This window comes from Podarcis liolepis, assembly GCF_965112155.1.
Source record: "Podarcis liolepis genome assembly, chromosome: 10".
Classification (NCBI taxonomy): Eukaryota; Metazoa; Chordata; class Lepidosauria; order Squamata; family Lacertidae; genus Podarcis; species Podarcis liolepis.
The window spans coordinates 33213369-33501726 of NC_139562.1; the positions used below are offsets into that span (position 1 = coordinate 33213369).

A 288358-nucleotide genomic window follows, 5' to 3' on the forward strand; every position below is an offset into this window, starting at 1 on the left:
GTGTGTGTTATTTTGCTTTAAAGGAAATGGCAAGAGAGAGAAGCAGAAGAAAGCATTTCTACTAAATTACACCTCTGGAGCTTGTCAGCTGGAATCCAGACAACCAGGAACTCAGCACACCAGTTCTCCTTCTGGGTGTCATTCACCACCCCCAGTTGCTGTCCCTTTTTGCTTTCCCCCACTTCCTGTCTCCTTTGTTCCTTTAATTCTTGCTTATAATAAAGAACACAAGGGCATTCAAATACAAATAATAGAGCACTAGAAAAGGAGGGGGGGAGAAGGATGAATCTTGAAGAGGAATATGTTAATACCCTCCTCCTTCCTTTCCAGATTTTACTCCAAAATTGTCTTCTGCAGAGAGAGGGGGAGAGAGAGAGAGAGAATGGATGATTCTGTTCACATTTAAAGTCTAACCTATCTAACTATCACTTTCTGAAATGGTATGTCACCCAAAACACAGCTATCCGTCAAAATTCACTTCTCTGAATTTTGTAATGCATTTCGCCAGCCAAACAATATGTACAAAAATGCAAATGCTGGGGTAAAATATTTATTTAAATGCATATAGCAGTGAACATAACAGACAAAAATGCATTACATTAGGGGAAATTTGCTTTGCATAAAAGTCTGTATTAGGCAAAATTGCGTACAAATTATGTGTATATAAGGTGAAATTCGCTGGTGAATGTTGATGGGAACTTGTAAAATGCAAACTGGTGGGGAGATGTGGAGAATGGAAGAATGCAAAAATGAGAAACTGGGTGAAACTGAAATTAATATATTCACTTATCAGAGAGAGAAAGGCAAAGAGATTTTTATTATTATTGAATTTGTTAGCCACTTTATTTTGCCCAAGGCAACCAAAAGCAACTTACCAACCAAGCAACACTCCCCACATAGATACATTAAAACCAAGCAGGGAAATATGTTAAAAACATTCCACCAACTTCTGAAGGATCCCAGATGGTTAAAGACCAAAGGCCTGGTTATAGAAGAAAGTTTGTTGCCTGGCACTTACAGTAAAGATATATAATGATATTGCCTGATGTGCTTCCCTGGAGCATTCCATAAACAGAGAGCCACCACAGAAAAGGCCTGTTCTCATACCACCACCCTGAAAACCTCTTGAAGAGGGTGCATTTGAAGAAGAGTCTCAGATGACAATTGCAGGATCTGGGTCGGTTCATATGACGGGTGGGGAATGAAAATAAATTGCTTTGCAGAGTCAAGGCCTATAAAAATATGCACAGAGTGATGTGAGAAGATTATTAGCAATAAGCTTGACAAAGGTCAATTATGAGAAGTGGCACCCATTTGGAGCTCTTACCTTAGGCTGGCAAAACTAATGTCCAGACAGCTAGGGAAAAGTGTCCCTTTCTGTTTCACTAACATAAGGCACTTGCAGACTTTAGATTTGAGGAAAGGTTTTTCCCCAGCTTGGTGTCGCCATGTAAGTCTGCTCTTAGCAAGCTGTAAGAAGAGATATTGCCCACCTCAGACTTCCTGTCCCAGCACTTCCTGTTCCCATTCTAGACCCTGAGTCACTGCACTTAGATCTATTACTTATGATATACATCCTGCCCAATTGGACTGCTGTTTTTTGTTATTGTCTGCCTTGGCCAAATCTGCCTGGTATTTTACTTTTCCTGAAATTGTTCCCAACTTCCCTTTCAAGAAGTCATGGTGATTTGTTTCAGCCATTTCTTTCACTGCCCATCACCAGAGTTTATTGTATTCTCCTTTCTATTGTTTCCCATATTTGGGGATATGCCTGCACCAGCGTCTCACAGCTGATGCTCTTTAATTTTGGATTTACTGCTCATTGTTATGGCTCTAGTGGCCCTGTGTTGTAGTTTGTTTCCTTTATTTGTTCCAAGTTATTCCTAAGTCTGTTTGCATTTGTATTTCTTTGAGGTGTTTTATGTGGCTTCGCCCCATTGTGCAAATTTACTCAAGAAAACGCAGCCGCTGCCATTTGAATCCTTCAAGGGAAAGAGAGAAGGAGCTCTTGGTAGCCAGTTGTATGTCTGATCAGGAGCGACGATAGCTACATGGTGTGGTGCTTTGGGCGTGTAAAGGGGGGGAAACCCCCCGAAAACAATTCTCATTCAGCTCGTGCCTCATTCAATATAAGCTCATTCCTTTAGGCATACATTCACTGGCAATCTGTTATTTTAACACTCACGTGCATCTTTCACTTACCCCACTTTCTTGTACTAAGCTGTGGCAACAACAGGAAGACCTGACTTCTGCAGCTGCACCTAGCTGCTGACATTTTGTTTTTCTCAAAATGCCTCAGGTGCTGTGGCATTCTGGGGGCAACAACATGGTGGCTGCCACACACACACACAATGGTAGCCCCCTGGCCCTGGCAGCCGCTCCTGCCTAAAATTATGAAGTGTGTTGAGATAGATGGACCAATAGTCCAAATTGGAAGAAGGCAGCTTCTTATGTGCCCATTTTCCCCTAGTGCCAAAGTGCATGTTTCTAATTATGTAAAGAAGAACGAAGGCTTTAATCTCAAGTCTGCTTACTAGGGCTGCTTTGGTTTTTTAAATTTTATTGTCAATGTCAGTATGAAAGACAAGCTAAAGCAACAAACAGCAGGTCTAGACAGCGAAGAAGGCTGCAGACTCCTTCGCTAGTACTCTGCTCGCAGTACAATTCTGTCTCCTTCATACTAATTAAATAAAAACAGGTAGGAACCTAAGTATTAGTTGTAACAATGCAATGAGTTTTTATTGTTTTGAAGCACTTTCTGTTGTGGCTTTCAATTAGAATGCAGCAGTTTCCAGGCTAATTACATTAATTCAGAGCCAATTCCTAGGTTAATATACAGACTTATTTATACTTTGGCACAGGGAGATGTGAACATATGAAGATGCCTTATCTGGAGTCAGGCTTCTGGCCCAGCTAGGCCAGTACTTTGCACTCTGCCTGGTAGACATTTTCTCATCCTTAAGATAAATTAACTGGAGAGGCCGGGGACTGAACCTGGGACATTCTGAAGGAAAAGCATGTGCTTTAGCACCAAGCTATAGCTCCTCACAAGGAATGGATGGCATAGATCAGTGTTTTTCTGATACACATGTTGGCAAATTGATACTGGGACTACCTTACAGAATAGATAAATCCTCATGCAGAAGAGTGGACTTTTTATGTACAAATGTATAATATGGGAGACTGTCTTTACAGAGATAGAGCAAATGTTTTAGTACCCTCCAACATTTCTTCAATGAAAATAGGGACGTCCCATTCCATAATAATAATTTTACTATTTATACCCGACACATCTTACTGGGTTGCCCCAGCCACTTCCAACATATAGCTTCCAACATATAGAAAAACATAATAAAACACGAAACATTGAAAAACTTTCCTGTACCTTCAGATGGCTCAGAGGTGGGATAATTCCATACCCTCCAACATTTCATCAGTGAAAATAGGGACATCCTAAGGAAAAGCTGGACATTTCGGGATCAAATAAGAAACTGGGATGGCTTCTCAAAATCATGGACATCCCTGGAAAATTGGGACACTTGGAGGGTCTGTATTTTGCATGCAAAAGATCCCAGGATCGATTTTGGGCATATCTGGGAGTGAGTGAGAAAGACTTCTGTCTGCAACCCTGTAGAATCAAACCTGGGTGTCGCAAATGTGCTGCCCTCCAGAGGTTGTTGGACACCAACTCCCATCATTCCCAGCCAGCATGGCAAGTGGTCAAGGAGGATGGGAATTATAGCCCAGCAACTTCTGTGGGGAACCATGTTGGCTGACCCTGACATAGACCATACTGTATTGGATGGATCAATGGTCTGACTCAAGATAAGGCAGATTCTCTTGCCCCTTATATGTCTCATTGTTAGATTAACTCATTGGCTGCTAGAATTATAGAGTACAAAATGGGCCACCAGGGGGCGCATTGGAAGATGGCCGACAATAACATCTCTCCGACCCACACGAGGTAATTAAGAGGCCGATATGGGAGTATGCAGCCTCCCTTGCCCCCCTCCAAGGGAATGGGGGGGGGACTGCCTTGCCAGCTGTGTCCATAATTCACCCCCAGATTCGAAAGAAGGGGGTGAGGACACTTGGCACGAAGCCCTCGGGTGAGGTCGGCTCTCCCTGACGCTGTCTCTAATCGCGCACTGGTTTGCATTAACTCGAAATATATAATTGGAAATATATAATTGGAAAGAAGCTAATGCACATACATCAAGTGAAGATCGGGAGTAAAGACTGCTGATTAATGGGATCTCTGTGAGCGGAGTGACGGGCTGGACAAATAAATCAAGTGAAGAATCATCATTAAAAGACTGGTATGTTTGGAGTGAAACGGAAAGGGGGGGGAGAAAAACCTTTTCTTTTTTTGTCTTATGTGAGTACCAATAACCCTCCACTCCAAAGAGAGAATAATCGTTGCAGGTTACTAATCACAAGCAGGAGTTAAGAACTGTGTGGAAATGAATTACTGATCAAAGAGAGGACTGGTGGAAACATCGGGGAATGGAAAGAAAATTTTATGACGCAGTTATAAATGGAGTCCCGTTAAGACAGGCTTGCCCATAGGAGGCCGAGGGGGAGGAGGACCAGGGTCATTGGAATGTGAATGTATGGTTATCGGAATGTGATCTTGACCTGGCAGGACCCCCTGAGATATAGATTGGCAAGCCTGTGGAAATCAACGGACAGACTGTGGGAATGTTCTTTATGGAGGTGTGGAAATGGCGTCTGTCCTTTATGTGATATGACTCTTGGAGAGTGCAAAACCCACACAGGATATGTTTGTTTTCAACCCGCTTGTGAAGATGATCAGAGATCACAAAGAAAGGAATATATGATAACAAGAAGATGAGGAAAATAACAAAGAGACTATCTGGACAGAACTGGATAGAACTGTTTAATTAAAGCAGCAGCAAGAGTGAAGTTTGGATCCCTTTCGGAGCTTGAAGTATGGGTACCCCAACAAGATTTTAAAAATCTGGCTGTATAATTTGGAACTAATGTGATTTGGAATTAATGTGATTTGATTGGCCTGTTAATAAAAATTATATTTAAAAAAAAGAATTATAGAGTACAAAATGGATTCTCCACATATCAAAAGCTCTTCAGCTGCTTGTTCCTCTGTGGATTGGCATAGAGGAACTTACCAGTTTCTATATTGTTGTTATCTCATGGAAATCAATAAAATATTGATGCCCACCACACCAAGCTCCAAGCTGTGTGAGGCTCCAGGGGTTTCAGAAGCTTACTCAGGCTTCCGTTTCCTTGGAATGAGGGACAGTGGCGTCTGGGGTGTCTTTAGGATATATGGTGTATTTACAGAGATATGAAACCTGAGCGTATGATGGAAGAGCTCACAGCCCTAACTCCGCCAGAAGGTCTTGCTTCTCCCATAGACACAGCCTTGGATTCAAGCAGAAATCAGGCATGTCTCTCTCACTCTCAGCCTGCATCCTGCTTCTAGCCCAGCTCACACATACTAAATTCTGGCTTTTGTCTTTCTCACTACCAGCCAGGTGAGGAAGTGTACACACACAAGATTTTGAGCAAATACACGCCTTCAAAAAACACTATATTTTTTCTCTGGATCGCCTTTTGGGAGTGAGATATATCAGATCTTTCAGGACCCAAAGTTGCTTTGCACTCGTCCTTCAGTATTTCTCCCCTGCTGGTGCAGCTGCACCAAAGTCAACATTATTTTAGAAAAGAAAAGAAATGAGACCGGAATCCTTAGAGGGGAGACTGCAAGTGTAAGGAAAGATGTATAGAGAACAAGCAGAGATTGGTACTTGGGACATCAAAGGGTAATGAAATGAAGTATAAATGCACACCTGTATAAATACATAAATGCTCTTAAGGCTTTGTATTCAATAATTGTTATGCTTTTATTAATTTAAGCTTTTTACGCTGCTGCTTATGTGGTTTGGATTTTGTAAGCTGCCTTGAATATTTGCAGCACGGTAGGGAAAATCTATAAATAAGCTGATAAGGGTTGTTTCTGCAGCCACCTGGGACACTTAAGAGTTACTGGGTCAGTCATTAAAATAAGCACTGTGTTCATGACTGTCAATTGAGGTAATGGGGAATCTGTGTGTTGGAGAGGCCATGGGAATCAAGATTATATCTTTTAGTTTCCCACTTTCACTTACAGGACTGGCCCAACACATTTTCCTTTCTAAGGTGGCCCCCGTCCTCGACACCACACTGTCTTCCAATGCCTCACCACTGCTTGCTTGCTGCTCTGCCTGGTGCCTGATTTCTGCTCCCTCGAACAAATGCTGCAATTCAGCACCATCACCATGCACCATGTGAGTAGAGCAATGCAGCTGCACTCACAGTGACCGCTGGGATACCTCTCTGCCCGCTTGCACAGTCATGGGCCTTCCCCAGCGGCGCTGTCTGTGACACATTGGGAGAAGGCAGCAAGCAAGGCCAGGCTAGCTACAGGAAAGCATCATTGTCAGAGGAGCAGTGGCTCAGGAGAATGGAAACAGTCAGGGGACTCAGGCATCAGGACTGGGAGGAAGACCTCTGCATGCAACCATCCGATGTGGCCGCCTCAGTCTGCCTGATTGTAGGGCTGGCCATCGGGTTTACGAATGTATTTGGCATACTTCATGCAAGCTAGATGCTGGCTTTAATACCATGCCATTTATCCCTGCTGGGACCAGGTCTTGCTGATTTGAGATCTAATACAGATTGCACTGAAGTCAAGGGCAGAATCTATATTGCTTTCAGGAGTCTTGAACCAGGCCCTTGAGGCTGAAAAAACAACAACAGCCATTCAGGGTGGATGGGTAGATGAAGAGGATCAGCTGTGAAAATCCTTTGCCTTGCAGTGAAGCAGAGATGGGTGAATGGACAGGAGAGCTTTTTACCCTGCAGGGGGACTAATCAGCTGAGCTGGATGGATATATGGAACAGGAAAAGAACTGAAAATATATATGCTTTTGAGTGGAACTGGAAGAGACAGTGGGAACAAATACACTGAAAAACCAGGATTTTTCAGCATAGACAGGTATATATACTCAAACCAGTATCACCCAGGATAATTTATGCATTCATTACCTTTTCGGGGTAGTTTACACAGCATTCATTTAAAACATCACAAAATTTAAACACACAAAAACAATCAAAATTATAGACAATGCATAGAAAATCAATGCAAAGTAAAAGTTGTTTAAAAGATGTTACGCTGCTTAAACCACAATTATTTATTAATATTTGCTTTTCAAATACAAGTATTTGGGGATATAAATCGTTAATATTTTTATGACAGTAGCCCAAGAGACCCCAGCCAAGACTTGGGACTTCTCTCTCTCTCTCTCTCTCTCTCTCTCTCTCACTCACACACACACACACACACACACACACACACACGATAAGAGAGAAAGTCCTTGTTCCAGGAATTTTGCCAGATGAACATCCTACTTGTAAGAGCAGCTGACCACTCACCAAACCAGATCACCGAGGCTGACAAGACTGGAGAAGTAGCAGATGGTACAAGGAAGAGCTTGTGCCATGCAAGCAGCCACCTTTTATAACAGGCTGGTCAGAGCCTAATTTGACCGACTTCCATGATCACACAGAAATAACACTTACAGGTCTGTGCCATTGCTCTAGGGATTCTAAACAACGATCCACAGGATACAACTGCATTAGAGAACCAAGGAAGCACTGACAAGACGGCAGCAAGGCCATTTGTTGCCTTCATTGGTTCAATGCAGAGAGATAAAATTTACCAGGCTTGCATGTTGAGCATGCTGCTTTATGGAAGTAAGTCTTGGGCAACTTATAACCATCAGGAATGATGCTTCAACACCTTCCACATGTGCTGCATAAAGACGTTTTGGGGCACCACATGGCTGGATAGAGTCTCAAACAAAGCCCAGATTCTCCCAAGACTCTCCCAAGCCCAGATTCTCAGCATGTTCACAGAATGAAAGATGGCAGGATCCCCAAGGATGTGCTCTACGGAAAGCTGGCTTCAGGCTCAAGGCCCATTGGCAGATCAACTCTGCATGATGAAGATGTCTGCAAACAAGACATGAAGGCTGGCAACATCAACCCCACTGTGTGGGAATCCCTTGGAGATGACCACAGTCCCGAAGACAAACAGACAGGTCATGTATCCACAGCAGTGATCAGATGAGAAATGACTGCTGGGAGAAGCCCAGAGAGAAGAATCACTGTGGTACATCTGCATCAGTACAACTGGATGCCTTCATCTGCCCCAGCTGCAACAAGACATGTCTCTCCCATATCCATCTCAACAGCCACAGCAGGCGCTGTAACTCTCCAACCGTTTGACTTACTTCACCTCCAAAGGCGCACTCCTCCATTGTCTCCTAAGACAGATGGATGCCAACAATTTATACCTAATTTTCATAGAAACTGTAAGAGGCTTAGAAATCCACAGCACAAAAGCAAATAGCAAAAACAAAAATAAAATCCCCATTAGAATCACTAACAAATCACAAATATTCACACCAAGGTCAGGATGAACTAATTCACAGGTGTCATAACTCCCACTTCATCTATCTGTTTGTCTCGTCTATTGAACTTACTTGTCTTCCAGCCATCGCAGAGTCTCTTGGGGCAATCATTTTAGTATTTATTTTTGGAGTTGCTTGAAGAGCCTGTTTGGCTAAAGGATAAAGTCTAAATGCTGTCAGCAATAAATAAATAAAGTATGTGGTGGGGCAATCTTTTGTTTTATCTTATTTGGTAGGATTTTATTGGCTCACTGATTCAAATCTTACATAGAAACAAAACCACAAAACATTGTTTCCTATTCGTTTGCTTCAATTCTCTCTCTCTCTCTCTCTCTCTCTCCATTTTCCAAGTTTTCTTCCTATGGGATGCTTTCCATATTCCGAACCTGCCGTAGGTATTATTTAGGGAGGTTATGATATATTCTGTATTTTCTGTTATTTTCTTACTTATCCTTAACAGTCTGTTTTGCCAGCTCTTTCTCCTTACTATGACTAAGAGCATTTCATACTCAAATTATCCATCACATTTAATGCTGTTAACTTTCCAGTGCAGACTATGCAACCCATAGAAAAGTACAAAAAACCCTTCCGGGATCTCTTGGCATCACAGCAGTAGTCATGGCTGATATTTCTCCTCCCAGCTCAGGGCACCTCAACCATGTGATTGCTTAAAACGTCTTAAGTCATGAATGACAAGTCTGATTTACAGGTGAGACAAATCCTCATTGTCTCTCCACTTCTCAGGCACTGTGCTCTGGAAGCCTGGCGAATGGGATTGATTTGTTTCTCCTCTGCAGGCAGGATAAGAGGAGGGAATTTTAATTATGTGAGACAAGTGCCAATTGGCTTTTGGTGCAGGTGCAAATGGATTCTGAACTGGCTGAGGGTTGATCTACATGTTCAACAAAATCATATAGGCAATTCCTGGAGCTGTATGGGTGAGAGATTACATCTTTGAATGATTACTGGTGTTGGTGTGTGTTAAAAAAATATCTGTAAATAGAAAACTAGGGACAAGCTGTTCTCAGTGGATCTAAAGATGGACTTGTCTCCAGAAGATCTTAATACAAAATCTCACCTCTGCTACAAACAAATAACGATTGGTCTCAGGCCTTATTCTTGGCTTACCAGGAGCTACTGTTGCAGTCCAGCATGGCTGTGGGGAAGGGCACCGAGCGTCAGGAATCTTCTGCCTCACTTTGTTGCCAAGCAGAGGACAGAGTACATGGGGGGAGCTGGAAGCCCATCAATTTCCCTGCTGGGCTCCCAGTGGGTGGGGCTCCTGGAACAAACCAGAGAGAAGACTTCAGGTACCTGGTCCACTCCTGGATTATAAATGCAGGACTCACCTGTAGGCGTTCCATCAGTAATCCCTGCTGTTGAAAGGCAGCCTCTTTACAAAAATGGTATCAAGGTTTTGTATGTTTCAATTGTACTTCTAACCATCTGTACAGACAAAGTATAGGGCACCATCAGACCCTCCTGGATGGTACTTACAAGTTACACAGAACTACTGTAGACTGGGGGTGTGGGGGTGTGGAGGGAGAGAGAATAACATAATTTTGCCCTTAATACTGTTGATGTGTTCTGTACTGGGAAAATGGGTTGGGAAGCCTGCTGGTGGTTGTGTGTTCTAAATACACCTCTGAAATTTATTTTAATGACAAAGTTAAATAGGAAAACTGGATTTGTTTATTTTATTTTTGATTTGGGTCCCATCCCCCCCATTTTGACCCAGGTTGGTTTTTATGACCATGGGACCACTGAAATGAAGATGGTGGAGGGGAGGGAGGGAGGGAGAGAGAGAGAGAGCCTGGGTCCCCATAAATAGAATCAAACAGGTTGTTTGCTGACTTGCCAGCAGATGGTTGCTCAGTGCCTGATCAACACCCACTAGTTCTGAGCAGCAGGTCAGGGGACACAGATGCTATCCTGTGACTTCTGTCACAGCTCAGCCCAGGGACAAGTGGAGTACTGGAAGTTCAGAGTCAGGACAGAATGTCCTAGTCTTTCATAGGGTTGCCATATTTCAAACAATGAAAATCCAGACAAAAAAGTTGTTGAGCTTTTCTTAGTTTTGTCCAAAGCTTTATTCTTCATGAAGAATAATACCATTTTTGAGCTAGTTTTATTGGAAGGGAAACCAGCAAAAACAGAACTGCCAGCATGGGTTGCCATACGTCTGGGTTTTCCTGGACATTTTAAACAATTTCTGTCTGGACACTGCAACTGACTGCAGTATTCTGAATATGTATGGCAACCCTAGTCTTTCACCCATCCATTTTTTTCCTCTCCTTCCCCCATCCCAATTTACTTCTGTTTCCATGCTCACAAATGGGCAGGGTGGCCACAGTGTTTAGATGTTCTGGAAACCTGGGAAAGAGCTGGTGCCCATTTCCTCAGTGTGATGCGAAGCTTTTTGCTCCAAGTCATCAGGCTAGCTGCAGGTTAGAGTTTTAGGTTCTGTTAATGTGGTTCCTTGTAGGTTTGTTTGTAGAACAAGGAGGTCCACCTCAACAAGTTATTTAATAATTTAATTATTAAATCAGAACTCCAGCATATGTGACAAGCGTGCAGTTTTTTTTCCTGTCCTCCACCTGCATTCTGAAGTGATGCACTCCAGACAGGCCTGTTTCGTGTGAGTATCCTGCATATCTGTACTGCCTGTGGTGAATCACTAGGGAATAATGATGGGTGGAGTTCTCAGTTCCATAGGAAATACAGTGACTTTTGGCTGAGTCCAGATAGTGAGCATGTCTGATGCAAACAAACACCACAGAATTACTTGGTTGTGAAGACAGGGCTTATTATCACAGAACAGCAGTGCTATAAACTTGATTTTAATTTATTTATATTAAATGCATTTATCACCTGCCAGTAATTCCCTCAGTGACTTACAATATTAGGAACCATATAATAAACATACTAACAGTCAGAATTACAGCAGTAAAATATTTGAAACTTATATACTGATATAAGTTTAAAAACAGATAATACTGCCTCATGGCTTCTTCTAAAAAGCAATCCTGAACAAAAACAGGTTTCTAGAGGCCACCTGAACGCTACCCAAAAGAGAGCTGATTCTACAACTTGGGGGAGGAAGGTCTATAGTTTTGAAGGTCCATTTTCCTGTCAAGCAGGGTCTCTGAGGTGGATCTCAGATCCCCAGCAGGTTTGTAATGGATGTGGGGAACCTCAGCTCTGGAGGGCCAACAACAACCTCCCAGTCCACCCTGACTAGCCCTCGAGGGTCTTCCCAAGTCACCCCGCTCACCAGCTCTGTTTTACATTCTCCTTGAGTGTTTTTGCCTGGCGGCAAGATGTCACTTTGATAATGCTGGCCTGGTCTGGACGGAGAGGACTGTGCGAGTGTGTGTGAAAACAAAGGTGAAATGTGCATGTGTTGCTCTGCCCACATTTGCCTCTGGGGCATGCATTCAGCCCCTGTCAGCATCCGGGCTGCAGCTACCAGATCATCTTCGGAGGCAGCCCCACCATGTGTGTTGCAATAGTCCAGTATGAATGTAACCAGGGCATGAATCGCTGTAGCAACTGAACAAGCACCTCAATGAGAAATAGTTTTTGAGGGATTGGTCACTAGCAATTTGCTCATGTAATGCTGAGTACCTACGACTGCCTATGAATAGGTTTGCTACCTGGCTGATTTTAAACTTGCCTGCCTGGTTATTTCATCTTCCCGTCAATGGAGATTTTAAAATCTGCAAATATTAAAATTTAAATCAATTGGCTTAGGCAAATGAACAGTGCCTGGGGGCTCAGTTCTTTAGGAGAGACAGGGACACTGGCTGTAAGTTGAATGATTGCTCTGCTCTAGCAAATGCTGAGGTTTAGAAAAGTCAAAGGAGGAAAGCGAGAGTTCTTGTCTATTAAGAAAAAAAAGAGAGCAAATTATACTGCCAGCCATAAACCCTTTGGTTTTTGGGCCACAGGACCTTGTCCAATGCACCATTCCTTAACGGGGAAAAAATATTATTCTGCTCTATAATTTAATGGATGGCTGCGTACTTAACATTCTTTCCCTGTAACCCACCAGGTAATCACAGATGCTTACAGCGCTATCGTCACAAGGGGTATGTTCAGATGTTGTCTGCCTTGCCTAATTGCCTGTGTTCAAGGGCCCTGGTGAGGGGTCCTGTGAACTGTGCACCCTGCTGCGTTAAGCAGCCTTTCTATCTACCAGGAAATATGCTGCGACTGTTAACAAATGCTAGAGTGTGCAGCGCAGTTTCGTTGAGCTGCAGCACATGTAAAGCTGAACCACTCAGATGTTCACAGTCAACAGAAGTGAAGGGCGACAGCACTCCAGTCAGGACAAATTGCTTTTAAGTTAGATCAGATCTGTGAAGAGCCTCCTTATCATTTAGTTCTTCTAATCCAAACCCCCTCCAGATGCACATTTGGTAACTTCAAGAGCAATGGACTCTCTAGGACATTTTACTCCAATACTCTGGAGGGAAACATATAAACTTCCTGGAATATTGATTGAATATTGTGGTTCAGTTACTGCTCCGTCTGCTAATCCAAATCGAGTTGACTGTTGTAGCTCACTCTGCTAATCCAAAAATCTACTTGTGTTAGTTCAGCCCATTGCATGCTCACTGGCACTATGAATTTTCACAGTATAAGAATTCGTTTCCCTTAGTCATTTAAGCTTGCACTATAAGAACATCACAAGTTCCCTTCTACGAGCCAGGCCAGTGGTCCATCTAGCTAGCTATAGTCTATGGCAGGGCTGGGGAACCACTGGCACTCCAGATATTGGTGGGACTACAATTCCCATCATCCCTGACCATTGGCAATGCTGGCTGAGGCCGATGGGCATCCAACAATACCTTAAGGCCTGCAGGTTCCCCATTCCTGGTCTCCATTGACTAGCAGTAGCTCTCCAAGGTTTAGGAGGGGTCTTTTCCAGCTGTGCCTGGAAACATATGAATGTACATATGAGAACTGAATGTGGGCCATTCAAGGCTCTTGCACTGAGTAGTAGTTCTTCCCCATCTGTATTTTCATTGGGTGGAATTCAACATCAAGCTATGGTGAATGTTTCATCTGCTCAAGCATTTCAGTTTGCCAGGTGGAACAATCCTACCTCTCCTTGGGGGGGGGGGGGAGGGTAAGAAAGGAGGAAAGTGGAAGTCCCTGCACAGGGCTTCCACTGATGGAGCTTGTTAGGTGAGTCTCACCCATTACATCTTAACTTACTAGTATTCAAGCAACTTTTTTCATTCCTAGCTTGCTCAGTACTATAGAAGTCCTTATTTGCTCTTGAGATAATTCCAACTGTGACCCCTTTCCTTCTATATGTATATCACATGCCATCATCGCAAAGCCATGGCTCACTTTTGTTTCCAGCACATTTAGTATTTTTCAGTTTCTCCTTCCTGTAATCCCAAATCTAATGTGATTTTTTTTTTTTTACAGTATCTTGTGTTCACAAGTTGCTGACAGAATTGCTTGAACTTCGCATGTGTCCTGGATTGACCCCCTCACACACTCCCAGATCTGTGAACAGGCTTTGTTTGCTTTCAGCTGACCCACAGAAGAGAAGAGGCCTGCCTCCTTTTAAATAAGACAGCTGGCCTGTGAGAAGTGGAACTGAGGCCAACTGCTTGCTGCTTTTTTATGTTTAATCTCATCTATATTCTACATTCATTGGTAGATGGTTTGTATCTTTCACCATCTCTATAGGCTAGTTGAGGGGTAACCTGCCCTTGTGTGCCCAGCATTACCTCCTATGGCACATGGTGTTGGTAAATATCCCCTCAAAACACACACACACACAGCATGTGGGAGAGATTGTTTGCCTTTTCTGTTCGGTTTCTGTTCAGCCTAATGGAAATACTACCAGCCCCTTAAACATGCCCACATTTCATTAGATGCTAGGATTAGAAACCTTCCTCCCTTCTGATCCAAACAGAAGGGAGGTGCAAAGAGCTTCAATGTTGCTTTCGCTGATCTCCATGCCTTTTCCCCATTGATGATGGGATGAGGGATGATCATGCCCCCAACCATTTTGTGGTCTTAGTCCCTTTTTCTGCTCTTTTAGACGTGGCAGTCATTTTGTGTTATGCACACCCAGTGGTGGCCATTTTGTGACTGGTGCCCCTGGTCAAAATTCCAAATGTGTCTGTCCCCTTCCCTGAAAGTTTGGTGAGCCCTGGGCTAGACTCTGAGAGCTTTTTTTTAAAGACATGGGTGAATTATTTGAAGCTCACCTTGCATTAACTCAGAAATTACCCAAGATCTTGCCTGAGAAGAAGACTATCGGAGATGCTGTTCTCTCAACAACACTTCCAGCTGCAGGGAGCCATGGAAGAAGTATACACTGTTGGTGAACAGAATGGTGTGATGAAAGAGAAGAGAGGAAAAAATGTGTTTCTCCTTTCTTCTCCATACAAGTGATTTATTGCTGCTACCACTAATATAAGGGAAAATACAAGGGAAGGGGGTGACAGGGGTGGCGGGTGGTAGCAAAGAGTTGGGTGAGGTCAGGTGGGTAAGATGGGAATTCTTCTCTAGCTCTGGTTTTATCCTGATTTGTTTGTAAGCCTCACTCAGATAAATTTGTTGGTATATCTAGATAGTACAAGGAAATGAGCAGTACTATTCCATGGAGAGATGGGGCAGAGAAATAGAACATGTCAGGCAGAAAGCTGGAAAGAATGGAAATGGGAAAAGAGGGCTTGGGAATTAAGGAAGGAGAAATTCTTCATTTGATTTGTATCTTATGCTTAATCTTTGAATTTCGTGGTCTTTCTTCTGCTGTAAATTGGATTTTGAGACTTTTGGCAGGGAGAATTGGGGTCAAAGAGCAAGCAGAGGGAGTCTGGAACATTTTTGGTGGTGCTGTAACATTTCTAGCTATGCCTTTTACCAGTGTGATGTGAGTTAAATGTATGTTAAATTGGTAGTACAGTGGTACCTCAGGTTAAGTACTTAATTCATTCCGGAGGTCCATTCTTAACCTGAAACTATTCTTAACCTGAAGCACCACTTTAGCTAATGGGGCCTCCTGCTGCCACCATGCCGCCAGAGCACGATTTTTTCTCATCCTGAAGCAACGTTCTTAACCCGAGGTACTATTTCTGGGTTAGCGGAGTCTGTAACCTGAAGCGTATGTAACCTGAGGTACCACTATAATGTGTGTGAGGGGGGACCCAGTGAAGAGAAAACCAAACTCTCCCTTATTCTTTGAAATTTTCCTTTTTTTCCTGACTGCTTTTTTTGGCAAAAGACATGGAGGTGATGGTGAAGGGGTCTTTCCATCCATCAGCTGCAAAGTTCTCAGAGGGACTTAGAGAAATGTATTAACATGGTATGGAATGCAGACTCCTGCCTGCATCCTTAAACAGGATACTTTTTTTTTTTGCACAGATAAAGCGGAGGAGCTGGGCCTGATACAGTGTTCAGGGCAAGACGGATTGCAGCTGCTTCACTCGCTTTGATTACACCAGCTATGCTATTTGCATACAGAAAAGTCAATAACTCTCCTTCAAATTCTGTTGTGGCTTGTTTTTCTCTGTAATAAATAACTAATCAGCAACCAGGACCAGTGCGTAATGGAAGCTGAATTCTTAAAGGACCTGATACACCTTTATGCTACCTGCTCTGCCACGAGTGCTCAAATAAAAAAACTCCAGGCACGTAAGGAAATGGTTGAGTTGGAAGCTAAGCAGTAAAGTTACTTTCCATGGGGATGTGAATAACCCTGTATAATTAATGAATGATTATCAAAATTAAGAGTTGGCACTGAAGCTTGTTAAATACCAGGGAGAGTTTAATGTGCGTGTGTAACAAGGGTTGTAAACCCTGGGCACATTCGCAGAGCTGAGAACATGCTGAGGGCCCTACACACACCCCAAACCCCTACTACAACATATTTTACGGACTACACTACAATGCTTCTTTCAAACCTGATTAAAACTGGAGGAGGGGAACACTTTTTCAGGAGCATAGCTGGAGATTTCTCTGATGCTGTATTATATCATTAAGAAGGAACTGTATGGCAGTACGTCTGTGCCTATCAGAAGGGCAGCAAAATGGGGCCACTCTCAGGCAGACGTTATAGGTAGAGGTTTCTGACTGCTAGGTATGCAGAAAAATATTAGTTCACAAATCTTTGGGAGTAAAGGGGGAAATGGCTGGTGGGAGCTGGAGTCTACTAACACCTGGAGGATATCACATTGGCTACATCTGGTCTACAGTGTTCTGAAGAGGGTGTTTTTGAGGAATTTGGGTCAGGTGGTGCATGCTGAACTGTCTGAATCCACTTGGGACCTGGGTCCCTAGGCTTGCTTCTTCTTTTCTTGTGTTCTTGACCAGCCTTCCCAAACTTGGAGCGCTCAATGATGGGCAGCTGTCCAAGGGTGCTTGGTGCTGTTGCTGCACCTGCTGTCCCACCCCCCAAAATGAGAGTGTGGAAATAGATCAGGGAAATGGTCAACAGGAAATACATTTCCCACCCTGCCAGTTTCATAGCCATTATTTCTTTTTATAAAATGTTTTATTGTAATCTCTAATAAGGTTACAATAATAAACACCAACTTAAGCACAGTGGTTCTTCATGTTGCAAACTGCACACATTGTTAAACAGAAATCAGGCATGCACACTGTCAAGCTAAATCAACAAGTCTCTCCAGAAAGACCCTTGTGAATCCAGTCCAGTACCTTTACACCCTCTCCACCTCAAATGCATGCCCAAAATAGAAACTACTACTCTACAAAATTATCCTCTCTCAGTAAAACCAGAGCTAGCCTAATTTGACATGTTAATCTTTCTGACAAGGCTGACCACCAGTCACATGAAAACCAGTCCTGCAGAATGCTCCCTTCTATTATTTTCCAATGTCTTTCCACCTCCAGGTTTGCCGCCACTGGGAGGTGTATTACTAAATCACCAGTTCCACAGTCTTGAAAGCAATCATGTAGGACTGCTGGTGTGTGTGTGTTGCAGGAGATCCTCACCCTCCACTTCACATCTAGTTTGAACCTGGGAGAATGATTGCTGTGAATCCCTTGCTAGTTGTTTAGTAACAATTTGACAGTGTTGTACACATCCTCATCTACTGTGGTCGTGTTTTACTCAGGTGCAATGTGAGGGGGCTCTTTTGGCTCACATGAGAAATGGCTCCTCAGTTCCCCTACTACTAGGGTAAGAAACATCACCACCCTTGCGGGCTTTGGTTATGTGGACCAAATTCACACAGAAGGAACAATTTGAACCTAGAGCTTGGATCCAAAAATCCTCTGGCATGAGCTGAAACCATGTCTGCTCATGCCAGAGAATTGGGGGACCCTACAGATTGTTTTTGGGGGAGGGAGTACAGGGAACTGCAGTTCATGGCAGAAATAAGCATGGAAGTGCCTGTCGGTTGTGCTGCAGGATCCTTGGATCCTCGCCATATCCTATAAAAGAGAAAGCCAATTTCTGAATTGGACCGGACAAGCCACTTTAGTGTAATAAATCATGGATGGTGCTGTAGACAACAACTTCTATGTATTGTAATTATACTACCCACGGTCCAGAAAGGTTTGTACAGCTTTCCTGCATATTCTAACGGTTGTGAACCGCACTGCAAACATGGAATTGTAACCATCTGCATTACAAAAACATGAAAAATCCAACAATGATTTGAAAGGTTTTGTGTTCGGTGGTTAAAAGGAGGGGATGTTCACTCCATTCTGAATGAGGCTTCATGGTTTATTTTCCATTCATCCATGTCTTTCTAACCAGTCTTTCTCTCTTCCACTAAATTATCTCTTCTGTTCTATTCTAATGCTTTGAGATAAATAGTGCTAGGACAGCAAAGAAAGAATGAGGCTCTGGATTCATGCCCTGGAGGAAGACAGCCTCTCTCTGCCCAGGTTTCTCTAGTTTGTTTGTACCTCGGCTAGGAAATAAATTTGTCTGAAATACTTTTCACCCTGCCTAAAGGGTTATCACGAGCATATAATAAACACATGCAACCTGAGCCAATGTAAACAGGGGAATGGCTTGGTCATGTCTGCCTCGTGAACTGACATATGCATAGATACATGGATGTGTTTTTGTTTGCAGCACCGTTCTGTCCCCACACGTAGTCTCTGACTCATAATCCTACCACTTGCACACCCACATTCCTTACTCACACAAAGACCCACACTCAAACCACCATCCTATCCTGTTCACATCATTCTTGATCACTGCCATTTTAATGCTGCATCCTCCATTCTCCACATCCCCTCTAATAGGTCCTTCTGTAAGTCGTTTTTGCCAGCTGTTCAGCAACTTAGCAAATGTAACGTTCATCACCCTTTAGATCAGCCAGTGAGTACAGAGAGATGTTTCTGATGATATAGCAGTAGGGATGTGCGAAGCTGCCAATATTAGTTTCTCTCGGTTCGTTTTCCAGTCTTAAGTTCAGTTATTCGCACATCCACATCTGTTTGTATTTTTTTATTTTAAAAATGCTCATAAAAATCCATTGCCATTTCAGTGTAAATTTCTCCTAATATAATGCATTTTTGTATGCAATTTCCCCTAATATACACATTTTTGCAACATGGTTTCCCCTAATATAATGTATTTTTATATGTTTCCCCCCACTAATATCTGCATTTTTATGTAAACTTTACCCTAGTGTATTCCGTCTTCCATATACAGTACTTGACTGGAGAACTGCATTGCAAAATATGTAGAAGACCCCTTACCTTCATTGGTCAGGTGGCATTGTGGGATGGTACCTTTCCCTCCGCCATGATTTGACAAGAGACTAGTCTCAGAGGGGTTTTCTGGCCGGTGCGAACCCAAAAATGGTCTTTGTGCTGGCCTGAGAAGTGGATTATAGCCTGCCCGCAAATTGGCCAATCGTGTGCAGGCTGCACAACCTAACTCCTCCCCAGAGGTGGATTGGACTGAGCCAGCCTCGTGGGCTTGTCAATCGGAAGGTCAGTGGTTTGAATCTGTGCAATGTGGTTAGCTACCATCGTGGTGTCCCATTGCACCAGAAGCAGTTTAGTCATGCTGGCCACATGGCCCGGAAAGCAAGCTGTCTGTGGACAAAGGCTGGCTCCCTCAGCCTGAAGCGAGATGAGCGCTACACCCCATAGTCGCCTTTGACTGGACTAAACTGTCCAGGGGCCCTTTTCCTTTACCTTTGCTCTGGTCTGCTCCCCAGGTATATAAGTACAGCCGGGCTACACCTCCTCATACACTTCTTTGTTGGATCTCCATATGCCTTTTTTGTATACAGTACTTCATTGGAGAACTGCATTACAACATATGGAGAAGTGCAAAGTTTGAAGGATAGCTAAGATTTGGTTCATGTATTGTCTAGGAACTTGTGAGTTAGGTAGGTTGACCTTTAAATATGTGCTGAATTCTCCCCGATCCCTACACAGCACTTTAGCCAATGGTATGGCAGGGAGTGTGTCTCAAGTTTCGTCCCTTTTTCACATTTCTGTGACATTGGGAGAAGGGGCTAATCAGCGAAACTATTATTTGAACAAGCTAACTACTTAGAATTACTGTCATAAAATCTATTTTTAAAACCCCCATAAATCTTCTATATCCAAAGGCTATATAGCTATCTTGCCAATTAAATGAGTTTTTAAAAACAAATTATCCTCTAAAATGGCAAATGGCCTCCACTTAAACAGAAGCACCACATACCCTAAAAATTTCCAGTTAAAGTCTAGCCTATGTACTGACAAATGCACATAGCTCCTGGCTTATGTACTACTCCTGTATCAACAACAACAAATAATTTATTGTACTAGCCATTGGCTGTGACAACTTTATAAATAAAGCTCCGATATAAAGTTTCCAATACTAAACAATGAAATCAAGATAAATCATTTGATAAAAGTTAAATACAATATAAAAACTTTGATTTAAATTCCAATTTAAACCTAATTTAAACTTAAAACTCTCACATTTCTTCTACAATAGCTACCCTGGTTCTTTCCATTCAGAGTTTCATTGCAGCCTGCTGAAGCGTACAGTGATGCTTCATGTACAGTATCTCAAATGGGGAAATAGATAATTTCTTGATCAGAACATGTGATTAAATGAGACAAAAATTTTCTCAAGAATGTTTGTCTTGGACCATAATATAAAGGCCATTTCCATACATGCAATTGAAATGGATTGCATTCTCTACCCATTTCAAATTACAGATCCCAATCCACTGCGAGACAGGTATCTGTTTGTATCCAGCCTCCAACACAGCAGAAGGCATAATCTGTAGGTGCACTTCTAGAATAACCCTACATAGGAAGGAAATGTCAGCTCTTCTAGATATTTAGCTGTTTGATGATTATTTTAAAGAGATGATAATGTTAGGGAAAGTTAGATTGTTGTGGCAACCTCATGCCTTCTTCAGCTTAGTTTTTGTATGATCTGTCCCTTAGTTGTTTTTTAAGTAAGTGATCCAAAAACACTTTGGGCATCTGTGATAGAACGTGGATGATGATTTTCCATGTTACTTTGGAAAAAGTAAGCTTGTTTTACCAACCCTTCCCCTGACTTTTTATGCCTATGTTTATAAAACTTCAGTCGCGCCAGCTGCATCCTGCATAATCTCCTTAAGAATTTATTCTGTTCTGCATCCAGTAATGTAATGCACATTTTGTTTTCACCCCTTATTTCTCTCTGAGGCATATGGCAGCTAGGCAATCACTTTAACTGGAAATATTTTTTGGGCAGGAGTTAACATCCATCCACCTTTTCTGGAAAAAAGAGAAAACTTCAATATCACTTTACTCATCAGCTTGGCTTTTGAAAAACTAAGAGTCCCTGTGTGCTTTCCAAGATAACTTCCCTGTAAAGAGAATAATGAAATATCTGATATACTTCTGGGGGAAAAGAATCAAACCTTTTGTTTGCTTTCCACATTGACACTGCCCTCAGTTGCAGAATTTGAATGCCCTGTGACCATTTAATACCTTCCCCTAAACAAACAATAAGTTTGCTAATTGCGCAAAGATCTAAAAAAAAGCCTGTGTGCTCAGCAACCTTGATGTGTTCATGCCCCTGCTCCTGGTTTAATTATTTCACGTACACACCAATGCAAGAACACAGTTTGTGTGAAAGCCCATTCCTTCCCATGAATTACTACCTCTAACATTGATTTCAGTTCGACTCAGGGCATGATGTTTGGCTGGGATTGTCTAATCTGGGATCTTTAAGCACCAGTGAAACTCCACTGTCTCCTGCTGGTTCAAAACCTCTGAAGGGGTGATTTAAGGACTGCATTGTTAGTCCTATCAGTTTCAATAGAATAATGGCAGAGATCATTGATTTGCCTTCTCAAGATCAAGGGCTGTATATAATAGACTCAATTGTAACTAAATATATATGTGTGTATATGCCCTTATTCAGGGTGAGCTAGTATGTGAAATGGTGTTCACAAGTTCAGTCTGCAAATCATGAAGCATGTCCTCAACTTTATGTGTTGTAGAACAAAGGCATCCCATTTGAACGGTAGAACTCTGCCACCCTCCTCTCAGATATGCAATAATCCTCTGGAAAGATGCATGAATAGTTCTCTTTTCTTTCCCTTTGCTTAACTCCCACACACCCCTATGCTTGCAATGATGCAGGGATACACATAGTTATGTTACTGAAAACTGGTCCATTGAATTTATTTGGATTTGTACCTGGTCCCTTACACTGCAATCTTGTACACATCTACTCCGAAGTAAGCTTCCCTAAGTTCAGTGGGGCTTGCTCCTAGGTAAGAACTGCAGCCTTGGTATTTGTCCTTTTCTTCTTTCCTTGCTTTATCTATCGCTTCCATTCTTCTTTTATGAAATGGTCTCCTCGGGACAATGCCCACCCTTTGGGAGTCCAGGTGGTAACAATGATTTCAGATAGAAATAAAGAGGCAGTAGGATGTGAACCCAGGGCATTGGCCTTCAGCAAACAAGTCACAGACAACAAGTGATGGAGTATTTCTGGCATATCTGTCAACTGCTCCGGAAAAACCTGTTTTTTTACTGCGATAGTATGGTGGCCAATTTGGGCACTTTGCTCTCATGCAATTTTGGGCTGAGATTTTGCCCTGAGAAAAGCACTTTTTTCCAAGTCTGCAATTTTGTGCCATGCTCCAAAACACGCATTTTTGGGTGCATTGCGTCCCCCCCCCAAGTGATTTTTCTGGGTCTCCAATCTCACGTGGGTCATGTGACTCCCATGGGATTTCAGACCCGGAAGATGATATCCCAGATTTGTTGGAGGGTATGCTTTATAGCCTTCCAGAAGTACAGGCAGATCTCATCATACACTAATTTCATTTATGCAATTGCAGCTTTACACCGATTGCAGAAAATAAAATGAACCAATTAAAAGGGGCGGAAGAGTGGGAACCTGCCCCTGTCCCTGGAAGGGGCCATTTGAGAGCTTGCGAGACCCTCACACAACCTTCCCAGAGCCTGGGAGGCAAGGTGAGGGATGGGGGCTTAAAATGCTCCCCACCTTGTGTGGGAGGTTGGCCAAGATCTGCTTAGTGCTGGCTTCCAACAGGGAGAGGTGGTTGTGTGGGGCCACTTGGGGGATCATTCTGACTTTGCCTGGCTTATGTGCACAATAGCCAGGAATGTAACCCCCAGATATCATGTGCATACCATGACAACTCAGGATTTCATACATGCAGTCGATTACTGAAGTGGCTGCATACAGAGCTGGGCTGAAGCACACCAGCCACATTCATATCACACGCTTAAAGCACTTTAAACTGCCATGGTCCCCCCCCCCCAAAACAGCCTTTTCTGCTTTATTGTAGGCAGGGCTTGATGCACAGCTTGGAGTGACCTGAAGGTGCCATGTTTTATGGATAGCTGTGATCTTCTTATTTGGGCCCCTGTTGCATCTGCTCACGTGATTGCTCATCTCTGTTAACCACACATCAAAGCAGATTCCTGGACCGCAGTTGCTTTATTAAACAGGAAACATAATGGACTGGCTCTGAGGGTTATGCAGAGAACTCAAAGAAAGAGAAAAATTTTGTGCGCAGCGTGGTGTTGGATTTTTTGCAAAAAGCAGAAGCAGTTCAGACCCTTAAAAACCACAGATTAAAAACCCCAGCTGCATTCTGGGATTACGGGGTTTCTAGAAAATGGGGGGGGAAAGTACCTGGTTTTTCCGTTAACCCTGATAGAACTTCGAAAGAGTGATTCTTCGCCAATCTCTCACAAAAGGAAAGAAAAATACATAGAGGAAAATCACACTTAATGCACTTAAAGTCAGAATTTTGCACTGCTGGCATTTCTTCACATATGCTAATTGGCCATTAAAGAAATAACTGGACCCTGTCTTCACTGGCGGGGCTCAGCCCAAGTACATGAAATGCCGGAGAGCATCTAAACATACACAAAGGTCCTTTGCTCCTCAGTGAATAACCATAAGGAGTATGCAATAGAAAGGTCTCCATAAACTGCATACAGAAGCTATTCCAGACAGCTGCAGTTGCTTTTCCAAATGTAATCAGGAATCACCTAATAATCGCACAAACCTTTGCAAACCTCAGTCAGAAAGAAGCAGAGAGAAATGCTGAACTGACGTTGATGAGTCACTGCTCAATGCCAAGTCTTGATTAGGAGTGAAAAGGATACAACTGGCAACGCTGTTTGCAAAACAAAGCAGGAGGATTCTTGCAGAGTCCTGTGGCATTTGCAATTTGCACTGAAAGCTCCCTCGGCTCTGTGCAATGTGTGGGATTTTGAAAGGCTGTGACGGTTGACACTGATGACCAGTGGGATTATGCATCCCTGGGGGTTGTTGGCCTTGGCCATTCATTGTTGGTGCAAAAGTGATATTTTGTGTGTGTGGTGTCCTTTACCAATCCCCCCCCCCCCATCGCCAAAGTGCTCACTTGTGCACTTGTATACTGGCAGGTCAGTGGACACAGAGGCACAGCTGGGATGTGAATTTTTAAAAATGAGGTTTTATACATATTTTAATGTACACATCTCCTAATGTATGCATTTATGTCTAATGTTTGGGGCACATTTCTGAAATGGGCATTTTTAAATAATACATTTTTAAAAAATATTTTATTTTCACCAAAGATGCACTTTTGTGCACACAGTTCTCATATATATACATATTAGACACATTTTGCTATTGTTGGAATACTGCTTCCAAAAAGCTCAAATTTTAAAGCTCCCCCCCCCCCCCGTTTACACATTGGTTCAGGAAGTGCAAAATACAAGGGACTCCCCCTTTATGTGGGAGTTTTATTCTGGGGCCCCGTGTGCATATGCAAAATCATGAAAATGGGGTACCACCTGCGGAACGCTCCTCAACCAAGCTGGAGAAACGGCGGGGCTTGGTTAACCAGGTGGTCTCCATTGCTGTGTACCACTTCTGGGTACCCAGCCCCACATATGTGCATGGTCATGCACAGATAGAATGAGCATAAATGGGGAGTTGCCTATAGTAATGCTCAAATTACCAAAAGATGAACAAAATGAATTTCTCCTCCATCCCTAGGGTGAGAAATCCCATTCTGCCCTAGGAAGGCTATAGTTCCATGCCTTACAACTTGATATGCAATCCACATTCTCTTCTGGTGCTGTGCCATGACTGAAGAAGTTACAGAAGCTCACCTTGGCATTTCATAGCAACACTCTGATATGGCTGGCTGGTAACAGACAAGGCCGCAGAAGCCAGTTGCCTGATATTCTCCATTAATTGAGCAGGAGTGTATTCGCTTCGGTCATCTTTTTTGTAGGTGTCATGCTACATCATCACTGGTGGCACTAATGATTCCTGAGTAAGCCCTGATCTTCTCACCTCATGCTCCTGATTCCATTTTAATTATCTCCTTGCGGAGCTGATGTCTCAGCAGCGTAGTGGCTAAGCTAGCGGCACACACCTCTGGCAAAAAGGTGGCACAACTGTAGCTTCTTATTTCACAGGTGTAGCAGGACTTGGTAGGGATCCAATTCCACTCCAAGACTGGGCAAACTCTGGGGCAGGATCACCACACTACTTAATATTTATGAACATATTACCTTCCTTGACTTTTTAAGGCTGAGTCAACTGCTTCTCTGTATAGCTTTTAATCACCATCAAATCCTGAACTGAAAGTGTATCATTTACAGATCACCAGCACACAACAAAGTCCTCCTGTTTCATTAATTCTCCCTGGTAATAGTAAAAGTGGCTTCTTCCTTTGCTATAGTTTATTGTCGTGCTTTCACCGCTCCCCTGAGCTGCGATGTTATGAGCTTTCATGTGCATGAAATTCCTCACACACTTCCTTGCCAGATGGGATGTATGCAACCATTCCTCAGAATGAAGTGGGACGGAGGGTTCTTTGGCATGATTTGCCTGGGTACAAGAACAGGAACCGCCCTCCTGCCCATAGAAGAGAACAGATGGGAATCACCGTCTGCTCAAGTCTGGACTGCATGTTCCATCAGGGAAAGACAACACACATTTCTTCCTTTTTGGATGGGATTCTCCCTCCCTCCTTTCTTTGAGAAATACTTATTCGCTCTACCTCTCCCTTCTCTCCTCCCATACCATTTGTTACAGGATTAATGGCATCGTGTCAGAATCTCTCAACACTTCTGCTGTGCGCGTTTGCCATTATTAGCTGAGCTGGCCAAGGCAACACCAGGGCAACATCTGTCTACTGTCACATAAAAGGCCATGGGGTGGCGGGAGGTGGGGGTGGCACAGAAGTCTTAAAGATGGTAATTAGTTATTAAGCTTTATTAGACCTCCAACTATACTATTCTGGAAGCCTTCCAAAGGCCTTCAAGCTGCGAATTTCTCCACATTTGGAGATGGCTTTCCCTCAGAATTACAGGGGTTTGGGAGCGACGAATGATGCAATGATAGCAAATTGTTTAGAGGTTCTCTCTCCTCTTCTAGTCCTGTGGAGGAACCCAGGGGACAAGGAGAGCTCCGAGCAAGCATTTTGCTCTGACAAAGCAGGCTTTTTGAGCCTTGGCTTCCAGTCCACCCTTCCTATGTGCTGCTGTGTTTACGAGATCCTCTTGAAGGGGCAGGCTCTTCTCCACTCCATGGCCTCCTCCAGGGCATGGCCACCTGCCTGGTGCACTCGCTGCACCGTTGGACTGGTGTGGGAGTCACTTGCTTCTCAGGCCTGGGAGAAGGCACCCATGAAGGTCCTGGCTGTGGATCAACAAGCCCTGGTGCTGTGCAGTCTGTTTTGACTGACTCCTGCTTATAGAGATAGACCCGCCCATTTTGGTTCTCTAAGTTTCTCCTTTTCTGATTTTAAAGTGAGTTCTCTACATTTCCACAGCAATTTGTGGTTCTTTTTCCCTTTGAAAAATCATCTCGAGACTTTGTCAGAGTGTGAATTTTTCCTAAGAGCCACGGTTTTTTGTACAGGCAACTCCGCATTTATGCACATTCAAGGCATGTATGACCATATACACACATATCACCACGAATACAGAAGTGGCAGGAAAAGGGGCAAAAACGGTCCTAAAAGAGTGTGAAAATGGCAGAAGGTTGTGAAAACTGTCTAGCAATCCCATGAACTTTCGCAAGTGCAATCCCAGGATCCTTTGCACCAACCTTTGAGGCCTGTGGAGAGTTGGAGTTTGAGAAAGGAGGTTTACAGAGAACGATTGCAGTGGAATTGGGTGGATTTTTGTGTTTTTTAAAAAAAGGGTTTTCAAGGGTTTCCAGCAATTTAGAGGGTTTTTGCAGGTTTTTTCAATGGTGTTCCCAATATAGGTGATTTCACTTAAACATGTAGTACCTTGGAATGAAACCCCTCTGTAAATGGGCAGTTGCCTTATGTAGTTTTGGCAAATATGCACTGTAACGAAACATCAGAAGTGGCATCATGCCTCCTCGCTGATCCATTGACAGCCTACCCAGAGGTAAACAAGAGTAGGCGTGAGCTTAAGGAGCAGGGGAACCAACAGTGGAAGGCTATACTTTCCTTCCATCTGAGTTTGCATGGACAGCCGGAGAGGAGGGGAGATTAGGGGGAGAGAGGGATACCACTTCTCTGCCAGCAGCAGAGGTGGCAGGGCACCCATGGGAGCACTGCCTGAGGTGGCAGCCTCGCTCCACCTAATGGTTGTGCTGGCCTCAAGTTATGTGTGGCTGCTTGTGCGACATGCTCCCTCAAAAACTACAAGTCTCAGACCCCTGGCATTTCCCGTGTGCAGTACAAAGGAACCAACAAAGTGTGGCAGCAGATTACAGCAGAAGGAAGGAACAAGCACCCTAATAATCAGGGATATGTACCCTATTCCCATGCTGCTCTCCACATGTTTTCACCCCTATGCATAGAGGAGGAAGCCAAACCACACCTTCAGGCCCTGATGTTACACACCCCACCAGTCCCTCCCTGAAGTATCTTCACATTTGTGTGATACCTGTAAAGTTGAATGCATATGTGGCACACAGCTGTATGCACTTAGACTCCCTTTCACGGGCGTTATGCCAAAGGAGCACAGATGTTGGGAACAAGCATTGACAAACAGAATAATTGTGAGAGGCTTTTAAGAGAACAGAGCTATTCGAATCCCAGAGAAAACGAGAGCCTGAGCTGCTGGTGGGCTTTGCAGGTCCCAGTAAACCATCAAGGTCTCTCGTCTTCAGAGTGCATAAGAGAACTGGCACTAGCTCCCAGGGATAGGGAACAATTGCCTAAAGGATGTTTGTCACTCATCTATAGTTAATATACATACATGCCATACTGCCATGTCTGGCTATAAATACACACCAGGCATTTAGCAATGTCAGGAATTTAAACAAAGAGGCAGAAAGATGCTGCTGGGCACCCATAAATCCTCCAGACAGAGGTAGGGGCTGGTTGACAAATTTGTACCAGGCTTGGATAAACTCTGCTCGGGCACTGCAAGTAGAAATGCAGTAAGACTTAATACAAAAATTATACAAATAAATAAATAAAAATAAAAAGTAAGCACCTTTTTAAAACAATGCAAAGCGCTTCATTCAGTAAAAAGAGGCATGGGGAACCTGTGGATGTTGGTGGGTAGTTTTCATCATCCCTGACCATTGGCCATGCTGACCAGATCTGATGGGAGCTGCATTCCAATGACTTCTGAAGGGCCACTCCTGGGCACTTGGGACTTCCTGGCTCACAATCTTAGCCACAATATTGTGCAGGCTCAGTTCCCATAATGCACCCTTCCCCAACTTGGTGCCCACCAGGTGTTTTGAACTTCAACTCCCATCATGACCCAGCAAGCATGGCCAATGGTCAAGGGATAATATAATCCAAATTTCCCATTTGCTCAATTTGCTGTTGTAAGCAATGGCCGTGTAGATTTGGAGTCCGGAGTGCTTTTACTCCAAGGTAGCTTTCTGGAGTCACTCCTGGTTGTCAAGGGTTCTGTTGAGGGTCTTCAATAGATCTGTATTTCCGTCAAGAATCACACCAAGAAAAGGAACTCTCTTGCTGTAATTGGTGGACTAAGCCCACACAGTCAGAAAAAAAACACTGGGTAGAAAAGGTTCTGCACAGTAGCTAAGCAACCCTCCCGCAGCTCTGGAAACTTCACAATAGGAAGTGAGGCCATATGTAGTAGTTCCTAAGAGGCAGTTGCTAGGGAACCTTGATGGTTGCTTAGCTAGTATTCCAACTAGGTCTGTGTTGTTATTTTTGTTAATTGAGCCCCTTCCCAATTGTTGATTTCAGGTTCGGATTATTGCAACAACCCCGCTAATGTTTCTAAATTCCATAGTGTATCCTAATTTCTAAGTTTCCTAGAATTTTAGAATGATCCAGCCTTTGGTGGGAAGGAACAAGTGATGAAGAGCTGGACAGTCAACAACAAGGAAAGGAAAGAGAAGGGGGGAAATATCTGTAGAATTATTATTATTATTATTATTATTATTATTATTATTATTATTATTATTCCACCCTTCATCTGAGGGCCATTTTCACTATAAAAATACTGAACATAAAAACAAATGAAACAATAACCCCCACAGTTTTAAAGGCCATAGATGGTTTAATTAGCCAAAAACCTGGAAGAAGAGTTTTTGCCTGGCACCTAAAGATATCTAACAGAGGCACCAGGCACGCCTCCCTGGGGAGAGCATTCTGCAGGCGGGGAGCCATCACAGAAAAGGCCCGTTCTCACGTTGCCATCCTCCGAGTCCAAACTGCTCATGCAGGGGACACACAAAGAAAGGTCTGAGACGATTAGTGCAGGATCCAGGTTGGTTCATAAGGAGAGAGGCGATCCTTGAGGTATTGCAGTCCTGTGCCCTGTTCTCCATCAATGTCATTTCTTACTTTGGCAAATCCAACAGGATGGTAGGCTATGGGTGGCCATAATCTAACTAGGTGGAGGTGTAACTGGGGCCTTCAGTTCCCTGGCATTTGTTATTAAAGTTATAGAAACTTAGATACATTTCAGCACTTGCTGTCAAAAAAACCCAACAAGGTGTCATTATTTATTATTTGATTTTTATTTTATCATCAGGTTCATATAACCCAAGAGGCCATCGCCTCAGTAGGTCATAGAATCATAGAATCATAGAGTTGGAATAGACCACAAGGGCCATCGAGTCCAACCCCCTGCCAAGCAGGAAACACCATCAGAGCACTCCTGACATATGGTTGTCAAGCCTCTGCTTAAAGACCTCCAAAGAAGGAGACTCCACCACACTCCTTGGCAGCAACCTAGTTGGCCATGGAACTGGAAAGTGAACATTAAACAACAGCCTTACTGTGTGTGCCCAGTTGGTGAGTGGGGAGAGACTCTGCTGTCCGTCAGGCAATGGCCTTTTCCACCTGCTTTGCCCATCCTCCAGCCCTAGGAGCCTGCGTGTGAAATAGGGCATTCACACATACAACTGGTAGCCTACACCTGTTTTCCATGCAACCTCTGAGAGCCCACAGGTTCTCCACCCCTCTTGCCTATTCTGGCTTGTGCATTGAGATGTAACTGTTGTTTCATAGGTTCATAGAATTGTAGAGTTGGAAGGGACCCCGAAGGATATCTAGTCCAGCCCCATGCAATCTAGGAATCCTGCTCACAGCCATCCCATTTGTTGTTATCAGACAAGCCCCATCAAGGCATCCTTTGCATGGAGAAGGTCCCACGTCATAACCCCCCCCCCCCCGGATATCAGGCAGGGTTCGAGAGCTACTGCCAGCCAGGGTAGACTATGTTAGATCGACCATCAGACCTGCTATAAGACAGCTTTCTATGTTTATAAGTCTATCTCCCACATTTATGCGAAAGCAACCTTCTGCCCATTCTAGAAATAAGGCAGACCAACGTACTACCCCACCAGCCAACACAGATCTGTCAAAGCCACTGATCCGCTCTTCCGACCCTTGCACGAGTTCCTCCTCTCCTGATTTATTCCTGAGCTGCCTGATTGACACTGTTCCTGCCATCCCTCCTGGAGGATTGTTGACATGCCTGGTGCCACTTGTCAGTCTTCCCAAAGCTGCACATATCAATCTGCGTTTCCCTAGATGGCTCTGACCCTCTGCTCACCTGAGAGCCAGGATATAAATAACTGCGCACGGAAATGAAAGTGCTGATTGGGATTTAAATAGCATTTCCATAAAATCTGCCTTGAGTACTAATTAATTAAGCTATGATCAGTGTGCCTTGATGGCGCTTGTCTGATAACAGAACAAACTGGCTGGGTGGGGGAGTCTTAGGAGCACCTCTTAAGGCCTTCCTGTGGATGCTGCTGCCAGAGATCCAGGATAATGAGGTTGTGTGTTTCCAATTGTTAAGCTGCAGGCAAGATTTGTTCCCATTAACCTGATAGTGCCTACAATTTGAGGTGTTTAACAAATGCTTCTTCTTCTTCTTCTTCTTCTTCTTCTTCTTCTTCTTCTTCTTCTTCTTCTTCTTCAATGAGGCCTCATTGGGAAGCGAGATCTTGGCTATAGCAAAGGGTCAAATGAGAATCAGCAGGTGGAACGTTGCCAAGCCCATGTGCGAGACTGAAGATCGCCAGTGGTGCAGGAGACCTGGGACTATATGTGAAAAATGAGTTGAAACACTCAAATCTTGGTGTGGATTCTCCATGTGACCTTGACCTAGTTGCTCTCATACCACTAAACATCAGGAATAACTTTCTGTCAGCAAGAGCTATTCAGCAATGGAACAGACTCTCTTGGAAGGTGATGGACTCTCCTTCCTTGGAGGTTTATAAGCAGAGGTTGGTTGTCCATCTGTCAAGGATGCTTCAGTTGAGATTCCTGCATTGCAGGGAGTTGAACCAGATGACCCTTGGGGTCCCTTCCAATTCTACAGTTCTATGATTCTATCTGTGAAATAGGAGTAATGGTGACCTACTTCTGAGTGCTGTTATACTATATCCCTAATGCTTGGTATGGTTTTTATATGCTCTGAAGAACAAAAACTCAAGTGCTGTTTCTAAGAATCAGAAATTTATTAGTTGTAATAAAAGGCAATGTAATAGGAGCAAGGAAGAGCTAGAAAGTTCTGAGGCTGAATAACTTTATTAAATATCACTGGGAAGAATTCAACGTAGCTCAATTGTTCTATCAGTGCCAACATTTCAGTTTGCCAGATAAAATAATCCCCCTCTTCTCCGCCCGCCCCCGAAACTTTCTAGGGATTTTCTTGACCCCAGAGACAATTGGGGGGCATGGGGAAGGTAGGGAGAGACCAGCTGCACTAACAGAAGTGAAATGTCAATGGGAATTAATAATAAAACATAGAGTACTATTGTAAGGGCCCTTTTATACTATTGCAAACCTTTGGCTTCACCCATGCATTTAGATATTTTTATCTTGCTTCTTGGTAGGACCACAAAGCTGCCTACCTAGCTCTTGACACAGCCCATCCACACTGGATATCAGAAGGAGTAAAAGATGAGTAATCACAGCATGGTGTCAAAAATCCAGGTTGGTTACAAGACTCATAAATAGGCCACCAGCAGGATTTTGACTAGCATACCAAGTAATAAGCTCTGGAACCGTCCTTTGTTTTTTTTAACTGAACACCCAAAGGATCAGGTTGCCAATCTGAGCCTGTGGTCTGAGACACAGTGAGTGGCCACTTCCCACCTTGCTGTCTCTATAAATGCAGCCCTTGCTTCTGTGGCTTCGTTTTCATTCCCAGTGTGCTGTCTTTCACTTTCCCAGCATATTCATCGCAACCAAAATAACAAGGGTAATTTCTAGTTAGGATAAAATCTCCCTGTGATAACGTGAGGCAGGATGTGTGGTGAGGCAGAAGGGAAAGATAATTTTGATTGCCACCAATATCTCTCATTTCCCAAGGCAGTAGGGCGTAACTCTATCAGTTTAGGGTGCTTCCCCATGGCAGCCTTCTGTAGGAATTGAGATGCTTCGCAGGTGATTGACAACCTGATTCAGTATGCTGGACACCCCCAAGCCAGGCATCGACTGTGCTGATTTGCTCCTACGGCTGGTACATTCGTACTTGCAAAATCAGCACAGAGGATTGGAAACCGTTGCACAAAACCAGCACCGTTAGCTGTAAATTCTTTGGCAGTAAGATTATGGAGCCACTGTCCCTGGTAGGGTGGCCACGATGCAACCAGGATGACTTGCAATCACCTTGAAAGCAGGAGATGCAGCAGCAATAGGCTGTGGCTATCTGTTCCTCTCCATTGCCCATCCTCCCTTGCCTGCTCTGCAGTACCTCAAGGGTGTTCTTGCAGTGACAAGATGGGGGGCAGATAGGAAGAGCAGGCAGGGAATTGATGGAAGCAGCTGCAGCTTCTTCCCCTCCCTTGTCGATGGATGCATTTAAAATACACGCCTTTCCTTCCCCAGATTGCAGACTGACAATGCTAGTCCTTGGGGACACTGAAGCTTGAGAGCCACCTCATGTACAGATCTGGGCATTTGGTGGAAATTATGGGACGCGGGTGGCGCTGTGGGTTAAACCACAGAGCCTAGGACTTGCCGATCAGAAGGTCGGCAGTTTGATTCCCCGTGATGGGGTGAGCTGCTGTTGCTTGGTCCCTGCTCCTGCCAACCTAGCAGTTTGAAAGCACGTCAAAGTGCAAGTAGATAAATAGGTATCACTCTGGTGGGAAGGTAAACGGCGTTTCTGTGCGCTGCTCTGGTTCACCAGAAGCGGCTTAGTCATGCTGGCCACATGACCCGGAAGCTGTACGCCGGCTCCCTCGGCCAATAAAGTGAGATGAGCGCCGCAACCCCTCACGACTGGACCTAATGGTCAGGGGTCCCTTTACCTTTATGGGGCGTGTGAATAGACGCAAATGTATTCCTATGATGCAGACTGAACCTGAGATCTTCTGCTTGCAAGGCAGATGCTTTACTATGGAGCTACAGCCATTCCCCAAAGGTAGCTTCACTTGGCCCAGGGCCACCTCAAGCCTAGATGCCAGCCCTGGTGAGAATGTAGGACAACACCAGAGGCTAATAAAGGGAAACATGTGACAACATAGTCCCTCCCCCCCCCCCAATATTGTGGACGGGCTCCTTCTGAGTTGCTTCACTATTCCTGTTGGTGGACTGTAGGCAGGGGTTCAAAAACCTTGACTGGCCTTGTTAGCTAAGCCAAAGTCTGTGGTTGCCAGGATCCTGTCCCAATGCCTGAAACCCTCTGAAATCCCCCTGAATTATGCATCCTGCAAAAGAGCCAACAAAATGGAGGGAGCCCTGTGTTTATAGCCATTCTCCGGCTTCTTTTATTTAGTTTCTTTTTGTTTTTAATTATCTCCACTGACAATATTCCATTATTATTTTTCTTCCTCCAATCTATTCTCTCCTTCATCTATTAGTCATTTATCTTGTCTTCTTGCTATTTGTTCGTTCTTTGAAGTTAAATCCTTCAAAGACAGAATTTCTTATTTTCTCCTCCTCTCCTTGTTCCTCCTGCTTCTTTATTGCTGATGTTAGTATTTCTCCTTCCGAAAACCTTCTCCTGAAGCTAGAGGACTTGGTGTCATTTTTTTATTTTATTCTTTTCTTTTTCCTCCTGTGATTTCAAGATTAGCTAAATCCTGTCATTTTCAGTTGTCAAAAATATTGCTCAAATGTGTTTCTTTCTGTTGAGCCTGCCCATGCTTTGATTTTTCTGTTCCCTTATTTTACGTCGGATTGGATATCTGCAGCTTCCCACCACCACTATGAGGCTAGGGCTGATGAGAGTTGTAGTCCCAAACATCTGGAGGGCACCAGGTTGGGGAAGGATTACTGTAATGCTGCTTTAGTTGGTGTTCTGTGTGTGGGTTTCCCACAGGCATCTGGGTGGCCACTGTGAGAACAAGATGCTGGACTAGATGGTCCAGAACAGAATAATAATCAAGCAGCACCATATGAAAAATGGGTGGCTTTCGTTATCATGACCCGTGTGGAAAAGGTTAAACCCTCAGCAGTGCAGCCCCAATGAAAATCACCCCTTCACCCACATCCACACTTAGCATTAACATTTTAAAATGGAGATAGCGCTGTGCACTATACAAATAACATAACAGGTAGCTTGATCTTGGGTCACACAGTCTACTGTGAAAAATCAGGCATTGCCGTCCCTCCATTATCTATTTGCTCTATCAGGTTTGACCTTGATCCTTGTTTCTATAAAAGTCATAAAAGGTAGCGATTTTTGCCAGATATGTATATGCATGCTGGCTACAGAAATAAATATAGAAACCTAGGAAGACTTTATAGCTCTTCATTCAGGGGTTCCCAACATTATTGGGCCTGGAAGCACTTTGGCAATATAAGGAACTGTTGTGGGTGCCATGAAATAGCCATTTCAGTGAAGAAAAACTGGTGGTGCTACAGAAGTGACCGATGGGGAGAGATGCTACATGGAACATGGCCTCCCAGCAGACATTTGTACTGCTTACTGGAATGACTTGTGTTTTGTTTTCTTAATTCTTAATTTCTGTGAACTGCCCTGAGATTTTATGCTGAAGGGTGGTATACAAATCTAATAAATCATCATCATCATCATCATTCTCCACCCTTTTAAATCATTGTCGTCAATTCTGTAAAGTGTGTTTTAAAGGCATCCTATTATATTTGCTGTGTTCGTGGCATTGTATTCTTTTTTCTTCAAAAAAATGTTTTGAGATGTTCCTTGATCTGAGCATCAGAGAGATCGAACAGTTCAGTCTCTAGCTAAAAAGTTGTCATGCTCGTAGTTTTGTTATGTAGATCACACACACACACACACACACACACACACACACAAAACGTGAGGGGTAACGCATGCTCAAGACTGTCCCTGCAGGCACATAGTAAAACATGAAGATATATAAGTATCTCAAAACTCAGTGTTACAGTACCCCAGCTTTTAGTTACTATAACCAGGAGAGTAATTTTCACGGCACGTTCATTCCACAGCCACCAGGATCCACATCAGGTGGCCCAGAGAAAATTGCTCATCCTTTTCTCCTTTAACTGCAAAATGCTCTAGGAATTGTCTGCATGTTGCTTTTAGGGCAAGCCACTTGCCATTCAGATATATTTTTGTCTTCTTCTGCTTCATTAGTACTGTCTTTGTTATGCTTTATCAGCTCCATGATTTCCTCCTTTATTTTAATACCCATTCTGGTTAGCAGCAACAGAAGTACCGGTATAGTGTCCCATTCAAGGGAAATAATAGTACTGCTCTATTCTGTGTCCAGTTCTGAGTGCCACAATTTAAAAAAGGATATTGACAAGCTGAAACATGTGCAGACAAGGGTGCAGACCAAGATGATCAAGGCTGGAAACCCAGCCTTATGAAGAGCAGTTGAGGGAGTTGGGTATCTTTAGCTTGGAAAAGAGGAGACTGAGAGGAGGTGTGATAGCTATCTTCAGATATCTCGAGGGATGTCACAAGTTTTCTTCTGCACTGGGGGGCAGGACCTGAACCAATGGCATCAAGCTACAAGAAAGGAGATTCCAAATAAACATCAGGGAGAACTTTCTGATGGTAAGAGTTTTTGGACAGTGGAATGGACTCCCTCAGAAGGTGGTGGACTCTCCTTCATTGGAAAGTTTAAGCAGAGGTTGGATGGCCATCTGTCAGGGATGCTTTAGTTGAGATTCTTGCATTGAAATAGAAGACCCACAGGATCACTTACAGTGCTAAAAAAAAATTCATTCCTATCCTTCTCAGAAAAAAACAACACTATGATTCTATGCATCAGAAATCTTTCCCTCAGAGAGATGGCTGTATTGGTCTGATCCTCTTTCACATTGATGATTTTGAAATAGAACCTTATTTACACCATGTTCTAGGTCAGGGGTCTGCAACCCATGGCTCCGGAGCCGCATGTGGCTCTTTTACACCTTTGCTGCGGCTCCGGGGCGGATACTAGCGAGAGGAGGAGGCGCATTGTGCGCCCTGACACTCCCCACTGTGGCGGGTGCTGTACTGGCTGTAACGTCGCATGGGGGCGGTGTGTGCATTAGTCACGCACCGTCCCGACGTCACCTTCCCACCCACTGTCAGATCGCGGCTCCGGAGATATATTTGTTTTAAATGTCGCAATGGTTTTGCGGCTCCCAGTTTTTTTCCCCTTCGGAAACGGGTCCAAGTGGCTCTTTTTGTCTTAAAGGTTGCAGACCCCTAGGTCTTCTCCAGTAGGAATTTCTGTGACCCATTTCATTCTCTTGAAACTTGGATGTGTTCCCAAAACTTGGTGTACAGCAAGAAATTAACACTAAATTCTACTGAGGATTTTTTTAAAAAAAGAAAAATCTCAAAATTCTGAAGAACTGTAGAGAACAGAATTTAAGAGTGGAAAAGTGAGAGAAATCAAAATGGTCAGTTTTGATTCTCAGCCCTATCTAAGTCCTTTGACTCTCAACATACATCTGTGACCCTAGCATTCAGTGTTGATAGCTGCAACCTTTAAGTTTCTGTTGTGCAGCTTCTTTTGGTGTCCTCTATGTATATCAAAACCCGTTACATGGCTTGTATTCTAAACCAGAGACTCTGCCTGCCAGCTTGTCAATCACTTTCTTAATGATGGAGATTCAGGGAGACGTTTCTCATTTAATTTCCATCTTATAACATCCCAAATATATAGGAAACAAGCTCTCAAAATCACCTTTTGTCAATTTAGTTACTGGTATGGGATGGATTGGGGGGGGGGGGAGCAAGCATAGATCAGGGCCATCACAAATCTTGAGCAATACTCTGCATGTTCCAGCACTTGCTTGATGCTACATCTCTTGAGTGTTCATAACTGCGGAGATGCTTACCATGCCTACACAGAAGTTTGGGACAACCCACTGCCATCTTGAAAGACTTTTTCCTCTAAGAGACACCCGATTCTTAAGGACAGCCTCCCTCAGCTTTAAGCTGAGATCCCTTGACTTTACCTTTGTTCCAATCATTTCCACCTTCACAGTGATTTGCTAAGCAACTTTGTTGTTGTTGTTTAGTCATTTAGTCGTATCCGACTCTTCGTGACCCCATGGACCAGAGCACACCAGGCACTCCTGTCTTCCACTGCCTCCCGCAGTTTGGTCAAACTCATGCTGGTAGCTTCGAGAACACTGTCCAACCATCTCGTCCTCTGTCATCCCCTTCTCCTTGTGCCCTCCATCTTTCCCAACACCAGGGTCTTTTCCAGGGAGTCTTCTCTTCTCATGAGGTGGCCAAAGTATTGGAGCCTCAGCTTCACGATCTGTCCTTCCAGTGAGCACTCAGGGCTGATTTCCTTAAGAATGGATAGGTTTGATCTTCTTGCAGTCCATGGGACTCTCAAGAGTCTCCTCCAGCACCATAATTCAAAAGCATCAATCCATCAAATTGCCCAGTGTGAAGAAGGTGAGTTCAGCTTTGTAGATTGTAGCAAATCCTTCCCATCCCTCTCAGAAAAAAACCCTCTTCTGAAAGCTGTGCAAGCTTTGCAGTGTTTGCCTTTTAAGATATTTGAAGCTGCAATCCAATACTCTTACGTGGAAGTCCCATTTAACTCAATGACGCTTATTTCTAAGCAGGCCTGCATAGGACTGGGTTTTAAATTGCTCCGTTTATGCCGCTGGAGAGCTCAGATCCAAGTGCCAGCAGGCAGACCTTGTAAGACATTAATGAGCTGTCTTACCACTCAGGTTTAGCAGCCTTTCTTAACAGACTCCTTTGGAAATAGAAAATGGGCTGGTTGCTGCGTACAACCAAAACAGATTAATTCTTTCTGCAGTTCAGCATTAGAATATGGCAATTTGAAACGTCTTCAATGATCTGAATACACTGTTTCATTATTTTCAGTTATTTATATACATGCAAATATGAAAATATCTATCCTAGTTGTTGTTGTTTTTTAATTGTGATGACTCAGGACACCTTGCAGCCCACAAGTTAGAATATATTTAACTAGCAACCAACAACAGTTAACCTGCGGATGATATAGGCCCCTGGTCAAATCAACATGGGTTCTTTTGAATTATGCAAGAACTGTATGGCATAACAAAATGGACGGCCTGTTTTGCATGAAGAAAATTGCTTTGTTTTTCACGGGACAAGACGTCCTCTTCCTCTGTGCCTTTTCTCGTGGTTGTGTGGGGTCCAGTTAGCTTCTTGTCTCATAGCCTCACTTTAGAGGCTGCAGCAGCTTCACGGTGCCATACGCATCATTTGCAATGTGCTTCAGGATAAAACTGGCCGGGCTTCTGGCAACAGCCAACATCTTCAAGGCGGTATATCTTTGAAGGTACGGCTGCATATTCTTTGCTTTGTAAAACTTAGCTGATATGATTTAAGATGCCTGCAGCTGCAGGCAAGATGCCAAAGTATTAAGTGTTCAAAATGTCCCTTGCTGCCTAGGCCCTTGGCAAGATGTATACAGCTTAACATTTCTGAAATCTAAATGCTTGTTTTATGCACAAATGATGAATCCACTGCTTACCTGTTATTGATGTTGAGACTGCCAACTTCAAGGCTATTTCAAGTAGGATTCTTTCTAGTTATCCGAGTTTAGTTGTTTAACATAAAATGTAGTTATAATATTTAAAACGTAAACATAATTTTGGATTGTGGTTTTAAATTACAGCCTAATGATGCATAGTTTTACTTGCAACTCTGTTTTCTTTTCTCCTGTTGTTTTTGGTTCAAGTCAAAATTGGTACTCTTATAACTTGAAAGTGTATAAACACTGCCCTTGTTCTTCAGAATAAAACATTGTGTCAGCAGTTTTACAATTTGCTAGTTACTCATGTCTTTCCCCAAAAGCAAGAACTTGAGAGATAAAGAGAGAATGATGATTTTGCCTTTATACTGTTAGCTTTCCCCACGTGGAAATGCAGACGTTCAAAAATTTCAGATCGAACTCCATTTTGAAAATAATGCGTTTTAAAAGTCGTAGACATAACATCTAAAAGAAACCAAAAATACTTACCTATATATTAGGTTGTGTTTGCGAGATAACTGGTTACATAATTGCTGTTTAAGTTAACACTTTCTGTTTTCTTTTTTAGTTTCCGATTTTCCTGAGGCACCACAAAATTCTGCTGCTGACATATGTCATGAGCTTGTGCTAGATATCCCCCCCCCCCGCCCCCGGCAAAAAAATTTGGAAATTGGGGAGGGGGTGGAATCATTACCCATCCAAAAAGCTGCATTGAAGTTGGGTTGGTGGGAGATGTTGGCAGAATGGTGTGCTTAATTCTTTCCCTATCTATTGTTACTTTAGTCAAACACAATCAGCACCTTTTCACCTGCAGGTATTCAAATGCATGTTCGCATTTGACAGGGAAGATTTATGTGTAATTCTCTCTCAGTCACGTGTGACCTCTCTGTGAAGTGTTAGAATCAGAACTATACTTCTGCTTATCAAACACATGTATACCAGGACTCAAGGATTTGGTCACTGGAGTGAATAGAAGCAAACTCCTTGACCTCCTTACTATTAGCTGCTCCCAGAGGACATGAGGGGAAGAGAAGGCCCCTGACTAACAGGCAGGACCCGGCACATTTGTGTGTGAGAAGGCTAATGAGGACTTTGATTCATATATTTCCTTCCTATTGCTGTCCTAAGATATTTACTTAGCTGCCACAGGCAAATAAATAAATAAAACTTCTGGGTAGAATGAACCCCTTTCCCACCCTCCATATTCATCTGAGGCAGGGGTCAGCAAAGTTTAGCCACGTCTGCACATGCACAGATGCGATTTCCGGTGCCGCAGAAGCGAGTCCCCATGCTGTGCTGCACCAGTTTAGCGCAGCGTGCGAGCGGGCACTTCGGTTCCGGGCGGCTCGTGGGCTGGTCAAATGACCTCTGCGAGCCGCTTCCAGCCCATGGGCCTTAGTTTGCTGGTCCCTGATCTGAGGGTCTGACTTTCTGTTACCTTTATCATGTGGAAGTTTCCAGAAATAGATCCACTGTGCCATAATGTGTAACACACGGAGCAGCGCCAGATTCTTCCTCTTTTACTAAAGATCTTGCATGCCAGGAATGGGGTTGAAAGAAAGAAAGAAAGAAAGAAAGAAAGAAAGAAAGAAAGAAAGAAAGAAAGAGCTTTCTAGGCAAGATAGGTACATGCACTCAGCATTGAGGCACATTATAATTTATGAAATGATAATGTGAAGGTTGGCACTTTGGTGAGACATCATGTGGAGCCTGCTTTGAGTGGTCTCTGTATCAGAAAGAACCTGTATGTCCCTGTGAGTACCCTGAATCTTGTGTTGCCTGGAGGCAATGATGGACTGGAATCATAGACTCATAGAACTGTAAAGTTGGAGGGATCTTTTACCCAACATTGGCTTCAAATCCACAACCCTGAGATTAAGAACCTCACACTCTCACACAAACTGTGTTATGTTGGGAACCATGGGAGCTAACAAGTTGAAGCTCAATCCAGACAAAACAGAGGTATTGTTGTTGACAAGCTAACCTGGGCCTGGGAGTATGGCCTTTCCTGGATAGAGTACACTTCCTCTGAAAGATCAGTCTTGCAGCTGGGGAGTGATTCTGGATCTAGATTTACTCCTGAATACCCAGGTGGCTTGGGAAATGTTCAGAAAGTGCAGCTTGGGTAAAACTCAGCAGACAAACTGCTTCCTTGGTCAACTGTGCTGGATTTCAACTAGCTTTCAACTAGCTGGCTTTCAACTAGGCCCAGATAAAGGAGCTGGTACCTACCTATAAAATCCAAAATGGCTTGGGGACAGACCATCCTCTCCTATATATGAATCTTCCACAGCCTGGTATCCTCCGTATGGTTTGGACCACAACTCCCATCAACCATGCTGGTTGGGAGTGATGAGAGTGGTCTAAAACACCTGGAGGCACCAATTTCAGAGACTTGTTATATGTCCCCTGCCCCAAGAGGTTTAGTTGGGGAGAATGTGAGACAGACCTTTTCTGTAGCAGCCTTGTTGGGATGGAATAAGGCAGAAAAATTAGCTTAATCCCTGGTGACGTGAAGTTTAGTTCAGCAGTGAAAACATTCTAATTCTTTGTGACTGCTTAGGGTTCTTAATGTATAGTTGGGGAGTCATAACTCTGTTTATTTTTATTTTAAGGTTTTAGTTTGCATTTTATTTTTTTACTTGATGGGTGTTGAGGAGGAACAGCAAGGGGCATGGCCCAGGAGGGTCATGTGGCTGAGTGTGAGTCCAAAGCATCAGAAAGAGAATCCTAGAGAGCCACATTTGGCCTTCCTGACTGAGGTTCCCCACTCCTCCCTCCACCCACCTGAGCTCTGCAATACAGTCCGTTGTCCTGCGGTGAATGTTTATGACTGTCAACCAGACACCATGTAAATCCATTTCCTGTCTCCTGGGCAAACGATGTTCTGCCCAGTAAACAGACATTGCCAGGAAGAGTTCCGGGCAGTTGTAAATTAGTTCAGTGGGACTTTTTTCCCAAGTAAGTGTGCCCAGGATTCCAGCCCTCATTTTCAATTAAATGATTTTGCTTAGTATTGGAAAGAACTAAACTAAACTAAAAATAAAAATCCATTAATCTTCGAATTGCCTCTCTTTGTCTCTAAACTGATACCCTTCCGCAGCATGAAACACACATTAACTGCATGACCAAAAGCCTGGTTTTACACTTCAGAGAAGAATGGTCATATGCAGAGTGACTTCCCGCCCCAATTGAGACACCCAGTTCTAATATATCTGAAATGAAAAGTAAGGCATCATACTATGGGCATTTAATACTATCAGCCAAGCATCAGGATTCAAAGCCAGACTTGGATCCTGGCATTTGCACACATCTATTTTTTAAAAAATAATGCTGATTGTATATTTTTTAAATGCCTGAATTTTAGGAAACACACATATGAAGCATCTGGTACAGGTTCAAGCAGAGATGGGCTATAGGGGCAACAGGTGTGAGGTGGTGTTGCGGTGCTCCTCTTCCTTAACACCCAGATGAGCTGCAAGCTGTGCTTGCCTATCGCTGACTAGAAAGCGATTTGTGCACACTGTGCAATGCTTGATAAAAGCAGCACTGAGCGTATCTCTGAGAAGTACACACATGCCAGTCTCCATCGCAGCAACCCGTCCCTCCCATGGATCACTGCTATTGCAGAACGAATCCGAAGGAGAAAATACAGAGCGGGAAACAAGGAAGGGGGACAATCATCTTGGAAGCAGACACCAAAGAAGCACAGCAACTCATTACGGAGCAAATTGGTTGCAAGCAGGTGGCTGAGATTTATGGGAAACTGGCCCCCGCTCCCCCCAGTTCCCTCATGCTCAGTGTTTGACAAAAGCCGTCTTCCTTGCAGCCATTCAGTCGTGACATTTTTGAAGCCTCTCTTTTCCTTGTCAACATGACATTGGACAGAAAGCCTTTCACAGTGTAGAAGGCCTGTGAGTGTGGCTGTGTGGCTGTGCCTCTGAGAAAGCAGGAGAGCAAGAGAAATTAGATAGACTTTACATGAAGATGCTGGAAGCTGGGTGAAGATGAGACTCCACTGGACTCAAGGCAGGGGCTTAATCAAGGCAGATGCTAAGTGGGAATTAGCCCTGGCAGCCAAACGCTTTCCTTGTAATTAAACCCAGCTTCTACCTCAGATCCAGTTTTGAGGGGACATTTTTCCTAGAGCTGGGTCTTGTTGGAAAGGGCCAAAAAAGAACCACAAATTGCTGAAAAATGGGAAACGGGCAGGGATAATTTTTTTCAGAATTTCATGGAGTGAAATTTCTTTCTGTAGAAGTTTTTCTCCCTGCCACCAACCACCACCCCTCTGCGTGGTGTCAGGGGATGAATGATCCCTAAACAATGGGGCTGGAATTTCATTCCACCAGTCATTCTGCTTCCATAGTTGGAATTCAGCCCCATACGCCTTAACCCAGGGATAAAGGCCGAACACTAAAAAACACCAGGTTGTTTCCTACGAACATATGAATGGATCTGATACTGGATCAGGCCAAAGGCCTGTTTAGCCCAGCATTCTTTTCTCACTGTGCCCAACCAGGTGGCTATAGAAATTCCAGAGGCAGGGCATCAGCTCCGTGGCATGTTCCTGCTCATGAACCCCGTCAGCTGGCATTCTGTCAGCTGCATCATTCATTCAACTCACAATATTCACAGAGAACTCTTGGCTCACTTTCAACTGCTTTACATGGTCATGGCAAATTTTGGGCTGAACAGAGAACCAGGGAAGTGAGGAAGCTACAACTGCCACTTTACGGATGCGTACATTCTGAACAACCCCTGGCAAAGTCACATTAATTGGTTCTAGAAGAGAAGAAGAAGAGTTTGGATTTGATATCCCGCTTTATCACTACCCGAAGGAGTCTCAAAGCGGCTCCTTTCCCTTCCTCCCCCACAACAAACACTCTGTGAGGTGAGTGAGGCTGAGAGACTTCAGAGAAGTGTGACTGGCCCAAGGTCACCCAGCAGCTGCATGTGGAGGAGCGGAGACGTGAACCCGGTTCCCCAGATTACGAGTCCACTGCTCTTAACCACTACACCATGCTGGCTCTAAGCTCTTAACAGAATTGTAGAGTTGGAAGCAACCCCGAGGGCCATGTATTCCAACCCCCTGCAATGCAGGAATCCCTGGCCCAATGTGGGGCTCAAACCCATGGCCCCAAGATTGAGTTTCATGGTCACGGTTGTTATATTCTGAGTGCTTTTGACCGTTTTGGCTTTTGCGTTCACCGTATAGAGCTGTGTCACCAAAAGTAGTGCTTCTCCTGTTGCTCACACAGTCACTTAATATGGATAAAAAGAGAGAGATGAGTCAAATGACTCCACATGTCAGGGGCTTTTGACTTTCTTCAACAAACGAATGCACCCCTTCTCTAGATAACTGCTGAGTCATCCTGTGAATGAATGGACATGTGAATCAGGACAGGAGTTGCTATGTCAGGATAATGGCTCATGTAAACCGGACTTGAATGACAAATGAAAAGAAATGCCCCGGGGAAGGAGGCACAAATGGCACCTAAGTGATCGATGCCCAACCCTACAACTGAAAGCTCCCCCAGTTATAGTGCTGAAGAGAGAAAATGCATTTTGGCATACCAGAACAGCAAAGAATCTTCAGCTTCAGCCATCGTCCTTGATGGAGAACCAGGAAAATAAGAGAGAAAGGATATATTTCTTTCCCCCCTCCAACGACTGGAAGAACTCTGCAGTGATTCACTCTGTAACACAGCACACCTCAAGTGTAACACAAAATGGCAGCAAAGATAACTTTGCTTTATTCAAAAGAGAGTTTCAATTGAGACAGAATGACGTTCCCTGTCAGATAGCAGCTATCACCATATGCCACGAGCGACATCAGTGGTTTCATATTCAGAATGAAGATGCTAAAAAAAAAAGACAATACATATTTCTGACATTTGACTGCACATTGTTTTGGCCCTGCAAAAGGCTAAGCAGGAAGAAAAGAGACTGAGGCTGTGATCCGAAGCACATTGACCTGGAAAGAGGTCTCATGGAAATCAGTGGGATAACAAAATCAAATAAACATATTTAGGAATGGCAGAAGAGGGGCAGAAGTTAGATCACCCTGTGCTGGCTTCAGATTCCAGTGGTGCAACTTCTCTTTCTAGCATCTCCTCCTTGTTCACAGACTCTTCAAATCTGAGAAGTAATCAAGACTGATTCTTGTCACATCACTGCAGAGCTTATGTGTTGATCTTAGTCTGTAGCAAAGGCATGCACATAAAGCCATGTGTATCCTAGTGTTTATTCATGAATAATTATCATAAAATGCTAGGCGACACATTTAATCAAATAGCCCAAGATTTAAGTGGACTTAGGTTGCAATAGTATGCACTCTTGCCTGGAAGTAAGGCCCAATGAATTTAATGGGTAGACATGTACCCATTCTGAGTAGACATTTGCTATTAAATCACTGAATGTTTTCCTTCATCCCCCCTCCTCTCTGGCCACACACAAGCATGCATTCCAAAACAAATTCTTATCCGACAAAGATGTTTACTGCTTGCACAGAAGACATAGCATTATAAGTGTGACCGGTGATTAACTTCCATCTAGTGCTTTCAATAGTGAAATAGTGCATGAAATAATGTTCTTGTACATAACCTCCAATGTACCTGTCTCCAAGGCTGACTGGAGGTACTGCCGTGGCTCAGCTTGCTGGCTTAGCAGTGTGCGCTGTGCGCAGCCCAAGAAAAGGTTGGAAATATCAGATCTGATTTTTTATTTCCTCTAAAGCAGCCTCCCTTCCCTGACTTTAGGTGAAATGAGAAGCAATGACCTAGAGGAAAATATCTGCATTCTGTTCCCAAGCCCCTGAGCTATCTAATCCCTGCACACCATGAGGAGAGTGGGGGAAGAGACTAATAGCAGAATCCCATTATTGCACAGAGATTAACATGTATATGTACACAATGGCGTAGCCATTCTACTCCAGGGGGAGAAAACACACCGTAGTGCTACCATCTTGCTCCAAAACAATCCCTTCCCATTTGAAAAAGCAGGCAGAAAAAACAGATACAGAGCACAGTTCTGTTACCCATGCAGGCACACTGCCTGAAACAGTTGCAGCTCCACAGTGACATGTAAATAGGTATGTGTGCAGTCAGGTCTGCGCCCTTTTTGAAATGTATAGAGGCAGCACGTGCTCTAGCCAGATAAGCGCATTGCTGGATGCAGAAATCTTTCAGAAAGCCAGCGGGGCATGCTCACCTTGACACACTTCTTTAACAAAATGCTTCTTAGGATGCATGTTGCATCAAGAGGTATATCACCCCTGTTCACGTGCTCCTGGGAGCAAGCAGGCCAAGAGAGAGAGAGAGAGAGAGAGAGAGAGAGAGAGAGAGAGAGAGAGAGATTTATTCCTCCAGGGCGAATTTAACTTTTTCTCCCCCTTGCCTCTCCTTCTTGCTCCTTGGTTAACCTCTTTTTGAAATGAGCATGTGTGAGAGATGTCTGCCTTTGGAGAGGGCAGGGCAGAAGCTAGCCAGATGAGTGAGTTTGAGGGCAAGGAAGTTCCACAGTTGAAGAAGAGCACAATTCCACCATTTGAGTAATATCACGCACGAGTCCCTGCTTGCCAAGGCACATTCCACAGCCCCCGTAATGAGGCTCGCCAGTGTCTGTCTGATGGACGGTGGCAAAGAGAATCGTTGATGAACAATCAGAGGCAGCACAACAGTAATGGGACTACTGAGATGCTTTGCATAAACGTGGCTGGGATAAATGATCAGGAGGAGCAGAAGAGATCCAAGGGAGGGAGCCAGCAGAGGGAAGAGAATCTCGGAAAAGGAATCTTGGGTGCTATAGAGACAAGTTCAGCTGCAACAACCACCACCCATTTATCCACTCCCTGATTAGGGTCTGCAGCCCATTCCCATGCCACTTCATATGCCAAGATTGCACTGCTTTATCCTGGATTAGCTAAACTGGGATAGCTACCACACTTGGGTTCACACACACCCTGAAGAGGATTAGAAACCCTTCCTAACTCCTTCAGCATCCATATCTTGAAGGGTGAGGGGGAAACAAATAATCTTCTTATAATTCTATCCATTCCAGGGTTTGCTGAGGGCATGAAGAAATAGCTAATCCAAATTTGTGGAGGGGGGCATTCTTGAGATGGGGCTGTGAATCAGAAGCAGAAGGAAGGTCTTGTGACCTACTTTACAGAGGGCAGTTCTCTAGTCTGAAGGGCTGTGAGTCCTCCATTTGAGAGCTGCCCCATCCACATTTGGTTTGAAGAAGGAACCATAACAAAGCAGAGTAGGAGGCTAGATGTTGCTCATCAACAGCAGCACCTAGACAGTGAACTCAGCTGGCACCCAAGTCACCTGGTTTCTTCTCCACCATAATAAGATGTTTCATATTTCTATTTAAATTATTGTATTTTTCTCCTAGCTTTGGTATAAAATACCATATGTAAATTTTATGCCAATCAGTGTCTCTTTTGTCCTTTTTCTGGTAATGCAAATTCTCTTTTGGGGCAATGCATAACTGGCTGCACTATGAAACGAGACAGGTTCAATAATCAGGAAGCGTTTCTTCTATTGAATGCTCTTTCCCTGTGTTCTGTTTCCTCCTCTCCTCTCTCTCACACCTCCTTTCCTTTGTTTGATTCTCTTATGAATCAGTTCATCCAGCTTCACATGGCTTCTGTTATGGCACATCAGCCTCAGAATTGCTTTACACATTTACGGTACCGTATTTTTCGCTCTGTAACACGCACCTGACCATAACACGCACATAGTTTTTATAGGAGGAAAACAAGAAAAAAAAATATTCTAAACGAAACAGAGTAACGAAACAGAGTTACTCATGTAAGCAGCTCCTCTCCTCTCCCACTTTGCTCCTTTAAAGCAAGCAGGCTCTCTGTCCCTCTCTCCTCCCCACTCAGTGGCTCTTCTCCTGCATTGCTGTTTCAAAGCGAGCCACGGAGGAGGGAAGGAAGGGGAACCATGGATTCTCTGCTCACGACTGCAGCAGATCCCCCCGTCATCCGTAGGCATTCGCTCCATAACACGCACAGACATTTCCCCTTACTTTGTAGGAGGAAAAAAGTGAGTGTTATGGAGCAAAAAGTACGGTAATTTATATAAGTGACATATGACTCACTAAGGGCCATATAGCCACTGAAGGCATGCTTGGCAGTGCTCTGTTTTGCAGCACATGTGCATGCAATAATTGATAAGGACAAAGACCCATCTAGTCCAGCCTCCTGCTCTCACAGCGGCCAACCAGATGCAAGCATAACAGCACTCTCCTCTCCTGCGGTTTTCAGCAACTGGCCAGCCCAAGTTTTGCTTAAAGCAGAAGTGAAACTAGGCTTTATTTCAGCCAGGTCAAAGAACCAGTTTGACATTCCCCATGTACATTTGTGCGCGCGCACACACACACACAGGCTGGGAGCCTCAATGGCACCCCTCTAGAGGCTTCACCCAGGGCAAAAAACCCCAGCTACACCCCCACCAGCTACAGCTCTTCTTAAAGATAAAGAATCATAAGAAGAGAGAGGAGCAGAAGCCTTGAAGTTGCCCATCAACAGTTAGATAACAAACGCTCAGGTCACCTGGTCACTGTCTTCCCCACTATGGTTAGTTGCATTGTATTTCCATTTAAATTATAGTATTTATTTCTAAAAGTGCACCCAACCACACTAATTAGCATATGCAGATTTTGTGTGTGTCCTCTTTTGTCCTATTCCTTGATGATATGTAAGTGGCCACCCAGTTCAGAACAACATCGCTGGTGTGATTTTGCAAAGTACACATGTGCAAAGCTACTGCAGATCTTCTTATGAGTGGGAGAAGTTAATTAGTGTCTCTGAGGATGCTTCCAGACAGCAGCATCTTCAGAAATTCTAGAGGAGTTGGTGCACTTGGGGACAAACCAATTCCCTTGTGGATTGTGGGTGTCACTTAAAAAAAGCTCCCTCTGAAAGCACCCAAAATGGGTGAGGGCAGCGACATATCAAGCCAAAACATTCTGGTTTTAGAAATGTATATAATATATGCTGGTGTCTTGATATTAATATTTAAAATAGCCATCTAAATTACAGGGCTGCCTTCACTCTCTATTCTGTGCTTGGGTACTAAATAGAAAATGCAGGAAGGAAGGGGGGTGCCTTGAAAAAAGTACCCCACGTTTTTCAGGCAACTTGTAGTATGTTAGCCTGCTGTTCTAGTAAAAGATAAGGCACGACATTACCCCAAATCACCCATTCCTTTTTAAAGAACAGCTTGATCTCAGTGTGCCACACAGTTATAAATCTGCTGCAATTTAAATAGCTGAATGTTGGGGAAATGAATAATGGCTATCTTTTTTCTTCTTTTGAGTGATTCGAACCCTATCTGGAACCCGACTGCTCCGAGCTTTGCTCTCCAATTTAAGACAGACCCCTCTATTTTCTCTTTGTACTTTTAAGCAGTTTGGGGAGTAAACTATTAGGGGAAATGTATTATCTGTAGCTCATTTAAGGCTTTTATTCTTCTCAACGAGATTGCCAGCGATAGGACCAGTTTAATCATAATAGCTTTCCATGTCGCGTGGGCAGGTTCATGGTGATAGTAGCATGGGATCTACAAACATTATCTAACCTCTACTGAAGTATGACTGGATGTTAAGGGTGAGCCAAATTTTCCTGAGTCCATTTCTCTGTGTGAAAGATGCAATTTCAGGGGGGAACTTTGCTGAAGGACCAATGACCTATATAAGAACAGAAGAAGAGCAGGCTGAATCAGATCAATAGCCCATCTCATCCAGCATTCATTCTCACAGTGGCCACACATATGTCTTTGGCATCTCTCTCCTCCTGTGGGTTCCAGCAACTGGCATTCAGAAGCAACAAGACAGAGCAGATAGTCATCATGGCTAGTAGCCATTGATAGCCTTATAACTTTTTGTTGCAGAAAAAAATAATGCTGAGAGATTATTTACCTATTTCACTTTTTGTTGCAAAATGCTTGTCTTTTCTTTCAAGGTTTGCTTTGGCATTGCATTTCCCAGAGAGCTCTGGATTCCGAATTCCGGATCTCATATTCCCCTCGGTGTCCACTACCTAATAGCAGTTCTCTGTTTATCTTTATCTTTAACAGCAGCTCAATACACAGCCATTAGCAGGTTAAAATATTTTCTCTCTGTGCTGTGGAAAGGTTCCCTTTTTGGCTGGCACAAGACCTGACCAGCCTATTCTCAGCCACTCAGTTGACAGTCCTATTGTCCTTGTGGCAAATGGGGACTAGGGCACATGCAAATGATAGAAATCTGGTGGAGCTTTCTTTATTTACCATTATTTTACATTCCGCCTTTCCTGTAAGAAGTTCAAGCGATGGTTTTCTGTCACCAACTCGCAATGCCCCCTTTAGAGTCTCCCTGACTGACAGATGACAACTGGCCCAGAGTCATTTGGTGAGCTTCATCGATGAGTGAGGAGCTGAACCTGTGTCTTCCCAGAGTCTTAAAACAGACCCACACTATACATTTAAAGCATATTCAATGCACATTGAAAGCACATGACTTCCCCCAAAGAATCCTGGGAGCTGTAGTTTGCTAAGGGTGCTGGAAACAGTAGTTCTGTGAGGTGGGGGAGTATCAGTTATCAGAATCCTTTGAAGGAAGCCATGTGCTTTAGATGTGTGTTTAATATGCTTTCAATGTATAGTGTCACTCTGTCTGGCTCTTATTAGGGCCCCTGCCCTTAAGATATGCAGTGGCACTGCTGGCATTTGTTGCATTGTGCGGGCAGATATTTAAGCCAGGAATCCTGGCAGCATGAAATTCTATATCCTCTCCCACTCTCTCCTCCCCTCTCCTCTCAAGCTAACCAGCCTCTAAAACGAGAGACTAGTTACATTTCTGCAGCTATAGCAGTGAGATGAATGCTTGAAAGCTTTGCTTTTGTTAGAGCAGAGAAGCAGATGTTGTAAATTATATACTGCAAAAGGAACTGTGGGAACAATTCCATGCATCACCTCAATAATTTGTTGGCTCTTTATCTTGGCACACTGAGCGGGGGGTGGGCTTCTCCTTTCATTAGGGAAGGGGCAGGGCACTCTCCCATCAAATCACTATTCAACACCAATTCTGCCTCTGGTTGCTTACCGCTCCTGTGTCCTGGCAGCGATGACAGCAGCCTGGGGAGGCTCTGCTTGGAGCTCCTCCTCAGCTCCCCAGCGCAGAGGAGGACATGCTGGGAAGGGCAACCATTTCAGATGGACCTCGCTTGCAGCAGGCTGGGCTTCAGGCTACCTACCATGTGAAGAACCGAGACACAGAGAAAGTCTAGCACTGCTTCACCTGTGACACCTGTGAACCTTTCTTTTCTTTTGGCACTTTCTGCATCTATAAAAGGATCGAAGATGTGTTAGGATATTGATGTTCCGTTCCACCTAAACAGATGTGTGGAGCTGTTGTATGTCACAAGTCTGTATACATTCCAGCACAGCTTGCTGGGAAATTCCGTTTGTGTATTGCTTTTGCTTTGTGCTTCCTGCTTTTGCTTGGACACGAAGGGGAGCAGACATGTTTTTCCTTTGTCCTGATGATGAATAAAATGCATGTAAATATGCTTACATATGCCTCTTTCCCTTCTTCTGTTGCAAAGAGCTCTTATCTCTGCTGGCTTGCGTGCTCAGTCTCTAAAGGTTTCTGAGGCTCGAGTTGCAGTTTTGATGCTGTCCCGAGAGCCGGAGTTCGCCCAGCTGCCGGCCGGTGGGCTGGAGCCAGCTGGGGCCTGCCAATTGCCCCCGTCTCCCAGGATGCATCCCAACAGGAAGGGTGGGGACTACACTCGCTAGAATGTACATACATTACATTTCCCTTGATACAGACTGACTGATTTGTACTGATTGCCTAACACCTTCTCTGTGGCCCTTGGATGGCATATGCAGCATGCCACAAAAGTGACACAAGGGACAGTTTAACTCTTCAGTGGCTCAGTTCTACACCCATGGGGGGAGGCAGTACGTCTCTGAATACCAGCTGCTGGGAATTGCAGGTCGGGAGAGTACTGCTGCACTCAGGCTCTGGTTGTGGGCTTCTGAGAATCTGATCGGCCACTGTGAGAACAGGATGCTGACCTGGATGGGCCTTTGGCCTGATCCAGCAAGGCTACTCTTACATTCTTATGTTCTGTTCTCAGCCACAGTGACAATGAAAATAGACACACAACACCCAGGTATTGTTATGCTTTCCTGTTATTAGCCTTAGGGAAAACACTCCCGTTGGTAGCAATGGGAGCTTTCTTTTCTCGTGCTAATGTTATAGATGGGGAGGGGAAATCCCCCTAAACCCTAGAAATTAAGAAATGGTAGGGTTTTGATTGTTTGGGGTGTGAAGGGAGAAACACAAGCTGCAGAGGAGTTCCTGAGCTAGCCTATGCAAAATAACCTGGCCAGGCTAGGGCTATTAAGAAACAATACAACGCCATTAAGGGCCATTGGCAATGCAAGCGAACTGCCCTCCCCACTTGCCTTGAGTTGTGCACAGAGATTGGGATTTGGAAGGTTGCTGGGTATGAGGTGACAGGAAAATAGAATCTTTAGGAAGGTGTGTTGGGAAGAAGAAAAGAAAAAAGACCAGGATCCATCTTGGGCAGGCTGGATGAAGGCTGGCTGGGAGAGATGCCTTGGACACCAGGGCTGCACTGCTGTGGGGACAAGCCCCTCTTGAAATGAGCAAGCTGTAAGATCTGGACTCCCTCCATGCAGGCTGAATATGTAAATAGATGAACAAACCATATTTATTAAAGTTACAACAGTGTCTGCCATGTCTCAAGATTCAGGTAGGTAGTCATGTTGGTCTGACACAGTTGAAATAAATTATTTTTTTTTAAAAAAATGTCCAGTATCCCCTTAGAGACCAACTACGGTAAGTTTGTTCTGGGTATAAGCTTTCATGTGTATGCACACATGGTATCTGAAAAAGTGTGCATGCACACAAAAGCTTATATCCAGAACAAACTTACTTGGTCTCTAAGGTGCTACTGGACAATTTTTTAATTTTTTAATTTATTTTGACTGCCATGTCTCAGTTCTCTAAAGGAAGTGCCTGCAACCCCCAGAAATCTTCCAGAGAGTGGGAGGCATCCAACTTTTGTAACACTAATAACAGCATGAGGGAGGGTGGATTGTTAAATTAAGAATACCTATAGGGATTGCATGAGATGAGAGACTGTAGATGTACTCTTTATTTGTTCCATCACCGCCACTGTGCCAGGGTCCTAAATTACATGGAACAGCTCCAGGCATTGGGCAAGCTCCTTGCTGCAGAAGTTCATCACCCAACATGGAGAGAGGTGGTAGTAAAATAATAGAGGGGTGGGATTAGGAGAGGGCTGAGAGATAAGAGGGCAGCCACTCTTGCAACTGCAGGGTTATTAAAGAATCTGGATCTTTCTGTGCATTGTAAGATTCCCAGCCCATCTCTGATTTTTCTTCTGACTGCATCCTTAAGATACTGAAAGGAAGTGTTTTGTCAGACTCATTGGCTTGGTACCATTACATTCTGCTTTATGGAGTGGCTAATATGATCAAGTCAAACTGTAATATGTTTCAGCCAAGTCTGCAGCTGAAGATCAGTAAGATACAGATTGAATTTTACGTTGCAGTCTTATGTACACTTATCTGGGACTAAATACCATTGCACTCAGCGGGGCTTACCTCTGAGTAGACTCATGTTTGATCGCACTGTATACACAGTATACACCAAAGATGCTTAAAGTATACACTTCAAATGTCAAGTTTGAATATGGTGGAGATATTTTTTCAAGTTCATGGCTATTGTATGCTTGTCAGGGAACCAGGGTAGCCTGCAGGCACAGGCAATGGATTTGCCACCACATGATGTCTTAGAGAAGACCTTGAGATAGTTGCTGAGTCTGTATAGAATAACTGCCTGTGAAAGCCAGAGAGCTAGAAACACACACACACACACACACACACACACACACACACACACACACTGGTGTGTTTGGCTATAAGTAATGATTCCTTGAAAATCTGAAGCAGGGGGAACTGCTGGAAGGGAAATCACTGGGGCCACATAACGCATCAGGTGTTTGCAATAGTTTTTCCCTAATAGTTTTTTATATTCTTTTACCTCAGCCCCACGCCTGCCTGCCACCTGCTTGAAAGAGCTGTAAGTAGGACTCATGAACCTGATGATCAGCTGGGAGGCTCCTGCTTTTTCCAGCGGATTACTTAGGCTTGGAGGCTGGCTGGCAGGAAGGCTCATTGTTCCTCCTTTCCTCCAGAAACACCTTCCAGCGGACTGACACCTCCCCGCTGTTGCATTTCTGCGAAAGCTACCAGGGATCCGGGTGGGGTTGGTGGCAGTTCGGAACCTCCAATCCTGCTTTATTTTGGGAGTGCTCCCCCTTGGGGGCCTTTAGAAAATCCGAGCCCTTTAGAAAAGCAAACTCTGGAGTGTATTTATGAATGCACCCAACTGAGGAGAGGAAGGGCAGAAGGCTGTATAATTATTTTCCAATTCATTGGCTTTTCCTAGCAGGGAGAGGCCTTGCTTTCGCTTGTAGATTTCTCAAACGGAGGCACCATAGGCTCGGTTACCACGGAAACCAAACCATTTCTTTTCTCTCTAATAGTATGCTGAAGGTTTCTGAGGCTTTATTCCACCCTTTTGCCTCTGCTGGACTCTTTCAGCATTCACCCTACGTCACGCTTGGAAATGCAGCATTTTATTCTCGGCGGAAGGAGGGGCGGTAACTGCTTCTCCCCTATAGCCCAGCCCTTATCCCTGCCACCGCCTCCTCATCACATGCCCCGATCATCTGGTACTTCAGACTGTTATGCTGCTGTATTATTAAAAAGATCCTGAGTGGCACAAACCTCCCTCCCTGCAAAGGAGAATGTAAAAGTTATTTCCTGGTCTCGTCAGAATTGCTTTTCTGAAAAAGGGGCCGTCCGAATATAGATTTATGGAACTCCTTGAAACTAGTGTGCAAGGGGGGAAAGATGAGTTAGACTTACTACTTAAAAAATGAGGTTACTAAAAATAAAAAGTGTATTGTTTTTTAAGGTGGCAACTGCTTATTGCACTTAATCACTGAATTGTATTTTGGATGCTGTCAATAGGTTGCCATTAATAGGGCACCATTAATGGCTTCACCAGAGCTTTCATGATTTGCTAGTCTTTCTGTGTGCCACAACATTGCATTCTGGATTTAGCCTTTCCATCAGGAGTCCTCAGACTTTTTAAACAGGGAGCCAGTTCACTGTCCCTCAGACACTGTTGGGTACCGGACTATAGTTTGAAAAGAATATGAACGAATTCCTATGCACACTGCACATATCTTATTTGTGGTGCACAAAAAAACAGGAAAAACAATACAATATTCAAAATGAAGAACGATTTTAATCAACATAAGCTTATAAGTATTTCAGTGGGAAGTATGGGCCTGCTTCTGGCTAATGAGATGGTCAATATCCGGTTCCATATTTGTCACTGCTAGTCGTAGCAAGTGATGCAAGCAGCTTTTGGCTCATTCCCCCTGCTCATTACAAGAATTCAGTCATGAAGAAACAGGTTTGCTTTTCCATCTCCTCCTTCCCACTCCTTTTTCCTTTAGTGCTGTGTCTTCCCTATTGTAAGCCTGAGAAGGCAGTTTCTTCACTGGCCGAGGCCCGTGAGGGGAGAGCAAGTGTGTGGCAGCAAGAGAGAGCAGGCGGGTGAGCGGAGGGGTTGCTGGCCCGGCCTGTGAGGTGGCGGTGGCAGCAGCGGGGTTTTTTCCTGGGCCTGGGGGGAACCTGCCTCCCTGCCTCTTGCTCCCGAAGATGCTGGGTGTTGGCGTTGGCAATTGCCAGGCGGGCTGGGTTCAAGACCCTGGTGGGCCGGATCTGGCCCGCGGGATGTAATTTGAGGACCCCCGCTTTACATAATCACATTATCTTTTTTACTGGGGACTGTGAGTTGGCCAATTGATAATAATGAAGGTTTCCTTGGGATTGCTAGATTATTATTATTTTTTATTTAAAGAAAGATGTATCAAATATACAGTGGACCATCGGGTTACATTACCTTCGGGTAACATAACTTTCGGGTTGCGAACGCAGCAAACCCGGAAGTGGGTTTGCCGCTCGTGCATGCACGTAAGTGCTCTGTGCTGCTTCGTGTGTGCGCAGAAGCGGTCCTCCGGTTACAAAATTTTCGGGATATGGCCAGGCCTCCGGAATGGATCCTGTTCGCAACCGGAAGTACAGTGGTGCCTCGCAAGACGAAAAGAACCCGTTCTGTGATTCTCTTCGTCTAGCGGTTTTTTCGTCTTGCGAAGCAAGCCCATTGACGGATTAACGGATTAGCGCTATTAGCGGCTTTTAGCGGCTTTTAGCGGCTTATCTGCTGATCGGATCAGCTTATAAGCGGCTTAGCGGCTTAGAAAGGGAAGGGGGGAAGGGAAAAAAACCTGCAGGAACTCGCAAGGCATTGTCGTCTTGCGAAGCAAGCCCATAGGAAATTCGTTTTGCGAAGCACCTCCAAAACGGAAAACTCTTTCGTCTAGCGAGTTTTCTGTCTTGCGAGGCATTCGTCTTGGGGGGCACCACTTGTGGGTTTCTCGTAGGCATCTGCTTGGATTCTGTAAGAACAGGATGCTTGAATAGATGGACCTTTGGTAGGGTCCTGTCAGGGAACTGACATCAGAGGCACGGGAGGAGAGGGTCTCTGATTCTGCAGGAGAAGGTCCCAGCGCTAGGGGGAGACTCAGCTGGGAAGAAGGGGAAGAGAATGAGTGTAACACCAGGGATTCAGGAGAGCAACGGGACAGGGAGGTGCAGGGGCTCCAGGACTCTTCGTTAGAAGTTAGTGAGGAGAGCCCAAGCACCCCGCTGCCCATGCCCACCCTGCGCAGGAGACTCCTGCGCAGTGAGAGGCGGAGACGATTAGGCGTCAAACAACTCTTATGTTGGCAACGCTTTAAGAAACGCCCACAGACAGACTCTACGAGTGACTGAGGGCAGCCACGCTGAGATGGGCTGTGCAGTCCGGATGGTTTAACCAGGCAATCGAATGCTCAAACGGAGCAGGATTACGCACGAGTAACTCCCAACCACTACAGGTCCTTTAGTTTTATAAATGTGTGTGTGTTGGGGAAAGGATAGGAGATTATATTTAACCCTTCCTGGTTTGGGGAAACCCCAGCTTTCTCCCCTGCCCTCATATAATTAAAACCATGTGACGGAGATCAGGGTCACACTGACAAACATTGACACACTCCCAGCCTCTTAACACTTCACTATTCCCTTGTTTACATCCCTCCGTGAACTGAAGGGCAATTGTCTGCAGCAGGAAGCTTCCGGCAATAGAGCATAATCAGGGTTCTAAATCATGTGAAGACAGGAAGCTCCTTGCTGATGCAGTGTGTCCTTTGTGGAGGGCAGTAAAAGGGGGGAAGTTGATGCAGTGGAGTAGGTGGGGCCTGCCAGTACACCTTCACTCTCTCACACTTGATTTCCATTGTGCGAGGGGAAAGGATGCCCAAATACAGTCACATTGCTGGTGCGATTTGGTGTAGGTTTCTGTGGGTCAGGCAGTTAAGGCGATGTCCCCAGAATTAATCCCTTTGAAATACCGATGCTCCGGAGTGTTTTGTGTTGAGTATCAGGTTGCCTAAACAAACCCCTTGTATTTCCTGGAGTCCTGGATCTAGCAAGGGTTAAAATCTAAGGTAGGATTCCATTCTTGAATTAGCCAGGCAAGGGTCCTCATTACCATGTAAGTACAGTCCTTAGTACGACAAACGACAAATGAAGTTGCTTAGTGTCAGAGGGCAAATGGATGGACCCTTCTTCCTCACCTTGCTGGTAGTGAGAAAAACAACAAAAGCCTCTTGTGTGAGAGAGAGCTGGAAGCAGACTGCTGGCAGAAACCAGAGGGAGAGCCATGCTCGTTTTCTGCTTGAATCCAAGGCTGTGACTGGACAAGACCTTCTGGGGTGTAAATAAACCACATATCACAAAGACACCACAGTCTCCGCTGTCACTCATTGCATGGAAACCAAACCCTGGGTGAATGCCTGGAACTCTTGAGAACCTTACACTGCTTGAAGATTGGAGTGGTGTACAACAGTTTAAAAGAAAAGATATCCCTATATTATGTGGAACTCTGAAACTTTGCATTAAAAGAAACTTTCTTAAGGAACCAAACCTCTGCTATTGTCCAGTTATTTATGGATAGTAGCATTTTTAAAAATATTTTTTAAGATCAGCTAGGTATATACAGTTCTAATTCTTATCCAAATAGTTCAAAGCTCTGCAGCAGACCCTTGCTGATACTCACACTATAAAAATCACTGAATAATTTGTGTGGCCCTTCATGCCTTTTCCTCAGGAGTTTATCTGATAAGTTTACTTGTAGAGAGTACCCAGGTTTTCTCATTGGCGATCTTTCCACTATTCTCTCTGGGGCATTGTGACCGACTGACTTTTCCATGAGCTGCCTGTTCAGATACAAAATGAATGCTAAATCCTACACCTCAGACTGATATAATGTCCATACAGAAGAGAGTAGGACAGCTTTAGTGTCAATCAAAATACATTGCCAGGAGGATTTAAAAACACTGTTTAAAACCTTGGTTTATTCCTAGGGGAATTGGAGATCATACTACAAAAAAATGGGAGCAAGTCACTATTGTCATCACTAATTTTCCTCTGTCTTGTAATGCCAGCAGCAGCAGTAGCAACAGCAGCAAGATCAAAAAGTTAAAAGTCCTCTATCTAATTTGGGAGCAGGTCATGTCAGAGTTTGAAATGGGTTGAGTGCATTCTTAGAAGATGAATATAGCATCCATTTTCTGTCCTTTACCCTAAATGACCACTGAGTATTGCTGTAAGTCATTAAACATCTACATTATATCAGTGACTTCAAACATTGCATTTTTGGTACTAAATGAAGACTGGCATTCTTCATCCAAACAGTGAATGATATAACTTTTGGATATAAAGTTATGATAATTATTTTTAAACATTTGATGATGAAAATATACAGTTTGGTCTGTATTCTGGAACTTCAGGCACACACCTTTATCTAAACTTTAAATAGTCCATTCTGGAGACAGTATAGAGTCACCAATATATGCATTTTTGTATGCACTGCTAGGCTGGGAAACTGCACTGCAAAATTCGGAGAAATACCAATTTAAAAGGATGGCTGCATTTTGGTTTGAATACTGTTTTGGGAAGGTTTACCTTTATTCCCACCCCTACTTGTTCCTGCTTTAAAATTTTGAGGATGTTTTCTTAAAATGTGATTAGTGTGAGATATTAGAGTTACAATTCTGAAGGGTTCCGATCTGTCCCCAGGGTCACTAGAAGCTAAACATTTGAGTGTCTGTGCAGGAGAAATGTTCCTTGTTTGCTTAGAGCACTTTCTCATCAAGTCACACACATGAACATGCCCAGCCCTTTTCACACACTTATGAGGCTCATCTTGAACTTTTGATAGCAGAGTGAAGGTCAATTATGCCCCCCCCCCCAGTATATATTTAGCCTAAAGAAGAATAACACCTGGGTTTCCATCTCAGTTGAAACTCTGGCAATGAAACTGTATGAAGCCAAGCACTCCATACTCACAACACTGTTGCAGCAACTTCGTGTTATGCTGTGTCTTTGTATAACCATTTCACCAGGGTCCTAGTCTGATTATGCATCTTGCTCCCAGACAAGGCTTCTTAGGCTGGGGTGGGTGCCTATGCTACTGCAGTTTTCTTGAGTCCTACTGTGAAGGCTGACCGGGAATTATGGCAGTTGTGTAGTCCAAAACATTTGGAGTGCACCAGGTTGGGGACAGTTGTTCTTGAGCATCTTTTTGATATCACAAGTAGGATGGAAGGGGGAGCTCTCCTCATGGTGTGAGTGCCCTTTTCCTTCCTTCCTTCCTTCCTTCCTTCCTTCCTTCCTTCCTTCCTTCCTTCCTTCCTTCCTTCCTTTCACAACTTTGGCATTCATTATTCAGCCAAGTAGAAGGTAGTGCTGTGATAAGCCTCCTTTAGATAAGGGATTTCATGCTTAAGAAGCATAGTCCCTTGGGGTATGAGCAAGGTGACTATGTAATTTGCATACCTGTGCAGTTTATTTCAAGCTGTTTGGGAAGAAAGAGGAAATGGGAGGAAGCAGAAAAGGTCTGGGTTTGAGCAGATATGGCCCCTTCAACATTTTGAGTTAGGGTGCTTTCACGTTACTTATGAAAAACAATTATTATGCCACAATTTTCCCGTGTGACCTTGGCTAAGCCATTTTATTGCTGTATCTCATTTATCTGTAAAATGGGAATAATGATGCTAATACTGCACTGATGTACTGCAAGCAGTGGGAACTGCACAAATATTTTAGATCATCTCGGCACCTCAGTGTACTTTCATCTAGAGCTTCATAAAGGTAAGCTGAATCCAGGATAAATCTGCTTTCTTTAGTTCTATCCATGGTCAACTTCAGACCACTTCACACAATTACTGGAGAGTAGGGCTACATCATTGGACCTGCCCTCTTACATCTACATCCTAGACCTAGAGTCTTGCCCCAACATACATCAACACGCAATCCATGGACCCTGAGGGGTGAGGCAAAGAAGCTGATAAACTTTGGGAGCATGGACAGTGGGGCAGTCCTCTTTCCCTTTCACACCAGTTGCTTTGGTGAGGAATTCACTTTCCAAAGGATGTGAATTAAATCACACCAGTTCCGTTTATCTAGTGTTGCCTTTAGGTCATAGGAGCATAAGACGAGCCAGATGCTTATGAGAAGCCCACAAGCGGGGCCTGGGGTCAAAAGCTGATGCTGTCACACTCACAATTCTCTACAAACCCCAAATCTCTTCTGCTATTGCGACAAGACCTTTATCCCACGTGGCATTAAGTTCTTCTAACCACAGGTTTTATTGAAGGTAAAAATGGAGCACAGACCGAAGTTTGCAGGAAAGTGTCTGTGGTAACTGGCTTTAAGAAAGGAGCGGAGAAGTCTGATAAGGCACTTGTTAACCTGACAGAAAGGCTTGACACTGACTTAAATATTGTTTTCCAAGCCAGAATATTCTGTCTATGGAAAAGCACAGGAATATGGTTGTGCATTTTGTGCTCTAGTAGCCTCATTGATGAGAAGCAGCGTACAAATGTGCCCTGCCATTTTATGAACTGGGTTTAAGTTCAGTCAGTCATTTCACTTCAGCAGTTCCTCTTTGAGGTTTGCCTGTTTTAGAATTAATTGTAGCATTTACACAGGATTATATATCATTCTCGGCTAGACTATTCATCCATTTAGTCCAGTAATCTGACTGCCAGCAGCTCTCCAAGATCTCAGGTTGAGGGTATTTTCCACCTTCTGCTACTTCCTGAATTCCTTTAACTGCGAGGGACTGAACCTCAGACCTACCTGTGAGCTATGGTAATTTCATTTCTTAGTATTAATATTTGCCCAGTACATTGTTAGAATTGTTATGGCCTCATTTTTATATAATTCCCCCCCCCCTCAAAAACTGTGTAGAATTTGCACAGGAGTACTCCTATAGCTGCTAATAACTTTGCTGCACTTCAAAGAAGTGGAAAGCTTGAGGTAAAACCAGAAAGCAGTCTGGATTCTGCATTCTCTTCAAAAATAATGAAACTACAGAGACTCTCAGTTAATATTTGGGCCACTAAATTCCAACACACCTATGCTTCCCAGTCAGCAAACCATGGAAAAACAGATGCCCCCACTTTGTGTCACATATTGCCTGATAAAGAATTTGGGAGGATTCAAAAGCTTGCCACGATTTTCTGACATCTTGCTTGGTTCTGCTAAACATTCCTTAGATGGTTCTGTGGACCCAGGAGTCCCCCCTCCCCATAAACCTCTGCCTCAATGAGCTGAAAATGTAATTGCTTTGCAAAGAGAAATGCAGTTTCACAGGGATGTGTGTGTGTGTGTGTGTGTGTGTGTAAGAGAGAGAGGGAGAGAATCGGATATGGTGGTCGCTGAAAGACTTTCAGGAGGAGGCAGAAGGGACTGGAATATAATTTAAAGATGGTCAAGGCATAGATGCACCAGGGAGCATTAGAAGAGGGGAAGAATGTGAGTAAAAGGAACAGAAGAAAAAGGCAGGGAGATCTGAGGATTTTCTTACTTTCAGGGATGTGAACAGGCTGATTCTGCCAACTAAGAATGCTTCCTTGTCATATCTCACCGGAAGGCTATCTTCAAATGCACGTCCAGAGTACAAAAGAGACCACGAAGATGGAAGAAGACGGGATGGAAATGTGCAAGCGATGAGATGGGAGAAATAATCCAGGGGAAAATGGTAAGTAGTAAAAGAGGCGTCAGGGACAGAGGGGAAAAGAGGTTAAATGACAATGAAAAGGGGGGAGACGGGAATGGGAAATGGAGTGGGGGTGGATTACAGATCCAAGTGGGAGGGATTGTGTGTGTGTGCAGGGGAAGGAAAGTGCAACATCGGGGAGGTTGCAGTTAAAGATAATGTAAATGTGCCGAGCCTGTTTTCATCAAGTTGTCTGGAGAGCCATCTACTGTCGGCAAGTAGAACAGTCATTAGGGTGAACGCGCTGCCCTGGGTGAGTCAATGTCAGTTCCTTCACTCCATAGCACTGGGCACATACTGAACTTGTCACAGATTAGTAAGTGATGCCAGAGAGTGAGCTGAGCTGGAAACGGCCGGGCCAGCTGCGTGGAGCCTGAGGGGGAGAAAATGCAGCGCTCCAGAGCTCACACCCCCACCAGGCCGATTCCCCCAGCCCTTGCTTGTGCCTCAAATAGCAGGACACTGTGCTTGGTGGTAGCAGCTGCCTGGGCCATGTATTCTTCTCCATCCCCACTGCCCCTTCCTCCCCACACACAAATACTGATACCCCTAGGATAATGACCTTCATGACAGACATCACACACCTCGGATATTCTGCCTCAGCGTGAGATGTGCTGGTGCTTTGCAGCAGTAAGGGGGAAAGCAGATGCCTAGCAGGGTTTTGCAAGCAAAGCACACTGGTGTGACCCTCCTCCTACCTGAGACTCCTGCCTCCTGCCTCCTACCTCCACTTTAAAGCTCTTCCCCACACAACCTTGAGGAGCTGGAGCATCCGTGGCAATCACTTTTGCCACTGGTGCTCAGAAATAAATGCTCTTCCAGGTAGAGGTATATACAAGTCCATCTGAGTGACTGGGCATTGTCCTCACCTGCCTGATCGCAGCTACATAGGAGTGGCTCCTTCGCTCTCTGCTGAAGCTTATGCTGACAGTTCACTGGGCAACACACAGAAACAGTGTCACAATTTCTGAATTGGTACATGCTAACACCCATAGCTGCAGTAATGAATAAAGGCAAATGGCCCTGGTGTCCTGATACCAACTACACTATTTCATTTGTCCCTGTTGCTGGAGACTGGGGTAGAATGTTGAGTCCATGGTCTTGTGGCCACTTACATCCCTAGTTCAGGCCCTTGTCTATAAGAATGGATTTGGAGAATGCCATGCAGTCTGAGTTTGCAGCAACTAGCTCACCTCTTTGCATTCCAGCGTTCCCATGGTAGACCGAGGGAAACAATAGACTTGACTTCCTTCCACCCCTCAAATTCTCCAAATTATTTCCAATCTTCTCTTAAGGATTCTGGGCCCATAACCCCTGTTGGTTGGGAAAGAAATTATTAGGTAAATTCCCTGCATGCCAAAGATCCAGGTTTGGGGTGAGTACTCTTCGGTGAGAGAACCCCAGCCAAGATTTAAAATCACAAAATATGCAGCAAAGTAAAGCATGGGAATTTAGGTAGTTAAACATTAAAAGATCCCCTTCTAAGTTGCTTGCAAAGTTCCCCTCTTCCTTTGGCATACAAAGTGACCACATGCATGATAAGTTTAAAATGGTTTACTTACAGACTCTTCAAAGGTCAGATCCATGTGCTTTTCTATACAGCAGTCAGAAAACATAGGCAGCAAAACTTAGGTTCCAAAGTAGTATATAGAAATACAAAGATGGCTTGCATAAGCCATGCAGTCTGAGAAACTAGCTCCGACCTCCTTACTGGTAGAGTTCACATGATGGAATGGGAGAACAAAGAGCTTGATAATCCGTCCTCCCAAGGTGAGGGGGAGTACCCTAGCTAAGCGTGGCAGGACAGCTTACTCTATGGTCTTAACCCTTTCATGCATTAGTTACATCTTAAGCATGTTGGTAATATGAAGCTGGATATCCCACATGTCCTCTGTTAGCCTTTTACTATGATACCTTTCTCCTCTCTGTCCTTCCTGGGGCTTCAAAGCATTTAAAATCCAAGTATTGCAGCCAAGAGAATTGTCCCCATATTCTAGACACATTACCTCCTTTTTATATTCCTTCCTTGTCATTCTTCCTACATCAGATGTGGACTCCTTGTTCTTCTTCTTCTAGTGTTCTCATATCAGACTCTGAGCCTCCCTGAAATCGCTACTCTCCACCCAACACACGGGCTCAAACATTCTTTCCCATTGTGTACATTCTCCTGTTTGGCAGTTGCTCCCCCCACCCCCGGATTGCTCACAAAAACACAGTCACCTTTCTGACACACGAAGCGACAACATCTATTTTTTCCTTCAGCTCTTTTCTTATAATGCTCCTCTCACTTAGCCTTCTGTCCCTGCATCATATCCCTGATTCTGCCTGCTTTTATTCCTACAACCAATTCTTGAACAGTGTTGGTTGTCAGGTCCTTTGGTCGGGAGCTGAACTTGTTTTGAGTTTGCACGGTATCTGCTTAGCAAGAGAGAGAAAGCTGCTGCTGTGAATAACTGTGTCAGCATTTATCATGGAAGCCACAGTAGTTGCATTGGCTACTTTGCAATCTTGCTTCTAATGCTGCAGACCTCTCGAGCATTGCTGAATGAGCATGCAGCTTTCTGGCACCCGAATGGAGTTTGAGTTTCTTCACAGAACTGTCAAGCATCTGGGCCAAATGACCAAATTAACACTGTATTCCCTGTATCGGTCAGACCATCTTTTTGGTCTGCTTCCTCCTACTTCTGCTGATCCCAGAGCACACCTGTCTGGCAGCACAGTATGCTGTCCCTATTAACGTCCACTTCACACTTCTGCTCATCTTGCCTGTATGTTCCAGCAATCCAAGATGTTTGCTATCACCAAGGGATCTTTCTCAATCTGGTACATATCAAACTAAATGAGGCATGCTCAGGAATGATTATGACATGACATGGTGCAGAACTGGGAGCAGATGGGGCTTCCCCTAGGATGTTCCAGGTCTCTTTTCAGGGGACTGGAGGGAAGATACAGTGCTCTTAATGACTGCCTGCATATCAGCCAAAAGAGATTACCAGGATGAATGCAGTGTTGTGATCAGCAAACAGGGGGGAAATTCCAATGGAATACAGCTGGGGTTTTGTTTGTTTTTTTGTTGTTTATTGGTCCACGGTTCTGCAGGTAACTCTGTTTCTTCCATTATAGAATTTCCCTTTGCCACACAGAAAAGAAGAATGAGATGAAGGAAGAATGAGTAGATTCAGGGTGGGAATTTTATTTTAATATGAGATGGGGCAGATGCCTAGGAAAGAAAATGCTCCATATCTAGGATCCTCCTGAAGTTCTCAACACATTTTTCTCACCGGGCTCTGCTATTTATCCTTCAGCTGATTTAAGCTTTTCTGAACGGCATCTTGCCAGAGGCTATTATATAACAAATAGTCTTTGGGAACAGGGCTTTAATGTAAAACCTGGCATGAAGAGGAATCCATGATGTGATGTAGGTCTGTATGGAAACTAAGAGTCAAGCTTGTGTGTGTGTGTGTGTGTGTGTGTGTGTGTGTGGTGCCAGATGACCTTACATTGGTACACTGTTGAAGTTTAGGTTAGCTCACTCAGTAGAACATGAGATTCTAATCTCAAGGTCATGGTCTCAAGCCCCTCGTTGGGCAAAAGGTTCCTGCCTTGCATGGGGTTGGTCTAGATGACCCTCATGGTCCTTTCCAGCTCTCCAATCTATGATTCTATGACAGCAATCACAGCTGGTAGCAATTTACAAAAAACAAAACAAAACACATTAGCATCGCCAGGGTCCAACAGGTTTGATCAGTCATTCTTCTAAATGCAGAAGTTATTCTCCATGTTCTTCAGCTCCATCTACTGGTTCTCTTACAGCTTAACAGAAAGATGTGCAAGCTGGTAGCTTGAACTAAATAGGAAACATTGTAAATGCAGAGCACCTCGTATTATGAAAAAAATTAACATTAACAGGGATGTGCTAGCTTCATGGGTAAAAAAAATCATACTTTGGAAATGCTAGTTTTGTATGAGAAAAATAAGAGAGAATTAGATGGGCTTATTTTTTTTTAGCATTGTGCATTTGACATTTTAAATTTTGTTCATTTGCCCTTCACTTATACCAAGCTAATCAAAGAATGCAAACTCCATCACATTAAAACATCTTAACAAAGCTGGTGTTTACATACAAGTATTCAGGACAGCCACATGTGAAGACAGCCTGACAGTTTGAGGTTTGTTTGGGTTTTATATAGTGATGTTAATAGTCTGCCCCTTTGCTGATCAGAACAAGCTTGCTCATGATTCAGTGTCTGCTTCTTTATGTGCAAGATTTATTACCCATATATCTAGGCAAGTCCCTCCGGAGACTTCAAATATAATATTTTACAGAAGCAGTTTCCCACTTTGCTGTCACATGCATGCACTCACCTTGGAAAATCTCAGCCATCCTCTGCTTCCCTAATTCTCCTCCTCCATGGCTGCTTATTCTGAGAAAAGCATGCTAGGGAGAAGGCTAAGCTGATATTCTTTTCCCAGTCATGCAGGAAATTTTTAATATGGGAGAATTTCATATGCAGGGTTAAGCCAGCACATTCCAGGAATCACTATACCATGCAGTCTTTTCTCAGGGCAGGGTTTTGTTCTGAGCCAAAGGCTGCAGGAAAATTCATTCATTAGCTCTCATAGATGCTGGAGAAGAGACACAATCCCCACATTTTTAAAAAGGAAATATTAAATCATTTCATCTTCTCTGTAACTTATGAGCTGGCTCCATGAATGCTTTATAGACTGGAATATCTCACCTGTGAAGAATAAGAAGTAGAAATCACCTTTTTTGTATATATAAAAAAGGATTTTAAATAATAATAATAATTAAAAATTGTACTTTTTATCCAACATGTTTGTTTTCTTTTCCAACTTTTGATATTGTAGGTGCAGAAAATGCAAACCAAACCAAACCAATTCAAAGTCCATTTGTGATACCACTTTATGTTAATTGGACCACAAATAGTTTGTCCTTGCATAAAGGAACTAAGTTTTACAAATTCTCACAGTTAAAAGAAAATACTTTTTAATTATTTTTTTTTATAATGGTTTTTTTATTTGCTTTTTCCAGGGTAAAAATACAACATCATTGACACTACAAAAGCAGTTTTTACAGAAAAGAAAAAGGATTATAAAAAGAAAAAAGAAAGAAGAAAAAAAAGAAAGAAAAAAGATTCACTTTTCCAGATCAATTTTCATAATCAACCAGACTTCCCCACATCCCCCATCCCCTGCTTTCTTTACAATAAAATAAACAGCAAATTAATACCTTATTTCAGTTGTTTTTGTGTTTTCATTTAGTTATATTATCCATAATTTATACATTTCTAAATCTTAAACTTAAATTCTCTCATTTACCAATTTCAATACTGAGGCATATTTTTCCAAAGTACTTAGCAAACTGTCAACATTCAATTAACTTATAGTGTTTTTGTAAATAGTCCTTAAATTTTTTCCAGTCCTCTTCCACTGCCTCTTCTCCCAGATCTCGAATTCTGCCCGTCATTTCAGCCAGTTCCATGTAGTCGATCAGCTGCGAATGCCATTCTTCCAGCGTGGGTAACTCCTGTGCCTTCCAGTATTTGGCTATAAGGATTCTTGCTGCTGTGGTTGCATATAAAAAGAAAGTTCTATCTTTCTTTGGCACTCTCTGGCCCACAATGCCCAGGAGGAAGGCCTCTGGTTTCTTGTGAAAGGTGTATTTCAACACCTTTTTCAATTCGTTATAAATCATTTCCCAAAAAGCCTTCACCCTCGGGCATGTCCACCAGAGGTGAAAGAAAGTTCCTTCAACCTCCTTACATTTCCAACATTTATTGTCAGACAGATGATATATCTTTGCAAGTTTGACTGGGGTCATGTACCACCTGTATACCATTTTCATAATGTTTTCCTTTAAGGCACTACATGCCGTGAATTTCATACTGGTGGTCCACAACCTTTCCCAGTCTTCAGACATAATGTTGTACCCTATGTCCTGTGCCCATTTTATCATTGCTGATTTGACTATCTCATCTTGGGTATTCCACTTAAGCAGCAGATTATACATTCTTGAAAGCACTTTCGTCTTAGGTTCAAGTAATTCTGTTTCTAGTTTTGATTTTTCCACCTGGAAACCAATTCTTTTATCTTTTTTAAAAGTCTCTAAGATTTGGGCATAGTGAAACCAGTCTCGCACCTTTCCTTTCAATTTTTCAAAACTCTGCAACCTCCAATTATCACCATCTCTTTCAATTATCTCACAATATTTCAACCAGCCACTCTCCATGTTACGTAGTTTTATAGCCTTAGCCTCAACCGGTGATAACCACCTCGGGGTCTTACTTTCAAATAAGTCCTTGTATTTAGTCCAGACAATAAGTAGAGCTTTCCTGACAATATGGTTTTTAAACAGTTTATGAGACTTTGCCTTGTCATACCAAAGATATGCGTGCCACCCAAAAGCATTACTAAACCCTTCCAGATCTAGGACATCAGTGTTTTCTAACAGGAACCAATCTTTCATCCAGCAGAGAGACGCAGCTTCATAATACAGTCTTAAATCCGGCAGGGCAAACCCCCCTCTTTCTTTTGCATCTGTTAAAATCTTAAATTTTATTCGGGGCTTTTTGCCCTGCCAGACAAACTTCGTAATGTCTCTCTGCCACTTTCCAAAACATTCCACCCTGTCCACAATCTGAAGGGTTTGAAACAAAAACAGCATTCTTGGCAAAACATTCATTTTAACTGCAGCAATTCTTCCTGACAAGGTAAGTTTCAATCTTGACCAAACTTCCAAATCCTTTTTAATTTCTGACCAGCATTTTTCATAATTATCCTTAAACAAATTCAGATTTCTCCCAGTCAAGTTAACCCCCAGGTATTTCACTTTTGTAACCACATTTAATTCTGTTTCCTTCTGAAACCCATCTATTTCTGACGATGTCAGGTTTTTTGCTAAAACCTTAGTTTTTTGTTTGTTCAACTTGAATCCCGCCACCCGACCAAACTCAGAAATTAATTCTAGAGCTCTTTTTGTACTGGTTTCTGGCTCCTGTAATGTCAAAACCAAATCGTCTGCAAAAGCCTTAAGTTTGTATTGCTTTTCTCCGACCTGTATTCCTTCCACCAGCTGATCCCTCCTAATCAAGTTCAGCAACACCTCCAGGACAAAAATAAATAGCAAGGGTGATAAGGGACACCCCTGCCGTGTCCCTTTTTCAATTTTGAACTCCTCTGTCACCACGCTGTTTACTATCAATTTGGCCTTCTGTTCTGAATAGATTGCTTCAATACCGTTTTGAAACGCCCCTCCCACTCCCATCCCTTCCAGGTTTTTCTTCATAAATTTCCAAGATATATTATCAAAGGCCTTCTCCGCATCTATAAAGATCAAAACTGCTTTCGTATTCATATTTGTCTGTAGTAACTCCAAAACATCTATAATGTTCCTGGTGTTGTCAGACAAATGCCTACCAGGGAGAAAGCCTGCTTGGTCCTTATGAATTACTTCATTCAAAACTTTTTTCAGTCTATTTGCTAAAATGTCAGCAAAAATTTTATAATCCACATTTAGGAGTGAGATGGGACGATAATTTTTAAGTTGGGTCTTTTCAGAAGAAAATACTTTTTAAAATGAGGTTATGCAGTATTTCTGTATCCTCAGTACCATTCAGAGCTTGCCTGAGTGAATATTAGAAAACACATGTGTTTCAAATCAAACTAATAATTAGCATAAGAAAGCTGGAAGGAGAAACATTTGGAAAACACACCACATTGAAAGAATCCATTCTATTCTATTTGAAGTTGTTGTCTAGAGATTGGAGAGTTAGTGTTGCAGAGAGCATCAGTTATGTACATGTCTAGGTTCTTTTCCATTGTAGATTTCCTCTTCTGGGGAGGTGTGAGTTCTGCTTTAGTGAGCGTAGTTGCAGAGCAGTTTGTACTGCTCCTTGTGGCAAAATTGTAATGTGGGTCAACAGGAACAAATGACAGGCATCATGTACCTAAGAAACTGTTATCTAAGCATTAATGACACAGAAGAGAGAAAGTGTGTTGAAGGGGGATTAGAATAAGCAAATAATATTCTAATATAAAAGGAAACTAGAGTATGAAATAGATAGCGTAAATAATGTTAGCTTAATAAAAGTGGACAATCCTTGTTATCAGTAACACCCCCAATGTTTTGTAAAAGCATAGTGCGTACTACCCTGACATCTAACGGGCAACATGGGGAGGCCCCATAGCTAGCGGTCCTTCTGCATACTTGGCACATGGGGTCTCCTGAAGTATGCTCAGGTTCAAGTCGGTTCAAACCTAGTTAATAATAATAATAATAATAATAATAATAATAATAATAATAATAATTTATTATTTGTACCCCGCCCATCTGGCTGGGTCTCCCCAGCCAATCTGGGTGGCTTCCACAGAGACCAAAAATACACTAAAATGTCACACATTAAAAAACTTCCCTGAGCAGGGCTGCCTTAAGATGTCTTCCAAATGTCAGGTAGTTGTTTATCGCTTTGACATCTGATGGGAGGGCGTTCCACAGGGCGGGCGCCACTACCGAGAAGGCCCTCTGCCTAGTTAAAAGGATCATGGGAAGGATAGCTGCCTATATAGACTGTACTGACTTGGGATCAGGGCAACTTGAGAACTTCCAAAATACTCATTTGAGTGCTACCTTTATTAGACCACCCAAATCTCCCAAATTAGTAGGCTTTCAAGTTCTGAAGAAAGGGCTCCATTTGAATGCTACCTCCTCCTGTTCCTCATCTTCTTATGGGATGCAGACATGGGATGGCTTGAACAATAGCCCTTTTCTCTCCCCCAGCTTCTCCTGGCATTGCCCTACTTTGTCACAGCCAGAGGAGGGGAGGTGGTTGGCATGGGAAATGGTCAGGTATTGGAAGGGAATTGTATCCCAGCAACATATCTGGGGAGTGACATATTTCCCATCCACTTCACAATGATGGTTAAGGCTGGAGCCTCTGACATCTACATTGCCCTGTTGCATCTAACTCTCCCCCCCCCCCCCGATTGCATTCCAGTAGCAGCTAGATGCTGATGCTCAAATCCCAGGGCTGTTGTGTTTGGGGAATTTGCTTCTAATTAATTCTGGGGAATTTAAGATGTAATTTATCCTGTCTTCCTTTGTGACCTGCATAGTTGGGTTCATAGGCAAGATGCTCATTTTTGTGTCATGTCAAGATTTACACGCTGCATAATTGACTGTAAGGCAGCTCATATTTGTGCAGCTGAGTCCACAGGCTATTGTTTGCGTGCCTTCACCTTCTCTGTGGCAATCACCTGGCTTTTCTATTGTTTGTTAAATTTGTTTAGTGAAGTGTAATCCCCCTGTCTTTTATAAGACACTACTGTGTGATTTTCTGTCGCTTGCAGAGGTGAGACTCATCAGCCTTCTAAGCTGGAATCTTCTTTCCCTGGAGGAATTCACTCTTTTCTTTGATGGGAATAGGTGTAACTGAGACATAATTTAATGAAAGAGAACAATGTTGAAATTCTGCCTTCTTTTTTTGTGGGGTTTTCATAGCACACACAGGGAAAGGACGTAGTCAAGATGCTGGTTTCAGGTATGCTTGTATTTGCTTCTGCTTATCTTTTAATTTGAAAGGTAATAATTCAAGAAACAGTCTGGGCTAAGTGAAAACTTCTTTTTCTTGTTTTCTTTGGGGTTTTTTGACTGGGTATTCTTATCCACATCCAAGCTTGGCATCACTTGGCTTCTTGCAAAAGCTGATTTCCAAATTTACTTCCTGAAAGTAACATTCCCTTGATTTTATTTATTTTTAAAGGCAAGCATGGCACACTCTTTTTGGAACCAATTTCAAAACAGTTTTCTCCTCTCCTTTCTTTGTTCTTTGTTTCTGTTTTGCTTTCATTTTCCATGGCGGGATGGAACCAAGGGAGGGGGAGGGGAATCAGACGCTTGACGTATGATTTACGCCTTCCCCTGTTCTCTGCATAACTCTATATGCACAGAAGATGGAACTCATGGAAGATGGAACCACCCTGCCACTTTTTAAAAGGTACAGTGGTACCTCAGGTTAAGAACTTAATTCATTCTGGAGGTCCGTCCTTAACCTGAAACTGTTCTTAACCTGAGGTACCACTTTAGCTAATGGGGCCTCCTGCTGCTGCCGCACCGCAGCGGCAGTGGCGCAATTTCTGTTCTCATCCTGAAGCGAAGTTCTTAACCTGAGGTACTATTTCTGGGTTAGTGGAGTCTGTAACCTGAAGCATCTGTAACCTTAAGCGTCTGGAACCCGAGGTACCACTGTATTTCTAGATGGGCTATAAATGGGTTGTTGGGTTGTTGCAAAATGGTTGTTGTCAGCAGTTGGGGTTTTTGTGTTCTAGTAGGATTTTATCCAAAAATGGTGAATCTAGATTAAATTTGTGGGGTGGGGAGATACTGGCTGGCAGTTTGGTGACAATGACATTTTGCGGGTGCTCCCCAAAAAAGGGGGGAGTGTGCATGAGAAACGCCCCCTAAAAGGAAATAGGACCTTTTCTGCTAAAATGAACATTCTGAAGTTTTCTAAGTACGTTTTTGAGCACAATGCAAAGTGTTGGTGCTGACCTTTAAAGCCCTAAACGGCCTCGGTCCAGTATATCTGAAGGAGCGTCTCCACCCCCATTGTTCTACCTGGACACTGAGGTCCAGCGCCGAGGGCCTTCTGGTGGTTCCCTCACTGCGAGAAGACAAATTACAGGGAACCAGGCAAGGGGCCTTCTCGGTAGTGGCACCCGCCCTGTGGAACACCCTCCCACAATGTTCAAAGAGAACTACAACTTTACCAGACTTTTAGAAGACATCTGAAGGCAGCCCTGTTTAGGGAAGCTTTTAATGTTTGATGCATTATTGTATTTTAATATTTTGTTGGAAGCCACTCAGAGTGGCTGGGGAAGCCCAGCCAGATGGGCGGGGTATAAATAATAAATTAGTAGTAGTAGTAGTAGTAGTAGTAGTAGTAGTAGTAGTAACAACAAACTATCAGGTTTCTTGCTAATTCAGTCCCTGGGCATATTGGGAGTTACATGAGTGTTCACTTCCAGAGGACCCCTCTTCATCTTAATAGATATATGACATGGCTGCCATATTTCAAAGTATTGCATAAAATGCCAGGGTCTCTGTGGAGGAGTGTACTTGGCTGTTCTAGGCCAGTACCAGTTTGGGCATATGGCTCTCCCTTTTTATTTCTGTTCAGCTGGCAGTGAGCATAACATCTTGTGTTTCATTTGGTAGCAATCTTCCTTCTGGATGCTCTCTTTCCAGGATGATGTGGGGAAATTTTACATTCTAAAACAGGGCTGGGGAAGCTGTGGCCCTCCAGATGTTGTGGACTCTAACTTCCATCAGCCCCAGCCAGTGTGGCCGATGGTTGGAAATGATAGGAGTTGGAGCTCAACAACATCTGGAGGGCCACAGCTTCCCCATCCTGATTCTAATGTCCCTTGTGTTCTGCTAGTTTCAAGCTTTTGGCCTGCTTGAAATCTATACACATCCTTATGTGTCAGAAAGGCACTGATGGGAGCTATTTGTGGCTTGATGTTATCATTGCTACCATTCTCCTGCCAGTGCTAGTAAGTGAATGTAATCTTATGCATGAGATCAAATAAGTGCTAGTAAGCAATTGGAAGGTTAAAATGTATTATGCTGGATATGTGCCTGAAATGTGCAGCTTTCATTTTCACTGATAGGGTCATTCCAGAACCAGGCACAAATTGGTAAAACTACAAGAGACAACTGGGGGTTGGAAGACTGTCCAAGATGATCTCTCCCATCACTAAATAGACTTATCTATATATTTTTTCTATTTTCTACTTTCTGCTGGCCTTTGGTGTCCTTCACATTTGCCACTTTGTTTGTAATTTCTCATTGCATTATTTCATGCCAACTGCTAGGCATTTGTATATTGCCATCTAAATGAAATAATAACAGTGTACAAAATAGCCACATTAGCGGGTGTCCCATTTATTTCAGGCATCTGAAGAAAATGTTCTTTGTGGTAGAAAGGAAAGCACAGTTAAGGAGACTTGATTTACATCATGACTAACATGCTTGGAGGTTCGACTGTGAATTAAGGCAAACACTTCATTTGAGCATTACTACAAACAATGCAGATGTAGCCCAGAGGTGCCCAGAATAATGCTAACAATTTTTTAATTTCTAAAACTAAAATTGAATTATTGCATTTGGGGTAGGGGGTTATTATTCTTTTTTTAAAAAAAAGAGATATAAGTCTGCTAATATGATTTCTAAGAATGCAGCAAATTACTGTCATTACAAAGCCCTTTGGTACTCCTGGCACGAAAGTGATGGCAAGAATATTGGTTGGTAAGTCACTTTACTATGCAGAAGGCTATTAAAGCTTTCTTTTTTAAAAGAAGAAGAAGAAGAAGAAGAAGAAGAAGAAGAAGAAGAAGAAGAAGAAGAGGAGGAGGAGGAGGAGGGATATGAGTTAAGGATTAACTTTTAGGCAATCTGATTTGATTTGTTGACCATTGTGTAGCTTGTGGTTAATAAACAACATTTTAGTATCCATTAGCAGAGTTTTGCTTATGGCTACAAGCCACAGCACTACCCCTTTAATAGCTCGAACTTCTCTGGGGAGCAAGGTGGAACAACTTATTGGCTACCTTGGAGCTATCCATGGTCCTGCTGCTGTTGACCTTGCTCTCTCTTGCTACCTGTTACCCTGCATCTTGAATTCCAAGTTATGCTTGCTAACTGTCTGAGGTCCAGTAAGTAATTGCTGGCTACTACATTGATGGAAGTATGTATCCCTTAAAATTAGGATTAAGAACCTGTGGGCTATATGTGACCTTGGTCAAATTTCATGGGGTGTATGTGACCTTGTTCTAATTCCACGTTGCTCACATAAATGAAGTGGCACAGAGAGAAGGAGGGAGGGGAGAAGTGTGTGACAGAAAGAGAGAGAAAGAGAAAGAGGAGAGAGAGAGAGAGAGAGAGAGAGAGAGAGAGAGAGAGAGAGAGAGAGAGAACAACACTATCCAATTCTGCAATTCTGCATACTTCACCTACTTTTGTCTGGCTTTGCACACCATTGGCTTGGCTGCACCCTTCATTGGTTCTGGTCTTGCTTACCATCATCTGTGGTCCCCTGCTGATTTTTACTGTGGGTCAGTGGGAATGGGGCATACTATCACATTACAAGGAGCCTCTCCATGCAGTAGTTAATGTATGCTAATGTCCCTGAATGCTTGCAGAAAACTCTGAGGCATGCCTTCACTTCATATAGGGGACACACACAGAGGCATGCTCACATTGTGTTTTTTATTGCTAAAAAGCTTGTTCTGTTTTATTTGAATTGTGCTCACACATTGGAATAATGTGACATTTCTCAAGCTATGAGTCTCAAAGAGAACTCAGCTGTCTCGTCAATCTGAATGATAGGAAACAAGGCTTTTATTAGTTCCCTTCGGCATGTAAGTCCACACATTGAAAAGGAAAGTGTAAATCCCTACCATGACATGACATGGTTTCCATGTTCTCATCCTAATGTCCACACATTTAATGTAAAATGTCTGCAATGTAGAAGCCTATGCAACTGGTCCTCATGTAAGCATCTGGGTTTTCTGGAACCCTAATCATGCCTATACAGTGGTGCCCCGCAAGATGAATGCCTCGCAAGACGGAAAACTCGCGGAACGAATTAATTTCGTCTTGCGAGGCACCACTGTATGTGCAATTTTCCCCATCTCTGATGTTCATACTAATGCATCAGTATTCAGGAACAGGGACACAGGGAAGTCTGTTGGATCAGATCAAAGGTCCTGCTGCCAGCAGTGGTCAACCAGGTCCTTCTCAGAAGATCACAAGCAGAACATAAAGGCAAAAGCCCTCCCTTTCCTCTCTACTGTCCATCTTCTCAACAACTGGAAAAGCTCAAAGCCTGCACTTGCAGCAATTTCACAGGCTCAGTTACCACTACTAGAGCTGTTTCTCTGAATCCTTCCATTGTTATGTTTTGATACCCCATACCCGGATGCCCTCCAGGCATTTTGAACTACAATTCCCATCATCCTCAGCCTGGGTGTGGGGCTGATGGCAGTTGTAGTCCAAATTGTCTGGAGGGCTCTAAAATGGAGAAGGCTGATCCAGAGATATGAAGCTCAGTAATCCATCACAGTTAAGGCTGCAATCATTTATGTTTCCAAGACAGCAAATGCAATGTTGCTTAAGTACAAAGGATCCAGCGTTCCCAAGAGAGTCAGCAAAATGAATCAGACAAGTGAGAGCTTTTCATTTTAACTTGCTTAACCATCCTTCTAAAGGGTAACTTTCAAACTGACCTTAAAAAAATAGTCTTTCAGGCTAGAATGTTGTAGACTAGGAGTGAACAAATCCTCCACATATTTTTTCTCTTCCTTGTTCCATATACTGTTTCTTTCCCTCAATATGCTCGTCTTTGAATTTTGAATTTCTGGAAATGGGCTGTGTGATTTTCCTCGATCCCCCTCGGTTTATTTCCTTATTTATATTTCACTTTTCTATTAAAATAGTAAGGAATGCGGCTTACAATAAAAGGGAACAATTAGCGGTTTTGACACAGCAATATTTATTTCCTTATTTATATTGTGCTTTTCTATTAAAATAATAAGGAAAGTGGCTTACAATAAGAGGAAACAATTAGTGCTATTCTGACCCCTTGCTGATTTTCACATACTTTTCTCTCTCTCAAATGCTCTCAAAGCTGTGCTCTCTTGCATATCTTTGTGGTCACAAGAAAGACCTGTGAGTGTGTGGTGGGGCTTTCCCTATGGTCTGCGTGACTCCTTCCACCTCTTTCCATCAGAATGAAGCTCCCTCTCCCGGCTTGACTTTTTAAGAAGGAACATCACTTTCCTTCTCATCTCCTTCAAATGGTTGAAATGAAGACCATTCAAAGATTTGTCACAACCCTGAAAACAGTACATCCTTAAAAGATAACAGCAATAGAGAGACATTGGTAGTTAAACATCACTAATAAAATGTCAAGAGGCAGCAGTACTGAAACTTGAGCAAGAACATCATAAAACATCAGGTTACCGGTGAAAACCTAGACTAAGAAAGGGTTTCCATCCATTGAAAGATGGAATGAGAGAGAGCCTGGCAAATTTCCATACCAGAAGTGGTCCCACAGTCATAACACCACCAAGGGCTGAAGTCCTCATCTCATCCTCATCCTTCTGATCTCACATGGATCAATATATATTATCAAGGTGATAGTTTAACTCCTGGCCAAACAACCTTAGATATATCTAAGGATTCTTATTTGGTTTAAAGGTGATATTGTTCCTCATAACTGATTCAACTAACATTATCCCGCTTTTACTAATCATGTGTTGCCATCGACTCCATTGCATGTTGGGGTAGACAAACCTGTCAATTATGGTTTTGCTTTTGCTCAGTTTCTTATTCCTGCCCCATCTTAAGTTTACTTTGTCACATCTGCATATCAGTTTGAATTTTTAAATGCAAAACAAAAGATCTCCATGAAAATTTATCAGCATTTTAGCATGGATCCCCACTGGAATACATAGTGTTATGGATTTGCAGGGGAAAAGGATCCCCTAAAATTCCTGTGTGCCAGATTCTCCCCATAATTTCTGGAATTAGTAAATGTGGGGTTTGAAGTCAAGCCAGCTTCCTCATGAAATTGATGTAGAGATATGCCACCCAAGAACAAAGGTAAGTGATAGGGGAGCCATTTTCAGGAGGCTATTGAAACGAGGTTGCCAGGGTGACAGGGAGGATGCCAGAAGCGGAAGGGGGGGGGAGTTGTTTTCTTCAAAGACTGCTGAAAAGGAGGAAGAGGAGGTAGGGGCTGAAGCACAGCAGCAAACTCCTATGGGCCAAGGGAGCTTCTCCCCCCCCCCATAAAATATTTGAGGGGGCTAGGATTCCCCAAGAGATGTGGGTGGCACTGTGGGTTAAACCACAGAGCCTAGTGCTTGCTGATCAGAAGGTCGGCGGTTTGAATCCCCGCGACGCGGTGAGCTCCCGTTGCTTGGTCCCTGCTCCTGCCAACCTAGCAGTTCGAAAGCACATCAAAGTGCAAGTAGATAAATAGGTACCGCTCTGGCGGGAAGGTAAATGGCATTTCCGTGCGCTGTTCTGGTTCGCCAGAAGCGGCTTAGTCATGCTGTACACCGGCTCCCTCAGCCAATAAAGTGAGATGAGCGCAGCAGCCGCAGAGTCGGTCATGACTGGACCTAACGGTCAGGGGTCCCTTTACCTTTACCTCTTTAGGCCTCCCCAAAGTTGATGAGCATTGCCATCAAATGGTATGCGGGCACTACATCATGTGATCAATTATGTGGGTTGGGGCTTACCTGCTCCCCCCATTTTTTAAATTCAAGTTGGCACCCTTGGGCTGAAGGCCAGAACCATCTTGGTAGGCTGGGACAGAGGCAGAGAGATGGCATTCAGGATGCCTTGAAATCCAGTGCTGCCCTGCTGGGGGAGCAAGCCCTGCTTGGTATGTAATGCTCTTGAAAGTAGACCCTGGTGTCAATATGTGTTAATAAATCTATTGGGGGGGAAATATGTGTTAATAAATCTTATTTCTTAAAAACATGACCATATCCACTGCGTCTTGATTCCCAACAGAAACACAACCCTGGGGAAGGGCCTGGAACCCCCCTGGAATCTTGCTACTGCTCAGCAGAGATTGGGTGTGTTACCCAGCCTTTGTAACAATATTTTTCTATGCATTTCCCCCTAATATATACAGTGTTTTTAAACAATTCTGCCCAGTATAATGTATTTTAGTATATTATTTTCATAGATACATTTTATGCTCATTTCCCCATAATATGTGTTTTATTTCAGTAAGCTTTTTTTTTAATACATTGCAAAATTTGGGGAAATGCAAGTTTTGCAGGACAGCTGTATTTGGCTGGCATACTGTTTCAATAAGTGCAAATTATGTAGGTTTGTGAACACCCTCCCCCCGATCTTTATACACATGTACTGAATTAATCACGGGTCATTTCTAGCATCCAATCACAGCCATGACAGAAAATGAATAAGGCTTGACTTTTGAAAACCTCAGCCACAGGCCCTCAGCTGAACCAAATCTTCATACCAACCAAATTCTGTCTTCAGGTACTTTATTTTACAAGAGTTGAAGACAATTTTCTACCAATTACTGCCCAAGTCAGGGACACACCTCCTCCAACGTCTTACCATAGTCTGTGTTAAAGCCATTTTTTCGCAAACTTTTGTAGTGCTTCAGAAACCTACAAACCTAATGCTAAAACATGATCCTGCCTTATGTTGAATCAGACTATTGATCCATCTCTCTCAGTATTGTCCACTTTGATTGGAAACAAATCTTCAGACTTCATGGACTTTTAAATCCCTGCTGAGGCATCTGCACGTGAAACTGAAGCCTCCTGCTCACGAGGCATATGCCACACAGCTATCATGCAGTCTTTCCTTTTAAACAATGAAACGGTAACGGAAAATAAACAGAGTTGTTGGTCAAGAGAGCTCTATCATGCAGCCTTTACATCCCTGAAAAGCAATAGGGTTGGGTACAGATGAAGCTAGTCACAAGTCCTATGAATTTTGATGAAACTAAAGTGTGACTCATTTGGATTTTGGATCCAGCCCACTGTCTGTATAACATTCCAGCTATGATCAGCAGAACGATAATCGGCACAGTGCTGATTTCTGCTCAAGACAAAGCAATGCTCAACTTCCTCAAAAAAATAATCTCTCTAGATGAAAGTCCTGAGTTCATACCAAGAGAGGAACAGGCACACAGACAGATGCCTGTCTTAAAAAACAAAAGACTAACCTAAACATGGGATGGGGAACTTCATGTTGCTGGAATAAAACTCCCTTACTATTGTTATGCTGGCTGGGGATGGTGGAAGTTGAAGTCCAACAACAACTGGAGGGGTCACAGTTCCCCACTCCTGGCCGAAACTCTGCATTCTATGGCACACAAGCAACTCAGGCATCATATATGAACTGGAATTCTGCTTGAGGGTCTGCCTACCAAGAGTCAGGAGAGAATACATCCCTGTTCTATCTTCCTGGGTTGAAATTATGTTAAGGGGGTATCTCCCCCTTCAGCTCCTTCCTGATGTGCTGAAATGCCATGTTCTCTGATGCAGAGAGGTGTCCCCACGACCACAGGGTCACACCAGACTGGGGGATCATCTTGCAGGGAGGTAACATATGGAGAGGAAGATGTTACAGGCGCCTTTCAGATATGCCTCTATTCTACTCCTAAAAACAGACCCTGTGCCTCTTTCTACTTTCTGCATGCTTGGGGAAGATCTGGGTTTTAAACACTTAGATCTGCTGCTCTCGTAGCTAGATTGGCCTTGACGTGGGGGCAGGGAGGTGGGGGGGATCCTTGCTTTCTAACCAGTTTGACATTTAATCAAGAAAACGGAAATGCTTGAAAAAGGCATGGGCTATTTCTGTGCTGGGAGACCTGCAACCATCCAAGTATGAATCATTAGGGTGGGAAGAAGCTGTCACTTCAGTATCTTGCACAATAGAGAGAAGCAAGCGGATAAACATTTTTCCAGCCTTTGAGATTAATTTGGGACTAGCTTGTCCCATGTGCTTGCAGTTGCTGCTTCAATCTACTACAGCTAGCACAAGGTTGTTGTTGAAAACACAGAGCCGGCTGCAACACTACCCCCCAATTGGCTTACAGTTTCTTGCCACCACCCCTCAATCTGCCTTCAAACTGGGGCAAGGGGAACCCAAAATCTGCAAGGCAGGAAAGCACTTAATAAATTCTCCCCATCGCGGTGTGCCAGACACTAATCTGTTTTTCCCTAGCTCCCTCCCCCTTAAACTAAAGAGCACCTATCATTTTGGGACTAATTCTTGAGGTGGGAAAGGACACACCCAAAGCCCAGGGTCCAATTTATGAGTTTAAATGTGACTGCCTAAAAAGCCAATCCCAGCCTTCCCCAGCCTGATGCGTTGCAGGTGGACCGAAAGTCTCATAAGCTCCAGTCGCCATGTCCAATGGTCAGAGGTGGCAGGCGTGGTATTATTGAAGAGCTGGAGGGCATCAGGTTTGGAAAGACTAGCCAACATTATACCATCTCAGCGAGGGGCTCCGAACTTATGGGCAGGGCTTTATTTCCAGCCGGAACTCACAGGAACTCAGTTCCAGCACCTCTCTGCTTTTATAGCTCTTTGTCTTGAAGCCGGAGTTACACTAGAAAGCTGCACACAGAGGACAGCCTTCTGTAGAGCGGGACACGTGGTCACCCTTCTGTAAACATCCGGTCTTATAGGGAAATGACCTTACACATGGTCATGATTTTGGCAACTGTTATGTAGCTGTCAAAGGCCAGCCATTACAGACAGAGGGTGATATTCCGTGCTTGCCCTACTCAAGGTGGGTCCATTGAAATTAATGGATAGGATTAACTCTGGTTTAATTTGTCAATTCCCAGCTGCGCTTGGCTAAATGCAACCCAAACTTTCTTATCACATGAATGCAATGTTGGTCAAAGCAAGCCTTTAGAGAAAAAAGTTCTGCCTCCACCCAGAGGAAACATTTTCTTCTGTCCTCAGGCTTTGGAATGCAGTTGCAGAGTCAGGTCTCACAGAAATGAAATATTTCCCCTCCTTTCTTGTAGGATTGCCACCCCCCCTTTTTTAAAGGGAAGATGGCTCTATGCTTTTAAGAGCTACACAGCAAGCAGAAATTACACTGAAGTTAAAAGGGATGTTGTTGTCCTGCCTGGGTCATTATCACCAGAGTAGACACATTTCCCATTTGATAATGGGCTAATCAGAGCATTAGATTTTAGAACTCTCAATATGATGTTTTCTGCAAACTTTCTCAGTGTGTATGGTAGGATGACTTTAGCCACTGGCATAGTTGCTCCTAGTTGCTCTCTTGTTGCTGATTCTCAGCAGCAAAGTTTGCTTTGGTTTAAAATGAACTTGATGCAGGTGACAGAGCATTGCAGGTCATTGTGGCAGCAACAAAATCCTTATGTCTGCCACAATTCTAACAAGTGGTCAAGCCTGAACTTCCTTGTTTTAAAATTTCAAAAAAAGGGGGGGCACATATATGATCATTCTTCTCTTTCTGACCTTCAAGTTTCTACAGTGTCCAGAAAATTTTGCTTCCAGTGAAAATAGAGGAACAAAAGGAGATGGAAGATCTGCAGAAGTAACAACTGGGCATATAAATGGAAGGAGATGGCAAAGTTGCCCCCCCCCCACTAGGAGGAAACTCCCCTCTCCCCAGGGAACTGTAATTTAAGTAATACAGAACAACATTTGTCTTTGAAGGGGTATCTCAAATGAACTGTTTAATGCCGATATCTGCAGAGATGCAAGACCATCAGCATAAATTAATTATTAGGGAGCACACGGCAGCATTATTGAATGGGGGGGGGAGGTGAGATTCCAATGCAAACCTAAAGAGTGGAAGAGCAAGATAAATACTAGGAAGCAGCAAGTAAGCTCCTTATCAGACTCTGTGGTTTTGGATGGTGTATGGTCAGTCTCATTAGCATATCTTAATTAGGAATTAGCCTATCATTTGTGGAACAAATCATGATTTAAGACACTTGGGGTTAGAAATAATTAATTTATGCTTTTAAAAGGCACATTTTGGTATGTGTTGAAAGTGCCGGGTATATAGAACACACAGCCATCCATTTAACTTTTCCTCCTTTCCTTATGGTCTCCCTTTACCTAAGACACATAAGAAAAGTCCACCAGCTTTAAAATGCTAGTTTGACTTCCCACTTACACACAAAACTGTTGCTCATGTCGTATAAACACAGTTGCACCTCTAAACAGTTTGCTCAGCTGATCTCTTCTAAGCATTCTCTTATTATATTTTTTTAACCTATTTGAATAGGCTTTAAAGTCTCACTTCAAAAGCAATAGCGTCCAGCCTAAGCATAATGGATGGGGAAAACAGACTTGTTGCCTGGTGGGAATAAACAATTCTGCAGACAATTTCTCTCCAGATGTAGTTGGACTACAACACCCATCATCCCTGAAGACATGCTGGCTGGGGTCATTGGAAGCTGGAGTCCTGCAATATCTGGGAGGCCCAAGCTTCCTTGTTTCTTCTCTAAACCTTTTGCAGTAAATGAGCAACAGCTGTACGATTTTATTTATATCTATAAGATTTTGCAGACTTTGGCTGTGAACTGGGGCCCTACAAAAAGAAATCAAGTTGCGCCCCACTGCTTCAAATTGGGCCCCACTGGCTAGCCCTGAGTCTCATAGTTGCTGGGCCTGAGTTGCCTTGCCCTTGCATGAAGTCTTGGGTTTGCAATTTTGGGAGAGGGGAGGCTGCCCACTGGGGAGCGGGCTGGCTGGGAAGGCCTCCTAGATTTTGCCTACTTAAATCCGGCACTGGGTTAAGCCGGCAGCCACCCCTCTGCCGCCACCATCGCTGCAGCATCAACTGTACTGTAGTATTTATTTGTTTATTGATTTAGCCACGCCCCCCCAGCCAACCAGATTGGTCGACCCAAGGAGAGACTCCCTAATGGTGTGGGGGTTAGTCATGCCCCCCGCACAGAGGGGAGAGCTCGTGATGAGTCCACAAAAAGGAAATGGCTTTGGTGGGCAGGCACTTGGGGGCCGCAAGAGATTGCTTTTTCAAAATTGCCTGGGGGGCTGTTTGAAATCAGCCCGGGGGGCGCAAGTGGCCCCCAGGGCGGACTTTGGACATACCTGAGCTAATGGAATAGGTTGCTGTGTGGCTCCCCCAACAGTTTATCCAGTTTGCAAAAAGGAAAGGAAAAGCTAGGGATCTGAGCTAAGAGATGGCCTTTAAATGAGTTCCTGGAGGCTGCTTTATACTGGACCCACCGGCCTGACATAAAACTGCCCTGTCTTTTTCTAAATGCAAGGCAGCTTTTTGGTATTTTCAGTACTGGGGAGGGGGAGAAGAGGTTTGCCCTCCTTCTTGAACCACTTTGGCTGAAGTGGAGTACATTGGCATTTCAAATAGGCTGCCTGATACTCCCCCCCCCCTCCCCGAGGTAGTCCCATTAACCTTGCACTTCTTATTTCTGCACAATGGCTGATAGAGGGAGAATCAGGTATAAAGGCTTGGAAATCTTTAATCTCTCCAAGCCTCAGTTCTTAATCTGTCAAACTGCAAGAACGATATCCCAGCTTCCCCAGTGATGAAGATAAATCCATTGATGTGAAGATGTGAGGATAAAGTCAGCCCACTGAGATGACTTGAGAGGCGGTAGATAACAGAGCAGAGAATATCACTGAGGGAAATGAGAAGGGGGGAAGGCCACACACCCGTTTGGCTGGCAGTGACTCCTCTCAGTCGCCACAGGGACATCGAGGGGCTGAAGAAGCGGATGTAGCTGCCAGGAGGTCATGAATCGACACATTGTCGGGCTTTTTGAAATTCTGCTTGTAATTTTAATCCCGGCTGTCATTTGCAAGCTTTCAAGATGGAATTGCAAAAGTGCAATTTGCAGTTTCATTTTAAAAAAGCATTTCACTTTCCTAACCGGAGGAAAGGGGTTCTGGGTACTGTAAATGTATCAAAGGTTTCCATTGGCAACTGCAACAGACTAGCATGCTACCAATTCAGCAACTCACATGACTTGCCTCTCTGTAAAATGCTCATTTAGACCCTTAAGGAACACTAAAAATAACAATTTTTCTTTGTTTTGATCACTGGCAAATGGGTCACGAAGAAGTAATGAATACTTCAAAATGATGCTGTTTCCCTTTGTGATTTCACTGTCGTTTTTGCCACGGGGCTCCCACCTCACAGCAAATATCCAACATAAAATACTGCAGAATAATTGCAGATTTTTCCTGGGCCATGTGAAGTGGAGGTGTTTTTTTTGGGGGGGGGAATAAAGTATTCTTGAATCGTGGCTGCATCCTTTAAAAGGGCACATTCTGGGATTCTTTCATTTGCCAAATGTGGGTACTTCAATTGCAGCGCCTGACTCATCAATCTGGTGTTTGGTTGCACCATGTCCCCATAACTGCCATTGGCTTCAGTGATTGCTCATCATTTTGATGAAAACAGGAGGAATGTAATCCAGCCCACAGCTATTCACATTCCAACTCCCATTGGAATGAGTGGGATTTAAGTGCATGTAATTGTGGGCTGAATGGACTGCAGCCAGAGTGGCTTATCGAGATAGTCTAATCATAGGTGCTGGCTTTTGTACAGTGAATATTTGAATCTTTTTTGGGAGGGGCAGAGGCACATGAAGGGATGAAAGAGATGGCAGTAGGGGGCAGCAGTGGGATGCGTGTGTGTATAAAACAATGTAACAGGTTAGGTGCTAGGTGTGCCATTATATTTCTTTCGCCAGAAGACAGAGTGGCATTTGAACAATGAATATTTCACAATACTCACCCTCTTTCTGGCTAGGCTTTAGCGTGGGGCAGTGGGGAGGGCCGGCAGCTGCTGCTGCTTGTTCTATGTCTCCCCCTTTTTTATCCTGGTATTAGAGAAGAGGCAGGAAGGAAGGAAGGAAGGAAGGAAGGAAGGAAGGAAGGAAGAAAGAAGGGGCCATTTTCTCTGTGGATGATAAAGGAGATGGAGGAGAGAGAGTGGGTTTGTGTATGTTTGTATTAAATGTCTATTCCACCTTGCCTCCAAGGAGCTCAAGATACTGTACATCCTGCTCTTCCCACCTTTTATAGTCATAGCAACCCCTGTGAGATACGTTAGGCTGAAAGAAAGTGACTGGCCCCAAAATACCCAGTGACCTTCATGATGGGCACAATACTAGAGTGGCTCTTTCAGCTATTCTTAGACATTTCCTGTAATATTCTCTCCGGAAGACAGGTCAATAGTTGACCTTGGGTGTCTTGCCAGTGGAAGCCTTGGCCATACCCTTCAACTGTGCCAGGAAAACAGGGGCATCCTATATTATTATTATTATTATTATTATTATTATTATTATGCACAAGAGCATGGCAGCCATTTTGGACCCTGGAAAATGGCATCCCAGTTTTTCGCCTCATCCTGTTTGAGGCTATGCTTGTCCAGCCATTCTCTGCATTTTGGAACTGGGGCCTACTTCTGCTACTAATACTGCTAAATTTTTGATGTAATCACTTGACCTTTACTGTCTTTTTCATGTGGGGTTAAAAAACCAGCCTTAAAGTGTTCAAAATATAAGGAATCATTATTCCTAGGCATGTATGAAGAGCTCTGAGTTATTTGGGTTGATCAATCACAGTTACCTCATGAAAAGCATGAGCACTAATACTAAAACTAACTTAGTTGGTCTTTAAGGTGCTACTGGAAGGAATTTTTTATTTTGACTATGGCAGACCAACACGGCTACCTATCTGTAACTAAAACTAAAGCAGCTCTTGACTTCTCAGCCTCTTGTTGATTGTACTCCTGCTGGTTAGATATAAGAGAGTAGTATCAGCTGAATGTTCTCCCTTCTTTCCCATGTGATTCTGTTCACTCTGACGCGCTTGCCTTCTGTCTGAAGATGTGGCGCTGCAGTATTTGCATGGAAGAACCGGGAGGATGTTCTGAAGACTTCTAGTGTGCTTTGAGTGCTTTTGCTGGAAATTTGGAGGACACCCTCCAATTCTGCCTCCCTCAAAGCAGTCTCCGGTGCACCAGCCACACAGCTTCCTTCATTTTCAAGGTCACTAGCAAAGCATGTGCAGTCTTGGACATGACTGCAGAAGGGAGTACAGGTTGCCAGTTTCTACAGTAATTGGCAGTCAAGGCAGAGCTCCTTGGCTTCTACCTGCCAAATCCAAACCAGAACGTTACTGATCAGTGGTAAAAACTATTGCTAGTCTTCCCCTGACCTCTAGTGGCATTGTGTGAAAACAACAGAGCACAGATCCTGCCCTGATGCACATGAAGGAGGAATGCTGATTTGGAAATTGTAGGTCAGAAATTATTAAATCTTCAGTATCCCTGCTTCACTATGCAATTCCTGTAGTGGCTGGACCATAATATACAAAAATAATTCAATGCAGGTATATATATCCTTTCCAGATCTATGTCTCATTTTTATCCCAAACATGCATTTGAGGAACTGTTTCTTAATCTTTTACCATATATTTGTATGGTGCTCCTCTACAACCCACCTTGAATCAGGGCTTGGACCCTCTGGTGTAGAGCTTTCCAAACTTTGCATGTTGGTGACACACTTTTTAGATGTGCATCATTTCACAAAACAGTCATTCTGTTTCACTAGCAAACCAGAGGTTAAATTAACCCTTTCCAGCCGTGGAAGGAGCACGGGGAGCATTCGTGTGACACGCCTACACACTGCAGCCGACACACTAACGTGTCACAACACACAGTTTGGAAAGCTCTGCTCTAGTGGGTCCAGACCTACCAGCTGAAGAGCAGTGTTTTAAAGTAAGGTGCCACGACATTTTAGAAATGAAGCATGCTTGTTTTGAAATCAGTCCCACTTCAATAAACATGCTTAGAACTGGGTTGTAAGAGCCTGCCTAGATTATCAGCAGCTTCATGTGATGGATTGTACCAACTGAGACTGCAGCTATGGAATCCACTATCTGAATGCTTTCCCACATTAAGAAACACAAAACCACTCTGAAGATACAAAGCTAGCATGTGAGGGAGAAGACGGTAGCATTGCATCCCATCTGATGTAGTAGTTTTGAAGGTGCATGGAGGGGCCTTTCCTGGGGGAAGCATCCAGACATTTGATATCCCCATCTTCAGTCTGAACTACATGCATTGCATGCAGCTGGTGACCGTGTTGCTTGGCAAGAACATAGGCAACAAACAGACTGAGAATGTGATTAGTACATATAAACATGGGGTACACTGGAAGATCATTTCCTTTAGGAAGGTGAGTTCTTTTCTTATGGTTTTTTAAAATGATTATGCTGATTCTACAACTAATGCAGCAAGCTTCAAAATTAGATACTAACATTAAAATGAAGGAGAAGAGAATTTACATCTATTTGCACATGCATAGGTATCTAAAACAACAAAAACAAGGAACTTTAATAAATAAATAGGAACAAAAATTAGAGGGAGTCTTTATACATTCCTTGTTCATAAATAATTGTTATATATTGCGATGCTGGTATTTACGAGATCTCTACCAGTATATGTGGTTGGATATCTTCTTGTGTATTATTACACCAATACATCACAAACATACTCCATTTTTTAGTAGATATTAGCTTGTCAGCTCTCGCTTACACTGATTACCGTATATTAGTTAGTTTATCCATATTTACTAAATCCCATATACTCATAACCCACTTGTCCAATGTAGGGGCTTGGCATTGTTTTCCAGGAGGAGCAAATTGTCCTATGTGCAGCTATTATTACATAGGCTATTTCCATGGCTTCTTATAGGATGAAGTCCTTTACGTAGCCAAACAAAATGACTAGTGAGTTTGCTGACAGGTTGTAGCCCATGATAATTTTAAGAAGATTAGAATCATTGCCTGGCAAGAGGAAATGTGTCTCCAACACAAGTACTCTGTGTGCATTTCCCCAAGTTGGAATACCTGCCTGGAAACTATACTTTACTACTCACAGAGCTACAGATCATCCTCATGGTACTCAGGATTCTTTGGGGGGTGCCACGTGACTTAATTGTGCTTTAAATGTATGGTGTATATGCAGATTTAAACTTTCATTCTGAGGGCAGCTCCCATAAGGTTTCTTCTGATCTCAACACCTCTCTCTCTTTAAACATCATGATCAGAGGGAAAGGTAGGGTTCAGTGTGGTGCACTTAGGTAATTTTAGGACTTAATGGGCTTACACCTCAGTCCACCCCTCTTTAGATGGCACTTATTTCAACATGTGGTAAGTCAGCTTTGCTGCATTTGGAGCCCTCCTGCTCATTAGGGCCCAGAGTAGGGCGATGAATCTGTGCCCCAAAGTCCTGTCCAGAGACCACTACAGTGGTACCTCAGGTTGCATACGCTTCAGGTTACAGACTCCGCTAACCCAGAAATAGTACTTCAGGTTAAGAACTTTGCTTCAGGGTGAGAACAGAAATTGTGCTCCGGCGGCACAGCAGGAGGCCCCATTAGCTAAAGTAGTGCTTCAGGTTAAGAACAGTTTCAGGTTAAGTACGGACCTCCGGAATGAATTAAGTAGTTAACCCGAGGTACCACTGTACTAGTAAGGTGGCTCCCAGTGAAATTCAGAAGCCTCACTACTGACAGCTTTAGCCAGATGTTGCCCACATGACCTTAAAGAAAACTCTCACTGCTACTCTGCACTACCCCAAGCCACCAATTAGTTGACCACTGAGAGTGGCTGGTTGTTACTAAACATATTGTGAGGACTTTACACTGACTTGGAGGCACTATTCTTTAGCTGGACTTGTCCCATGTTTTCAATATTTCCTATTACCACCCTGGGCTTGTCTTCTTAACTAATTCTGTTCCAAAACCTGTCCCAGTCTTCTAATGCTAATTGTGCATATATCTTTGATGAGGCATGCCTGTCTCTTTCTCTGTTTCCTTCTGTCCTGCTGAGGAAGCCACAGATCATAAATCTCCACTAAAATACATTCCTATATACCTGAAGGAGCATCTCCACCCCCATCGTTCAACCCCGACACAGAGGTCTAGTTACAGAGAACCAGGCAGAGGGCCTTCTTGGTAGTGGCGCCCACCCTGTGGAATGCCTTCCCATCGGATGTCAAGGAAATAAACAACTATATGACATTTAGAAGAGGTCTGAAGGCAGCCCTGTTTAGGGAAGTTTTTAATGACTGATGTTTTAATATATTTTCAATCTTTTGCTGGAAGCCGCCCAGAGTGGCTGGAGAGACCCAGCCAGATGGGTGGGGTAGAAATAAATTATTATTACTATTATTAATGTACCTTTGTGGATGAGAGCAGATTGCCTTGCCCAGAACTGGATCTTCCAAATTTGATCGTCTTCACCGATCGCATAGGAGAGATCTATACAATGGTATGCACTTAAACCAGTTCAGAATGTGTTGTTGCTTTCATTCTCCAAGAAACGAAGAAATTTCACCACATGCTTCAACACGCAGCGCTCAGAAGGTGCAGAAGGTAGTGTTTTTGCCAAGGTAGTTGGCAAAGAGATGGAGATGGGGTTGAGGACAATGGGAAGAGCTTGAGGGTTGGAGCTATGAGCACTTGGGGCCAAGAATTAACCACCCCTTATAATTATGAATATGAGATTTTGCAATTTAACCTTTTTTTTGCATGTGGGTGGGGCAGGGGAGATCCATGCAGTGGTATTGAGTGGGTTGTATTGAAAGGTGCCCATATGGAAGCAGAAGATGTCTCCTGCTGTTTCACACCTAACCTGGAATGCTGCCTGAGTTCCCTTCAGAAAGATTGGAAGCAAATTCAAAGCCATTCTTCCATTTCTGCAAACTCCTGTGCCTTGGAAACATGAGAACCTGCTGATTATAGAACTGTGTGAATTCATCGGCTAATTCTTGCACAAGCCTTTACAAAACAATGCTAGAGGCTATTTTTGCTTATAACACTAAGTGTTACCTTCATAATTATAGCCAACGTGATTTCTCCCTGTTGCCCAAAACAATAAATCCCATAACTTGGGTGTGGTTCACAAGCAGCAGTTTTCCATATTTGACTTTTGTTCTCCTCTTAATAATCCAAAAATGAAATTCATTTGAATTATTTAAGGGCACACTGGTTCTTTTGGGCCTTACAGGCAGTGTGGGACACGGGTGGCACTGTGGTCTAAACCACTGAGCCTCTTGGGCTTTGCTGATCAGAAGGTTGGTGGTTCGAATCCCTGTGACAGGATGAGCTCCCGTTGCTCTGCCCCAGCTCCAGCCAACCTAGCAGTTCAAAAGCACACCAGTGCAAATAGATAAATAGATACTGCTGCGGCAGGAAGGTAAACGGCATTTCCGTGCACTCTGGCTTCCATCACAGTGTTCCGTTGTGCCAGAAGCAGTTTAGTTATGCTGGCCACATGACCCAGAAAGCTGTCTGTGGACAAACGCCAGCTCCCTCAGCCTGAAAGCGAGATGAGCGCCACAACCACATAGTCGCTTTTGACTGGACTTAACCATCCAGGGGTCCTTTACCTTTTTTACCTTACAGGCAGCAACAAACCTCCTGGAGTTCTGGATAGAAAACCAAGGAATGGTTAACACCTCCTTATCTTAACTGCTACATCAACATAATTGTAGGCATTGTGTTACAAAACAAGAGTGAAACCTCTTATTTAACAACACAATACTTTGAAGCCATTAAGCTTGGGACTCATGAAAACTGGGCCCTCAAAAAACATGTGTGGGGAGACTAAAAGTGTAGCATTACAGACCCCAAATATCTTGAGGAGATTTTGGTCCACCAGTATCACGAGGTAGGCTTTGAAATTATTAGTTTTGAAAAACACAGTACATTGGCTTTGCTTTTGCTTTGGTTTGTAGCTTTTGGCATACTCTCACAATGTATTTTAAACTTCCCCTCACAGCCACAAGGACTAGAGGCCTGAAATTCTCCATGCTGCACAAAAGATCTGTGGTTTCTGCACCATTACCAGCACCACTGACCTGTGGTTTACACTGTAGTTGCCTCGGTTTAAGTGATACAGTGATACCTCGGTTTAAGAACAGTCCTGGTTAAGAATGATTTTGTTTATGAACTTCACAAAACAGGAAGTAGTGTCCCGGTTTGAGAACTTTACCTAGGTCTAATAATGGTGATACGGAAGGGGGGGCATGTCTTCTTCACCTCCTTCTTCACTACAATATATCCATTTATTTCCAATTGTCAATGTCAAAAGGGACTAAAATCTATAAAAAAATCATAGAAAATCAACGTGCCAATTTGCTCAATTTCTCTAGGACCCCATGACACCTCCCCTGTCCTCCATAATCCCTCAAGCAAGGTGTCAAGACCCTAATCCGGTGAAATCGCTCTGCCAAGCCCTTCCTCTGGGTGATGCCAGGTGACAGACTATGCATACATGGACCATTGTCTTCTCAGGATGTGCTTATCTGCACATATGTCCAGCTCTATTCCCCCCTCCCTCCTCCATATGTTAATCCGGTGTAACCCAACCTCTTCCTAATGTATTCGTGATGTAATCTGTGTAACCCAACCTCTTCTTAATGTATTCATGATGTAACTGGGATGTATTTTGCACTGTATTCTGGGACATGGAGGGAAATTTCAAAAGTTCATGTCACCCCTTTCTCGCTGTTCAATCTCGCCTTGAACCTGTTGCGCAATAAACTTGGATCTTCTGCAGTTTGCTCCTGTCCGGCTGAGCTCATTTTCTTCCGCAGGGACCCACGGACCTAGTCCGACGAGCTGGGTGGCAGAGTAGCCCCGCACCCAGATTTTTCCGTAACAATGGAATCTGAACGGTGGAAGGGCAAAAGTGGCAGAAGTCCTCATGAGGGAAAGCACGCCTCGGTTTAAGAATGGTTTTGCTTTAAGAACGGACTTCTGGAACAGATTAAGTTCATCAGCCGAGGTACCACTGTACTCTACATGTGGTATAGCCTTTATATTCTGCTAGCTCCTGACATCGGTCCTCTGAATTACCCAGCCATGTGGTCGTGTCACCACAGCCAGCCCATATTTGAAATCAAACTTGATGCAGCCAGGGGAAAAGAACAACATTCATACATGGGAGAAAGAAATCAATTCCAGCAAGACTCTTTGTTTCTGATAACGGGAACTGGATTATTGTCATTTTTGTCTTTAATATATCCCTACAGTTAGGAATGGTTGTATCAAAATATTTACAAAGACCACACACGAAACAAACTTCAAGAAACAGCAAGTACAATAGAAAGATGTAGCCACCAAATTACAAAAGTTGTACATGGGGGTGGGGTGGGAGAATGTAACAAAAGAAAGAAGAAAAATACTGTTGATACTAAACTTGCAGCCTTGAATTTGTCTCTCCCCGTTTCATGTGACTGGAGTTGAGAGTGACAGCCTCTTAACGTTCATAGTTTCCACGCATTATCCTAAGTGATCTAAATGGCAAGACCAAAAGGGTTGAAAACCCTGATGCAGACAGTCACGATGACATAATAATTCTTTCCATTTCCTGCTTGGCCTTCGGTTTGCAACATTTAATTAGCTGAACTACTTCTCATGCCCTGGGAGATGTTATATGAGATGATGGCATGGGGGCAGGGAGTGAGGAATTAAAACCAACACAACAGAGAGAAGGCCCTTCTCCGATTCCATTCAGCTACGCAGAATCCTGTGTCTGGAGCACTGCTCTAAGTCATATGCAACATTTCTTGTGGGATATAAGGTCTGCTGCCGTGGGCATGGTTTACCGCAGAAAAGCAGCAAACAAATAAATGGGTGATAGTTAGTTTAAGGCTTTTCTAAGGTATACGTTATAGTGCCAAGGCAAGTCTGATATTATAAAACCCTATTCTAAAAAACAACCCCCAACCCTATTCTATGTGACAACCAAGAGAAAGTTGCCTATTGCCTATAGATGAAAAAAAATAAAAATCCAATTTGGTGCTTCGTCCCATGAGCCTAAGTTGAATGCCTCAAAAGATCTGACTGCAAGCAGACCTTTCAGACTTACTGCTTGTCGAATACACACATCACAGACCTAACCATTTGGTGGCAACATGGGGGCTCCATCTGATCTTCCTAGTGCAGCTGCGTTAAATAGGTAACACAGTGGGCTCTAATGGAAAGTCACACTCTAATGACATTCATCAGAGCCCTAATAACTTTATTCCACATAATTAAGGTCCTTGCCTGCCTTCCTCTCCCCTGTCCCACCTTCTGCCACCCACATTCACCCCTCTTTTCATTCCCTGCTGGTTGTTTCCCCTCTGATCTCCTCAGCAACAGCAAGTCTATTCCAGGGGAAAGGAGATGGTGAAGGAAGTGTCTTTTTTTAAAAAAAGGAGCTTGCAGTGGTTTTAATGCTGGAATTTGGCTTTATGTCAGCCAAGGCATGCCTATGTTGTATGTCATTTGCTTGTCAAATAAAGGGAGGCAGGGTTCTGCCCCAGCGTCCCTGACATGCTCAGCCCTTGTCCCAGCACTACACCTTCCAGATTGAATGGGAATGTTCTCCCCAGTGGAAATCACTGGGAAGCATATCATAGCTGCTAAAATTTAAGGAAGAAAGCTGCACCTTATAACTTTTCCAGATTTTCTGAAGTGAGGCAGAACCTCAAGGTCCTTTAAGATGGGATGCATGTGTTAGTTTCTGAGAAAAGAGATAAGATCTGGCTATTTGGTTCTTCAAGCACATTCCTGGTGTCAGGATCCGTGGCAGTGGAAAGTCTATTGCTCAATCTCTCTCCCTCTCTCCCTGATTTATTTCTGTGATTGGGCACGTTAGGTGAGCAGTGTATGGATTCATGTCTTTGGGCAAACAGTTCTCATAGCAAAGCAACTTCGCATCCCTCCCACAAGCCCCCCATATTTCCAATCCGCCCTCCCAGTTTCTCCCCTGCTCCCCTCATTTCTTTCTGAGCACAAGATACAGAATCCCAACGATGAAACTGAAGCAGAAGCAGATCCAGGCAAGTATGAAGGAGTAGCCGTGGTGGTCTAGACTGCTTTTGAAGTATTGTGGAAATCGGGCCGTGTAGATGGAGACGGAGATCAGAATGAACAGCCCTGAGGAGGGAAAGAAAGAATAAACCTTTGGTCCATCCAAATGATCACAAGTGACTATTTTTCAATGTGAATTCTGCTTCTAGCCCAAAGATCGTCATGAATAGCACCCCCTGCCCCACGATTATCTCAGTTATTTACTTGGAGAGGCATGTACAGGAGGCACTTATGTACCAGGCACACAGCCAGTAAGGGAGCCCAGGTTCTGAGTTTTCATTTAATACAAAAAGTAAGTCTCTAGCCTTCGTAGAAAGAAAGTTACGAGGCAAAATGTGCATGTACCCTGCTAACTGATTTCTGTGAAATGAGCCAGAATGACTGCTCGTGCCTTGCAATACTTTTAGCTAAGTAATGAAGTAGGTGCTGTGATTTATGTGTCAGTTGTTTAGTCAGCAGGAGACAGGAATACCTGAGGTTTTCCTTTCCCCTTTTATTTCACTTTTCCTACTTCTGAATAATTTTCTAGTTCTTAGAAACTTTGTAGTTTGCACTTCCTTTCCCCCCAGCAAGACAGGATGCACTGTTGTGGATTAATCTAAGATCAGGTATTGTACTCTCTAGAAGTTCTTTCCTGGAAATACCAGCACACAGTAAGTGTGGGTGGATATTAAGTTGTTCCCTGTGGCATGGCAGATGCAAAAGGTGAAAACTTTGCAAAGAGGCTTGGACATGTCTCCTGCTATGCAGTAGCTAAAGACAAGGCACTCGTTAAGAATATACTGTATAGTTAACTGACGGAACAATGGTATTCCTTTTGACTCAGGAGTAAGTCTCTTTGTGTTTCTATTGTGCTTATTCCCAAGTAGATGAGTACAAGATTGTAGTCAGCTTTTGGGTTTAGGGTTGGCACTGGGGGAAAGAAGGGTTTCTATGCAGGCAGAAATTCCATAGGTTAAGCTTTTACTAGTTTGAAATATGGGGGAAACTTCACCGGTTCAAATTTTATTACATGTGTGGCCAGCAATTTAATTTTGGACCCAGTACCCCCAGGCAAAAGAGGACATAGATGAGGTCAAAATTTCCAAAGAACAAATTCCTCAAGCTTCCCTAATTGTAACCAACCTGAGCCCATGGGAAATAATTCACAATTCCTGTGAGAGCATAGCAAAACAAAGCAGCACATTCTGCGTGTGCCTCACTTACAGCAAACCAGCATAATGGCTCCTGTCATGTAGAAGCGCTTTCCTTTCTCCATCGTGAAGAGCTGCACCACAAACATGACCAGGGAGACAAAGGAGAAGATGATGGCGAGGATCATGAAGGCTTGCACTGCCTTGAGTGCATCTAGTGACACACGGAAGAGAGAGAAAAAGGTGTGAGCCTGAAGTCACAATCCTTTTCAAAACACATGGCAGTTGTTTCAAACAGTGCACATTACTCAGATGAAAGTAAATGGACCCTTACTGAGGTCGTCTTCTTCAAAACGAAGATCCCCGCAAACTCCGTTTATACACTGCAGCCACAAGCCTGAGGAGTTTGTTTTGCCCATACTCTCACCTGCCATCCAGACCTAAAAGCAAAACAAAAAAGATGTGAATGTTTTTTATTGCCTCCCTTCAAGAAAAGCACTTTGCCAGGTTAAATCTAGAAAGGAAAACATCGGTGAGTTCAGCAATGCCTTTCTAGAAGTGTCACCATTCACAAGATATTGTGGTTTATATTATTATTATATCCAAAAATGGTTGCCTCTTTTTTTGTTTTTCGCAACAAAAAGGTTTCTGAGTTATACTGCCAGAAATCTGACATCAGTGTACAACATGGAAAATGTGCATACATGTATGAACTTTTGCTCATTCAAACTGTTTGTGACAGGGGCGGGGGAATCGTTCACTCAAATTCAGAGGCGTACCTAGGCTCCCTTGCATACTTGGCAAGGAGCTGCATCAGCACCTCTGAAGCCAGGAGAGATCATGGACCAGAAATGGAAAAGTTTGCTTTTTTCACCTTTCACGCTCCACTAGCGACTTCATCCACAGCCACTGAGGTCAGGTGTGCTCTGCTCCACCTCCCCTCCTCCTCCTCCTCCTCCTCCTCAATTGGTCCATCTATCTGCCTGTCTGCCTCCCTCACACCGCTCACTGATTTCCCTTCTGCCCCTCCCTCCCCTTTTCCTCCTCCTGTAACTCTCACCTGCTCTCTTCATATTTCTTCCCTCCAAGCTCCACTGGGCACTCCACTCACAATTCTAATAGCACCACTGGTCGACTGGGGAGGAGATCCCACACGGCTACTGCAATGACCCATGCCAGTGACCCAATTCCTCCGCCAAGATGCCCAGAGGAGCCTGCATACCTCACCCAGAGAAGCATGCCAGGGAGTATGGGGATGGGTGGCCTTGCACTTGTGCCCTTGCCAGGCACCAACCTAGCCAACCCCTAGGTACATTCTGCTCAAATACTGATGTGAAGTTAAGCACACAAAAAATATCACAAAAGTAGAGTCAATAATATGAGCAGAATAGAAATTTTTAATATAGTAGCAAACACAGAGGAAAATAATAATAAAAAGCAGAGTTCCGTGGGTCAGAAATGATGGAGATGTAGCCAAATACTTTGCTAGGAGGAAAAGTAAGATGTGGCTTTCAGCCGATTGGTGTGAGATTCAAAAAGGCTTGGGAAATATTATTGGACTCCAAGTCCCATCATCAGTCCCAGCCAAAATAGCCAATGATCAGGAAAGATGGGAGATGAAAAAAGCAACATATGTAGATGACCACATATTAGCCCACCCTCCCCACCCCCCACTCTAGGAATGATTACTCAGAAGCTCTGAGAAGATCATTTGGCACATCTCATGAACAGTCCTCCAAATGAATCATCTGTATGATGCCGGCTTGGACAGAAGTTTTTATTATTTGTGATGGATTGTTATTGTTCTGCAATGAATTTTTTATTGAAAGCCCCTTGGGATAATTTAATAGAAAAGCAGTATATAAATATTTTAAATAAATGCATAAATAATAAAGAAGTATCTGGAAATTATGCCGCAGCATGAGGGTTATGATCTGAATCCATGAGACGTGCCATTCCATAATCTGTTGGCAGATGTGTGTGATTTTGAAAAGGTGACAGGTGGATGACCTTTTTCAGAGGCTGTTGCCTTATGACTTGCTTTTGTCCGTGGTGGCTGTTAGGGAACTCTTGCAACTAGCAAGCTGAAAATCGATCCTTTTGTTCTGTTTATCTTTGAATGGCAGCCTTCAGCTTTTTCAGACCCAGATCTACTTGGAAGCATACATTTGGGCATTGGCATTGGGGGAAAGGGGTTGCGGTGGGTGCAACCCGCCCTGGGTGTCATCCCTGAGGGGGGGTGTGACATCGCTGCACGCACCCCCCTGGGATGATCACCCTGCCCCCACGGGCAGCTAGCCCCGCCCCAAGGTGCACAGCATGCGTGCCACTCCGGGTGCCAAGGCAGCTATCTCCGCCTCTGCATCTGGGGACCTATTTCTTCATTTATTTATTTTACCATATATTTATATGGTGGTGATAATGGTGGTGCTGTGATTCACCAATGTCTCAGATCATTTCTGGAGATGGGCATCTAACTCTTGGAATCACTCTAGATGTGCTGCATGGTTCAATGGATGTGGGCTCCCATTGGATCACATTTCTGACAAGGCCCTTAAACAGTCCTTGTAGCTGGTTATCCATGATGTATATAAGGGTATCCCGGCATTTTCCCCAAGTTCAGTGCCTTGCTGAAAGGGCAAGAAGCTGCTTCTGAAAAGGTAATCATTTTCTGGGAGTGACTATAATCTTCCCAAGCCTCTCTCTGGGCAGTACACAGACCACAGACGTCTGTTCCCTCGGATCTCCGCTGAGACAGGAATTGTGCCAAACTCTGGAACAACAGAGTGCTGAGAAAACTCGCTGCGGTTTCCTGATCTCTTTGGCTTCAGGAGGCCTTTCCTGTTGTTGTTCAATGTTTCCCAATGGCTTGTCTTTTCAAAATAAATAAATGGCAGCCCGTTCTCAGACAGGACTATCCAGCAGGGGTCATCATAAACTAAAGCAAAGGAGCAGCTCTAGGTTAGCTTGAGCAGCCAAGAGCAGAATGCAGAAGGGCCTTTGCATTCTCACGACAAGTCAGTGGTACCAGCTACTCCAAGTTAACTCTGAAATCAGCCCCAGCAAATCCAGTGGGGTTTACTTTGTAGTTAGCAGGCTTACTAATTCAGGACTGGGTGTAAGACATTTAAACCACCAGTCTTCTCTACACCATGTTCAAGTGTGTCACCCTGGAGACATGGAAGGGCCTCATATAAATTTCTGCTTTTCTGATCCCAGATAAGCTTTTCAAATCCTTCACCAAAATTCCTAAAATGACACATACTTCCTGCATGCCCAAGGATTGCTTAATTGCAAAGGAAATTAGAGGGCAGGATTTATACCCCTTGATTGCTTATTTTGTGAAGACTGTGCTTATCATTCTATTTGCTACTGACATTTGTCCAATTAAGATCACGAGTTGCCTCGTAGTCCACAAGCTGCTTTGGGTCATTTTCAAATAGGTATCTAAAGTGTGTGACATAGACTGACCACAGTGGAGATTACTATACAGTACTCTGGAGCTAATCTTCCAACAATAGACTATCAACAGTATTGTAACTTGACTGAAGTAATCACAATTGTCTGCAATGGCAATAGAAATGATACTGGGAATTTCGCCCCCAAGGAAAACCTGTTTGATGATGCACATCTGCTATTTATTGACCAATGGTGCGGGGTGGACATCACACCATATATAGGGCTTAGTTTGTCCATTCATTTTATGGGCTCACTTCTTTTGATCTGTGCAGCAAGTTGATGAAGATGAAGTGTTTTGGTACTAAAACTGGTCCAAAAACGTAGGTCTTGGTCTTTGACTGTAAGGGCCTGCTCACATACCCAGCAGGGATGGTGGCAGCGGCGGACCCTCCAAGTTTCCCTATTTTCCAGGGATGTCCCTGATTTAGAGAAGCCGTCCCAGTTTCTGATTTCATCCTAGAACATCCCGCTTTTCCTTAGGATGTCCCTATTTTCCTTGGAGAAATGTTGGAGGGTATGGAGTTATCTGAACCCTGAGCCATCTGAGGGCAATCCTGTACAGGGAAGGTTTTATAAACATTTAATGTTTTATTATGTTTTTATATATGTTGGAAGTTGGCCAGAGTGGCTGGGGCAACCGAGTAAGATGTGTGGGGTATAAATATTAAAATTATCTTTATGGCATGGCATATCCCTATTTTCATTGGAGAAATGTTGGAGGGTATGCAGTTGCAGGCAAAATCTTGACTTCCAGCCCATGCTGGTTTGTCCTAAGCATCTACCACCACACACATGTTGAAGATGCTGCCACTCAGATAGACATGAGAGAATCAGTTTGTTCTTGGTCTTTTTCACTTTCTTATGCACCGCCCCCCATAAGTCTCTTCTGTCTAGTTTTTGTATTAATCTTTTTTTTTGGTTTTTTAAAAAAGGAAATCTGCACAAACAAATTCCATTTAAATGTATTTCCCCTTCAAACATGCATTTTAAAACATATTTTGATTGGGGAACAGGATTGAGCCAAGAGGAACAACTTGGGTAGCGTGAAAGCCAATGAATATCTATGTTTCTGTCCATTCAGAAGATACTGATTGCATTGGAATTTGCAAAAATCAAATTCCTTAAGAGTCCGTCTGCTTAACCACAAATGTGCCAAGGGGTGTGCCTCCTAAAAGCCAAAGTGCTTATGTGGCAGCTGAAAAGGCAAGGAAGGTGAGAGTGTGTTAGCTCAGCAATTGAAGGGAAGAGGATGCAGTTGTTTTATTAAAGCCCAACGCAGACACTCTTCTATCCAGGCACTTAAACCAGTTTCTCCAGAGGAACTGCTTAAGCAGCCTTAAACATTAGCTGGTAAAGCAATGATGCCGATAAGTTAGAAAGAGCATCAGAGAGTGTATAGGAATATCTAAGCAATTCCAACTTTACCTGTGCAAGTAATAATTTCTTGACTAGAAACACAATAAATCAGCTTGCTCCCAGCAGCTTGAAGCCAAGGGCAGCCTTGGCTACCCCTCTCCCTTTCCCTATTGATGTCACCTAGTACCCCCCAAATGCTTTGCTGGCAAGGGCTGGTTGAAGTTGTAGGCCCAAACATCTGGAGGGCACCAAGTTGGGAAAGGCTGGTCTAGACCTCATGGACAGATGAACAAATCACTGGGTCTGGATGGCACCAATCCCAAGAGTTCTGCCAAAATCAGCCTCCATCCCTGAGAAAAGGAAAATGGCCCACTTAATGCCAAATTTGAAAAAAGAGACAAATTATCCGCATTTAATGTCACTTCAGCCTGTGGCAAATTTAGGTTGACCTGGGGAGGATGGGTAGACTGAAGGACCTCCCTTTGGGGCAGGAGGTAGGGCACAGCTTTGAACAAGATGCTTTGTAGTCCTGTCTACCATGCAGCACTTGAAACTCTCCATTCTCCATGTGTCATTGTGGGTTTTTGCAAAGAGGCACGATTGCTTGCTTTCCTGAAAAGCTCGGCCTTTCATGTTGCATTTGCTTATTATAGCTCACACTTCAGAGTGTCTAAGGAAATCTGAGTCAACCAAACCTTTGACTGTTAGCATCTTTAAAGTATCGGATAGCTGCATGTATGCAGGTAATAGACTTGCAGATATATTTTACAATCTGTTCTACTGGATTTGCAGACAATTCTCATTCATGGCACAACATCGTCTTTGATCTGAAAGCATCAGTTGCTGGATACAGCTAGCAGGAGCGCACATGTTGGCATAAACCATTCCCTACCTATTCGTTTTAATCATCACACAGATCAACAGGATTTAGTGCAACAAGCCAAACATATATTCCTGATATTCTATTAATCATCTATTACTTTGTGTATGTCTTGGATGTAGGCAGGACTGATAAATAATGAACTGAAGCATCTAAAATGCTTCAGCCCAATCAGTTAAATAGCACGCATTTTGTTTTTTGAAAGGGGATGTTCTGTAATAACACCTGAGGTGGATTTAGCTGTTCTGCTTTGAGAGTTTGGTAAAGACGAGAGTAGCCCTCTTCAGCTGCTATACTCCTTATTCTGGACTCTGCACTGTATGTGAGCACAGCCTTATGATGCAGTTTCTCCCCTTAACATCAGCACATGCAGCTCAAATGTTTGGAAGGAAGGAGGGAGCTTCCACGTCTGCAGGCTCCTCACAGTCTAGATCAGGGGTCAGCAAACTTCTTCAGCAGGGGGCCAGTCCATTGTCCCTCAGACTTTGTGGGAGACCGGACTATATTTTGGGAAAATATATATATAACGAATTCCTATGCCCCACAAATAACCCAGAGATGCATTTTAAATAAAAGGACACATTCTACTCATGTAAAAACATTCTGATTCCTGGGCCATTGGCGGGCTGGATTTAGAAGGCGATTGGGCCAGATCCGGGCCCCGGGCCTTGGTTTGCCTACCCATGTTCTAGATCCTTGAGCAATTGGGCTTACGAATCTTATGGAAGTCTATACATGCAAAGCTTCTCTCTCTTGCTTCCTCTGTAAAGGTCAATGCCAGGGGGAAGGGGGACTTGTGTGTTCTCCGTAGCCATAAGCTTAATGCCTGAAGAGACCGTTGCCCTGCCAAGAGGTATGCATGTTCCCCATATCTACTTGTGTCCACTAGGGAGCAGTACCATAATGAAACAATCATTCTAAGCAGAGAACAAATATTGGTTACAGCTTGTGGTTTGCTTGGGAGTGAAACTAACCAACCCCGAGCTCAGGTTCACAAGTAATGCAAACCATAGCTTAACTCTTAGTAGTGTGGCAGCTCCAGGAGCAAGGGAAGAGCTAAGCTTTGCTTCATTTACTGTGCAACAGCCCACTTCCACGGTAAGCCAGTTTGATCTAGCATTGCATGTGAGGAAAGCCACTGAGTAAATGCTATAGGGGAATGTCCAAAATCTGCTCAGCGTCGAACCAAATCAACATTCAGGGCCTGAGAACTGAAGTGTTTTTGGACACCCACAAAATGCATCTGGGTTTGTCTGCACCCACATTCATATGATAGAACTCACAAATGTTGACACACATTGCAGCATATATAGCTATCTATCTAAGGTGGATTAAATTTTAATAGACAATTTTGCTTATTTTTGTTATTTCTACTTGTTTTATGCTTTATTAATTTGTTTTATTAATTTTTAATTATTATTATTTAAAACATAAACTGTTTCCTTTTCTGCTGCCTCTCTTGATGTGCAGTTGAAAAATCAGAGAGACCCTGTAATCTTGTTAAGAGTGGGTTATAGCATTCTGGTTTGGGCAGGTGGGGATCAGTCTAGATTTCTATTACAAATCAATCACAGCGTTGAATAATACCCTCTAACTTCCTCTTGTACGTGGCTTTGTCCAAACACTTCATGAGAATATTTTCTAATTCCAGAAACAGACGAGTATGGAAATACTGTATAATTATATAGCAGACTGTCTGGCAGGTGGCATGGTAAAACACCTCAAAGCGATTATGTGCTAATTCCACTCACTCAACTGGTTTTTGAGTGGGGTGTGCCCGGGTGTTTCTCACTTCAGGACAGGAGTGTGAAAACACCACCATTTCATGCCTTTAGGCAGCCTTGAAGGGCTGGTTTGTTTCAGTTGACAAATAGATAATGTCCCTCCATTTCTCAGGGTGCGACTTGTTGCAATAGGTTTCAAGGGCCAGTTATGCAAATAGAGGCACCTTAAGCCATATAAAATGCAAGGAAATTTTCTGACATTTTTTTCTGGAGGTGATTTGCCTTCTGTAGCTATATCAGCACAAAAGCCTATTGTTAGCCTCACCGAATTAGCCCTTATCATAGGTGGTTGACTTGGATGGGACCAAGGAGATAGAAGCACAGAATCTTTGAGTTGGAAGGGACTCTAAGAATCATCTAGTTCTAGTCCAACCCCCTGCAATGCAGGAATATGGAGCTGCTCCTAACGGGGATCAAACCTGCAACCTTTTAGTCCGGTTCCATGTATGATCTGCAATACAGTGAAAGAAGGGCCTTGCCTACCCCACCTGCTGTGGGTCTGTTGTCAAACAGCATCTGCTGTTAGGAAGATTCTCCTAACGTTTAGCTGAAATCTGCTTCTGCCCCATAGATTCCAGGCCTATCCTCTGGGGTGAGCCTCCAAAGAATGGCCAGCACTTTCAGCATGAGAGCCTTTGATGCTTTTGTTCCCTCATTCTGTGTCAGACTGGAGGAGATCAAATGGCCCTGTCCATGTTGCCCAAGGAACGGCCATTGGGGAAGTCTTGCTTGCTACTTACATTGGCAATGGTGGAGACAAAGAGCATGATGACCGTGGCAATGTGGACCACAAAAATACCAGCCAGTAGTACCAACATCTTGGCTCCTCACGGCAAGGGTCTCTCCAACGCAGAGAAGTCTACTGGGGAGAAAACAGAAAGACGGCAGCATATGAAACCCGGTGCTGAATCAAAAGAACATTGTTTTTTTAAAAAAATCACTGTGTATCTTCAAGAAATGAAAGGTAGTGACAAAATCAACACTTTGGTTCTGCAAATGCGAGCAAATCCTCTGTTTAATTACCCTGAAATGCTATTGAGGCACTGTAAGTACTGCAGCTCGTTTTTCAGGAAATTAAAAGCCGGTTTGTGGAGAAACGAGGGATGTGTAGAAAATTAGATTGAATGCGTTTACAGCTTCAAAGAAAGTTTATAGGTATGAGAATTTTTAAAAGAAAAGATACACTTTTGAAATTACATGTTACCCACCCTCCTTCTAAGGATCTCAGGGTAGCTATGTGGTGTTCTCCCCCCATTTTATTCTCACCACAAGATCCTGCTCCACCATGATCTCCTGGTACTTCATATCTCAGCTTTGTGCTCCAAGCAAAAGGGTAAATGTCAGAGTCAAGAAGGGAAATTTGCTTGTCACATCCCTCAAAACATCCTTAAGCACATCACGTGTCTAGATGTTACATGGAGATGCCAATATTGGATCTCCCAACATTATTTTCTTATTCTAAATGCATACAAGAGAAGGAGCAGTTTGGATCAGGGGTTATCCTGGCCCTAACACAATCTCATCATCACCCAACTTCGCTACTTGCTATCAGCCATGGAGAGGACAATATACAGGCACCCATATTGTGCCTGCATGTTTTCCCTTCTACAACCAATTAATTCAAGGGAGTGGCCTATCCTTGTATTACATCAGGACATCCAGTTATGGGCTTCCCATGTTTCATGCAGTTTGCTCTACAATTTGGCTATGTGTTGCTTATTTGTTAATTTGTCTGTTTCAGATTTGTGTCTTGCCTTTCCCACCAAATGGTGTTCCAAACAGCTCACAGAAACACTTCAAAATACATGATAACAAATGAAAAACATTCATAAAAGGTAGGTAAAGCACATCAGTTAAAGCAAAACTGATAAAAAAACCACGTTCAATTGCAACATATTTACAATGGCCATAAAAACCTATGAGTTCAAAGGCCCGTATGAATAAAAACATTTTTGCCTGCTGACAGAAGGTCATCAGAAAAGGAATGATATGGGCCTCCCTTGGCATGACGTTACAGAACCTGGGAGCAGTAACCAAGAAGGCCCTCTCTTGAACTGCTCCTGAACATGGGAGTAAACACATGCTCCCTATCACATGCTCTGGTCAATAGTCTGGCCATATCTCTGCAAAAGTCTCCTCGCCACCGCTGAATCTGGACATCCAGGACCAAATCCAGCCAAGCACCCAAATGGCAAACCTGAGACTTCAGGGGGAGGTTGAGCTGGGCTGCTGAATGCCTCCAAATACCAGTTCCAAGAGGTGATGTGGGATTCAGTAGATTGTGGTATAACAAGGGCCTGGATATGTCTGATAGTGGGCCTGCTAAACAGTTACTTGAAAAACCCAAGACCATACAATCTTCTGGTATCTCAGTCCTCTGTCTGTAAAATGGAAATAATAAGAGTTTGCTATTCTGTAGCTATGCTGTGAGTAAAAGGATATCTGTCAGTCAGAGACTGCAGTGATATGCAGCAAGGGCATGGGATTTCTCCTGTGCAAAGCATCATTGAATACAGCAGGAACTTTGCAAGAGCACAGTCATGCTGTGCCACTTTCTTGGAGGATTTCAGTAAAATGGACTCTGATAATGGCAGCAGCAGTGAGTCATAGGAAACATGCAGACATTGCCATGATATGACATTGAGAGATGCAGGGCGGGGGGGGGGGGGACGGACTTGTTGGATTAGGGTTTTCCTTCCTAATGAAGCAGCTGATTCATTGACAAGTTACGTGCATTCACCTAGTAACAACTTCCATTTTTGACTGCTAGCTTTTCTTGAATTGTGTAACCAAGTGCCTGTTTGTACAGTAACTGCGTTTTTGGACACCAAGTCCAATTCTCCCTCTTGCACTGTGAAGTGGTACAGTCCAGGAGAAGCATAGCCACTTGATTCTGGTGCTTGCATAAGCTGGCCCTATGTTGCCAGGGTTGTGGCTGGCATCCCCATCAGCTGTGTGCTAGACGGTTTTCAGGCCACACGCAATGGCATTTAGGAAGGCTTGTTGTTGGGAGGGATCAATGAGATTACTGTAGTAGTTCCTGCAGAAGAACAAGTCATGCTTTGAAACATGGGACCCACCCAACCCTTTCTAATACAGTGACCTTGCCTCAGTACATTTCTGAAGAAAGCCACCATTTATTTGCAATTAAGTTGATTCATTTTCCCATTCTTTCCTGTCTGTGCAACAAGCTCTGATTAACCGAGGGATTTCTCAGTGGGGCCGACTATTTTTGTTTTGGGGGGGAACCTTTAATGTCTTCTTAGTCACTCATCGTTGCTGAGAAATAGAAGCAGCTGCTGAGCTTTTCTTGAGAAATCATTGATAGCCCTTCTCAGAATTCCTTTTTACTAAAGGGCGCCTGCTTTGGTTCTCCTTGTGCCTCTTATACCTGAGCTAATTCTTTAGCCCTAAATATTCCCTCCACCTCACCCCAAAGAAGTAGGTCATACTGGTTTCTGAATAGCTTTTCACCTGCATCACTCAAAGTGGCAACACTGATGTAGGACATCACATCAACAGGCAGAGGGTTGCCATGTTAATTCCTATTATGTCCAGGGCCCTTGGGTACCCTTTGTGCGATCACTGCCACTGAAGCTCAGGCCACCCCCTATCAGGAGCAATTTCTGCATGCAATGCATTAGTGTCCTAAGAACATAGGAATAGCCCAGCTGAATAGCCGACCATTCTGTTAACACAGTGGCCAACCGGATTCCCAACAGAAGCCCCAGACAGTATCTTCTATTTCATTAGAACCTGCTTGCCCACTCTAGATGTGAAGATTTCTCAGCACCTCAGGGCATATTGTCCAAGTGCCACCATTAGGACAATGGTGATGCTCCCACACCAAGTCCTTTCACAACCTGTTAGTGACTCTGCTAACAAAACTGAAGTAGATGGACCCATAGCCTTGCTTGCTATAAAGGCAGCTTCCTTCTGCAAATCACTCGGTGATCTGACAGTAGATGCTGATCTGCCCACCTCCTGGTCTAACTCATTGGTGAGATCCAAGCAAGGTTGTCTGCCAGCAGTGCAATCTGATGCATTCCTACTCTGAAGGAAGCCGTCCCATGATTCCACTGGGACTTATTCCTTGGTAAGTGTGTCTAAGACTGCAGCCAACGTCAGTGCAGAGTTCTCAGGGTTTATTGGATTCATCCAGGGGCATGGTCCAGCAGCCAGTTATCAGGAAGAAATGCAGTGGGAGATTAGAAAGGGGGGAGTGGAGACAATATAATAGCACAGCTTCCCTGTAATGATGCATTCCACGGACGTCTTAACCACAGGCCTCTGCAGAGTCACATGTGTTACTCATTTATTCTACCTTCCCCTCTCCCTCCTCTCCATCTAATTGCAGTCTTGTGTGCGAGAGAGACAGCAGCTTTTTAAAATTATTGGGTCTTTCTTGGAACAAAATGGTACTGTTTCCCTCCATTTTTACCAGGCCTGTCAAACTTTACTAGCTCCTTACCACTTATCCCGCACCAGGATCAACAAATAGCCAGCACAAATGCTCAGAATTAACCAAATGAGTTGCACACAGGTCCGGGCAGGGAGGCGTTTCTTCTCCTTTCGGTTCTGTCTCAAAGCATTTCTTCCGTGATCACAAGGAAGGTCCCGCTGAATCTGACCAAAGGCACAGCTAATCCAGCATTCTGCGCCTCACAGTGGACAGCCAGATTCCAACGAGAAGCCTTGGGAAGCCTTCGAGCAAGACAGGAGCACGGCAGCGCTCTCCTTCTTGTGATTCCCAGCAATTTGTGTTAAAAGATACTGGTTCTGACCCAGGAGCACACAGCCACCAGGATTAGCAGCCACTGGTAGCCTGATCTTCCATGCATTTCTCAAACTCCCTCTTAAAGCTGTCCAAGATGAAACATTTCCTGGTGTGCACAAGCCTCACCCTTTCCTGCTGCCTCTTACCCCTCTAGGGCCTCATCCTTGCTTCCACTTTGACTTTAGCTTTCCACTTCACTTTTGTTCTCTCTGCAAGGAAGCCTTCCAGACAAAAACCTCTGCATTCCATGCAAGGCTTTGCAATAAGAGGTGGACTTGTGGTGACGGTGAGAGAATCTTTCTCCCCATAAAATCTAACTACAGGGGCATCCTTGTATTGTCAATCAGTCAGCCATAACTAAGAGAGTCCCTCTGACCGCACACAGAGTCCTTGGGTGCTTCCAGAGAGGTGTTTTTCTATGGGATCAATGTGCCACACGCATGTGTGCTTTTGGAAGCATCCATGCAACATTGCTGTCATCTGCATTTCCTCCCCATTTAACCCAGATTTACCTTTTGAACGAGAAATTGGAATGGTTTTTAAAAAGCCACTTATTGCCAATGACTCTTTTGCAATATCTGAATGACCCGTTTACAGTATTAAGCCCCCATAAGACTCCATGAGCACCCCTCGTCTCAGGCAATTTCATGGTTTGCTGCTGTTTGCTGGATATCCAGCATCACTTCTTATCTAGAAAGTATAGAGATATTCCACATGCCAAAGTGGTTTCTTCTTGGCAAGAAATTTCCTGATTTGCTTAATGGATAGATCTGCTGTTCTTCGACACCTACATTTAAATTATTCACACACCCACACCCAATTTGTGTTTGTTTGCTTATAGTTGGTTGTTTCCTAATAAACAGCTTACCACACCAAAGTGCTTCTTTTCTGTTTTTGCCTGGAAATTCAAGGGTTCTGATGTCTTGCCTGATTGCTGCTTTACCATGCTCAGGTAATCCTGACAGAGGATGAATGATAGAAAGTTTAATGAGTTTTTTTCTGAGTTGAAGGCATCCTCTGTCTGCTGCCTTCTAACAACTCTCAGCACCTTTAACAAACTACAGTTCCCAGGATTCTTTGGGAGAAGCCATCATTTTTTAAAGTGGCATGACACACATGTGAGCAGGACAGGGCTAACTGAAAGACAGATTTGGGGCGTTTCGTTTGTGTTGGGATGTGAAGGCGGGGAGAAGCCCTGGAAATGTCAGGACCAGATTTCAATCTAGTAAATGCTTGCTAAAGATCAACTGCACCTGCAGTGAGGTGGGAGGAAATATGCACACAACGCACCGCACATGCCTGTGATATTTTATTGTGGCCTCACCCTGCTGCAAGAAGCAAACACTTTGCATGCCTCTGAGCAAACAAAAAGTCACCCTGGCTCCTGCTGTTCTGTCAAGCGAGAAGATCAGCATCTGTAGCTCCGGCCTGGAATGCAGAAAAGGTGAGGCCCCCCTGTCAGAATATCACTTGGGACAATGAACTCATTCATGTTATGCAGGATGTCAGGCTAGAAGATTGCAGTCAAGGGTCAGAGGAGAACGCTTGCATTTAGATCCTCTATCAGATGAAGGACTGTCGGAGAGGAATGCAGATTCGTATTACGGTGGTTGACCAAACTCATGTCCTTAAACCTCAATCATGGGAAAGGTACAAAGCTACCTTATACCAAGGCGGACTTTTTGTCCATCTGACCCAGTACTCCCCACTCTGACAGGCAGCAGCTCTCTGAGGTCTCATTCAGGACTCTTTCCTATCTTCTACCTCTATTGTCAGAGGCAGAATGACTTTGAATACCAGTTGCTAGAAAGGGCTGGAGGAGAGTGCTCTTGGACTCAGGTCCTGTTTGCAGGATCTTCCTATAAGCATCTGGTTGGCCACTGTGAGAACAGGATGCTGGGCTAGATGGTCCACTGGCCTGATCCAGCAGGGATGTTTTTATGTACTTAAAATCTCCTCATTCAGAAATGTGGAGCCTGTGACTCTCCAGGTGTGCATGGGCTACAACTCCCACCATCAAGCAACTTCAATAATAGCAGTAGAGAAATATAGGAAATGTAAGTACAATTTGGGTTAGGAAGACAGTCTAGGAAGTTTGGAGGTTCCTCTCTCTATCTACCATCTCTCCATACAAATCCGATCACCCTTAATGCAAGCTGAGTTGCATTCCCACAACTTCCAACCCCTGCAACTCCCCAGATGTAGGTGGACTGCAACTCCCATCTTTCCTGACCATTGACCATGCTGGCTGGGGCTGATGGAGACTGTACTCCAACAAGATCTGTAGGGCTATGGGTTCCCCATCTCTGCCTTTTAACTAGAGATGCAAGGGACTGAGCCTGGGATTTTCTGCATGTGCTCCTTCCCCTCATACAGGATGCAGTTGCTACTGCCACAACTGCTACATCAATAGTGCTGTGGTGAAGGGAGACGACATGGGAGGGTGGAGGGACTTTCTTCAATTGTTTACTGGTTGGATCATCAACTACCCAGGGACAGGCGCAAGGGAGGGTGAGAGTGCAGTTGACGCGAGGGTTCAAAGCGGTAAAAAGGCTTTTGACAGTGTGTGATCCAGTGAACCTTGAGTGGGATAGGGAAAGGCCAGGGGAAGTCTCACAGAGCTATGAATGTTCTTGGACATTCCAAGGAGCCTTCATGGTGGAAGTTGCTTGGGTTGTGCTGAATTCCTCTTAGACCAGGATTCTCAGATTTATTATACTGGATCATCCCAACTGAAGTGAATGACAATCAGCTCACCAGGTGGTTCAGATCCCTTTTCCCAGCTTGTGATGATACAAAGGGTGGGAGAGGACAAAGCCATGGTGGTGCAAAGCAAGTTTTCAAATCCCTTCATCAGAGTCCCTAGTAGGGAAGCAAAGATGTTGCCCAAACAGAAGGTTTCCCCTGTTAGCCTGCTGCCTCTACAACCAATGCAAGTGGTGGAGTATGGAAGAATTTGTTGCATTGTGAGGGCGTGCAGCATGCTCAGGGATCTGTGGGCAGAGGGTGGATGTGGAGGCACAGTTCTTCCAAACCTGGCAGGGCTCCTGTGCTGCAAAGTGGTTTCTCAGTCGCCACTTCCCACATCTCACCTGTATAGTAACCAGCTATGCAGTCTCCTTCCTCCATCTCAGGCAACAGGACACCCACCCCTCCCATAATACACACAGAAAGAGAGAAAGAAGCAGGAGAGAGGAGAGGGAAAGGGGTGGGCAGAAGAAAAATGGAAGAAAAGGAGTGACAGAAAGAGATAGAAGAGAAAAAGATTGGCTGGAAGAGATGACCTTTCATCCTCATTTGCTTGCACAGTGGTTACACTTAGTCTTTATTCAAACATTTGTTCTGATTTGTTTGTGTGGCCATTATGACAAGGATCGTTCATCCTGATTTGCTTGCAGAGTGCTTATATATGCCTCTCCGTTACTCATTTCCTCCTTCCCACATTTTTCAGTGTGTTTTTCCATCATCACTTTCCTGTCTGTTGTGACGGAGAGCTTGAATCCACTTTAACGATGCAAACCTACATTTCTAGAGTGTGATCAAATCCCTTCCATGAAACAGGGACAGTTGGGGGGCTTCCAGAGACTAGGAGGGGGAGACCATCCATTGAGTGGATGCTTGTGGAGGGGCACAGAGAAAAGGGGGAGGGAGAGAGGAGGTCTGGTTGGGGGGGTTGACTTAGCTCAAGGCCTCTAGGTTTCTATAATGCACAACCTAGAAGGAGAATAGGGGCAAGAGAGGTCCACATCCCAGAAGAAGGGTTTGGGAGTAGCTTTCCTCCTCTGGCAATGGGCTTCATCCCACCCCACCCAAAATTTGGAAGATGCACTAGTTTGAAAGTTAGCTCCGATTCACAGGGTGAGTAATAGAGGTAATAGTGGCTTAAATCAAGCGCTAGGACATTTCGAAATTAAAGTGATGAATCAAAAGCGAGAGGACAATACATGGTGAGATTTGTGACATGCCAAGTACTGAGTGCCTCCCTCAATAAAGCATCTCATTCATCTCGCAATCAGAACAATTGCATCGAGGGTTCTTGGGTCATTTAAGCTCACACCCCCAACCAGCTGCTAACAGGAGGAAGGAAAGAGGCGAGTGTCACTTCTGTCATTTTCTCCTCATGTCTTGGGGAAAGGGCATTGTGAGCAGGGGCTTCAGTAACTCAGCGCACGAGCAGAGGGATTCTGACCTGCTTTTGCTGCTTTGTTCCAGGCGGAAGCACCTTACCATTGCTGGTGTGAGAAATAAAGAGGGAGGGTTGTAGCCCAGAATCAGAATACCTGCTTTGCATGCATAGAATCATAGAACTGTAGAGTTGGAAGGGACCCTAAGGATGATCTATTCCAACCCCCTGCGATGCAGGAATATGCAGGTGTCCCATACAAGGATCGAACCAGCAACCTTGGCATTATTAGCACCATGATCTAACCAACGGAGCTAGTGCAGAAGGTCCCAAGTTCAAGCCCTGGCATCTCCAGTTCAAAGATGCTGGGAAAGATGTCTATTTGCCTCAGGTACCCAAGAGCCACTTCTGCTCACAGAAGACCAGTCTTCTCCAACCTGGTGTGCTCTAAATACTTTGGACTACAACTCCCATGACTCTCAGTCAGCATGGGAATGGTGGGCAAATGAGCTAGCTGGACCAATGAGTCTGTATCCTGCTAGAATGCAGCTTCGTGTGGCAGGAAGGCATAGTCCAAGGCTTCCCAAATGTGGGTCTCCAGCTGTTTTGGGGCCCTCAACTCCCATCATCCTTTGCTACCAGGACCAGTGGTCAGGGATGATGGGAGTTGTAGTCCAAAAAACAGCTAGAGACCCAAGTCTGGGAAACCCTGGATAGTCACAGCCATCAAGCAGGAAGGAAATTAGTGTTATTGTTACCCTCAGTCAGAATGAGGATCTCATCATCCACTGACTCATTTGTTGGGGCGCAGTGATCGTCATTTGCAAAGGGATGTGGAAATGTGAAGAATTGAACCTAAGGTTGGAAAACTGAGAAACGGAGGGAAGCCAACATTGCTCATCTCTATTCTGAATGCCTTTGAGTTTGAGGGTTCCCTGGGCTGGGATCTCAGCAGCCCATGTAACCCACTGCTAATCTGAAAATGGTGCTGGCAGAAAGTGGGAAAGGAACTACGCTGCATGATCACAGAGCTCCTCGCAGCTCTGTTTGACTAGGCTGTTGCTGAGATCTTTGTAAAGCTGCTGCTTGGAGCCATGAGGCTGCGCCCCATTTTAAAATGCTTAAAAAAATAAATAAATGCATGTTTGTGATGCTGCTGCTGCTGCTGCTGCTGCTGCTGCTGCTACTGGCTACATAAATCAAATAGTTCCAGTCCCATTACACTTGACCCTTCAAGCTGACCTGGCCAGTTGAGTCTTTCAACAAGAACATCCCCTGGGAGGGAGTCTGTTTGTACACCCTTAAGGGCTTTTTGATTTCTGAATAGGCCCTCTGTGTACACAACATGCAATAGCTTTCGGGGTGGGGTGGGTGCTAGCTGCCCCGGAGTATGCAAACACACAGGGCAAACGGGTGGAGGGACTTAGCCAAACCGAACATGTGTCAGCTGGTTCTGGGGAGAGGTTTCCTCGAAGGGAAACCCCATAAAGCAAGGCAACAACCTCCCAAGGGGGGGAGTGGAAATCCCCATTGAGCAAGCCCTGCCTAACAAGACTGGGCCATGCCGTCTCTGAACAGCAGACTGGAGGAAGAGCTTTGCTCTCGCATGTGGCAGGGGGAGGAGTGGAAAACATGAGCTACGTCTCTCGCTTTCCCAGCTCGGGGGCTGTGATTCATTTGGAGAGTGGCTGAATCTCCGCTGCGGAGGCAAGGGCTGGGAAGTCGCTTTTGCTGGGGGTGGCAGCCCTAGACTAGAGTACTAAGCCGTGTGAGAGGCTCTCGGCAGAAACTCCAAAGCTTTCTTGGCAGCAGGGAGGGGCAGAGGCAGCTGCCTGAGGCCTGGAAGGCAGCCAAGAGCAACCGCTGGCGGAAGATACTGTATCTCTCTCTCTCTCTCTCTCTCTCTCTCTCTCCCTCCCTCCCTCCCTCCCTCCCTCCTAGCACCCGCCCTGCAAAGAGGGAAGGGCAACAGAAGCACACAGCAGGCAGGGCGGGAGGAGCAGCAATGAATGGATGCCACCCAGAGGTCTTTCCCCAGCCTAAACAACCCACTTTAAAAGCATGACGTGTCTCCCCCAAACCAACACCTTTATGTGCCAGTTGCGTTTATGTGCCATTCACAAGGCATTAACAAAGGCTCTGTGTTGCAGGTTGGGGTTTTTTGTGTGTGTGTGTTTTAAAATAGTCAATTGCATGCTTAGAAAGCTTCAAGAGCTCTTGAAACTTTCACAGTGCATTGACAGAGAAACTGTGAAATGTGTTTGCGTTGTGACAGCGACCGGGTGCTGAAGGGCAATGGGCCCCTACAGACTGGCCTAGGCCAAATGTTCAGGATAGGGCTGCACCTCATAGATGCTGCGCTCGAGCCCACACTTTGCAAGGAAGCATGAGAGGCCTATGCTCCTTTGGTGACATATCCATACATCCCTTCATGAAAAAGGCAGGTTGAAGCACCTCCAACCCTGAGAACAAAACCCTGCATAGGTTTGACTGATCTGGTTGGAGCTCATTGATTTGGGGTTCTGGCAAGAAAAAAGGAAAGGGAAAGGAGGGAAAAAGTTGCAGAACGTCTGTCTCTAGATCAGGTGGGCACTGACTGTGGGTTGCTTCAGCCAACAAATCAAAACATATCTCTTTGCCTGAGCTTTCCCCCACTGTTAAAAACCAGTCCGTGGCATTTCTGGCTTCTATAATTGATAGCAATGCTACTTAATTGACAGCGGCTTTTAAAATTGTAATTGCATTATATATTGATTTTTTCATTGCTCAGCAAACTGCCCAGGAATTTCTTTAAAATGAAAGCTGTTATGCAAATCATAGAACTGTAGAATCATAGATGGGGCAGAGATCGATTCCTTGAATGGTAGCGTTGGAAGGGACCACAAGGGTCATCGAGTCCAACCCCCTGCAATGCAGGAATATTTTGCCCAACGTGGGGCTTGAACTCACGACTCTGACTGAGCTATCCCTGGTGGCATGAATTAGAATCGTAAGAAGGAAAAAACATGGTGGGTTCAAGTCATAATTGAGAAATGCAGTCAATCTCTGGTAGTTTTAGGAAGGCTCATGGGAAACAGATCACTGTATTTTTCGCTCTATAAGACGCACCAGACCATAAGACGCACCTAGTTTTTGGAGGAGGAAAATAAGGAAAAAAAATATTCTGAATCCCAGAAGCCAGAACAGCAAGAGGGATCACTGTGCAGCGAAAGCAGCAATCCCTCTTGCTGTTCTGGCTTCTGGGATAGCTGCGCAGCCTGCATTTGCTCCATAAGACGCATACACATTTCCCCTAACTTTTTAGGAGAGAAAAAGTGAGTCTTATAGAGCAAAAAATACGGTATGTGGTTTTTGGCTACTGGCCTGATTGAAGCATGCAACTACAGGCACACACTCCACCTCTGACTTGACCGGGGCAGAGCAACAAAAACATGTATGTTTTCATAACAGATTTGATTCATTTTTCTCAGGCGGACCAGGAAAAGATTCATTTAAAAAGTCATAACATATGAGCAGATTTCCAAAGACTGCAATAAATTATTCTCCTGATTCATCAAAACTGCCACCTGGCTGCTGCTTAGGGTTGCCAATTTCTAAACCAGACTCCTGCAGTTTTACCTTTCAGATAGCCTTGCAAAGCTACTAGTCCTCAAAAACAGTTACTAGTCTGTCTTTTTTTTTTAATATGTACCACTATTTCTGTCCGACACAGTCAACAACCTGAAATAAAAATAAAGCTGATAATAATAATAATAATAATAATAATAATAATAATAATAATATCCTGCATTGAATTTATTGATGCTTCCTGCAACCAAGCCTGCTTTAAGAGTGCCTTGATATGCAGTAATTAGCAGGTGACAACATTTCTCCTCATGCCATGAAAACCTGATAATTGCTGAACATCCAGCAGCTGTCAAAGGGACAGCTGAAAATGCCAGTTGCAAAGCTGGAAATCCTCTGGCTGCTGTTTGCAAATCTCAACAGTGGCATGAGAAATGCCCTAGCTTGACTTGTCCATAGAGAAATGCCCTAGCTTGACTTGTCCATAGAGAAATGCCCTAGCTTGACTTGTCCATAGAGAAATGCCCTAGCTTGACTTTCCCCTGGGGTGTTTGGTTCAGCAACACAGGCAGAAGATCACAGCTATGTAATGCTGAAAGCCAGGCTCAGGGCATGTGATTTCAAGGCAAAAGGTCTCACGTTCCTGGCATCTCCAGGTAGGGCTGGAAACCCCAGAAAGCTGCCTTATACTGAGTCAGACCACTGGTTCCTCTAGCTCTGAATTGTCTACACAGACTGGCAGCAGCTCTCTGGGGTTTCAGGCAGTCCTTGCTTACAAAACATTTCTTGACCAAGATCCAGGGAAAGCTTCTGCAAGTCCGTGTAAACCAGCATTTCCCAAACTTGGGTCACTGGCTGTTTTTGGACTACAACTCCCATCATCCCTAGCTAGCAAGACCAGTGGTCAGGGATGGTGGGAGTTGTAGTCCAAAAACAGCCGGAGACCCAAGTTTGGGAAACACTGGTGTAGACAATATTGCGCTAGTAGGACCAATAGTCTGATTCTGTATAAGTCCGTTTCCTATTATCCTAATGCTGCAGAAGAATTGCCACCTTCTGGTTCCATTTCCAAGTCAAGTTTTAAAATCCCCATTTTGATTGAAAAGATATATTGTAAAGATGGGACGGGTGGGAATGCAATTGCAAGAGGTGATTTACGAGTACAGTGGCACCTCAGGTTACATACGCTTCAGGTTACATACGCTTCAGGTTACAGACTCTGCTAACCCAGAAATAGTGCTTCAGGTTAAGAACTTTGCTTCAGGATGAGAACAGAAATTGTGCTCCAGAGGCGCAGCAGCAGTGGGAGGCCCCATTAGCTAAAGTGGTGCTTCAGGTTAAGAACAGTTTCAGGTTAAGAACGGACCTCCGGAACGAATTAAGTACTTAACCCGAGGTACCACTGTACAAGAGGTTGCCAGAGAATGCCCAGAGAGGTAGCTAATGCACACAAAGTAACCCTCAATATTTGCCTGCAACAGATATAACTAGTTTCAGAGTGGATGTACTGTAACTGCAAAAGTAGCCAGTTAAGCTTCTTCCACTCCTGGGACACTCTGTGTTCCTGGCTAGGGTCCTTCAGTTCTTTGCTCTTTGGTCTCCTTTCCCCTCGCTGCCACTTCATCTCCCTTCCTATAGGTTCCTGCCCCTTCTCCTTAGAAAGACCACAGCCCTGACGCATCACACCCATGGACATTGGATGCCAGCATTTTGCCTTTTAGCACTTCTCAGACTCTGACCTGACTCTGTAAGATGGAAAAAATGTGCCTGCACTCTGCTCTCTTTTATCATGGGGTGTGTCAGTCCAGCCAGCCCATGTGCTCACCACAGACGACTCCCAAGAGTAATAAAGAGGTCTTGGGGGGGGGGAATAGGGTGTGTCCAGCTGGAACTATGAGTCCACATTCTCCCATTTTTTATTTAAAAGAAAAGCCCATGCAAGCTTAGGGGCAGACAGATCAGTCTATCGCTGTATCACATGTGTTCATTCTGCTCTGTTTCCACATTAAGCCATGAATTTCTTCTTTTCAAATCCCACATACGAAAATGTATCCGTTCCATATTTAAACGCATATTTTGAAATGTTTGAAACACCTATTTTAGAGCATTGTAAACCCAATTTAAATACACATTTTTATTGCAATGTACACGTTCCTAAGCCTCTTACCCTAAATTACATTTTCGGTTTGCATACCTTAGTACATTTTTTTTTTTTAGCCACAGATTGAATTACACAATTTAGAGGTCCATATATTAGGCTGGTCAGTTTGCGTAAAAATACAAATGTTTTTAGTCAATTAAAAAATGCCCCTCCCAAACAACCCTTATCCGATGGTATTCTTCCCCCTCACAACAAAGGGCGTGGCCATGGCTGAAGCTATTTTGATTTGTTGGAAATCTCTCTCCTTCCCTCAGTGCGAACTAGGAAAACTAAACCAATGTTCAAAGATGCTTTTGCCGTTTTCTTAAAGGTAATAGGATGACCTGGGCTACAGACATTTGCACACACACACACACACACACACACACAAATGGATTCAGAGGTATATGTCTTGATGTCACATAAGACATGGGCAGATTTGCAATCTGGGAAAACTTTCATGGGCACCACACCTACCCCCAGAACCAAGCAAGTCTGTTGGCTGCAATGGAGTGCTAAAGTTGTAACAGTCCTACCTGAAACACCTGAGAGTTGCATGGCAGTGGTGGGCGAGGAAAGAGAAGAAAGTGGGCAAGGCAACCAATATAAATGTCACCTAGCAGTCTCAGATAACGCACACTGTCTTCCATCAGGGAAACGAGGCATTTTCAGAGCTCAAGGACGTATTCCAGACAGACATTATACAGATCATTTCAAGTAAGCTTTGGAAGGCTGCGTCTCTTACAGAAGGGTTGTGATCCTGCATTTGCTTGTTTCCAGGAAGAGTCAAGGGTGTACCATGCTAATGGCTTGAGCTTGCTGGGTGTTGGTGGAGTGCTCAGATATGGAGCTCAAGTACCTTCTCCTTATCCATAGTGCAGTTTGAGGAAGTCATATTTCTGCTGTGCTTTGCTCCGAATCAGTTGCACCAAGTTTTGTACTCATTGAATCTCCTCTCAAGACACCAAGAAAGAAGCCTTTCATTTCTTTCAAAGGCATAGCCTGTGACCCGCTTCATAAAATGCAGTCAAGTTAAAGAGCCAAATACGAACCCAGATCTACACTTGTGCTCTTGTATTTCTTCTTCCTCTTTATCCTATCCCTCTGGCATCATGTAGCCCAAGGTGACATATATGGGGGTTGCCAAGTGGTCACCCATTCAGCACTGACCAGACCTAAACCTGCTTAGCTTCAGCGAGGTGGTGGCCTCACATTCCTTCAGGCCATACCCCGGCACTCCAAGGCTGGTGATAAGATTTTATCCCATCCTACTTTTGAAATGCCAGGAACAGAAACATAAATTATGGATTTCTTTTTAGAAATAAACTGCATGGAACGAGTACAGAGAACCTATAAAAAGGTTTATTTGTCTAAAAATTATATTCCATGTTTACATTTAAATGTTTCAGAGAATTAATTAAAATGTCACTAAAACAAATACCACCCTTCAATATTAAAATAAAGCAGCATTAATATTGAAATAAAGTAAAAAGAAAAACTATAAAATAGTTAGGATCATATTTTTCTCTCTCCCCCCTTTATTTATTTATTTATTTACCAGCCAGGGGAAAGGCGTGGGCAATTTTTCTTTTAAGTTCTTGATCTAGTAGTGCCTGTAACTTATCATCCTAGATGCCAGACAAGCAGCCCTGGGGAGTACATTCCAGCATTGAGGGGCCACCACAGAGAAGGCCTTTTCCAGAGCCGCCACTTGCCTTTGGCAGTAGGTTCCACACTGGTAAAGACCTTAACAAGCACATAAGCTAATGAGGAATGGTTAGACTACCAGTTAGCTGAGGGCAACTAACAGGACTGATGCCTTATGATGATTGCTTGTGGGATCTGGATGACTAATAATGATAGTTGTCATTTCATATCAATGGCTACTGGCCATGAGCAATAAGTGGAACCTCCATGTTCAGATGCAGTATCTCTGCAAAATGAATACCAGATGCTGGAAAGAGACAACGACAACAAAACCCTTGCCTTCCTGTGCTGCTTATGGGCTTCCCAGAGGTATCTCAGACTATCCACTGGTGGGAACCAGATGCTGGAATAGTTGGACCTTTGATCTGATCCAGCAGGGCTGTGGCTAAGTGGCAGGCAAGGCAGCAGATCTGGTGGGCCCCTCTCCCTGCCATGTGAGGTTCCTTGAGCAAGCACCATCTTCTCTTCCCCTCCTACACACCACAGGCTGAGTCACCTGAAACATTCCAGAATGGTTCTCAGCCCAACCACAGCTTTCATGGCCACACAAAACCCTCTATCACATGGCATTGCACGTGCAGTACACCGCCCAAAAATCATGGGCGCACTGCACATGATGCGTCTGCAACATGATCCAACTGGGGGACGATTTCCCGGCTTGTGAGAGAATCTCTCCTGTTCTTGAAGTCCATCTAGCACTCATCAAGCCTTGCTTTAAACATATGGAGTGAGGTGGGACGGGGGAAAGAAAGCTCTGAAACATTTGCCCCACTTACAGTGGTACCTCAGGTTACATACACTTCAGGTTACATACGCTTCAGGTTACAGATTCCGCTAACCCAAAAATAGTACCTCGGGTTAAGAACTTTGCTTCAGGATGAGAACAGAAATCATGCTCCAGTGGCATGGCGGCAGCAGGAGGCCCCATTAGCTAAAGTGGTGCTTCAGGTTAAGAACAGTTTCAGGTTAAGAACGGACCTCCGGGACAAATTAAGTACTTAACCTGAGGTACCACTGTATTTGTCTATGAGTCTTCCCAACTTTGACTCCATCAGCCTTCTTTGGCCCATGGTGGAAGTTCCCTACCCTTCCAAGTTAAAAAGCAGTTAAAAAGCAAAGGTGTGGTTTTTCTCCACATGTGAGCCCAGAAGGGCCTTTTGCGTCATCCACACCTGCTAATGCAAACATAAAACCAGCACCAGCTATCATTCACACATATATTCGTTTTTAATAGCGCAAACGTGCGCGAGAGAAGATCAAAGGCATCATGCACAAATAAAAGCATTCTCTATTTGGAGTGCAACCCACAGGATGCGATGCACCTCTATGTCTTCAAAGCAGAAGTCATAATTCTTCCTCGGTGGGCATGCCTTAGCTAGCACAACATGGCTGATCCCGAGCATTAGTGAAATATTCATGCTATAGGCTAAGCATATGCCAAGGATATTGTGCACCATTATCATGAAAGTCTAAATAATTGCCCATTTAATTAGGGGGTTCTGCAGTGCCGTGTTATCTGGAAGCAATCTGCGTTTAAGCATGAGCTTAATGGGCCTTGCCCATTTCACCTCTTGGGCATTTATATTTATATATATATATATTTGCTAGCAGCATGGGATGAATCTGGAGGCAAAGTTTGGATCATTCCAGGTACTTGGATGGGACTGCTGAAGGGAATACTTAACAGGGCCAGCTTGGTTTGTACTAGGGGCAAATTGAGTCATCTCTTCCTCCAAATGGAGTTTTGTTCCCTTTATTGTCTGTGCGAGGAGAAAGAACCCTCCCCTCCCTGGAAACATGTTGAAATGGGCCACACCTAGGGAAAGCTGCATTCCTTCAGGCAGTGTGCAAGTCGATTCAAACAAAATCTTTCCTCCACCACCACTTCAGTTACATATATATAATCTTTCATTTAAAAATAAATAAAGATCTATAATGCTAACCAGAGGCCTTTTTGACAGGTGAGTATAAAGTTGCAGTGCTATGCATATGCTAAGTAAGACCAAATGGCCATGGTGAGACCTACTTCTGAGCCGATGGAGGTGGGGAACTGTAATATAATCCTTGAAATGTTTTCTTGTTTGATCCACTACTGGAATGCAGCAAAGTGCTGACCTCAGTGGAAGATCCCTCTATTTGAAGGTCCACAAGTGCTTAACTGCCTTGGGTGCAAAGCATTTAATAATATTTGCCAGTTAAATATCACTCTGCACAGGTGATACTTGGCAGGAGCACCAAGAGGCATGTAGAAATTGCTCGTGACAACGATGCCATCTGCGTTGCAAAACACTGCGTGTGCATGGCACAATCTGCACTCAAACAATGCACGTGTTGTGCCCATTAACTAATTCACTCTTTCAGTCCAATCAATGCAATATAACTTTATTAAGGGATGGCCCTTAAAGGATTTCCTTCCCCAGAGGAATTTCTGGGGAAAGGAAGGCGTGCTAAGCTATGTGTTCCAGTTCCACACCCAGCCCCATAGTTTACAACCTGTTAAGACACTCCAGTCTGTGTAGATCCACCCCACTTCAAATAACCGCCCCCACTTTAAAAACCATTGTTACTTTTCCAACTGAAAGGGCGTATTCAACATCATTCTTGCTAGCTGGGAATCTTCCCAGCTCAAGTTAAATCCTTGTAACTATGAGGGCTCAGGAGGGGACCCAAGTGTCGCAGACCAGACCTGCTAAGGCAACAGAAGAAGACTCACAGTACACAGTGCAGGGACAATATACTGAGCAGAGTCAGTTACTTTGGAAGAAACGGGTTGTGCCGCAACTCACAACCCGTTTCTTCCAGAGTAACTGAATTGTGGTCACCCTTGTGGCAAGCGTCAGCCCTTCCTTCAGTTGACTTTTCTTTAGATTTTGACTTTCACTTGCCCGCAAGGTTTGCAAATGCATGTGTGTCACAATACAGGAATGTAGCAATTCCCCTCTCTGCAACAGTCACCCATTAGGCACTTCGTTCCATTTCCCTCTTCTAAAGTGAACCCCCATATTCTAATTGTTGCAAGGAATCCAGTGTCTGGGATGCCAGCAAGAAACGTCTTCCAAATGAATTAAATAGCAACAGGGTGAGTGCATTAAAATCAAGGACAGCCTGCCCCCCTCTCCAAACTCTCCGAAACTTTGCGAGCCCGAAAGTGGAGGAGAGGAAAGACAGGCAGGTGCTAGTTCTGAGCAAGACAAAATTGCACAGTCACAAGGCACAGTCAGGTTCTGTTGGGAAGCATCCTTACCTTAGAGAAAGAGGTCTTTTGCAGAAGGAGCTGTGCTCTTGAACTCCGGCTGCCTTGAAACTCAGAGCTGCAGTGAAGGGAGTGCTCTGGCTGGCGAGGGTTATAAGTTTCCCCTGCTGGTGTGCTGGGATGGGTGGTGTCTTTTTGACTGTGCTTTAGAAGAGTTTCTATGAATCAGTCTGGCTTTCATGAAAAAAATTTTTTTTTTTTTAATATACTACGCCCTGCTTGCTTGGCAGTGAGCCAGAAGTTTCTGGGCGGGGACCCAGCTATTGCAAAGCCTCCCTCTCTCTCTCTCTCTCTCTCTCTCTCTCTCTCTCTCTCTCTCTCTCTCTTTTATGGCTTGATGCAAGAGGAGCAGCAGCAAGAGGAGGGGGACCCCAGCCTACGCTGCAGAAAGGAGTGACTTCAAGCCTGATGAGTCACACGAGAGAAGACACCCTGGCCAGGTCTGTTTAGTAAATCTTGAGTAATGGTTGCCAACCATAAAAAAAAACATAGTTACAGATGTGGTAACAATGCAAAGGGGATACATCCAGTATAAACAAACAGGGCAACAGCTGCCTGGGTACATTGGGTAGTGATGTCCTCGTGAGTCACTTAGCTGACGCCACCCTCCTTGGCCACAATGCCAGGAACGTCGCCTGTTCAAGGAAAGAAGTACAAGGGGACGGAGTGCACTTTGACTCCTTGGAATGCCAAGCTGTCCAACGCTGCAGGGTGTGTCCATCGTGGCGTTCTCCTGAAGGCACTCCCACAGGCAGAGGACTGGTTTCTGTGGTCTGGATGTCTCCATGTGGAGTGCCTACTCCGTGCCACCTGCAGCACAGTGCTAATTCCTTGCTGCCTTCAGGTTTGGGGGCTTGAGCAAGGTGCCCCCAGCGATTCCACTCTCCACTCTGGGCGGGCTCACCTCACCTTCTCACAGCTTCCCTGCCCTCTCCCGCTGGGCCCAGGATGGAGAACTGCTCAGAGGGACAGCACAAGGCAAGAGGAGTGGGGTGCTTCACCTCTTCGCTCTTGTCACTGCTTGCAGGCTCAGAGAGGGCAAGCGAACCGGCCGTGAGAGTGAGGAGGAGGCCCAGGAGTCTCCAGGAGTTAGCAGTTGAGACCTTGGAGGTGTGCACCAGGGAAGGCCCTGCTGCCAGTCTACTGCACCAGGGGTGTTGTGTCCAAGACCCTGGGGTCAGAGCAGGGGTCAGCAAGCTTTTTCAGCAGGGGGCCAGTCCACTGCCCCTCAGACCTTGTGGGGGGCCAGACTATATTTTGAAAAAAATACAGAACGAATTCCTAGGCCCCACAAATAACCCAGAGATGCATTTTAAATAAAAGGGCACATTCTACTCATGTAAAAACACACTGATTCCCAGACCGTCCTCAGGCCGAATTTAGAAGGCGATTGGGCCAGATCCAGCCCCCAGGCTTTAGATTGCCTACCCATGGGTCAGAGGGTAGTCCTCCAAGCCTCTAGATCTGGCCTTTGGGACTCTCCCAACATTGCAGTCCTCACAGGCACCCTCCTTTCTTGCAGGCCACGCCCCTCACCAGTCCTGTTTCGAAACACTCTTGATTGTTTTGGCTTGGCTGGAAAGGTGTCCTTGAACTCTGAGAAAGACCCTTGCTTGTCAGGATGCAGGACAGAGACAGATGCATGAGAGAGCATAGAAATTAGCCCACGGGACAAAACGCATGGTGGACAAGATTTCTGCATCTCTTTATTTTGTCTTGTTTTTAAACCTATCCTAGTTTTTTGGTACTGTTTTATTTTTTTAAAAAATGTATTTATGATATGTTTGCAAATCATCGTAAGATGCATGTGAAAGGCGAGTCATCAATTACTTAAAATAAATAAATAATGACACAAATTTGCATCTCTTGCCCCTCCCATCTTTGCCTCTGGCATGCAATCTCTCAGCAGCTGGCCCAGAAGGAAATGTTCTCCACCCCCCAAATCTGATACATGGTATTTAACGCTATACTATGCACTGAATGTGCCTCAGTAGCAATACTTGTTTTTTCTGGGATCATTTCTTCTGCTTCTTGTTTTGGCCCACTGTGCTGGCCTACCAGAAGTCCCTTTTATGATGCTGGAAAACGTGTTGTGTGCGGAGAAATTATTGATGTACAGTAGCTTTAGCCCTTCTCAGAAGAACATCCATAAATTCTTCCCTGGTGTTCCTTTGCTGTGAGGGAGAATTATCGCGGCTGCCTTGGGCTGATGTGTGGTTGTGAAGGGGCAGAGAAGGAGGCTGGTGAGGATGAACAAGCAGACGAACTTGACCAGGAAAATGTTTGTCAAGATACAATCCACACTTTGAAAGGGAGAATATGACATTTTGTAGGACAAAGGCAAGGAGACAAGCCTTAAATCTCAGTGTTTCTCCCTTAAAGGGGAAGAATGTGCAAGTTTGATTAAGTGGAAACTAAAAAAAAACAAAGGCTAACAAATTTATTAGCACATAAACTTTCTTTGGCTGCAGTCCACTGGTTGTTTCACGAAGCATTATATTGAGTTGCAGGTATAGATAGGCATGGTTAGAGGGGGCGGCTACTATAAATAATGAGTTCAGAAAGAAATTACGAGTGAAAAAGGACAGGCAGCTGCTCTTGATAACAAAGACATCCAGGTATTGATAACCCAATTAACAACAACCACATCCTTTATCCCAAATTCAAATCATAGAACTTGAGGGTCACCTAGTCGAACTCCCTGCAATGTAGGAATGCTGCCCTGGGTGGGCTTGAACCACCAACTTTCTGGTAAAGAGGAAGACACGCTGGTCCACTGCACCACCTGAGAGCACTGAACCTCATGGTGAATTGTAATTCAGTTCCTTCACATTGACCCTGGAAAAGCTCCTGGATCTGGTTTATTCCTTGGATGGGGTACAGGCGCAATCTTGCACAAAGTATTACATTGGCTTCTCCTGAAACCCAGTTTCATAAGGGCAGCTTTACAGAGCCATCCGCCCAGCTACCCCTTAGTTACCAAGTAAATAAGTTCAGGCCATGTGAATGCTGGACTAGTGATGGCTGTCCTCGTTTGACCCTGAGATACAGGATGCAGGGAACAGCAGGACGGCGAGAAGAATGTGAGCTAGTCTGTGAGCTATTCTGGCAGGATAAGCCCCAGAAAGGTCAGCATGTCAGCTGGAAGTACAAACTGTGTCCAACAGATAAGTGATCTACTAGCCGTACAAGATACAATTTGTTATGGTGTTTCACTTCATGGAACTGATGACACCTCTACTAGTCATCACTAGGTCACTTAGCATGGAGAAGGCTATGTCCACTTCCCAGCTCCAGTTGTTTCCTTCCAGCAGCTTTTCCCTCTGCCAATCCTGTGCTTCTGTCATGAACATAGCAAAGCCATAATTCATACATTCCTAGGAGAATTCATGCACATGCCTTCCTAGCAGAAGGCCATGGGCTCAGTCCCCAGCATCTTCTGCTAGGGCTGGGAGTAGGGATGGAATAATCTCTAAATTTTCAGTTCTCTCCATTTCCCCTCATCTTTCCAGGCTTGAAATCATCTCTCCACACTTCTGCATGAATCCATGAAAATTCCTCAGCAGTTTAGTGCAAATATCTCCTAATAAACATGTTTGTATGCTGCTTCAACAACTATGCCCAGAAACAACTATGCCCATTTTTGTATGTTATTTTCACTAATACGTGCAATTATATGCAGACTTTATCCTAATATGTATCCATTTTTCTACACATTGATTGGCTGGAGGAAAGGGCATATTTTGAAGGTTGCTTGTGTTTCAGTTCACACATTGTTGTGGAAAGTATGAATTTGGTAAGTTTACTTTTGAATGCTAAATGAATTGAATTGTTCCCTTGTCCCTTGCTGCCTTTCAGTGTGTAGAAAAAACTGACTCAGGGTCACTGAGCCAGGTGAACCAATGGTGCTACTCACAGGAAACTCCCCTGTTCTTTGTCTTAGAAATCTCATGTCCTTAGAAAGGAGATCATTTACACGGCACTAAAACTGGCCCAAGAACTATCCATGTGATGCTAAACTGCTTTTCATCTCAGAACCAAGGGACCCTGCGGAGAGCGAAAAAATGCTAAACATCCCAGATTTCAAAACTGGAATTCTCTTTTTCCTGTGACCTCAATAAAAGCTCCTATATCTAGCTCCAAAGGGTCATGCATGGCAAATTCAATTCATCGCAATGTTCTGAAGGGCATCACATGTTTTGCAAAACACTGCATCACATGGGTATCTCCAGACCTTGTGCATAGTTCATGCACAGCAATAAACAGTGTTTTTTAAAACACCCAGTAATGTGCCTTCTTCCACAAAACCTTTCACATCTCACACTTCCCAGGCTTCTGGTAAACTATGGCTGACAGTTTGAACAATTCAGAAGAAATTTACTCACTTATGTGGAATTACACTTTCTGTCATCACCTTGCCAAAACAAGGCTGGGAGGGTGTGTTTTCCGTCAGAAAAGCAAGAGGAGGATAGTTGAGTCTTCCTTTGCCTCCAATTTCCCCCTTCTAACTCCCTCCCTGCAGCTTTTCTCCAACCCTACAGTCGTACCTCGGGTTAAGAACTTAATTTGTTCTGTAGGTCTGTTCTTAACCTGAAACTGTTCTTAACCTGAGGTACCACTTTAGCTAATGGGGCCTCCCGTGCTGCCGCGGCACGATTTCTATTCTCATCCTGAAGCAAAGTTCTTAACCTGAGGTACTATTTCTGGGTTAGCGGAGTCTGTAACCTGAAGCGCCTGTAACCCGAGGTAACGCTGTATTTTGCACACCTGTGCTTATAGGAACACAGGAAACTGCCTTCTGCCAAATCCAACCATTGCTCCATCTAGCGCAGTCTTGTCTGCAATGAAAGTCGTTTTTGAATAATCCTTTGACATTTTAGTGTGAATTTCTCCCAATAGACACATTTTGCATTCAATTTTGCACATGTTTGCAAAACCATTTCCCCTAACATCATGCCATTCCCCCCCCCCCATTTCCCATTTATAGGCATTTTATCCCAGTAGATGCATTTTTGCACACATTATTTTGCTGGACCTTTTTTTCCTTCTTCCAAAATTCAGAGAAGTGTGAATTTCAAAGTGTGCCTGCATTGTGGTTAATGTATCACCCCAGAAGAGTGCCAATGAGGTAAGTTCACCTTTCAGTGTGAATAGAATGGAATTCCCACCCCCACCCCTAGCAGGGAGCAGCTTGCTGTCTCTTGGCCCTGCCATTCTAAAGACAGGCAACGCTGAGCCTATACTTAAGCCTTTGAGGAGCCTCAGCAGGTGCCACCTGTATTTATCATTGGAAACAGATGACACATGAGCAGGGTGCTATTATGAGACGGGACATGCCTAGAAACCACCCTCGGTTTCTTGTTTTCTATAACACGTTGCTTCTGTTGTTGCTACTTGATGGCCTTTTTTTAAAGAAAGAAAGAAATGAAAGCCCAGCACCTTTCTGCAGGTGCGCAACTGGGCAGCTCCAGCCCCAAGTGCTCTCTTCCTCTCCCTCTTCTACAAATATATATATTTATTGGCAGTTTTTCAAGGGTACCATCCCTCCCCTGCAAGAAAAACAGACACAGGTATAACACGTCATCTTTCCCCAGCACAGTTTAATAATAGTAATAGAGTGCTAATCCATTTCACAGAGTTTTCTAAATGTGAATGAAATGTAACTGATACTCAGGTCTCTTCAATGCGCTTCCATCTCTCACTACTGTTTAGCTTTGGGCTGAAGGTTCATACAAGCTATAATTTGATTTGATTTATTTGTTTAGATGATTTACACCCTGCTCTTCATTAAGAAATAATCCCAGAGCAGGGATTATAGCTGGGATATGGAAGTCGTTTCAGTGATGGCAACGTAATTCAATATTGATGATGGCTTGCCTTTGGGCAAAGGTGTTTTGAAAGCCTCCAGTCGCTTTGCACAATATTTTAATTTTCAACCAAGAAAGAGGAAAATTCTACTCCTCCTGGCTAAGATGTGGTTTGATAACAAGGAAGCCCAGAACCTAGGAGATAAATGAAAACAACATCAAGTGTTATTCTTTCATCTCATGATTTCAGGAAGCTAAGTCATGTGTTTTGAAAATGTGGGGCTCGCAATACCAATCATCGCAAGTGTCTTCTGGACAAATAATTAGAACTACCATTGGAATCTGTAATACAGAACAGTAGCCTGGATTTTGGAACAAGGCTCAGTCTGCTAGTCAGTAGTTCACCCATATGCAATTTCATGAGTTTGTCTGAATTGACACACACACACCCCTGAAAGAGTACATGCCTTTTGAATTACTATTTTCTGTGTGGCACATGGCAGGAGAAGGAGTGAGACAACCTTTTGACCTTTTTTTTTTTACAAGCAGCAGTGATAAAAAATAGCAGCACAGGAGGAAAACGGTGTTTGGGCTTATCCACATTTACCTTTGGCCTTGCTCTTTCCAGGCACAGGTCTCTGTGTTAAAGCTCTGTGTCTGAGCACTCTTTCTGTTGCTGTCTGCCCTGATTCAGCTTTAAAGAGTGAATTGGCACATGACTGTCAACACGCTTTCACGCTTACTGTTAGATTTTTCTTAGGTATTCCAGTGGGTGGTCCTTGATGGAATGTTTGCATATGATGTTTCCTGGCCCCTCCCCTTAACCATTACTCCCCACCCTCCATTACCATTTCCTGCTCTGGACATGAATGCAACAAGTACTTCTGTACCTGTGCATGCAGATTGTTACTTTTTTAAATCCACAGGGAGAAGGCTTGTTGTGTTATCTTAAATCCCAATGTATATACTGTGTTTACAGCCTCCAAGGTAACTCCCCACATGTGTTTAGATCACGAGATAATAGCACCTCAGAATTTATTTATTGAAATTCTGACATGCCCACAACATTTGGCACTCAGTGAAAATAGGCAATGCTTGTATTATTTGGGCTACAGAACATCCAGGCGTAGGGCAATAGGTTTACCCAGAGAAACATCACTGCCTCTGTGAGAAACCTGCTTGTGAAAATGTGCTAATGGATTTCTACATCACCATCAGCAGTAGATCTGCAATGGACTAGTTTTATTTCACAGTTTTTCCATGGTGAGGGAAAAATCTGGGTTGAATGGAAAAACGAGTATTTTGGCATTTTGATAATGGCAATGTCAGGCGATCTGTGCAAAAACAAAAAAAAAGTTGTGCATTCCCATGAAGGGATCTTCCAGATGGAAGTTCCTTGTGGAATCAGTGCTGCTCAGAAAGGGAGGAGGTGCTTACCTGAATTCCTGGCAGATAAGTCTCTGCTGCTTACTAGAACGGGGAGGGGCAAGGCGGCAGTGAGGGTGGCACAAAGTTGTTGTTGTTGTTAGAAGCAGAGAGAAATCAAAATGCTCGAATTTGTCATTCCTTGGTCTCATCACCATGACAAGTCTTCACATGTTGCTCTAATGGACATATTAGCCAAGCTGTTCATGACCAATGGGGGTGGCATAGACCACTCATAGCCATAGGAGGACATGTGGGGGGGGGGAGAGAAAAATAAGACACTTCATGTGGTCATATGGCACTTCCTGCTGAGTCTACACCTTGCAACATTCATATGCTCAGGAGAGCTTTGAGGTCAGATTTCTTGGTGCGTCCCTTTGACCAGCAGACCCATGAAACCACAGTGAGTAAAGACAGGATGCCCGTCACAGCTGCTGCCCCTTGTTTCTTTCTCCACAAACTCACACATCACCCTCTATCCTCCATCTAGGCCAGTTCAAGGACAAATTCCAGCCAGGCAAAAACAGTTGAGGAGGGTGCAAAGCAGGGCTGGTGAGTGGGTGTGGCCTGGGGAGAAAAGCTGTGGCTGGGCAGTGAAAGTCCTGAGGTCCAGGTAGAGAGGCTGCAGGAGCCCATTTGCTCACCAGGTCTCAGGTCTCCCAGCTCAGGCTTTCGGTGTTCATACGCTATTCTGTAATATGTATAACAACCATACAAGGTAGGACAGCATCAGTGGCGGTCTTTGGGTTCTCAACTTTCAGCGGCGCCCTGTGCAACGCTAAAATTAGATGCACAACCTGCTCCATTCTAAAGCACTGTTTTAGTGCCCCCTGCAGCGCAGCACTCAAGGCGACCACACTTGTTGCGCCACTCTAAAACCACCTCTGACAGCACTGTTTCCCTCATGTTACAGCGGGGTGGTGGGAATGAGGCTGAGACAGAGGCTTCTTTGTAATTATTGGCATGCCTGTGATCTTAATCACTGTTCTAATCTGCCTCTCCCTATTAGCAGCGAAGACACACATGTGAATATTTTCACCCCTTGTACGTTTCCCATGCGGGCGAGTACCTTTCCCAAAAGCAACTCTTTAAGTTTGAGTGAGGCAGTGGGGTTTCCTGGATCAGAAGACTTCCTCCCAGGCATTTGATGGTGCAAACTAATTAGAGGATCTTTTGGCTGGTAATTGTAAATTGGTTTTATGTGAATGATGTCTTTTAGGGACGTATGATGTGTGTATCAGTGTTTAAATTGTTGTTAAGTTTGTGTTTTAATTTCTGTTGTATCTTTTCAATTTTTCTATTGTGCTGGAAGCAGCTCCCAGGGATTCACATTTCACTCTCCCTATAATCTTCCCAAACTTTGGACGTATGCGTGGAGTTGCTTATTTGCATCTTAGAATCGCACCCACTGTTTTTAGGGTTAGGGTTACTCCCTGTCTCGATCACCTTCTCCTTCATTCACACTCAGGTACAGACACACAATTCACATTATATTTTATTTTTACATATTTTTATTAAATATTTCTTGGTTCATAAAGAGCACATAACTCACCTACTCTCAGCAGCCAGAAACATCATAGCCAGACACTGGAGAGACCTGCCAGGAGTAAGCATGGACCAATGGTACCAAATAGTATGGGAAACAGCCTTATTAGAAAAACTAACCAATAAACTGAAACTGACATGGGGACAAACAGAAGAAGATGCCTTCACCCTGGTATGGCTCCCCTTTATCATATACACAGCCCAACAAGACAATGACAAGAATCTGCCAACAGCACACAATTCACATTTGTAAAAAGAAGAAGAAGAAGAAGAAGAAGCACGCAGCTTGATGCTTTTTCTCACAATGCTTTGTCACTCCTTTTATGACTCCCTGGTTTCTGAGACGCCATATGGGCAGGAAATAATAGTGTGAGATTCAGCATAGAAATATGTAGGCAGTTTATCTTGGGGAAAATAATGTGAAACAGATATTTCAGTGGGAGGGGGATTTGGGAGTTTTGAAAAAAGGAGAGACCGTATTGTAAAAGCAGCTGCTAACTCAGGAAAGGACAGCAGTGTTGACGCGATGCCAACGAGTTTGTATTGAATGTTCCCTGCCTTACCTCCTCCCCATCTTGACTCCGTTTTCTGATCAGAATAGGAACATGACATTTGCATAAGCATCACCTTTCAGATTTATTCATTCTTCAGAGTTTAAGGCAGGGAAGTTCAGAAACTTGAATCTCTAGCAGAGGTATGGGGCGGTAGTGGAGGGAAGCACAGCGATGAGAGTGGTGGGTGCAGAAACGAACAGATTTTTGTGGCAGTTGCAAAGGGAGGAATAGGTTTCTCTGACCTCATCCACTGACAGCTGGAGGTCCACTCCAGATTTCTTCTAGTTTCTGAACTCTTGGGAGGTTCTGGTTTCTAGTTTCTTCACAGTTCTGCGTTTTAGAAACTCTTTCTGACAAAGCATACTATGGAAAGTTCTCTTTTGATAGATAATTACAGGACATAGCATAAAGTAATCACAAGCGCAACAAACTTTGTGTTCTTAGTTTGTGTTTTTATGCTGTGAACCATTGTGAGATCTTTGGATGAAATGTGGTATACAAACTAAATTAATTAATAAACCATCATCATCACCATTATCCCGGGATAGATGTCAGGGACTGGGCAGAGAAAGAATGGTGGAGACCGCCTCCCCATCCTGACCCTTCCAGGGCAGAGGAAGAGGAAGACAGTATAGATTTACAACAGGGATTTGAGGGAGGTAGCTCAGAGGCAGATGAGGGGAAAAGTTGGGAAATAATGGGAGAGGGAGAGGAGGACGAGGCAGAACCAGAGCAGCAGCTGGCTGACGTGGTGTCATTAGAAAGCATTCCAGACCCTCCATCTCACAGAACCCGGCGAGCCTTAAAAGTAGGAGAGCAAAGAGCTCAAAGACAGTGGGCACTTAGAAGTACCCGTAGAAGTGATGAATGAAGAAGTGGGAGAGACGGGGGTGGGGGTGGAGATTCACTCGGGACAATGCCATTATCCAAGAGGCTGGGTTCTATAGCCTTTCTCTGTAAATATTGAGATAAAAAAGGATGGTAAGAAACTTTTCCTTGTCTGTAGACTTTCCTGGGTAACCAGTCGGGAGCCACTGTCAACATCCTGACAATAGGGAATCTATGGCTCTCCAGATTGGTTTCTGTTGCCAATTGCACACCTGATAATCTTCAAGGGGGAAAATAGGGTTCAGAATTAGGAGAACAGTGGAAGATGCTTTATACTCACTGCATTTCCAGTGCTGGATTCTTAATCCCTGTTCATGCGACATTATCCAAAATGCATGTGCCACCTGCACTTTGTTACGAAATACAACTGTTGATGAGTTGTTTCTCAAACCAGCTTCACACTAAATGGAGTCCTTAAGCCCAGGCCTAATCTACCTCTTGCCAAAGTGTGAACACAATAGCAGGGTGTAAAAATGTTCCTGCCCCGCAGGTGTGCGTGCACATGCAGAAAAGAATCAGACACTAAGGAAACTCTGCTGATGTGAAATGCACCTGGAGGTACACAACATCACTGCACCCTCAGGTGGTAATGTGAACACCCCGCCCCCAGTTCAGACCTTTGGCCTTCTAGCTTGGCTTTGTCAACCCTGGCCAGCAGTGGCTCTCTGGGGTTGCGTGAAGCAATCTTTCTCAAACTTCCCAGCCCTAACTGGAAACACCAGGGAATGAATTGGGGGCCTTCTGAATGCAGAGCATGTGCTCTGCCTCTGGGTGGAATGGAAGTTGGGGTGAGGCTGGGGTGGGACTGAATTTCCCACACCAATTTGAAGTAGCCAGTCATTGACTTGCTGCATTTGCGATGCTTCTGGTTTCCACCTTGAAATGTAAAGGCTGCTCAGTTGGTTAGATGACTAACTCTTTTGTTGATAGGATCCTGGGGATAGGAGGAACAGACTCAACAAGAAGGGGTGGGTGTGGGAGAAATGTGTAGATCAGGTACACCTAAGGGAACTACGTGCCTGAGATGCTTTTCCATTTGCCTCTGGGACAAGAAGAAGGAGCTCCTCCTGATATTTTGGGTAATGTGACTCTCTGTTTTCAAAGAAGTTCACCTGATAGTTCACTTAGTTCACTATGAAGAAAGAGAGAGAGAGAGAGGGGCGGGAACACTCTCAACCATCCCTTCTCATGAGAATTTCTGCATATATATTTTAAGCAGGGACTTAAAACCCAGTTCTCAAATTCTCCACATGGAAATGAAAATTCTGCAGCAATGTTGTGAAATGGGAATGAAAAAATTGAGACCACTGTGCACAGCAACAGGAGCCAAATGCATGACTACAGGTTCGAATCCAAACTCGGCTACGGAGACATATAATATTATTATGACTTAAGCCTTGGTAAAGTGGAAGTAAAGTGGACACCCTGAAGCTTTTTCAAAGGATGAATGAGATAGGAATTCTACATGCAGCCTGATCTTAACTACCTCTACTTAGAAACAAGTTCCACTGTGAGGTAACTTTCCAAAGGATTGTTAAAATTCCATATGATGCAAGATTAGGAGTCGGAAAAAATTATTTCAAGTGTTAGGTGACAATTGCAAACGTGGGAAAATGTAAACTCTGAATGGGTGCAGTAGACCAGACCACCAATCAAATGCTTGTGATTGATGGATGAAATCATCCTTCTAGGAAATATGCATTCATGTAAAAACATTACTAGACTTCTTTGGATATAGCACAATATTCTAGGAGAGGCCACCATTATATTTTTACCATGACAATCAACTGAGCAATAAATATTGGGAAGAGTTTTGGGCTTCTGTGATGGTGATGGCCATAGAAAACTCATAAAGTGAGTTGAGGGGAGAACCTAGGCTTCAGTCACTAAACTTTAGTGATACAGAATTTAGGGGATAGCCTATACAGTGATTTTCATGAGAAGGCCATCTCTGGATCACATGTAACTGGGATGAGAGACTCAAGGGGCCACAAATGTTGATATGTCTTGGTAGCCAGACAGCCTCCTCCTTCTCCTTGTCATTATGATTTATATAGCTATATTATGATGTTATAACCAACAACATAAACTACAACTACTTTATGTGTTGCATTATACTGAAAGGTCTCAAGGCAGTTAGCACTGTAAATGGATTAAAATTAAAAAATATACAACAGTAATAGCTACAACTGATCACATAAAGCATCTCCCAAAGCACACATTTCCTGCCGTAAAATAATCAATAATAATAATAATAATAATAATTTATGCCTCACCCATCTGGCTGGGCTTCCCCAGCCACTCTGGGTGGCTCTCAACAAAATATTAAAAATACAATAAATCATCAAACATTAAAAACATCCCTTCAGTTGTCTTCTAAAAGTCAGATAGTTGTTTATTTCCTTGACATCTGATGGGAGGGTGTTTCACCACTACTGAGAAGGCCCTCTGCCTGGTTCCCTGTAACTTCGCTTGCTTCAGTGAGGGAACCACCAGAAGGCCCTTGGAGCTGGAGCAAGCAGCTGAATACCACCCACTGAGAAAATGAAGGAGAGATATCAACATTCAAATATATGGGTGTATGTATATATTTAAATCCTTAAAGGTAAAGGGACCCCTGACCGTTAGGTCCAGTCAGGGGTGACTCTGGGGTTGGGGCGCTCATTTCGCTTTATTGGCCAAGGGAGCCAGCATTAATCCTTAGCCTGGTGTCAAAAAGATGTTGGGGAAAGTATTCCAAAGACAGAGAATGAGCCACTGAAGAAAAGGCCCTTTCTCATGTGCCTGGTTGCTACTGATCCTACCTCTCCTGAGAGGAGGGCTCTTGCCTGACATGATACTGGCACTTGGAAGCAAAGAGGGTCCACTGCTTCTGACATTAGATGCAACTTAAAATACATCAGGAAGAACTTTCTGGTGGTAAGAGCTGCTTGAAAGGGAACAGTCTCCCACGGGAGGTCGTGAACTCTCCTTCCTTGAAGCTTTTGCTGATATTTGTGCATTGCTGAGGGTTGGACTGGATAACCCTTGGGGTCTCTTCCAGCTCTACAATTGTATGATTCTTTGATAAGCCTCCACCTTTCTCCCAGTGCAATTGGCACCTGGTCAAGACAAGTCCATGCCTGTCTGTTATTGGGACAGGCCTTTGCCTGTCTTTTGCTGGGCACTAGAGCAGCCACTCACCAGATTCAAGGATATAATTGACATGGGTGACCTGGCAGTCATGTTTGTGACTCCCTGGAAAGACTTCTGCCCAAGACCTTAGAGGACCACTGCCAGTCGGAGTAGCTTCACATAAAAGCACCCAAACACAAGTTCTGTTTTAGATGTGTGGTTCACTTAAAGAAAAAGGAAAAAAAAACTTTTGAGGAGAGAAAAGAAGAGAACAGCGCATGCATTGTGAATGTCTGACTGGCATGGAGCATGTTTTTGAGAGGAGGCAATGGAGTTCTATTCTCGAGATGGAAGAATGAATGGCCAAGTACCCATCAGAGGCATTTCAGTTATTCAGTCCTGCCTCTCAGGAGAGGGCCATCAGTCCTAGAAATCTGTTTGGTACAAGTTGTGCACAGAGCTACATTCAAAAGCCCGCACGAGGAACACAGCTGTTGCTGCCAAACATCATTAGATGATGATCATTGCCTTTGTGGCTCTCTGTCAGGCGTCTCAGGAGGAATTTCAGAATGTAAGATTGAATCAGAAGCCTTGATTAGGGGGAGGCTGAACTTCCTGAAAGTTAAATCCCTTTCTCTTTAGCCCCAGCTTGACAGGGCCCATCCCATGATAAATTGCTTGAGCTTGGATTGCTGATGTATAATTTAAAATACTACCATGCACACAGGGGGGATATTATTTGAAATGCAATTCACGCCCTGAAATGTCTCAAACAGGGGCTCAGTTACCCTCCGCCCCATCTCATGAATTCTAGTTCTGTGTCTCCTCTCTCTCCTTGCAGTGAAGACTCCCCACACCCCCATTTCACTATGGAGAAGCACTTAAAGGCGTTCCCTACACCCTCCTTCCAAGTCTAGATCAGGAAAAGAAACAACCACATCTGGAAGCTATTTGGAGGATCTCTTTTTGACATTCCTCCCTTTGAAATAGAATCTACAGAAAGCCTGTCCAATGGAGCGTTTTAAGTGCTGTGTATGGAAGAGAGCTTTGCAAAGGGGTCCTCCCGAAAACAGCCTGTCAGATGACTGATAAGAAAGGATGGGACCCAAACATTGCATGGAAACATTGCAAGGAAAGCTCTGCAGAGAGATTTCCACTGGGTTTATGAATTCAGCTGTATCCTGGGGCTGCTGCTTAGACCAAGAGTGGGGAACCTGTGGCCACTCAGATGTTTCTCTACATCTGTCCTACATCTGTCCCAGGCCAACACACCCAATGGTCAGGAATGATGAGAGTTAGAGTCCAGTTGCATCCAGAGGGCCATCATCTCATCTCTGCCTTGTTTTTATACATATGATGACTTTTAACAGGAAAATGTCATTAATTGCTCCTTTCGTGGTGAAATATTGGTGCAAGGCTGGGAAAGAAACTTAGTTTCCGGGGGGGGGGGGGAATGGTCCTCTCTCCATGTCATTATTTGGAGGAACATAAATTAAACAAAACAAAATATAAACAAGTAGCCTTAGATGAACTGGAGGATTTTTGAAACGTGATATGATCACTATAGGCAACCCCCTTTTACGCACATTCATTATGTGTAAGGCCACACATACCCACATCACACCAAACCCAGAAGTGACCCAACAATGTCACAAAAAGGGGCAGAATGGGGCAGGGGCGGAACGCCGGGCTTCCAGGCTTTTCCAATGGTGTTTCAAATATACACGATTTCACTGACGCGTGTGGTGCCTTAGAACGTAACCTCCATGTAAATTGGGGGGGGGGGCTGCATTTCAACAATAAAATCAACTGATAAAAATAAACACAGCAAACAGCAGAAACAATTACACCAAATATTATATTTCTTTTAAAAAAATTAAAAGCTAGAGACAGTCTAAAGTTATTCACTCGGTGCCAAAAGATTTGTGTACCGTTTGATTATTTAAAAGCAAGAACACAACAGCCCCAAAGCACCTCTAAGTGGTTTACAAAAACCAATTGCACCCTTAATTGTGCTTTTGCACATAACACTTATTGCTGGTTAACATTTTTCAACTGCTTCCCCCTAACATGGCAAGAAAATGGCTGTACATGCATGACTTTGTCACGAGTCATTGGCAAGGTGTGAATATTTGATCTGGGCATGTGGCAAAGCTCCTGGAGGTTTGTGCATCGTTCACGGGTCTCAGGCTTGCACCTGACCACTGCAGGGTCTTTTGGAACGATGGATGTGGAAACAGGGAGATGTGGGGTGGAGATTGCTAAAACAGCCACCTGGAGTTGCAGCCACTGTGGCCCTTTCAAATGGTGTGCTCTGCACATTTAATAGTTCAGATATTAAACGAAGTTAAGGCAGGAAAGAAAATCAGCCATGCTGCAGGGATAATGCTTGGCTCCCTGCCTTGCTTGTCTTCCAGCCAAGCTCTAGAGCTGCCAAGGAATTCTTCCAAAAAAGAACTGTACTAAACGCTGTATGATGGGACTGATTTTCATATTGGAAACTGCTCTCTTTTTTCATCAGACTTTCCAAAGGAAAATGGCCACTTCAATGATATCTCTCACATCAGGGAAAAATTTAAATAATAATTATTATTCAAAAGCATATGGCACCATCCTTTGAAAATGAAACAAAAACCAACAACTCAATTAAAAATGTTTAAATGAACCTTTCGTATTTGCAGTATGGTGATTTTTTAAAAATGTGTGTGTGTGTAATATATAAGACACAGCTCTTTGCAAAATCTTTCCTTCTGAGTAGGATGAGCAATTCTATCAATTTCTGCCAGTTTCTCATTTTTCCAGTCTCCCCAATTTCCCATCAGTTTTCATCTTTTTTAAAAAAAAAAATCCTCATGAAAATTAGTCAGCATTTCAGTGTAGTTTTCTCTTACTATATACATTTTTGCCAGCAAAATGTCCCCTGGTATAATGCACTTTGTATTTATTTTAATGAATATATAATTTTTTGTGTGCACACTTTACCCCAGAATATGTATTTGCATACCTGTTGCTTGGCTGGAGAACTATGTTACAAAATTCAGAGAAGTGCAGATTTTGAAAGCTGGTTGTGTTTCAGTCTGTTCAGGAACTGCAAATTAAGTAGATTTGCCTTTTAATGTCAAGTGAATCCTAATTCTGAGTTCAAAATGTCTCAGAATTGTTATAGATAGATTTATTAATGAGGGGTGTTTTTCCCCCCTTTAGGTTCCTTTTGATATCGGAACTTTCTCTAGATCAGTGGTGGCCAAACTTGGCCCTCCAGCTGTTTTGGGACTACTGTTCCCATCATCCCTGACCACTGGTCCTGTTAGCTAGGGATGATGGGAGTTGTAGTCCAAAAACAGCTGGAGGGCCAGGTTTGGCCACCACTGCTCTAGATAGTTAAAATCTTATTGCCTGACACCCTTTTGAGTTTTCTTTTGATGGAGATTAGCTTTACATCCTGTTTTCAAGCAAAAAATGTCTTCTGCAGGCCAAATGTATTAGCAGACAACACTCCAATGTCTGGAACATATATTGTCATTAATATCCAATGAGTTATTACTTTATTATTTATTAGACTTATATCCTGCCCTTTAGCATAAGGTCTCAGGGTGGTTCAAAAGACAAAAATAAAACATAAAAGCACAAATAAATAATCAAAACAAAACAACAAAGCAATAACCCCCACCCTCAAACACATTTCAAAGGCTGCAGAATATTAATCAGCCAAAGACCTGGTTAAATAGGAACGTTTTCGCCTAGTGCCTAAAGATATATAATGAAAGCACCAGATGAACGTCCCTGACAAACCTCATTGTCTCTTAATGGCTTTTAAATAGAAAGTAGCAGGCAGGGGGCCCTCAAACTGGATCAGGACCCTGGCATTGGGGAAGGCAGGCTTTAACTCTTTGTCTCTGCTGTGTCCCTAATTGAGATCTCCTCTCCCACATTTCCTGTTTGCACTGGAAGAAAAGCTCCCATTGGTACAAAAGGAAGCTTTTCTTGCAATGGAAATACCACAAGTGATGCTCCCAATCCAGACTAGAACCACAGGCAAAGGGATAAAAATGCAACATTAAAACCAGGTAAAACTTTAGAGAAGTCTTCCAGACATCAGCCCTGAGAAAGCAGGAAGGTGTGTCTCCCTTGGCAGTACAGGGATTACCCTGGATGAGTTTCACTCCAAGCACATTTGTCCTAATCTAACAAAAGGGCTCTGTGTGCAAAAGCCGACTCCTATGTGCGAGGCAGATAAGGATGTCTATGTGCATCTAGATGTCCAGCCTAAAATGTATTGCTATGCTCAATAAGACTCCATTGAAGAAGATGCATGCACCTTTTGATGCACACGACGGTCCGTGTGTATAGAAAAAGAGGCTATGAGTTGTTATGTGTGACTACTGGTTGTCCACAATTACAGCTAGTTTGGAGCTACAGTCATACCTTCGATCCCAAACACCTTGTGAGTCGAACGTTTTGGCTCCCGAACGCCGCAAATCCAGAAGTGAGTGTTCCGGTTTGCAAACGTTCTTTGGAACCCAAACGTCCGAAGCCACTTCCATGGCTTACAATTGGCTGCAGGAGCTTCCAAACATTTTGGAAGTCGAACAGACTTCCGGAACGGATTCCATTCAACTTCCTAGGTACCACTGTATTACAACATAGATTATATCCAGTGGCATCCTAGGTTTCTGTCTGTAGGACAAATGTTGCCTGAACTTTCATCCATCCATTCATTTGCCTTTTTTTCCAGCCTTTAGGGGAACCCAGTTTGCCATTTTTGTATGTGTTGCATTCTCAGACTCCCAACTTGGAGAGTGGGCTACTTTATATCCAATGCAGACTTCCCAGTAGCAGAATGCCATTAGAGCTCCTTGGAAGAGTCCTTCCTCTTCCCAGTCCAGGAGGAGACTGGCCAGTTCGCCATCCTTACCTAAGTCTCTCTGATGAAGCTTCTGCTCCTGCAGGGCTCAGTGCTGCTATTGTACAGCCCATACTTCCTTCCCGATGCCTTTTTAAATTCAGATTTCCACGGCTTGGAAACCTGAAGATCCAAAACTCATTTTCCTGCCTCCTTTTAGACTGCACACCATTTCGAGGCAACTGTGTGTTCCTCAGAGGATTACATGCATCACTGACACCATAGCTGCTAATCCACTCTGGCATTCCTCCGTGGCTCCAGGGGTGTCACTAGGGCGTGTTTCGAGTAAAGAGGGAGGCAAGGGTGGGGTGGAGAGGCAAATACCTGCACTGCTTTCGCAACAGAAGGCTGAATTTCAGCAACAGTAACTCAGAGCCCTCTCCCGATCTCCTTCCCTAGGTAATGATCACACTGACTGAACAAACAGTCAAAGGTGCTGCCGCAGATAAGCGCTGGTACAATTGATCCCTGGCTTTCCGTGGCTGATTTGAACTTTCAGGACACATTGTTGGCGCAGCTTAACACTTTAATGTGATACTTGCCAACCGCAAGGAATTCTTCAGCTCACAGGTAGAATCAAATCACAGTTTTCAAGGGGGGGGGGTACGGAAATGAAATAAAACCCTCTGGAATATTATTTACTTTAACGTGTATAAGCTGCCTTATACCTGAAGGAACGTCTCCACCCCCATCGTCCAGCCCAGACACGGAGGTCCAGCTTCTAGGGCCTTCTGGCGGTTCCTTCACTGCAAGAAGTAAAGCTACAGGGAACCAGGCAAAGGGCCTTCTTGGTAGTGGCTCCCACCCTGTGGAATGCCCTTCCATCAGATGTCAAGGAGATAAATGTTAAACAATAAATAACTATATGACTTTTAGAAGACACCTGAAGGCATGGGAGTCATTCTTAGGAACTGAGGGGGTCTTCAACCCCCTCAATAAAATATTTGAGGGCCTCTCAAGTTGATGGGCATTGCCATTCAAATGGTGTGCATGCACCACATCATGTGTTCAGTTATGCAGGGTGGGGCTTACCTCCCCCTCCCCCAATATTTTGTTCAAGTTGGCACCCTTGTCTGAAGACAGCCCTGTATAGGGACTTTAATGCTTGGTGTTTTATTGTGTTTTTAATATTTTGTTGGGAGCCAGAGTCCAGTCCTGCTCCTGAACAGTTGATAAGTACTACCTACTACTATTTTTTGCTGGGCCTGGTTGAAAGATGGGGCCATGAAATCATATGCACAGCACAGGACTTGTTCCTGCACACGATTTCCCCACCCAGCTTGGCTTATGCATGTGGAGAAGCCTGCTTCAAATGCATGGAACATCCATGATTGTGTTGTGCAGACAGAATTCAACAGAATTCAGCACTCTGGGAAGCTCAGCTTTGGCACCGATAAGGAAGCAAGTTTCTAGGCTTATGGCTGCAAATATAGACTTGACTGTCTGGTTAAACTGCAGAAACCCGAGGAAGAAGGGGAGCTGAGTGTAGCATTTCCAGTGGGGCAGGGGCAAGACTTGGGTGCCCTGCATGCTTCCCACCCCCATGACTATCAAAATAGGTAATGCGGAATAGGTCAATATGTGTATGTTTTCTAAATTCGCATAGCACATACAGTCTGCAGGACTATGGCTATTATTGCACTACACATTTATTTTATATTTTAAACACAGCATATGCACAGCTCTTATCCAACACTGATGTTCCACTGGAGACCTGCTGGGCTACCTCATGGCAATAGCCTTGCACTTTATTGTGCTTGTGGCCATGAAATCTTGCAATGCATGTCGGGGAAGAGGGAGGAGAGGGAGGATGATACAGTTACACACATCTAGGAAGAGGCAGGAGATGGATGAGAAAGGACAGAAGTGGTGAGCACCAATGAGCAATTTAACTGTGGTTTGTCTCCTTGTCTGAAGCAACAAACTGCAGTTAACTATCTCGCTTGAAACAAGTCCACTTCAAGCCATGGTTTATGAAGCTGGCTGGTTTAAACGAACCACAGTTAATATGAACCATGGTTCCCAATTCAGTAAGCTGTGAGTATCTAAAAGTGGAAGCTTCCAAACTCCTAATCTCAGCTGCATGTGAGGAGGAGAGGAGAGTTCATTCTTGCTTGCGCACATCACACTAAACCATGGTCTAGCATGATGCACAAACATGGCCAGAGAGGGTGAGACAGAGACTGTGTGCGTTATGTGCATAGATAACTCCACATTTCCCTCTTCTTTGCACTCTGTAGTGATGATCTATTACTCTGTTACTATTATTAATGAACGCTTAGAAAGTACAGGTTTCCAAGCATCCCTCCGCTTTTCCCAAGCCCTTTCCCTCTGTGAATTACAGATTCTTTTTGGTAAGCCACAGATGCAAAATGGGCTTCTGCGACATTTGAGGGTTAAAAGAAAAAGAAGACAAACAGGTGTGGGCATATAGAGCTTTTCGTAAGTGCTCAAAAGGTCTAGCGTACATCATCCCAGTCATTCTTACAATAACCCTGTATGATAGCCAGGATTATTATTACCCACTACTGCAGGCGGGTTTGAGGCTGTGAGACAGTTACTTGCTTCAAGTTAGCTAGGTGGGACACTCATGGTTAAGCTGAGATTTGAAGGAGGAACTTTTCTGCTTTGGATGTGCTTTCCCCCAACAAGGATGAATCAGAGTGAAATTGTATAATCCTTATTTTTCCCAACACACAGGCTTGCCCACAGTTCCCAGAAGGGAGAAAGAGTGACCATTTGCACAAAATGAAACATTTAGCTAGTTGGCAGCCATTCCCCTTTACATGGCCCAGAGGTCCCCTTGGCAAGGCAATTTTAAATTTAATTGTGCTGATAAAACCTTGCATGTGTCAGAGAGAGAGAGAGAGAGAGAGAGAGAGAAGCATGTCCATTAATGAAGACAGAGAGATGGAGGGTAGAGATGGGTGAGTGAGACAGGATAGGATATCTTTTCAAAAATAAAATAAAAATACAAGCATTTCAAAGCTTACATTGCCGAGAACTGAGGTGGGTTTGAATAAACCTAGCTAAAAGCCAATAAAATGGTCAGACTAGTTCAAAACCAACCGTGTGAAAACTGTATATAGGAGAAAAAGCATTTAAGAAGAAAAAGGCACTAGAAACTTATTCCTCAGGACTACATGGATTGGACAGTAAGGACTGACACGATCCGAGACCAGGAAGAGGAGACGTTGGATGAAGATTGGAAGAAAATTTATAAAGGAAACTTTTTATTTAGGGAATTGGCTAAAAATTAATGAATATTAGGGAAAATGTTGGAATGAAACTATGTGACTCTAGCAGAAATGATATAAGGAGTTATGTATATTTGAAAACTAAGATTTAAGCTTTAAGGTATTTTAGGGTAAGATAAGGTTAAATATTCAAGGATTCTATCTCTGCCCCATCGCTGAAAGCTTTGAGGGAGTTTCTGTTCATGGTCCCCTATGGCTCCCATCCACCACAAGCATCCTGAGTCCTGTGGAACTCCCCCTGCCTGTTTAGCTGAAGGGGCTTGACAAAAAACATTATATTTATTTCTGCAAGCATTTTAGAGGACCCCCTCCCTGTTTTTTATGACTAATTTCACTCCATCTTATCCATTGCATGCTTCAGTGCTTTTCTGTGTGAAATATGATGTTGATGAATTGTAAAATGCTTTCTCCTCCTTCTTCCTCTGCCCTCTCCGCCCTTCTTTATTGAGTTTGTGATCAACATTTAATTAAAAAGTTGATAAAAAATAGGTGCCAGTACTAAATGCTAGTTCGCACCATTGGGGGAGGGGGGGAGAACACTGATATTCTTTTAAATTTGATCAGAAAGATATATGGTATATAAATAGCTAAAATAAAATTAATAGATTGATTCATTAATGATGCAATTCTTATATTGTACACAGCTATTTTATTTAAACAGGCTGGCCACACTCTGCCCCAATCCTGTACCCTGCAGTAGGCTGAGTTCCCAGAACTTTTGTAGCAAGCTTCTTAGCTGCTGTTTTTAGATGTCTGTGGTTAGCTGTGGTGGGAAGATTTTCTAAGTGGGGAGAGGGAGTTGGAGGGGAACTTGCACACTTCATGAAGGGCCCCCAACCTTTCCTCTCTTAACCTGGACCCTGATTAATCCCAGACAAACATCATGCCCGAGAGCAACATTATGGGAGAGGTGTTTCTAGGACTAAGGTGAAACTGTGTAGCTCCCTTGTTTACTTTTGCTATTGGCCGCTGTGTGTTTACATAACCTTGTTATACTTACAGTATTGAAATGTGAGTGGGGTTTTTTGCATGCTATTTTTGCTTTGCTATGTTATTATGTAGTATTGTAGTGTTTTGTTAGAAAGGCATCCATGTTTATGTATTGTAAGTTGCTTTGATCACAATTGTGTGTGTGTGTGTGTGGAAAAGAGGTGTACAAGTAAAATGAATGAATGCCCCTTCCAGTTTCTAGAGGAGGTAGTCATAGGATCATAAAATGGTGGGGTTGGAAGGCACCCCAAGAATCATCTAGTCCAACTCCCTGCAATACAGGAATCCTGACTAAAGCATTCGTAACAGATGGCCACCCAACCTCTCCTTCAAAACCTCCAAGGAAGGAGAGTCCACCACCTTTTGAGGGAGTCTGTTCCACTGTCGAACAGCTCTTACCATCAGAAAGTTCTTCCTGGGAAACCCAGCTGGGTGGGTGGGGTATAAATAATAAATTATTATTTATTATAGTTGGAATCTCTTTTCTAGTAATTTGAATCCATTATCATATGAGTCTGCTGCAGTAAGAACAAAGTCTTGTGGTACCTTGAAGGCCAACAAATTTTAATCTGGAATACATTTTCATGGTAACAAGGACCACCTTTTAAATCCTTGATGCTTGCTAATGGTTGTGAGTGAGCCGCTTACGGTATATTTTCTCCGTTGTCAATAGGGCTGGGGGAGAAACTTGCTCAGTTTGCCTTTTAATGCAAACCTGCCTAACTCACACCAATCAGCAGACCAAACACAAGCTGTCGTGCACAATTCACATTCCACTGAATTTTGCAATGCAGACAGAGACTGTGCACAAAAATGCATATATTAATGAAAATAAGTGCACACAACAATGTCCCTTGTAAACAAACAGCAACACTCCAAGGCTGCCCCATCCAAAGGGAAGCTGGGCTGCCATCTCTGGCAGTTTTCTCTGCCTCTGGAAAGTGGGAGGGCCACCAAGCATATAGTCACTGTGTGGCAAAAGGAAAGCACAGCCAACCCAGCAGAGGTGTTGCAAAAGCTTATCTTCTGACGCTTCGCAACGTGTCTGAACCTGGTTTTAATAATATGGCATTTAACTCCCTCCCTTTTTCCCTCCGCCTCTCAGGATTCTGGCACGCTGCCTGTGTGTACTATACATACAAAGAAGGAATTTCAACATGAAGGCTTGAAATGGATCCAAGTCCTTGTAGCTTCCTGAGAAGAGACCGAGAAATAACGAGTTGTGGGTTCTGTGATTATAGGCTATCCTTACTTAAAAACAAAAACAACCTTTCCCAGCCAAATCCATCCGAGTTCGCCTGTTCGTGTTGTCCTTTAGCTGCTATATTTTAGGCACAAGGCTTCGCAAAAATGCACTGTCTTTCAGGAGATCGTCATACGGTCTGTGGTGCAGTGGCTGAACTGTTGGACTACGACCTGGGTGATGAGGGTTCAAATCCCGACTCAGCCATGAAGCTCACCTTGCGCATGTCAGTCTCTCATAGCCTATCCTACTTCACAGGGTCGTTGTGAGGATAAAATGGGAGGAGGCCAATGTATGCCACTTTGAACTCATAGGAGGAAAGGTGGGATATAAACGTGATGGATAAATACATAAAACTCTGGAAGCCATCAGTACAGGCTACAGCCGTAGTCTGCATGGAAGAAGTTGAAGCAAACTTTTTCAGATGCAAGAACTGCAGTCGTAGTCAAGAGTCGCACTCTGTTATATTGGTGCTGAATGCAGTGGAAAATAGCTCTGCTGAGGCCATTCCTTGGTATGCAAATATGAACCGTAACAAAATAATAATAATTAAAGATTCCCAGAAGTTTCTGCTCCTGCTTCAGTGGGACTCCTCCTAACATTCAGGAATTTGGAAAAGACATGTGTCTGGAACAGCAAAGGGGGTTGGAATTTCCCTTTGGAAACTTTCTCGTGGCAAGGAAATGTAAAGAAAGAATTACGGCATCAGTAATGCTGGCTTATGTGGCAAGCCCTGAGCACCGGGAAGGAACAATTGATGAATGGAGAGACACATGGGTGCACAGGGATCTCTTCAGATGAAGAGGTTAGTTCAAGGCAAGAAGAGGAGAGTGCTTGGAATGAAGAGGGCAGTTATCACATGGCAAAGAGACATCAAAGAGCTGTCAGAGATTGGGGGGGGGGGTTGGCATTTTTCAAGTACGCAGATCAGATGTCAGTACTGGGTTGCTTTGACAAATGGAATCCAAGAACTACAAAATGTGCTGCAGATATTCATGTTGGCTCTCTCAGGAATTAAGGGGAATCACATGCCACACACTAAGGAGCCTGTTCTTGACCTAGTTGGCAGCAGCTGCCATTGGCCTGCTTCTCCTCTGCATGGTAGACAAAAAGAGATGGTGGTCCCGTGATGCACCAGGGGAGTGTGGCTGCTTAGACCCACACTGCAACGCAGACTGGGCTCGGGGCATCACTCACAGGGCTTCCTCTTGCCTGTCTGCTGTCACGGCAAGGGTAGCAAATATTTGCAAATGTCTTTACTGGTAGCTATGACCCTCCTGGTGGGATGAATGAAACTTCCCATGTTCCTAGGTGGGAATAATATCCCATCAATTGCCTGGCTGGGTGAAGAAGTGGATCCAGAGATGGCCGTTGTCTGCATGCTCTTCTTGTTTCCTGGACAGCTGCTGGTGGAAGCAAGAATTCTGAACTAGATGTGCCTTGGCCTTTGCCAGCAAGGCAATCCTCGATGTTCTTACATGCCACCTTTCATTTCTCCCCCTGCCCCCCTCTCTCTGAACCAGTCTCCGAAATGCCACCTGTCCTTCCAAGATTTCAGCTCCAGTCTGAGATAGCTGGGCCTGTAGCTGTCAGGAACACATCACCCCGTTTCTGCTTCACAATAGTCACAGTTTGTGTATATGTTTGTGTACACACAGATGTTTAAGACATTTTCATGTTGCAGTTTACAACGAAGTAGTAAAACTCACAACAATAAGAACCATACAACAGCAATCAAATCGATAAAACAGCAGAAAGCAGCTCTTTGAAGCAACTGGTAACGTTCAGCAAAACAGGCAAGATGATTTATTATTATTTTTATCACTGCCAGCTATCGGGAATCATTGGAAACCAACCTCCTTTCGAAAACAAGGGCCCCGTAATCCTCCTCCTCTCATGGCTGAAGATGGAAGTCCTGAGAGACCCATTTTCTCAAAAGCCCACACCCTCATTTGGAGCCACGGAAGCCATTCTCCAGCAGACAGAAAAACTTCAAAGCCTTTTCTCCCCTTTCCAAACATGACCAAATAGCTGGCTAGAATCAGGATAAAAATGAAATCATTTTCTCTAGATACAAATGTAAGTCATTCAGCAGCAGCAACATATTTGAGCCATTGCCGGAGAGGAAATAGCCTGCTGCAATTGCCCTCCAGGGTAACTTGCAGTGTATGAAAAGGGAGCCACATCGTGTACATGAGGTGCCAAAACAGTTACTGCTATTACTAATAATTTATATAGCACTTGTTAAAACTTTACAGGATGCTTTGCAGTCCTTATTGTGTTTGCTGTCTCAAAATCTTCTTGAGAAAGGTCGCAATTTTTGTTCCCATTTTACAGGTGAGAAACTGAAGACTGTGCTCAGTGACTGCAAATGAATGGTGATCGACTCCCTGAGTAACTCAGTGCCAAAGTAGGCATGACCGTGAAAGTGTCTTTCTCTGTGGGATAGCTCAGTCAGTAGAGCATGAGATTCTTAAGCTTGAGATTGTGGGTTTGTGCCACACGTTGGACAAGATGACCCTCGTGGTCCCTTCCAATTCTACAATTTTATTATAGGGTGTTTTGTTTGTTGGTTTTCAAATGCCAAGAGCATCCACCTGCTGAAAGGCAGGAAATGATTAGGACTGCAGGAGCAGGAAGGGAGGAATTAACATTTTCTTGTTGTGGTCCCAAGGAAACCCACTCTTCTGAAGCTCATATTTGTTTTGGTGGGCAACCCTTCCTTGGCACTAACGGAGGATTACCTACCAATGCAATAACACCTTTTGAGTCAGGATTTTCCTCAGGATTCCAGCAAGGCTGGCTCACTTTCTTCTGAAGCGAGATGCGTCGGCACTCTTACAAAGGTGGTTTTAGGGCAGCCCAGCACACCTGCACTGTGCACTGACCTAAGAGGGCACCACAACAATGACTTAAAATGTCATTGTAGGTGGGAGAGGCAGGGGGCACCACTGAAATTTGAAAGCCCAGAGTATGCCAAATTGGATTGTTGTTTTTTTAAATCGAACATGCTAATACAGTGGAGAAAATGAGTGCTATAGAAAGATGGGGGGGGCAGCTGGAGGAAGAGAGGATAGAACTGTGATTGAAAAGGGTCTTTCTCCCATCCTCTGGACCCCCTGGGAAACTCAACAAACCGGCTGTACTTGGAACTGAGTGTGGAAGGTGAGGCTGAATGGGACACAGCTGAGGGCAGCCTGAGGAGGTACTTTGGGCCTGCCCAGAGCTTTTTTTTCTAGAAAAAGAGGGCTGGAACCAAAGTTGAGCCCCACCAACTTCTGCCGCCAATCTCTGCCGCACTGCTCCAACCACTGTGCTGCCCGCCTCCTCCACCGCGCAGCCCTGAGCGCTGTGCCAGGGAATGGCACTGCAATGCTTCAGAGGTGCCAGAACACACCAAAGAGGTGCCAGAGCTCATTTCAAGTGAGTACTGGCTGGGGAAAAAAGGCCCTGGGTCTGTCCATGAAAAGCAAGTCTAGAGTGAGAGACTAGGGTGATGTCCGCTGTTTCCAGGAACCCTTCTCATTGTGAGACTTTTGTGGGTGAGCTGAGAGTTTGTTTTGATCTGACTCTGGGTGAGAACCCAGAGGCTGAGAGGGAGGGTGCGTCAGAAGAAAAATGAACGTATATTGAGATAGATAGATAGATAGATAGATAGATAGATAGATAGATAGATGATAGATAGATAGATATAAATATAGATTAGATAGATAGATAGATAGATAGATATAGATAGATAGATAGATAGATAGATATAGATAGATAGATAGATAGATAGATAGATAGATAGATAGATATAAACATTTTTAATATGACTGTGTATTTTTGTTCAAGTTGTCTGCTGTTGCCTCTGTTTCTTCTACACCGCTTAGAGATATATTTTAATATATTAAGCGGTATAGAAATAACCAATTAATAAATCATGACATTGTGCCACCTGAGGCAGGGAAGCTGGCTGCTGCTGTTTCACACCTGACACAGGAAAGGCAGAAAAGAAAACTTACGCACCACTGCTTCTCTCAGTGGTTGTGATATGCAAAGCCTGAGGTGGCCTTCAGGGCCTAAGCAAAGAGGCAGAGGAAGATCTTCCAAAGGAAAACTCTGAAATAATCTCTGGCCGCCTGTCTCTCTTTGTGTGTGGCGGGGGTGGGAGTGGGGGGTCTCTCTCTTGAAACAGACCCTTCCAAGGACCTACATTCCTTGGCCTCACTTAAAAGAGTTCCCACATCTGGGAGAGGAAAGGAAGAAAAGAAAGGAGGCATTGTCTGTTTTTTGTGTTGTGGGCGTGTTTTTAGCAAACATGAGTGAATTGCATGTTTCAAGATGGAGCTTCGTTTCAGAAGAAGGACAGCCGCACCTTTGATAAAAGGGTGCATTGACTAGACTAGAGGATAGTCACAGTGCCTGTCCCATGCTTTTTTGTCCCTCCCATTTGCCTTTTTGTAGTGTCAATCTCAGTTTCTCTGCATTTCTAGTTTTTACCTTCTGAAGTTTGGTTCTCCACATTTCCACAGCTCTTCGTGATTTATTTATTTTTTTAAAATACCATCATGAAAATTCACCGGCATTTTAGTGCCCATTCTTCCTAATGTGCACATGCTGTATGCAATTTTGCCTAATGCACACAATTTCACAAAGTATTTTCCCGTAATGAGATGCATTTTTGTGTTATTGTTGCAGATATATGCATTTTTATGCATACTTTACACTAGTAAGTGCATTTTTTTACTTGGCTGGAGAACAGCACCTCAGAATTTGGAGAAGCATGGATTTCAAAGAATGGTTGTGTTTCTGTTTGCATATTGTTTTGGATATTGTGAATTAGAAAGGTTTGCCTTTAAATGTGAACTGAATCAGATTTCCTCCCTATCCCTCACTATATAGAGCTCCATCATTTCCTCTTCTCCCCACCACCACTTTCCTGAGTGAGATTTTTTGTTTCCTTGGGGGAATGAAAGGTAATAACAAGCCTATTCATATTTCCTGAGTTTATCATACTTTGCTACTGCTGTCCCTAAGTCTGTATGAAGTTTCTTTTCTGGTCAATTGTCCTTTCAATTTAGAGAGTTGCTATAGTGAGCTTCATTCCCCTCAGAAGCCAGAATGTTTGTGAATATTCCCAGGCTTCTCATACTGTCACTGCCCATAGGTGCATGCTATAAATGCAGAATCTTACTGCCTCCCCTAGGAATTGAGTAGAAGATCAAGCTTTGTTTTTAAACTTTAACACAGAATTATGTCCATTTTATTGCTTCCTGTTTTAGCACTTAGAGTGATTTGATTTTGTGTACTGCTCAAAATGGCCGAGGCGTCTGTGCAAACTTAAAACAGCTTGCCACATTGTTTTATTAATGCTCAAAAACCTTATTCCATTGCAAAAGAAAATACCTACTACTTGAGTAAAAACAAAGGTTTCGTTCTGTTTGGCCAAGAAGCCTCTGGAAAATTAAATTGGAGGTCTCATGTAAATGACTGAATATACCACTGATTCGTCCCTCAATTCAAACCCTATGCTAATGAGATTGTATGAGATCACGGATGAGATTGGAACAATACACCTCTAATTAACACCTTATTTGAATGGAATAGCATCTCACATTTCTAAGCTGTGCTTTTTATAGACATCCTGGTTTTGAGAAAGGAGGGGGAAATATTTCAAATATTTGCTCAACCCAAATGAACCTTCCTTCTATGAAACTCAAATGGAACAAGGCCAGTCTTAGTGTGTACATTCCCTTCCTTTTATATTTATATTGCATCACGATGTGTCAAAGTTTGCTGTGACTTAGCAATATCTTTATTCCTTGTCACAACTGTAACATTCTTATGGCATTGCTGGACATTTCATTCCTCTTGTTCATCCCCAAGCTAGGAGCAGCCTCATTAGAGCAGCAACTTGCAAGCAAATCCTCGATGCAGATGACTGCGACATTTCAACATGGCTTTCTGGTTTCTTTTGAGCACAGTAGCTACATGCACAACATCTGAATTCTGTGTAATGTTTCTGTTTGTCAACCGCACCCTCCTGCTCCTCAGATTTCTGCATGTTCATTCAGAGGTGCTCCTCCCTTCCTCTTTTCTTCATACCATCGCTGGCTGACAAAAACAAGCCCCGGTCACCAACGGCAGGGTCCAATTGCTTAATCTTACTCTTTTCTCCAGAAAGCAATTTTTGTTGGGATGCATTTATTAGCAGCACTGTAGGGGGCAGCAGAGATCCTCACCTTAAGATTCTTCCTCCATTCCCAGGCCACAGGAAATATTCATCTCAGAGCTGCCCCCTGCTTTGGGTTTGGACTGATGTGGAGCAGTGGTACAGTTTAATCCATGCTGTCCATCAGGTTGCTAGCTCTTGTCTCCGGAAGGCAGCCCTGTATAGGGAAGTTTTTAATGTTTTACTGTGCTTTTAATTTGTTGGAAGCTGCCTTCTCCTGGACAACCCGAAGTCACTCTGCTTTTTTGTTCTTTTGGTCTTCTCTGCTTTGGACAAACCACCACAAATCAAAGCCAGATAATCTAATTTTAAAAAAATGCTTGTCAGGAATAGGGTGGCAAGCAGTCCACTAGGGCTACTAGGGCAATGAAAATATCAAGCAATTATTATTATTTTAACAAACCTCAAAATCTCAAGACCTCACACTTTCCTATGCCCAACAAATTTTTATACTTCTCTTTGAAGTCAGAGAAGCCCTGCAGATCTTTCTATCTACTGTTCTCCGGCCAGTCAGAGCTTTGCACCACCCAGTCAATCCTAATCCCCAAAGTCCCAAAGCAGTCCCTCCCATGTGGGGAGAATCAGAGGGTGTTTTGGGTAAGCTTGCCAACTGATAATAGAAGAAAATGCCCTGCCCTGCTCTTGTGCCTTTAATGAGAAGTTGAATGCCATAGGTGAAGCTAGGGACACAGTACTTTGACCAGCTCATATCTGCCACTCATATTGCTGTCAAAGGTTCAGGAAGAGGGCTTGGTCCAAAGAGTTGGCTTGGCTGCTCCAATCCTTGCTTGTACAGAGCGAAAGCACATAAACCCAAGTGTGATTCATACCCTGTGATTCATGCACATGATTTCCATGGGAAACAAGCATATTTTTGATGCCACCTACAGCAGCTTGCACATGCTCAAGAGTTCAGGCGTCGGCTTTCTGCAAAAGAGGAGGCTTGAATATGTGGATAGTGATGAGGAAGCCCCTGTAGCTCACCTCAGCTTTGCTGGAGAAATAAGCTGAGCTACTTCCCACCAAACTGGGAAGCAGGGTGCCTGATTTGCAGGCCAAAGCTTGGTTCATCCCCCTGTAACACCCCAAATCCTCTCCCTTTCACTCACATGGCCCCTGGTCCCTAACCTGCTCCTTTTAAACCCCACTGACTGGCCAGACCAGCAGCTGCAGAACTACAACTGCAGGGAAAATTATCTCCCTCCCCGCTTTGGCATGGGGCCAAAACCCCAGGTAGGTACCCTTGAAAGATGCCATTTCCCAAGGGCATCCTTAGGAATATCATATTTTCCAGGGGTCCTTGGGACCTTTTGTCCTGGCACAAGGCTCTGGAGTTTCCCCTCCTCTGATCTCCCCACAGCACCTCTTCCAGGGACTGGAGGCTGAGTGAGTGAAAGTGCCATGGACTGGCCAAGTCAGGATGAGGGCTTCATCATCCGCAACTCACATGTAATGCTGGTGAAATAAGTGCATTGTTCCCTTCCTAGAAATGATCTCTGTGCGGGAAAATGGTTTTGTTTGTGGGAAACAGACCTCACGAGTAATATCCAGACCCAGCCAGACACTCCTCATTGCCTAAAGCCAGAGGAAGAGGAATTACACAGTACGAACTGTTTCTATAGCAACCACTACCACACCCACTGGCACAATGTGATTAAATTATGGGCTGGGCATTCCTGTTTTCCACACATAGGAAAACAACTGTCTGAATACCAATGACCCCCAACACAATTGCTTGACTTGTTTTTACAACTCTGCAACAATTATTTCACACAATTCCCCGTATAGGTACCCCACTGTATGTCTGTCTGTTCTAGAAACTTCTTATTCTGTGATAGATATGTATCTAGCTTAACATTTTACCCAGTTTATATATTAGGTTTGCCCTTGAGCTGGTGCAGAGTGTCTATCCCTCACAGCTAAGTAACCATTGCCATCTCCCAAGTCCTTAATTCCTGACACATTGTGTTGTCTTCGGGGAAACGGGTCATAGGTTAGTGGCAGAGCATCTGATTCGCATGAAGAAGGTTCCAGATTTTATCCCTGGCATCTCCAGGAAGAGGTGGGAGAGACCCACCCCCAACTGAAACCCTAAAGACCCACTGCAAATCAATGTAGACAATATGGACAATCAACACCAAACTTTTTTTAATGCTTTATTGAGTGACCATACCTCTCTGCTTGCTCCCCATCTCTTTTACTAAAAAAAGAAAGCATTTTCCGGATATGTATATGCCCCTATGTTAACATAGTAGTGGCTTGTGTACAGCCAAAGTGAATTATCCAGTGAGAGAAGAATGTCTCTAGGTGCTTATTGTAAACTTATGTAACCCCCCCCCTTTCCACTGAAGAAATCAAAGTCCCCTTTGGGCTGGACAGAGAACATCTTTCCAATGTTTCCAGTGTTCTCCAGAAAGAGACTGCATAATTGGCAATTAAGGCTTAATAGCATGAGCTTGAGAAATCCCTGGTTCAAATCTCCCCTCAGCCTCAGTCCACTCACCACCTGCTGTGTGAGGGTGCTCATATTGATTAGTCTGTCACGGTGCCCCTTTGCGCCAGAAGCGGTTTAGTCAAGCTGTCTGCGGACAAACGCCAGCTCCCTCGGCCTAAAGCGAAATGAGTGTCGCACCCCATAGTCGCCTTTGACTGGACTTAACTGTCCGGGGGGTCCTTTACCTTTTACCTTATTGATTAGTATTGATCAGTAAAACTAACTTGCTTTATTGTGGTGGTGTAAGGATTACCAATATAAGACTAAGTTCCCTATCCCTGGGCTAAGCATCCATTCAAGTGACATAACTGAGGCTGGCAAGAGTTTCTTTGAGGAGCGCTTCTAGATTAGGACACAGCACCTTGTGCAAAAGTGGAAATCCCGCCACTTCTGTGACATAATTCAGAATGAATGAACAAATTTGGAAATAATCATCCCATGAGGGAAATGAGACATTTGGTCAGGACCCTCAGAAATTTGAGGCTTTGTTAAGACAGAGAGAGAGAGAAATGATAACGGGTGCTCACATTTCACTTCCAAGCTTACAATTTCACACGATGCAAGACCAAAAATTCCTATTGTGGCTCCATCTGATCTTCATATTTATGTAACTGGCATCTTTTGAGCACACACACAGCAACTCCATGATATTCTCTCTCTCTGGCTTTTTCTTTTCTTTTACAAAACTATCTCTCTCATTGTCACTGCTGTTCTTTCTCATTCATTTGAATGAACTACTTTACTACTTTACTAAGAGTAGACAAGACACAGCTGCTAGGGGACCCACAAGACTTTGGATCTTTGGATCTTTGTGGCAGAACCCCAGGCTAAGCATCTTTTGCACATCTGTTGCCATTGCAATGAATGGCGGCCACGCCACAAGGCTTGGGGAGGAGGAATTGTGACAAACACCCCTCTTTGGATAATAAGCTCTGATTCCGGAGCTTTCTAATACCCAGTATTAAGTCATTTCCTATTTTTAAAATCTCCGGAGGGGTTTGATGCCTTTCATAGTAGGGGATTTGTGAAAGCCAATCACGTCTCCCCATCAAATGTAGTTACCAGCTAGAAATGCGCATCCCACGTATACTGCTGCTAAGGAAGGGTTAAAGAGCTAAATAAAGGTTACAATCTGAGTGGAATTACTTAGGGCTCAAGCAAAAAGACAAAACAAAAAAACACTGTCATTTGAGTCTGTCTCCAGCTTTGAGAGGTCTAGCAGTCTTGGTGCTATTGCCCTGGGAAGGATACTTCCTTTGCAGAAGCCAGGAGTGAAAAGGACCACCTCGTGGGAATTTTTTAACTCGGGTGGGCAAAAAAGAGAAGCTGTAGGGTTGAAGATAACCAGCGCCTCATCGGATAAGCTGTGAGAACAGCTGCCTGGGTATGGCTGATTCTCTCTCTCTCTGCATTTCTCTGTGCCTTGTCCTGTCTTGGTGTTCCTGTTTGTGATGAAGTCCCCCATCTCTTTCCAGGGCTGCTACCAAGGACTCATCATTGAAGCACCACTGGAAGAAACCTCCTGTGCCCCCCGTGAGGAGCGATGAAGAGCTGTGCCATCTTTGAGAGTCACAGGTGGGGTGTTGCCCTTTGAACTGGGAGGGCAGGGCTGCCGATTCAGCACATCTCATCTCTGCCAGGGGAGACCACCTGGGTCCTGCCTGTGGGCTTGCCATGGGGCATCTGTTTGGCCATTGTGAGAACGGGATCCTGGAACAGATGGGCTCTTGGCCTGATCCTGCATGGCTCTCCTTGTGTTCTTATGACTAACAATGACTCGGTGTCATTAAGTATCACCCATTGAGACTTGGCCTGAATAGGCATACTGTGTACCATCACGGTAATGTGAACAGTGCAAAGAGACGGTGCTGAAATGCTGGAATTTATTTCAGCATTACTTTCCCTCATATAGTTGACTACCCCCAGGGCAAATATTTATCCACCTCATTTGATAGTGAGTACAGGAAGATCCTACCAGCATTTGTAGGAATCAAGTGTTTGGATCATCATGCATAAGGGATGCTGAGCCTAACTTAAGCATGACCTTAAAAAAATAAAATTATGCTTGGATACCAAATGTTAGTACAGCAGTTGCCTGCCTGTCCTCCCTCCCACCCCCCAAAATAAGATATATCCCTTGTAGATATGCTTATAAAAGGATAAATAGTGCATTGTTTTCATATTCGAAATCATCATGCTAACATGTCAAGGGATCACTTTAGATAGTGGAAAGTGGCAGAAGATGAAACTAGGAAGAGAATTGGGAGCAGCAAGATATGAGCACAATAAAGAATAAGGGATTTTGGCTTTGTCTCTCAAAACAAGTATATTGTGAAAGCCCAGTTCTAGGTGGATGGACACAGCAAAAGCAGGGAGATGGTGCAGCAGGTATTTTCAAGATACCTGTAATTGATTTGATTATATAAAAATTCTAGGGTGGTATCACAAATATTCCATAGTCACAGAGGGAGGAGAAGGAGGTAAAATACATTCAGAGAAAAAAGAAATCCAAATGTTTTTGTTTGTTCCTTTTAAAAATAAAGAATTAAAAGGAGGAAAGAGTCTTTTACCCTTCTAGTGGTAGGAGATTTTCAAAAACTGGAGCAAATGGGATTCCACCCCTCAGAAAGAATTATGAGGAAGGAGTGCCACCTACTGTTGGGATAAATAACTGCCACTGTTTGCTTCGTATTCCTTTTCCTAGATATGAGTTTTATAAGTCTCGGCAGAGCTCAAATCAAAGTGCAGAAAAATGTAGTGCAGTTCCCCATCTGGTTGGCCACTGTGAGGACTGAACGCTATCCTGGATGGGCTTTTGGTCTGCTCCAACAGGCATTTTCCTGTGTTCTCCCATACCACTAGGTCCAGGGTCCACTGGAAATGTAGAGGCTTTGTGCATTTGAGAGTTTGTTTATGCAACAGCCTACACATTCAGGTCATTCTGCTGAGGGTGCTGGCAAGTGTTAGATAAGTGTGGACAAGGAGGATCTGTGCATACATGGGTAAGAGACAGGAAAACCGTCAAAACAAATAAAATACTCAACCCCCATGTCTATATTATCTAAAGTAGCCTCAAGAGAACTAGTTCAGGGTTAGGGTAAAATTTCAGACTCTGTGAATCCCTCAGTCTTACTCTAGTAGTGTGGCTGCAGTGCCAGAAACCAATAAGCTGCTCTGATTCCCCAGGGGGACACTAAATTAATCAGTCCTCCACTGAGTACACCAATTTTAAAAGCACTCCCTACTCCAGTTAGATAGTTATGTAAGCGATGATGCCTACCTCAAGGACTTCCTAATCCTGTGTAATCCAACAAAAACTAAATTGCACACCTGGCAATTTGTGCAGCTGTGTGCTCTCTGGTCCCCATGCTCTCGCTCCAAGCCTCATGTTAGAAATTTTGAATTAAAATGAAATGCTATCAGAAAGTTTCAAGTAGCGACAGTGCCAAATTTCCAGTCCCAGTCCTCAGAATGTGTTTATTCTCTCTCTCTCTCCCCACCCCCACCCCACATTCACATGACACGGATCTAAGGTGGCCAGCTGCAAAAGAAGAGAGGCCTCCTGCACTTTTAAAAATTGTGTGGAAGAAAAGGGGATTTCGGCAGGGGTGGCTTGTGCAAGCTCTTCAGCACAGCTCTTGCCAGGAGTCCTGTCTTATCTTGCACCTGAACACCCTAGTGGTGTCTGATCAGAGCACCTGAACACATGAATGGTAGAAGTGTGGATGGGGACAGGTGTGCAAACCTCACCTCCAATGTCCTTGCACACTGTGCATCTCCCTTAGTCCTAGAGAAGGTCTGCATGGGGTTTCAACTCACTTTTGCTGAAATGTAAGTAGACACCTCTGTGTGATCGTGGACCCTATTTCACCCTGATCACAGGGAGAGCTCTACTTGCAGAAGCCCCCTGCAGACTTTCCCTATACAACAGATTTTCAGCATTTGCAGCATTTGCATATTCAGGCATATGACTGAAGAGACGTAGATGAATTTGCATCATGAATGAAACAATAACAATATGAAAAATCATTTCGTCTTTACTGACCACTTGCACCCCTTGCCTCTCTTGGTAAGGTGAAGTCATGGAGAAGCATCAGTGGCTGCCCCAGATTTTGTGCCATGGGCCTTTTACACCAGAGCTGAGGCCCACCAACTCATTCTGAACTGTTGCCAGTTTAATCGCCACTGGTCATGAATGACTGCAGCTCTGTTTTCCCTGAAAGATTTCCTCCTGCAGTGAATGGAGGTCACCTCTTATGCTTAATCCCAGCCTGCAATACCAATCTTTCTCTCTGTAATCTCCAGGAACAGCTGTGCTGTGATTGCATTGTGGATTATAAAATGCCCATTTCCCTCAAAACAGCTGCTGACTGGATGGACAGCATTTAATAATCACTGAGGAGTCTGAAGGGAGGGGGCGTCTGAGGTTTTTTTGGAGGGTGGGTGGGTAAAGGGAGGAGGAAGAGGTGTAAGGGGGTCAGGATGAGTTTGGCATCTGCAAACCTAGCTGGAAGATGTGCAGAATTCAAGGCAATCCCAGAACCTGACATTCAGTGCAGCTTGCACATTAAACTGCAGCAACTGGAAAAGCCTTCAGAAAGGTAATTGTCTCTGTCATATGTTGCAACGTGCTATAATTATTGCAACCCACTCTAGAAACTTAGAGTGAAGGATGGATAAGAAATATAATGTTGATGATGCTTTGGTATGTTATAAAGCTGTTGCAGTGGAGGGGAAGCATTCTGCAAGTGGCGGAAGTAATCTAGAGTGGCCATGTGTCCTACTTTATCCAGGGCACCCTCTATTTGAAGGGTTCTCAGGGGCCAGGCCTTTATTTGAAGGCACCCTGTATTTGAAGGTCTGTCCAGTCTAAATCTGGTTTAAAAGATAAGAAACCGGCAGGAGAGAGAGGAGCAGAAGCCTTGAAGTGGCCCATCAGCATCTAGCACATGAATGAAGACTGACTAGGCATACAGATCCCACCCAGTGACAGTCTTCCCCACAATGGTGAGACGTGTTTACTATCAAAATTAAAGCAATTATTTCTAAATTCTGCATATATACAGTACTTATAAATTAGCACAGGCAGATTTTAATGCAAACCGTGGTCTCTTTTGTTCTCTTGTTCAGTGTAATGTGTAAGTAGCAACCCTCAAATCAGAGGGGTTTCCTTCCTACCTCCACATAGATTTTGATTGGCTTCTGGTTCCCAGTTGGACTCTGCTGGCTCTAAAGTCTCTCTCTCTCTCTCTCTCTCTCTCTCTCTCTCTCTCTCTCTCTCTCTCTCTGTGTGTGTGTGTGTGTGCAGAATTCCTGTACAAACATGCATGACCAATATTGGGTGGGAATGCAAAACCACGTGGCTGCCTCAGAAAAGATCAGGGAGCAGGAAGGGTAAATAATGCTCAGAGGTTTTTCAGATGCCTTGGATTCTAAAATAAGTTAACTCAATGGAGTTCACAGAAGTCAGGATGGGGGAGAAATCTGGTTCAGTTCACTATGTGATCCCACCTACTTTGCAATTCCTGAAACAATCAAGAAACCAAAATGCAGCTTCCTTTTGAAATCCACACTTCCGTGAATGTTGCAATGCAGTTTTCCAGCAATACATGCACACACACGTATGTATTAGGGGAAAGGTTGGATGCAAATGCATCCCTTGATGAAAATAACATGTAAAACTGCATTGAATTAGAGAAAAGTGCTGACAAAATGTATTTATTAGATATGCACACTAATATGCTGACAATTTTTCATGTAGGTTTCTTTTTAAAAAAATAATAATAATCATAAACTGATGCATAAAGGTGGCAACCAGACATTAGGGTAAAGGGCTGAAAAGTTGAGGAATACTGAAAACCTGTAGAATGAGTATGTACCTTGGGTGGAGGGGGCTGTGCCTGTTGTGGTGTAATCTGAAATGGTCTTGCTTGGTTCAGACGTTGCAAATTGCGTTCAGCAAAGGTAATGCGGTGGGGAGCCTGCTCCAGGTGCATGGGCTTTGCCTGTCTGTTCAAAGCCTGATGGTGCAATTGAAAGAATGGAATGTTAATTGCATGAAGAGACCATCCCTGTTGTCAATACAGAACAAGGAAATTTATTATCCGTTTAGATAGGGCAAGAAGGTGTGAACTGTATATGTGTCGCTGTTGGTGCAGGCTTGAGATGGGGTGGTCCAAGATAGTCTGCTGCACCTTCACCCAGTGAATCACTCCATCCTCTGCTCTCCAACGCCCTACATCACCCCCTTAGTCTTCACAATACTCCTCCTCTTCGTGCCTACCCTGTAGATTGTTGTGTTGACCCTTGAGGCTTGCCTCTCCTTTCCTTAAAAAGGGCACTACTATTAGGGCAGGTTCCAATCTGAATCGGCTACAGGGGCAGCGATCACATGCTCTCTTCAGCCAGCCCCGTCTTAGCTTGGCCAGGTTTCCTCAGGAATCTCTCCACCTTCTCTCCAGGCTGCTGACTACATGAACACAGCCACTCGCTTCCTCATCTAGGCAAACAGCATTGTTTTTCCCTCCTTGCCCGCCTATGAGCTCAAGTTGACAGCGGCAGTGGAGGGAGGGGGGCGTTTGGACTCCCTTCTTGCTTGGATCAGGCCCCTCTGGTAACACTTCCACTGGTCCCCTGCTCACTCCCCAGTCCCTGCTGCTGCTGCCTCCGCCACCCTCTTCCAGGTCTCCCATATTCGCCTCATCCTGACAACTCGGCATAGGGCACTCTTCACCCTTGCAGTCACTTCCCCCCTGATCAAGCCTCTCCCGGGTGACGCTTGCCCTCAGTGCCAGTCTCCTCCCCTGAAGTGTCCCCACGTCCCCTGCCTTTGCTGGCACCCTCTTCCATGCCTTCTGTGTATGCCAAATCATGGGGCCCAGGTTGGTCCATGACAATATGTAGCTAAAAAGAGAGAGGCTTGTTTCTTGTTTACATTTGTTGGTTTGTCGGTTGCACTTAAAGGCAGCGTATTTCTGGGCCCTCATCTTTCCACCCATGTATGTCAGCAATGGGAGCATGTAGTCCTGTAGATGTTGTTGGACTCCCATTAGCCATGGCCAACATTGCCGATGCTCAGGGACAACATGAGGTGTAGCCCAACAATTTATGGTAGACTATAGATTCCCCATTGCTGGTGCATGTGACAGGTCTTCTTCCAGGAATCCTCTCCATTATATTGTACTGTCCATTAATAATAATTTATAATAATAATAATTTATTATTTATACTCCGCCCATCTGGCTGAGTTTCCCCAGACACTCTGGACAGCTCCCAATCGAGTGTTAAAAACAATACAGCATTAAATATTAAAAACGTACCTAAACAGGGCTGCCTTCAGATGTCTTTTAAAGATAAGATAGCTGCTTATTTCCTTCACATCTGAAGGGAGGGTGTTCCACAGGGCAGGTGCCACTACTGAGAAGGCCCTCTGTCTGGTTCCCTGTAACCTCACTTCTCGCAATGAGGGAACCACCAGAAGGCCCTTGGCACTGGACCTCAGTGTCTGGGCAGAACAATGGGGGTGGAGATGCTCCTTCAGGTATACAGGACCGAGGTTGTTTAAGGCTTTAAAGGTCAGCACCAACACTTTATATTGCTGAATGCAGTTTGCAAGGCCTGAAGCATCAGAGCTGAAATGTTTTCCCCTGATATTGCTTTATTTCCTTACGATTCATAAATCCCTGGAATTGAGGGAACTATCTCGCTTGCCTCTTGCAGATGAAGCTTTTGAAGATCCTCCCTTGGCGTCGGGCTGTTCTGGCAGTGGTCCTGAACCTGCTGGCTCTCAGCCTTTCCACCACAGCCCTGCTGGGCAGTTATTGGTGTGTGGGGACACAGAAAGTCCCCAAGCCTTTGTGCGGGAAGACTAAGAACACCAAGTGCATCGGTGCCCCCATGCCTCCTGACGGAGGGGCCAGCAATTCCTCTGCACCCTCCCAAGATGTGGTGCACTATAGCTGGGAGACCGGGGACGATCGCTTTGCCTTCCGGTACTTCCACACAGGCATGTGGCTTTCCTGCGAGGAGAACATTGAAGGCTCAGGTAATCTCTCTAGTCTGCCTCTTCATTCATTCACTTCCATGTACTGCCTTTCTACCGAAGCACTTAAGGAGATTGACATTTTATCATAACACAAGAGACATAACACAAAAGGTGCTGACTCTTTCATACTGTTGCATAATGAAGTTACATAACGACCAGGTGGGATGGCTCTGGGAGAAATTGTTCTGGAAACAGAGGAGCCAAATGGCAATTTGTCCCAGCCAAGCCAACAGAGAAGGAATTTCTGCCTTGGCTTTCCCACTGAGGCAGTCAGTCAAAGGGTGAAGCTGCGAATGAGGACTTCTTCCTTTCATAATATTGTTGCACACCACCTCAGTCTCCAAACGGTGCAAGGAAATGAGTATGGCTGCCAGCTTTTCAGTGCAGCAGGGGTGGGCTGACCTCTGACCTTCCAGATGTTGTTGGACTTCAACTCCCATCAGCCCCAGCCAGCATGGCCAATGGTCAGAGAAGTTGGGAAATGCAGTTCAGCAACATCTAGAGGACCACAGGTTAGCCACTGCAGCAATAAAGGTATGTCTGCATGGGAATTTGCACCAAACTTGATTTAGGAACTATAGCGTTATACCAGAAAAAAAAAAATTCTTCTCAAAATTAACAATGAAGATGGGGGAATCTGTTGCATTGTGCTGACTGTGGGATCTGAATGGTTCCTGCTCAGTTCATCAATACTTTTCTTACACAGTGGTACCTCAGGTTAAGTACTTAATTCACTCTGGAGGTCCATTCTTAACCTGAAACTATTCTTAACCTGAAGCACCACTTTAGCTAATGGGGCCTCCAGCTGCTGCCGCACCGCCAGAGCGTGATTTCTGTTCTCATCCTGAAGCAAAGTTCTTAATCCGAGGTAATATTTCTGGGTTAGTGGAGTCTGTAACCTGAAGTGTATGTAACCTGAAGCGTATGTAACCCGAGGTACCACTGTAGTAAGAGGAGGGCCAATTTAATATGGTTTTAGTTCAATTCCCATTTTTGTCATCCAGCTAACATGGGACCCAAACAGCTACCTCTAGAGCACTTTGCTTTCCTCCCTCATTGTGAGGTTTTTGTGACATCCTGGGAGGAGAACCAGCCCCATAAAATCCTGATGTCAAATAATCATTCTCTTCAGGAAGCAAGCTCTACTGAAATAAACATTTTACACTCCCAAAATGCATTCAGGAACAAGGTATGAGTAAGCAGGGTCAATTTTATTCAATTGCCCATGAAGTAGTACACAGAGTCTCAATGAAATGCGCAGCTGTCACAGAATGGGGAGGCATTCTGAACACCAAGAAGCTGGGTAAAATGATACAAAGGGACCTGGAGAGATTAGTTTTGCAGGCAGCGGGGGTGGGGAAGAAAACCTACAAGATAGTGTTCAGCTGGAGAGGACAAAATAACTTTCAAAAGGCAAACCTGTATCTGGGGAATATAATCTGCAGAACCAGAAGCCTGAGAACCAATATAGTTAAGAAGGACTTTGCAGCAAAGGACGCACAGGTTGGACACTTGTTTATAGCCTGATATAAAACCACAGATAGACTTGGCAATTGTTGACACTACATATGCAAGGCTACCACTTGGCCATTTTAAATCCATCTTAATCCCTTAATTTTTTACTTCCTGGAATTTGCTTTAGTAGAAATGAGAATTCTTAAATTTACTCACATTTAAAAGAACTAGCTGACCGATGCCCAGATTTGCTTTTGGTGTTAGTTTGTTTCTGTGTATTGAACAGGTGATGCATGCTGTGAACATAAGAACATACCCTCCAACATTTCTCCAATGAAAACAGGGACATCCAATAAATGAATGAATGAATGAATGAATGAATGAATGAATGAATGTATACCCTGCCCATCTGACTGGGTTACCCCAGCCACTCTGGGTGGCTTCCAACGTATATAAAAACATAATCAAACTTAAACATTTAAAAAACTTCACCTGCCTTCTGTATAGTTACTTATCTCCATAACTCCATACCCTCCAACATTTCTCCAATGAAATTAGGGATGACGTAAGGAAAATTGGGAAATTCCAGGATCAAATCAGAACCCAGGACGGCTTCTGTAAATCCAGGACTGTCCCTGGAAAATAGGGACACTTGGAGGGTCTGTAAGAACTGTTCCACAGAATCGGGCCAAAGGCCTATCTGATCCTGAATTCTCTTCTTACAGTAATGCCTTATCTTCAGAAGATTCACTTGAGAAGAAGACTGCAATCCTGTGCATGCTTAATGAAATGAGTCTATAGATCTTAGACTTATTCCTAAACAAACATGCATAAGATTGGACTGTACTGCACATATCTCAGATGACGTCCAGTGAACTACCATGGATCTAAGCCCTAGTTCTCGAGGCTGCTCTGGCCCCCAAAACAGGCCCAAGACTTGAACAAATTCAGCCAGCAGCAAAAAGAACAAAAATTAATGTGAACACATAGGGATGGGTGGACATTTGAGTGGAGAGAGAGAGAGACTTTGAATGAAAAGTCAATTTGACTGCAAAGAATCAGCTAGGGGAAATAGAGCTCTCTCTCTCTCTCTCTCTCTCTCTCTCTCTCTCTCTCTCTCTGTGTGTGTGTGTGTGTGTGCGCGCACACACACACACACACACATTTGTTAGTATGTGGGGGATGGACAATCAGTCATGAATCCTCCAAGGATTGACTAAGGTTGAATGTGGCCCTCAAGCAAAAATAAACAAAACCATTAGCCACAGCCACATCCAATCCTGGAGTACATTCTGATCAGTATTCTAAACTGGAGATGGTTCTTGCATTTCAAATGGATATTATTCCCCCCTCCTGCCTACCTCACAGCAGAGGGCTGAGAATGGAGAGACAGCCAATGCCAGCCATCCGTTTACCCTTAGAACATAGAAGAACATAGCCCAGAAGCAATCAAAAACATTGAACAATGTCAACACTATAATCTAGATTTAAGAGCTGACTTCTCCTTCCTGCAGCTCCTGGGATAATTTTACCATTCTGTTTTCTTTCAGATGAGAAATGTCGCAGTTTCATTGAGCTTTCACCTCCAGCAGAGAGAGGTAGGAATAAGCCCCTCCCCAGACTGGTGTGGACCAGCGCAACCTTTAGAATGGGCATGATCCCATGATCAAGAACAGCTGTATCTGGATATTTGCCATTTGTTACTTTTTGGCAATATTGGGACGCAGGTGGCGCTGTGGGTAAAACCTCAGCGCCTAGGACTTGCCGATCGCATGGTCGGCGGTTCGAATCCCCGCGGTGGGGTGCGCTCCCATCGTTTGGTCCCAGCGCCTGCCAACCTAGCAGTTCGAAAGCACCCCCGGGTGCAAGTAGATAAATAGGGACCGCTTACCAGCGGGAAGGTAAACGGCGTTCCGTGTGCTGCGCTGGCTCGCCAGATGCAGCTTGTCACGCTGGCCACGTGACCCGGAAGTGTCTGCGGACAGCGCTGGCTCCCGGCCTATAGAGTGAGATGAGCGCACAACCCTAGAGTCTGGCAAGACTGGCCCGTACGGGCAGGGGTACCTTTACCTTTACCTTACTTTTTGGCAAAGCACTTCTGTCTCATGACATGTTTCTGTTTTATGACTTTTGATGCTGAGACTTCTGGCTTCTTTTCCCAGTTTCTTATTTCTCCAGTTTTAACAAAAGTGCCCATAGAAATAACATGGATTTATTTGGGTTTGGTAACTAAAATAGCAATGAAAACATGGTTAAGCAACATGTTTGAACATCTGAGAAAGCCTGAGTAGATGCTCAGCGTCTAGCATTGAACAGTCTAAAATTATTATTATTATTATTATTATTATTATTATTATTATTATTAGGCATGGGTCAAAAGTTAATTGAATTTAAATCCCACTGAAATCCACAACACAGTTAATCATGACTAACATTCTATTGAATTTAATGAGAACTAAATTCAGACAGGTTTTTTTTTTTCTGGATGCAACCCACTATAAGTTGAAACCTGTCAAAAATCCCAGAGTTCTTTATTAAGCAGGTGGATGTTGGTCATTCTCTGATCAGCAGGCCTCTGTGATATTTATTTGAACTTATTTTCAGTACTATTAGGATTCATATCACCATATTGCTAATACAGACCTTCCCTTCCATGCCTATCCAAAGGCTCAAACAAGCTTCATGTAGCTTAAAAGGTATGGCAATTAGCTGATAGAAATGGTGCACTACTCTAACTCCTCCATGTTTAAGGTCCTGAGGTCTGGTGTGCTCCCTTCTCTTCAAGCCTCTGTACTCCTAATTTCCTCTTATAATTTGGCTTTTGCTCCTCCTGCTCTTTCCAATTACCTGTGGTGTTGGTCTGGGTGCCATCTAATGGCTTGTGTGGAGTTCCATTCCAGGGCTGTTATTTTTGAGCCATTGTTCTTTCATTAGAGTGTTGTGAATCTCTGGCTGCTAAATAAAGAGAGCAGGCCTATGCACAGGATCCCTGGGTTTACTACTGGGTCCCTGGGAGTAGAGGATAATGATGATGATGATGATGATGATGATAATAATAATAATAATAATAATAATAATAATAATAATAATTAATAATAATAAATTTGATATTTATACCCCGCCCATCTGGCTGGGTTTCCCCAGCCACTCTGGGCGGCTTCCAACAGAATATTATAATACAATACTCTATTAAACATTAAAAGCTTCCCTAAACAGGGCTGCCCTCAGATGTCTTCTAAAAGTCTGGTAGTTGCTTCTCTCTTTGACATCTGGTGGGAGGGCGTTCCACAGGGCGGGTGCCACTACGGAGAAGGCCCTCTGCCTGGTTCCCTGTAACTTGGCTTCTTGCAGCAAGGGAACCGCCAGAAGGCCCTCGGCACTGGACCTCAGTGTCCAGGCAGAACAATGGGGGTGGAAACACTCCTTCAGGTATATTGGACCAAGGCTATTTAGGGCTTTAAAGGTCAGCACCAACACTTTGAATTGTGATTGGACACGTACTGGGAGCCAATGTAGGTCTTTCAAGACCGGTGTTATGTGGTCTCGGTGGCCGCTTCCGGTCACCAGTCTAGCTGCCACATTCTGGATTAGTTGTAGTTTCTGGGTCACCTTCAAAGTTAGTCCCACATAGCAGTCCAAGCAGGAGATAACTAGAGCATGCACCACTCTGGCGAGACAGTCTGCGGGCAGGTAGGGTCTCAGCCTGCGTACCAGATGGAGCTGATAAACAGCTGCCCTGGACACAGAATTGACCTGCACCTCCATGGACAGCTGTGAGTCCAAAATGACTCCCAGGCTGCGCACCTCTTCCTTCAGGGGAACAGTTACCCCATTCAGGACCAGGGAGTCCTCAACACCTGCCCGCCTCCTGTCCCCCAAAAACTGTACTTCTGTCTTGTCAGGATTCAACCTCAATCTGTTAGCCGCCATCCATCCTCCAACCGCCTCCAGACACTCACACAGGACCTTCACCACCTTCACTGGTTCTGATTTGAAAGAGAGGTAGAGCTGGGTATCATCTGCATACTGATGAACACCCAGCCCAAACCCCCTGATGATCTCTCCCAGCGGCTGCATGTAGATGTTAAAAAGCATGGGGGAGAGGACAGAACCCTGAGGCACCCCAAAGGATGGTCCTTTATTAGAAGAAGCCCTGTTATTTGAAGGGCTACCTGGTTTAAAGGTAAAGAATTATAAGAAAGTTGTCCACCACCAGTTAACACATGGGCAGGAGACTGAGCGGGTGCACAAATCACTTGGTCACAGTCTTCCTTCCACGGTGAGATGTATGTTATTTCTCTTCAAACTGTGGTCACTGTTTCTCAATGCGCATCTATACAAATAGAGTAGCAAACACAAATAGAATACAAATCTGTGTCTTATTTATGGGGCAATGCATATTATCTCTTTTGGTGATGCATTATGTAACCATCCTACCTGCACATCTTGCAACCTACCAACTTATAAATGCAGTCTATCCGCCATGTTTACCTTACTGGTTTGGCTGCCTTCCAGCGTAAGAGGAAGAGAGCAGACTTCAGCTCTGCCAGCCTGTATCCCTGACTGATTTGTCTTTTCTGGTTGCACACAATAGGTATCCTCTGGTTGTCGCTTGGATCAGAGATGATTTACATAAGCTTGCTGCTCATTAGTTTCATCCTCCTGCTGGTGGAGATGTTGTACACAGGGAACCCAGTTTGTGGGCTGAAGCTCAATGCCTTTGCTGCTGTCTCCTCTGTCTTGTCAGGTGAGTGCCTCTCCCACTTTGGCATGGATGAGGAACTGGGGGGATTCATTAAGAGCATAGCAAAAGCAGGGCAAAAGCAGCTGGGAGCGTGAAGGGAAATGAGATGTGAGAAGCTGCTTTATTTCAAGTCAGATTATTTATCCATCTAGCTCAATATGATCTACACCATGGATAGGGAACCTGTGGCCCTCTAGATGTTGTTGGGCCAGAACTCTTAACTTCCCTGACCATTAGCCACACTGGTTGGTGGCTGATGGAAGTCTGAGTCCAACAAATATCTGGATGGTCACAGGTTCCCTATCCATGGTCTACACTGGCAGAAAGCGACTCTTCAGAGTTTCTGATGGTACACATTCCCAGATGTAAAGGAGATGCTCTATTTCTGAGCTACAACCTTCCCCACAAATGAAAGGATGGAGAAAAATGCAACAGAAAAAGGAAATAAGAGGGTAGAGACTGAGAACAGAGGGGCATTAGAGGCTAGAACTATGTTAATCCCATCAGAGAAGCATTTCCTAAGAACATCAAGCAAATGTTTCTTGTACCATCTGAATTGTGGCTTTGGGTGGATGACCTTCTTTCCTTTCTCTATAGGCCTCCTGGGGATGGTGGCTCACATGATGTACAGCCAAGTTTTCCAGGCAACTGTTAACCTGGGGCCAGAGGACTGGAGACCGCACTCATGGGACTATGGTTGGGCCTTCTAGTATGTGCAGTATTAATTTACTAAAATATGTTTGCCACTTTTCTTAAAAACAAAACATTTATTTATTTATTTATTTATTTATTTATTTATTTATTTAATATACTGCCCCATACTCGCAGGTCTCAGGACAGTTCACAGAATAAAATCAAAATATAAAATCACAAAATACATAATCAAAATAAGAGTAACAACCCAATAACATAGAAAGCTACTTTTACGGGTCCCTCCAGACTGCTGTTTTATTGCAGGTGTCTTCTGCAACATGTTCTTGACCCAATAATGCATTAGCGGTGGGTGAATTTATTCTCCTTTAGTTTCTTATGAGATGCCTCCCCAAGGCTATCACATGTTGCTGTCTGGAGGGGCAATAGTGTAACACAAGTGCAACAAAAAATAAACCAGGACATGCAGCCAAGGAAACAGAGTTATTCCAGTGGAGTATTGCATACCCCTAATTTTCACCAACTCTCAGCCATTTGCCAGGTTTGTCAAAATCACATGTAAATTGTGCAGCTGACTCCACAAGTCTCCTGAGTGTTGAGCAAACTGCCAATTCTGGCTATTAGCCCAAAACCGCAGACAAAATCTGATGCAAAGCCCTGTGATCTTCATCCTTAATAACAAACTACGGGGCAAGGGACAAGTCATCAGTACAATGTCAGTAAACAGAGTAGCATCACAAAGGCAGACAGCGCAGAACTGGGCCTTGCAAGCAAGAGATAGTTCTCCAGAGGGTATTTAAATCACCCCAGAATGATTTGGTGGGCTGGGGTTTTTCAGCGGCGTAGCGTGGGTTATCAGCACCCGGGGCAAGGCAAGTAATTTGCGCCCCCTAACACCTAACCATGGTCATTAATACGCCAAGACACGCGTCTTTGGGCGTCGCGGCGCAGCCTTCTCGGTCTCCCTCCCCGGCCCGGCTAGTCCCGACGCGGCTTCTTTCTGGCACGGGGAGGGGGCTTCTTTCTGGCGCGGGGAGGGGGCGGCTCTGGGGCCAGTGCGTCGGCCGGCCTCCGGCGCAGGTGGGGGGGCCCCGTCGGGGCGGGTGGGCGGTCTTGGCGCGCAGGCACTAGAGCGCCGCCGATGGCGCGTTTGGCGGGCTGCGCGCATCCAGACAGCGACCCGAGCCTGGGCGGCGTGGCGCTTGGTGCCGGAGCCTCCGCCCGCAGCGCCCCGTCGGGAGACCCGGCCGGAAGGAGCCTCGAGCCGGCTGTCGGACGCGGTTGAAGCAGCCAGGGCGGCATGGCAGGCGGCGGCGGCTCCTCGGCGACTCCACGCGGCCAGCCCAGCGCGCTGGCCGAGCCCCGCAGGCGAACGCTGCCCGTCGGTGAGGAGGGGCTGCCTGGCGCGCCCTCTGTGGCCCTGACGCGCGGGGACCGCGGAGAGCGCTGAGAGCCGCTGCCAGCTACAGCCTGCGCCCGAGGCTCTTCGGCGACTCCGGAGGCAGCGAGCGCGCCCCCCCCAGAAGTTGCGCCCGGTGCGGCTGGCACCCCTGGCACCCCCCACGCTACGCCACTGGGGTTTTTGTAAATGCTGTGAATTAATTTCTTTAACATGGGTAACTAAGGGGTAAAGGTAAAAGAGACCCCTGACCATTAGGTCCAGTCGTGACCGACTCTGGGGTTGCGGCGCTCATCTCGCTTTATTGGCCGAGGGAGCCAGCGTACAGCTTTCAGGTCATGTGGCCAGCATGACTAAACCGCTTCTGGCGAACCAGAGCAGCACACGGAAACGCCGTTTACCTTCTTGCTGGAAGTAGACCTATTTATCTACTTGCACTTTGACGTGCTTTCAAACTGCTAGGTTGGCAGGAGCAGGGACCGAGCAACGGGAGTTTACCCCGTCGTGGGGATTCGAACCACCAACCTTCTGATCGGCAAGCCCTAGGCTCAGTGGTTTAGACCACAGCGCCACCTGCATCCCGCAACTAAGGGACAATTCACATGGATTAAAATTGGTCCTAGCTGTGAGGCAAGTACAGTATGCAACTCTGTAAAATATATGCGCTGTCATCAAGCGAAGTGGTCCTTTGATTGCTGTATTGAAGGGCAGATCAAGTTTAAGAAGAGGGACCATAATTCCGCAGTAGAGCACATGCAGGCAGCTCATGGTTTGATCCCCATCAACTTCAGCTTAAGCCAGGGATGGGGAATTTGTGGCCTTCACATGTTCTTGGATTCCAGCTCCCAGCAGCCACAGTCAGCACGCCCAAGAATTATAGGTGTCATGCAATAGCATCTGCAGAGCTGTAGGTCATGAGCTAAATGATCTTGGGTAGAAGGCTGGGTATGATGTCTGCCCAGGGTCCTGATGGAGCACCACCAGAGCCAGATGGACTTAATATAAACCCCTCCATGTCCTTTTTATTGCACATTCATGGTAATTTGTGCTCATGATGCTGTTGGGGAAGTCACACGTGAGCCGGCTTACACCTGCAAGCCTGTTGGGGTGCTCACGCTGCTTCACTTCCAAGCAGTGCACATCCTGTAACTTTATCCATCCGCCATTGTTAACTAACAGAAGAAAGGACACAAATAAGACCCTTCTTCTCCCCGTTTCTCCTGTCTGTTTCTCTTTTTCAGTATGGCCTGGGCCTCCTTTACTTGCTGCATGGCCTCTGCCGTCACCACCCTGAACACATACACCAAAACCGTGCTGGAGTTCAAGCGCAACCACCAGAAAGCCTGCGACGGGAGCCTCATGGTAGACCAGTCCCAGCACCACCAGTGCTTCTTCCCGCCTCAGTACCAACAGCGAGAGCCACTGGGCGGCTTCTACCCGCACCGAGAAAAGCCGCTCCACTCCGTCTCCGAAGGCGTCGACTTCTACTCGGAGCTGCAGCAGAAGGTGCTGCAGAGGGAGCCCGACCTAGAGATGAACGAGGTCCTGGGGAAATCTGGTGGGGAGGATCCCTGTTAGGATGGGGAGAGAGAGAGGGCTTGGTGGGACAGTCAAAAAAGAGAGAGAGCTCTAAACCAAGCTTTAGCCTCCTCCCCTTGAGGTTCTCACTTCTTTTCATTTGCTCTGCTGGGGAATTCAATGTGGGTGGGAGTTAGGCAGCCACTGACATGGATGCACCTGACCATAGGAACCTGCCTCTTTCCATCTTGCTCAGCGCTGTCTGCACACACTGGCTGGCAGCAGCTCTCCAGGGTTTCAAATAAGGGTATATCCTGAAGGTACCTGGGGGTGCCAGGGACTGAGACTGGGCCCGTCTGTCTGTGCTCTGCCACTATGAGCCAGGTATGAAATGGGATGTTATTCAGGCCTTTACATTGGGACTGGGTTTTAAAATACACGAATAGCCATGGAGGGGAAATCAAATGGGGTCCACGATGTAGGGGAAGGGTGCTTGAAGCCTTTGCTCTGGTCACAGTCTCACTCCAAATCAGCGGGGCTTAATGCTTGCTATTTGCAACAGGCAGGAAAGCTCTTGTTGGTCCCAATGGAAGCCTTCCTCCCACTGCAAATAGCAGGCATGTGAATTTAGAGTGTGACGGTGGCAGCAGCAAAAGTCACCCCACCATGTTACGATTACCATCCGGACCACCCTTGCCCCCCCCCGCCAAGTATCCTTGCCATTTTAAAAATAGAACACAGCAGGCACGCAAGAGCTAACAACAGGAGTGCCATCAGATCCAGCTTGGTCCTGAGGAGGTGCAGGGCACTGAAGCTCAACACTGCTGCACAGCAGGAAGTGTTACCTGGAGATGTTGAATGACAGAAGAGAGTGACAGCATCTAACCCTGATGCAAAGGAAACTGCAATGTGCCCAGTATGCTCATTAAACAGCACAATCGAATTTCCTTGCTTATTTGGGATTGTAAATCACTTTTCTGTAGGGAAATACTGCAGGGTGGTAAACCTTGATGCCAAATGCAGGTGGATGAAGAAGGCATTGGCATCCCTGCCTTAGATTCAGCAAGGTCCACTCTGACTAATTTGATCTGTTGAAACATGGCAGTGCTGGCCAGCATTTGGATCATAATAAATCAAATTCCTGTTTAATAAAAACCCTGGAACTTCTGAATGAGCAGGTCCTCCACAATGAATGATTCTTTGCTTGTTTACAGTTTCTAACCATCATAACTTTTGTAAGATTTGCATCCAGGTAGGAGGGAGTGGGGGGATGCAAAGAATGTTTAATAATCCTTTTGGTTGGTTTCAACCCAAAACATCTGGATAAACCCCATTTTTAAAATCAAGAGAGTTTCCAAATGTATTTATTTTAAATATTTCTTAACCACCCTTCACCAGAAAATTCCAAGGCCATGTAAAACAGCTTGAAAAAACTATGGACACAACTTCTAAATGCAATGAATAAAGTGGCATAGATGTAAAACACCAGTGTCAGATAACAAAATAAAAAGCAGGTTAAAAAGGCAAAACTTAAAAAGAGCAAAAAGACGACATTCCAGAGGGAGAAGAATGGGAAGATGTTCCCACACCAGTGCGCCTCCATTCATGTTTAGTCACCCAATCTCCCTCCAAAGGTGGTCGCCTCTCTATCACCCCCTTGATGCCTTACTTGTGTGAAAGGGTACCATGAGAAGCAGGGCCGGTCCCTGAAGGGGTCACAAAGACTAGCCAATCCGCAGCATGCACCATTCTGCTCAAAGTCTGGGCAGAAGTCTGTGTAGGTGTCACAGTGCAGTGCGCATGCTCACCATGGTGGATTCACCAGGAAAATTCTGTACATCTGTTCATAGCAGGACTCTTGCCAGAAGCTATCAAATTCACTCTGTTCCCAGAGTCCTCTTCAATTCGCTCAAAGAAGCTAGGAAAAGCAAGTCACACACCAGAAATGTGCTGTACATGATCTTTATTTATCCCATCATGGTTCACAGTTCAAATAATATACAGACAAGATCATTATTTAAAGTGCACACAAGACGTGGAGGGGGAAAAATTCACATTATGGAGGACCCAGTGTCACCAAGCAATACAAACCAAGTGGATGCATTAAAGGACGCAATGGAGGGCACGTACCATTTCAAGTAGTGATGTTGCAACCTTTGCCAGCTAGGGCTGAGCAGCATGGGAGTTCTACCTACTGAAGAAACTCTAGAACCAATTTGTATGCCTTGAGCGAATACCTTTATATCTAAGCAAGGGCCACGCCTAGGGGGGGAAGACAAGTGCTATGCGTTGTGCTAGTATTTAGAAAAGTATAGACTCAGACTCCTATTCTACTTATACAAACTCTTCAAAAGCTCAGGGATTAAAAGGTGAAAGGCGGAATGAGGCCCTGCCTCAGGGATTGGTATCATGATGAAAGCTAATGAAGAAGAGACATTTACAAGAGATGCAATATGGCTATGTACAGGTTGCAATTTGTGTAGAGCCAACCAGAGTGGCTTCTCCCTCACTGTTACCACAGCGCTAGTCCTGATCCAGCACCAGGGGCTTAATCATTAGGAAAATATAGTGGAGGGAAGGGAAACTTTACAACAAGGATGTGAAAGCTTGCTCACTCTGACTTGCCACCTCCTATTTGCAGCTGCATCTCCCAGTGCAAAAGCAGCCAACAGAGCAAAAGTCGAGTACATCAGATTGCAGACTGCTCCTGGTCTAATTAATTTCATGGCTAAAGAAAGTAACTTAATTATGGGACATGGCTGAAAGAGTGAAGGAGTCTTCTGCCATGTAAAACAAATCATTTTTGCCAACAGGCAAAAAGAGAGGAAATCTGAACAGCTGAACAGGCTTTTATTCCCAGCTAGAAAAGAGGAATATCTTAGACAACTTTAACACAGGGAAGGGAGTGTTAATGAAGAAGGTGTTTCAAAGCTTTTATGCATTGCTCCAGAAACATAGTTGGTTTTCCCACATACAACAATGAGTCACAGAGCTGCCTATAACAACACAGGCTGAGGTTCTCCTGCAATCAGAACACTGGGCAGACTAAACACATTCAGGAGAAAATTGAGTTTTGGACACAATCCAGTTGACAAAGTAAAGATAAGCCTATCTAAACAAACTCCTGTTCCATAGGGTGGAGAATGTATATAACATACATCCCTCTGCTAGGCAAGAGATGCTCCCATAGGATGCTCTATGTATACTCCAGCCAACAATAGCTTCTAAACATAAACATCATAACTGGGTATTCCTAGTGACTTGGTCACAACACCTGCTGGCCTGTTTTTGCCAGAGGCAGAGCTCAATGCTAATCGTACATCTTTGTGCAGATGTTGGAACCCTTCTTGAAAAGAGACAACACTTAGTAGGGCTGCAGTAAGTATGGGACATTGCAAGCCCATGGAATGTTTCGGGCACTGCTTGTTTGCCACTACAGACAATCTACATGAGCACTGCAATGGAAGGTTTGTTATCCTTTGGTTATACAAAACTATGGTAGACCCTCGAACAGGTGATCCTAGCACGGTTCAGAAAAAGGGACACAGACTTTTAGTTAAACAGCACCAAACCCAGCCTGGCTCTGACTGAAGGTAGGAGTGTATGCAATCGTTCAGCACTAAAGGGTACAATGCCTCTCAGGTTCGGGAGATGTGGGGTGGAGAGAGGAAGAACGGGACACAGCAGTGACCATAACCCAACACCCCCCAGATCTTGTTGGACTACAGCTCCCAACATCCCTGACCACTCTGGCTGGAGCTGATGGGAGCTGAACTCCATCTTTGAGAGCCATGGGTCATCTCTGCCCAGTCCTAAAACAAAAGAGAAGGAAGAACCAAAAGAACCCAAAGGATGAAAGTTATGAGCCAAGGCCACACTATGCAGAGAACATTGCTATGCATTTAAGATAAAGTAGGAGCTTCCTGAAACACTTCATAAATTAAAAATACAATATATAAATATACACACACACACATATATATACACAAACACACACTCTAGTGTCTCTGCATAAATTTGTATGTTCAATCTACCCGGAAGGAAAGATGTAGGCAGGGAGCAGCAACGAACAGGTCAAGCAGCATTCCACCAAGTCAGGATGCCAGAGGGTCACCACCAGTCCAGCCTCCCAGCACTAGGTGGCCATTCACAAGGGTGAGCAGCAGCTAGTCTTTCAGGCTCCTTCCTTAACGCACTGAATGCATCGCGAAGTCTGGCTAACCACCTTGGCCTGCTGATATCGAGGCCCACGGTTTTGTCACGTTGCTCAGAAAGCCCGAGGAAGCAAATGGCTAGAACTGGGGAGAGAGAGAGAAAATGGGTGTCAGTCAGGCACTGCTGCCTGCAGGTTTCTGCAGGGCCTTAGGCTTTAAGTGAGGCACAGTCAAATCAATGAGAACAGCAACAGTGTGTCGGGGGAGGGAAGGAGGACAGGACCTCCTCTCACTTTGCAAAAAGCTGAGTCAGGCTGGAGGGAGCCCACAAAGGCTTACTGACTCAGAATCTGCATGGGGGGCCCCCATGCAAAGGGAGAGTGTGCCCAGCATCTCCCTACATCAGGGTTTGGTATCAGTCACTGGCATTAGCCTCATATGTAGCCTTGAATCTAGCTGTGATTTGTGCAACCAGGGGAAAAAGAATCAGTTGTAGGAATCATTTCATTTCGGAAAGAAGCAGCAGGCCCCTCAGACATTGCTATTCGCTTTCTTTGCAAAAGGGCAGCCCTTTCGATTCTCCCCCCTCTCACATGCACATCTTTACCAAAGACCTCTTCAAATCATCTCACCTTGTGAGCAAAATCAGTAAATTTGATCCTGGAGAGAAATCGCCTCAATTCCCCGCGGTTGATTTTGGGGTCACTCTCCTTCAGGGGTACCTCTCGGCTCTGAGACATCAGGGCCCACCTCAGGCGGAGTTTACTGACCGACAGAAACCCTGGCTGGTGCTCAGAGGTGGGGCTTGTGGTCACGGTGATATAAAATGCGTCTTTTTGAAGATCATTGATTCCAACTGGCAGATGCAAAGGGAAAAGGAAACACTGGGGTGTGCTCACAAATTAAGCAAATAACTGCATTCACATCAGATGACCAGGCTAACTTCCACTGGCTATTTCTAACTGTGCAGGGGCTTGGCTTCTACTTATAGGAAAAAATCCAATCACAGTGCTCTGCGGTGTGGAGCTCTGCAATGAATACAAATGTCTCTGCAGAACCTGATATGAAGGTTGCAGCCGCAACCAGCATTTCTGGCTCTAGCGAACACGGTTACAAGTGGCAAGTTACAAGTGCAATATAAAAATTAGAAAACCAGCCGCATGTCAGTGGCAGGTGGACCAGGGGCAAAAGGGGGAGCAATGGATAGGACTTTTATCTTTATACAACAGGCTGTTTTCTGCCACACAAAAAACAGAGGTTTACACACACACGCCCCACCATCTTCCACCTAGGCAAGCAAGAGGACTTATTCCATCCAGGCAAAAGCACTCCCTGAGAGTGTGGCACAGGGCTGGTGAGGGGTGTGGCCAAGAGAGATAAGGTGTGGCTTGGGAAAGGGGCGTGGCTCTAGGGAGAGTTGCAAGGATCAGACCGAGAGGTCTGGAGGGCTGCATTCAGCCCTAGTGCTTGAGGTTTCTCACCCTGCTTTAGATGACAGGGGGAAATTACACAACCTACTTTTCTCAGAGTGGCTGGAGTGGGGTAGAAATAAATTATTATTATTATTATTATTATTACTATTATTATTAGGCTATCAGCCAAGTTGTAGGCATACACGGAACAATTTTTAACAAGCCCCATGAGCAAGCTAGAAAGGAAGAGAGCAGAACCACCATTACCCACCATAAATTGGGAAGGTATTAAGCATCTACTTCAGGCATCCCCCAACCTTTGGCCCTCCAGATATTTAGGACTACAATTCCCATCATCCCTGACCCCTGGTCCTGTTAGCCAGGGATCATGGGAGTTGTAGGCCAAAACATCTGGAGGGCCACAGCTTGGGGATGCCTGATCTACTTGGACCTGTGTGTGTGTGTGTGTGTGTGTGTGTGTTTATTTTTCCCTACACCTGTGCATACTTACTGGACGAAGCAGTAACTGTGCCTGTTGTGTTGCTCAGGTCCAAGAGGACTGTAGGGAAACTGGGATGAAGGAGATAAAGATGGTGAACTCTTGGGCTGGGCTCCTACAACAACAACGACAAAGTCATGAATCATCCATTTCCTCCGCAAATTTTTGGGGTTTGTTTGCTTTCTGTCGCGGGGGCCTCTCAACCACTGCATGTGTCATCATTGCAATCATACTCCTCTTAACGTTCAGTTAAAACCAGCCCACAGCATGTTCACTACCACTTAGGAAGTTGCACCAAAGAGCGTGTTCATCTTCTCCCTTAGCCTTACAATACCTGTGAGAAGTATAAGGTTACTGTTTTCATTCGCTACAATTTCCAGGTTTCTTTGGGGGAAACCATAAGAATTAGCTGTTTGTGATTTAGATATGCTCTTAAAAGTTAGAGAGCTGAAGCTGGGAGGCAGTAATTTGTCTGAGACCATGTCTGGTGTAGGCTTATACCTACCTATGTTTTCAGGAGTGCCAGTTTACCTGCTGGTTAGCACTGGTTCATGGAAGTTAACATGGATCTCATTGATCTCACCCAGTAGAACTCAGCTGATTTTCAAGGTGGGAACTAAATGAAAACTGGTGCCAAGAAAGGTTTCTGCTTTATCTCATAGAGCAGGGGTGGCCGACTCCCAAGAGACTGCGATCTACTCACAGAATTAAAGACTGGGAGTGATCACCTTTTTTGGGGTTCAGGTCCAAGATGTTGAGCTCATTTTAGAGATGAGGAAAGCCCCATTTTTGGGGGGTGCAGGGCAAAAAAAGGGGGAACCAAACTTGTTGAGCTTCTTTGGAGGGGGGAGACAGTGATCTACCAGTGCTCTACCTGTTGGACGTACCTGTCATAGAGTTATCTCACACATCTCTTGTTTAGTCTTGTCTTGCCTGCTCATTGCAGCTATCTGGTGCTACCACTGGGAGGTAACTCAGCCAGTGTTAAGAAGAGACATCCCGGAGATCAGAGAATGTAAGTGAAGGCACCACCGTAAGTGATTCTCTCCACAGACTAAGATCTCATCTTTCTGCTACGCATAGACTCTTGCATACTCTCAAAATGCAGTGCAGAGCCATCTTAAAGGAGAGTGGAGTCTCTCTATGACCTTTACACCCAAAGAAGCAATGCTTTTACATGACAGCAGGAGGCTTGGCTACAATGCAGAAATCCAATCGGAGAGCCACATGGATGCTGCTGGATGAATAGCAAGCACAAATGCAGATTTTGCAGAAAGCATGGACCAAGCGTTTGTGCAGCTAGGGAGGTAGCAGATTCTAGGCACAATGTAGCTTTTTCTGGCTAATGGCAACAAGGAGGTCTCACCTAAGCCTTTGTAAACACTCCCAGAAGCACTGTTTCATTTGCTTCGTGATGTGTGCTTCTCTTGCATAAGCACGCTGTACCAAAGCTTTCCCCAGTAAGACTGTGTGGGACCTGACAAACAGGTCCTGTTCAACAGTATTCTAATTTTGTGGATCTTACAGAGGTAGCAGGAATTTAAAAAATCAACCGTGCATGTAAGTTCAATAGCAGCCCTCTCCCCGATGACAGATCTGAGCACCAGGATAATTGAAGAGGATCAAAACACACACACGTACTGCACAAGGCTGAACCTGTGTCAAGCGCCACCCAAAAACCTATTTTCAGACCAGGGCTGAGTCCTGTAAATATGTGAAGTTAAAAAGGAAAAGGAAAATGCCAATGAGCACCTGCAAAATGCCTTTCCTCATTGGCTGTGTAACCATAGGCTGTCCACAAACATACCTGGCTTCCAGGGCCAATGGAACATCCCCCCTTTACTTGTCAGAAACGAAACCCCTACACAATGCCTCCTCTAACCTGGGGAGCTGGACTCTCACTTACCAAGCTTTTTAAGAGAGACTGCTTCTCATTAGCCCAGAAGAGAAAGACAGATTTTTTGTCCAAAGTCATCACCGAGAGGGCGTCTGTTTTCTTCATGTGACATGGTAGCTCAGAGCTCCAGATCTTTTCTCCTGATTTACCATCCACCACTAGCAGCTGAAAAGGAAGAACCCAAGAGTCCAACAGATGGAAAGAGACAGGGAAAGGAGAAAGTAAGATATGGAATCACAAGGATTAAAAATTGAGCCTCCATATTCAGAGGCACTATTAGCAGACTAGCTGTTGCTGGAGGCCCAAATCGCAGAGCTTTCCACCCCTCTCACATTGTGCTTATGAGGAGCATCCGGCAGGGAGTTTAATATATAATCTTTCTGCATTCAAAAAAGGTGGTCCCTCTAACCTGCAATCCAAAATGGTCCTCTTCAATCTATGAACTCAGGCTCAGAATGGATGTAATTTTAAATGTTTATTTGTGTTGAGTGTGCATAGATTTGTTTTTGTTTAATGCAAATAGCAACCAGTGGTGTGGACTTGTGGGGGCAGGGGCTGATGATTATTGGGATCAGATGTGACATCTACTGTGGTTCAGGTGAAAATCCCTTCTCTGAGGTTGCTATTTGCATTGGGAGAAGAACCCCCGTTGATACTAGTGGAGAATTTCCTTCGAGCACAAGCAAGCAGCTTCAAGTGGAGTGATTTTCAATCCCTGACCTTCAGGGGCTACTATTTGCACTTAGAAAAACGTACCCATTAAATGCAAAGATGCATAGTCTAGTTTAGCCCTCACCTCCCATAACAGTGAATTCCCCCTGCCCATTACTTGTAAATTACTTGCAGCTATTACCTCCTGATACTGTTACTAACAGCAAAACTGAGACGTGTTGTCCTTAGGTTGCTATCCTATATGAATGTACCACGTGGTAAGCCCCACTAGACAGAGTTAGGATTTCTTCTATGTAAAGATGCACAGAACTGTGCTGTTCTCTAGAGTGCTAGTGAACGCACCTGTTTCGTGATGTTGTTTGCCATCTGAGCCTGAAACAGGAAGTCCAAGGTTTGATCATCACTGAAGTAGCCTGGGGAAGGCTGGCTGCAAAAAATGGAGAGAGCAACTGTCAAAATAAGAGAGTGCCAAATAAAGCATCCAAAATGAGCCCATCCACACCTTCAGAGGCAACACTTCCTTTCACCGGAACTCATCTGCATTCCTGCAGACCCAGGCTTTGCCAAAAGAGATCAGGTTGCTCATCCATCAAGTGTGCTATTCTGGCATGGGCAAAAGACCATTTGTTGATGCAGCAGAGGAAGAAGAGAAGGAAAAAGGCAGACAATGGAGCGCAGGCCTCCAAAACCAATTACTCACCAACCATACACAATGAGAGAAAACTCTGAGCTGATGTAATTGGTTCATCACCCTGAAAGCATGCCGTTTTATTACCCTGATTCTTTGCATGCGCACATTTCATTAACTATCCTGACATCCTCCAGACCTTTAAAAATGTGCCAATAGGCCTGTGGAAACCAATATAAATTTCTCCTAGTCATGTGAGGTCCGCAGAAGCTTACTACTGATTGTAATATTAATTGTATTTTTATTTTACCATTCCTCACCATCTTATCCTCACAACAACGCTATGAGGTAGGTTAGGCTGTGCAGTACATCACCCAATGAGTTTCATGGCTGAGTGAGGATTTGAACCTGGGACTCCTGGATTGTAGTCTGGTGCTCTTCATATCTGCACTACACTAGCTGCAGCAAACTGCTTATTTGGCTGATTCATAAACATGAGAGCAGCCTCCGTTGAAAAGAATCATGCTTGAGGTGGCATGCGAGCTCTCACCTGTGGCATCTGGTCTGTGGCAGCAGTTTCACATGAGCACATCATCAAGTAGTGAACAGGTGCACACTCACCCACAGACCAGGCACAATGGAAACTTTTGTGTGCATTGAAATGCCCCAAGCTGTGCGAAAGCTAAACGAAAACCTCTTCAAATGCTGCTAGCACTGTGACTTTTGCTGTCCTGTCTAGACTTCATGGCGCACAATGATCCAACTGGGTTGCAGTCAACATTGTGTGAGATGAAAGCAGCTTTGTCCCCCTCCTTCTCCTGCAACACCCAAACAGACTTCTGAGGAAGGACCTCCAGAACATTGTGGGCTGTGTCCAACAGGGTTGCAGTAGGAGAATAGCCTGAATCAGGCAGAGGAGTCTTGCACCACTCATGTAACGATCCAGATTTGGGGCAATTCCCCACCTACCTCTCACTGGAGTCAACTGGGCTTCTCAAAGGAGGAACTCCCATAATCTTGGTGCTGCTATCAAGAAGACTAGCTAGGTTGTTTAAGTAAGCGGAGGGCCAGAATGGACCAAAGATCCCATGTTCCTTGTCTTCACAGTGTCCGTGTCATTCCTTACTTTTTATTATATGGAATTCAGAGTGTCTGTTCAAAGCAGGTTGCAACCATAAGTGCAAACATAAAAACATCAAACACTTGTCCAACTTAACGTGTTTTAAGCTGATCTGAGATGCTCTGTTGTGGACATTTACAAATAGCTAGGGGAAGGGTGTTCCACTGCTGTGGATCACCAATCTGGAGAGAGAGAGAGGGTGGCAAATAGGATGTCCTCCTCCATCCGACTTTTGGAGGAGTATATACGAGAATGCAGAAGCTGCGGAGAGAGCCCTTCCAAGCAAAAACAAAAGCAAATCGCAGTAACCTGTCAATGTGCTGCTGCTTCAGATCCCAGCGTGGCTCCAAGTCTTGTCCCCGCAGCAAGGTCAAACCATGCTCCGTAGTTACAAGGAGGTCACTGCAGTTACCATCTGGAGACTTTACTGCCTGCAGAAACTCAACACCTCCGCTGGGGAAGGCAGAGAGCAAATGTAAAGTGATCGGGCATCCATATTACTGCATTCTATCATTTATTTAGTCATTTTGTTTTATAAACTTCCACCCTGCCTATTTTCACCAAATGAACTCAAGGCAGCTTACGAAGCACACCTTTGTAATTCATCAGATTTCAAGCAACGTAACAAAGAAACAGTGTTAAAAGAATAAGATAATCATACAGAAAAGCACATGAGCCTGACCTTTGGAGAGTTTGTAAGTAAACCATTTTTAACTTACCAAATGTGTAGTCTTTTCCTATACTGGGGAAAGAGGGAAATTCTGGAACTCACTTAGAAGGGCATATCTTAAAAAGTCAAACAGCCCATATTTACACACTTTGTTGAATATTTTGTGACACTGCTGGGGTTCTCTCACCAAAAGAGTACTTGCCCCAAGTTCGGATCTTGGCATCCAGGAATCCATTTTTATGTGCATATACGCGTACGTGTGTGTGTGTGACCAACACACCAAAGGAAGAGTTCTGATGTCAAGACAATCTGTACTGAACTACAGAGATAGCCAAATATTCCTTAACTTTGAACAATTACAGTTATCTAAAAAAAGGTGTAGAGATACCAAAGGTTATCAACTTCAACCGCTTTGTCTTAAGGCAAGGCATTATTATATCTATGAAAAACACTCTTGGCAGCTGTGTATACCCAATGGAAGAGCCTGCCATCTCCATATGCAAAGTAATTCACAGGCTATTGAGATGAGATTCAGGAAGCCTATGTTCTGCATAGTGGAAAGGAGATCATAGCTCACCTGTAGATGTCAATAAGTTCTGACAAATTGATAGACCGGCGCTTCTCCCACTCTGGCTCCTCACGCTGCAGAACTGGTGGGAAGCTGTCTCGGTTTTTGGCTTGAGCAAAGATATCACGCAAGGCAACTGCCTGGACATTACCTAGGTGACAGGAAGGAGCAAAGACTAAAATTCTGATGCACCTCAACAAAGGTAAGAAGCAAATTCAGAAATGGTGAAGGTACGAGGGTTGCTGCAGGGACACTCCTATGAGGGCCTTTCCACATGTTTCATCAAAGTGTGCCTGAGCCATATTCTAGCCACCGGATGAGAATCCTGCTGACCTTTTTTCAGTGGATTCAGTGTTGTCTCCCTGGCAGACACAGAGCTCCTTTGCATCAGGTCTTCAAGGCACAAAGGGAAGGGAAAAACCTGAACATCAGCTCAGCAGAATGCACACACATTTTCTACACCCACAGTCAAAGCATCATCCAAGCACATTCTGGTTTCTGCACAATGCCCCTTGTAGTAATATTGATACATGTCCCCAATTCTCCAAATGGTGAGAGCTCCAGGGGTGGAACAGGTACTCCAGGTCTGTTTCCTATGGAATGAGATCGCTGGGGGCTTAGTGGCATTTTGGAATGGCTGCACTTGTTTGCAAATATAGGTTGAGTACTTATTTAAAATACTTGGTTAACCACCCCTTGTGACAAGGTTCCAGGGAAGTGAGCAAAAGTGTGAATGAAAGCTAATTCACACACAATGTGCAAGAAAATATCCACAGCTTAAGCCACTCCAACAGATACTGCTGCCCCACTAGATTTCTAGGGGGTCCACTAGTGCCACATGATTCCTGAAGAAAGTAACTCTGCCCCCTTGAATCTCTCTCACTCTCTATGCCTCTCTCAGTCTGTCCCTCCAAACTGCAGTCTCAGTTCACGCAGACAGAGCTGTCATGTCCCCTATACAATGGGCAGCCATTCAGACCAACCTTCCCTACACAAAGCAAACCTGCCCAGCAACACTCATGCAACTGGTTTGCCCCATTCTAGCTGCATCTTTTTAAACAGGCATGGTGGCAGTGGTAGAGTTGGGGATCCTTGAGAGATCGCTCAGATTATTCCCACACTCTCATTACAATATAGTATTCACATGTTCCGGGGGGTGGGATGTGACTTTTTACGAAGGGATGGCTGTGTTGCATTGCCCTCCCTCTTTAAAAATAAACAAAACAAAAACTTTCTATGCATGCAGTCCAATAGCAGAGAGGCATCAAAATGAAAAAGGAAACGAAACAAGAGGTTGACAGAAAGGGAGCACATTGTTGTTAAAGGAGAGAAGGAGCTGCCTTACTACTGTCCAACATTTAAGAGAATATAAAATAAATAATACTGCCGACTTGCTGTAGTTAATTTGTATAGCCTTCAAAGAAACAGAAAAATTAATAAATAATAAAGTCTAAACTAAACAAGGCCATAAAGTGCTGAAGATGAATGTCACTAATTACATCACACACAAAAACATCCAATTAGTATGAACGTGCTCACAGTGCAACCATATTCTATGCACGATAGCACAGAATGGGCAATTTGAAGAAGAATGTTTTCCCAGGTATAAAATATTGTCTTTTGAACTCTCAGAAAATGTGTGTGCCCTGCACACAAAAAACAGGCCATGAGACAGATGTAAAATGCAACAAATGTTATGGAGCATCATTTCATGTGCTCATTGCCTTCCACATGTGTTTGATTACTGGTTTCTGGAGGGCCTTAAATTGCAGTTCTTCCAATTCCAGGGCATTTATCAACTACAAAGATAGGGCACCTTACCAAAGCCAAACAGGATGTAGATTGCTCCATGGCTGGTGATGTGGGCCTGAGGGCCAATCAGTTTTCCATTTCCATTGATGCTGTACTTTACAGGCCCTCCCACAGGGATTCCAGTTTTACCAGATACCAGGATGAAGCACAAGTCAGGCTACATGGGAGACAGAAAGTGGACATAGGATGGTCAGGGTGGATTTGCATGCATACAGAGCTTCTTTTCCTCACAATGCAATCTATCATCCATTCCCTGTGCATAAAGCTGCAACAGTCACATGGTGCTGCATTCAACAACGTTTTCCATTCATAAGTGAAGCCAGGGGCCTGCATCAAATTCTTGTTAAAGCTGTCAAGATCTGAAGAGGCTTTCATTAGCCGAACTGCTGGTGGGTGGTGGGGAGGCATAGGATAAGGGGCAAAGTAGGAGGAGCACATCTCAGGCAATGGGTGCAGAGGCCTTTTTGTTGGAGCTGGAACTTAACGAGTTAAGTTGTTCCCATGATGCCACACCATTCTGACGTCAGTTTTGGAAGCTTGGGAGGAGCTTGGGAAGAGTATGCCAGTCCCACTCTGTGCTTTGTGGGGAAAGGATGCAGTTTTGTCATGGCTGCAAATAGTCCTGGAAATTCCTGAGAAATGTCGGAATAAACGGCTGTAAATAGACAAACCTGGACTCTCTGTGTGTTTGTCTGGAAGCCAAGCTACGTGACAGTTTTACACCGCTGTGTTATCTCTGCTACGGCGTGACTGAGAGCTCGGAGCAGAGCGTGCCGCAGGAGAAGTGTGCCGGGCAGTAAAGAGCTAATTGAGGATCGCAAATCAATTAGCGGGGGTCGCGCCGGATCAATCAAATGCACAGGTTATGGGTAACCTAAATCATCGATCGTAAAACCGTCACGGGAGGAGGCTGTCGGAGCTTTGAAGTCTGCGGTTTCGAGCAGGAGGCACGGCAGGAGGTGAAGGCAAGCTGACGACGGTGCTGATGCCAGCTTGGAGTTCTGCCTGAAGTTGTAAGAGGCAGAGGAGCTGATCTGCTAGACCGGGAGCTGGAGAGCGGCTGTTTGTTTACGTGAGTACGCTGGGCCCCGGGGGAAGATGGCAGATAGCCAGGAGGTGTTTCAAGCTCCGTTTGAACAGCTTGAGGAACTCACCGTCCAAGCGTGCAATACCTGGACAAGATGGGTGAGAGCGTGGTTCATAGCCACGGAAGTCGCAATCTGCTTCTCTGGAGGAGAAAATGCAGAGGGAGAAAGCTGAGTTCTGCATGTTGAGAGCAGGTGTTCATGCTAATTTGCAACATCACCTGGAGAGCGTTGAATCTGCGTGTGAGGCTTGGCGTGTGCTGAAACGTCTGTGTGAAGACTCAGCAGGGGGCCAAGGGCAGGTGGAAGCTGAAAGCCTAGAGATGGCTGGAGCCCCTGTTCCTGATGATTTAGCCTCAAGGAGTGCTAGTGAGCAAGTCGGGGGGGCGGAAAGTTCCAAAGGCAAGTTTGAAAAGTTTTCCACTGAACCTGCTGGAATGAAGCGGCAGTTCAGGGGGGGCGGATCTGGCAAGGAGTGCTTTTCCGGAAGAAGGAGGGTCAAGCCAGCTGAAAAGAGCCCCAGGCAGTGTTTTTCCACTGGAGTTCGTCGTTGCTACGTGTGTAAAGCACCGGGACATCTGCGGCGAGATTGCCCCCACCGGAGCAGAGAGGCAAGACAGGATGTTGCCAAGGTCAAACAGCTGAACTCTCATGGGAACCAGTCGGGTTTCCATGGCAACCAGCCTGGAAAAGCAACCAGGCGTGGGACTGAGGCTGGTGGACGTGCCAGGTGCCAGGAAGAGACTTATCAAATAACAGCTAGTCTGGCTTTGTCTGAAGACAGCTGTGACACAAGCTCAGAGCTAAGTTTCGTTATTGACTCTGCAGCTAATTGCAATTTGATTCCAGAGACACCTGCTGTTGAGAGGTGGAATTGCAAGGCAATTCCGGTTGGGAAAACTGTACTGTTTGCAAATGGACAGAAAAAATATGTGACTAACGTTACAAATCTCTTTATGTCTATTTTACAGGAAACGTTGGAGTGTTGTACTGTTCCTGGGATGCACCACTGTCTTTTATCTGTGCCTTATTTACTGAAAATGGGATTTACGGTTTGTTTTCAGGATGATGTGTGCACAATCTCCAAAGGAGGGAGGATGCTTGCCAAGGTTAAAAAGGGGCAGAATGATCTCTTCATTCTTAAAACGTCTCTGGAGGGTGATGGGAAGGTTGAGAAAGCACAAGCATTGCGTGCTACAATTCCCAATCATGATTCATGTGTCCATACTTGGCATACACGAACAGCTCATGGTTATTTGGAACAACTACAGGTGCTACCTGAAGTTTCCAAAGGTTGTAAGATCTCAGAATGTGGACATGCTGTAAGTTGTGAAACTTGCAAACTGGCAAAGGTAAAAGGATGCAGTTATCCGAAAGTAGAGAGGATAACAACAAAACCTTTTGAACAAATTCACATAGATTTGTGGGGTCCTGTAAAGGAACCAAGTCTGGGAGGGTCAGGGTATCTGCTTACGATGCAGGAGGATTTTACACAGAATTCCTGGACACACGGTCTCAAATCCAAAGATGATGCAGCACAGCTGATCAAAGATTGGATTGAGGAGGTAGAAATAAGGTTTTCCACCAAAGTGCAAGCTGTCACAAGTGACAGAAGAGCTGAGTTTACTGGGTCTGCTCTGGAGGAGTTTTTCAAGGAAAAGGGAATACGTCACCAGGTGACGGGTGCAAAGTCTCCTCAAGGGGAGGAGAGGGAGGCAGAGGCTGATCCCGGTGATGGGGACCAGGTCCAGGATCAGGGTTCAGAACCCGGTGATGGGGACCAGGTCCAGGGTCAGGGGTCAGGGCAGGTTTGGGCATCTCCAAGGGTTGTGAAAGGAATGTCCAGGTGTGAGGTTTCATCTCCGGTAAGCGTAATGGAGAAAGCTCACGGACGGGTTGTCAAGTCAGAGGGGGAAAAGTCTGACGGAGAAGACACAACTGCTGGCCCAAGTGGGTCAGAGGGGTTTCAGGTCACGGGTGCGTGGGAAAGTGTCGCACAGTGTGATTCTGGGAGTGTTGAAAGGGTTCAACAGGTGCCTGGGAAAGATGCCGGGAAGGGGCACAAGGCAAAGGGGAAGGTGTTGAACTCAAAAAGGTCTTGTCAGAAGGTGCAGCAAGGGGGGGTGTTGGAGCTGGAACTTAACGAGTTAAGTTGTTCCCATGATGCCACACCATTCTGACGTCAGTTTTGGAAGCTTGGGAGGAGCTTGGGAAGAGTATGCCAGTCCCACTCTGTGCTTTGTGGGGAAAGGATGCAGTTTTGTCATGGCTGCAAATAGTCCTGGAAATTCCTGAGAAATGTCGGAATAAACGGCTGTAAATAGACAAACCTGGACTCTCTGTGTGTTTGTCTGGAAGCCAAGCTACGTGACAGTTTTACACCGCTGTGTTATCTCTGCTACGGCGTGACTGAGAGCTCGGAGCAGAGCGTGCCGCAGGAGAAGTGTGCCGGGCAGTAAAGAGCTAATTGAGGATCGCAAATCAATTAGCGGGGGTCGCGCTGGATCAATCAAATGCACACTTTTATGGGTATGAGAAGTGTGTATACAGGAGAGTCAGACTGCCCCTTCTCCTAACACACACACACACAGGGGTGGGGTGGGGGGTGGGACACCATCTGTTCTGTGAGAGGGAAGAAAGCAAGGCAGGCAGGCAGGCAAGACAACATTGGGGCCTGCTCCAGTTGGACTGTCCCTTCCCCCACCCCATCCAGAGGGCCAACTTTGCATTTATATCACTTACCGTATTTTTTGCTCTATAAGACTCACTTTTCCCCTCCTAAAAAGTAAGGAGAAATGTGTGTGTGTCTTATGCAGCGAATGCAGGCTGCACAGCTATCCCAGAAGCAAGAACAACAAGAGTGATTGCTGCTTTCACTGCGCAGCGATCCCTCTTGCTGTTCTGGCTTCTGAGATTCAGAATATTTCTTTTCTTGTTTTCCTCCTCCAAAAACTGGGTGCATCTTGTGGTCTGGTGCGTCTTATAGAGTGAAAAATACGGTATTTATTTTAGTATTTTAACACTGCAAACTGCACTGAGTGCCTTGGCAGAAAGGTGGAATGCAAATGCAATCAACGCTCAAGCAAACCAACAATTATAACTGTTTGTCATAGCTCAGTTGGTAGAGCATGAGACTCTTAATCTCAGGGCCCTGAGTTCGAGTCCCACACTGGGCAAACAATTCCTGGTTGGCCTAGTTGACTTTCGTGGCTCCTTACAACTCTACAATTCTATGATAGGTATCATTCCCCATATTTCTGATATACAGCACACACAACAGAGGCTTGGGGGAGCCCCATGATTTCCAGAAGTTTAAAAAATACAGGGGGGGGGGGAACCTGTAAGTGCAACTTCTGGGGTGGCGCCATCGGCAATGGCGGACTCCCTCTGAATTGGAGGGACTAGCTCCACGCGAAACGGGTCTTTTCCGCTACGGCGAAGCGGGGACCCTTTTAAAAATCACAGGCGGATGAAGCCTGTGACAATGGGACTTGGTGGGCACCCTTAGTGCCCCCCCAACCCGCAAAGGAACCCTCTAACAGGCTCCGAAGCGAAGAGGGGGAAGTGGCGCGGTGCTGTGAGTCAACTGCTATTTCCGTGGAGCGAAGCCACACAGCCATTGCTGGAGAGCGCTGCCTTTTTCCTGGGACAATTTGGCTTCTAAAATAAGCACCCGTGAGTACTTAAACTTTGAACAATTGGACTTTAAATAAGGACTGGTGAGCAGAAAGGAATTGGACTTAAAATTTTTATTTCAATTTGGTACTGAAACGGGAAGGTCTAAACAGGAAGTCAGCCTTCCGTTTCTTTGTAAACAGAATAAAGCAAAGACAACGTAAACTAGAGCTCAGAAAATCGCTTCTAAAGGATTGGCTTCCATCATTTAAAATTGTTGAACCCCCCTTCGGCAGCAGGAGAAGAAGGGGGATCTTTTCTGGACTGTTTAAACCTGCAGAAGTGAGTTTAAAGTAAAGTAACTTTCCATCGTCCTGATTCTGGAGCGGGGTGTTAGGACTGACGTTTGAAGCTAATTGACCAGAGACAAACGCTTTTGACAGATAGCTAAAAGAAGAGAAACATAGTGATTCCATTGTTTCCTTTCGCACCTTAAAGGAACAAATATTGACAAAATATCTGAAAAAAGGAAAATCTGTGGCAAGACTTGTCTTTAAAAGAAAGATTAAATAGAAGTTTTTCCCCTAGAGGGAGACTGTGAAACTGTAACCAACTCCTGGAAGCTGGCAGCTGTTACAGATTACAATCGTGGGAATAGACATCTGACCTTCAGGACAATGTATTCAGAAGCTCTGTTGTGTGCTTTTTATAAAACAAATGCCCTACTGGAACAGCTACATGAGAAGACGAATTTGATGGCTGATTCGATTAGAAATTTTGAACAGGCAGTGGGAAATTTTGAACAGGCAGTGGAAAAATATGTGGAGCCCACCCAGGAATTAAATCAGGAGTGTGCCCTGACAGAACAGGCCCAACAGGAATATGAACTTTCGGATTTGACAAACGAACTTGGAAAAAGCCAGATTTGGAAAGGAAAAGTTTGGTTTGGTTTGGAAATGGGGGGTGGGATAGACCCTCCTATGCAGGGATGTTTGGCCTTTTCAAGTCTGGCAATGGGCCGTGAGATGTTTGGGATTGTGGGGGCTCTCAATTTTGGAGGGATTTTGAAACATGTCTTTAAATACCACATGGAATTTAGTGTTGATTATGGAAAAGGGGCTGATCTGTCGAGAAGGGTCAAAAATATTGCTAAGCTGGAGTTCCCACGAGTGAAACGAGCAGGAGACAAGGGAAAACACAGTTACAAATATGAAGAAGAGCTGCGGAAGGGAAATGGAAGAGACTTAAGGGCCTCGGATATTAGGATACCAGGTTAATGCACCAGATTGATGGGATAATGAGGACTGACAAAACCCGGGACCAGGAGGAAGGGACGCTGGATGAAGATTGGATTTGTTTTTATTTCCTTTTTTCACTATTAGGACTGTTTTACAAAATTGATGAATGTTAGGAAAATGTTGGAATGAAATTACTTGGCTTTAGTAAAAATGTTTAAAGAATTATGCAAGAATATTATGGTTATGAGAAGTTGGTAAAAATAAGATTTAAGTTTTAAGTTTCAAGGTTTTTTATAGTAAGATAAGATTAAAATAGTTTAAGGTAATGTAATGACAGAATATTATGAAATATGGAAAGGATTTGCTGTGACAATTAACAACCAGGATACAAGGAAGGGGAGGAGGAGGAGGTCAAGGAAAGAGGGTAATGATAGTTGAGGAGTTGAGAATAATGGATTTGTTTTTAAATGTGTTTAAATGTTTGTGGTGTATATTTCCCCCCCCCTCTTATTTTGAATTTGTATATAGAATCATAGAATCATAGAATCATAGAATCATAGAATCATAGAATCATAGAATCATAGAATGATTATGTATGGTTGAAAGTGGTTGAAATATGTATGGTTGAAAGTGGCTGGTTTTTTTCTTCTTCTACTTTGCTTTTCTTTTGTAACTTTAAAAAAAATTTTTTTTCAATAAATATCATTTTTTTAAAAAGGAAAAAAACCTGTAAGTGGAGTGGGGACAGGACACAGAAACAGGCTAATGAGGACTGAATGTGCTCAGAGGCCATGGAATGTAGGGGACAGAAAACTAGGTGGAAGGAGGAACGGAATGGAGTATCCCGGAGGAGAGCACAGCTGTTTGCAACATTCTGTTGCAGCTCCCACTTCTTAACAATGCATTTCATTTAGTCTGCTTTCTTGCTCCAGGGAAAGAAGCACATTAATGGAAGATTATTTATTCTGGGGTGGCTAACCATTTTTGGCCCAAGTGCCACGTTTACTGTTGGTCTGCTCTCCAGGAGCACATACCCAAAGTAGTTGTGGCCACCTGACACTCTCATCCACACACACTCACAACCGTACTCCTTTGCAGACAGACAGTGCCCGCTGCCCCAAATCAAGTGAGTGACCTGATGACCAGGGAGGGGGCAACTGGCACCCTCATCAGTGCAACAGATGCTGGCAGGGTTGTGCAGAAAATACTGCTTGGAGAGCCAGATCAGGTTCCCTACCTTACCACCCCATATATGGGATTATGTCTCATACCTGTGTTTCTCCGATGGCCAGAACAACTAGATCACTGACCCTGTCTCCATCCACATCTGGTACAGTTACAGCTGGAGCAGCCAAGGTCCCACTGGGCAGGTGGGATGAGTCAAGGGTCCAGATGGGTTCTCCTGCAAGCAGATAAATGAAGACTTCAGTGTTAGCAGAAGCCAGAGGTAAGGAGAAGCTGGAAGAGATCCTTCCAAAGTCACTGCCATGTCACAAATGTCACTGGATGTTAAGAACTGCTGCCCAAAGCAGATCGTGCTTATCAGGCTCAGGCTGCAGGTAGACACCAAATAGAAGCAAAGTGCTGTAAATGGCTTGATTTTTGCATTAATATGTGTCTGCAACATACCAGAAAATCAAACAATTATATGTTGTTCTTGCCTTAATTTAAAGGATATTGCGTCTTCATTTGCTGGAGTGGGACTTGTAGTCCTGCCTTTTTGTTCAGCCATATTTTTTAGTATTTTATTTGAATTGTTGCTTTTAGGTTTTTAGTGTTGTTTTTATTGGGTTTTAATGCAAGTTGCTTTGTGTGACCTTTGTGAGAAAAGTGACTATCAAATACAGGATGTAACAACAACTCCCCCCATTCTAGCCACCATGGCCAAGAGTCCAGGATAAGAACATAAGAAGAACCTGCAGGATCAGGCCAGTGGCCCATTTAGTCCAGCATTCTGTTCTTACAGTGGCCAACCAGTTTTCTGTGGGAAATGGGCAAGCGGGAGCACAGCACAAGAGCACCCTCTGCTCCTGCAGTTTCCAGCAACTGATATTCACAAGCATCACTGCCTCCTACCATGGTGACTTAAGCATAACCATCATGGTTAGTGGGATGATGGGAGTTGCCGCCCAAAACATCTGGAAAGTACCAGGCAGGGGAAGGGTGGCATAGACAGCAGAGGGACTAGATGGAGACACAGGCTGCCCTGGTATAAGGGCAGCTGCCAGTTTTCCTTACGCAGTGAAAAGAGAACATGTTGAAGTTGCTGTCTCTCGGTCCAGACCGGCCAAGGTTACTGCATGGCAAGGCAAGGCGAGAGACACCAGTTTGAAACGGAAGCATCTCCCGTCAGGAGTATTTCACCGGCATGGGTTTCTCGCAGAGACCCATCCCAGATATCCTGCCTCTGAGTTCAGGCAAGCACGATGTGATCTTGCCTGCCACGTTCGCTTTGTTTTACAGAACAAGGATCCTGCAACGTTCAGATAATGCATTTTCTGAGGGCTGCAACCTCATTAAAGCCATTCTAAGCAATTAACTGTATGGGTTTTAGTCAATTAATCTACAGAATGAATTTGCATAAAAACAATAGTTATATGGCACATGCGTATACTTTCTTTGCTTGCAGATAAAGCAAGTAGGCATCATCTTAGAGAAGTCGTCGGTTCCAAGGTTGATGGGAAAGAAGGAGAAAATGCCTTTAAGACGATGCTTGGCATTGCATGGCCAGATGCAAATGAGGACAGGGCATGTTTATTTTTAATAGCTTCTAAAATTCCCTCTTCTACACAACCCTCAAAGGTGCAAGTGCTCTCTCCTCTTTCACATCTGGCCACCCTAGCTTTTATTCTGTAAATGCTTCTCTTTATACTTTTAATCAACTTTACAAGTTGATCTGGCCAATTCACCTATTAAATATATTGCAACCCTAAGAACGTTCATAGTTTGATCAGGGATGGAAAACCTGTCACCTGCCAGGTGTTGTTGGACCTCAACCCTATTAGCCCCAGCTAGCGTGGCTGGTGCTGAGGAACGCTGGGAGTTGTGGTCCAACAACATCTGGCACAGGTCCCTCATCCCGGGTTTAAGGGGTTGCAGTGAGACAAAGTCCAGCAGCTGCCGATTATCCCTCATAATGACTCTTAGTATTTAAATAACATCAGTCACTTGCCATGTTACACTAGAAGTGCAAACTTGGGTATGTCTACTCAGAAGTAAGTCCCATTAAATTCAATGGGACTTGCTCCCATTACAGCCTAAATGAATGTTAAGATCTGAAGGACTTGTTGCCCAACAAATGTAGTCCAGCCTTATGGCTTTGTTAGCTCTGGTGACCAAGCTATTTCTCTGTTAATTATGCACTCACATTTGTTGGACTCACCTGAGGAGGCTCTTAGAAGGCTGAGGAATTTAGAAGTCCCAGTAATGAGACAGACAGGCTCTGACTGAGACACAGGGTTTACACCCTTGCACTGCACACTCCGAATCTCCTCTTTAACGTGTCTGGACCACAAGGTGCTTCCATTCATTCCTGATAGGGCCATCACAGTCACCCATGGCTTGGAAACACCTGGGGGGGGGAGGGATGGATACAAAAAAGGCAGTCAGATCTCTTTGTGATGTGGAGGGGACCTGCTGTTTACCTTGGCTCCCACCTTTCTGATAAAGCTACTGAATAATCTCAGTTTCTGATAAAGCTATTGAACAATCAGCAGTTTCAGATACAGCTATTGAATAATCTCAAATCCTCATCACATTATTGATCAGTTCAGCTGGGCATCCCTATGATACTTACGATGCAATCCTATACCTGTCTGCTCAGAAGTAAGTTGAACTGAGTTACTAACTCTCAAACATGTGCGCAAACTTTGGCAGCCTAAGGCTGCAATATTAAACACAATTACTAGATCATGCAAGGTGGCCATGTGTCCTCTCTTTGAAAGGTCGAAGTTCAGTTTAAAAATAAAGACAAATAAGATGAAAGAGGAGTTAAAATCAATTATTGGCTATCTTAATCATTAATATTTATTTCATAGCACCACCAACATACATAGTGATTTGCAGAGTGACATGAGTGACATTTTACATTATATGTCTGTGATAGGCTTTTATTTTAATTATGGTGGGCGTGTCCACATATCAGATGGTTTATGGCTTCCTAACGTTTTTAAATTGCAGGTTTTATTTCTGAAGCAATGGTTCCATTTTTTAATCCTATTGGTTTTAAGAATCTGTTAAGGAAGCTAAATTCATTTTGCATTTTAGCAAGTGGCTACATGTAACTGAACAAGCTCAAGTTGCTAGGGGTGTATTTATGTTTGTGTTATGCCTCACTTCACTGTATTTCATTTGACTGTTCTTTATTTTACTGTTGAATGAAAAGAGACAGAGAGTACTATAATCTCTAATAAATGTAACTGATCCCCCCGTCAGAAGACAGAGGAACAGAGGCCTAGAAGTTGTATGTCATCTACCACTCCCCTCTGAAGTGTAATTTGCTGAAGTGTAGCAAGACTAGTATCAGAAACTTTATTGTTGGTTAACTCTCCTTTGCTTTATATTTATGTTTTTAAACATTGTTTTGGTTGTGTAATATTGAATTTATTCTCCTTTTGTTTAATTGCTGATTTTTGCCATTTCTAAATATACTGACAAGCTCTGCATTTTGTTTATTTCTATCTTCAATCCTTTGTATTTTGATGTTTTGAATGTTTGCTCAGAGCTGCTATGGGTACCGCTCATGGTAGAAAAGGGTCGTTTAAGTAAACTCAATCAATCAACTTGCCTGTCAAGAGTTAGCCACTGGGCCACAGATTGAGCAAGCATACAGATGACCTGGTCAGAGTCTTCCTGGATAGCTCAGTTGGTTAGAGCATGGTGCTGATAATGCCAAGCTTGCAGGTTCAATCCCTGTATGGAACAGCTGCATATTCCTGCTATTGCAGGGGGTAAGTCTAGAGAACCCTCAGGGTCCCTTCCAACTCTACAATTCTATGAATCTATGATTCCCCACTCTGATGTGATGTATTGCATTTCTATTGAAATCACAGCAATTCCTTTCAAATTGGCATCTAGGCATATAACATTAGTCTATGGAAATGTCATGCAAATCTTAGTCGCCATTATTTTATCATGCATTTCTTCTTTTGGGGAGGCGATGCATAAGGGCCCATCCTGAGTTCTCTGTGGGACTTTCCTCTCAGCAAACACGTGCAGGATTGCACCACCCAGGAACAAAGGGCTGCAGTACAAGAAAGGCTCCAAGGAAATGTGTGTTGGCCAGCACTGACTGAGCACTTCCAGGTTTTCTCGTGTGCAACTAGTTGCAAGTTTGGGAGCCATTCTCTTCGCAGCTTGTAACTACTGTGTCAATTATAGGATAATTAAGAAAACAAGCTTATTCATCCTCAGGCAGGCAGCGGGGGCCCAAGGGAAAGGGCCCGCCTCAAACCCTCTTCCCCACATCAATCGAAATGAAATTTGTTCCAGCTCTTTCCCCTCTGCTGCTTGTCTCGGTTTTCCTTAGATGAATAAGTGCAGTTTATGAATGTTTAAATATTCATTATATTGAATAATTGCATAAATAAAATACAGCTGAAAGTCTCTGGCAGGGGTTGGTTCTTCTTCTTCTTCTGAACAGAGTATGTGGAGTTCTACAGAGGTGGTGGCTGATCTGTGACTCTCTGGAGAATGCTGTACTGCAGGTCCCACCATCCGCAGCCAGAGGAGCCAATGATCGGGGATAATGGGACTTGTAGTCCAGCATCAGTGGAGGGCAACACATTAGCCATCCAGATCTTAAAAGGAGGCACAACTATCTACCTTGCACACACTCTGCTGTGTACTGAAGTCCTGGTCACAGCCCTGCCAATCCACTTAATGGCCGCCTTTCCTAAAGACTCACAGGGTCTAGGGCAGTCTTCTTCAACCTGGTGGCCTGTAGACTACAACTCCCATCAGCTGTTACTCCCAGTGTGCTGGCTGGGGCTGATGAGAGTTTTAGTCCCAAACATGTGAGATGGCACTAAGTTGGGGAAGGCAACTCCACAGCTTCCATCCGGTTGATCAGTTTAATTTATATTTGTTTTAGAAGGTAAGAAACGTCTGCTGGATCAGGTCTGGATCCTGTTCTTACAGTGGCCAACAGGATGCCTATGGGAAACCTGCCAGCAGGGAACAGGCACAAGAGCACAAGACATAAATATGCATTCACTTATGAAAGGATTTATATGCCGCCCTCCTGCAAAACATCTGGGCGCTGTAGAGCAACATTAAAAATATTTAAAAGCAGGACCAAGCAACCATTTAAATGACAGGCTACTCAATGGGCACTTTGAAGAACTGCATAGACCTGTTGGCATTAAACAGTCTTCAAGGGACACCTGAAAGTCAAAAGCAAGGGTGTCTGCTGAATCTCTGCTGGAAAAGTGTTCCACAGCATGGAACCAATAACATTATCTGCTCAACTTCTAGTGCTCAACTAGGCAGTACCAGGACCGAAGGGAGTGGTTGTTCAAAATGGCTGTGCTGCCTGGGACTGATGGGAGTTGTAGTCCAAAACATCTGGAAGGCGCCAAGCTGGGGAAGGCTGCCCTAATGGTGATGAGTCTGGGTGCTCTAGTGGGGCATGAAGGATAGGATAACTCACGTGCTCAAGCACAACCCTCACATAAACTGTTCAGTTCATACTAAGAATAGACCAGGGATGGAGCCTTATCTTTTATGCTTGTGTATTTCTCTGGTAAAGCACAGAACAGTTGGACAGCTTGTAAAAAGGTGATAAATCTCAAACAAAATATCTGCTTGACAATGCCCTTGCGGGCTGAGTTCCATAAATGAGTGGGAAATGTATGTGGATTTCTTTCTCTTTTTAAAGCAAGTAATTTTTAAAAAATAAAAAGAAGTGTATCACATATGGAGCAATCATATCTATTAAACTCACAGGGGGAGATCTCAGTTTCTAAGCAGCATGAGTCAAGAGAAGAACTGAATTGTACGGCATGATAGTATAAATCATGGGTAGGCAAACTAAGGCCCGGGGGCCAGATCTGGCCCAATAGCCTTCTAAATCTGGCCCACGGGCGGTCCAGGAATCAGCGTGTTTTTACATGAGTAGAATGTGTCCTTTTATTTAAAAAGCATCTCTGTTATTTGTGGGGCACAGGAATTCATTCATTTCCCCCCCCAAAAATATAGTCGGACCCCCCACAAGGTCTGAGGGACAGTGGACCAGCCCCCAGCTGAAAAAGTTTGCTGGCCCCTAATATAAATGTTAAACACAGAGAAACCTTGTGCGATTGAATTTGGGGTTATCTATGGGCATCTGGAATGCTTACCCAACACACTGGCGTTTTTCAGAGCTGTGAAGGAGAGTAGGATGTCAGGAAGACCATCACGATTTACATCAAAAAGTTCTGGAGGAAACAGCACTCCGCCTAAAGGATAATGTGAAACAAGTTACTCTTCTAGAAATTGCTTCCCATCTAGACAAAGTTGGTCCAGTATGACCAAGAACAGAGATCAGGAAGCTGTGCTCCTGCCCACATGTTGCTGGACTACAGCTCCCATCAGCCCTGACGATTCCCCATGCTGACAAGGGCTGATGGATGTTGGAGTCCAACAATAACTAGAAGGTCACAAGTTCTCCACCCCGACCTAAAGAAACCTCCATCATTAACAACCTGCAGTTATTGTCATTGATTTCGAAGGGTATGTCCATTCAGAAATACTTCCTGAATAAGTGACTTGAGTTGGCCCCTGCCACAGCTGCATTCCAGAGACAGCTCTAATACTCTTTGGCCCCCAATTTGAAAACAAGGTGTCCTCGCTGCCCTCAATGACTAAGAATATCTTCAGTCAAATGTTCCCACAAATTTAGAGATGCAAGGCAGGCATCCAGAGTAAATTCAGCAAGGATTTTTGAAATGCAATATTTAGATTTCCACCCCCCGCCCCAAATATATATTTCTACATGAAAAGGAAAGGACACTAGAAGAAAACAATATGTCAGAGCTGGTTTTGGGTTCAAGATTCTGAAAGGGCCAAACAGAGACCAGACACAGGAGCAATGATACTTCAAAGGTTGTTTCCATCCCTGATATGGCTGCAAGATATCTTTTACTTCAAATACTTGTCCTTCATTCTAGAACCTCACAGCTCTATACAACTGCTTATTTCAGAACAAAAAGGTAGTATGTACAGAATTACTTTTGACAGTGCTGATATTATTCTAAAGGGGAAACAAGGTGATTCAAAGAGAAAAAAACTCTCTACATTCCAAAAACAAACAAACAATAACATTTGAAAGTGGTATCACCAGCTGCAGAGATAGGCAGTGGGACAAGTGAAATCAGCATGGATTTATTTTACTTTTTTGTGGTGAAAATAAAGCTGGATAATTGTTTAATCTCCTAGGAGGGTGGATTGACTTAAAGAATCTTAAATCAGCAATTTAACTCATCAGATGGGATTCCTCTTTTCAAATCATCAAATTTAATCAATTCTTTCATGCGAGGTTCAACCACTTTTAAAAGATAAGCACGTATTGTTGTTGTTCTGTTATCTAACCATTAACGCATGATGATGTTCAACTAAATAGGGCCTTTGAAACCCAGCCCAAAACTTTACAAATTGTGTCTAGCATCTAAATTAAATATGTTTAAGTAAATTGGCATTATGCATTTCTAATTAATGTTTGACTCTTGCATTTTCAGAATCTTTTCCTCGTTCCATCTTCTACTGGTCTTTGATTGCTATTTCCTTCATTAGGCATGAGCTTTCTACATATGGACAGTGGGCTGCAATTTGCTTGCAGTTCTCCTCACTCCCCATCAGATCCCACTAGGACACGCATTCCACAAGCCAGGGAAGTGTTCCAGAAGCAACTTACCCGCCTCTTGGCCCAAGTTGCGAATCCAGGTATTGTGCAAGTCCCTCGGAGGGCAAGGAATGAGGAAAGCACACACCAGCACGAGGATCATGGAGACGACCACGGTGAGCAAGAAGACAGCTGTGCGCACATAAGGCATCATGGAGTTGGCGGTCTTCTGCTCCAGACCACTGGCGGCCTCACTGGGGTACTCTTCAGCCAGACCCTCCGACAGGTGCTGCTTCGTCATCCCGACCTCCGCGTCCGAGTCCACATCCTGCACTTCCCCCAGGGGGCTCTTCCCATTCTTGACGCCACCATTCTTCTGTATGTTGAGCACCAAGTCATCTTCGCTCTCATCGCTGTCCGCTTGAGTGAGAGGGTCGTACTCCCCAAGGTCTGGACTCTTCTTGCCTGAGGAGAGAGAGATGTTGCTATACGTATTCATTGCTCACCTTTTCTCCCAGGAGCTCCAGGTAGCACACCTGGTTCTTTCCCTTTCCCATTTCCGCCCTCACAAAAACCGCAAGAAGGTAGCTTGGTTTAGGATAGTGAATGGCCCAAGAGCATCATGTCTGTGTAGGAATTTGAACCCTAGTTTGCCAGGTCCTAGTAGTTCAACACTCTAACCTCTATAATCACACTGGTTCTCAGTCATGGGGAGAGAATTTATTTTACTTTATTTGTTTGTCACCTAAAACTTCATGGTTTCTGGGCAAATCACACAATTGTTTAAAAATGTACACATTTTTAAAAACCAACAAACACAGAACATTGTAACAGTACAAAGCACCATCAACAGTACAAATCTGCAAGCAAGGGGCAGAACCAGCATATCTCATACCATCAAATGCCTGGGAGAAGGGTTTTTTTAAAACCTGGTGCCCCCCCCCCCAAAAAAAATAGTGGTGCTGGGTGGAAATCACTGGGAAGTCCATTCCAGAGGTAGGGGCCAAAATAAAATAAATAATACCTTTCCTTTATCACCTCCCTCTGGACTTATCGGGGAGGGACAATTGGAGAAGGGCATCAGACAACAACAATCTTAGGGTCTGGGTAGGTTCATGCTGAGAGAGGCATTTGGGTCTTGAGCAGTACTGTACAAAGGTCCTAAGCAGTGCAGGGCTTTATAGGTTAGGACCAGTTCTCTGAATTGGGCTCCAAAATGTTTAGTCAGCCAAATGCAGTCAGCATAGTTATGTGCTAGAATGGGTATTATATGACCATACCTGCAGCTCCCCATCAGCAATCTATCTGCACCAGTTGCAGTTTCCAAACCGACAGGTAAGAAACTTGGGGAAATAATAATAGTTTCAGTGAAGGGGGAGGTTAAATGAACTCTGGCATCATTGGATCCCCTAAAAAGGATCTCTTTTCCAGAGAGGCAATTTTTCAGGGGAATGGAAAGAAAAGGGGAAGAATCCCCTCTACATTTCTGAAGATTAAATGAAGAGCTCAACTGTTCTAGAAAAAAAAAAAAGATACAACATAATTTGCCTAGTTACTTCTAATGCCTTCACATTCTGCTTTCCGAAGCCCTGTGCTGTTGCCATTATATGCTTAAACCTACGCAAGCCAAAGTTCTGTCCCCCACAACAATGTTTTTGCTCAAGAACAAAACCATACCTTGCCTACTTGCAAAGCAACCATGGTGGCAAAGAAAACCCGTATCTTTCAATGTATTCACCTTTTCACTTAGGCTAGCTATTCGGCTTAGATGGGGCTCTTTTAGGAGTGTGTGTTAGTGTGTGTGTAAAAGAAAGAAAGAAACAGAAGATGGCAATTTCCTATTCTCACAAATCAGTACCTTCATTTTCTGTTTAGTTGTACATTTGAGGACCCTCAAGTTGTTTTATCTGCACACCATTTGACCACTTATATTGGGCAACTCTGAAAGCATCAACCTTAGTCACTAATTCTAGTGTAAATTTCCTGCACCTCTGCCCAACCAACATACTGACTATGGTGATTTTAACATAACCAATTTGCTTGGAATGAAACACAGGTGAGGAAGACAGCCTGGCGGTTCAAATTTTTGCATGTTATCTTTTACTCAACTTCAAGTCCCTGATCATGCAGAGATTTTCAGTTAGCCATTTGATGCACATTCTACTAGGGCTGAGCAGCATCCTACCACTTCCTGCACATTCAAGGCACGTGCTACCAAGCATAGATTTAGTATGAGAAACCCTGTTGCTCCAGAACAGCCGAACAGCATGTGTGTGGATGCCAGAAACAACTCCTAGGACCACCCCAAATACATCCTTTGCTGCCTGAACCAAAGCACAAGAGGGAACCCACCCATTTCATGTACAAACTCCAACCAGACTTGGCAAGCATCCATCTCAACTCGTATCTGAAAATTATTCTACAGGCTAGTGCTGACTGAGCATTCACTCCTATCTTTTCTTATTTGCATGTTCACTAAGAGTGCAGAGATACTCTAATCCATAACGCTAATACAGTAACTATTTACAGACTGAAAACTGTCACTCTAACTGCATCCTGTTAATGTCACCAGCCACTTCTTTGGCAGAAGGCATAGCAGTCCTATTCCAAGCAAAGTACGGAGTCTGGATTTATGTTGCTCTCCAAAAACAGAAGTTTTGGTTCATATCAGCAGTCCAGAGCCAGAGCAATCCACTGACTACCAGTGAATACCTCATATTACTTTACAGATTACAGAGCAATCCATCCTGTTGGCCAAACTGGAGGGAGGAGGTAGATGGGGAAGATATGTTCTACACACCCGAGCCTTGCTGGGTGATTCTGCTGGCACAGAGCTCCCTCTTCTGCCCACAGAAGAGGCAGCCTCCTTGCTGGCAATAGCCAGCAAATCCCCCTGAAATTGGGCTTTATGGGGCAGAACTGAGCCATCCCAGAATCTGTTGGCTCTTGAACTGGCATCAGTGCCATCTCAAGACTGCATTGCGGTCCAGTCTTGATCGCTACACCATTATCTCCCCGTCCCTTCCTTCCACCCAGGCTGTTATGCCAGGAAGGAGGTGTGGGTGGAATTACGATTGCTCCCCTAGTAAAAAATGAAAATAAAACTTTTTAAAAAATAGATTTGAAAATAATTATCCAATGTGTGCATCCCTTCCCTACTAACCATTCATCCATTCAAAACTGTTATGCTAGGAGATTTCCCTTCAGGTAAGCACAGAAGGCTAAAGTTCTAACCCAGCCAACTCCCTGCTGCGTTACTTTTCTGATCACATGGAGTTTTTCACATAATGAGCATGAGACAGCTGCTGGCAACACTAACCCTGCCATGTGGGAATCTCCTGCACACGACCACAGTGCTTTGAGAGAGACAGTCAGGTTGTGTATCCACAGCAGTGACCGGAGAAGGATTGACTGCTGGGAGGAACGCATAGAGAAGAAACGCCATGGGACATCTGCATTGGCACATCTGCCCCAGCTGCATCAAAACATGTCTCTCCCGTATCGGCCTCTACAGCAACAGCAGGCACTGCAGTGCAACCTTCCAATAGTTTGACTTAATCCGCAAAGGCACACTTTTCCATTGTCTCCCGAGATAGATGGATGCCAACAATGATCATTATTCATTCACGCAGTTTGAAGCAGGGTTTTACAAAGGGCAGTCTGGCATGTAAAGACAAGTCCAGTTTAAATATAGAAGAATCACAAGAAAGGACAGCAGGGTTAACACTTAGACAGCAGACTGAGCAGGCACACAGGTCACATGCATTGCATTTTATTTTAAAATTATAGCAATTATGTCTAAATTAGCATATACAAATCTGTGCTCTCTTTTTTGCTGATGCCTTAAGTGGCCAGCCTATTTTGTAGTTCACTGAGAGAGGCTCTGCCTTGCATGCAGAAAGTCCCAGGTTCAATGCCTGGCATCTCATGGTAGGGCTGGTAGCACAGTGAGTGCGCTTGGCTGTTATCCAGAAGGTTGGTGGTTTGAGCCCAGCTATGGGCTGCTGCGGACAGGATTCCTGCATTGCAGGGAGTTGGACCAGATGATCCTTGGGCAGGGGCGGAGGAAGGGGGTGCGGTGGGTGCACCCCCTAGGTGTGACCGATGGGGGGGGTGACAAAATGCCAGGTGGCACTCACCACGGGGCCTGCAGCGCGCCCAAGCCACGTGCTTCTCCTGGGAAAGGTGCGGTGGCTTGGGCATGCGCAGGCTCTGTGCTGCCCAAATGGTCCACCTGCTGCCTCCCCCCCCCCAGCTGTAGGGCGGCTGAGTGGGAGGGGGCAGGCAGACTTTGGAGGCCCCGCGATGCACCCCGCCCCCTGGGCTTCCTCCACCGCTGCCCTTGGGTTCCCTTCCGACGCTACAATTCTATGATTCTATGAAGCTACAACTCTTTCTATAATCTTATTCTGCTGCATGTGCAGACCCTGCCTTAGCCGATAACACTTTTCAATTCATTCAAGTAGCTGCACTGCCTTGCCTTGATAAGATGAGAAAAAGGCGTGTGCAAGAAAGGAGATTATACTCTGTCGAGGAGATACAACTGCCTTACTTATTTGTGGAGCTTTTTTTTTCTCCCTTCAAAAGACGCAGGAATAGGAATTAAACCCTCTTCTCCTGCATATCTAGTACAGCTGCAGGGTTTTTTGGTTTTGTTTTAATTAAAACAGAGTGAATTTAGGCTGCATGCAGTTGGAGAGGGGCATGTGGATTTCTTTTTTCCATTTCAATATATGTGAAAAGGGAGGGAGGGGCACATTTAATTAAAGATTTGCATTCATTGTTTTAATGGGAAAGGTGGATGGAGGTAGGTTGTAAGAAGGTGAGAGAGGGCAAATGGAAAGAAATGTTAAGGCACTGTAAGCCTCCCTAAGCCTACAGGATAGAAATGAAATGAAATGAAATCAAATGAAATGAAATGAATCAAGCTACACTCAAGCTATACTCACTTACTTGGGAGCAATTCCCACTGAACTCAGTAGACGTGTACTATTGCCTATACCTGTTGCTATAAGGCATTTATAACATAAGTGTCATGAACTGGTTGGAAAAACAGACACATGGTTGGAGAAACCAGCTGGGAAACCAGCTAGGGTAGAAGGCTCAGAGCCTGAGGACTGGTGGTGGGACAACGATGAGTGGTCAGAGGGAGAATGGCACAGAAGCTAGTTTGGTCCCCCTGTACGATGACTTCTGTCAGGAGAGAGATGGACAAATGTGTCCTTGTTAATTCTCGAACTCTCAGTGGCTTTTGATACCATTGTCCATGGTATCCTTCTGGAGCAGCTGTTTGAGTTCAGGGTGGGACTCAGGAGTAAATTGGACAATTGGGCAAAAACAGGGAAGGCACACCCACTGTAGGAGTGTGCTAGTAAGAGGATAGCTAACTACTAGGCAAGGACAGCATTAGCTACAAAGGAGAATACAGTGTCCTTTAAATCAGATAAAAAAGGAGCACCTTAGCAAGGCTTTCTGGTAGATGGGTAAGCAACTGAGATGGGGCCATGTGAATAATGTTATGGCCTCTTCTAACCAATGGAAAAGTGCCACATCTCCTCTCTAGAGTACTACTTTGCCAGGAAGCTGGATTATATCCAAGCAAACATAAGGAAAGTGAGCCAGAAGAGTTATTAGCCAAAGCCCAGCATAAGAGATGACAGGGCTCTCTTCTACATTTCTTACTTTTGTCACATGTACTGTCTTCTCTTCTAGCTCAGCTTCCCTTCTTGTCTTACAGACCACAAGTCTCAGAGCTGGAAAAAGTATTTTCAAATTCTAAACCAGTATAAGATGTCAAAGCTGAATAGGACTGTCATGGGGTGGGGAATCAAATGCTTAAGATTTTTCTGGATCAGACAACAATCTAGTTACATCAAAAAAATCCAATACTTTAGTTTGCGATTTATGCTTTTGAAATACCTGTGTATTTGAAAATCACTAATGGCTCTGCAATATAGCAGATAACTGGTTTCTGTTATTTCACATTTTAAAAAATAAATATGACACCACCACTATTGTTTAAAATTTAAAATGCACCAACAATATGCAAGACCCCACTGGCAAGAGTCACAGGGGGGAAATATACACCTAAGCTTTTAATGTCCATATAAATATGTATATGTGAATCTGGGGTGCCTGTAAGTTGTTTGTGAAAACCAGTATATTTGGATGGTTTAAATGATGGATGCAAAACATTTGTGAAACACTATGAAAATAGTTTTTGTTTACTTGGAATCGCATTCACAGCTCAATTAACTTAAAGCAATTTGGTTGAATCCAGACTAAATTAATTGCACCGATTTTTTCCTGCAATCAAAGGGACACCCCTTTTAGTTATGACTGACTTGCTCTGTCGATATAATGAACTTAGCTTAGATTCAACTCATTGTCAGTACATTGCACCAATTAAAATGCAGAAGACGACAAACAGATTAATCGGTCTGACAGGAGCAGGGGGAAAAAACCCACTGGGCAACATACACCAAGATGCAAAAAAAAGTATTATTAATTAACCTTTATACGTGGCACAATGAGCTGCCTGGCTCAGCTATTAAGAGCTTAAAATAGCAGTTTAATTACAGGCAAACATCCTGAAGTTTTAGAAAAGGATGCCAAAGCCTCATACTTAGGTCAGCTGCAACCCATTCAGCACTGCTCAAACCAGTACTGGGTTCGAGTCCTTGTTATCTTTTCCTGCTCCAGACGTAGGTCATGTCTAACTCTCAGACAGATGTAATTCATGGTGAAATGTCAACTTAAAAAAATAAAATAAATAAAAGTGGCGGCTGATACTTCGATGCAAACCGAAGGTTTACCGCCTGGGTAGCCTTGGGGAGCGTAGAGGACTGCTTCGACCTCATTCCCATTTCTCTTCCTTGGCAGCAGAACAACACCAGTTTGACTCACACAGTTTCCCCATCACCCCCCACCCATCCTGGGACCAGTAATCCCTCTTCTTCTTCCACCCCAAGTCGACCCCCCTCCCTTCGCCCTTTCCTCCCCCAGGAGCAGCTGGAGGCGCGCTTCATCATCACAACCCCTCCCGCCACTCCCCACCTTTCGCTTCGCATCCCCGACCTCCCAACCCGCGCAGCTTTCGCCCCCCTCCGCGCGCCTTTGGGGCCAGAGATGAGGAGCACCTGCTGAGACCCGGATGCAAAAGGGCGGCGGAGGAAGGGGGAGGCGAGGGTGCCTGTCCTAGGTGGGACCCGGATGCTCTCTCCCCATGACGAAGCGCGGAGCTGGGGGCGCCTCGGCAAGTTCGTGCGCCGGGGGCTGCCAGCCTCGCCCCCTGCCGCTTCCCCGCGCGGCGAGCCCAGACCCCCTACCTGGCAGCTTCAGCGCCCGTGACAGCACCGTAGCCATGCTGGAGACGGGAAGCGCGCATGCGCTCGGCTCTTTTGCCTCCTGGGAAGTGTAGTTCTGCAGCGAGCCCGAATTTAGGTGCGGAGGTTGGGGCTTCTGCGCGCGTCTTGGTGCAGAACGCGCGGCAGCGCTAGGCGGCTGCGGGTGGGGGTGGACCATAGTTTCTTGGCTTGCCATTTCAGATGTGTGTGTGTGTGCGCGTGTGTGCGCGCGCGAGCGAGCGAGAGAGAGAGAGAGTAGGGACTCCTGGCTTCACAGAGCCAGAACGACGTATTTTGCTACCCCAATTGGCTGGACCCTATGATCCAAGAAGTGCGAGCTGCAATGCATCTTAGGGGACACGGGGGTGCAACCTTTTCGCGGCGTGGCAAGGGATCCCGGGGTGCGAGGAGGAAAGAGCTGCAGCCAAGCGTTGCAATTAGTGGCATTTGGGAAATAGATTAGTCCCCAGTTGGAGACAGAGCCGCGCCCCAAATTCTAGAAGCCCTCTGAGAATCTGATCAAAGTGTGGAAAGCCGGCTGGGAGAAGGAGAGGGCAGAGAGGGAGTCTAGTACACCGTGATCTGGTCATTCCTCTCCCATATTCCTGCAGGGAAGTCAGAAAGCGCCTCTGTATGCACACCATACTTTCGAAGTGCACGACTTTCGTCTGGGAACTGTGGTTTATCTTCCAGAGCTACAGTTCCCAGCACCCTTAACCAACTACAGTTCCCAGGATTCTTTGATGGAAATAATGTGCTTTCAGTGTATGATGTGTATGCTCAGTGGTAGAGCTTTGCAGAAGGTCTGGTTCAAACCTCAGAATCTCCAGCTACAACTGGGAGAGAGCCCTGCCTGAGAGCCAGTGCAGTCAGCAGTGCGGAGCTAGGTGGATCAATTCAGTATGTTCCTTTGGAGAACGAACATTTTCCACTTAGAAGCTCACTGAGGCAGTGGCGTAGCGTGGGGGGTGCCAGGGGTGCCGGCCGCACCGGGCGCAACATCTGGGGGGGCGCGAGTCCAGAGGGAAGGGACAAGTTCCTTCCTCCGCCGGGCTCCCCGCCGCCACCGCCAGCCTTGCGCCCTAGCGCGCGCGCGCCCCCCGCCACCGCTGCGGCTGCGCTCCACTCACTGCTCGCAGGAGGAGCAGCCGCTGCAGCAGCACCGACGCCTGGCCGGGCACGGGCAGCCTCCGCACCCCGACACCGCCGCCATCCCCTCGGCCCAGCCACAGGCGGCGGCTGCTTCTGCCGACTGGGAGGGAGGAGAGCTCCGATGGGTCTCGACGCGCCCTGCGCTCCCCAAAACCCTCCGAGAGGAAGCCGGTGGGCGGGCGAGGGTCTCCCGGCAGAAGGGGGCGCCGCTGGCTCCGGCTCTCAGCGCAAGTCTCAGCCGCGGGGGGGGGGGGCGAGGACGGAGCACGGCTGGAAGCCCCCGGACCGGCCGGGAGGAGGAGAGGCGCTCGCCAAGCCCGGATCTGGAGCTCCACCTACAGCCCAAGGAGAGGAGGGGGCGGGGAGGCGCCCGAGGGGAGGGGGCTTCTGCTGCCTCGGCCCGCGGGGGCTCCGCAAATAATAAATTTAATAAAATCCTGCTGAGCCTTTGGGGGGGTCCTTGGCTCCTTCGCTCGCCCCCAGCCCCAGTGGCGTAGCGTGGGGGGGTGCAGGGGGGCCGGGCGCAACATCTGGGGGGGCGCGCTCGCACTTGAGTGCTAAAATCCACGGGTTAGGGGGCGCAAATTACTTGCCTTGCCCCGGGTGCTGACAACCCACGCTACGCCACTGCACTGAGGTCATAAGTGGAAGGAAGACAAGTGGGGTTTGCAGTCAGGATGCTCTTTTACAGGAACTGGTATTTCTCCAATCCAGGCTCAGTACCTTTTTTTACTTCTGGCTTGAGCTTGTTGCGTCTTTCCCCCTTCACTGAACAGCCGCCCACCTCTTCTTGGCACCCATATCAACATTTTGGATGTGCAAATAGTACCACCAGTATTTGTTGCTCCAGATGTGTAAATGTTAATACCTCAACACTGGACTCAGTTTTGATTTGCAGCCAAAGGCTGACTTGGCTCCAGCGACGTATTGCTGCAAACTACAGAGTTCAGTCTGCCCTGATGTGAAACTGCCTGTGTAAACATGTGTAGGGCCACAGCCCTTTGGCTTGGATCAGAAGGTAGCTTTTCAAAGGGAGCCGCATTGCTGATGCCAACATAAAACACAGAGATAATGCAACTTAGCAACTGACTGCTGCATTGTACAAAACTTGTGTTCTTCAGACCTCACTGAATAGTCTGCTGGCATTGGCAGGTTCTTGTTCAGACTCCTTTAACCAGCTGTGAAAGGAAAATAAGACTGATTTATATCACTCATGGACCAAAAAGGTTTTTTTTTTAAATTGCAATGTTATGCACATTTTCCTGTCAGGCCCACTGAATACAGTGAAATGTATTTCCAAGTAACATGCATAGGATTACACTGCTGCACATACTGCATATTTAAAGTAGTGGGTGATTTGTAATGTGGAGATTCTGAAAAAAAAAAACCCTCTTTGATCTTGACAAGTTTCTTTAAATCCCTTTATTTTTTTCAGCACAAAGTCAAAAGTGATTTATTTATTTATATCCTGCCTTTCTTCAAATACTCAAGTTGGCATACAGGGTTCTCCCTCTCTCAATTTATCCTCACAACAGCCCTGTGGTGTAGGTTAGACAGAGACTAACTGGCCCATGGTAAGCTTCATGGCTGAGTGGAGATTTGAACCCTGGTCTCCCAGGTCCTAGTCCTACACTCTAACCACTATACACCACACTGACTAAAATCTGAAATGGATTTCATTGGCTTCAGTTATTGCATTCTGTGCATGTCAGCTCAGAAGTCAGCCCCATTGAACTCAGTGGGATTTAATCCCTGATGCATATGCACAGAATTGACGCCTGAGCTGATAATTTGTCTCAGTGAAGTGACAGGATAATCAGGTGTTAGAAACAGTAAATGCTGCACATCCTCCTCATTAATCAGTCCCAAATGAATGAATAAATAAAAAGGAGATAAGGGATGTGGACAGGCTGAGAAAGGCTATTTCACATTAGTTTTATTACACAATAATTGTCTCATTGCCATTCAAGTGTTAGCACGGGATCCAACTTTGTTTTCCCGCAGAAGGTGCACCAGACATAAAGCTCTCTCAGCATTCTGGTTGTGTTTTTGTTTTGTTTTTTGCTTGCAGGAAAAATGTATGCTTTCCTCTAGTCAGCATGCCTATTCTCATTACAAGTACTGCATGGAATTAGGTTGCATGAGTTTCAAGAGCACCTATTACATAATACCCATACCATCCTTACTCTCTGCCATTCTTGTGTCATTTTATGACTCAAATGTGGAAGAGCTCAGAGAGCATATGGATATGGAAGAGCTCAGAGAACATAAAGTCTCACTGATTTTAGAAGATTTCCCTTAATTTCCGCCTGAAAGATAATGTGTATATGATTGTGGTTCAGTGCTTTCTTAAATTGTCATTTGGCTTACGTTGTTTATATATTCTATAATACTTACGTCCACAGAATAGTTACCATTTGGAGCAGACAAATATATGGAGCTATTATGCTTATGAAAGACATATACTCACCAGGAGATCCTGAGATATTTTCAGTCTGTCAGAGGCTGTAAACTACAAAGGAATAATTGTGATAGTCACTCAAAGAACCCCTGGTGAATTGAAAGCCTTAACGTATCATTAACACGTGGCTATATTCTTACTTCCCTTGGTTAAGTATGTAGCCAACATGATTGGCCAATGTAAAACTAGATGAGGACACTGTGACCTCTGAATATAGGTATTTTTATTTAATACATTTGTGCAGCATATTTCAACAGCATTCAAAGCGGTTTTATTTCAGGCGGCCTGTGCACTTCGAGTGCCGTTCTAATGATAAATTCTCTGATGTTGACAGTTACCTTTACTTTTCCTACCCTGCTGCCTTAACAAGCCATTGTGTCTGTTTTAGACCTGGGCTGCTTTAAGGGATGAGCTTAAGACTGTGATTAAGCATCGGAGCAAAACTAATAGCCACCATGGCTGTGCTCTGCCTCCAGCAAAGCTGAGTACTAGTCGCTGGAAACCACAGGAGGGGAGAGGACTCTTGTGATCCTGCTTGCTGCTTTCCCACGGAGGCCTCTGGCTGGCCACTGTGACTAGATGGGCCTTTGGCCTGCTCCAGAAGGCCTCTTCTTAAGCTCTTATCCTTCAGAGACAGTTGGGGATGCTCAGCTGGCATGAAGGGAACAGTTTAGGGATGGAAAGGGAGCTGGGTGTTGTCAAAGTGATGATTGCAAGTGCACTCCTGGTTCCTGGTTTGGAGGTTAGGCTTGATGCTGAAATTGCCCAGTGGCATATGAAGTCAGGTGTGGGAGGCCTCACCCATCTGTTAAAGTGGCCTACTGCACTCAGCTACTTCTGGATTTTGCCCTCCGGCCGGTTCTGCTCTCCCATCTCTGTTATTGAGTGGCAATAACATAACTGTTGGCTTCTGAGGTACAAGAATATGTTACTTCCCCAACCACCCAGTGTGGAAGATACAGTGGTACCTCGGGTTACAGACGCTTCAGGTTACAGACTCCGCTAACCCTGAAGTAGTACCTTGGATTAAGAACTTTGCTTCAGGTTGAGAACAGAAATCGTGCGGCGGCAGCGGGAGGCCCCATTAGCTAAAGTGGTACCTCAGGTTAAGAACGGTTTCAGGTTAAGAACAGACCTCCAGAACGAATTCAGTTCTTAACCTGAGGTACCACTGTACTAGGTGTCACAAGACAATTTAAATGCCAGCACCATTTTATGAAACAGATCACCTGTGTGACTACTGTCCTGTATCCTAAGGAAGCATTCGTTTAAGCTCTCCCTATCACAAGAACCTGAATTACAGTAGGTGGTTGTACTATACAATATAAACACAAATCCATGTCCCAAAAAATGGTAGTCTGCATTAAATCAAGGATATTGGGCATGAATTATGTTTATGCCCTCTCTGGAGCCAATCTGGGGAAGACACAGCACAAGAGTTAAAAATTCTGCAACGCTCATCATTAATGGGAGCTTTGCCAGCTAGCTAATGATTTGGGGATTATGTTCTGAGGACTCATCCTCATGTTGTTTAATTTGTGGTGAGCTGTGCAATTTTAGCACATCAGCCAAAATATATTAGCTAACATGAAAATGATGGTGTTAATATAGCAGACTCTCTTAAGTGTAAGCACATTAGTTCATTGAGATAAATACTCCATGCAGAGTAATGTAGCTCTATCTTTAATACTGCTAGATTATTATTTTGGCACGCTTTAGCTAGTACTGCTTGGCTGATGTATCTTAAAAATTCACACCTTCTGATACCTGTAAATGCCTCTCATGGATGAATCTTAAAAGCATAAAAATTGCTGATCAAGGCTAAACTTTTCATCATTGCTGCTGCATCAAGTGCCTTCATCCTGTTTTCCAAAGTTTAAGATGCTTCCAGGAATTTATTTGCTCTTCTTTCCACAGAATGATGATGAAGAAAACTGCACTGTGCTTGCCCTTTTGAAATGAAAACAGCTGTGAGAAATCCATTTGATCCGGATTATTGTTTGGGCTTCTTTAAAAATTATTTATTTGCTTTCCCCTCAGGTCTTTGCCTTAGCAACCTAAATTGCTAACATATCCAGGGACAGGAGAAATACATCTCAATAATAATAGCTTTTTGGAAAATGCTGTTATGTGATTTGATCCTATGCTTTACTTTTTGATGCTAGTCCACATCACAATACATTATATTATAAAGAGTATCAGAACTAGATATCATCAAAATCTACTATGTGAAATTCCTCTTTTCTAGCATGAAAATCAATATGGTATGCTAATCTGTTTTCAGAACATGCTGTGCTATGCTATGCTATGCTGTGGCAAAGTATCATATATATCATTATTCATCCAAAGTATAAGACCCAAAATTACATGCCATGACACACTAGTCTGCTGCTTTACAATTACTAGAATGCAATAGAAATTCATTCCTTAATGGAGCAAGCTTTTTTTCTCCTGCTCTGGACTGAATCAATGGCTTCAAGTTACAAGAAAGGAAGTTCCAACTAAACATCAGGAAGAACTTTCTGATGGTAAGAACTGACAGTGGAACGGGCTCCCTCAGGAGGTGGTGGCCTCTTCTTCAGTGGAGGTTTTTAAGTGGAGGTTGGTTGGCTTTAGTGGAGATTCCTGCATTGCAGGGGGTTGGACTAGACGACCCTATGGGTCCCTTCCAACTACTAAGGCTCCAGGGAACCCAAAACATTAGAAGAGTCCTGCTAGGTCAGAACAAAGATTGATCTAGATCAGCATTCTGTATCCCACAGGGGCCAACCAGATACTTCTGGGAAGCTGAAAAGGAGGTTATGAAGGCAATAGCTCTCTCTCTTATTGTTGCTCCCCATCAACAGGTACTGGGAGGCCTGCTGCCTCTAAACCTGCAGATAGATATAAGCCATCTCAACTAGTCTTATAACTCAAGTCAAGAGATGCCACCATTCTATTATTACAGTGCTTCTCAGTAGAAAGATTGTTTTTCCGTCTAGCTTCGTATTGTCTACATGGCAGTGGCCACCCAGGCAGAAGTCTTTCACATCACCTGCCACCTAATCCTTGAAAAAATAAAAATAAAATAAACCTGGAGATGCAGCTATAGAATTTGGAACCTTCTGCAAGGAAAGCATATCCCCTATCACTCAGCTATGCTTCTTCCAAATAGGAGGTTTCCAAATACGACCCGCTGTTCTGGGTCAGAGCAGGGAATTCTCCGTATTGCTAGATCATGTTTATTTGGGTCATTTAATCACTCCTGATGCAACCAAATTACTGGGTCTGGCATCAAGAGTCAGCATGGTCTGTCACCTGCCAAAGCAGAGGAGCTGCTGGCCAATGGAGTCGCTGAGGTGATCATCTATTTCCACGTGGGAAAAATGCCCATTGGCAGAGAAAGAAATGGCGTGCAAAAGAGTTGTACTTTGCTCCAGGTAATCCCCTCTTGTCAGGAAATAAGAGATCACCACGAAAGACCCCTGTGGCATCACAGGGGCCCCCAGGGTGATCTTCAGTTTCCTGGCAGGAGTAGTAGAGGGAGCCTATTAGCACCACTGGCACTGAGCTGAGAACAAGCAGTGATCAGCTGCAAATCATCATATTAGGAGGATGTCTGGAAAAGCACCTGGAAAAATACGGGTGGAGGTGGAGGAACTGGGATTGGCTGCAGCTCCCTGCTGCACACCCAGGTGGGTTGCTGTGCAATATGTAAAATGGTCATAAGGTTCTCAGCCTGAAAGACATTTGCAGGTCAACTCTTCCGTTTCAGAATGCAGACTTCTCTTGAGACATTGAAATCCCCATGTAGTGTTGGTGTGATGTGAACAATGGGTTAAATTACACCATGCTTGATGTCATGTCTTGAGGAGCACATCCCCCATGTCTGGATGGTCCTAGATAAGGGTGTCAGGTGCACTGGGTTACCGTAGCAACACCAGCAAGGTCAAGTGCATGACTTGCTGAGTCGTTCACCCTCCCATTGGTTCAGGAATGCTTTCATTATGTCCTGCTGTCCTGCCCTGTCCTGTTAGGGTCTGACTCTGGATCTGTAAGAGGCAGGGGAGGAGCCTGTGGGTTTTACACAGCAGCATTTCTATCTTTACATATGTATCTTTACTTCAAAGACCAGAAGAATGTATATGATAGATTTGCCTTGTGTCTGGAGAAAATAAACCCTTTGTTACTAGGAACTGTGTGGGAGAAAAGTTTCCCCCTTAACTGGGGACTCTGAAACAAGCTGTCCTGCTGGGAGCAGGAAATCTCCGAAGACTCTGCTGGGGCTCTCCATAATCTGCTGATAGCACACACTGGTTGAGGTGTGGTGAACTACCAACTACCAGTACTTCTACAAGGTCAAAACCATGTGTCCTGGTGCTCTGTAGATTTGGAAAACCCAATAATCTTCACAGCAAAGAGCTTCTTCCTAGCTGGGCACCCAGCTTTGGGGAGATCATCAGACCAAGCATTCTTTAGTTCAACCTGTGCTAGCCTGGTGTCCTTTAAATGTTTAGCGCTACCATTTCCATCAGCCCCAGCAAGCACAGCCATACTGGCTGAGACTAATGGGAGCTGTTGTTAAAAACTTCAGCAGGCTGGAGAAGGCCTCTCTCAGACCATAAGGCAGCAACTAAAGGCTATTAATAATAACTGACATTTACAGAGATATGCCTTTACACAAAGCAGTCTAAAAACATGGTACAGATTTGCAAAGGATGGGTAACAGCCCCATCTGGCACAAATAACCATATCACCAATAAATCCAGTGGTGCTCGGATGATTTTCATGGGTCCTGTGTGTCTATAGCATACTTTATGTATGCCGGTTGCCTGCAGTGGATTTGTTTTTTAATCAGATTGTTTTACACTGCCTGAGGAAATCACCACCCACTGAAATGCATTCACTTCTGAAACTAAACTCACTATGACAGATATACATCACCATGATCCAGTTACATAGGTAAGGCATGAAAACAGCATTGTATTATATTGCATTCTAGCAAAATGTCTATTATTATAACAGGTGGTATATGTGGAAGGAGGACTACATAAGTTGTTCCCTTGGAGTGCAGCAAATCTAAGTATTCTGCATTTTACCATCTTGCAGAATCAGTGGAGGCCCAGCCACTTTCCATCCTGAGTATAGGACTAGGTTTGCTCTCACTGTGTCCCTATATGCATTCCTTACAAAAGTTATTTTCCATGTAAAAATCAATTGGCAGTCATTTATGTGGGAGAAAGTAGCAGGCTGCACTTGGAAGCAACAGTGAGGTGGGGGCTGTATTACCCTCTGTCCATTGTGAAATTAATGTCTGAGTTGAGAGGTCAGTTCAAATCTCAGAAGATCTCCCACATTGTGGTCTTGGTCGCACTAGAGTGTGACAGAATCTTGGGAACTAACTTTTATACTGAGAGTCTACATGTGATGAGGGTGTTGATTATTACTACAATTTATAATATATTGACAGCAACACTTCTAGTGGCTTATAGATTTTTTAAAAGACATAAACAAAGATCAAAATGGTTAAAACAACAAACCCCAAATTCAACTGAACAATAGCAAGTGTGGCAAATGGAAGCTTCAGGAGGGATATTGGGCAAGAAAGTAAGATCACTGAACTGTTTCAAGTGTGTTTTGCAACCCATGATGCAAGACAATATTCATGGCTTGTTTTATAAACCACAGCTAGTACATATTTGCACAGCACATCTTAATGTACTGGCTCACTTTTGAATCCAGGACTCCACTAGTTCAGTCACTAGATTGCAATACCTCATGTTTCTTGGGAAGTCTCTTATACAACTACATTGATTAGGTCTGCTTGTGTTTAGCTTGGCAGCCCAGGAAGTTAAGAGTAGAGGAATGCGTGTCAAACACACACACACACACACACACACACACACACACACAAACCCAAGTCCATTCTCCTTGTTTACTTTGACAGAAATAGTTTTGGCATAATGTCTCAAGGATGAAGTAATCAGCAGCAAATTAATTGGCAATCAACGGAAACAACTTAGGGGAACAAATTCACGACTTGCTGGCTAGAAATTTCTGTCTTCCACAAAGGGAAGCTACTTAGTAGTGGAAACTATGGAAAGCAAGAGAGACCATCTAATGATACTGGCTGCCAAAGAATTGTGGGGCTACGAAGGTAGCAGGGAGCCATGGACCAGAAGCTGCTGCTGAACAGGAGAATAAACTTTGAAAAGGCACTGTAGTGCCACTGGCAGAAGTTTATGGTCCCATACGGCTCCCATGTGTTGGGGAGATGTTCAGCTTGAATGGGTGGGTGGGAGGGGAGGGTGAGAAAGGAGCAGCTGGAAGAAGCTCCAAAGAAAGTTGGGGAAAACATGTGGAGTAGGGAGAAGAAGTGGGACACGTCACTCATTGTGAGCTGAGGTCCAGAGGGGTGGCAATGAAAGAGGAGGAGAAGCAACAGAGCCTTGTTGGGAGCCTCGTCTCAGGAGGATTGTCCTGTGGAGTCCAGGTAAAGTTTGCATGTAGACGCATCCTTTCCTTAGTCAAGGAATAATTTGTGTCTTCCATAGCTGATGACATAGCTGATTACATGACATAACAAACCATCTTGAAATTTGAATGTGGCAAATAGTCCAGAAGAGAAATCCAGGCAGAAGAAAGTAGACTCTATCTGAACTGAATGTTCATAAAAGCTCAGAGTAGTAAGCAGTGCAAGATGAGTTTCTTGCAAGAAGAAAGTAAATAACTGTAATTGTTTCTGTGTGGATATTCTGTGTGTGACAATATAAGCCTCTGAAAGGTACAGATTACCTATCTAGGCTATGTAGTTATAATGTATCTGTTGATGCACAACTGCACAGACCCAAGGTCATCCTATTTTCTTCATTTTCTTCTTATTTTATTCATTCCAAGACAACTTGCCACTTCTAGTGTAGACCCTCATCTATCTATCTATCTATCTATCTATCTATCTATCTATCTATCATCTATAGTGAATAATGGGCAAATTATACCTAGAGGTGAATCTATCTAGATCTTATATCTTATTCTTTTATAACCATTGCATTTTCTCTAATGCAATGTTACTCATTTTCAAAATCTTTTTTTTAAAAAAGAAAACCCAATAAAGCTCTGCAAATGAAAGCCAACTAAGAGACAGTTAATGTAGCAGGAAGCCTGAAAGGCATATTTATCTCTCTTGATCATTGAAAATGAAAGCCTGATATGCTCAGCATAGTAATCAGAGAATAAGCAATGAAGCATATAATTTTATTGCATCAAATTCTATGGGCAAAATTGGGCAAAAGAGTTTTAAAGACCGAGGCACAAAAGGTATCTCCAGCTTTGTTTAAAATCTCAATAGCTACAATTTTTCATGCACAAATTTCACTTCATATTTTGAGTAGAAACATATGTCTTTATTAAATCTATCAATTCAGCAAATTCTTAATTTGCTATCAGATCTGAATTATTATGTGCAATATTATTTAGCAAGTTGTGTGACACAAATTCATTTTCCCCTTCATTCTAAGGACTCTACTAATAGCATGTAATTCATATATGGACCAAATTATCTGAGTTCAATGAGACTTCTTGCCTGATCCTGAGACTTTCTGCATGAGCATGTCAGTCCTGAAGATGATGCATTTTAACTGCTTATAACAGCATAACAGCATAAGGTTTGGTAAGCTAATGGCATGGTAAGCCATTGTTACCCAGTAATATATCTATCACAGATACGTTTATTTTTGTATTTACTATCATTGTACCAATAATTTAAACCAGTAGTCTGCATTAGGATACCGTATTCCAGCACAATAATGTAAAGTAATAGGGGGCTGAGGATTTTCCAGAGGGAAAAAATTCTTGCCACTTTCAACTTTCTTCAGTTAATCTGGATGGAAGTGTTTAACCAGGACATTGCTTTTTTTTAAAAAAAAGTGCAGAAGCAGCCTGTCTTTTAATAGCAGAAGCAATTGAATATGCTACTTATAATCACTGAAATCCGAATCACATCTCTCCTAATTCAAACACAATTTTTAAATCAGTGGAAAAACCTGGAAATGTGTGTCAAGCTCTCCTGTTTTGCTCAAAATTGTATGAGAGCAGTTTACAAATATCTGAGCAACTGAAAACTAGTTAAAGGTCTTTAACCTTCCTTAGCAACACTCCCACTATTACTGGCCCAGTATTGTTTTACTCAACAGATGCAGTCAAGAGCAAGCAAAAGCAGACCTCACTTCCTCACATTCTTGTGTTAAGTACAGCATGTTCTCATCAGGCTGCAGGAGATAGCAGCCTCTCGGAAATGAAGGCCATATTTGGCAATGGGACAGAATAACCTTGAATATCTGCAGCTGTATTGGGGGGGGGGAGTAAGAGTTCTGTGGTGATGAAAACTGAGGGGGTGAACATTTCCCCTTTGCCGTAAGGATTTAAGACAGATGCACATAAAATCTCTCTTTGCTATGTCTCTGCTTATCTCTGTCATATGTAGGAATAAAATATATTGGAAATAGAATACCTTGGGGAGAAATGTTGAAAGCAAATAGGGGAGAGAAAATTGGGGAGGAATCTGAAGCTGGGAACTGACATATTTGCGCATTATTTGGCTGCAGAGTGTAGAATCCTGGTGACCTGAGAGCATCACACACGTCTAGTTGCAGCAGATGTTGTTGTTTTTTATCACATGGAAGAGGAATGTCATGTGAGGAGAGGGGATGAGAAATGAGGATATAGGATAGGAATGACAAATTCCCCATACATTCTTTAGGGATGGTGGGATTCATGACTAAAAGAGACGGGGAGATTCATGCTGGTGGTCACACCTGTTTGTTTGTGTTTTTCAAATAGCATCTGCTTGTTGAAAACTTTTCTGTCCCACTTTTCCTTCAAATGGTCCTCAGCAGCTGACAACATTAAAAGCATCAATAAAAAGGAAAACAATTAAGGAGAAATAATACGGACAGCAAGAGAGCAAGAAAAAATTGGCAACAGCTCAGCAGACGTAAGGGGCATTATTCCATCCTCAAATCTTCCTTTAAATTGTCTGACAAAACCCAAGCGGTAAAGTTGACAGGCAGGCCTCTCTATGGAGGGCAGTCCAAAATTTGGATAAAGGGAGGTATATAAATCAAATAAATCAAATAATAATAACAACAGTTATGTCCTGTGGTCAGGAAAGCCCACTAGTGTGTTTCCACCCATCATATTTCAGACAACCAGTGAGACTTCACTTCTTTGGGTCATGGATTTAGCCTGGTAGAATCTGGCCTGTCATTTGTTGATCCATTTTTGAATTCAGTGGACCAAAGCAAGACTAGGCAGAACTTGGCAGGTTTTGTGCATAGAAATATCTGCTGGATCATTGATGGAGCCTGATGGTGCCAGAGGTGGAGATTTCAAAGCATTGAAAGGACCACACGAGGCTTTTGGGTCAAGGAAATGATCAAACACTTTCTCAGAGGCCCATACTAGTTGCGATGTTGATAGATAGGACAATGTCTCAACATAAAACTTCCCCAATCAAGTAGGAAGAAAGAAAATAAAAACATAAGAGGAGGCTTCTTGATCAGGCCAATGGCCGATCTAGTCTAGCATCATGTTCTCACTGTGGTCAACCAGATGTCTCTGGGAAACAAGAGCACCTTCCCCGCCTGTGTTTTCCAGCAACAAATATTTGGAAGCATTATTGCCTTCAACTGTGAAGCCAGAGCATAGCCGTCATGACTAGTCGCCGTTGATAGTCTCACCCTCCATGAATTTGTCCAGTCCTCTTTCAAAGCCCTCCGTGCTGGTGGTTGTCCTGTGGACGTGAGTTCCATAGTTTACCTAGGAGTGGAGGTTGGATTTGTTGATCCAAAGGAGCCTGTGTGAAGAGTTCAGACTCATTCCCCCTCTGCCCCCTACCTTCCTGCTGCCCCACAAGTGCTTTGCTCTCAGAATTAGCGCTTTTGGCATAGGAACTCAACGCAGCATGGAGGCATCTGTATGGAGGTCAGCTTTGGGCAGGAGGAGGGCTGATGCACTCCTCATCACTCAATGCCGACCTCACCTTTCAATATGATGGCACCAGATCCATATTTCATCTCACAGATCTACTGCCATGGTGTCTAGCTTGGCCCATATTTTAACACCATTTCATTTAAGCAGACATGGAATGAATGCTGACTAGCACTGCAGCCGTGTTTTGTTCTGTTTCAACACAAGCGCAGGGCTTGATTCAAACTTTGGCAGAGCTAATGAGAATCCTTCCAGCAAGATTTGGCTCAAGAAGTTCCCCCACAGGATATGTTCTCACGTGGACTTGCTTCGGCAGTCAGCCCTTCTCCTGAGCCAACTGGATTAACTAGCTTCCATGGAATGGCTTGAAGGAGAATAAGAAGTAATTATCACTTATGTCAGTGAGAAATTCTAATATAGTGGCAGCGAAATCATTTGTTTTCCAATAGGCACTGCATTAATAAAATAGATGCTTGTAGATGAAGCAAGATTGGTTGAGAATCAAGGGAAATGAAGTCAGTGCTTTTGTGAATTTTTCTTCTTTTTTCTTTGGTCACCTTTGGAGATGCCATGGTATCTGGGTTGGCAATCCCCACGCTAACCCCTTATTTGCACAATCACTATATATGTACAAACTCTACATATGTACTCCAGAGTCTATGGCTGTGTACACACTATACCTTTAAAGCACATTCAAAACACGTGATTTCCCCTCAAAGAATTCTGGGCACTGTAGTTTATTAAGGGTTGCTGGGAACTGTAACTCCATGAGGGCTAAACTGCAATGCCCAGAACTCTTTGAGGGGAAGCATGTGCTTTAAAGATATCATGTGTTTGCAGCCTATATGCATAGTTGAGAACATTGCTATGGAGTCACAGCATGAGACCACACACCTACTTGCATGCTTATGACTGAGGCACTTCCCTCAGCTGTGACATCTTGAAATTAACCTTCAGTGCTGTTTTTAGGCTGATTTTGCTGTTCTGCTGGGTTTAATTAAAAACAAACCAACAAACCCAAACATTTTTTCACTGATACAGTTGTGATTGTTTTGAAACTATGGTGGCCGCTCCAGGATTCTTTGGACCGAGAGTAGGCTGTTAAATGTTCCTGCTAAAGAAAGAAACAAACGACTGCTCCCCAAGACGCCTGGTTGGCAAGCTCCATCGAAAGAGACACCCAGGATGGGGAAAGAGGATCAAAATGGGCAGGGGTGGTGAGAGGAGAGCTGGGAGGGGTAAGAGATTGTAAAGTGTAGACGCAGAGAACAAAACACTGGACTGTCCTGCTGGCTGGATCTAGAGGCACAGGTTCTGAGGGAGCTTGGCTTGGGGCCAGAGCCCTTTCTCGAGCCCAGAGCATGGGGTAGAAAGGGGGAAGAGAACTGTAAGCTCAACAGAAAGCCAAAAGAGCATGCATTTGCATAAAACATGTGTCTGCCTCCCTGTCTGAGGCATAGGGAAACCTGTGACCTGATAATGTTAAGGTGACCTGGCTTTTGAAGGGATTCCAGTCACTCGAGGAAATTTGTTCACCTTTCACGGTGTCAGGAAATATACACACCCTCCTGCAGGTCAGTGCGTAGACTGGGGTCATGGAGAGAAGGTGTGGCTCAGTGGCAGAGCACATGCTTTGCTTGCAGAAGGTCTAGGTTTAACCTCTGATATCGCCTGAAACCCTGGACAGCTGCTGCCAGTCGACGATACCAAGATAGATAGGCTGACTCTCCAGCCTGGTATAAGGTAAGTTCCTATAGCCTATGTCTCTAATGCCCCTTGAGGTGACACCTTGGCCCTCAAAAGCTGTGACACTGAGGGGTCCAATACACCCTGATGGGGCCTTTCCCCAATATCTTGTCCAGCATTACAGTAGGGGCAGAAGTGGTGACAGATTCATGCCAAAAGCCCAGACCTGAGATGAGAATGTCTGCGCAACAGCCCAAGGTTTGCTGCCCCTCAGCCTTACTTTGGAGGAAGAGGCAAGCATTAATTTCCTCAGGAGAGTGAGGAAAATCCTCAGGGATGATTCACACCCTGGCCGGCACTTTCTTGATCTCCTGCCCTCGGGCAGGAGATATAGAAGCATGATTAGTCGCACCAACAGGGTAAAGAACAGCTTCTACCCGTGGGCTGTTAGGCTGCTGAATGAAAAGATAACAACAGGGCAACTGACTTTCGGGTTTGGTGGGTGTGCGTCAGTAAACGAGGGGAATTAAGACTAAGAGAGCTGAGTGGGGGGTGCTTGTGTAATCTCACTGAATACAAGTTGTACAAGTGACAATAAAGTATTTCAATGTGTATTTACTTTGGAGGAAGAGGCAAGCCTTAAAATGAAACTCCTTCATCTCTGCCTCTTAGCTGCTGTTGCAACTAAGAAGTCCCACATATAATCTTGCCTAACCCAACTCTGGCTTCTGCTGGACAGCTCCCCAATTGGTCTAGGCCACTGGATCAGTCCATGCTCTGACTGTTGGTAGCCACTGCCCTGCTCTGGGTTGATAGAAACGGACACAAGCTCTGCTTGTCTGAAGGACAATTACGGTAACAAAAGAGTGCGACCACCACAAGTGATAAGGGGCCTGTCATACTACCTTCAGCTGTCTGAAAATATAAGCATAACCAAAACAATTGTCCCCAGTCTTAAATTATAAACACTAGGCACAGGGAAATGGCATTGTTTTATAAACAATACTGTTGTCTCGCCAGTGGTAAAGAATGTTACACATCAAAATCAATAGGAATTCAAAGGATGATAATATGGGAAATGGAGGAGAGGAACGGGTCTCGGGAGACCCAGAAAATGCAACATCTGGGATTTGTGTTTGAAATTTTACAGTTTATGTTTTATAGAACCTGTGATCAAGAAGGTCAGGTTTTGGATCCCCAGATGTGAGGGGATTTATTGCTGCCTTTCATATCCTAAACGAAGCAAGATCAAAGTCACCTCGTCTCGTAGGACCAAGGCTGCCGAAAAGCGGGTGCATCCTCCTCTTTGGTCTATTTGACCTCAGAGATTTGTGCTGCCGTTTCAGCCTTTTGATATTACATACTTTGGTCCTTCTCTGCTGGGAATGGCTGATCAGACATTTTCATTACGGAATTCATTTTAAAAGGAAAGACTGTTTATTTGGAGGGGGGAAAGGGGGAGTGATTAATTATTAATAAGAATTTATAGAGAAAGTCAGTGAGAATATTATTACCAGTGAAATATGGTACGGCTGGTACTTCAGGAAAAATAATCTCCAGCAAATCATAGAGAGTATGTGTGTGTGTGTGTGTGAGAGAGAGAGAGAGAGAGAGAGAGAGAGAGAGAGAGAGAGAGAGAAAGAAAGAAAGAAAGAAAGAAAGAAAGAAAGAAAGAAAGAAAGAAAGAAAGAAGAAAGAAAGAAAGAAAGAAAGAAAGAAAGAAAGAAAGAAAGAAAGAAAGAAAGAAAGAAAGAAAGAAAGTAGTAAGCAGGTTCCAAGTTTAGAGAAGATATTCCTGCATAAATACATATTTTATTTAAACAGTTTAATAATGCAGCCCTGTCCATGTTTACATTGTTGTTTTAAATTCTGTGATATTGCCGCCACCAATTTCAGTGTCAGTCCTTGGGTTAATGTTGACTATATATGTATATCATCTTGGCCTTAAAGCAACTTACCTGAAAGAGGGGACATATGCATCCTTCCTGCTTTTGGCCTGAAGTTCTAGAACTGAACTGTACGTATGGAAGAATTTTGTCGTGGGGTGGGCGGAACTGGTCCAAAAACCCCGCACCAACATCCCACTTTGAAATGTGTGCAGCTTGCATGCCTTAATTTGTAGAACAGCAGGCCACGGGGCTCAAGCCTACCTGAAAACCAGGCATTTGGGACAGTAGGTTTAGGAGAAGGAGGGGGGTAATTATGATGGTGATGATTGTGAACTGCCCTTCAACAAGAATTCTCAGACTGGTAAGCAGTCTACAGTAAAACACAGAATAAAAACACCACCAACAAAAACCACCATTATCATAATTATCATAAATATAGCCGGCCGCAGCACAGAACATAATCATAAAGTGATGGAGGAGGCATCTCATTAACCTGTGCAGGCCAGGTGGAACAGATACATCTTCACAGTTGGTGGTGAAAAGACTACTTTTCCCATTGGTCCTGAGCCACACTGGCTGGGGATCAAGGGAGTTGGTGTCCCACAATGTCTGCATGGCCATGGAATTCCCATCTCTGGTGTAGACTGACAGTGCAATTCTATGCACATGTACTTGAGCTCAGTGGGACTTATGTCTAAGTATATACATATGGGGTGGAATTGCATGGATGGAAAAGGGTGCCACACTGGGGTGTCAGAGGTGGTGTTGTCCATTTGGTAATGTAAAACCTGTTTATTTGAAATTGTAAAACTTAAAACATTTGAAAGTGAGGGGGGACTGCAAAACTAAGATTGAAAAATTCTGTTGAACTCAGCTAGACTTCTTTTTGAACAGCCATAGAATCGGAGTGCTTGTCTTTTTTCTTAGCAGTGTTAACCTAACAATGATTAACACACATAAAACAAGAAGGAAACTATATTTCATTAAATATGGAAATGAACTCAGATTTATTCATATTTGAACCAACTCCGACTAATTCCTAAGGGTACCAAATGGCTGGGTTGGAGCTGTTCCCAGGCTGTTAGGAGATGAAGGTCATACTTCAATGGAAGGGTAATTGAATTTTCTCAGGGGTTTACCATAAGACCAAGCAGCTGAAATACATGAATTCTGTGTCTCTGCCATTTTTGTTTTTTATTACTTTGTCAGGTATTTCTCAAACGAGAAACTATGCAATTGTGATTAATCATTATATAAACCTTATGGATGATGGCTAGCAATACTGACTTAGCCCTCTCAAGGCAATAACAAAATCCTCCCCAGTTTAATGAAAAGCAAATTAGCACAACTCCTGACCAACTCGAGGAAGGCTGTGGTCAAACATCCATTTGTAAAGCAAAATGGGGCACACAGTGAATCAGTTATAGGACTGTTTTCCCATAGGCCCAGCCTCTGCTTGTATTACCTCAACTCCTTTCATTCCCTTTTGTGTGAATCAGACCTGACGGGGTCTAGTTTGTGTACAGCCAGTGGCCTAACATCAGGGGGGCCACAGGGAAAATTGCCCCAGGCACAAAACTGTTAGGAGGACAAAATTTGGTATCGTAATGCCTTAGACAAATGTTGTGAATGTGGCCATAAAATAAACCCATCAGACCTGTGACAAAATCTTGTAGCATAGAGCCACAGGATTCCAGCCACTTCATTCTTCAAGCTTTTAATGCTTAATAGGTTATTGTATTTTAGTGTTTTGTTGGAAGCCGCCCAGAGAGGCTGGGGGGACCCAGCCTGTTAAGTTGTGGGTGAACATATCAGACGACACAGCGATTCTTCAAACAGCTCTTGTTTATTCACAGGCCAGAACAGAACTGAACTGAAGGGTTCAGTCAGCCTGCTTATATAGAGCTCCAGTACAACGTAACTGTAACAATTTTCTAAAACTATCCAATCACTGAACGTCACTTTCGATCCCTTATTTGCATAACTATCTACAGTATCCCCCTGCTGGCCCAGGGTGAGAACTTCAGTACATAACACAGCCAGATGGGTGGGGTATTATTATTATTATTATTATTATTATTATTATTATTAATAATAATAATAATAATAATAATTCTATTCTCCCTTTCCCTGATTTTCTGACCCCCTCCCTCTCTATAAGCATTCAACGAACAAGTAACACTCAGTCCCCACTGGGCTGTTCTAAGGTCTCCCTTTGTTTTTCCCCCCTACTGATTTGTACTTCTGCAAACCTTGGTTGCCCCCCAGGCCTACAGCTGCAATCTCCTTGTATGCTGCTGGTGTTGTTTTGGTGACATACACAATGACACTCAAGAGTCTGAAGACTGGAAGTAGAATGAAATGCTAAGAGGCATTGTTTTTATTGGATCATTTTTTGTTGGAGGGAGTCAGGCCAAGCAACTGAACTTCAGACTCCTTTATTTTCCATTTAAAGGTTGTTTATACGCAGAATGTCGTATCAGAAAAACAGATAATATGGGGGGGGGGGTTGGAATGTGGTGGTTGTTTTTTCTTCAGCCAATAGACACTTGTAGATGGATTAATCCAATATATAAGGTTCCAGTTAAGAAATAAACAGTTTCGCTGTGATGAACTGACAGATTAATCCAAAAACCCTCATCATATCAATAAAACATGGCTTTCTACTTGACAGTTAGGATTTAAATTGTTCCAGAATAAAATGAATTGTAGCTGTATCTTCTCAGAAGACGTGTCAAGCATTCCCCCTTTCGTACATTTGTCTTTAAAAAGAATTCAGTCTATTCATTTCTGTTGTAAACAAGTATGTATTTAGCCAAGCTTGAATTAAAGGGGAAGCCTTATTTCTCCAAGTCTTTCAACGACAAGGCGCTTGCCAGCCACTTCCTACTTTCTCTGTCGTAAGAACATTTTTAAGGCGCAACAGAGTCAACGGCCTTGTCGGCCTTATGCCAATTCATCTAGTAACCTTGATCCGATAGGATCTAATTTCCTGGCATTTCCATCAAGTCTAGGCAAAGAACACAGGAAGCAGTCTTATACTGAGTCAGATTATACTGAGTACACCTTGCTCAGGACTGTCTACACAGACTGGCAGCAGCTCTCCAGGATTTCATACAGCAGATGGCAAGACAGTAGGGGAGCTCACCTGGCCTCCTGTCACCAGCATTGGGAGTGGCAAGGCCTCTCTCCCTCCCACCAAGCAGCAGCAAAATGGGGGGCAGGAGGGCAGGGGAGCACTACGCCTCTACCCCAGTGACCGCCACTGAGCAGGAGACATTCCCAGCCCTATTTGGTGGGGTGTCATGGATTAAACCTTGGGTTTTCTACATACAAGGCAGATGCTACTGGCCCTTCTCTAATTATTATTATTATTATTATTATTTATTTAATTTCTATACTGCCCTATACCAGAAGGTCTCAGGGCGGTTCACATAAAATATCAAATACATAAAATCAAAACAAAAACAACAATCATTTTTTTAAACAACAACAACAACAACCCCAAAGAGCCAGCATTTTTAAAAGGGTATAGGATGTCGATCAAGTCAGGCAAAGGCCTGGTTAAAAAGGAACATTTTTGCCTGCCGCCTAAAGGTGTATAGTGAAGGCACCAGACGAACTTCCTTGGGGAGATAAAATTAAGGCTCAAGTAAATGCCATGTTAATTGGAGGATGCATGCTTTTTGAAAGGGAAGCCGAAGAAGAAGAAGAAGAAGAAGAAGAAGAAGAAGAAGAAGAAGAAGAAGAAGAAGAAGAAGAAGAAGAAGAAGAAGTTGTTATTATTTATTCTTTATACCCCACCCATCTGGCTAGGTTTCCTCAGCCACTCTGTGCGTCTCCTAACAGAATATTATTATTAATAATAATAAAGTGATAAAACTTCAAACATTAAAAACTTCCCTAAACAGGGCTGCCTTCAGAAAGTCAGATAGTTGTTTATTTCCTTGACATCTGATGGGAGAGTGTTCCACAGGGTGGGCACCCCTCCAGACTGGGAGAAGTGGGGCCGGTTAATTTAACTCATCCAGATACTATTTGCATGCCAGTGGAGGCTTCCCTCAAAATGGCAAGGATCCTTTTTGCTGAGGTCATTTCTGTCTGACCTTGGCAAGGAGAGATGCAGTTAAACTACCCCCCCCCATCCCACACAGTCCTCAGGCAGCTCAGGATTTCCTTCCATTATTATTTACACAACAACAAGTGCACTGTCTCTTTGGCCCTCTGGGGGTCCGCCCTCCTTGCAACACCAGCAAGCAGATGTGTCATTCTGAAATTCATATTGCAATGAAGTTGCAAACGAGAGAAGTGCTCGTTAAACTCCTGTTAAACTCATCATGCTAATCCTAACAGATTTAGCATGTTAGCACATGCTTGTTGTTCGGCGGTAATACAGTGGTACCTCGGGTTAAGAACTTAATTTGTTCTGGAGGTCCATTCTTAACCAGAAACTGTTCTTAACCTGAAGCACCACTTTAGCTAATGGGGCCTCCCACTGCTGCTGTACCGCCGCCATGCGATTTCTGTTCTCATCCTGAAGTAAAGTTCTTAACCTGAGGTACTATTTCTGGGTTAGCGGAGTCTGTAACCTGACGGGTCTGTAACCCGAGGTACCACTGTACTGCCAGTTAGAACCTTTTTCTCACTGGGCTGCATACTTTGCTGCCCTAGTCCAGCAAGGGAGATCTGCGTGGCAAAGTAGACTCTGACATACAGAAGGTGCTAACATAGGTAACTAACTTCATGCTTGTCTTGCTAGCCCAGGACTAACTGCTCTAACAGGCAGCAGCACTCCAGGGTCACAAGGTAGGAGTCTTCCCTGGCCCTATTATTAGAGACCCCTTTTAACCGGAGATGCCAGTGATGTAAGGGGCCTTTCTACATCCAAGCATTGGTCTGCCATTGAGCTATAGCCCCTTGTTCCGATTCAGCAGTAGTCAGCAGGTTTTCCCAGGGACAGCGGGGAGTCTGAAAAAGACTCTGGCGGTTCCCTCCCTGTGAGAAGCGAGGTTACAGGGAACCAGGCAGAGGGCCTTCTCAGTGGTGGTGCCCACCCTGTGGAACACCCTCCCACCAGATGTCAAGGAAATAAACAACTATCTGACTTTTAGAAGACATCTGAGGGCAGCCAGATTTAGGGAAGTTTTAATGTTTGGTGTTCTATTGTGCTTTTAATTCTGTTGGGAGCCACCCAGAGTGGCTGGGGAAACCCAGCCACTTGGGCGGAGTATCAATAACAAATATTATCATCATCATCGTCGTCGTCATCATGGGACAAACGAAAGTGTGGATGAGCGCTTAGGTATGTGCAACTGAAGCAGATTAAAGCACTCTAGTACAACAAATCCACTTTAAAAACAGAATTAGACTTCTCACACTTTAGAAACTGATAAGGAAATGCGCTGAAAAGTGTGGAATGAACCATGATTAACAGGACAAAATATAAGCAGCCCACAAGCAAATCAGGACGAGTGTATGTTATATACATATAGTCATATAATCTCCTGGCAAAAATGTCAGAATGAATGCTCAATAAAGACCAGATAGGATCTAACCTCTATGTAAACTTTATGCAAGCAAATCAGGATGAATGCTCAATAGATTGCCTAGACTCCATTACAGTCTTTTGGGGCCTGTGAGTGATGCACACCATTCAAAGGCTTCTTTCCTTTCACTGTCAACCCTATGTGAGGGCTGTTTTGAATATGCAGGAACAGCACATGCCAGAGTCCTGCCTGGACAGCAGCACTTCAGGCTGTATAGGAAGGACTGAAGGCTTGAATGCTCCCCTGCTTTTCTGCACATAGAAAACTAGCTTGTCAAGGATAAGGCTTTTTTTCTGACTGGCTACTTTTCTAGAGATGAGGAGTGTACATGGAAGGACCATAGCTCAGAGCTAGAGCATCTGCCTTGCATGCAAAAGGTCCCACAGTCAATCCCCAGCATCTTCAAGTGAGGCAGGGAGAGACCACTGTCTGAAATCCTGGAGTGCTGCAATAGAAAGTACTGGGCTAGATGGACCAGTGAGCTGGCTTGGTATAAGGCAAGTTCCTATGTTCCTTCGGAGGGCTGTTCAACACATGCCTTCCTCACCTGGTGCTGTATATAGTGATACAGCCTAGTGAGGGCTGTACCATGTGTTATTTTGGCACATTCAAACTGATTCTGAAAGAACAGGAAATCAAAGCAGGTTTTATCCTTTTCTTACAACAGGAACACAAAGATGAAAGCTCTGGTTGTGACCATTGTGGGCACCCTGACACTTCTCCTTTTCTTCCACCTCCTGCCCAGCAGCAGCTGTCAGAAGGCACTTCAGAATCACATTCAGGAGTGGAATTACAGAGAAGGAGGTAAGAGGTGCTAGCAAGCCAAGGCAGAGGCATGAGTCATTTGTAAGCTCCTTGCAGGCAGGGGCCTGTCCACTTTTAGTTTTCTAACTCTGCAAGTCGCCCATGCGCACTGATAGCACCTTCTTAACATGAAGAAGAACGTTTCTGATAAAGGCTTGTGTGAATTCTGGTTTCCTGCCCAGTCTCGAGTTCCTCACCAGTAGGGTTGCCATATTTCAAAAAGTGAAAATCCAGACATAAAAGTTGTTGAGCTTTTCCCCGGACATTTCAGCCCTGACATATGTTTCTGACAACCGAATCTTGGTTATTATGGATGTATGGCAACCCTTCACACTACAGGAAGCCAAATATATAATGCTACAGTATTTGTGTACATGCAGGTATTGGGAGTTGAAGTGCCACCTGGTGACTGCGAATGAGTCTTAGTACTGTGGTTTTGCCTAAAGGAAGGGTGGGGGATCTCAACACCTGTCCTGCAGAAGAAGTACAGTCACATGCTTCCACCACAGAATTTTATCTTTGGATGAATGCGCTTACTAACCCAGATAGAGTATGAGTTGCAATTATTATTTGTGGGATGTGATTGCACAAGTAAAGTCATTAGGCTATAGTCCTCAATGAGATTTACTTCTAAGTAAACACACCTATGCTCGGAGATGTAGCTAAAGAAAAATATCAAATTCAGAAATACAAATCCGTGAATGGTGGGGGTTAAAACATTAGCGAGGAGCAGACAAACGATTAATCGAATAGTATAAGTGAGAGCAACATTTAGGAAGGTTTTTGAACACCAGGGAAGCCGTCAGTGATGAGAAGGGTGAGCCTCTCTAGGAAGAGAATTTGAGAATTTCTCCAGTTTCATAGGACTAGAAACATGAGGTTGAAAAAAGCAAAAAGCAATCTTCAGGAACTGAATATGCCAGATTTTGTGCACCTGGCTGCAATCCCACAGACACATACCTCTGGATTACACGCAAACATGTGTATATTTATAGTGATACTTAATTCATGAAGATTTAGGTGTAATGGAAGATAAAATAACTGATTAATGACTTGCTTCTCCCTCCCTGAATTTTTTCTTTCCCCTTATTCTCACGTGAATTCTGATATCGCAGCAGATAAAGTGAATATCCAAGGCATAAAGAGTTTTACGCGCACCCTGGAGAAGTGGGGGAACAGCATCTTTTGGCAAATGAAGCACTCTTTGCTGAGTCACCCTGACGCACTCCTGCCTGAACTTTCCAGGTAAGAATGCAAGAGCATTGCTGGCGTTTTCTCTGCTCTGCTTTCTCTGGAACAGAGAATTCCCCTGTTGAAACTCTTTATACCCCAAAGGGGAAGATTGGATGAGCAACTAGGATTTTAGCCTTAAAACTCTGTTAGTGATGGAGAGTCACTAGAATGGGAAGAAATATGCCTGGGTTGTCCCAACTTCTTTTACCCGATAGCGTAAATACAGACCAACTCTCAAAGTGATGAGCCCACTTTTTCTCATACCAGGGATACTCTGAAAAGGCGATGGCATGGTAAATTCTGGATTGAGGGAGGGGAAAGTGAAGGAAGGCAGTGACTTGGAATAGAAATCCTATGGGCAATGGAGAATTCATGGAGGTACAGAAAGCTGTCTGCATTAAACAACAGTATGGATGTCATGAGCCTCAGTCCCAACTCACTGTGATTTACACCTAAATAAGCATGAGTATGATGTTTCATACATTCGTCCAAACTGGCTTGTTTTCAAACATTTCAGTTTAATAACTGATAAGCAATTCAAGGTTGGGGGGGGGGGTCCTATTCCCCTTTAGGCAAAAAATTCTCTTTTATTTATCATCCAGATTTGATGGGGAAAGGTGAGGCAGAGTTTGGTGAGGAGAGGGGGGAGCAAAATGTTCTTAAAAATCCATCCCATTTTCAACAAATCAGTTAGTAAAATTAACCCTACCTATATTTGGCAGAAACAATAAAAAGTGGGTTTTAATGGGGATACCAGAATGTTTCAGATCTGCTTGCTTATATTTTGAATCAGTTATGGCACCAGCTATGAGCATGAAAGACTCCCATGTGGACAACATGCTCTTAAAAGTGAGTGTAAAACTTAGCGTGAGTGGTAGTTAACAGTTCAAATGTCTCTAATGGGCTGTTTATATGGGAAGAAATGTCAACGTAAATATATAATAAATGTTGGTACTAATATTTTTTCCAATGATTACACTGAATAATGTTGTTTCTGTTAGATCAAGAAATGCTTTTAGCAGCAGTTTCTGTTTGCATCTGTGTTCAAAGGTGGCTTATACCCATAGCAAGGAGGAAAGTCCTCCGAACTCAGATTTACTGCTGATGCAGAGTAGACATCCCTAGGCCTGCCCTTTAAGAGGCTAGTGAGTAACAGCAGGGCTCAGATGTAAGTCCCATTGGAATTACTCTGAGGTAATGAATGATTGCAGCCTAAGAGTGCTGTGTGCCAAAAAGTCCTTGAGTCAAATCTCCACTCAGGTTGCCTCCAGGCTGCCACCCAAGTGCAAAACATCAACTTTAAAGAAGAACTGGATTTTTTGCAGTTTGGAAAGTGATGGGGAAATGTATTCAAAAGAGGTGTGTGTGTGTGTGTGTGTGTGTGTGTGTGTGTGTGTGTGTGAATGAATGAATGAATGGCCAACAGGAAAATGTATAAACAGGATGAGTGTTAGTTTTCATATAACCACCTTGCAAACAACGCTATATAAATAATTACTACTTTTAGGGTATTTAATTGAAGAATCACCACCATCCATCCAAGCCTTGAAGTGGATTTCTCAAACTTGGTCAGATGAAGCTGCTAGATCTAATTATTTGCACTGGTATATACTATGCAGCGTTATAACAGTTTGCTTGATGATGCCTTAACACAACTGTTGGTGTGCCTCATCCTAAGCATTGCGAAGTGTCAGAGCAAGCCTCAGGCCCCCTTCTTATTGTCAAGTCACAATATGTCTACTCAGAAGTCCCACTGATCTCAATGGGATCTGCTCCTGGGTAAGGGCATATCAGATTGCAGCCTTACAGCCTTAAAAAAGTCCGGGAGGACTTAAAATATTTCTGCATACTCATCTCATGTTTTAAGTACATATTGCAGCTGAGGGCACTTAATGTGTGATGTGCCCTTAATTTCAATGGGTCCTATTGCAAAAATGAGTAAGGCTGGGCTAGGTCCAGTAGGCATGAGATTTGATGGGTCCCTGGGGAGGAATCATTGTTAGCACTAACACTGCAAAAGGCTTTGATCACCTCCTATCAGCGGCAGCCTCCGACCACGCTGATTATTTATCATCACAACAGTTGTGACACATACAGGCTTCTGAACTGTGCTGACTGAATTGTGTTGAGTCGTACGGAGAAAAACTGGCAGTGAACTGCCATAATAATCCTGATCTGTATACATTCTTAATATTGATCTTCTTTGACCGGCAGCCTCCGGCCTATCTCTGAAGCAATTGACAATCTCCTGAAGCAAGTACTTTCCATGAAGAAGAGGCTGGCAGAGCTGAACGAGCGCCTCAGTGTCATGAGCAGGGCCCTCTTCCCCATCCGCTACAAGGCCCAGCGGAGCCAGAGGCTTGGCAGCATCCATTTGAGGAGGGTATCGCTTCAGCAAAAGAGGAGGAGGTAAATGAGAAGGCATCTTCAGTGGAATTAGCTCTTCTCCAAGATGAAATTCTGCTCAGTCTCTCTTCCAGAGGTCCTCATCAAAAAGCTCAATAAAGGAAGTTTTGACTAAAAGAAAATGTGTGCAATATTATTACTGAAGGTTTCTCTCTCTTCCCCATGAATGGCAGTCATAAAGGGTGTTTACACGCTACATTCAGCATGTCTACAATCTGTGTACACACAAAGTTGAGCAGTACACATGACGTCCAACAAGTGTTTGGTAGGTAGTAGCATGCATGCAGTTGCAGATCAGCCTAGTATCTGCAAAAGGATCTTTGCCTAAAGCAGGCATGGAAATTCCAAGTCCCATCAGCCCCAGCAAACATGACCAATGACCAGGGATGGTGAGAGTGGCAATTTAGCAACATCTGGAGGTCAAAATGTTGCCCACTCCCTTTCCCCTTTGGCTATGGCTTCCTACAGCCTACATATCCCTAGAACTCCTATGTATAAATAATTTCCTTCAATTCCTTGTCTGAAAGAAAAGGCTTATTTTTGAGCACACAATTTGAGCTTTCTTACTTCAGAATCGAATTTGAAGAGGGTGTTTGGGAGAGGTGGTTTTCAGACAGTCTGAGAATTTCTGGTTAAGGATTATGAAGCTTCCATTTGAAATGATCCAGTATGAAATGAAAAGTACAAACATAATGATACAGAGTTGTCTTGTATGCATAGTACAATCCAAACAAAAAAAAAGTTTAACAGTTTCCTAGCATCTCTTGCATGCTTTTCGCTTCCTTTTTGGACTAAACTTTTGTGTTTTATATTCTCTCAAAAGACTTGTGAAATTCACAGTATGGATCTTTCTTTAGTAGGTGCTGAAAGAAAGGCAGACATACGAAAGGAAATCACCATCATCTCCCTGAACTCCTTTTAAAAATCCTTTTAATGATTTTGCAACCTAGATACACAGTTGCCTTCTCCAGCCTATATATATAATTGTCATCATCTTTCAACCCACTGACAGCTCCCACTCAACTCTCAGTGAAACTCATCAGGCCTTCAACTTCCTCCATGACTTCACCCTTAGAAACTTCAGCTTTTGCCAGTCCATCTTCTGGGAGCCAATTCTATGTATGCACTAATATAAAAAAGATGTTCTCTCTCTAAAGACCTTGAAATCCAATAAATTGTAGCCAATGTGCCTGTGAAAAGATTGTGAATTCACTCATTTCATATGCAGCACAAACTGAACCACTTCCCGTGGATATTTCCCTTGGGAGTGGGCGTGGGAGACTAAAGCGACCAATGGCTACTAGTCACGATAGCTCTGCACTACCCCCCAGAATCAGAAGCAGTATCCCTCAGAATAACTTCTGCTTGGAAGAATGAATTTGTGGGTGGGTGTTTCTGGAGTCATGTCATGCCTGTAGGCTTCCCATTGGCATCTGGTTGCCCACAGGAGGAACAAAATAATGTTTACAAGAGTGGGGAACCTCAAGCCCAGAGACCAAATATGGTGTGTCTGGTCTTCAAGGTTTTCCCCAGGCCCCACCCCTCATCGGTTTTGCTTTGTGTCCTCCTCAAGTGCTTCCGCTTGGCTGGAACGGGTCCTTAAAGCAGTGTTTCCCAACCTTTTTTGGGCAAAGGCACACTTGTTTCATGAAAAAAATCTCGAGGCACACCACCATGCCAGATGGGAAAAGGTCACTTTTTACTTATGTAAAAAAAAAAAAAAAAAAAATAGTAACAGCATAGAAGGTAATGGTTAGGCTAGCATCCCTCTTCCAAATATGCTAGGTTTTTATTTGCAGGGACTGTTCTACATGGGAAAGCATTCAGCACTGTCATTCTCCCATCTGCCATCTGAATTGGTACTATTCTGGGTCAACTTACTCTGCTGCATGTGTAGATGAAAATGGCACCAAGTGTGGGGGAGGGGGCAGAACAGGTTTCAGATACAGGATATTAAGCATACACGTACTTCAGATTGAACTGGTTGCTTGCTTTGCAAGTTTTCATTTCCCAAATGACTGCCTTGGCAAGCACAATACCTACCAGGCTCAATGCCGGTCTCGCGCTGCCGCTTCCCGCGCTCTCAAGGACCCGGGAGGAGGAAGGCGTGAAGGGAATCCCGAAGGCGCGAAAACCTTGCGCATGCGCAGGCCTTCTGCCTGCGACAGCCCAGTAGGCCGGCCGAAGCGAGCGGCGATGGGATGTGGGAGGGAGCTCGCTCGCCGCCCCGCGTGTGCCTATGTGGGGCACATTACAGCCCCGTGACGTCAGCGCCACGCAGGCAGCCAGGCAGGCAGACAGCGAGAGCCCCGCGCTGGGCGGCCTCTCCTCGCCGCCGCCGCCCCGCCTCTCGCTGCCCGACTCGCCCGCCTCCCTCCCACGGCACACCAGGCAACGTCTTGCGGCACACTAGTGTGCCACGGAACACTGGTTGGGAAACACTGCCTTAAAGTGTCACGATGCCCCTTGCTTGCCTGAAAAGAGGAGGGAGAAATTAAGAGTGTGCAGAAACCTCTGCCTTCTGAGTGGCTGCAATGTAGGTGACTTATTTTGCCCCACCCACTTTTGCTTCAGGCCCAACCAACCACAGGTCCCCAGAAATTACCCATAAGGCCGTTTGGATGCAATAGCTCCCCATTCCTGTTGTATTAGATGTAGCGGAGATTAGGCACCAGTGTCGCACCTCCACCCCAAAACAACCCAATGTGAACTGAGCATGCTCAGCACACTTGAATGCTGGCTGACCGATGTGGGAGGAAACCAGGAGAGGAAATCAGAAAACCAGGAGAGGGAGACTGGATGTCTTTGAATCAGAATTTTGTTCCAAGGACTTTGTGCAACCTTTGCTAAACTCAATGGTGTATTCGTTGTAGTTGACCCATATTTCAAGTGATACCTTGATTGTTATAATACCATAACTTCTTTTTATGGGGTGGCTGAGAAGGCTGCAGCTCAGTGATAGAACAAATGGATCACACACAAAAGGTTCCATATTCAATCTCTGGCATCTCCACGAAGGGCTATGAAGGACCCCTGTTTTGGGGTTATCTACAGAGCCATTGCCAGTAAGTGTGGGTGTGAATAACACTGAACTCAGATGGAGCAACAGTATGACTTGGTATTATGGGCCAACTTCCTGTGTTCATGTTTATTGGTGGGGAAATTTCACAATTCAATCTTTTCAGATTTGTAGTAAACATGTCCAGCAGCCGAGATTATAGGGGTGTGGAAGTGAAAGGGGACAACTAGATTTTAGTAGAACTAAACTGCTATATGTCCAATAATGTACTGACACAGGGTCCCTTCATGGTAGCCACAGCTAGGCCCCCTTCCAAGATTATACAATCTCCTAAAATAACACAATAATCTTATAATTATACAATAGCAATTAGGGATGCATTGCAATGGATCAATGCAGATCTCTGCTGTGTTGCCAAAACTATTATTTCTGTGCACATTCTGTGCAAATGAGTTGCAATGCTCTGATATCTTCTTTTGGGGTGACTTAAATTGTGCTGTCCTTGAAGTTCCATTGCAGGTAATGGAACTTCCACACCTTTCTCTTGAAATGGCAGAACCTTGAGTTTTCAGTGTTCCCAAATGCTTAGCTTGGTGTTCTTCCCAAGTGCCTTCTCTAGAGTGACTCTAGGAGCCAGTCCTCAGCGGCTGACTCATCTCCTTTCACTCCCAATTGGCTCCTCATCTCAGTGGTTAAATACCTCACCTTTCATGCTGCTTGGGCAGCTCAACCCCTCATGACCCCAGACCACTATACTGTACATGCAATTACTGGACATGGATTCATACATATGCCCTTAAGATATGCATGCAAAAATATTTTTAATGTACACCAAAAGGGCATGTGTGCTTGCATATACTCAACAAGCACCTACCTGCCACATGAAACATTCATGCATGAAGGCGCCAGAACTGGCCACTGGTCCCCACCATGCATTTGCCACAATGTGTGACACAGTCCCCAGCAGTGTGCTTGCAGCAGAAGCCCATGGCACAAATTTGCATGGTATTTGCATATATTCGTGGGAATGTTGTGGATAGTAGAAGAGGATATATTGATTAAATATTATCCTTTCTCACTCACACTAGTGAGTCAGTAGCAGAGTACATTTCCCAATATATTGCAGGAAGCTAGTTGGTAGATTCGTTTGAATCTCTTTACTTAAGCAATCCAATCTGACTTGTCGAGATTGGGTTTATTCCTGGTAAATTCCCCTTTAATCCCTCTTAAAAAGAATAAAGACACAACAGTCTTTAAAAGAATAAAGACACAACAGTCTTCTCTTAAAAGTAATAACGACAGTGGAATTTGCTGCCAAGGAGTGTGGTGGAGTCTCCTTCTTTGGAGGTCTTTAAGCAGAGGCTTGACAACCATATGTCAGGAGTGCTCTGATGGTGTTTCCTGCTTGGCAGGGGGTTGGACTCGATGGCCCTTGTGGTCTCTTCCAACTCTATGATTCTATGATTCTATGATTCTAAGAAGTTTACTCACATTCAGTTCACAGTAGGTTCCCTGAAGGCAGGCTTTAGCTGGAAGTTACAGAAGAGAGTTTGAGTTCATCCCATATGGGAATTGAGCTCATGTGCTGCTGGCTGAGAGCCAGCAGACAGCAAAACAACATCAAGAGAAAAATGGCATCGAGAGAGTCAAGAGTCAAGCATGGCATCAAGAGGAAGATGGCTGCGTGACCAGCCCTTTTATGGGGTCTCACAGGCTCATGCCCATCTACCTGGTCACATGCAAGGAGAGGATGCTCCAGATCAAGTGTGACAGGAAGTCCTGGTTGGAGTAACACCCCCCTGTGTCCACTCTGAGCAAATGGGAAGTGTTGTGCTTGACTGCTTATCTTACATCCCACACCTGCCACAAGAAACATTCATGAACGAAGAAGCCAAAACTGGCCACTGGTCCCCACCATGCATTTGCCACAATGTGTGACACAGTCCCCAGCAGTGTGTCCCATGGCACAAATTTGTATGATCTTTGCATATATGAATTAATATGTACAATTGTCTCTGGGCAAAGAAAGATAGCATGTGGCTGGGGTCTCATATTAAAGGTTTTTTTAAAAAAACAAAAAAAAGGTTTTAAAAGGGAAAGGGGCAGGAAATTTGGGGCATGCCTAGTACAAAAAGATCTGGGCTCAGGGGCCCTGTACCACCTTCTAACAATGTACACACAGGCATGCTATTACCACCACCTCATGCTAACGTGGTTGCACACTAAGCTTGGTTCCATGCTAATTCTTGCTCAGGCTTTCTGTGTAATTTCTTTGTAACCTCTGAAGCCACTCTAAGAGCATAAGAAGAGTCTGCTGGATCAGGCCAGGGGCCCATGTAGTCCAGCATCCTCTTCTTACAGTGGCCGACCAGATACCTGTGGGAAGCCCACAAGCAAGACCTAGCAGGCAACAGCACTCTCCCCTGCTGCGATTCCCAGCATACTGTCTCTGACAGGGGAGGGAGATCATAGCCATCAGGTCACCCCTACCTGTCAGCTTTTGGATTGGATCCTGCTCCTGTGTCTCCCGACAGCAGTATGGAACACCGAATTCGGAGCTCCTTTCCACCATCGCTTTAGTTTTTTTATTAATTGTAATAAATAATAATATTAATTATAGTTATGACATTTACAGCTCAGCTTTCCTCCGAGGTGGCGCACATGCTCCTTTCCCCTCCTGCTTTGATCTTCACAACAACCCTGCCAGGTTGGCTCAGAGATTATGGCTAGCCCGGGGTTGGGCTACATGTCTGAGCGGGGATCTGAACTTTGATCTCCGAGGTTTCCTCGTCCCACCCTGTCACCCTACTGTTGTGCCAGGAGAAGCTTTACTCGCTTTATTTCTGCCTGCCAAGCTGCTGCTAATGGTAATGGCACAGGAGCACTGCAATGGACAAAGAAAGCCTGGCGGCCTTCGTTTCTCCCCCGCCCTGCGCAACCCCCACTCCACACCCCAGCCTCTCTCTCCAAGGGCAGCTGCGCTCGGCTTTGGGGCAAAGGATGCGCGTCCCGCTGCCGCGCCTCTCCCGCCCGCTTTCCGTTCTTGAGCAACCGGGCAGGAAAAGGGCTGCCGCTCTCACTGCATAAATACTGGAGCCCCGACCGAGCGGACAACCTGCTGCGCGGCGTTGACCCGTCCAAAAGCACAGCATGCATGGAACTCCCACCAGGTTGTGGAAGGTAGGAGGGAGATGCCCGGTCTCGGAGAGGAGGCGGGGTTGGGGGTCGCTCGCCTCGCCCTCCGGAGAGGGGGGGACGGAGTGGAGCTGCTGCCCCCCCCGTCCTGGATCCGAGGCTTGTCGAGCGCTGCTTGGCTTTGTAGAAGGTCTGCCACTGGCTGCTGCTAGCAGCTAATCGGCTTCGCCCGCCAATGAACTTTTGGTCCATTCATTTCTTTGCTTCTAGGAATGCCGCACAAAGCGCCTTGCGATCGGAGGCGCGAGCCACTCAAGGGCCTGTGGAAACATGTCCCGGTCTGTGAACTTGGCAACTAACGCAGCCACATTGTTGGAAAGCTAAGCAGGATCGGGTCTCGTCAGGATCTGGATGGGAGACCATTCCAGGATGACAGGCGGGGGTCGACATACAAAAACACCACGAAGGCCCTCAGATTAGCTGAGATTCCTTCAATTGCAGGGAGGCGGAATGGATGACCCTTAGGGTCCCTTCCAATTCTACAGTTCTATGATCAGGAAGTGGATAGGGACACATCTCATAACACTAGAACTCCGGACTCCCCAATGAAGTTGAAGTTCATGGAATCATAGAATTGTAGGAAGGGACCACAAGGATAATCTAATCCAACCCCCTGCAACCATGAAGGAATCTTTTGCCCAACATGGGGCTCAAACTCACAACCCTGAGATTAAGAGTCTCATGCTCTACCAACAGATGGAAGAAATGACTTCATCACACAGAGACAAAGTTTCTGTGGATTTTTGTTCCCACAACATGTAGCAGAAAAAGAAAAGAAAAAAGGACCAGGCAGTTCTGCCTCCACTGTTTGAGGCAGGAATGCTTCTGAATACCAGTTGCTGGAAAACATAAGAGGAGGGAGTTGCTGTTGCACTCAGATCCAGCTGGCAGGCATCTGGTTGACACTGTGAGAAGACAATGCTGGACTAGGTGGGCAAGCAGGCTCCTCTGCTCTTATTATGCCAGCAGCCCTTACAGGAGGTGCCCCTCTTGAATCATGTGCCACAGAGATTTGAATTAGCATCCCATCTTGAGGCCTTCTCTTCTTGGAAGGGATAAATCCCCCCCTTCCAAAAGATACCAACATGCCCATCTTCCAGAGAGAGTCTACAGTCTTTGTGTGCCTTTTTTCACTGAGACATCCCTGGCAGTTTTGCATCTTTTTGCTGATTCGCTCATCCCAGGAGCCCCTGCCCCTATGCAGCCAGTAGCAAGGACCTTTGATATTATGGCTGCTGTCATGCCCCCCTTTTTAATGGAAATATAAACAGGGCTTGTTTTTTCCACACAGAAATGTAGGGCTGGACAGACAGCACCTGTCAAATTTTGTGTGTCATGCAGATGGGTAAAGCACAAAGCCCTCACTAAAAACAAAAAAACCAAGGTGGAAATACACCTCACAGTATATCATTTCTCTACCCTAGGAAATGCTGTTAAGGGAGTGGAGTTGTGTGACACTTAGGTGGTGGGGGGGAGGGAATTATTCACAATTATCTGTGGAGAAATCTTGCTATTTGTGTGTAGAATTTTACATGGCGTACTTACGGCAAAATGCATATCTTAAATCCCTTATAGCTCCCTGGGGTGGCCTTGTGGCCACAGCCATTCAGTAGAAATGAAATGGTTTGTTTTATAATGTGCATTTTGTCTTCCCTGTATGAAACTAATTGCAGACTGAAGAGTGTGAACATCCCAGTGCCGGTGCTCTGTGGCATGTGGTATTAGATCAAGCTGCGTTATGGCTTCCCAAGGTCATAACTCTTCCTTCCCCGAAGGAAAGAATGCCAGTCACCTGCTGTTTCACAGCTGGCAGTGTTTTCTCCTAGCACTCTGTTCTGCGTTAATTTGCATGTTCTTATCTGCCACTTATTTGTTACCGTTTGCATCCCATCCTTCCTGCAAAGAATTTAGGCTGCTGGTTTAGCTTTGCAACGGCCCTGCGCGGTAGATCGGAGTGAGGCATAAAGCCACGCTAGACAGGATTGGAGTTGTTCTCTGTGTGTAAACATGGCACTGCCCCAATCATGTTGAAATGGGAGGTGCATTTGTAAAAACAAAAGGGGCGTGTGGACTGCAGAACCTTCCTTGAACCAAGGTCTGTGCACAGCTGATCTCTGCATAACTCCTCTGCCCGTGCAGTTTCCCCTCAGATGTAGTTAGAATACCAAACTGAACCTGCCTAAGAGAAAAGTAGTTTGGGAGAGGGGCTGTGGGCAGGTCAAACATGGAAAGGAGACACGACCAGCTCTACCATTGGGCAGCATGAGGTACCGGTAATTGCCTCAGGCGGCAGATCTTAAGGGCCAGTAGCTCCTGGTTGTTCCTCCTGCTTCCTTTTTTTGGCACACAGCCTCTCCTGGGGCCCCTAATCTGGCCTGCTGCCTTCACTGCCAGTCCAGTCAACTTATATAAATGGAACAGGGAAAAGATGCCTCAGACATTAAAATGTCTTGGCTCAGCCTTGAGGGGGATTTTAAGTTCCCTTCTCCCATGCATTTCTTTTGCTTTGGAAATTGGATCCCCCCCCTCTACTTTTTTATTGGAGTAGGGAAGTTCTGGGTGCCAAGAGAGAAATTGTGTACAGAAGTACTTTTCCCCCAATACCACTTCATGGTCCCAATGAAAATCTCATCTCCCTTTTCTCTGCCTCTCCAATGCTGCAATTGGCTCACTAGTTAAATTTCCATATACTGTATACTTATTTGAAGATAGCTATCATATCTCTGCTCAGTCTCCTCTTTTCCAGACTAAACATACCCAACTCCTTCAAGTCCTTCAAGTCTTAGTTTCCAGACCCTTGATCATGTTGGTTGCCCTCCTCTGCACATGTTTCAGCTTGCCAACATCCATCTCAAATTGTGGTGCCCAGAACTGGACACAGTATTCCAAGAGAGGTCTAACTAAGGCAGAATAGAGTGGTACTATCACTTCCCTTGAACTGGACACTATACTTCAGTTGATACAGCCTAGAATAGCATTGCTTTTTTGCTGCTGAATCACACTGTTGAGCTTGTGGTCTACTAAGACCACTAGATTCTTTTCACATGTACTCATGGCAATCAGGTGTCCCCCATCTTGTATTTGTGCATCTGGTTCTTCCTGCCTAGGTCCCTACTGAAATTCATTTTGTTAGTTTGGGCCCAGTTCACCAATCTGTTAGGGTAGGGTCATGTTGAATCCTGATACATACTGTCTTCTGTGGCACTAATTACCCCTCTCAGTTTGGTGTCATCTGCAAATTGGATGAGCATTCCACCCCCCACCCCCAATGAATGAGCTTAAGATATGTGCTTTCTCCTCACTAAATGATACTAAATACAGGCTAAAGTACAAAGTGCGCAATGTTGTTCTAGTTAAATGAAGTCTACATTTTGAATGCTACAGCCATACTTCCAGCATCTGTTCTATTTCTTGAAGGGATAGCTGGTCTTTGAATAGCAGGGCTGTCTAAGGGGTGCTGCAGGAATCAACTTTGCCTCGTGAAGGCATGCATGGGTTGCGTCTGTCAAGGAATTTATTATCTGACTTTTGTGTTCCCAAAAAGCCGAGCATTGAGGAAAAAGAATACGAAGGAGGAAAGTTTGCTACCATCGAGCACACTGGAGAAACATTTGATGCGGCCTGTCTTGAAGCCGTGGCAAAACTGGATAAATACTTTGAAGGAAGCAATGACCAAGGTGAAAAGCTTTACATACTTTCTTCACATCCCCCTTAATTCAGCTGCTTAATTGTTCATTATCTAATCCTTGGGGAGGAAAGACAACATGAACATGTATTTGTTCATATTTGTCATTTTGTGAGTGTCTCAGAAAAGTGGAGTCTTTGATCTGCATTTCTTTTTCAGGGGCTAAGATGAGTGTGGGAAATCTAGTGTGTATCACTGCATTGCTTGCGGATGATGGGTCACTGCAGCTGAAGGTGAAAGTCTCACTACAGATTCCAAGCCAATTCCAGGCCAGTCCTCCTTCACCCGCTGATAAGAGCATCCGGATTGAACAGAGAGGGAAAATGGCTGTTTTCTTCATGTAGGTTTCTTAAGCTGGTTGTGTAACTCTAAAGCCAACCTGGCTCCCTCCGGGTCTATCGTGCCACAACTCCCATAATCTCTAACCATTGGCCATGAAAGTTTACATGTCCCCTCTCAACATGCTGTGATATTAACCACACACCCACACACCCAATGCCTAGCAGTTACAGTACAGTCAAACCTCAGAACTTGAACGGCTCTGTTGCCGAATGTTTCAGTTCCCAAACGCCGAAAACCTGGAAGTAAGTGTTCTGGTTTTCAAACATTCTTCAGAACTCGAACATCCAACACGGCTTCCACTTGAGTGCAAGAAGCAACCAACCGGAAACCGCGCCTTGGAACTCGAACGTTTCGGAACTCGAACGATCTTCCGGAATACAGTGGCAGTACACATTCGTACTAGATATTTAGGAATTCCCTGTTAGAGTGATTCTGGTGCCCAGCTTTTGATCATCATGCTCAGAATGCTATTTCTGTTAGCAACACTAGGTAGAATGAGAGCAGGATGGGTCTGTAGTTTGCTAGTTGTCCCAGTCAAAATATGTACCCAAACACTAGGCTTTGTGGTTGAATGTTAGCTTCTGTCTTCCTTTAAAGCTGCTCATACATCCCTGGGGGAGGTGTCCCCCATTCTGTGAGAACCCTGACTTTCAAATACCCAAGGCTGAGGCCTAGAAACTCTTTTAGTTGAGCTATGGCTCTGAGCCAGTAAGATATTATACAGCAGCTGTCCATCAATGTCTGGAGTGCTAAATCCATTAGTAGCCCAAACAGATGTATCGAGAATTGATAGCCTGTCATTTCTGATGTGTCAGTTCCTTTGAACCAAGCTGAGAGATCTTGAATGAATTTGGCCTGCCACTTTCGGTTGGGGAGCATGTTTATGCACACTCACTTCCCGGGGGGGACGGGACGATACAGCAGATCATTCAGCCCAAATGGCCTTTGGGTGTCACTCTGGTGTCAAGGGAAAGCAAAACTTTATTGCAATTCCTGCGATGAACTTGGCTGTCAAGGACCACATTTCAAAAAGTATGCCTCTCTTTGTCAATGCAAGGGGACTGGGAATCCACTCTAATTCTCCAGGCGCAGTGAAGGGAATATGAAGAGGAGGCTTCTGTTGTTCATTCTAAATGTCTGGCACAAAATGTCATGTTGGGCTTTGGGAGCAAATTTCCCTTTGTGGCAGTTGCCTTAACCACAACCACTCTTTATGCTATTATGGTAGATGAGGTTCCCTTGACTGACATCTCTGGAAATTGCCACTAAAGACACATATTGATTCTAACCATGACTGACACCTGGGCAAATAGGATTTGATCCTCTTTTACCAAAGTCCCATGAAAACAAAAATGAAAAAAAAAGGGGGAGGGAGTGGGTTAACGGATGTGGTTGAACAGTCTTTTTTGTTTCCTTTCTTCACACACAGCAACCATTTTAGATGCTCTTCTGATTGAGCCATTGTGAACATATTTAAGGTGTTATCTATGTTGAAGGGAACCCAGTACCATTCTGCTCAACTTTCTGCTGAGGACGTAACTTAGAAATGAACAGGAGCACAATGATGCTCTTATGCAACTCTCCTTCCTTTCAGTAGAGCTTGTGCATGAGAACATCCCAGCGCATTGTATCCCATGGGCCAGATCTGTCTTATTTCCTGCTTGGCCACCCCTAATGGCACTGGAAATCTGCCACCTGCTTTGGCTTGAGATCTGCTTCTGGGGCCCACTACAGAAGGGTACTTGCAAATCTAATAAATGTACTTTAGAAACTCTGCTTGAATTATTCTGTTTCCTCTTCTGCAATTACATTCAGGGACTGGTCCACACACCACCCTCTAATTTTTCCCTTTACTTTTCTTGTTCTCTTGTTTCTTCTTTGTTCATAGGACATTTCACGGCAAGGCCAAAGGAGAGGAGTATAAGAATTATGCAGCTCAGCTGAGATCTGCAGTAGGAACTGAGAAAGCTGACCACAAAGAGCTATATATTTTCAGCAGCTATGATCCCCAAAACAAAACCTTCGGGAATTGCCATGAGGTTTCACTGCGGAAGAAGTGAGCAGTCCAAAAACAAGAAAGATGCACCAATTGGGGAAGGTAGAAGGAGGAAAATATCCACAGGTGCTATAGAAAGCTGATGTGTGTTTTGAAATTTAACCAGCATGTTTTGAGCGTATTGCTTTTTATCAAAGGTTGTTCCAGGTTTGCTGCTTTCTTTCATAAGCCATGAGTTGCATTTCTTGGGCTGTTTCCCACCCAAAACAGAATAGCAGAAGTAAAATACCATTAATAAAGAGAAATGCACTCAAAAAGCATTGGGTGAACCCAAAAATAAATACCGTAAATCAGTGGAGGGTTTTTTCTGACACCAAAACAAGTTTACCTCATTGTTGGTAGGCTGTTCGCATTCTACTATCCCCCCTTAGTTCAGAATCTAAATAAAAACTGTATCAGTAATAGGGGGAAAGGTCCTTATTCTGAGCTTGCACGTTCCTACTGTCCTTTGGTTGTGACCTCAACAACGTCAGCTACATCTCTCCCAAAGTTGTCCAGAAGGATAATAAGACAGCTGTACTTACAAGCCAGTAAAACTGGCACCTGTTAACAGATTGGTATTTCCTGCAGCACTGTCAACCTGTTACACTCATCTGACTTGGGAGATAATTTCTATCCTTAGTCCAAGTCAACCCTAGAGGCTGCTTTCAAGTAAGGTACACTGACAGTGCAGTCCACAAACTCCTGAAATGGGTGTTCTTGTCCTTGGAGCCATGTTTGCATTAGAATTAGTAGAAGCTGCATCACTGGCAACAGCAACTCTCACCAGCTGCCATTGTGTCATTAGGTAAGGCTCATGTGGCATTGGAAAGGCATTTGGGGCAAGTACATCTTTAGGGTGTGTCTAATTGCCAACAGCCTATTTATTTGGAAATGCCTAAGCTTTTCTTAACTTCAGTCTCCTTTTACAATCATGGATTCATATGGTTAGATGGTACCTGGAGAAGTCATCTTTCTTTTCGTAAATCTGCCACAGAATAAAATAAACTAAAATTGGAATTGATGAGTTTTCTCAGGATGGTGGAAGGCAGGTGTGACATCTTCCAATGGTCTGGTGGTGGTGGCACTCACCATTCTTCTGATAGAAAATGCTCTGCAGGAGCAGGGAGAGAAAAAAATGGGGGCTTAAGGAGGGTCAGTCGGGGTGGGAGTGATAAATGACCTTATTTTCATCTGAGCAATGTTGGAGGGTATGGTATCCCCATATAGAGCTCTAATGGAGACCTTTGCTCTGCATTACTTTTTATTCCCCCCTTTTGAAGTGGAAGGCTCACCTCTGACTGAAAGATGAAGGACCTCAGTGCAAGCTATGATCTGACTACTGCATTTAAGCCCTGGATCACTTTGTACCTTATAACTCTTTGTTTCCTCGAATGCTTGCTGAGATGTGTTAATGGAACACCCACCCTTTTGCCAAAGCCTTTCAGCTTCTGAAGAACTGTGCAATTTTCTACCTAAATATGGATATGAAGGGCTGTTATTAAGCACATTTTTAAAATAATAATAAAAACAAATATAAAACGCATGTTTTAAGGGTGTAACTGCATCCATCAAAAGTATAATTTTGTGGAACAAACTAATAGTTTAGGTGTCCAAAATTAGTGCCAAAGCGACAACTTGAAACCTGAGGTGGTGCACATATGCATTCCTTTGACATCTCTGTTTGCGGGTGACAAGGTTTCTGCAGTGGAATGTCAGATGGGGCGCAGCAGCAGCAGCATGATGCATGGAGTCCTGGTGGAGGGGAAAGCTGTATACTTCAATCCCAGAGGAAATGCAAAAGGTTCCTTTCCAGATATTAGGAGACACAGCAGAAAGCAGAAACCTCACTGCACTTTGGCTTCCAGGGCCAGCCAAAACATTAGGTAGAAGAAATTGGAGGGATAGAAGAGCAGATCTTCATCTTCAGATCCCCCAGACTATTCCCCCTCTGTTGGAAGGTAGAGCTCTGTGTGTGCCTCAGGTTTCCTAAGCTAGCTTGCTACCCAACAGACTGCTGCCCTGTTGCCAGAGTTGAAGTAAGGTTTAGCTGTCAGTCAGGCTAACTTCTGTATGTGCCACAGGAGGCACTATTTTGGGGAAATCGTCTGGGACCAGCCCTACAAACTTCTCTATCTCGTTGTGGCACAGCTATCTTCAAGAAGCGGTTCTTTCTTCCCCGCTGCCTGCATGCCTTGAAATAAATCCAACTCGCAACTTAACTTCTAATGTGACACGCTTAGTATTTCACCCTAAGATATATGGCCTGAAGACGAGCGGAGTAAAAAGACTTTAATTAATTAAATAAAGAGGGAAATCTCAAAGCTGTTGCCATCTTAGTCTGTAGGATACTGTTTGGGGGAGCATTCTCATACCTGAAGGCATTGCTTTTAGGATCAGGATCAGGAGAAAAGGAAGCAGTTTTCATTCAGCACATAATTAAGGCTGTATGCAAACATAGGAGATTTTTCTCCTATGGTTTGAATTCTGCTTCTCCCCATCATTGCTTCACTATAAGTTGTCGTATTTGCCTCACTGGCTGAAAATCCAGTCTAGAATTTTATCTTACACACACACACACACACACACACACACACACACACACACACAGCACTACCCCTTCATACGTGCTTGTAGATTATTTTATTTTTTAAAAAAAACTTTGAAAAAGATTATCTGTGAGGCCAAGAATGGCTTTGTTACTGATACATGGTCCAGCCAGTCAGAACTCTGAACAACCTGATGGGAGCTGGGAGAGAAGTGTTTGCCGCAAGGGCCAGCACTCTGCACTGCCTCATAGTATAAGCACAGAGAAGCATGAGTATCCCTGAGTAACATGGCAGCCTTAGCATCTCTGTGTTACTTTTCTCCAAGGTCATTAGCGTGCACTGATCTTTCCTCACATGTCACAAAACATGAGCAACATGTCCTCCTGCAGCAGGTTGACATCCACCGTGATCATGTTATTTCAATGCAAATTATGCTCACTACCTTGTTACAATATGTAGATTGGCAGGAATTCTCCGGCTCCTGATATTTCCAGTGCCTGGCTCGATTCTGAATAATTTGTCCTCCTTTGTTTGAAGATGGAAGATTACAGTTTAATTGTAAAGTATTTTTTCAACAATGGAGCTCCGTAGAGCTATTACACCTAGTTAATTAGCACCTATCATTCATTTTCTGTAGCAGAGAAGCGAGTTCCTCCATTGTGTGAACACCTGTTCCGAATGGATATGTGCATCTGGCAAAGGACTATCCGAAAACACTGAGCTTATATGATGCAGCGCGTGCTACTAATACTCTAGGCAGAAGCGAGAAACACTGAAAACTGCAGTCACCATCCATTTAAATCAGGGGTAGGCAACCTAAGGCCTGGGGGCTGGATCTGGCCCAATCGCCTTCTAAATCCGGCCTGTGGACGATCCGGGAATCAGCATGTTTTTACATGAGTAGAATGTGTCCTTCTATTTAAAATGCATCTCTGGGTTATTTGTGGGGCATAGGAATTCGTTCATATTTCTTCTCCAAAATATACTCCGGCCCACCACATAGTCTGAGGGACGGTGGACCAGCCCACAGGTGAAAAAGGTTGCTGACCCCTGATTTAAATTGATTGATAACAGGTTCAAAAAGGCTAAAAAGGCAAATTTCTTCTAACTACGCATAATTATGGAATTCACTGCCACAGGGTATGGTGATAACCACTAGCTTTAAAGCAAGATTATAAAAGCATTTCTTGGGAGGTAAGTCTATTTGTGGCTAACAAACAGGATAGCTAAATGGCCCTTCCTTGTTCCAGCGGCAGCTTCCTCAAAATCCCAGCTTCTGGGAGGATGCAAGCAATGGAGAAGGACTGTTGCTTCCTTGCCCTGCTCATGGACTCCCAGGAAGCATCTGATTGGCCATGCCTAGAAACAGAATGCTAGATGAACCCCTGCACAATCCATCCGAACTATTCTTACATTTTTAGATTTCCCTAGAGAGAAGAAACAACTGGCTTTTGTCTACAATGTGCTTCTGTTCTTTGCTGCTACGTCTGTGCCCTTATGGTGTGAAGGTGGGGATTTACTAGAATTCGTCACTGTAATAAGCCTCTGCCTTCCTCACAACCTTTGCACAGCTCTTATGCAAACACAACAAAAAGCCTCGCTAGAGAATGTGCAGCTTCTCCCATCCCTTTTCGGTTCCCTAAGCAAGTGGTGCTGATGTAAAACAAAACGAAACATAGAACAGAAAAGAGGTAGGGCCTTTGGCTCCACACATTTAGGCTTGTAAAACACACGCAGGCCAGGGATTGCACAGGTTGGGCTTATGCAATGGGGAGGAACATGTTCAATATCTGAGTACATCCTCTGCTTTGCAGCATCCCCCGCCCCTCACCCCAGATCGTCACACTAGGCTAAATCCCTTTCGCTGTCCTTGTATGGCACAGAAAGACTAGACCTTCCACTCCTCCTGATCTGCTTGGGAAGAAACGCTCAGAATAATAGAATCTTAGAGTTGGAAGGGACCCCAAGGACCCCCATCTAGTCCAGCCCCTGCAAGGCAGGAATCTCAGCTAAAGCTGACAGATGGCCATCCAACCTCTGCTTAAAAACCTCCAAAGAAGGCGAGTCCACCACCTTTCGTGGGAGTCTGTTCCACAGCTGAATAGTTATTAACGTCTGAAAGTTTTCCCGAATGTTTAGTCAGAATCTTCTTTCTTGCAACTTGAAGCCATTGCTTTGAGTCCTACTCTCCAGAGCAGGAGAAAACAAGCATGCTCCCTCCTCCATGTGACAGCCCTTAAGATATTTGAAGATGCCTATCATTTCTCCTCTTTTCCAGGTTAAACACACCCAGCTCCTTCAAGCACTCCTAATAAGGCTTAGTTTCCAGACCCTTGATCATCTTGGTTGCCCTCCTCTGCAAATGTTTCAGCTTGTCCACATCCATCTTAAATTGTGGTGCCCAGAACTGGACCCTGTATTCCAAGTGAGGTCTAACTAAGGCAGAATAGAGTGGTGTGATCTAAACCACAGAGCCTAGGGCTTGCCGATCGGAAGGTCAGTGGTTCGAATCCCTGCGACGGGGTGAACTCCCGTTGCTCGGTCCCTGCTCCTGCCCACCTAGCACTTCGAAAGCACGTTAAAGTGCAAGTAGATAAATCGGTCAGTGGGCTTTATAAGACTTGGCAACGTCTCTGTCACATAGTGAATCTTTGCACCCAGAAGACAGCACAGCTCCCGTGACATCCTGTTTCCTCCACACACTGCTGCCTCTGTTCCCCTCACTAAGGGGTCACTTATCACCCCGACTCATCTCCCCCTCCTCTGGGGAGTAGCAGGAATCATTCTATGGGCTGTGCCTTCCAAAGGCTGCTTCTGTTGTTCTCGAGTCTTCCCCTCTTGTTTATTGGAGCTGATTTTGATATTGGAGAAGTTACAAAGGCTGTCCTCTTCATTATGGACAGTGGCCTTAATCAAGCACTGCTGAACATTTAGGACAATTGGGAATTGACATCAAGTTGCTCAGGCTGAGCTTCTTGGTAAACATGCTCGGGATTAGACTGTCAGTTGCTCTTCTTTGCAGTCACAGTATTTGTTCCTAGGCTTGTTCTACGTGTCATCAATCAACTTAATCAACCCTTCATAATTGATGGATAAGGGAAGCATTTAGGGAACATGAAATTAAACGTTCTTAAGAGGTGACTCTCTGCGTCTTCCAATCAGATGGGGAAGCTTTGCTGCTGAAAGAGGGACTAGCCGACCAGGTGGAATGCGTTCATCATTTTCATTCTCGCTAGGTTACTGGACTAAAGGACAGCTGAGTAGATTTGTGCCTGGGTTGATCGATTTTCATGGTCGCTTTGGCTTTGGAAAGCTGCCTCATGGGTTGCTGGACTGTAACCCGACCGGAGCTGCAGCCACAGCAATTCCTCTTCTGCAATAGGGTTATCAAGTGCATCTGCTTGCTCTTCAGAAAGAGCATTTCAAGTACATCTATCTCCAAGCACTTTGGTTCTAACTGGACTGTAAGTAGCCAGAGATGTATAACAGCTACTATAAAGCTGTTCAAAAACCTAATTTATTGTATCAGGATCATTGGTAACAATGGCGTCCTTGACAGAAATAGATGGAATGCTGTGCATCTGGGTACTCCATCTTTGCCGAGTTTTCGAGCCAGCAACAAACCATTTTTGTCAGCCCATTCATAACCTTTCTGCTTATCGCAAAATGAAACACATTGTGTTGAACGGGTCGTGGTATTACTGAATTTTTGTTCTCTAATCCTTCAGGCTCTCCTGCTTGAAGACATCAGCTTGTGTAAACTCTTATTTGATTTTTAGCAGGGTATAGAAGAATTAATTCTATGCCCTCTGTCTGCATAAAATACAGCCCATATTTGGGCAATACCTTTATTGTGAAATTTTTGTGGGTGCAAACTTTTGTGTTCTCCAGAACTCTTCCCTCACACAAGATAGTAAAACAAGCAAAAAGGAGAGAGAAAATATCAGGCTGATTATAAAGTCTCCTTTGGCTGAATCTTATAGGAGTCTTAAGATGGAGGGAGGGAGGGAGAAGATATTCAAAGGAGGCCTTTTAGGTGTTGTGCAGGTATCAAGTTGCACTAAGGCTGAGGTAGTCGAATGGGGTGTCCCCCAGATGATGTTGGACTTCACCTCCCATCATCCCAATGGCTATCGGGAGGGCACCATGTTGGCTACTCCTGTGCTAAGGACTTCTGGGAACAGTAAGCATAAACTGTGGTTCATTCCCTCATTTCTGGGGGTACAAAAATCAGCTGTGTACCTTTACTTTTGTGTGTATATGCTATAGTTTATTATTCTATCCCATTATTTACAGAAATAATCCTATAAAGCTTGGAAACACTCCTCTCCCTACTACCCATCTGCAGCTGTTCCATATTTTCCCTATGAGTAAGTCACTGAAACATCCTCTTATTTAAATAGCGCTAAATCACCTTTTTGATGAAATGCAAGGTTGGCAAGACTAATACTGTCGATGATGAAAGAGGCCCTGGGATGGGTCAGGTTCTAGGAAGCTGAACAAGAAATCCTATGCAAATGGGGAAGAAATGTGATGTGTGTCAGGTTTGGGGTTGTTGTTTTGCTGCAGCTTGGGCCCTACGGACTCTACTGCTTTAATCAAAGATTGAAAAATTTCTTAAATCCTCTTTCTGGCAAGCATGGTAAGGGAAGCTCTTTCTAAATCAACCTCTAATGGACAGTTGAAATCCCTTCTCCAAAAATGTAACATCATTTAACCGAGGTATAATTAAATGTTCCATAAAGCTCACACAAGTAGGTTAATGCGACATTACAGTTCAACTTTTCAGTTTCAAAAAGCAGCAAGAGCTCTGCTCGGGGCAGTGATTTATTTATATAATATATTACCTTTTATAGTGACAAATAACCATACACATTATCATTACATCCCACTTTTTTCTCCAAGGAGTTCAAGGTGGTGTACATAGTTCTCCCTGGTATCATTTAATCCCCTCCACAACCCTGTGAGGTAAATTATGCTGAGAGGCAGGGATCAGGGTTCGAATCCTCAGCCATGAAGCTCACTCAGTGACCTTGGGGGCCAGTCACTGCCTCTCAGCTTAACCTACCTCACAGAGTTGTTGTGCGGGATTAAATGAGGAGAAGGAGAACATAATAATAATAATAATAATAATAATAATAATAAGAAGAAGAAGAAGAAGAAGAAGAAGAAGAAGAAGAAGCTGAGAGGCAGTGACTGACACAAGATCACCTAGTGAGCTTTGTGGCTGAGACGGGATTTAAACCCTGGTCTCCCAGGTCCTAGTCCGAGGGTGGAGCTACACAAAAGAAAAAATCACACACAATAAATATGTCAGAAATTAAATCGTGATAACAAAAGAAAAAACCGCTATGGACAATCACCTAAACATTTTTTTTGCTCTCTGGCGTCACCTGGTGTCACATGTTTATAACACATTGAAAACGCTGTTTCTTGACTAATGTAGCTGAGTCCCAACACTCTAACCACTGCACCACACAGGCTGTCAGTTAGGAAGCTTTGGCTCAGTGAGGCAAGGAGGACCCAGTTGTGTCCAGTGGGCACTTTGTACAAGAGCAAAAGAGAGGGAGGTGGAGCTTCTGAAGTCTACCAGGATTTTATCTCCCTGACCAGACTTACCTGGCGCCAAAAAGTCAACATAAAAAGAGCCTGATGGAGCCAACCAAGCGCCCATCTAATGCCAGTCTGTTCTCAAAGTGGCTAATTCCTGGAATGTAAACAGAGTCCTGTGACTCTAAGCACTGCACCAGTGGCACAAACAGAAATCTAACACAGACAACCTGTGGAAAACCTGCAAGCAAGACACAAGAGCAACAGCACTCTTCCCATTTGTGATTCCCAGTCACTGGTATTCAGAGGTGTACTGCTTCGTGACAGAACATAGTCATCATGGCTAGCAGCCATTGACAGCCTTCTCCATGAATGTGTCTGATCCTCTTTTAAAGCCATCACAACTACCTCTTGTGGGAATGAGTTCCATAGCTGTTCTTTCGTCTGTCTAGAACCTTCTAGAATTCAGCTTCATTTAATGTCCCTGAGTTCTGGTCATATGAGGAAGGGTCAAAAGAATTTCTTTTTTTAAAAAAAAACTATTGGAATTTTATTTACAACATAACAAAAAAAACCACCCCCAATACACAAATCCACCCTCATTAAACGTGAACATAACATAACATGAGCATAACATAAAACAAAACAAGCAACCAAATAAAAGACTTCCTTTATCCTGTATCTGGCCTCCTTATTTACTTCTTATAAACTGTTTCCTTTATGAATAATTATTAAGAATTAACTGTTTCCTTTATGAATAATTATTAATTATAACTTAAATATCCACAAAGTCTCCTGCAGACATTAATCAAAACAAGTCCAGGTATGTATTTTAGGGCACTGTTTTGTGAAGTATTCTCTGCATTTCCCCCATGCTTTTTTAAACTCTTGTCTAGTGTGATCTCTAATTGCCTCTGTCAATCTAGCCAGTTCAATATACTCTAACAGTTTGATTTGCCATTCCTTTTTTGTTGGCACAGTTTCTTTTTTTCCACTTCTTAGCAATTAGGATCCTTGCTGCTTCTGTGGGACAAAAGAATTTCTATTCTTTTCTAATGTTTTATGCCTTGACTAAGGTAAAGGTAAAGGTAAAGGGACCCCTGACCATTAGGTCCAGTCGTGACCCACTCTGGGGTTGCAGCGCTCATCTAGCTTTGCTTCCGGGTCATGTGGCCAGCATGACTAAGCTGCTTATGGCGAACCAGAGCAGCGCACGGAAATGCCGTTTACCTTCCCACCGGAGTGCTACCTATTTATCTACTTGCACTTTGACATGCTTTTGAACTGCTAGGTTGGCAGGAGCAGGGACTGAGAAACGGGAGCTCACCCCGTCATGGGGATTCGAACCGCAAACCTTCTGATTGGCAAGTCCTAGGCTCTGTGGTTTAACCCACAGCGCCACCCGCGTCCCAAGCCTTGACTATGTCCCCTCTTTCTCACCTTTTCCCTCATGTAAAAATCCCCAAATCTTGCAACCTTTCCTCAAAGGAGAGTAGCTCCATACCCATCATCATTTAAGTTGCCCTCTTCTGAACCTTCCCCTCCTCTTGCCACAAGTGTGTTTACACAATCACATCCAGCAGAGCTTTTCTAAGTGAAAACATGAATACTTCAATCAAGTCATGGGGCCATTAGAATACTCCGTAGCATGCTGTGACAATATTCTGGAATACTTTGTTGATAAGATGGCTCAGAGCTGTTCTGACCTGGAATCCACTTTAGGAACAGAATCTAGGAGGCGTATCCAGAGCCTCTTCTTGTCTAGTTTGTTTCGGATGAGTTTCAGTCATTAACATCTGAGGATGCAGGCTGTTGCTCCTTCATCATCCATGTGTCCACTTGACCACTGCTCATCTCAGCGGGTGAAGGTCTGTTGAGGGAAGCTGTTCAGCTTTGATTGTCATTCACACTTCTTTACAGGGAAAAGCAATGCCATCTGCTTTCTAGCAAGTAATCATATGATAAAGTAGTCTTCCTCTGACTCCTTCTGGGAAATAAAGATATAAAATGGGTGGTTTCTGGCCAAAACGTTTGAGCAAGTGATGCTGTATCATCCTCAGGAACTTTTGGATGAAACAGATTGTCTAAATCCTTTTCAATCAGGCTTGCAGCCAGGGCACAAATTGCCTTGGTCACCCTCCCCCTAATTGGCAATTTTTATCAGAAGGGCTCTGGTAGTCTCTGCGCACAAGCACTGCATCCATGGTGGCTAAGATTATGCCCAGTGTATTTTTCATGGTGTGCTGTAAGCCACTTTGAGGGCCTTCTTGGCAGATGACTAGCCTAGAAATTTGATTGTAATTTTTTAAAAGTTGAATTTCATTCTTCTTTATTTTGCTTCTCCCTCCTTTTAATTTCACCACTGCGAAAATGATCCAATCGGAACAGAAAAGTAATAGCCTTGCAAATCAGTGTACTGAAGTTCCCAGTGCATTAAAATATATACTTGTCCACATGCCACAAATGATTCAAACCATTTTCATGCCGGAAATCTGTGTCTGCATTGCAGGGGGGCGGGGGAGAGGGGGAAATAAAACCACAAAAATGAAAAGATTGGATGAGGCATGAGGAAAAAATGACATTAAGTGAATATCTGGTCCAGGAGTTTATTTCTGACAATGACCAAGCTGGTGGTGGATCAACCTGAATAGGTGTGTCTCCCTGTGATTTTTAGCTGCCTTGGGAGTGTGTTCTTGATCCCCAAAGAAAGCAAAGATAATAGTAATAATAATGTCATAGATATGTTGTTTTCCCCGCAACGTGTAGCTCAGGCAGGCTCAGTATATTTGCCAGGACAGACAGGATCAAGGGCTCCCTGTCTCTCACTCTCCAGCCACCAAGGTCGCATTTTCCCAGCCAGAACAGCAAAGGTAAGTCATGAAAGTTCAGTTGGCAGTTGAGGGGCTTTCTGCCTAAAGCAGTGCTGGGGGAGGGTAGATAGGCTTGCTTGCTTCCACTCATTGTGTTTGGGGGCTATTCACATTTTAGGAATCTTCTCCATAATAACTAGATGAAGTATCACTGAAGGAGTTTGCCCATCCTTTCTTTGAATATACAGAATTATGCATATATGTACAAATTTGCTTTCTCAGCACTGCCTTCTATTTCAAAAAATATCTAGGTGGAGGAAGAGAGCTTCTACAGCTAAAGGGAAGATATAGAAACTATGGATTATGTATAGCATAATTTTTTTTCTTATGCCACTCTGGAAACTCAGGCTGTTGTTTACGACGCACTGAGAAGCAAGATTTGGAACCCAGGTCTTCCTAGTCCAAGCCCAATATTATATACCAGATATGATTTCAAGCCTCATAGGCAATAAATGTCTTATCAGATGTCCACAAATATACAATTACCATAATGAGTGTCTAGCACAATAAAGGTTATTGATTTATTCATCACACTTTGCTCTTTTGAATCAATGCATAGAGAGAGAGACCGCCCATCATTTGCCAGGTTAAATAGTGGCAACACTCAGGTTAGAAAAGCTCTCCTGGTGGGCACATTTATCCCAGAGAGAAATCCAGACTATGTTAGTCACATTCAGTTAAAATTAATTAGACTTAAGTCAAGACTAGCTTCGTGCACTGATTTCAATGTGACTTAAGTTCAATTAACAGTGTCTAGATCCAACCCAGGATGTTTGGCTTTGCCAAAATGATACCAAACTATGAATGGCTAGAGAAAAGAATACAGAGCACAGCTCTTCCAAGCATTTCCCACAAGGTAAGAACAAGATATACACATCCAACAAAATAATTTGCAGCAGCAGGATGAAAACCAAGATCTGACCTATCACTGGGCAGAGTGAGATGACTGATTCAGGTAACAGATTCTGATTGCAATTACAGGGTGGCAAATTTGCTTAGTTAAAATATGTATATGTTGCGTTTTATGGCATAGATCTCACATAGCGGAAAACAACCAAAGGAAATCCAACGGAGGGACACCTGAATTGTGGAAAATATACAAAACCAGAATCATAAGGAAGTACCGAGGTTTAGAAATAAATGGCCTAAAAAGCATTGTAAAAAAAAAGGCAGAGTGGAACAATTAAGTCTTCAAGGCATATTTTATTAAGAGCTCTTTTCTGTAGGAAGAGTTGTGCAACTGCACGGCCCTCACCAAGTATTAAATAATAATAACAACAAGAATGGTAATAAAGCTATTCATTTATACTGCTGGCATATTTATTTAAGATATGAATATAGTGCCTTTCAGGTGAACCTCATGAAGCAGTTTACATAGACATAGTGATACAATAAGCATCAGTTGGAACAATATAATAAAACAGCAAAGGCAGGCTTCAAGGGAGAAGACCTTTCCAACACTAGATCTCCCCTGCCCTTAGCAAAAGAAGGTCTTTGAACAGCCCTGGGGTGGCAGTTGTGGGAGAGGCCACCTCAGCGGCAACACCAAATGTTTGAGTGTGGGCTGCTCTCTAAGCCCCTCTGGGGGGTGGGGGGCGAATCTGAGCACATCTTGGATCACCCTTAAACAGGACTACTTTTTGGTATATAAAAAAGTTAGGGTGCCACGAATCTTGATAAAAATGCTGTGGGTGCTAACACTAAATGGCTGCTGTGGGGAGTAAAACAGAGGTGACAGAACTGGAGTGGGGAGGAGAGAGAGAGGCTCCTTTGTCCCAAAGCAAAAATAAATCAGACTGGCTGATGGTGGAGGGCTGTTGGCTACCCCCCTCTCCATGGAAAAAACAAAACTGGAATATATTTGTGTTTTGAAAGTCACCTCTTGTCACTGCTAATTTTTACCCAACGGTAAAATTAAGATTCATTTACCTGCCCGCTGACAACGTTACACATCAGTGTCAGTAATTGCACTCAGATCTTTGGGTCACTGACTACCTGCGTGAAGGTATTTGATCACAATTCTTTATTTTTCTTCCCTCAAGTTTCTCCCCTCAGTTTAGGGCAGCTGCATCGTTTGTCATGGCTGCTAACACCACGGCACCTCCCCCAGGCTGCGGCAACATTGACCCCGATTATTATTACCTCTGTGACATCTGCGAAGCCTGGGGCATCGGTCTGGAGACGGTGGCTGCTGCAGGCATCCTGGTCTCGCTGGCGCTTCTGCTGGCATTCTTTGTCCTTAGCTGCATAGTCAAAGACAAGACCAAGCAAAGCATGGTCCCCATTCAGCTCCTCTTCCTTCTGGGCACCCTGGGAATCTTCAGCCTCACCTTTGTGTTCATCATCCGGCTCAATAAGCAGACTGGCCCTGCTCGCTTCATCTTACATGGGGTCCTCTTTGCCCTCTGCTTCTCCTGCCTTCTGACCCATGCTTTCAACCTCGTCAGGCTGGTGAGAGGAAAGGCACCCCTTTCACTACGGTCTATGCTGGTATACACTTTGGGCCTCACTGCGGTTCAGTTGATCATCGCCGTCAAGTACATCCTCATCACAGTCGGAAGAGACGGCATTGATTTGGGGAGGATGGGGAGAGAACAACGCAACAAGGACTTTGTCATGCTCTCGACCTATGTGCTCGTCCTCATGGGCCTCACCTTTGTGGTCTCCATGTTCACCTTCTGCGGACCATGCAAGGGCTGGAAGAGGCATGGGATGCACATCTTTCTCACCGTTCTCTTCTCAAAAGCCATCTGGGCCGCGTGGATCACAGTGCTGTTCATCAGTGGCTTCCCTGGCGATGGTACCCAAAGCAAGTGGGATGACCCACTCATTGGTGTTGCTTTGGTGCTGAACGGATGGGTTTTCCTGATGATGTACACAGTGCCTGAGATCTGTTTTCTTGCTACCCCATGCCAGACTCCAGAAAAAAATCCCCGGAAGACCACAACCACGCAACAGAGCATTGAAGCAGCAAGTACTCAAGGTATGCAGCTCTTCTGATGTCTAAGAGTAGATGCGTAAACAAGATAACCAGAATGGCAGGGATATTTTAAGCTAAGAAATACAGGGATGAAGTCAAGTGGATGACAGTTTAGTATAATTTTAGCATATGAAAATGCTAAAGAAAATTACCATAGTTTGAATCTTGACTAAGGCTGAAATCCCGCCCAGTAGGTCAGTAGGGTTACATTCTGGGACTTGCACCTAAAGCTAAAATCCACATATAGCCAAAACCCACTGGGTTCAATGGCGGGTGGGACTGCCAAAGTCTCTCTCCCCCCCCCCCCAGTTTCTGCCCTCTTTTTAATTAATTATATGTTGTTGTTATGCGTGTAAAGCTGAATGTGCACCAGTTAAATGTGTGCTAGTTGTGTGCTTACTGTCCTCACTTACTTGGAGTCAGTCACACTTTAACTCACCAAGGCTTGTGCCATAAATGAGGAACCTCTGGTCCTCCAGATGCTGCTAGACTGCAACACTCATCAGCTGCAGCCAACGCAGCCCAGAGGGATGATGGGAGTTGTAGTTCATCAACATCTGGATGAAGCCCTGCCTCAATCCCATTGAAATCAACAAGGTTTAAGTTAAAGTAGCTTTATATAAGTACAACTGGTTTCAATGGGCCTAAAATGTGACCAACATGGTCTGAATCCAACTCTTTTTTAAAAAGAAAAAAATAGCTCTTAATCCCATTGAAATCAATGGGACTTAAGTTAGTTGTGCTGTGGCATCACTAAATAAGGGCTTGTGCACAGTTCCGCTTATCCTGTGCCTAGAAAGCATGTGTCCGAGTGGTTTTTCGCTTGTCTCGCTCTTTCTAGGCACAGTCTGAGTGATTTTGCTCTGCTTTCCCCTGGAAAACTCACTCTTTAGCAATAAATTGGAACCAACAGCAATCTGCAGAAAACCCAATAGCTGTTTGTTCCCATTTATTGCTAAAGAGTGGCTTTTCCCACGGGAGGTGGAGCAGGAGCAGCAGGGCAAACGGAGGAGTGGATAGGCTTTTAGTCTGGATGCAACACTCTTAAAAAGAATAAGAACATTAACTGTTTTGACTTGTGCATTTGAAACAATAACAACACCAGGTATGCACATTTTGATTTTTTTTTAAAAAAAATATGGTATATCTCAGAATCAAAATAGTGAAAACACTATATTTAAATGAATGTAAAGCACACCCTTTTTGGCCAAATTACGCTGCAAAAATTAGGGTGTGCATTAGATTTGATGGCACATTTACATTTGCCAGCAAATACTTTTTTGGTTTCAAGTTTTTGAAAATCGAGGTGTGCATTAGATTCGATGACGCATTACCGTCACATAAATATGGTAAGGGGGGATCTGTTAATACAAGAAAAACAGATAAACAAGCTGGATATTTAGTTCTCTTAAAGAGTCATTTGTGATGACAATACATTTAGAATTTTACCAAAATTCCATTGGTAAAATAGAGCCAGTGCATAATATATAATTAAAGGCTTTTGTCATGAGGCTGGTCACGTCTTCTCAAGTTGAGCACTCCCATCTCATATAGCAAAATATACATGAGTCAACTTGTTTTCGTTTTATAAAAAAAATGGAGTGGACAACAGCAGGGCTACTGCCTGCCAGTACCACAAACAATATTGTTCTATTGCTTATGCATTAGGAGTTACTGGATTATTCAGCAAAGACTTACAGCACTTCCAGACTGTCAGTGTTTCAGGGTAGGATTCAACTTACCAAACTGCACAGTTAAAACTGATCTGAAGTTCTTGTGAAACACTTCCCCCAAAGATCAGACTTTTCATCATCATCATCATCATCATCATCATCATCATAATTTATACCCCGCCCATCTGGCTGGGTTTCCCCAGCCACTCTGGGTGGTTTCCAATAAAATATTAAAATACAATAGTCTATCAAACATTAAAAGCTTCCCTAAACAGGCTGCCTTCAGATGTCTTCTAAATGTCTGGTAGTTGTTTTCCTCTTTGACATCTGCTGGTAGGGAGTTCCACTGGGCGGGTGCCACTACCAAGAAGGCCCTCTGCCTGGTTCCCTGTACCTTTGCTTCTCGTAATGAGGGAACCGCCAGAAGGCCCTCGGCACTGGACCTCAGTGTCCCGGCATAACAACAGGGGTGGAGACGCTCCTTCAGGTATACTGGGCCAAGGTCGTTTAGGGCTTTAAAGGTCAGCACCAATACTTTGAACTGTGCTCGGAAACGTACTGGGAGCCAATGTAGGTCTTTCAAGATGGTGTTATGTGGTCTCGGCAGCCGCTCCTGGTCACCTACCTAGCTGCCGCATTCTGGAATAGCTGTAGTTTCCGGGTCACCTTCAAAGGTAGCCCTACGTAGAGCACATTGAAGTCCAAGGAAAGTGATGGGGAAATGCGCTTCGAAGTGTGGGATATTCCTCCTTCATGCAGTGTAATCGAACCTCTCCTCAAACAAATCAGGCTCAATGAACAGGTCATCAGGAAGGGCATGTTTTGAGCTCATGAACTACTGTACTTGGGGCTTGAACTTTGATTCCATTTGCCAGCCTGGAAGTGATGCGTTGTGGGTAGTCCTCCTTTGATTCCATGACTGATTCTGCCACAGGAGGCTCAGGCTACCCAGGCTACCCAAATAGTTATGCCACCAACATCAGTCAGCAGCTTTGGGGCAACAACCACACTGTGGGAGGAGGGGTCAATGTGTGCCTCACTCTTCCGTACTGAGACACCATCTGGGAACTGCTGGCATAAGTTATTACCCAATCGGTTGAATGGAGCCCCTGCCAGACGTCTGGTGTCAGTTCTGTGGCATTAACCCTCTTGTTTTTCCCACCCTTATTCATCAGCCCCAGACAAAGAAGGAGCTGAGGAAGATGTTTTGCTCCTCACGGATGAGAACCGCTTTCAGTCAAAGGTAAATCTGGATTTCGCTGGAAAGATAGGGCAGGTGTAGTCAAATCGTGGTGTCGCAGTGGAAGAGCATCTCTGCAAAAGGTTGCAGGTTCATTCCCCTGCATCTCTAGGTAGGGCTGAGAATCCCCAGTTGGAAACTCTTGAGAGCAGCTACCCGCCAGAGTGTAGACAATGCAGATGTAGACGTTCAATGGTCTAATTTGGTGTAAAGCAGGTTCCTGTGTTGGGTCCTCCCACCTACTCCCCACCCCCACCCCTGCCTTTTGGGTGAGCTTTTTGCTTTTTTTTGTTTTCTTGTTTTGTATACTTTTTATTCTAGCTTCCTGGCATGGCTATTGTCAGAGACTGGGCAGAGGAGGAATGGTGGAGACTGCTTCCCCAGCCTGACCCTTCCAGAGAAGAAGGAGACAGTTCATAATTACAACAGGAGTTTGAGGGAGGCCATGGGTCAGAGGCAGATGAGGGGGAAAGCTGGGAAATAATGGGAGAGGAGGAGGAAGAAGAAGAAGCACAAGGGGAGAGACAGCTGACACTCAATGTCTTTAGAAAGCATTCCAGACCCACCCTCCCAGAACCCGGTGGGCATTAAAAGAAGGTGATCAGAGAGCTCAGAGGTAGAAGGCACAGATTAGCCACCATAGGGATGACGTGTAATGGGAGAGATGGAGGGGGTGGGGTTTCACTCGGAACAACACCATTACTCCAAGAGGCTGCATTTCTAAGCCTCTTTCTCTGAAGCATTGGTAAGAATTTCCTCATCTTATCTGTTCCTGACAACCTGCCATTGGGAGTTGGATCCTCTGAAGCTTGACAACTATCTGTTTTATAAATGGTTTAGTCTTTAGTTTGTTGGCTTTCCACTTTCTCCAGGACAACTGACAGGAAATCCTCCTTCCTTTCCAGATCTTTGGATCCAAACTATGTTTCCAGATCCCTCGGGCAACCCTGCAGCCAGCATACAGGCCAAGTGTGGTGGCATTTGCTGAAGCCAAGGAACCGAGAGCAGACATCCATTGAGTGGAATCCAGAAAGAGAAGTCTAATGGCTTGCTGAATTATGGCTGTTCCCTTTCTCCTTCAGCTCCTGCTTCTCCAGCCTGCTCCACTTTAAGCTCAGCTTCTAAATTAAAACAGTCTTCCAAACATAATCCACTGTCCCTCATCATAACTTTTCTTTTTCGGGTCACATGACTGTGATCTTCTGACATCAGATATCTTTGAATATTCTGTCCTATTTGTGATTCTAGAGATTGAGGTGGCAACCAAGAGTTTCCTTAGTTATGTCCTTATCGCTCAGCAGTGGTGCCATCAGAGGAGGACTTTGGGGCAAGAGTCCAGGGCCCCAACTCAGCAAAAATGAGCAGGGGGACACACAAACACAGCAGGTCTCTCTTCTCACATATTGATGTAAGTGAAATAATAAACATAACCATCTCAAGAGAACATCAAGCCCAGACTCTAAACTTGCCTGATTGCACCACTGTCTCCCTGTTTACTGCCATGCAACTCTCCCAGAGAAGCCTTCTGCCAGCCTTGCTCACAGTTTCCCAAAGAGGGAGAAAAACTTATCACAAGATGTTGATGGACTGTAAAACTCTCATGACCATTGGTGGCGCTGGGTAGAGCAGATGGCAGTTCAACAACATCTGGAGAACCTCAGCTTAGCAACCACTGGTTCCTTTGTCCACTGGTTCCTATATTCCAGATGATGGTGGGAGTTATGAGCTCAACAGCATCCTGTGGGCCACAGATTCTCCAACCATGTTCTAGAGAAGAATCTCTATCTAGGCAAGCCTTTCTTTCCCTTGAGATTTCATTTCACTTTGAGTTGCTTGCTAACCCGGAATAAACTTTTTGTGCTTCCCATATAGAGCATTTTATTACTAAAATAACAGATTTTCACAATTGCAGCTGTGCAAATATACAGGGGGAAAATGGGAGGGGGGAATGCTTGAAAATAGCCAGTTTTTAGTATTGCAAGCAGGCACCTTTTAAAGTCTAGGGTTTTAAAAAACTTTTGATAGAAGGCACGATTGGCCAGCTGTTTCTTGGTTTAGAGACAGTGGTATAAATTCAGCATTTAAAACAGGCCCTGGTATTAAAGACGAACAGCTGGGTCAATGCCCAGGAAGAGGCATGATGTAGATTCTGAACCACTTGTACACCTCTTTATGGAACTGTGTGGATTTGTGTAAGAGCCCTGGGAGGTGAAGCACAAACAGCAACAGATCATGAGACAGGGATACAAGATGGTCTCTTTGAATCCTAGCAGCAAATAGCATGACAACCTACCCAGGTGGGTGTACCTCTCCTTGGGGCACTTCCAGACCGTTGCTATTTTAGAGTGGGATTCAGTTACATGCTGGCAAATTCCGTTTGGGAAGGATGTCTTGCCCGACAAACCCACTTGCCCCAAAGATCAAACTTCTTGCAATAAGGAAAGTGACATGAAAATGCCCCAGAAAGTGTGAGACAGCGCTTGCTTCGGTGCAACACGTCTAGCCTCCCCACAAACAAATCAGGATGGATGCACAATAGACAGGTTGTCTGGAAGGTCCCTCATTCTCTGCATTTTACATTTGAAGTTTATTGTGGGGTAAAAAGAAAGTTCGCTTAGGTTTGCTTATGCAGAGCTTCCCACAGGAGGCCCATGATTTCTCTTGGAAGCGTTAGAGACTGTGGGTCTAATAAATCCATTATTCATTTCCCAAGGACGGCCACCAGGCACTTGGAGACAGCAATGTGCCAAGGACTGTCCTTTATAGAGATTTGAGATACAGATTTGTCATGCCTAACAAGACAGTTAGGGGAGAGGTCAGCGCCCGTTCAGCCATGTGTACTTAAACGAAGAGAACGTTCACTTTCTGCTTTGCTACTTCATGGATACTGCAGCTATTCCTGTACGGAAGCTTCTTAATTCTCCATTTTATTATCTCGCCTACAATTCATGGGTGATATGAAGACCAAGGTATATCACCAAAATGCAATGCAACCAAGCCCAGATAAGTTAACAGCTGCCAGCAATGAGGCGGATGGGGAAGTGGGTTTTATTTAAACAGAGGGACCTGCACATCTGGACCTGTCTGCTCCCAACTTCGCGTTCTGATGATGACGTACAGAATTCATAAGGCCCTTGGCTCTGATTCACCACCCAAGCCTGAGCATTTTGAGAAGCAATTACTTCACCGGCATGAAACAGGGCTTAAAACTAAAGCCTAAACCTCTCGGCCCAGCCTCAGGTGGGCACAGGCCTTCAGGATGATAGGAAATGCTCTAGGGGGAGGCACGAATGTGGTTGCAAAGTCCTTGTAGTATGCATAATGTTTATTTGAATCACTGAGATTGTGCCAAGCACACACTTGTGGCCAGGCTATGCATCAGCACTCAGCACCGTTGGGCCTGCTAGGGTCCTCCACAATGCTAACACTCTGTACCAGGTGGTTGGGTAGGGGAGCTGGCTGCCATTTCCCCACAATGCACCAGAGCTATGCTACTTCATAGGCTTTGAGTGAAATCGAAAAGGTGACTTCAAGCCTCCCTTTGCTACTTGTCACAGGACTGCCACTGCATCCACCAGGAAGCTTACTGGAACCCAGCCAATGTAAAAAGGTAAAAAAGGACCCCTGGACAGTTAAGTCCAGTCAAAGGTGACTATGGGGTTGCGGTGCTCATCTCGCTTTCAGGCCAAGGGAGCCAGTGTTTGTCCACAGACAGCTTTCCGGGTCATGTGGCCAGCATGACCAAACCGCTTCTGGTGCAATGGAACACCATGACGGAAGCCAGAGCACACAGAAACACCATTTACTTTCCCGCCACAGCAGTACCTATTTATCTACTTGCACTGGTGTGCTTTTGAACTGCTAGCTTGGCAGGAGCTGGGACAGAGCAATGGGAGCTCACCCCATCGTGGGGATTCAAACCATTGACCTTCTGATCAGCAAGTTCAAGAGGCTCAGTGGTTTAGACCCACAGCCAATGTAGAGGGGGGATCCACCGGGGCCCACTTTGGCAACCAGACTAAACCTGGACTCTGCTCTGTTCTCGGCTGTGGAACTGCATATTTTCTTTAGATCAGCCTCCCCCAGGTTAGTGCCCTCCAGGTGCCATTAGATTCTAGCTTCCATCAGCTCCAACCAGCACGGCCAACCAAACCATCTTGGCTGAGAGCCTTGGAAGGCCAGCTCCCTGCCTTGCAGACCTTTTCCCACCTGGCCTGGGAGGGCAGGGCCAGGACTGACACCAACTAGAAAAACTGAGGCTGCTGAACAGACTCTTGGGCTGGAGTGTTGTTTGGGGTTTTTTTTTAATGGGGGTAGTTGTTGTTGTTGCTGCTGGTGGTGGTTTCTTTGTATCTTTATTATAGATCTTGTTTCAATTTATGTGGAAACAGCTTAGTTTGGTTGTATATTTCTAATGTTTTGTTTGGGACTACTTTTGCTATGTTGTAGTTATGTATCCCCCCCCATGTTGTCTGCCACCTTGAGCATGGTTTAAATGGTGGAAAGGTGGCATCCAAATAAAATTACGTATGTATGTATGTATGGCCAGGATGATGGGAGTTGTAGTCCAAAGCATCATTGCCAATGGAACAATGCAAGAATTGGGACAAACTGAAACTGATCAGGTTGCATCAAATTTTCCCTGTGAGTGCATTGGGATTACTGGTGGAGATCCTGCCCACAAAAACCACGAATGTAGTATTTGTACACAGAATGATTTATTGTCCTGGTAATGAAGAAGAGGAATGTGTAAACAAAGGAACTGAATGTGCATCTGGGCGCCTGTTGGAGATGAGGAAGCATGCATAGATAAATTCCCAGTCAAATACACTGGTAGCAGGGAGACACAATCCGCTCCTCATGTGCTGGGGCCAAACCCAGGCAGACACACTAAGGCACATTCCCTGTGACCACTGCTGCTTTCATTTTTTCCAAGGTGCTGTTTCCTACAGCCACCAAGCAGAGGAAATTACACAGGGCTCAATGGCACAAACTGCCTCAAACTGTGCAGCCGGTTAAAGTTTTTGTCAGTCCCTGCTGACGTCAAAACACATTGCCCCAGGCTGAAGTTATCACATCACTCCTGAGTGGCACAAGGAGAACCCAGTGTGGATTTGAGTTTAATTTTCACTTACGACACTCTGATAAATGGCAGCGCTCCTCAGGTGTAAATGCTCACAGAGTCCTTGTCTTGGTTTCCTCTTTCTCCCAGACAGATATAGTTGTTTTAGAATTGCCGCAATGTTCTGAAAATTGCATCTCTAGGTTAACTATCATAGTTCTACCATTATCTGATCCAAGCATGCTGGTGGTTGATCTGTTGTGCTTTGGATGAATCTGCTTAGGAAACACAATTTTATGAATAAGCATTATATATACTCATTTTATCTGTTTTCTCATGATATTTCACTTTATGCATAAACTATAGTATCTTAATCTATATACCAAACCAACTTCCTTATTGTATTTTAATCCTCTCATGTCAGACCATCCTCATTCTCAGGAGACACATTTATGTGAAAACAGTGCAATTTAGTTAGCTTTAAGACTACAGTACCTATGATGCAGTGTGACCACAAACAGAATTGTCAGGGCTGCCACCCAGTCCCAGCTCACATAGGACCAAGTCATCCAGCGTTCAGTTTAAAAGAGTCTTTATTGGATTACAGGTTCCATTTCCAAACTGCAATGTGCAGCCCTACCTCTTCTAGGTCAGAGCGACGAAGACCCGTCTGAGTCTCCGCCTCTAGCGCACCAGCTTAATACCCTAGCCTTGCTCCACCTCCTGCGCCTTTCCTTCCGTCTCTGGGTCCTTCTGCCCCCCTGGGTCTCTCCCTTCCTACTCCCTTCTGACGCGGACCCCCCTGTCCCTTCCGCCTCCTTGCGGCGGGCTTTAGGACTTGGCTCACTCTCTGGGCTGCTGACTGCGCCAGCTTCCGCTACATTTGAACTTGGCGCGCGCGCCCAACTCTCTACTTTCCTCTTGACCGTTTCCTCGCTCCCCGAGGTGGGCGTGACTACTCCTGACTCATGCCCTCCCTCTTTCTGAACGTCTCCTGAGCCCGATATCTGGTCCCCTCTCTCCCCGCTACTCCCGGCTGGGCACGTGGGTCCCGATCTCCAACTGCTGCTCTCTGATCCCTCTCTGGACCCTTCTTCCTGGGGTGTCCCCCTGCTCTCCCCCCTTGCTCTGACTGCTGGCGCTCCCTTCTGGGAATCCTCGGACTCGCTAGACAGGCTCGGTGATCTCGGGTCGTCATCCCCACTCATCCTTCCTTCGTATTCCTCCCCCTCGCTCTCTGTCTCCTCCCTTCTCTGCGTCTCTGCTCCTGAACCCCTGACAAGAATGTTTATGTGCAAAACATCTAGAGCCATTTGACTGACATAAGCAAATTGATCTACCTAATACTGTCACAGAGCAAGTAATTTTGCATGAAACTTTGGCGCTTGGAAATAAGAAAATGAAATCAAAGATGGACTTCTGCCTTGTATGTTTGTGTGTTCAATTTTATTCAAATATAGTAAATATCTTTGAAGATACTTTCCTAACATTTAATTGTGTTATTGTTTTTCAACATTGTTGAAGCTTCCCAAGAAACAGAAAAGGGTCTTTCTATCATATATTCTGTATTCCTAATTCTGATATGGAAACAGAGCATATGTTGATGTTGTTTTAACTGCAACATCTTGATTTCTGTGCTGCACTAAACGGGTCGCAAATACTGCTTTTAATTTGCCTCATATGCTGTGGCCTTTCAGGCACTGTATTGTCTTACGTTCCCCAAGACGGCATTTAGAACTGACGCCATTCAGAACCTGCCTGCATTTCAAGCATGTGGAGTGGCTTCCTTCCTTGAGTCGCCTGCTTCCCCCTGTTATGTAAACACCTTGTTGTGGTTCCCCTTGCCTGCGCTTGCTCTTTACTGATAGCAAACTGTGGTCTCAGATGTTGTGGCTCCAGCTTAGAGAGCTAACGGGTTGGGCATTCTGGCTGCTCTCTCCCCTGCTTCATGATTATATGATTCAAAGTGGCAGCCTGCCTGAGAGGATAATGAGATCACAGCCTCTCATTCTGATCTCGATGCTGATGCCCGCTCAGTCCACACTGTAATCTAATTGCCATATTGTCCTATCATCCAAATCATAATCGGAAAATGCTTAAGACACTCGGCAGTCTAATCACTCAGCACTTACATGAAGAACAAGAGCATGTCATTGTTAAGGAAAGCTTGTGATTGTAAGAATTAAAGACAATGGTGCACAAGAGGACAGAGTGAGGATTTGACTTTTCTTCTAGCCAGATCTAGCTTAAGCTCAGCTGTAAGGCAACATGGCAAGTTTTTTAGTGCAAGGCTGCCATCGAGTGGCCAAGCTTATGAAAGTGCAAGGGAAGCCCTTCGCCCAGGACCACTTCTCTGAAACATCCATTTCTGCGGCTCAGCAATCCGTATTTATTCAGATATCACCTGTTCAATTAGCAGGAGCTGGCAGGTTTATTACAAGCCACCTGTTTCCAAATATAAACACTTATCGAGGCAGTAAAAACATGCACAAAGACAATGACAATTCTTTATGAGCAAGTTCTCATTAACCATATCATGAAGTGAAAGTTATTACAGCACAGCAGTGCCTTTCTGCTGAAGGAGGCAGTTGGTGATGAAATTAATACTAGGCATTAACTTCCAATTTGACAAATTCAAAACACAATCGAGAACCTGCTTGGTTTGTTGCTAAGAATGTGGCGCTGCTTAAGGTTCACAATGCAGTGGTTTGGTATGTAGCTTTCTAGAAACTCAACGGATGCTTGATCCTCAAGAACAGAGAGTCTTGTGGCACTTTGGTGTGGCATGAAGTGTCACTGCATAGGCAGACGGGGGGGGGACAGGGGGTCTCAAATTTCAGTAGCGCCCTATGTGACACCAAAATTTGGCACGCCGTGCCTCTCACCTTCCATTCTACTTCATAGTTGCAGCACCCCCTGCAGCACCCCCAAAGCTCTGAAGCACTCGCCTAAATCCACCTCTGGTAACAGGCTAGGCTATCCCTCATCAGAGATACATGAGGTACCTCATATTGTTGGTGCTGACTCAGGGCATGTTACATGGGGGGGGGGTGGAAATACGAGAGAGAGGCATTGCACATACCATTGCACAAGAAAATCTTTAATAAAAATACATTTAAAAAAACAACAACTCTGACAATGCTTCTCGATGGCCTGCATGGAGGAGAGAGGGATGGGTGTGAGTGTGTTAGAAAGTGGACGACTGTACAAAGGTAGAATTCATTCATTGCTCCACTTACTTTTTCCTCTGGCTCCACCCACCACCCAAAAGTGCCCCCCCAAAGGTTTCCCCAAAGGAAATGTGGCTCTCAAGTTGAAAAAGGACCCTCTGCTTTTCTAATCCATTCTTAGAGGCGCTTCTTGAAGCGCACTAGTAAGCAGCTTGGTCTTTGCAAATACCACTATTCTCTGGACTGCCATTTGTTTTAACTGATTTTAATAGCGTATTTCAAATTGCTATAACCTGCCCTGAAACCTCCTGGCGAAGGGAAGGGAAGAAATGTAATGAATGCTGATGATAATGCCAGTGGGACATGCTGAATTCTTCCTCACATGCACACACACACACAGGTGCAGGTGCTTCCTCTCAAATTCTCCCTCTCTCACACATACGCTTAGTCTCTAAGCTCTCCTCCTCTTCCCTCTTGCTGTCCATCAATACCAGCTCAGGTCCAATTCTCCCATTAATGCGATATAACTACAGTGGTATTAATTTCCATTGATAATTACAGGCATCCCCACCCCTCACTTGAACATGATTGACTCGTGTGTGACTGCGAATATGTGTGGCCCCAAGAAATAATTAAATAACTAGAATCATACCCAGAAATGGCGTGAGAGAGAGCAGGAGAGTCCTTGTGGCTCATGAGGAGACTCTCCCTGGAGGCTGAAGAGGAAGCCCCGAAGAGACCGGAAGCACAGTGGGGCTTTGTTTAGGCTGCTCAGCTTCCCCACATAACAGCTGGCGTGTGGGGTAGCGCAGCAGCACCACCTTCTTTCCCACACGTCCTCCAGTCTCCTTGCTTGCTCCAGAGCTTCAATTCCAGTTTCGGATATTTTTGGTGCAGTGTTTTTGAACGGGATTGGAGAGAAAGCAGCAAAAAGGGCACTTAAAAAGTGTTTAAAAGTGATTTCCACTTATGCACAAGAGGGGCTGGAAAATAACCCAGCATAAGTGGGGAGTTGCCTGTATTACAAACATACAGAAAGCACTTTTTCATGTGCGTAGGAGCACAAAAAGGCATTTTTTTCTCCTTCATTTTTGCATGCTGAAGTCTGCTCTTGATTGAGACCGTGCAGGGCAAAATATGTTATATAGGAGGGACTACATTTCAGGATTCGGGTTCTTTCGCACTCCAGGGCACACACCCTCACTATTGAGCACCACCTGAGGGAAGCTGTCCGAAAGCTGAGAGTCGCCCTTCCGGCCATGATGCAACAGCTATATCTCACCACATGATGTCACACTCAGAAAAAATAATAACCACACAAAACGGATGGAGAAGCATCCCTGCACTGCATATTCCAGAGAGGTCTCAGTAGGGATTAAATAAGTAAGACTGGGACACACTGGGGCAAATTATGGTAATAAGATGAAGGGGAGCTGGGGAAAAGAGAGAGAAAGACGAATTTGGACTGCAGCTTAAAGGGCTACACACTTTCCCCTCTGGTTTATAGTTTTAACACTCATTAAAGGGAGAGGAGCGACAAGAAATGATAGGATTGGTTCTACGTGGAGCAGAACCGTGTTCTCAAAAAGCATTTGCTCCAAACCTTTCTCTAAAGCAGGGGTGGCAAAAGCTGTGGCCCTCCAGAAATTATCGGACTACAACTACCATTATCCCTGACCATGAGCCATGTTAAAAGTCCAACGAAATTTGGAGGGCCACAGGTTCCCTGTGCCTGAACTAAAGATGCTTCCTCAGGCTCTCCTATCCCTTAGCCTTGGGAGTGTATGGCCACCATGAGAAACCATGGAAAGCGCAGGTTTCTTTGGGGGTTGAATATGGAATATTTAGGGCTAGAAAGGGGCAAATGTCTTTCCTTCCAACTTCTACCTTCTTCCCCAGTCAGAGAATTAAAATTTTCAGATGAACACATAAACTGATGGTGCTGGACTTCAACTCCCATCAACCCCAGTCAGTGTAAGCCTATGGTCAGGGATGGTGGGAGACGGAGTCCAGCAATGAAGTAGGGAAACCACATTGGCCACCCTGCTGTGCTCCAAACAGGGAGTAGTTCTTCTAGATCATGGGCAGAGATCCTTCACCCTTGGGCTGCACAGGATTCTTTCAGAGGGGGAGGCGCTGGGGACTGAACTTGGAACCTCATGCCCAGAGAGACGTAGGAAGGGTGGGGACCAGGAATGCACAGCCTCACCTGGAACACTGGCTTGCTCCACCTAATCATTAAAAAAGAAAGTACAGGCTTGGAAGATTTGTGGCCTGGCAGCTTTTCTTTAAAGAATGAACAGACACCTTGCAGGCCTATGTAATATATTGTAGAGTATACTGCAAGGTACTTAAAGGACTTGGAAAACAGGTTGACGACACAAATCTGCATATGTAGCTGCCTCTCTGAAAGTAAGATGGCATTGGCTAGGATCTCCCTGGCATTGTGCTTTGCCATCCTATAAACAATGAAGAAGAAGAAGAAAGTTGGGGTGAGCGGAGAGAGGGCAGGAGAGCTCATACCCTCCAACATGTTGCAGGGGAAAATTGGAACATGCGCCTTTTGGTGACAGAATGACTGCTGTTGGTCACAGTAATGGGTGACAGACGAAGAGAGAGACCTAGATCCCTTCCATCACTGGACACCTCACTTTTATCCTTCTTCCTCCTCCCCTCCACTCACTTTCACATGCACCCCTTCCTTTTTCCATCCCAAACAATTGTCACCCCAACTTTCTTCATCCATGAATATGCCCTGCCCCAGCTCCTGCCCTCTTTGCATGGCTGCATTTCACCCCCACCAGAAGTGGGGCTTGGAGAGAACCATGAACAAGAAGGCAGTTGGTGAGGGGGGGACAGAGATTTTCACCAGCTTAGCGGCATGAACCTCAACAGTGGGTACTCTGGTGGGAGCACACTGCCTGGTGTCATGTTGCCACTCAACTGACTCACCAAATTACTCGTGTGTAAGCACAGCGCCCCAAAGGAGACATCTTGTGGGGCTGCACTCTTGTGAGAGTCAAAATGGGACATCCTGGGATCCAGTCAGAAGCAAGGATGGCTTCTGTAAGTCCACAATGTCCCACTTAAAGCAGGACAGTTGAGAAGTATGAGATCTGGGGCCTGCTGTAAAAGACCTGGGGTTTCCTGGGACACCCCCTAACAATGCCTCTCACAGAGTATCCTTCCATTTTAATGTGCTGGGTGGGGAAAACACCCCAATATCTGAATCAATGATTTCCCTGGGCAAATACTCCGGCCACCTCATATGACTATGTGCTCGTCCTCAGAGGTGAAAAGCAGCTTCTCTCATGGTGCTTTGCTGGCCTTCAGGCTTCTTTCCTCCTCAGTCAGCAAGTGCCCCATAAATGAGACCTCTGCCATACTGCGAAAGCTTTTGGGGCCTCCCCGTGTTAGGCTGTGGGTGGTGGTGATGACAGAGCCTCAGTGTGGAGACTCTGCTTCAGAGTGGGTTGTTGGAACCCTTAAAATATGGCTTCCACGAGAAAAAAAGAGAAGGATTCACAATTTGGGCCGCATTCACATAATACATTTAAAGCGCTATGATACCACTTTAAACAGTCATAGCCTCCCCCAAAGAATTCTGGGAGCTGTCGTTTGTTGCAGGTGCTGAGGGTTGTGAGGAGACCCTTTGCTCCCCTCAAAGAACTACAATTACCCGAGTTCACTGTGTAGAGGGACTGATTGTTAAACCACTCTGGACATCAATCAATAAAATAAAAAAATGCAATCCAATAACACTGAAAGTTAATGTAAAAACAGTGGGTTGTATCTGACTAAATCATGCTCAGAGAAGACCTGAAAATCAATGGACTTAACTTAGTCTAGAAAAAGCTAAGGTCACTGGATTTTGATGGGTCCACTCTGAGCACAGCTATCAGCTAGGTCTCAAGACTCAGCAAAGCACATGTAACTACAGTAAACCACTCATACGGGATTTGTGGACTTCGTAAAAAGACTATAGAAGTTTCTGCCGAAACTGCTGTTTTTGCCGTTCTTTCCTCTAAAGGCTCAAGTGGAACTGTGGTCCACAGCCCTTTTTAGGCATGCAAAGCATCTGCTTAGATCACACCCAGCCTACCTTCATTTCCAGTTTGATAAATCTCACCCATCTACTCACCTCAGATTCCATGCAAATTGGAAAGAGTAGCCGTTCTTTGCTGTTATGCAACCATTTCCCTGACACAAACCTTCATAGAAGGATGATGTACATGAGTTGTACACTCAGAGAATTATTTGCCAGAGAAAGAGCGAGAGAGAGAACACACGACCACATACACGCAACCACCCACACACCCACACATATGGGGGACCTCCCAAACCCTAGGAATTAATAAATGGCAGGATTTTTATTAATTGGGATATGGATGAAAGTACAAGCCGCAGAGCTGTGCCAGAAAAGGAATCTCTGGTCTGGCTTATGCAAACCAGCCTGGCTGGCCTAGCAGAGAGCCAATCTGTTAGCATGGCAAAAGGTGTTGATGGGCCAACCTAGAGGAATCCTTTGGCCTGGGGAGACAGTTGCTGCCAAGGTGGTGTGGTGTGTGTTTGAAGTGATAGGAAATTAGAGTTTTTAGAATGATGTGCGCTATGGAAAGGGGTTAAATATACCGGTTGTGGGGAGGGAGGGGGGTCGCGACTCGGCAGAGTCAAAGGGAATGTATGGTGTTAATACAATTTGTTGGAAAAGAATATGTAAGGAAAACAATAAAAAATTACTTGTGGAGAAATTAGAGTTTTTAGAAAGGTGTTCTGGGGAGAAGAAGGGAAATGAAGGGCTGGAATCCATCTTGGGCAGGATGGCTGAAGACTGGCTGCCCTGCTGTGGGGACAAGCCCCTCTTGAAATGACCATGCTGTAAGATCTGGACTCCCTCCTTACAGACTGAAGGCGAACAAACCATACTTCTTAAAGCTATGACAGTCTCTGTGGTGTCTCAATTCTCCAAAGGAACACAGACCCTGGGTGAGTGCCTGGAAGCCCCCTGGGATCTTGCTATCACTTTGCAGAGATTGGGGAAGGCACCCAATTTTTGTAACAGTATGCACACAAACATACATATGCATATATATGTTAGAGGATTTGCATCCTGCCTTATGACTGAATGATCTGCATGGCAGCTTCCCTCAGATTGTAATAATATTTGTACACTGCGTATACACAAAGCCAAACTCATGGCAACCCAGCAGCCTTTCTTCCTGAGGGTCTTTTCCTGTTCTTCTGCAATCCCAGCACAACTGGAAAGCAACAGCAGAGCACTAGGGAATTGTGGGGGAGAGATAAATTGGATTTTGTTTGCATTTTCATGTGAAATGACATAATTCATACTTCTCAAGCCAATATGCTAACTGAAACACAGTTGTTCTTAAAAAATGGCACATCTCCACATCTTGCAATGCCATTCTCCAACTAAACACACTGTGCAGAAATGCATTATATGAGGGGGAATTGTTTGCAAACAAAATGTAAATAAATGTGTATGTACAAAATGCATACAAATATGTGTATATCAGGAATAATTCACACTGAAATGCTGGACTTTTAACACACACACACACACACACACACACACACACAGGTATTGAAATGTGGAGAACAGAATTTGTGAATGGGAAAAAGAGATAAACTTGAATGGAAAGATTTGTCTATCCCTTCTCCCTGCTCTCTGGCTGATGGATGGTGCCAGGCTAGTCTCCACCTTGCTTTTATGCTCTTCTCAGAAGACCAGAGAGTCTCCCAATTGCCCTTGATCCCTTTTCTGGCAGCAGATGCAAGCGCATGCAGCTCTCCAGCTCTCCAGCCCTCGAGTCAGAGCACTTGTGAAATCCACCTTGAAATATTCAAGACCTCTTGACATTCAACCTTCGGGGGAATTTGGCCATTGCTGTTGTCAAGCCAAATGTTGGGACCCATCATTTCTGGACTGGGTGGGAAAGACTTTTTTTAAGAGAAGAAAGAAAGAAAGAAAGAAAGAAAGAAAGAAAGAAAGAAAGAAAGAAAGAAAGAAAGAAAGAAAAGGCCCTCTATTCATCAGCCATGTCCATGTGCTTTAAAATGGGAGGGCTGCATTATTCATTACATAATCCAGCGCTGTGTGCAGTCACCATGGCAAAGAGAAAAGCAAACAGCAGCTTCCTTCGAAACTTTTGATCACAGCATAGCAGCATGTTGACTTTTAGGGTGGAGGAGAAGCTGGGCGACTTCAGGACGTTCTACGCAGAGATCGAGGAGAACACATTGAAAGAGAGGATGCCTTCAAAGACATGAAGCATGGAGTAAGGAGCAGGAGAGGTCAGGTGGAGGGCAAACCCCCAGGGAATCCATGGAGGTTAGCAGCAAAGGGGGAGGAATGTGAGGAAGCAAAAAGCCGGCAGCATACCTTCGAGAACGAAGAGAAAGAGAAGGGCAGAGCGGTGCCTTGTACCAAGTCGACCCAACGGTCCCTCTTACTGCATACATTAGCCTTCCCCAGTCTGGTGCCCTCAAGATCAGCAGTTCCCAACTGGTGGTCTGGAGACTCTGGGGGTCCATGTAACCCACTCTGGGGGTCCGTGGCACCATTCATGTAACAAAAACTAACACAGAGATATCAAAACCTTCAAAAGTAGGGGGGGTCTATGGCTTGGCTGTTGAAAAACAGGGGCTCCACAGTACTTAGCAAATTGGGGACCACTGCTCTGGATGTCTTGGACAGGGCTGGTCTACACTCATGGATAGCAGCAGCTATCTGGGATTTCAGACAGGGCTGGGACCTACGGTACTTGGAAGGGCCACCTTGTCCTGAGAGGAAGCTCATGGTCATTTGGGACTGTTTAGTTCAGAAAAAAGGTAAACAGGAGACATGGTAGAAGTGTATAAAATTAAGCACTGTACAGAGAAAATGGGCAGAAGAAAGTTTCTCTCTCCCTCTTTCTTTCTTTCTTTCTTTCTTTCTTTCTTTCTTTCTTTCTTTCTCTCCCTCCCTCTCTCTCTAGTAATACTTAAATGAGTGACACTGAATGTTGACAGACAACACGAAGTAGTTTTACAGCTCCTAGTTAAACTATGGAATTTGTCACCACCAAGACATGGGGATGGCCACCTACTTGGGCTGCTTGAGAAAGGGGTTAGATAAATTTATGGAGGATCAGTCTACCAGCAGCTCTTAGTCCTGATGGCTGTGTACTATCTCTCCAGTACTGGAGGCAACATGTCTCTGAATACCAGTTGTCAGGGAACATGAGTGGGGAGGATGCTATCGTGCTCATGTCCTGCATGTGACCTTCTCACACAGGCATTTGGTTGGTGGGAAAAGGATGGTTAACTAGATGGGCATTTGGGCTATCCAATCAGGGTCTTCTTAATTTCCTGTGTCAGAAATCAGTCTGTCCAGTTGCCATTGGTACATTTGTAGAATATGATCTGTAAACAGATTAAGCCTTCCTACTTCCAGCTTAGTTGGCTAAACACATTTACTCTGAAATAAGCCTCACTGTGTTTAAAAGGATACATTTCCTAGTATGTTTAGTATTACTGATATCACACATGAATGTTAGCAGAACTAAAGCTGCTTCAGTACAAGTAAGCCAACTGATGTGTCATTTGTTTCCTGGTGGGACACTTGAGGGAAATATACTGAGCTGACCTTATCAGACTGATCCATAGTTTTTCCTTGTCCTCAAAGGATGTGAGAAAAAGAAGCAGCTCTGTGTTAAAGTTTGTGCAAAGGGTGCACCCCAATGTGGAGGGCAAGAATTTTACCCAAGGCTGTTGTTGGACCAGTAAGGGGGCACAAATCTAGAAAACATATTCCATAAACCATCCAGAGCTGAACTTGTTTATGTGATGCTCCCACAATGCCTGCTCTCAGTTAGGAGTGCAAAAGTTTATAAACATTAAACTTTATAAACTTTTGCACTCCTAACTGAGAAACTAGGCATGTTGATTGTATAGCTTGCGGCTGAAAAGGGCTAGCAATGGTTAAAAGAAAACACCTCACATTCAGGCAATACTGTCACACCCAGGGGGAGGAATGAGGTATCAAAGTGTGATGAGCAGAAATATTGGTTGAAAATCTGATGTCAGACTCATGAATTCGCTTATTCAGTGCATTTTTTATCCGGGGAAAGTCAACACTGATGGGAGTTGCATTCGCATAATGTCTGAAGAGCACCACGTTGGCCATCCCTGCCATAGAGGCAAGTTCCCTTGCTTCCCTTTGTCTCACCTCTTTTCACTGCCCTCCAACACAACTTATTTTTTCCTCTTCTACTTCCTATAGCATCTTTGCTGCTTTCATCTCATGGTTATTTTTGGCATCTTTCTGCATGTACCGTATATGATCCCAGAAGCTGTCACAACACCTCCCCACCCAGCACCCTCCTTTCTCTGTGCAATGCAAGGATCTCTATGAACACACCCAGGCACACACATGCCATATAAACACAGAAATGCCGGTAATTAAAAATGGTCTGGGAGTGTCATGATGATATATGAATCATACTTCTATAAAAAAATATTCTTTTCCTTTTTCGGGGTTCATTGGCCATGAGACAAAGAGGGTTGAAGACTTTAGAACAGAAGTGCAGGGAACTTTAGGCCCTTTGTGTGTTGCCGAACCACAACTTCCATCAGCCACAGGCAGCATGGCCAATAGCCAGGCACAACGGGAGTTGTGCGTCAGCAAAAGTTCTCTTAGCAATATGATCTCCTATGGTTCAGTCAGAGATGCCAGTTTCCCCCCAAGATTGAGGGGGCGTAGCATATGGTACGTGCATACGACATCATGCATGAGGCGCATGTGTGTGACATCACTCATGGAGCATGTGCAGCGTCACGTCCTCTGGAAGAGACTGAGCACTCTGGCAGAGCCAAGGTACTGAAGCTGTGATATGTCATGTGTGTGATGTCACACGTGTGCAATGCACGTCAAGCCCCTCAATACTGAGGGGGCTGGGCTCCCTTCAAACAAATATCAAAGGTGCTGAAGACACCTCAGTCCCCTAGAGTTGACACACCTGGTCGCAGCCCCTTAGATATGCGAAAATGCACCCTTCAGTATAGTACAGTGGTACCTTGGGTTACATACACTTCAAGTTACAGACTCCGCTAACCCAGAAATAGTACCTCGGGTTAAGAAATTTGCTTCAGGATGAGAACAGAAATCATGCTCCGGCGGTGCGGTGGCAGTGGGAGGCTCCATTAGCTAAAGTGGTGCTTCAGGTTAAGAACAGTTTCAGATTAAGAACGGACCTCCAGAACGAATTAAGTTCTTAACCCAAGGTATCACTGTATCTTGAAACTCTGCTATGGTCTTCGTACCTATGCAAAGTCCTTTGGTGGATATGTACCATTAACAGAAATTGTCAAAAGAACACATTATCAATACACACCGTCTATAATTATTTATTAAATGCAGACCAATGTGTTCCGTGTGGTATGAGAAATAAACAAATAAATAATAATATAATACATTTACAAGCACACAAGCAAAAACAAAACCTGAAGAATCCTTTCCCACAGGTTAAGGAGCAAAATTGTGCACTCCCCCCTCCCCAATGGATTTTAATGGGAGCATTGTTAAGCACAGGATTAACGTATCCCATTATAATCAATGGAAAAAGAAGCTTGACTTTCTCTGAATTGTGTCTTATTTTTCTTGAGCCAGTTGTAAAAGAGTTTCCCCAACTCCCCATTAAAATCTGAAACAACTTTCTGGAAGTGTTTGCCATATGGGTAAGGCTTGTGATCGCTAGTGTTCTTCCCCATCTGCAATCATCATATAAAGCAATCATATAATATCAATCTTAATACTATTATGTGCTGTTCCTTATATAGCCAAAAACTGCACCAAGAGGAAACTATCAGCAGGAACCCCAAGGTTTGCAGAAGTATAGAAAATCTTCGGGAAGGTGCGAAACTCTTAGGAGGAAACCACCTCTCCAAACAGCCCAATGAGGAGACTGAGCAAGCTTAGTGACAACAAAATTGTGACTGGTTCTTGCAGGAAGGAGAATGGAATACCAGGACAGGGGGAATAGAGCAGAGCAGAGTGGGAGGAATCCTGAACAGCAGCACTCCAATATGCAACATTTTGCTAGAGGTTAGCATTAGTATGTCCTAAAATGCTGTGGTAAAAGAGTTGCAGGAAACCCCACTGAGTTGAACGAGGCTGATCCCAGAGTAAGCGGGTATAGGATTTCAGCCTTAGTGGCATTCAGTGAATTCCCTCCGCCACCACCATTATGCTTCCAAAGTTTCCCTTTCTCTATCACTGAAATCTGCTAATAATGACAGGCAGAAACTCATGCGGAGAAGATCTATAGGTAGGGATTTTCCCCCCAGAAGGGTTTGACTAACTGCTCTCTGTAGAGTTGTTGCCATGTTGACTTCAAGAGATCATGTTTATCTCTCATGTAGCTTTGGCAGGAGATGGTCATGCATCAGTTTGCCCATCCCATCCCATCCCTCGATTTCTTGCAATCTGCCTCCACCACCCCCCGCCCCACCCCCCATAATGCATTGATTTGGTTGTTCACACCACTGTTCACACACTCAGAGGACTTCCTTATGTTTGTGTTTGTGTATTACATATAGTCAAGGGTCCTCTCTACACAACAGCACATAAAATTTGCATGTCCTAATTTATAGGAGGAGACGCATATTTAGAGATAATTATTCTAATCTACTATCCCGTTTCTATGCTGCCACACACCACTGCCTTCAAACTGCAGGGTTGTCCTCTGCAAAGCAGAGCAATCTCCCCATCTCCCAGCAGTCTTAATGTTAGGTCCCCTAAGCAGGCTCGGTGGGCTTGGAAGTCTCACCAGGGGAGAGATTAGGCATCCGTGGCAAAAGCAGGAAGCCTGTAAAGAAATCTCATTCAAAGCTGTACACAGTTTTAAAACCTGTTTTCTTTCCCCCTCCCTCTGCTTTCTTCCTGTGTTCAAAGCAGATCTATAGACAGTTTGGAATGACTTTCACTTTTAAAAATACTGCGATTTCCTGGTTTGAAAACTGATTTGTTTTTGTTTGGGCCACTTCCCTTTGTGACTCAGTTCCACAAAATCGGGCAGGGGGAATTTGACAGGATTTGAGGACAGCAGTGCTATTACAGGCCTGGCATTGCACGTAGGACTAAAGACAATCACTGATACAGGCCACCTCTTAAAAGGAAGACATTTGGAGATTTCGCAGGCTTCTAAATGGTACAGTACAGTTATCATCGAATATTCCTGCAAATTCCAATGCTTCAAAGGCGGGGGGGGGGAGGTTAGGAGAAAACGCAAATACATACATTTCAGGTATTTGGCCTGGGCCAAGAATACTCCTTGAGCTTTACTCACATTTTTACTCACAGGGAACCCCACGAGTGAATGGGTTGGATATAATCTTTCCTGTGTTTTGAGGAGAAAAACAAGCTTGGGCAAAATGCTGAGGTATAGAATTCCCTGTGGAACTGAGAGAAGCCATAAGCCCTATTTGGGAGACTGCCTCTTAAGCAATTGCAGCTGTGGAGGGGAAGAGCATGGCTAGGCTCACTGCCCCCCCCCAATTTATGGGATGCCCCCCCCCCCAGGTGATATAGAATCCTGTGCAAATCAGGGGTCTAAACCACACCAAGAGCTCCATAGAGAAAGCTCCATGCTGCAGACCTTCCCCCTCAGCACTTGGGTGGCAGAAGGCAGGGCAGCAAGGTAGCAAGAGTGGCGTGATTGTAACCACACGAGGGGAGAGGCTACCTCAAAAAAAGCCTACAGCAATTCATTAAATGAAGGAACACGGTAAAAGAAAACATTATAAAGTGCCAAGTGTACAAAGGCAGATATAAAAGGTGTGCAGGAGAAAAGGACAGGCATCTTCCTTCATCCGCTGCAGCGCTGAGTTCTGTCCCTGATTTAATAAAAACTGAAGCACCGCTATATCCATGATGATTTCCAGCACCTCTGCAGACTCAGAATGGCTTCTCTGGCATTCGTAGCAGGACGGCTACTTGACACCTTTCCCTCCAGAATACTCTTGGTATGGGCTGGTTCGGGTTTTCGGCCGTGGGATGGAGAAATCCTGCTGGGGCTCGAGGTTCTAGGCAAGAAAAGAGGAAGGAAGTGGAATTATAAGGTTTTTAAGTGACATATGTTCTGTTGAAAGTTTCTTTTGAGAAAGCAGAACTGTTTTTTAACTAGGTTGAGGAAGAGACTCAGAGCCCCCTGCCCCAACTTTTGCATTGGCAGGTTGGTAGTAGTCAACTTTTCCCAAGACCTAGAAGAAAATCCAATGCTTGGGTCACTTATAATGGAAGTGAGCCTGGGTTCTTAATCCTTCGTTAATCAGGGGGTAAAGGTCAGCCAAACTCTTAAGTCTGTAGTCTTTGATTCCTGATGTGGCAGGCCTTTTAAGAAAACCTGTCCAGACAAAACTGCATGCTAGATACATTACCACATGGTTAGTTTAACATGGAAATATACTTGAGCCAATGGGGCTGGGTTGGGCTCGTGAAAGCTTTTGGTAGCTGCAAAACTGATTCCCTTTTAATTATTTTTCTAGAATGCTGCATAAGGTGAATAAAGTGCTTCAGTGTGATCCCAACCCCTCCTTCCCCAGTTACTGGCATCTTCCGTTCGAAGTTTGGACATGGAAACTCCCCACAATCCCCTCTCTTTCTTTGCCTGTTTAGAAAGGAAGCAACTCGTCCACCATTTGCTATAAGCACAGAGACTCATCACCTCCACAGCAATCATCTTTGACTGCTTGGAGGGGAGAGGCACACATTCCTGACTGGTTAACAACCATGTGATCAGAAGGAAGCATCGGCTTCACTCATACTTGACTTTGTTTGTCTCCAATAATATCAGCAGTGGCATTAAAATGCTCACTGAGTGATCTCAGGTTGGCTCGGACATTGCATACAGGGCCCACTATACAACTGCAATTTACAGCAATCTGCAGTTTACAGCCAATTCTATTACCTGCCCCAACATACACTATTCTGTTGTCTCGATGCAGCCAAAAAGAACTCACGTTACCCAGACGTCAAATGCAGCTTGTTGGCTGAGTTGTTCTCTGTGTCCCACACAGCCCCAAGACCACATAACCTCATGTGAGTGGCAGCTCCACCACCAACTCGAAAATGTTGAATAATTATCCAAACATGTTGAAATTCCTTCATAGGCCACTTGATTGAATGAAGTTGCATTGCAACGAATCATTCCCCTACTGAAAATCAAAGACTGTTTATTTACCTGCAGCTGGAAGTGAGTTGAATATGGAGGATATGAAGGGCCACTGTTTGCATTTGGAACTGAAAAAGACAAGCAAGGGGAGGCAGTGAGTCAGTGTATTTAATATTGCCACAAAAACAAAGAAAACTCCATTTGCTTCCAGACAACCATCTACAGCAACAGTTGTGTATACACAATACAGTTAAAGCATCCTTGGAACTATAGCTGTGGTCAGGGATGCTGTGGGCAACACTGGCCTCTGTTCCTTCTTCCCGTTCTCACTCCTCTTTGACACCCTCTTGCATCTCTCCCAAAGGCTTGCATGGCTGTTTGTTACAGCAGCCCTGGCTTCAAGCTCTGCAGGCAAATGGTGCCTCTGGGGCTGGCCAGGGGGTGCCTCCCAGGCCCCTGTGGGGCAGTGTGAGGAGCACCTCTCTTTCTGGCAGGGTGGGCAGCTCAGAGACTGGGCTGCCCAGAGGACTCCCAAGGAGAGAGGAGAGGGGAAGAGGCTGAGGGAACACTCCACAAGCGAGGGTGTTCAAAAAAGCATGAGAGGCTGCCAGCCCTGCAGGCAAGGGGTGACATAACTGGGCTCCTGAGCCCCACAGGGGTGCCACAGAAAGAATGTAGTTGCTCAAGGAAGCTGTGGAGCCAAAAAGGTTGAAAACCTCTGATGTAGTGTGTACAAAGGCAGCCCAGTCCAATTTGTATTTACTCAGAATGAAAGCCTTTGTCTTTTGCATAAAGGAAGGGCTGTAGCTCAAAGGCAGAGCATCAATGGGTGTAGCCAGGGGGAGCAGGGTGGGGCAGCTGCCCCCCAAATCAATAAAAATAAATATAAATACATAACTACCCCTGCCTAACGAAAGGCCTGCCCCCTAACAAAAATCCTGGCTACGCCCATAAGAGCATCTGCTTTGTATGCAGAAGTCCCTGGGTTAATCCCCAACATCTCTAGGTAGGACTGGGAGAGAACTCTGGCAGTGGGTTAGATACTGGGCTAGATGCCCCTAATGGGCCTTATTCCCAGGTAAGTGCATCTAGGATTTCAGCCACCCAAAAATATTTCCCATTTTGGGACCTGACTGAATCTTGATCCATGTGGTGTGCAACATGTTGATTTGAGATTTAAGATTTAAGAAAGAAAGAAAAGTGACAAATGAATGCCATAAATCATTATATAGGCATTGGCTATATAAGCATTTACTTAGGTGGCAGTGAGCCTGCATCACAGGAAACACTAGGAAGCTGGCCTCCCACCTTCCCTGTGGCCCAGAATTTTCCTAAAAAGTGCCTGCCTTTCCAAGGACACTTCCAGTGTGACCCTCTTTGTGCTCTGCAACACCAAATGAGAACAAGGGAAGCTGTCATAGGGAATGCTTTGAAATGGGTTAAAAAATAATAATTCAGCAGCATTCCTAAAACAGTCTAAATATTTTTAGCTTGCCAAAGATGCTCTCTCTGTCACACAAAGCACTTGCCAGTCCCAGACATACAGGCATTGCTATGGATAGCCATACCTTGCGCGTTGTCTTCCTGAGCATAGGCTCGATTCTCT

General features: G+C 44.5%; 7 protein-coding genes across 16 annotated transcripts in view; 4 read left to right on the forward strand and 3 right to left on the reverse strand.

The window, feature by feature from the left end:
• The first annotated feature begins 62258 nt into the window (after positions 1 to 62258).
• GSG1 (germ cell associated 1) lies at positions 62259 to 174710 on the forward strand. Of its 4 annotated transcripts, XM_083462791.1 has the most exons (9): positions 140259 to 141249; positions 141927 to 142097; positions 146880 to 147950; positions 157201 to 157300; positions 163445 to 163769; positions 166775 to 166822; positions 169819 to 169971; positions 170566 to 170677; positions 173260 to 174710. In XM_083462791.1, exons 5-9 carry the CDS (start codon positions 163445 to 163447, stop codon positions 173594 to 173596), a joined length of 975 nt encoding a protein of 324 aa, XP_083318917.1. In that variant the 5' UTR covers positions 140259 to 141249; positions 141927 to 142097; positions 146880 to 147950; positions 157201 to 157300; the 3' UTR covers positions 173597 to 174710. The 4 variants fall into 4 exon arrangements, with proteins under 4 accessions (XP_083318916.1, XP_083318919.1, XP_083318917.1 ...); XM_083462790.1 differs by lacking the exons at positions 140259 to 141249; positions 141927 to 142097; positions 146880 to 147950 and adding exons at positions 62259 to 62595; positions 123638 to 123731; XM_083462793.1 differs by lacking the exons at positions 140259 to 141249; positions 141927 to 142097; positions 146880 to 147950 and adding an exon at positions 62259 to 62595.
• Positions 93228 to 123696, reverse strand: EMP1 (epithelial membrane protein 1). 2 transcript variants are annotated; one of them, XM_083462818.1, is made up of 5 exons: positions 123283 to 123696; positions 104468 to 104586; positions 96583 to 96688; positions 96322 to 96462; positions 93228 to 95181 (listed from the first exon to the last, which is right to left on the reverse strand). In XM_083462818.1, exons 2-5 carry the CDS (start codon positions 104543 to 104545, stop codon positions 95021 to 95023), a joined length of 486 nt encoding a protein of 161 aa, XP_083318944.1. In that variant the 5' UTR covers positions 104546 to 104586; positions 123283 to 123696; the 3' UTR covers positions 93228 to 95020. The 2 variants fall into 2 exon arrangements, with proteins under 2 accessions (XP_083318944.1, XP_083318943.1); XM_083462817.1 differs by having other exon boundaries at positions 104468 to 104589; positions 123283 to 123639.
• Positions 174711 to 175482: 772 nt separating the features above from the next.
• FAM234B (family with sequence similarity 234 member B) lies at positions 175483 to 209205 on the reverse strand. Its single transcript, XM_083464314.1, has 13 exons — positions 209053 to 209205; positions 201797 to 202189; positions 200244 to 200342; positions 196289 to 196477; positions 194178 to 194308; positions 186978 to 187125; positions 185166 to 185307; positions 184228 to 184371; positions 182513 to 182597; positions 181508 to 181663; positions 179614 to 179716; positions 178323 to 178546; positions 175483 to 177834 (listed from the first exon to the last, which is right to left on the reverse strand). Exons 1-13 carry the CDS (start codon positions 209087 to 209089, stop codon positions 177829 to 177831), a joined length of 1857 nt encoding a protein of 618 aa, XP_083320440.1. The 5' UTR covers positions 209090 to 209205; the 3' UTR covers positions 175483 to 177828.
• Positions 209206 to 218763: 9558 nt separating this feature from the next.
• On the forward strand, positions 218764 to 236335 carry LOC310687567 (uncharacterized protein). 4 transcript variants are annotated; one of them, XM_083462819.1, is made up of 5 exons: positions 218764 to 219155; positions 220180 to 220347; positions 232438 to 232574; positions 233690 to 233819; positions 236022 to 236335. In XM_083462819.1, exons 2-5 carry the CDS (start codon positions 220340 to 220342, stop codon positions 236218 to 236220), a joined length of 474 nt encoding a protein of 157 aa, XP_083318945.1. In that variant the 5' UTR covers positions 218764 to 219155; positions 220180 to 220339; the 3' UTR covers positions 236221 to 236335. The 4 variants fall into 4 exon arrangements, with proteins under 4 accessions (XP_083318945.1, XP_083318947.1, XP_083318946.1 ...); XM_083462821.1 differs by lacking the exon at positions 220180 to 220347 and adding an exon at positions 230989 to 231030 and having other exon boundaries at positions 218766 to 219155; XM_083462820.1 differs by lacking the exon at positions 220180 to 220347 and having other exon boundaries at positions 218770 to 219155.
• A 5962-nt stretch (positions 236336 to 242297) lies between these two features.
• Positions 242298 to 250035, forward strand: HEBP1 (heme binding protein 1). 2 transcript variants are annotated; one of them, XM_083464248.1, is made up of 4 exons: positions 242298 to 242412; positions 245972 to 246104; positions 246272 to 246452; positions 248343 to 250035. In XM_083464248.1, the coding sequence occupies exons 1-4, from the start codon at positions 242383 to 242385 to the stop codon at positions 248512 to 248514; spliced, it is 516 nt and encodes a 171-aa protein (XP_083320374.1). In that variant the 5' UTR covers positions 242298 to 242382; the 3' UTR covers positions 248515 to 250035. The 2 variants fall into 2 exon arrangements, with proteins under 2 accessions (XP_083320374.1, XP_083320373.1); XM_083464247.1 differs by lacking the exon at positions 242298 to 242412 and having other exon boundaries at positions 245855 to 246104.
• A 9357-nt stretch (positions 250036 to 259392) lies between these two features.
• Positions 259393 to 266487, forward strand: LOC310688191 (G-protein coupled receptor family C group 5 member D-like). The gene is made up of 4 exons (XM_083464321.1): positions 259393 to 259458; positions 261501 to 262441; positions 265287 to 265354; positions 266257 to 266487. Exons 2-4 carry the CDS (start codon positions 261538 to 261540, stop codon positions 266368 to 266370), a joined length of 1086 nt encoding a protein of 361 aa, XP_083320447.1. The 5' UTR covers positions 259393 to 259458; positions 261501 to 261537; the 3' UTR covers positions 266371 to 266487.
• A 16485-nt stretch (positions 266488 to 282972) lies between these two features.
• LOC310687555 (retinoic acid-induced protein 3-like) overlaps positions 282973 to 288358 on the reverse strand; it is an 8804-nt gene continuing 3418 nt past the window's right edge. For both annotated transcript variants that reach the window (XM_083462787.1, XM_083462786.1), the window contains 3 exons: positions 288321 to 288358; positions 286822 to 286880; positions 282973 to 285664 (listed from right to left, as the gene is read on the reverse strand). The exon at positions 288321 to 288358 is cut by the window's right edge and continues 924 nt beyond it. In XM_083462787.1, coding sequence (XP_083318913.1) covers positions 285572 to 285664; positions 286822 to 286880; positions 288321 to 288358 — 190 coding nt within the window. In that variant the 3' untranslated portion in view covers positions 282973 to 285571. The remainder of the gene's footprint in view (positions 285665 to 286821; positions 286881 to 288320) is intronic.

What these genes read in the sequence shown, in the direction of transcription:
- FAM234B (XM_083464314.1), bottom strand. Translation starts at nt 209,089, where the DNA reads ATGGCTACGGTGCTGTCACGGGCGCTGAAGCTGCCAG. An exon ending in CAACTTGGGCCAAGAGGCGG is followed by an intron (nt 200,343 to 201,796) that starts GTAAGTTGCTTC and finishes ATTATCCTTTAG; the next exon opens with GCGGAGTGCTGTTTCCTCCA. An exon ending in AAGCAGCAGCACATTGACAG is followed by an intron (nt 182,598 to 184,227) that starts GTTACTGCGATT and finishes CATTTTTTGCAG; the next exon opens with CCAGCCTTCCCCAGGCTACT.
- LOC310688191 (XM_083464321.1), top strand. Translation starts at nt 261,538, where the DNA reads ATGGCTGCTAACACCACGGCACCTCCCCCAGGCTGCGGCAACATTGAC. An exon ending in TGAAGCAGCAAGTACTCAAG is followed by an intron (nt 262,442 to 265,286) that starts GTATGCAGCTCT and finishes CTTATTCATCAG; the next exon opens with CCCCAGACAAAGAAGGAGCT. An exon ending in AGAACCGCTTTCAGTCAAAG is followed by an intron (nt 265,355 to 266,256) that starts GTAAATCTGGAT and finishes CTTCCTTTCCAG; the next exon opens with ATCTTTGGATCCAAACTATG.
- LOC310687567 (XM_083462819.1), top strand. An exon ending in GTGGAATTACAGAGAAGGAG is followed by an intron (nt 232,575 to 233,689) that starts GTAAGAGGTGCT and finishes CTGATATCGCAG; the next exon opens with CAGATAAAGTGAATATCCAA. An exon ending in CTCCTGCCTGAACTTTCCAG is followed by an intron (nt 233,820 to 236,021) that starts GTAAGAATGCAA and finishes TTTGACCGGCAG; the next exon opens with CCTCCGGCCTATCTCTGAAG.
- EMP1 (XM_083462818.1), bottom strand. Translation starts at nt 104,545, where the DNA reads ATGTTGGTACTACTGGCTGGTATTTTTGTGGTCCACATTGCCACGGTC. An exon ending in TTTTGAAGAAGACGACCTCA is followed by an intron (nt 96,463 to 96,582) that starts GTAAGGGTCCAT and finishes GTGTGTCACTAG; the next exon opens with ATGCACTCAAGGCAGTGCAA. An exon ending in AGCCATTATGCTGGTTTGCT is followed by an intron (nt 95,182 to 96,321) that starts GTAAGTGAGGCA and finishes TTCCCTCCTCAG; the next exon opens with GGCTGTTCATTCTGATCTCC.
- HEBP1 (XM_083464247.1), top strand. Translation starts at nt 245,915, where the DNA reads ATGCATGGGTTGCGTCTGTCAAGGAATTTATTATCTGACTTTTGTGTT. An exon ending in TGAAGGAAGCAATGACCAAG is followed by an intron (nt 246,105 to 246,271) that starts GTGAAAAGCTTT and finishes TTTCTTTTTCAG; the next exon opens with GGGCTAAGATGAGTGTGGGA. An exon ending in AAAATGGCTGTTTTCTTCAT is followed by an intron (nt 246,453 to 248,342) that starts GTAGGTTTCTTA and finishes CTTTGTTCATAG; the next exon opens with GACATTTCACGGCAAGGCCA.
- GSG1 (XM_083462790.1), top strand. Translation starts at nt 163,445, where the DNA reads ATGAAGCTTTTGAAGATCCTCCCTTGGCGTCGGGCTGTTCTGGCAGTG. An exon ending in GGAGAACATTGAAGGCTCAG is followed by an intron (nt 163,770 to 166,774) that starts GTAATCTCTCTA and finishes GTTTTCTTTCAG; the next exon opens with ATGAGAAATGTCGCAGTTTC. An exon ending in GACTATGGTTGGGCCTTCTA is followed by an intron (nt 170,678 to 173,259) that starts GTATGTGCAGTA and finishes TCTCTTTTTCAG; the next exon opens with TATGGCCTGGGCCTCCTTTA.